We start from the raw sequence: 288,358 nt of genomic DNA on the forward strand, positions 1-288,358 counted from the left end.
TGACAAAATGTCAAACCGCACAGCCTCGAGTAGTTCCCGTTTACTCCGCTCGTCTTAAAGCTCGTAGTTGAGCGCTTGTGTCGCGTGTTAGGAATTAGTGAATACCATTTCAATATTTCATCGCTGCGTCAAGGTTGATGTCTAGGCTGTTTGTTTATAAAATGGCACTACAGTTGACGGTCGGTTAGTCGGCTATAACCCATAGTTGTATATGTCGACGACAGATAACCTATTCGCAGCTATTCTTTGCATAGCCGCTATATATCTGGGAATCGGTATAGCTACCCATCGCTATTCACCACTAGCGATGGGTAACTAGCCAAAATTTTAATAACTCGTATCCGGCTATTTATGATGTAAAAGCTGGCTAAATGGCCAGCTATTTGGCTATCAGCTATTATAGGAAAGACTCATTATGATCGACCCAATAGCGAGATGCTTAGCGTTAGTTATTTAGTTGAACAACTGCCCAGCCACACCACATCGGATTCGATTCTCAACGCAGCAATATAATGTTAGATAATTCGAGTGTTTTTTCTTTTTATTTTTTTTTATTTTGGTTATAGTGGTGCAATGTATGTAATGAGTTAAAAGGCTTTAAGCTATTTCAACTATAATCGAATAGGCTATCTCAAACTTTAAATTCACAGATCGTAGATGTCGCTAACTCTTATTGATAATATAATTTTTTTCTTAATAAATATATAGTAATATAATAGTTATTTGCAAGAAAAATGAAATAAATAAAAAAAAATTCGCATATTGGATTATCTAATTTATTTGTTACTGCGGTGAGGTTAGAACTCAACGTAATACAGCCGGGCGGCTATTAAAGCAATAAATTGTCGACTGGCATACGCTATCGTTACTTCCAGCTACGACAGCTACCGCGGCTATCGGTAGCCGGCTATAATCATTAGCTGTCTATGTCGACGACAGATAAACTAGCTGCGGCTATTATTTGTATATCCGCTATATAGCTGGTTATGGGTATAGTTACACATCGCTATCCATCCCTTGTCACTGTCACTTGTCAGCGCCATATTAGTTTTGATTTGGAAGACTGTGAGTGGTGTGAAGTGTGCTTTAAATACGTATATTATTCAAACTTTTACTCTTTTATGCTAGTGTATAGTTAATTTTTAGGAATTTTATATAGTTTATAGAATAAGTATTATATTTTCAATAATGGATGTGCTGCTAACATTGCTTTACGTGTTATTTTCAATATGTGTGTTATATCCACCCACGGAGTTCGTATCAGCTGGCTTCGTCATCGCTCAGCTATTTGAAAACTATTTGGGTTCGGAAAAAAAGAACTTTATTGAATATCATACGAAGAGGATAACGATGACCGCTCTAATACATTCCACGTTACCATTTGGGTATGTAATTTGTTTGTGGTGCGGGGGCGAGCGAGGGCCGTGGATGTTGTCGGCGGCTGTGGGAACAGCGATTTTACCAATAATGATGTGCTATAAGATACTGTGTTGGTGGGAATACAACAGTACCAAACATCCCGCTGTGAGGTCGCTGCTATATTATGCCTCACCTGGACAAGATTGGCGAGTGGTGGCTAACAGCCTTAATATTGAATTTAGAAGGTGAGAGATCATTTTTTCTTCTATAACCTGTATAAAGTATTTGTTTAAAGTATTATTTATTTCTTTAAAGTGTAATGTAATAAAAGTATGTTATTATAGAGTATAAATTTTTAGCCCTCAATAGGTGGTTAATAACCAGTAGGAGAATTTAAAATATCTAATCTCCTTATAATATATTTATTAAATAATATTTTAATTTTTCAGTGTTGATAAAGTGTCCGTACCATTAACAGCTACAAGTAAATTTGTAGCCACTGAAACCTGGCTCATAAAAGTGTCACAATACAAGTTGAATATTGTGAAGCAGGACGACTGCACACTCATGGTTACTGCTGTAAGTATTCATTGCCTGTTTACCAGTGAGAGATTTTATACAAAAGTCGTTTGCTTTGGTATCTCTGTCATATTCTTGTTTCTACTGTGAAGCAGTCATGTTTTCATGGCTGTGTTTTGGTATGGACGTTGGAATATGGCAGTAAATTTACAGGGCATTGAGTCCTCAGGAATGGCAACGCATGGGGAGTATCATGGGCGAATCAGTATACTCTGTTATGTCCATGATACTGCTCACGTCTATAGGCGACCTGTATAGGTTACCACTTTCCATCAGGTGGGCAGTCAGCTTGTTTGCCATTGTAATTGCATAAAAAAAAAACTGGTGTTCGTATTCACAGAAGAGTCCCTCTTAAAACATCATCAAACCCTAATTGACTTACCGACCTGCCTGCCAAGCGTAAAAACTACTGACCCACAGTACGGGGTAGGAATATGTTCAGCTGTGCTAGCATTAATGTATGTTTTACTCGATATTGTTATATATTGGATACCATTCCCATCCAAGTGATTAATGATTACAAAATGCTTATTAACTGGATTCTTTACTAAATGTCCAAAATTCATACTTTTCCCTGCCTTAAGTTCAGACAGATTTTAATGTGGAAATCATCTGATTCAAATTTAAATATCTATAAATGTGTAGAATGTAACTACGTTAAACACTAAGCTTTATTAGAACAATTTTGGCATTTAAATGTATAGAATACTTTTAAATTACATTATTAATCTACCAGACGGACAATCATAATGTCACATCATCGGGAGAAGACAAAATTCAATATGTGAATATAGAAGCAATTCCATCTGTTGACGAAGTGGAGCGCTTCGTGTTTCGTGTGTCGACAGCTGCTATGAGGGACCTGCTGCAGAGGCTGGCCCGCCCCATAAGGGTGCCCGAACACCTATCTCTCTTAACCACTCAGATCGAGAGATTTGTCGCAGTGTTCAAGCAACATATTGAACAGAATCCTATTTATTATGTGGACCAGGTAAGTGTTTTTGCTCTCTGTCACGTAATTTTTTAAATTTGAAATTTGTTTTATATCTATCATTATTATTTTTTACTTATGAAGTAACGGGTAAATAAATAATCGAAAGTAGATTCCTAAGTGATATTTAGCATGTTTAAATTAAAAAAAAAAAAAAAAAAAAATTTGAATATTCGTTTGTTTTAATGCAGGAAATAGAACAGTGCATCTGTTGTATGCAGAGTCAAGCGGACGTGAAGATCACGCGCCGATGTTTGGCACCTCCACCACATTTAGGGGGCGGCCTACAGCAGTGCAAAAATTGTAACTGCAGGTTAGTTACTTCTTGTTTATATAATATAACAAATAGTGTGCCCCCAGATGTTTGTCGCCTGGTTCCTCGTGGGCCGGGCGATCGGTGTGATAGTGTGGCACTTAGCATAGTTAACTACGATAGTTTTTATGGATACATCGAAAGAACCATGTCCCGGATAGTACGGGGTCTGGGCCATAGAATATATCGTTCCTATGAGCGCATTCGGTGGAGATACCTCGTTAGCAAAAAAGTTGTCTCAACTCAATGAAGTGAAGTTAGTGTGGACCGAATGAAATGTCTATACTCGGGCGTACAGGGTGCTGTGGTGCGCGGCGTGCATAGGGCGGTGGTGGGCGACGCGCGCGGCGGGCCCGCAGGAGCGGTGGCTGGCGGGCCGCTGCACGTGCCCCGTGTGCCGCGCGCCCTTCTGCCTGCTGGACGTGTGCCCCGCGCGCCCCGCGCGCCCCGCGCCCCGCTCCCAGGCTCCAGTCTAGTTGTCCAACTGCATACTTGCACTTAAAATGAACAACTCTAGTGCTGACCGAACTTTGAACAAAGTTTTTTACAAGGTCGGCTCTCAATGAAATAAATCTGTTTTCTTCTTTTAATTATTATTGAATTAAAGCAATGAATTCTAATTTTTTTTTTATTCTTTGACTACTCGCCATGATATTAATATTTTGTAATTGTAACGATTTGTAACTTGATACTTGTCAATAGGTATTGTTTTATACGAATTAATACCCGTTAGACGGTTGCTGTTCTTGCAGTAACTGAATTCAGTCGTCAGATACAAGTAGCCTACAAAATTTGTGTGGGATATTTATAAGAGATGGCCGTTTTCTTTATTTTAGAACATAATTTTTCGTATTTTTAAGTGAACAAAATTTTTACTATTATAGTTTTTAATTGTACCACCAACAAAAAATTACTCTATTTGCCGGTAATTAGTATAACTTTAGAAATATCTTACTTAATTTTATAAATGTGAAAATTTGTAAATATATATGTTACATGTTTGAATGTTTGAAACTGCTGAATAGATTGGAATCAATGGTAAATTGTGTATTTAAATGTTTGATGATAAATGTATTTGAATATAATATTACCCACCTAATGTAATTCTATTTTTACACAATCCATTTTTATATTGTAATTAAATATTATTAATCGATTTATATGTACATTATTGGTGCTTATAGAGGCTGTGATTTTTTTTAAACTTATACATTTTTTAATATTTATAATTAGGTTACCAATGATTTGTAAGTAATTTCGAATGTTTAAACTAGGTAAATGTTGCTTAAATTAGTGTCTAAATATATAAATAAATGTAAATAAATGTATTCATTTATTTTAATCTTTTGTTTAATTTTTTTTTTTTTTTTTTTTGTAACCATTAACCCTTATTTGAAAACATTAAAACCATAAACCTGCTACACTATTTTATTATTTCAGCCGCTAACTGTCCGCTGGTGGACATAAGCCTTCCCAGTAAGGGGAGTTTTGCAACTGCTGTTGCCACGCTCGGCAGGCGGATTGGCAACAGCAGTTAGCCCATTGTGACGAATTCCACTAGAATTAATCACGACGGTTTCCAGGGGGAACCGCGTGCAGGTAGGGTGGTACCTGGTAGGGCGTATTGCTGGCAATGGGTAAGTTAGACCCTATTACCAACAATCCCTTTAATTTCCCCAAATAAATGGGTTTCGTGTGTCAATTACAACTCGTCCTCTATTAACGTGTCTTCTATTCTTCACTATCATCATATTCGTTAACTGTCCACTACTGAGCATAAGCATCCTGTAAGGAGTGAGGCGTATTTATCATAACATATATAAATCACAAGTATTCGAAGATCACGGATGACTGTTGTTCTTGCGATATCATTATATCCGTTAAAAAATATTAAGTATTTATAATTCACCGTACTCAAGTTATTCGACCACTATCAACAATCAACATTTTCAGTATTCGATAACAGCCTAGTGACCGGCTTGCGACATAGATTAAAATAACAGAACAACCAACAACAACAAAAATATGAGACAACTATTCTTGTCTTTGTCTTTTGTATAATATTGTCATAAGCTAAAACGAGACACATCTAGTATTTATTTGAAATAAACCAAAATAAAAGTAAGTCGTTATATGGTGACGTTATTGTCCATGGTAACGCTCATGTCTATAGGCGACGATTACCACTTTCTATCAGATGGGTTGTCATCTCGTTTGCCATTCCAAGTTTGATAAAGGGAGAAATAAATAAATCAAAATAAAAAACAAGTGTGTTGAATTTGATTTAGTCTGTAGCTCTTGTTTCTTGTCTACATCTCTGTTGTTTATTTAATTTAGTATCCCTCTGTTGACACCATATCTTTCTGGCTAGCTGGTTTTCGTTTAGAAATAAATGCAAAGGTAGTACCAAAACTTGCTGAATTTCTTGAATTTCTAGAGAAGCGTGCCCTCGCTATGGAAAACACATCTGAAGAAAAGATGCCAGCTTCAAGTGGTTCAGCTAAATTCACCAAGCCTTCTCTATTTTACTTACAATCATTTTCTATTTTAGCTTCTTTCAACAAATGGATTGAAATGGATTACACATAAACGATCTGCCATCGTTTTTAATTACAAATTGATAATTTCAATGCAATTAAATATTGCAGAACTCGAAAAACAAATGAATTTATTAGTGGAATACTATGCAAACGGAGTAGGAAACAAAGCTTTTGATTTTGACATAAGAAATCGAAGCTGTAGGCTAGGTTGTCGGCGAAAACGAGGCTGATGATTTTTGTTAGAGAACACCAAATACAATGACAAAATGTCAAACCGCACAGCCTCGAGTAGTTCCCGTTTACTCCGCTCGTCTTAAAGCTCGTAGTTGAGCGCTTGTGTCGCGTGTTAGGAATTAGTGAATACCATTTCAATATTTCATCGCTGCGTCAAGGTTGATGTCTAGGCTGTTTGTTTATAAAATGGCACTACAGTTGACGGTCGGTTAGTCGGCTATAACCCATAGTTGTATATGTCGACGACAGATAACCTATTCGCAGCTATTCTTTGCATAGCCGCTATATATCTGGGAATCGGTATAGCTACCCATCGCTATTCACCACTAGCGATGGGTAACTAGCCAAAATTTTAATAACTCGTATCCGGCTATTTATGATGTAAAAGCTGGCTAAATGGCCAGCTATTTGGCTATCAGCTATTATAGGAAAGACTCATTATGATCGACCCAATAGCGAGATGCTTAGCGTTAGTTATTTAGTTGAACAACTGCCCAGCCACACCACATCGGATTCGATTCTCAACGCAGCAATATAATGTTAGATAATTCGAGTGTTTTTTCTTTTTTTTTTTTTTTATTTTGGTTATAGTGGTGCAATGTATGTAATGAGTTAAAAGGCTTTAAGCTATTTCAACTATAATCGAATAGGCTATCTCAAACTTTAAATTCACAGATCGTAGATGTCGCTAACTCTTATTGATAATATAATTTTTTTCTTAATAAATATATAGTAATATAATAGTTATTTGCAAGAAAAATGAAATAAATAAAAAAAAATTCGCATATTGGATTATCTAATTTATTTGTTACTGCGGTGAGGTTAGAACTCAACGTAATACAGCCGGGCGGCTATTAAAGCAATAAATTGTCGACTGGCATACGCTATCGTTACTTCCAGCTACGACAGCTACCGCGGCTATCGGTAGCCGGCTATAATCATTAGCTGTCTATGTCGACGACAGATAAACTAGCTGCGGCTATTATTTGTATATCCGCTATATAGCTGGTTATGGGTATAGTTACACATCGCTATCCATCCCTTGTCACTGTCACTTGTCAGCGCCATATTAGTTTTGATTTGGAAGACTGTGAGTGGTGTGAAGTGTGCTTTAAATACGTATATTATTCAAACTTTTACTCTTTTATGCTAGTGTATAGTTAATTTTTAGGAATTTTATATAGTTTATAGAATAAGTATTATATTTTCAATAATGGATGTGCTGCTAACATTGCTTTACGTGTTATTTTCAATATGTGTGTTATATCCACCCACGGAGTTCGTATCAGCTGGCTTCGTCATCGCTCAGCTATTTGAAAACTATTTGGGTTCGGAAAAAAAGAACTTTATTGAATATCATACGAAGAGGATAACGATGACCGCTCTAATACATTCCACGTTACCATTTGGGTATGTAATTTGTTTGTGGTGCGGGGGCGAGCGAGGGCCGTGGATGTTGTCGGCGGCTGTGGGAACAGCGATTTTACCAATAATGATGTGCTATAAGATACTGTGTTGGTGGGAATACAACAGTACCAAACATCCCGCTGTGAGGTCGCTGCTATATTATGCCTCACCTGGACAAGATTGGCGAGTGGTGGCTAACAGCCTTAATATTGAATTTAGAAGGTGAGAGATCATTTTTTCTTCTATAACCTGTATAAAGTATTTGTTTAAAGTATTATTTATTTCTTTAAAGTGTAATGTAATAAAAGTATGTTATTATAGAGTATAAATTTTTAGCCCTCAATAGGTGGTTAATAACCAGTAGGAGAATTTAAAATATCTAATCTCCTTATAATATATTTATTAAATAATATTTTAATTTTTCAGTGTTGATAAAGTGTCCGTACCATTAACAGCTACAAGTAAATTTGTAGCCACTGAAACCTGGCTCATAAAAGTGTCACAATACAAGTTGAATATTGTGAAGCAGGACGACTGCACACTCATGGTTACTGCTGTAAGTATTCATTGCCTGTTTACCAGTGAGAGATTTTATACAAAAGTCGTTTGCTTTGGTATCTCTGTCATATTCTTGTTTCTACTGTGAAGCAGTCATGTTTTCATGGCTGTGTTTTGGTATGGACGTTGGAATATGGCAGTAAATTTACAGGGCATTGAGTCCTCAGGAATGGCAACGCATGGGGAGTATCATGGGCGAATCAGTATACTCTGTTATGTCCATGATACTGCTCACGTCTATAGGCGACCTGTATAGGTTACCACTTTCCATCAGGTGGGCAGTCAGCTTGTTTGCCATTGTAATTGCATAAAAAAAAAACTGGTGTTCGTATTCACAGAAGAGTCCCTCTTAAAACATCATCAAACCCTAATTGACTTACCGACCTGCCTGCCAAGCGTAAAAACTACTGACCCACAGTACGGGGTAGGAATATGTTCAGCTGTGCTAGCATTAATGTATGTTTTACTCGATATTGTTATATATTGGATACCATTCCCATCCAAGTGATTAATGATTACAAAATGCTTATTAACTGGATTCTTTACTAAATGTCCAAAATTCATACTTTTCCCTGCCTTAAGTTCAGACAGATTTTAATGTGGAAATCATCTGATTCAAATTTAAATATCTATAAATGTGTAGAATGTAACTACGTTAAACACTAAGCTTTATTAGAACAATTTTGGCATTTAAATGTATAGAATACTTTTAAATTACATTATTAATCTACCAGACGGACAATCATAATGTCACATCATCGGGAGAAGACAAAATTCAATATGTGAATATAGAAGCAATTCCATCTGTTGACGAAGTGGAGCGCTTCGTGTTTCGTGTGTCGACAGCTGCTATGAGGGACCTGCTGCAGAGGCTGGCCCGCCCCATAAGGGTGCCCGAACACCTATCTCTCTTAACCACTCAGATCGAGAGATTTGTCGCAGTGTTCAAGCAACATATTGAACAGAATCCTATTTATTATGTGGACCAGGTAAGTGTTTTTGCTCTCTGTCACGTAATTTTTTAAATTTGAAATTTGTTTTATATCTATCATTATTATTTTTTACTTATGAAGTAACGGGTAAATAAATAATCGAAAGTAGATTCCTAAGTGATATTTAGCATGTTGAAATTACAAAAAAAAAAAAAAAAAATTTGAATATTCGTTTGTTTTAATGCAGGAAATAGAACAGTGCATCTGTTGTATGCAGAGTCAAGCGGACGTGAAGATCACGCGCCGATGTTTGGCACCTCCACCACATTTAGGGGGCGGCCTACAGCAGTGCAAAAATTGTAACTGCAGGTTAGTTACTTCTTGTTTATATAATATAACAAATAGTGTGCCCCCAGATGTTTGTCGCCTGGTTCCTCGTGGGCCGGGCGATCGGTGTGATAGTGTGGCACTTAGCATAGTTAACTACGATAGTTTTTATGGATACATCGAAAGAACCATGTCCCGGATAGTACGGGGTCTGGGCCATAGAATATATCGTTCCTATGAGCGCATTCGGTGGAGATACCTCGTTAGCAAAAAAGTTGTCTCAACTCAATGAAGTGAAGTTAGTGTGGACCGAATGAAATGTCTATACTCGGGCGTACAGGGTGCTGTGGTGCGCGGCGTGCATAGGGCGGTGGTGGGCGACGCGCGCGGCGGGCCCGCAGGAGCGGTGGCTGGCGGGCCGCTGCACGTGCCCCGTGTGCCGCGCGCCCTTCTGCCTGCTGGACGTGTGCCCCGCGCGCCCCGCGCGCCCCGCGCCCCGCTCCCAGGCTCCAGTCTAGTTGTCCAACTGCATACTTGCACTTAAAATGAACAACTCTAGTGCTGACCGAACTTTGAACAAAGTTTTTTACAAGGTCGGCTCTCAATGAAATAAATCTGTTTTCTTCTTTTAATTATTATTGAATTAAAGCAATGAATTCTAATTTTTTTTTTTTATTCTTTGACTACTCGCCATGATATTAATATTTTGTAATTGTAACGATTTGTAACTTGATACTTGTCAATAGGTATTGTTTTATACGAATTAATACCCGTTAGACGGTTGCTGTTCTTGCAGTAACTGAATTCAGTCGTCAGATACAAGTAGCCTACAAAATTTGTGTGGGATATTTATAAGAGATGGCCGTTTTCTTTATTTTAGAACATAATTTTTCGTATTTTTAAGTGAACAAAATTTTTACTATTATAGTTTTTAATTGTACCACCAACAAAAAATTACTCTATTTGCCGGTAATTAGTATAACTTTAGAAATATCTTACTTAATTTTATAAATGTGAAAATTTGTAAATATATATGTTACATGTTTGAATGTTTGAAACTGCTGAATAGATTGGAATCAATGGTAAATTGTGTATTTAAATGTTTGATGATAAATGTATTTGAATATAATATTACCCACCTAATGTAATTCTATTTTTACACAATCCATTTTTATATTGTAATTAAATATTATTAATCGATTTATATGTACATTATTGGTGCTTATAGAGGCTGTGATTTTTTTTAAACTTATACATTTTTTAATATTTATAATTAGGTTACCAATGATTTGTAAGTAATTTCGAATGTTTAAACTAGGTAAATGTTGCTTAAATTAGTGTCTAAATATATAAATAAATGTAAATAAATGTATTCATTTATTTTAATCTTTTGTTTAATTTTTTTTTTTTTTGTAACCATTAACCCTTATTTGAAAACATTAAAACCATAAACCTGCTACACTATTTTATTATTTCAGCCGCTAACTGTCCGCTGGTGGACATAAGCCTTCCCAGTAAGGGGAGTTTTGCAACTGCTGTTGCCACGCTCGGCAGGCGGATTGGCAACAGCAGTTAGCCCATTGTGACGAATTCCACTAGAATTAATCACGACGGTTTCCAGGAGGAACCGCGTGCAGGTAGGGTGGTACCTGGTAGGGCGTATTGCTGGCAATGGGTAAGTTAGACCCTATTACCAACAATCCCTTTAATTTCCCCAAATAAATGGGTTTCGTGTGTCAATTACAACTCGTCCTCTATTAACGTGTCTTCTATTCTTCACTATCATCATATTCGTTAACTGTCCACTACTGAGCATAAGCATCCTGTAAGGAGTGAGGCGTATTTATCATAACATATATAAATCACAAGTATTCGAAGATCACGGATGACTGTTGTTCTTGCGATATCATTATATCCGTTAAAAAATATTAAGTATTTATAATTCACCGTACTCAAGTTATTCGACCACTATCAACAATCAACATTTTCAGTATTCGATAACAGCCTAGTGACCGGCTTGCGACATAGATTAAAATAACAGAACAACCAACAACAACAAAAATATGAGACAACTATTCTTGTCTTTGTCTTTTGTATAATATTGTCATAAGCTAAAACGAGACACATCTAGTATTTATTTGAAATAAACCAAAATAAAAGTAAGTCGTTATATGGTGACGTTATTGTCCATGGTAACGCTCATGTCTATAGGCGACGATTACCACTTTCTATCAGATGGGTTGTCATCTCGTTTGCCATTCCAAGTTTGATAAAGGGAGAAATAAATAAATCAAAATAAAAAACAAGTGTGTTGAATTTGATTTAGTCTGTAGCTCTTGTTTCTTGTCTACATCTCTGTTGTTTATTTAATTTAGTATCCCTCTGTTGACACCATATCTTTCTGGCTAGCTGGTTTTCGTTTAGAAATAAATGCAAAGGTAGTACCAAAACTTGCTGAATTTCTTGAATTTCTAGAGAAGCGTGCCCTCGCTATGGAAAACACATCTGAAGAAAAGATGCCAGCTTCAAGTGGTTCAGCTAAATTCACCAAGCCTTCTCTATTTTACTTACAATCATTTTCTATTTTAGCTTCTTTCAACAAATGGATTGAAATGGATTACACATAAACGATCTGCCATCGTTTTTAATTACAAATTGATAATTTCAATGCAATTAAATATTGCAGAACTCGAAAAACAAATGAATTTATTAGTGGAATACTATGCAAACGGAGTAGGAAACAAAGCTTTTGATTTTGACATAAGAAATCGAAGCTGTAGGCTAGGTTGTCGGCGAAAACGAGGCTGATGATTTTTGTTAGAGAACACCAAATACAATGACAAAATGTCAAACCGCACAGCCTCGAGTAGTTCCCGTTTACTCCGCTCGTCTTAAAGCTCGTAGTTGAGCGCTTGTGTCGCGTGTTAGGAATTAGTGAATACCATTTCAATATTTCATCGCTGCGTCAAGGTTGATGTCTAGGCTGTTTGTTTATAAAATGGCACTACAGTTGACGGTCGGTTAGTCGGCTATAACCCATAGTTGTATATGTCGACGACAGATAACCTATTCGCAGCTATTCTTTGCATAGCCGCTATATATCTGGGAATCGGTATAGCTACCCATCGCTATTCACCACTAGCGATGGGTAACTAGCCAAAATTTTAATAACTCGTATCCGGCTATTTATGATGTAAAAGCTGGCTAAATGGCCAGCTATTTGGCTATCAGCTATTATAGGAAAGACTCATTATGATCGACCCAATAGCGAGATGCTTAGCGTTAGTTATTTAGTTGAACAACTGCCCAGCCACACCACATCGGATTCGATTCTCAACGCAGCAATATAATGTTAGATAATTCGAGTGTTTTTTCTTTTTATTTTTTTTTATTTTGGTTATAGTGGTGCAATGTATGTAATGAGTTAAAAGGCTTTAAGCTATTTCAACTATAATCGAATAGGCTATCTCAAACTTTAAATTCACAGATCGTAGATGTCGCTAACTCTTATTGATAATATAATTTTTTTCTTAATAAATATATAGTAATATAATAGTTATTTGCAAGAAAAATGAAATAAATAAAAAAAAATTCGCATATTGGATTATCTAATTTATTTGTTACTGCGGTGAGGTTAGAACTCAACGTAATACAGCCGGGCGGCTATTAAAGCAATAAATTGTCGACTGGCATACGCTATCGTTACTTCCAGCTACGACAGCTACCGCGGCTATCGGTAGCCGGCTATAATCATTAGCTGTCTATGTCGACGACAGATAAACTAGCTGCGGCTATTATTTGTATATCCGCTATATAGCTGGTTATGGGTATAGTTACACATCGCTATCCATCCCTTGTCACTGTCACTTGTCAGCGCCATATTAGTTTTGATTTGGAAGACTGTGAGTGGTGTGAAGTGTGCTTTAAATACGTATATTATTCAAACTTTTACTCTTTTATGCTAGTGTATAGTTAATTTTTAGGAATTTTATATAGTTTATAGAATAAGTATTATATTTTCAATAATGGATGTGCTGCTAACATTGCTTTACGTGTTATTTTCAATATGTGTGTTATATCCACCCACGGAGTTCGTATCAGCTGGCTTCGTCATCGCTCAGCTATTTGAAAACTATTTGGGTTCGGAAAAAAAGAACTTTATTGAATATCATACGAAGAGGATAACGATGACCGCTCTAATACATTCCACGTTACCATTTGGGTATGTAATTTGTTTGTGGTGCGGGGGCGAGCGAGGGCCGTGGATGTTGTCGGCGGCTGTGGGAACAGCGATTTTACCAATAATGATGTGCTATAAGATACTGTGTTGGTGGGAATACAACAGTACCAAACATCCCGCTGTGAGGTCGCTGCTATATTATGCCTCACCTGGACAAGATTGGCGAGTGGTGGCTAACAGCCTTAATATTGAATTTAGAAGGTGAGAGATCATTTTTTCTTCTATAACCTGTATAAAGTATTTGTTTAAAGTATTATTTATTTCTTTAAAGTGTAATGTAATAAAAGTATGTTATTATAGAGTATAAATTTTTAGCCCTCAATAGGTGGTTAATAACCAGTAGGAGAATTTAAAATATCTAATCTCCTTATAATATATTTATTAAATAATATTTTAATTTTTCAGTGTTGATAAAGTGTCCGTACCATTAACAGCTACAAGTAAATTTGTAGCCACTGAAACCTGGCTCATAAAAGTGTCACAATACAAGTTGAATATTGTGAAGCAGGACGACTGCACACTCATGGTTACTGCTGTAAGTATTCATTGCCTGTTTACCAGTGAGAGATTTTATACAAAAGTCGTTTGCTTTGGTATCTCTGTCATATTCTTGTTTCTACTGTGAAGCAGTCATGTTTTCATGGCTGTGTTTTGGTATGGACGTTGGAATATGGCAGTAAATTTACAGGGCATTGAGTCCTCAGGAATGGCAACGCATGGGGAGTATCATGGGCGAATCAGTATACTCTGTTATGTCCATGATACTGCTCACGTCTATAGGCGACCTGTATAGGTTACCACTTTCCATCAGGTGGGCAGTCAGCTTGTTTGCCATTGTAATTGCATAAAAAAAAAAACTGGTGTTCGTATTCACAGAAGAGTCCCTCTTAAAACATCATCAAACCCTAATTGACTTACCGACCTGCCTGCCAAGCGTAAAAACTACTGACCCACAGTACGGGGTAGGAATATGTTCAGCTGTGCTAGCATTAATGTATGTTTTACTCGATATTGTTATATATTGGATACCATTCCCATCCAAGTGATTAATGATTACAAAATGCTTATTAACTGGATTCTTTACTAAATGTCCAAAATTCATACTTTTCCCTGCCTTAAGTTCAGACAGATTTTAATGTGGAAATCATCTGATTCAAATTTAAATATCTATAAATGTGTAGAATGTAACTACGTTAAACACTAAGCTTTATTAGAACAATTTTGGCATTTAAATGTATAGAATACTTTTAAATTACATTATTAATCTACCAGACGGACAATCATAATGTCACATCATCGGGAGAAGACAAAATTCAATATGTGAATATAGAAGCAATTCCATCTGTTGACGAAGTGGAGCGCTTCGTGTTTCGTGTGTCGACAGCTGCTATGAGGGACCTGCTGCAGAGGCTGGCCCGCCCCATAAGGGTGCCCGAACACCTATCTCTCTTAACCACTCAGATCGAGAGATTTGTCGCAGTGTTCAAGCAACATATTGAACAGAATCCTATTTATTATGTGGACCAGGTAAGTGTTTTTGCTCTCTGTCACGTAATTTTTTAAATTTGAAATTTGTTTTATATCTATCATTATTATTTTTTACTTATGAAGTAACGGGTAAATAAATAATCGAAAGTAGATTCCTAAGTGATATTTAGCATGTTGAAATTACAAAAAAAAAAAAAAAAATTTGAATATTCGTTTGTTTTAATGCAGGAAATAGAACAGTGCATCTGTTGTATGCAGAGTCAAGCGGACGTGAAGATCACGCGCCGATGTTTGGCACCTCCACCACATTTAGGGGGCGGCCTACAGCAGTGCAAAAATTGTAACTGCAGGTTAGTTACTTCTTGTTTATATAATATAACAAATAGTGTGCCCCCAGATGTTTGTCGCCTGGTTCCTCGTGGGCCGGGCGATCGGTGTGATAGTGTGGCACTTAGCATAGTTAACTACGATAGTTTTTATGGATACATCGAAAGAACCATGTCCCGGATAGTACGGGGTCTGGGCCATAGAATATATCGTTCCTATGAGCGCATTCGGTGGAGATACCTCGTTAGCAAAAAAGTTGTCTCAACTCAATGAAGTGAAGTTAGTGTGGACCGAATGAAATGTCTATACTCGGGCGTACAGGGTGCTGTGGTGCGCGGCGTGCATAGGGCGGTGGTGGGCGACGCGCGCGGCGGGCCCGCAGGAGCGGTGGCTGGCGGGCCGCTGCACGTGCCCCGTGTGCCGCGCGCCCTTCTGCCTGCTGGACGTGTGCCCCGCGCGCCCCGCGCGCCCCGCGCCCCGCTCCCAGGCTCCAGTCTAGTTGTCCAACTGCATACTTGCACTTAAAATGAACAACTCTAGTGCTGACCGAACTTTGAACAAAGTTTTTTACAAGGTCGGCTCTCAATGAAATAAATCTGTTTTCTTCTTTTAATTATTATTGAATTAAAGCAATGAATTCTAATTTTTTTTTTTTATTCTTTGACTACTCGCCATGATATTAATATTTTGTAATTGTAACGATTTGTAACTTGATACTTGTCAATAGGTATTGTTTTATACGAATTAATACCCGTTAGACGGTTGCTGTTCTTGCAGTAACTGAATTCAGTCGTCAGATACAAGTAGCCTACAAAATTTGTGTGGGATATTTATAAGAGATGGCCGTTTTCTTTATTTTAGAACATAATTTTTCGTATTTTTAAGTGAACAAAATTTTTACTATTATAGTTTTTAATTGTACCACCAACAAAAAATTACTCTATTTGCCGGTAATTAGTATAACTTTAGAAATATCTTACTTAATTTTATAAATGTGAAAATTTGTAAATATATATGTTACATGTTTGAATGTTTGAAACTGCTGAATAGATTGGAATCAATGGTAAATTGTGTATTTAAATGTTTGATGATAAATGTATTTGAATATAATATTACCCACCTAATGTAATTCTATTTTTACACAATCCATTTTTATATTGTAATTAAATATTATTAATCGATTTATATGTACATTATTGGTGCTTATAGAGGCTGTGATTTTTTTTAAACTTATACATTTTTTAATATTTATAATTAGGTTACCAATGATTTGTAAGTAATTTCGAATGTTTAAACTAGGTAAATGTTGCTTAAATTAGTGTCTAAATATATAAATAAATGTAAATAAATGTATTCATTTATTTTAATCTTTTGTTTAATTTTTTTTTTTTTTGTAACCATTAACCCTTATTTGAAAACATTAAAACCATAAACCTGCTACACTATTTTATTATTTCAGCCGCTAACTGTCCGCTGGTGGACATAAGCCTTCCCAGTAAGGGGAGTTTTGCAACTGCTGTTGCCACGCTCGGCAGGCGGATTGGCAACAGCAGTTAGCCCATTGTGACGAATTCCACTAGAATTAATCACGACGGTTTCCAGGGGGAACCGCGTGCAGGTAGGGTGGTACCTGGTAGGGCGTATTGCTGGCAATGGGTAAGTTAGACCCTATTACCAACAATCCCTTTAATTTCCCCAAATAAATGGGTTTCGTGTGTCAATTACAACTCGTCCTCTATTAACGTGTCTTCTATTCTTCACTATCATCATATTCGTTAACTGTCCACTACTGAGCATAAGCATCCTGTAAGGAGTGAGGCGTATTTATCATAACATATATAAATCACAAGTATTCGAAGATCACGGATGACTGTTGTTCTTGCGATATCATTATATCCGTTAAAAAATATTAAGTATTTATAATTCACCGTACTCAAGTTATTCGACCACTATCAACAATCAACATTTTCAGTATTCGATAACAGCCTAGTGACCGGCTTGCGACATAGATTAAAATAACAGAACAACCAACAACAACAAAAATATGAGACAACTATTCTTGTCTTTGTCTTTTGTATAATATTGTCATAAGCTAAAACGAGACACATCTAGTATTTATTTGAAATAAACCAAAATAAAAGTAAGTCGTTATATGGTGACGTTATTGTCCATGGTAACGCTCATGTCTATAGGCGACGATTACCACTTTCTATCAGATGGGTTGTCATCTCGTTTGCCATTCCAAGTTTGATAAAGGGAGAAATAAATAAATCAAAATAAAAAACAAGTGTGTTGAATTTGATTTAGTCTGTAGCTCTTGTTTCTTGTCTACATCTCTGTTGTTTATTTAATTTAGTATCCCTCTGTTGACACCATATCTTTCTGGCTAGCTGGTTTTCGTTTAGAAATAAATGCAAAGGTAGTACCAAAACTTGCTGAATTTCTTGAATTTCTAGAGAAGCGTGCCCTCGCTATGGAAAACACATCTGAAGAAAAGATGCCAGCTTCAAGTGGTTCAGCTAAATTCACCAAGCCTTCTCTATTTTACTTACAATCATTTTCTATTTTAGCTTCTTTCAACAAATGGATTGAAATGGATTACACATAAACGATCTGCCATCGTTTTTAATTACAAATTGATAATTTCAATGCAATTAAATATTGCAGAACTCGAAAAACAAATGAATTTATTAGTGGAATACTATGCAAACGGAGTAGGAAACAAAGCTTTTGATTTTGACATAAGAAATCGAAGCTGTAGGCTAGGTTGTCGGCGAAAACGAGGCTGATGATTTTTGTTAGAGAACACCAAATACAATGACAAAATGTCAAACCGCACAGCCTCGAGTAGTTCCCGTTTACTCCGCTCGTCTTAAAGCTCGTAGTTGAGCGCTTGTGTCGCGTGTTAGGAATTAGTGAATACCATTTCAATATTTCATCGCTGCGTCAAGGTTGATGTCTAGGCTGTTTGTTTATAAAATGGCACTACAGTTGACGGTCGGTTAGTCGGCTATAACCCATAGTTGTATATGTCGACGACAGATAACCTATTCGCAGCTATTCTTTGCATAGCCGCTATATATCTGGGAATCGGTATAGCTACCCATCGCTATTCACCACTAGCGATGGGTAACTAGCCAAAATTTTAATAACTCGTATCCGGCTATTTATGATGTAAAAGCTGGCTAAATGGCCAGCTATTTGGCTATCAGCTATTATAGGAAAGACTCATTATGATCGACCCAATAGCGAGATGCTTAGCGTTAGTTATTTAGTTGAACAACTGCCCAGCCACACCACATCGGATTCGATTCTCAACGCAGCAATATAATGTTAGATAATTCGAGTGTTTTTTCTTTTTATTTTTTTTTATTTTGGTTATAGTGGTGCAATGTATGTAATGAGTTAAAAGGCTTTAAGCTATTTCAACTATAATCGAATAGGCTATCTCAAACTTTAAATTCACAGATCGTAGATGTCGCTAACTCTTATTGATAATATAATTTTTTTCTTAATAAATATATAGTAATATAATAGTTATTTGCAAGAAAAATGAAATAAATAAAAAAAAATTCGCATATTGGATTATCTAATTTATTTGTTACTGCGGTGAGGTTAGAACTCAACGTAATACAGCCGGGCGGCTATTAAAGCAATAAATTGTCGACTGGCATACGCTATCGTTACTTCCAGCTACGACAGCTACCGCGGCTATCGGTAGCCGGCTATAATCATTAGCTGTCTATGTCGACGACAGATAAACTAGCTGCGGCTATTATTTGTATATCCGCTATATAGCTGGTTATGGGTATAGTTACACATCGCTATCCATCCCTTGTCACTGTCACTTGTCAGCGCCATATTAGTTTTGATTTGGAAGACTGTGAGTGGTGTGAAGTGTGCTTTAAATACGTATATTATTCAAACTTTTACTCTTTTATGCTAGTGTATAGTTAATTTTTAGGAATTTTATATAGTTTATAGAATAAGTATTATATTTTCAATAATGGATGTGCTGCTAACATTGCTTTACGTGTTATTTTCAATATGTGTGTTATATCCACCCACGGAGTTCGTATCAGCTGGCTTCGTCATCGCTCAGCTATTTGAAAACTATTTGGGTTCGGAAAAAAAGAACTTTATTGAATATCATACGAAGAGGATAACGATGACCGCTCTAATACATTCCACGTTACCATTTGGGTATGTAATTTGTTTGTGGTGCGGGGGCGAGCGAGGGCCGTGGATGTTGTCGGCGGCTGTGGGAACAGCGATTTTACCAATAATGATGTGCTATAAGATACTGTGTTGGTGGGAATACAACAGTACCAAACATCCCGCTGTGAGGTCGCTGCTATATTATGCCTCACCTGGACAAGATTGGCGAGTGGTGGCTAACAGCCTTAATATTGAATTTAGAAGGTGAGAGATCATTTTTTCTTCTATAACCTGTATAAAGTATTTGTTTAAAGTATTATTTATTTCTTTAAAGTGTAATGTAATAAAAGTATGTTATTATAGAGTATAAATTTTTAGCCCTCAATAGGTGGTTAATAACCAGTAGGAGAATTTAAAATATCTAATCTCCTTATAATATATTTATTAAATAATATTTTAATTTTTCAGTGTTGATAAAGTGTCCGTACCATTAACAGCTACAAGTAAATTTGTAGCCACTGAAACCTGGCTCATAAAAGTGTCACAATACAAGTTGAATATTGTGAAGCAGGACGACTGCACACTCATGGTTACTGCTGTAAGTATTCATTGCCTGTTTACCAGTGAGAGATTTTATACAAAAGTCGTTTGCTTTGGTATCTCTGTCATATTCTTGTTTCTACTGTGAAGCAGTCATGTTTTCATGGCTGTGTTTTGGTATGGACGTTGGAATATGGCAGTAAATTTACAGGGCATTGAGTCCTCAGGAATGGCAACGCATGGGGAGTATCATGGGCGAATCAGTATACTCTGTTATGTCCATGATACTGCTCACGTCTATAGGCGACCTGTATAGGTTACCACTTTCCATCAGGTGGGCAGTCAGCTTGTTTGCCATTGTAATTGCATAAAAAAAAAACTGGTGTTCGTATTCACAGAAGAGTCCCTCTTAAAACATCATCAAACCCTAATTGACTTACCGACCTGCCTGCCAAGCGTAAAAACTACTGACCCACAGTACGGGGTAGGAATATGTTCAGCTGTGCTAGCATTAATGTATGTTTTACTCGATATTGTTATATATTGGATACCATTCCCATCCAAGTGATTAATGATTACAAAATGCTTATTAACTGGATTCTTTACTAAATGTCCAAAATTCATACTTTTCCCTGCCTTAAGTTCAGACAGATTTTAATGTGGAAATCATCTGATTCAAATTTAAATATCTATAAATGTGTAGAATGTAACTACGTTAAACACTAAGCTTTATTAGAACAATTTTGGCATTTAAATGTATAGAATACTTTTAAATTACATTATTAATCTACCAGACGGACAATCATAATGTCACATCATCGGGAGAAGACAAAATTCAATATGTGAATATAGAAGCAATTCCATCTGTTGACGAAGTGGAGCGCTTCGTGTTTCGTGTGTCGACAGCTGCTATGAGGGACCTGCTGCAGAGGCTGGCCCGCCCCATAAGGGTGCCCGAACACCTATCTCTCTTAACCACTCAGATCGAGAGATTTGTCGCAGTGTTCAAGCAACATATTGAACAGAATCCTATTTATTATGTGGACCAGGTAAGTGTTTTTGCTCTCTGTCACGTAATTTTTTAAATTTGAAATTTGTTTTATATCTATCATTATTATTTTTTACTTATGAAGTAACGGGTAAATAAATAATCGAAAGTAGATTCCTAAGTGATATTTAGCATGTTGAAATTACAAAAAAAAAAAAAAAAAAAAAATTTGAATATTCGTTTGTTTTAATGCAGGAAATAGAACAGTGCATCTGTTGTATGCAGAGTCAAGCGGACGTGAAGATCACGCGCCGATGTTTGGCACCTCCACCACATTTAGGGGGCGGCCTACAGCAGTGCAAAAATTGTAACTGCAGGTTAGTTACTTCTTGTTTATATAATATAACAAATAGTGTGCCCCCAGATGTTTGTCGCCTGGTTCCTCGTGGGCCGGGCGATCGGTGTGATAGTGTGGCACTTAGCATAGTTAACTACGATAGTTTTTATGGATACATCGAAAGAACCATGTCCCGGATAGTACGGGGTCTGGGCCATAGAATATATCGTTCCTATGAGCGCATTCGGTGGAGATACCTCGTTAGCAAAAAAGTTGTCTCAACTCAATGAAGTGAAGTTAGTGTGGACCGAATGAAATGTCTATACTCGGGCGTACAGGGTGCTGTGGTGCGCGGCGTGCATAGGGCGGTGGTGGGCGACGCGCGCGGCGGGCCCGCAGGAGCGGTGGCTGGCGGGCCGCTGCACGTGCCCCGTGTGCCGCGCGCCCTTCTGCCTGCTGGACGTGTGCCCCGCGCGCCCCGCGCGCCCCGCGCCCCGCTCCCAGGCTCCAGTCTAGTTGTCCAACTGCATACTTGCACTTAAAATGAACAACTCTAGTGCTGACCGAACTTTGAACAAAGTTTTTTACAAGGTCGGCACTCAATGAAATTAATGTTGTTTTCTTTTTTCTTCTTTTAATTATTATTGAATTAAAGCAATGAATTCTAATTTTTTTTTTTTATTCTTTGACTACTCGCCATGATATTAATATTTTGTAATTGTAACGATTTGTAACTTGATACGAATGATATTGATTGAACTTGATATGTATTGTTTTATACGAATTAATACCCGTTAGACGGTTGCTGTTCTTGCAGTAACTGAATTCAGTCGTCAGATACAAGTAGCCTACAAAATTTGTGTGGGATATTTATAAGAGATGGCCGTTTTCTTTATTTTAGAACATAATTTTTCGTATTTTTAAGTGAACAAAATTTTTACTATTATAGTTTTTAATTGTACCACCAACAAAAAATTACTCTATTTGCCGGTAATTAGTATAACTTTAGAAATATCTTACTTAATTTTATAAATGTGAAAATTTGTAAATATATATGTTACATGTTTGAATGTTTGAAACTGCTGAATAGATTGGAATCAATGGTAAATTGTGTATTTAAATGTATGATTATAAATGTATTTGAATATAATATTACCTACCTTGTGTAATTCTATTTTTACACAATCCATTTTTATATTGTAATTAAATATTATTATATCGATTTATATGTACATTATTGGTGCTTATAGAGGCTGTGATTTTTTTAAACTTATAAACCTTTTACTATTCATAATTCGGTTACCAATGATTTGTAAGTTATTTCGAATGTTTAAACTAGGTAAATGTTGCCTAAATTAGTATCTAAATATATAAATGAATGTAAATAAATGTATTCATTTACTTTAATCTTTTGTTTCATTCTTTTTTTTTTTGTAACCATGAATCCTTATTTGAAAACATTAAAACCACAAACCTGCTATACTATATTATTATTTTATTATTTCAGCCGCTAACTGTCCGCTGGTGGACATAAGCATTTCCAATAAGGGGAGTTTTGCAACTGCTTGCTTGGCAAATATGGCGTGAATTTACCAGGTACAGAGGAATAACACCTGAGTCCTCAGGAACGGCAATGACATGGGCGAAACAGTATAAGTACTCTGTTATGTCCATGGTAATTCTCATCTCTATAGGCGACGATTACCACTTTCCATCAGGTGGGCTGTTATCTTGTTTGCCATTCCAAGTTTGATAAAGGGAGAAATAAATAAATCAAAGTAAAAAACAAGTGTGTTGAATTTGATTTAGTCTGTAGCTCTTGTTTCTTGTCTACATCTCTGTTGTTTATTTAATTTAGTATCCTTCTGTTGACACCATATCTTTCTGGCTAGCTGGTTTTCTTTTAGAAAGAAATGCAAAGGTAGTAGCAAAACTTACTGAATTTCTTGAATGTCTAGAGAAGCGTGCCCTCTCTATGGAAAACACATCTGAAGAAAAGATGCCAGCTTCAAGTGGTTCAGCTAAATTTACCAAGCCTTTTCTATTTTACTTACAATCATTTTCTATTTTAGCTTCTTTCAACAAATGGATTGAAATGGATTACACATAAACGCTCTGCCATCGTATTTAATTACAAATTGATAATTTCAATGCAATTAAATATTGCAGAACTCGAGAAACAAATGAATTTATTAGTGGATGTAAACGGAGTAGGAAACAAAGCTTTTGATTTCGACATAAGAAATCGAGGCTGTAGGCTAGGTTGTCGGCGAAGGCGAGGCTGATTTTTGTTAGTGAATACCAAATACAATGACAAAATGTCAAACCGCACAGCTTCGAGTAATTCCCGTTTACTCCGCTCGTCGTTGAGCGCTTGTGTCGCGTGTTAGGAATTAGTGCATACCATTCCAATATTTCATCGCTGCATTAAGGCAGATAGATAAGTCTAGGCTGTTTGTTTATAAAATGGCACTACAGTTGACGGTCCGTTAGTCGGCTATAACCTATAGCTGTATGTGTCGACGACAGATAACCTATTCACGGCTATTCTTAGCATAGCCGCTATATATCTGAGAATCGGTATAGCTACCCATCGCTATTCACCACTAGCGATGGGTAACGCCGAAATTTTAATAACTAGTATTCGGTTATTTATAATGTAAAAGCTGGCTAAATGGCCAGCTATTTGACTATCAGCTATTATAGGAAAGACTCATTATGATCGACCCAATAGCGAGATGCTCAGCGTTAGTTCTTTAGTTGAACAACTGCCCAGCCACACCACATCGGATTCGATTCTCAACGCAACAACATAATGTTAGATAATGCGAGTGTTTTTTTATTTTTTTTATTTTGGTTATAGTGGGGCAATCTATGTAATGAGTTAAAAGGCTATATCAACTATAATCGAATAGACTATCTTAAACTGTAAGTTCATAGATCATAGATGTCGCTAACTCTTATTGATAATATTATTTTTTTCTTAATAAATATACTCCTCATATAGTAATATAATAGTTATTTGAAACAAAAATTAAATAAATAAAAAAAAAAACGCATATTGGATTATCTAATTTATTTGTTACTGCGGTGAGGATCGAACCCAACGTAATACAGCCGGGCGGCTATTAAAGCAATAAATTGTCGACTGGCATACGCTATCGTTACTTCCAGCTACGACAGCTACCGCGGCTATCGGTAGCCGGCTATAATCAATAGCTGTTTATGTCGACGACAGATAAACTAGCCGCGGCTATTGTTTGCATATCCGCTATATAGCTGGTTATGGGTATAGTTACTTACAGTTTAAACTTATACATTTTATACTATTTATAATTAGGTTACCAATGATTTGTAAGTCATTTCCAATGTTTAAACTAGATAAATGTTGCCTAAATTAATGTCTAAATAGAAAAATGTACGTAAATAAATGTATCCATCTATTGTTTCATTCAGATATTTTTTGGAACCATGAATCCTTGTGTTTTTTTAAGCAGGTCAAAAAGTGATAGATATAGATTTGTTCTTAATATGTTTAACAAAATACAACTGAATTGTGAACACCTTCCTTTTCTGAAGTCGGTTGAAAAGTAGTACTTGCGTAGTCTTTATTATTTTATTCATTAGACATTAATGAATAAATAATTAACTTTTGTCGAAAACTAAATAGGTAGCTATCATATTTAATATTAATGACTGTGAAAACATTAAAAGCTATTAACACCGAAGTAAAGCATGTATTAAGTGGTGTCATTACGGGTAGGCGTGATTCATTCGACCATAATTTCCATGCAGCTACTGATTTTTATCTGAAATTGCATATGGCACGGTAAACAGTTGTATTAGGTTCTTTCCCCACTTACCTGCTTTACAATATACAAAAGAGCTATTTGCATAAATATAGGTGTGGTTATAAATTTTGTTATTAATTTATTTTATGCAACTTGAAATAGTAAGTAGTCGGAGGAAAGAAATTGTCAAAAAGTGGGTCTACCAGCCCCATGGCTAGTAATATCAGATCGGTCTCCATGCGGTTCCTTTTGGAAACCATCGTGTTTAATTCTTTGCGATTTTTTCATGATGATGACCTACCAGAGCTGCTTCCATCCTCACCTATCATCTATTATTAGTGCCCCGCCAGCGTATACCAGTAGCACAGAGGTGTCACCATTTCATTTTCACACATTATAAAAAATAACACAGATGGCTCGCTTGATGGAAATAGGTAACAGACGTCTATAGTCAATGGATCCATAGATATTACAGAAAATATTTTGATGTTCAAGGTACCTCCCATAGGTTGTCATACCTGAGGTTTAAAATATTATTCCCCCATATTCTCATTCTTACATCTAAAACAATTCAGTAAGCATAACTGCTTCACAGCAGAATGAATGGGATAAAAGCACCCGTGTAGACGACTTTTGTATGATTTCCAGCTAGTTGGGGAGTTTCTGTAGAAGTACATATCTACATACAAACATTGGGTGTTACTGTTCAAAGAGTGACATAAAGCAGTGGTAATATTGGGTACTAAAACTATTTAGACTTTCATCTCAGCATTACGCGAATCACTCTCTAATATTGCAGGCCCTCATCGGCTTCAGTGTTCATTTGCCATCAAGCTAACCGTATGGTTGCAACCTAGTTCATTGCGAAAAAAAAACCATTAGATTATTTTCATAATATGTATATAAAATCTATTATACCTGATAGCATAAATAAAAATTGTAACTTAAAAAATGTCATGAAAAACTAGCAACAAAATATTATGTGGATAAGTGAGCGTACATCCTTTTAAAGTGGCTTTTCAATGTCTATCGAATATTACAGTGAACAGTACAGTTCCAGTGATTGTTATAGGATTGTGTTGCGATTTTTTGTTATTATTTCATATTTATATCATAAATATGCAAAGTATTCGTTTAAGTTTTTGAAATAATAAGGTGCATATCACATTATAGTGTTATTTTCATAATGTTATTAATTCAATGATGATAATAATATCAAGCCTTTAACTGTCCGCTGCTGAACATAAGTCTCCCCTTGAAGGGTTTTGCCAGCATTTGCCACGTTTGACAGGCGGATTGACAATCGTAGTTAGGCGGGTGGGGGGGGGGGGGACTGTTAGTAATGCCAACTATCAGTCCCATTGCTAGCAATATACCCTATCAGGTCGACCTCCCCGCGTCACAACAGTCTATTTAATAATCTAACTAATGGACGATTTGTTCAGTATTTTGTTTCATGAGATGATAATGAAATGGTAACTCTGCCTGCACTATCGGTAGACACTGATGGGGCACCAATGAGAATGCAAGTAAGTCAGGTAGCCTATCGTGATTTAACAAGAATTAACTACGGTGGTGTCCAGGGGGATCCGTGTAGAGGTCGATCTGATAGGATTTATTGTTAGTAAAGAAGCTGGTAAATTCCCATTACTAAAAATCTCGTTCCCCAAATTGTTCATTAAGTACATAAAGATATAGGTAGTACCTAGATAAACCTATTAGAGAAAAGAGCATAACATAGCCGTAGCGAGGGAGGGAAAGGGCCTACCTTAAAAGGCCCAACGCCCTATTTGAAAATGAATGGCCTCAAGAAAATAAGATTTGTTTTTCTAAGTCACTTAATTATGGTTTCTGCCCTATCAAAAAGTTCCTTTGCCCTACCTTAATCTTGTGTCTAACTACGGCTCTGGAGCTAGAGGAAGACTTTGTACAAAAGTCGATTGCTTGGGTACCTCTGTCCCGTTCGTGTTTCAACCGTGAAGCAGTTGTGTTTGCATGGCTGTGTTTCGGTTTGAAGAGTAGGATATGGCATGAATTTACTGGGTACAGAGGAATAACACCTGAGTCCTCAGGAATGGCAACGCATGGGGATATCATGGGCGAGACAATATAGTCTGTTATGTCCACGGTACTGCTCATGTCTATAGGCGATGATTACCACTTTCCATCAGGTGGATCGTCAGCTTGTTTGCCATTCTAAGTTGTATAAAAAAATAAAAAAAAAGTTTTATTTGGTGTGCTGTGAGATAATTACACTATTTTATACTCTAATATGTTGATACAGAGAATCACCATGAGACGGTCTGCAGTGTGTCGTGTTATCAAACGCTTTTTAAAAACAACAACCCTTCATGGTTTCAAATATCTATATTCTCGTTATTATCAAGATCGGTAAGTACTAACATTTTTCTTTTTTTACACTTTATTGCACCAAGAAAAAAAAAATTATAGTAAATATTATTAAGAAGCGATACAGAAGGCGGCCTTATCGCTAAGCAATCTCTTCCATACAACCTTTGGGTGGAGGACATTGAGAAAAAGACAAAGGGTTGGTAGCGCACTTTTATATAGGTACTAATATATATATTTCTGTGCCTCTAGTGAGAAAGGGTATAACTCAAGTTATAGCCTTTTTCTTTTTTAGGCTACTTTAAATAAGCAAATTTTTCTCTTTCGAATGGTATAAGAATCGTAACGATATCTTTAAAAACAATAGAGATAGTAAACATGTAAAAGGCTACAATTAACAAAATATTTGTGGTAAAAAAGTCATAATTAGAAATAAAACTACAATATTTTACAAAAATTATTTTTGTAAAATGAATCAGTTCGATTTGAACCCTTTTACACCATTTAATAGCGATTATTTTTTATAGCGTAAAATACACAACATTGTTTTTCTTCAATACTTCAATGAAATAGTTTTAATTCAACTTAAAACTATTTTCACATCATAATTTTAATATTTTTGTTAAGTGTGATTAGGTATAATAGAATTATTTTTTAAACTATAGGTTTTACACAAAAACCGACAATTTCATAAGAAAGAGGAGAAAAAATTACTATAAATGCAATCATTGACTTTTTCAATTAGCAAATAATAAAAGCAGCAGAATTTTTTTCTTTATTTAAAATAGTTTTTTGGCTCTCCTGAAAAGTGACCATTTTGAATTGAACCTTTCTCACTAGAGGCACAGATTTGGGGGAAAAGGGATTGTTAGTAATGGAGATTGAGAATCCCATTGCTAGCAATATACCCAACCAGGTCGACTTCCTCGCAGTTCCCCCGGAATACTATCATGGTTAATTCCCGATGAATTCATCATGATGGGCTAACTGGCCTGTTTTCATTCTCATCGATCACCCTTCACTGGTGCTCCGCCAGCGTATCGCGTTAGCGCATGCGGGGTTAACATACCATTTTCACCCATCAAAAAAAAAAATATATAAAAACAAAAGTACACATTAAGAAAGTGGTAATTTATAGACATGTAAATCACCGTAAATATTAAAGAACATACAGTAAAAATAATTTAAAAATTGTGTCCCATAAAAAAACCCACTTCAAATGTGATAAAATCAGTTATTTTGATTTAAAAAGTAAATTACTGACCCGATTTTGATAAAATGTCTATAGGACCAACCTGTAAGCATATCCTTTCAGATAAAAAAAGATTTTTCCAAATCGGTTTTAAACTGACAAAGTTATGAGGTGACAAACATAGAAAAAAATACAGCCGAATAAAAAACTTTTTTTGTAGTCGATTGTAAACCGACTTCAAAAAGAACGACCTGTTTTACACAGTCTTAATATTTATTATTTTTATAATGTTTCTATGGCATTTCAAAAGCCGAAGCCGAAAAAATTTACCTTCTATACAATTGAAAAAAATTTTTTTTTATACAACTTACAATGGCAAACAGTGATGTGAGCTGACGGCTCACCTGATTAAAAATGGTAACCGTCGCCTATAGACATGAGCAGTACCATGGACTTAACAGAGTATATACTGTTTCGTACATGATACCCCGCAGGTATTGCCATTCCTAAGACCTGTAAATTTACAGCCATATTCCACCCTTCAAACCGAAACACAGTCATGCAAACACAACTGCTTCATGGTAGAAACACGAATGGGACAGAGGTGCCTATGCAAACATCACAGAATGTACTGATTATGTATTTTTATTTATTTTCTTATTGTATGTTTTTATTTTAATTATTGACATATTGTATTACAGCATAGGCTGGATATTGATATGCTGCGCGAGCGCATTGTGCGCGGGCGTGCTCTGCGCTACGTTTTGGCTGCGTTTCCTGCGCCACTCGTCCGTGATGGTACTTGAGGACCAGCAGTTAAGCGCCGCGGTCAACCATACCTACATCTCGTCGACGGGCATGCCACAAACGATGGCCATATGTCCTGCACCAGAGGCGGTCGCCGACGCTTTTTTGCGTCAATTGTACTTGTACGATTTTATCGCATACTTACCGCTTTTTTCCTGCGACTTCGATTCGCAATGGACCAGGATTAATTAATTCCCTGAAAATTTCCATCTCGAACACTACATAGGTATATACAAAATTTTATCACTATCGGTTTAACTGTTATAGAGTTAAGAGGTAACAGAAAAATTTACTTTCACTTTAAATTTTTTTTCTTTTTTTTCTTTTATTTTATATGGAACTGTCCTGAGCCACCTGCATCCACTGACTCCCTGCAATGTTTTTGAGATCGTCACTCCATCTAGTGGGCTGGGGGGGGGGGTCACAGTCACGCTTCAACTAAGAACATCTTTTGTGCTCTTTTTCCGACCGTTGAGAAATGTAACAAAATGGCTCGGAAAATTTTTTCTCCGAAATGAGTTTTAGTGTTACGGCTGGGACCGGCGACGGGGGTCGTCGTACCTTTAGTCGTACACCCATCAGTCGTCGGTTCTTCGAGCTATGTGATCAGGGCTGTGGATTGATTGATCAAAACTCACCTTTCTGTTTATTAGCTCAAATTTATATCATAAAAACTAACTTATATTTCGGTTGTACATAATCAGAAAAAATGTGGAAAACGCAACGCATCTCGCTGCTACACTCTCGAACGCGTTAAGAAAGAAACCAGCAAATCTGGAACAATTACAAATGCTTGACCAAATACTGGAGGAGAATGAGGTACAGCTGGCAGACGGTCTTCTAGAGAACTCTCCAGATTGCGGCGACATCCTCGCCGCTTGTAGGTGGCAGTACACCAGTATACCCTGCCAACGACTATTTGTTAAACAATTCACTGTGTGGGGTGTCTGCTGCGTCATAGATCAATATAGGTAATTTTTTTTTAACTCTACCGGTATACGCTGACAGGATATCACTGAAGAATGATAGGTGAGGATGAAGGCGTGTCAGTTGGCTTATTCATCATCATCATATGAGCCCTTGACCGTCCACTACTGAACAAAGACCTCCCTCTTGGTGGGTTTTGCCAGTAGTTGCCACGTTTGGCAGGCGGATTGGCAACCGCAGTCAGGCTTTAGAGATGTTTTAAGAGGGACCCTGCTGCCCATCCCTCGCCGTCTCTTAGTCGTCTCTTAAGAGTCCACTAAAAGGAAGAGATGGTTCATTCTGTACCGGGACCATACGGTATTATTTACATTATATAATACTAATTAAATATATAAGTTAGGAGTTAAGGGCCGCCTGAAAATCAGCGCTATATAGGTACATCTCGCTGGAGCTGTATATATATATAGCAACAGCTGAGGCGGCTCCTATTGCCAGCAACATTAATTGTTCTTTTTTCTTTTTGTTGTTTTAATTTTTTATTTTCTTAATACTGGTAATAAAGGTCATCTATCTATCTATCTATCTGTAAATTATTGAAATGAAAACAATGCTACGTCTACCAAAGTTGATATATTTATAAGCATTCTTTGACCAAGACCGAGGCTTGAGTTTTTTTTCTAGTTGTCTTCCATTTCAGATTACAAAATGAAACCACAAATCGATTGCTAGATACCTTGGACACCAGTAGAGCATTGGACATAGTATTGGACTATCCTACCATACTGTCACCACTTCACGGTTACTATGTAAGTGCCTTACCAATATAATACCACTTATTTGAAAACGTTATCCCATTAAGAATCTTAGAGGAAAATATGAACATATCGAATTAAAATATACATAGTATAAACATAGTAATTGAAGGTTTTTTTTAATGGATTACAATGGAATGGTAACCCTGTCCGCCCTACACACCGTATATATACACCGGCGGGGCACCAGTGAGGGAAAGAAATGAAAGGAAAAGAAAGGTGAGAATGAAAAGGCAGGTTAGTTAGCCCATCGTGATAAGTACACCTGGAATTTAGTACGATGGTTTCCAGGGACCACGTGGAGGTCGACCTAGTTAGGTATATTGCTAGCAAAGGGGCCTTAATCTCTAATACTAACAATCTCTATTACTAAAAATCTTTTGGCACCCATGAAGGAATAGTAATATGTATTTTGTTTTTGTATTTTTGTTTTTTTTATCTATCTATCTATCTATCTATCTCTCTATCTTATGGCTTGGGGAAATTATCCTGTGTTTAATAACACATGGTCATTATTTTACTGTAAAAAGTTATATTTGGGACGAATATCTACCCAAAATTACTAACAAAGCTGACCTATTTATTTTTTTTTTATTTAGTTTACACAGATCTTAAGATAATTATCTCATTTTTTTATACCACTGAGGTGGCAAACGAGCATACGGCCCACCCGATGGTAAGCGGATACCGTAGCCCATGAACGCCTACAATACTAGAGGTATCACGCGCGCGTTGCCGACACTGAAGAAATCTCTTTACCCCCCTTTTGAAGAACCCCATGCTGTAGTCTCTTGGGAAAATCTCGGCAGGGAGCTCATTCCATAACCTGTGTTCGTGGGAGATATATCTCATATTCGTTTAACACGTTCACGCCGGGGCCGACTTTAATGTTTTTTGCTGCGTGGCGGCGCTCTAATTGATGCTAATAGCACAATCGAATACGTACCACCGGTGGTACGCGCCGCCAGAAAAGACAGTCTAGTGCGGGCCACCGGTGGTACGCGCCGCCACATAAGACAAATTAGTGCGTACCACCGGTGGTACGTATCGTCCAATGAGACAGTCTAGCGCGGGCCACCGATGGCCTGCGCCGGCGTGAACGTGTTAAGTAGCATAAACAATTTTTTTTCGTCATTTCATCGCATCATGTATGACTGTGGTACTGATAATTGTAGATGTTCACAAAGTACACTGGTGAGGAGGAAGTGGAGCCGATTTCCCTGCAGCGGGGTCACGTGTACCAAGTACAGCTGCTGTTCACTCTATTGCTCGATGGGGTCGACGACGAGGATAATATTATAGCTGAAAATTGTGTGTCCGATAGGGATTATTCGAGGAGCGGATGTAAGGTGAATTAATATATTTATTAAGCAGTATCTATCTGTATGTTCCGCATCACCAGTTTATGTAAAATCAGTATCGATTTAGGGCTCCGTACGGGCGGCGCCCGGGGGCGTCAAGGTTTTTTTTTTTTTTTTATAAAACTTAGAATGGCAAACAAGCTGACGGCCCGTCAAGGCCTATCAGTACCATGGAAGGCGTCAATGCGTTGTGCGATAGGGATGCAAACACAACGAGTTATGAGACTTTTGTACAAAGTCTTTTTTTTTGATGGGTGAAAATAGTTTTTTTTTTTTTTGATGCGTGAAATTGGAATAGTAACCCCGCCTGCGCTAACGGGATACGCTGGCGGAGCACCAGTGAGGAGTGATAGATGAGAATGAAAACAGGCCAGTTAGCCCATCGTGATGAATTCATCAGGAATTAACCATGATAGTTTCCAGGTCAGGAAACCACGAGGAGGTCGACCTGGTTGGGTATATTGCTGGCAATGGGATTTTTAGTCTCCATTACTAACAATCCCTTTCTCCTCAGTAATGAGATGTTAGAATTTTTAATGTCAGTTAATCATCAAAATGGGCAATTACCATGTTTTGTAGGAGACCAGTATGTAGATATCATAGAACCCGGTGTAAGAGAACCGAAATGGCTAATAATCTTTTTATTAGGCACTAAAACTGTTTTATTCATCGTCAAAGGGGGTGGGGAGTCAGTCATTTGCTCAGGAGTGCTAGATACACTAAGGCCGGGCCTGTGTAAAACCCTCATTAAAACTCTAAACAACCCCTTAATACGAATGCAATGCAGGTATGTTCACGTAAAAGATCATTACCATTATATCAACTGTTACCTGTCCACTGCTGGACATAGGCCTCTCCCATAGACTGCCATAAGGAACGGCCCTGAGCCACGTGATCTATCTATTAAATTCCCCTCCTCAAACTCCCTACCATGTATTTCTTCCATATACTTACTTCAATATCTATACAACTTAATATTATAAAGAGGAAAGATTTGTTTGTTTATAATTGATCAACTTAAAAACTCCTCAAATGATTTTACAAATACTTTCACTTATAGACAACTATATAAGGTGTTACCAAATTATCTGCATTTCCTGCTACAGGGCATAGTATATACATGAATAGTACAGAATTCAATATAATAGTAAACAATATGTGTTAGTCATTGGTTTCCCATTGTCATCCAGTTAAAATGCTTCGAGAAGTATTGCGGGTGCTCGGACCCGCGCTTGGAGTGTGCGAATAAGAATGACTCCGACTGTCTCCCACCCTGTCCGCTCAGCAAGATCAGCTGCTTTAAATCATCACAATCTAATGGTAATGTAAAGTCTTAGATTATATAGACAGAGTGTCTCCATAGAAATGCTTCGAGTGAAACGGGTCAATTTTTCATATAATTTTGCATGATAAATAGTTATGAGTGATTCCTTTATTACTTCTATATTTTTTCTGTCTTATAAATTCTTCATCTTTTTAATGCGTAAACACTCATTTTATTTATTAAATAATACGTTAAGATGCATTTTATGCATAAATTAATAGATTACAGATAAATAAAAAACGAGTCGGCTAATTTGACAATTAGCTGACAAAAAGTTGTCCCCTTTTTGAGGCTCGAAGCTCTATCTATATAAATTAAATGTAAAGTATATGATTTTATAATTGTAGTTAACTACGATAGAATTATAGTTCACTGGGAGAGAATGCTATATATCAAGGGTGGTCGACCTGACTAGACCCAAGATCTACTGTTTACTGACGAAGTCCTGTGCGATCTGCCAATTACATACTACTTGAAATCACAAATGAAACAATATAGTTCACACAATTATGTAGTATTCTAGTATTTTTTATTTTATTAAGAGGGAAAACATAAAACTGAAATTATTCTTAGTAATTATTTATTTATATTAGTGTGAGCATTGCGTCCGAGCATCTTCCTCTAGATTAGTAAAATATTATATTGTTTAACTTGCCACGATCGACTGGACTTATAGTCGCGATCAACCGGTTGGCCCATCCTGCTATTATACCATGAAATCCGCTTTTTCTCTTAAACATTTTATAAATGTGGTCAGTAATGAAACGATGGATGATTTTTCACAAGTGCTATTTCTATCTAATTTCAGTGAACATTTTTAAATTTGGATCTTCAGAATACTTTAGAAAGTTTTCCTCAAAGAGTTTTGAAAAATAATTCCTTATAAATTTTGGAGATATCAACTTTTCTGAGAGTTCGAAATTGAAAGCACATTTAAAAGTTCTACCGAAGTTGGACAGGGATCGCATTTGCTGAATATCATCCAATTAAATAGGACCGAGTGGCTGAATAGATCTGACATATCGACAAATAATATTAATAATAATAAAAAAATAGAAAATGCTCCATTCTACAGTTTTTTTTGTGTTTGCTATGTTTTTTATATAAAGCAATTTTTGGCAATTTTACAATCGATAAAATTTACTAATATTGAATTATTTTCTATTTACTGTAATAATTTATGTGTGTGTTAAATAGTACGACTAATAAGGGTTACTATTTAACACACACATTACAAGTAAACGTGAGTTTTTTTTAACAAAATCTAAGTATTAAATTATGTATCTAAAATATTAATTTTGATTAAAATGCTGTAATTCATGTAATAGGACTCAGGTGTTGAATTCCTGGAATTGTTATGACCAGTAAATTTACGCAATATCCCACCCTGTCAAACCAAAACATAGCCATGCAAACACAACTGCTTCACGATAGAAACACGAATGGGACAGAGGTACCCAAGCAATCGACTTTTGTACAAACTCTCCCTCTGGTATAATATGTTGTAGTATTCATTATCACCCATTGTCATCTTTAACTTACAAATCTGTATTAACGTCTCTGATTTTTTATCATTATTTCGCGAGCATATAATATAAGCAAATTTACAGTAAAAAAACAAAAATACTGAGACTTTTTTTAACAAACACAAGTATTAAATTATTTATCTACACACACACACACACACACACACACACATCACTCGACACAAAATAAAAGAAGCAGCAATTTATTTTAACTTTACTTCGTACACATACATATATAACAATCCAACGTTGTTTATTGCAGAGAACGTGACTTGCATGTGCCCTTTCTCGTGCGAGGAGTACGTCCCCGACCGATCCTTGGAAGCTAGCCACATTAAAAATGTAAAGGACACCATTGATCCAATATAGTAAGAGACGCATTTTGTATCTGTCTGTATATATGTATATATAGATAAAAATTGTAACTCACTGGCTTTAGTATCAAAATAGAATATACACACAAATGGTGTCATTGTATAGGCATATATACATATACATATATATATATATGAATGTATATATATGTATATATATATATATATATATATATATATATATACACGAATGCAAATTAACGAATAATCTATATATTCTAATTAAACTAATTCAATATAATATTTAGGTGGTTGAATTGTTGGTATGTTTTTTTTAACAGGACTGGACGACTTGCTGTACAAACACAAGTTAACCCTTTTTATTTTTACACACACACACACACACACATCACTCGACACAAAATAAAAGAAGCAGCAATTTATTTTAACTTTACTTCGTACACATACGTATATAACAATCCAACGTTGTTTATTGCAGAGAACGTGACTTGCAATCCCTTTCTCGTGCACACTTACGTTATTCGACCGATCGTTGGATGATAGCCACATTAAAAATGTAAAGGACACCATTGATCCAATATAGTAAGAAACGCATTTTGTATGTGTATATATGTATGTATATATAGATAAAAATTGTGACACACTGGCTTTATTATCAAAGGATATACATACAAATGGTGTCATTGTATAGGTATATATATATACATTCAATATATACATTCAAATGAGATACATTTGCATAGTTGCCATTCCTGAGGACTCAGGTGTTATTCCTCTATACCCTGTAAATTCACGCCATATCCCACCCTTCAAACCCAAACATAGCCATGCAAACACAACTTAGATAAATGTAAGTGGAGCAAACTGTAACGTATTAGTGAAAACCGCATTCAAATCGGCTAAGCCGTTTCTGAGATTAGCGTGCATAAACGTACAAACAGACAATAATTCTAAGAATCATTGTTTCGGATTCTATTACCTTCATAAAGCCCCTATAACAGTTTTTCTTATATATCTTCCATGTACAGACAGCTACTAGTTACTATTTTATTATATATATATTGATTAATAACTTGACAATGCGTATGTATAAAATTGAATCGTTACATATCACAATATCAGCTCATTAATCTAAATTCGAATACACAAATAAAACATTAAGCACTGTAATTAAATTCGTCTATCTATCTATAAAGGCGAGTGCACACGTTGTCATGACGCCTCTCGCGTTGCCAGGCAACGGCGGGCTAATCGATACCCGCCCCAATCTGGCTTCATTCATGGGCATGTCAAATCAACAAGTTCCCAAAGCTACGTCGATTTCATTATACATGGAAATTAGATTATTTTTGCCCTCCCGCGAGTCGACCCTCTTTCCTTTCTCACTTGACCGCTGCCTTTTGCTGTATTTTAATGAAATATCCGAGTTGTGATTAAGTTTACCAGAGGGAGACTTTGTACAAAAGTCGTTTGCTTGGGTACCTCTGGCCCATTCGTGTTTCAACCAAGAAGCAGTTGTGTTTGCATGGCTGTGTTTCGGTTTGAAGGGGTACAGAGGAATAACACCTGAGTCCTCAGGAATAGCAACGCATGAGGGGTATCATGGTCGAATCAGTATACTCTGTTATGTCCATGGTACTGCTCATGTCTATAGGCGACAGTTACCACTTTCCATCAGGTGGGCCGTCAGCTTGTTTGCCTTTCTAAGTCGTATAAAAAAAAGCTAAACTTTAGACTTTAGATGTAGTTAAATATACACGTTATGTACTTACATGTAGTTAATATATAACTACATTTTAAAACCTAAAAAGGGGTGATAGATAGATAGACAAATAGATAGATACGCTTTATTGTTTCCTCTAAAAGGTTACAGCAGTAATACTTATTATAAATAGATACAAACAATTACAAGAAATAATCACAGTGAGAAAACAACGGGCGACCTTATCGCTAAAAGCGATCTCTTCCAGACAACCATTGGATGGAGAGGAGTAATTATAAACTGTTTGAATGGAGGCACGATGAAAGTTCTGTTATTTTAAATACTGTCATTGTAACTCGTAATAATTAATTTATAATTAATTTTATAATTAATAATTATTATTATGTTGAGAGTTTTAACAGAAACTATTTGGGGTATTCATCCATTTCATTTGCGTAGATTGTATATTTAAATAAGAAATACGATGGATTATGGTTTTTTTTTATGGGTGAAAATGGTATGGTAACCCCGCCTGCGCTAACGGGATACGCTGGCGGAGCACCAGTGAAGGGTGATAGATGAAAATGAAAACAGGCCAGTTAGCCCATCGTGATGAATTCATCAGGAATTAGTCATGATAGTTTCCAAGGGGAACCGCTAGGAGGTCGACCTGGTTGGGTATATTGTTAGCAATGGGTTTCTCAGTCTCCGTTAACCCCTTCCTCCCGACGGATTATGGTTGTTACTTGTATGACAGTAGTGCTAAAAGATTTTTTTTTATACTACTTAGAATGGCATACAAACTGACGGCCCACCTGATGGAAAGTGGTAACCATCGCCTATAGACATGAGCAGTATCATGGACATAACAGAGTATAGTGTCTCGCCCATGATACCCCCTATGCGTTGCCATTCCTGAGGACTCAGGTGTTATTCCTCTGTACCCAGTAAATTCACGCCATATCTCACCCTTCAAACTGAAACACAGCCATGCAAACACAACTGCTTCACGGTTGAAACACGAATGGAAATGTTGCGAAATTGAACAAAATTCAAAATCATAGATTAAGGTATATTAGTGGGTTTATTAAATCTACGCTTATTCATACTATGGAAATCGAAATTTGTGTTCCTCCACTTAAAATAAGGAGCCGCCATCTTGCTTTTAAAATTGTCTCAAAGCTCTTTCTGTATCAAACAACATGTCTACGAAATTTCAAGGCGAATTGAATTTACTCTGCCGAATAAGAAATTGGACATTTAAAAGGAACCTTTATTAATATAAATTTTCAACATTTTCATAAATTTTCAAATATAAATTTTTAAACGTAGTCAAACCAATTCATGTTCATTGTCATCCTCCTAAAATGTTTTCACTAGATATTTGGGTGACAGGTATTCAGATTAATAATATAATTAGAACAGAGCTAGAATACATCATAAATGCTAAGTTTTACTATGATACTAATTTGCAAAAACATGAAGTCGTCAAAGAAATTAATGTGAAATACAATGATTGGCATAAAATATTCACTGATGGAGCAAAGTCTACGGGTGGGTTAGGTGCAGCGTTTTGTGATTTGAATAAAAACATTTTAGTCGCTTTAAAATCAATTGTGATATCGTCACCTTTATGGTAAACTTACGAAACTGAAAAAGATACATTTTACAGGGGAACGTTTTGAAACATTAGAATGCAAATAACTTTTGATAGAAGACTACTAACGTTTTAGAAGATCATGCTAACATTTAAGTTTTAAAAACGTGTTTTTATTGAATGCGCTTAATTAAATATTATTATATTACAGGTATACGAAATAAATGCATATTCGTTACTTTGTACCTTCATACATGAGAGTTCCTAGGTATTGAGTTATAAAACAGCAAATCTACGAAAGTGACAGTTTCGTAAGTTGCCAAAGAAAATAATTTATTTTAATATCTGGCAAACTAAGGAAAGTGCCACTTTCGTAAATATCATATTAGGTATCATAAATCACGTGTTTTGGAGATAACTTTAGTTTAAATAACAACGTTATAGCAATCATTAATGTAAAATAATTAAATTAGGATTGAAAAATTGATAAAATAATTATTGAAATTTTCAAATTAAAGTAAGTTTACTTTGGGTATATCACAAAAATATGGAGATTTGAGCTACTCGATTTCTTTAACCATTAGAGATAGAAATTTGAAAATAAGCCACAGTAAGTAGTATGACGCAAAATGTACTTTTTTAAAGAAATGTCAAATTTGAAAAAAACTGCAGATTCGTAAATTTGCCATAGAGGTAACGATATGTCCATTTTTTTTTTTTTTTTTTTTTTTTCAATATTATTTGGTTCGCGATTGGGAGATGAGTATTAAGCTTTAGAGTTTTAGTTGACTTAAGCTGCGATTTGATACAGCATAAGTCTCTAGTCTAGCTATTTAATTTTGCACGCGTACTTACTGAGCCCTTTATTATTTTTTATATAGCAGCGAGAAGGTGATATGTATGAATGTGACTTGTTATTAATGGTATTTTTATTTAATGGTTATGATGACATTATGGAGTGCGCGGCTGTCTACGCAACGTGTGGGTGATTAGTGAAGGTAAGTGTTCAATTTTTTTTTTTTTTCCCTTTAATTATTATATACATACACACACATATATATAGACACACATACATATATATACATATACATACATATATACACATACACATATATACACATATACATACACATACACACACATACATATATATATATATATATATATATATATATATATATATATATATATTATATTTAATTATGATGATCACTATATGTAATGTAATTAAACGAGAACATATTACACCATTTACAACAAAAATGATCGTTTGAGACTAAGACAATTTTCTTTGCCAATTGGTCGAATGAGTTCAGAGTTTCCGGTTTCTGTAGAATAGCAGTTAAATATAAGGGGAGTCTACACCATATAATTGGCATGTTTGTTCATATAGCAGCCTAGCCCTGCAGAATAGGGGGCAGCTTTTGAGTAAGTGAAGAAAACGTTTGCTCACTGGTGCCGTCACACGGGCAATTGGCATTGTCCGTGATGTGAAAACGCCTGAGGTTTTTTATTATATCCATGTCAGTGAGTATCTGAGTGAGATGGAACGAGTATTGCTATTACTGAAAAAAGGTTTTGTATATTATTCAAGTTTTGGGAGGAGTTTTCTAGTGTAAGCGCCAATATATATAGCAGATGTGTACCGTTTCTCCCATGCGATGCGACTTTCCCGCTTATAGTGGGACTTGGCGTACGTCATGGAGGATATATTGTCATAGTAATTTGTGAAGAATGGCAATAAATTTTATTATTGCAGGAGGAGACTAGCCTCACCAGCCGCCACATCTGCAGCCTCATTGCCCGCGATACCCACATGGCTTCTAACCCAGACGATATTAATGGGGTTGTCGGTTTGGTGCAGAGCGCGATGGATGTTGGTGACGATCGGGTGCGTATTACTTCGGTTTTGTATGGCTTTGACTGCTGACAGCGAATCGGTGTATATAACCGTGTGTGGATATCGATGAGCAATTGTCCATTCACAAGCTCGGGCTATTGCATATAATTCAGCTTGAAATACGCTGCAACTTGAGTGTAACTTGTACTTTTTTCTGAACACCACAGGGCAGGAGACCTCAGGATTACAGCATATGAAAGCCGCTCCGACCTTTCCATTCTCCTAATTTTACTGCCATCAGTATATATAGTCACTGTCTTGGATCTCACGTAGGAGTCGGCCTCTTCCTGGTTGGTAGCCAAATGAAGAGGGATGGTGACTCTGGACGCTGGGTGAAGTAGTTTGTGAACAGGAGTTGGTTTCTCAAGCTGCACATCATCATATGGAGGAAGTCAGTTGTGCCAAGCAATCGCGTGCGTTCCACTTTGGTCACCTCCAGTACTTTGAGATCCAGCGGGGTGAACTGTGCCAGTGCAAGTGCAGCTACCGTGGATACAGTTCGAAACCCTCGTATTGCCAACGATATGTCCATTATGTCAACGAAATTAGTTGCAATTTTAGAAGCATTGATATTATTATTGAAGAAATCCTTATTTGCGTTCATAAGTATAGGTACGTTTTAATTTAAGTTTCAATATATAAATACAGCCTTGAAGTTCACCACATGAGATTTATTGTTATTCAATATACTCTTGAGCTTATATAGACAGGTTAAAAATCTTAATATCGCGTTGTAGCACACAGATACTAAAATAACAACTCCATCTAGTGGTCAACGTGAGGAGTATTTCTGTTGTTGCCATGGTTACAGCATTTAACTCAATACGGATTATACAATTATATTATACCAGAGGGAGACTTTGTACAAAAGTCGATTGTTTGGGTACCTCTGTCCCATTCGTGTTTCTACCGTGAAGCAGTTGTATTTGTATGGCTGTGTTTCGGTTTAAAGGGTGGGATATGGCGTGAATTTACTGGGTACAGAGGAATAACACCTGAGTCCTCAGGAATGGCAACGCATGAGCGAAACAGTATACTCTGTTATGTCCATGCTACTGCTCATGTTTATAGGCGACGGTTACCACTTTCCATCAGGTGGGCCGTCAGTTTGTTTGCCATTCTAAGTTGTATAAAAAAAATCATCTGTAATAAATATTCAGAAATGTGTAATTTTACAAATTTTACGAGTGGATTACAGCATTTAATTTGTTGTATGTCTGGAATGAAAGGAATTCGTATTGCTTATAAAATTATAGAATTCATTCATAAATTAAAACAAAATTGTTCTAATACTGCGATGTATTCCAGCATAGAATACAAATAATTTAGTTGAATTTGCAATATAAATTCAACTAAATTTTATCACAATTCCTTCACTGTTTCTAGCATTAAGTTATGGAATTCATTGCCTTTTGTCATTAGAAGTACAAAATCCATCGATGCTTTCAAACGACAAGTGAAAGATTATCTTTTCTCTATCTGATTGTTTCTTCTTTTCAAAAATTGGAATTTTTTATTTATTATATATATATATATATATTTTGCAAAAGATACTTTTTTAATTACACAGCACTATCATACCTACTAGTATAATAATTAGTCCATTACCTTAAGGTTGTCTTGAAAAGATTGCTCTCAGCAATAAGACCGCCTCACTGTACTTATACAATCGTATCGTTGCGTTTGTAAATTGTCTTGCTTATTTCCTATATTGTATAATGCAAATAAAGTATACTCATTCATTCATTCATAAAAACTTTACAATTAAAATAATTACATACCTATGTCTTTAGTCGTTATTGGAAATTAAGCTACAAACGGAAGAAGTGGGGTGGGAAAATTAGTATAAAAATAAAAAAAATATTGTCACATCTCTTTGAAATTTAATATTTGAATATTGAAAGAAGGAAATTGTTGTTTTATTTATTTTATTGTATTTTTTGTATATGCATTCTTTTATCTCTTTTTACTGTATATGTCTATTGTTGTTTGTGTGCTGCAAGTAATGCAAATAAATTAACTATCTATCTATCTATTTATCTATCTATCTATCTATTTGTAGTTATTGAACTACATGGATTATGTAATATGTACCTAGATTAAAGTTTTTGAAATTTTCACTCCTCAGATGAAAAGGGGTGATAATTTTTTTTTTATTTTCATTTAATGTATTAGAGCGGTTGTGTAGACATATATGTTTTTTTTTATACGACTTAGAATGGCAAACAAGCCGACGGCCCACCTGATGGAAAGTGGTAACCGTCGCCTATAGACATGAACCATACCATACCAACCGTACCATGGACATAACAGAGTATACTGTTTCGCCCATGATGCCGAGTGTCTAATGTCCGAGTGTCCGAGTGCCTAAGTATCTAGTGTCCCAGTGTCTAGTGTCTGAGTGTCTAGTGTCTGAGTGTCTAGTGTCCGAGTGTCTAGTGTCCGAGTGTCTAGTGTCCGAGTGTCTAGTGTCCGAGTGTCTAGTGTCTGAGTGTCCAGTGTCCGAGTGTCCAGTGTCCGAGTGTCTAGTGTCTGAGTGTCTAGTGTTTGAGTGTCCAGTGTCTGAGTGTCTAGTGTCTGAGTGTCTTGTATCCGAGTGTCTGAGTGTCTTGTATCCGAGTGTCTGAGTGTCTTGTATCCGAGTGTCTAGTGTCTGAGTGTCTGAGTGTCTGTGTCTGAGTGTCTAGTGTCCGAGTGTCAGTGTCTGAGTGTCCTAGTGTCCAGTGTGTGTCCGAGTGTCCGAGTGTCTAGTGTCTGAGTGTCCAGTGTAGTCGAGTGTCAGTGTCCGAGTGTCAGTGTCTGAGTGTCTAGTGTCTAGTGTCCAGTGTCTAGTGTCTGAGTGTTCCAGTGTCCAGTGTCTGAGTGTCCAGTGTTTGAGTGTCTGAGTGTCTAGTGTCTGAGTGTCTAGTGTCCGAGTGTCCAGTGTCCGAGTGTCCAGTGTCTAGTGTCTAGTGTCTAGTGTCTGAGTGCCTAGTGTCTAGTGTCTGAGCGTCTAGATGTCTAGTGTCCGAGTGTCTAGTGTCGGACACTCGGACACTAGACACTCAGACACTAGACACTCAGAAACTGGACACTCGGACACTAGACACTCGGCCACTCGGACACTTGACACTTGGAAACTAGACACTCGGACACTAGACACTCAGACAGTGGACACTCGGACACTGGACACTCGGACACTGGATACTCAGACACTGGACACTCGGACACTGGACACTCGGACACTGGACACTCGGACACTGGACACTCGGACACTGGACACTCGGACACTGGACACTCGGACACTGGACACTCGGACACTAGACACTCGGACACTAGACACTCGGACACTGGACACTCAGACAGTGGACACTCACACACTAGACACTCGGACACTGGACACTCAGAGTGGACACTGGACACTGGACACTCGGACACTGGACACTCGGACACTGGACACTGGACACTAGACACTCAGACACTGGACACTCAGACACTAGACACTCGGACACTAGACACTCAGACAGACACTCAGACACTGGACACTCAGACACTGGACACTCGGACACTAGACACTCGGACACTAGACACTCAGACACTAGACACTCAGAAACTCGGACACTCGGACACTAGACACTCAGACACTCAGACACTAGACACTCTGACACTAGACACTAGACACTAGACACTTGGACACTAGACACTCGGACACTGGACACTCAGACATACAGACACTAGACACTCGGACACTGGACACTAGACAGTGGACACTCTGGACACTCGGACACTAGACACTCAGACACTAGACACTCGGACACTAGACACTCAAACACTCAGACACTAGGACACTAGACACTCGGACACTGGACACTCGGACACTAGACCTCAGACACTCAGACACTGGACACTCGGACACTAGACACTCGGACACTAGACACTCGGACACTCGACACTCGGACACTAGACACTCGGACACTGGACACTCAGACAGTGGACATTCAGACACTGGGTACTCGGACACTAGACATTCCGACAAAATATACTAGACACTCAGTGTCAAATATTTGAGGATGATGATCCATTTCCAATTCCGCCAAAGTGGATTTTTCTTCGTTTTCTTCCGACCATTTCACACTCGGTGGATGTGGTGGACGGACTTGATGGTGATTGAGGGCTATACCCTACTTGTAACTCATCCAGTTGAGGCGAAGGACTGCGACTGAGTTCCACTTCCGACGGCGGCGTTAGAAAGCAACTGTAATGACACACGCAATTTTCCTCGTCACAGAGACAGTCAAAAACTGGAATGTACAATGCACACATTTTTATTTTGCTTGTGATATCGCTTACAACTAAATAGTTACAAGCAAGCTTGCTTTATATACCTATACAGGTACGAGTGGGCGGTGCGAAGCAGGTGGCAAATAAATTAAACTATAATATTCCTTAGGGATAATCGTTAGAAATTCCCACGATTCGGGTAAAAAAAATGATGAGGCTTGAATGAGTCTTTTATAGAATCGGCTGGCCGAACATGTGAAAACAAGAATGTGATCGGTATTTATTTTTTATGTGAATACAAATAAAGCGAAGCAGGTGGCGTTAGTCGTTACGTTCAAAGAAATATTTTTTGCAGTCGTTTTTTTTCTGAAATATCTTTTGTGATATTGTAAACGATGTCTCGAGTACTTTGTAAATATTTATCACTTTCTGACTGCATGTAATATTTAATACGGACATTACAGCGTATTTTCAGTGGTCATTGCTTGGTATATCTTTTAGTTTTTTCATGTCGTATATTTCGATTTAGATTAGATGGCTCGCTTGGTTTTCTACACTTGTGGATATATAAGACGTTCCACTCTGATTCGATTGACCAACCGACGATCTGAGAACTGCCTTCGTTTTTTTTTTGGCTTTTCAAAGAAATGCTCAATACTGTTGTTAGCCCGCTTCAATGTAGAATTTTTTTTGCTTTTCAGCAAAGTATTATCTTGCCGCTCGTCATCACTTATGGGATAATAATAATTTTTCAATGTATAATCCACTGTGTCTTCGTTTATAGAAAGCTGAAACAAATGCGAATAAATGACACACAATACAGCACGTTATTAAATGATATAATTATTGCAGAGTGAGAACAAATCAGACCTCATTATAAGACAATGCTTGATTATTTAGCAACTAAAATTAAATTGATCTAAGTTACAAAACATCGCAACTTTAGGCTTTTGACGATGACTAGATTTATAAAAAATCAATTTATGTCTATATTCAACACCTCACCTCCAATATTCTTCAGAGTTAACGTAACACACGAGAACCACACATTCAATACAGCAATTCTTATTCTTGTGATACATTTAAAATTATGAAACGGCTTTTATAGAGTCGGCTGGACGAACAATTAGAAACGCGAATGTGGTCGGTTTTTATTTTTATGTGAAAATTAACATTCCTTATTGACATAAGTATCCCTTTTTTTTCGGAGTGATATTAGTCGTTAGAAATTCCAACGATTCGGGTAGAAAAAAATCTCTGTAATTTCGCGTTTTTATTTATAAATATTGGATGGCATTTTTTTTCGGTTTTTAGAGATAAAGTGGTTGTAAGCATATTTAATGTAAAACACCGTCTAAAAATATCTGCAAGATGCAAACGAGTCTTATGAACTACCCACACAAAGTGACAGTAAGCCGCAACATGATGCACATATAAAAGTTGAAGATTAACTTAACCAACTAGAAACAAGTCTTGTCGAATGAGTTTTATTTGGGAAGCCGCCGCCGAGTGAGCCAGAATCCGCGCAAACCTACTACTCTCAGGTGTTATTTCTCTGTTCTGCTATGCTAAAAGAATTTTCATTTACTTACATACTTCTAGATGCAAATAATAAAATGCAAAATATATAAGATATCAGTATCATTCCCTAGAGAGAGGCAAGAAATACGTTTTCTGTATGCAAACTCCATTACCATAGTGAAATGAAGTGTGAAGTGAAGATGGAACTTAAATTTATACGGAGTTTTAGAAAAATAAATACGCCATAATATAGGTATTTTTTTGAAACCATCAATGTAAATTCAGCACAGACATTTCCATCACTTATACTACTTATGCGCGAGCGAATCCGTGAGCAACAGTTAGTTTTTCTATAAAAATAATATTATTATTAAAAATTCATAATGTTTTATATGCAATTATGTTAAGGAATTACAAAGTAATGATTATTTTAAAGTAACGTTGACTGGACAAAATTTATATAGGATTTTCTGTTAGCACATTAAATAGCGTAAAATTACCCCCTTGTGAAATTATTATACCTTAATGTAATAACTACCGGTTTAACTTATGTGTAATTAGGTCGTTACAGTCGCTCATGATTTAGGATCAGGAATTGATCCCGAAACTAGTCGAGTTATCTCGATCTAATTACACGTAAATTAAACCGGTTGTTATTATATGAAAATATAATGTGTGTTTACGCAATTTACTATATTTTGGTCAAATTTTCACCTAGTATGTTGAAAAAAATATCAAAACCTGCACAATTGATTCACTACAATTTCGTTTAGTAGTTTTTGGGTTATACGCGGAGAACTCATTTTTAAGTCTTTAAAATTATTATATTTCGAGCTCAACATTCCATTACAAAGTCACCTTAACGTAATAAACAATTTACAAAATTGCTCACTTACATATATATTCATTTTACAGTCGCGACTTGAATGAAACCACTTCAATAGTGGTTCACTTTCGCGTCAAACTGGAAAATTGCAAGATAATAACACAAATACCAACTGAGACGTGGCTCACGTTGCTGTGTAAGTATCCTGTAAAGAATATCGTCGTTATGCAGCGAAAATTCATCAATAACAAAGGAAAATAAACAGATTCTGAGAATAATCGCGTTTGAATATTTTTTTACGTAAAAATCGATATAGCTTCTAAACGTTAAATGCTATCAAAAACATTTATAGGAAGAAAACATAGCTTACAGTTTAATAAAACTACGTGTAATGAATGAAATTCAACAGCAGTTTATTTGTTTAAACTAAAATAAAATTTGTTTTCGCGGAGAAAGGTCCGGTAGAACTGGTACTTGACATTCTGTAATTTCAAAATATGAAAAAAAAAAACGCTTATATTTTTTAAAATAGAGTAGATTATTGTATTTTAAACCAAATGGGGCAAAAAATAGGTTTCGCCAAAAATGTTAGTTAGTGATTTTTCGCTGCACATCGACGATATACCGACTATCAGCATTAAATTACATAATACAACAGCGATACGAAAGGACTTAACTTCTCATGTACATGGCATGTATTGGATATGGCTCTTCACTCTCTATATTTTTTTTGTGATCGTTATTTTTGTTTTATTTTTTTTTTTATATAAAATTTTGTTATTCAATATAAAACTGTAAAAATACGATAGTTTGATAAAGCTATTTTTGTAATAAAACAGTTTCATCTTCTGTTGCCAGTAGGTTCGTTTCCCGTTTAGTTGAACATACCTACTAGTTTGGACCTAATATTATGTCCTTTGCCTAAAACTTATTAAGCTATCTATGTACCTACTTATCTATCTATTATAGCGGCCAACTGCGATAACTCCTAGTAGAAATTTACATTTGTATGGACAGGGTTCTTCAAAAAAGGAGGAAAGAGGTTTTTTCAAAGCACGTGTAATGCCTCTGGTACTGTAGGTGTTCAAAGGTTATGGTTACTGCTTACCATCTCATGGGTTGTATACTTAATTGCCATCCCAGTAGTAAAATAAAATATAATATAATTTATTATTTCCAGCGGCACTGGGAGGAGTATTTAATATGTTCCTAGGAGTGGGTCTGTTTAGTGCACTAGAGTTTCTGTGCCTTATATTTATCAAGTTACCGCTTGCAATGAGATCATACAGAAAAATAGGTAAATAGTGTCCTGTACAATTAAATACATATGATTTAAAGCGAATTTGTTTTATTGCATTAGCCACTACCCCTACCTAATGTCTTTACTACTACTATTGGTCTAACTATTCTGACTTCGGATAATGATTTAATAAAAACTCTCATGTCTTATTTTGTTAACAAATTTGGCAAAAGAATTTATACAGAATAAAGGCTCAATGCATGTTAAATAATTTTTAAAACAAATTATTTCTAATATATATAAAAAAAAACCCTTATCGCAATATTCGTTTATGTTAATTTTTGAGGTCGCTTAACCGAATTTAATGAAATTTTTAAATTTCCGCTAGTTAAAGATGGAATAATTTAAATTTCTATGAGAAATAATACGAACGGTAAAAAAGTGTCGTCAGATTGCGTCAGATAAACAAAAAGCAAGTATCCGCAACCGTGATACATTAAAAATGCGCCATCAAAAAGTGTCAGAAATATGTCAATGTGACATTTATTTGAAGATTGTCATTCTTGTCAATGTCAAATATGTTAGTCTGCGATTAAAGTCCGTCTTCCAAACGAATTTTACACGTGTGGATGTGACCATGATTTATTTTTTCACTATTCTTTAAATTATGTTTAATTAAAGTGACTATTCACCAAACAATACTATTCAAAGTAAAAAACAATAACGATGTCTTCGTGGAAGAAGGCTGCAAAGGCCAACCAAAAAACTCATAAAGAGAGACATCAGCCAGAGTCCAGAAAGCATTTGGGAATTTTAGAAAAGAAAAAAGATTACAAGCGGCGTGCAGATGATTACCATGAGAAGGGTGAAACTCTTAAATTACTACGGAAACGGACTCTGGATAAAAATCCCGATGAATTTTATTTTCATATGATAAATTCTAGAGTCAAAGATGGTGTAAGTTCCTAACCACTAGTTCAAATTTTCCTGTAATTTTGCATCCTCAGTACAAATATTATAACTGACATAGATGTACAGTACAATAATTTCCGTCAATGTTTTGTTCGAATCTATAATTTACAGCAAATTATCAATCAATCATAATATTTTTTTTAATGTATTGGTAAGAAATTTGTTACTTACTATGATTAATATTAATCAAAAGATTAAAGATTAATCAAATAAATTTTCCTTCAGGTCCATCATGAAATACTGAAAGAAGATGAGGATAGTCCGGAGCAATTAAAACTGATGCAAACTCAGGATGTTAGGTACATCAATATGAAGCGTACAATTGAAAGCAGGAGGATTGACCGATTGCAGGTAATTTGGTACAAAATTTAAATGGCATGTGTGTGGAGTAAATTGACTGGGTCATTTGCTACTTTACTCAAATACAATAATCAACCAAGGTACATCAACCAATTAACCAATAATATTTAACTAACCTCATCCTCAACACGACCAACCATTGTAGTTAAAACATATATTATTGGAAATAAAATATCTTTGGAGTGTTGCTATACATTTTAACCCTTTAAGTGCCGATGAGCACCGCAACGCTCATGCGCATTGCAACTTAAAGTGCCACAAGCATCATAGCGCTCGGGAAATCAGTAGCTGTTTAGCTTGCTGTAAAAAAATATTAAAATTGCATAATTTTTGGAGGAGATACAGTTTTTTTAGAGAAAATACATCAACACGACAAAGATTTCTTTGGCATTTTTTAAATAGATATGAGTAAAAGTCATTGGCACTAAAATTAAATTTATGGCATTTTTATATTAAAATAAGCTTTTTGTTCCTCTTTCACTTCATTATCAATATGTACATAAATGATAAAATATATTTAATTGTTTTATAACATCTATCTTATTTTGCATAGTTTCACACACTTTTATTTTCTACATAATATCACTGTGCATTGAATTGCTTTAACAAAATTTTTCAGTCAGCATCTCTGATATATCCTAATGCTTACCTTTATTTCATAATAGATTAAATTATTCATTTTTATTCACCACTTTCTTACTTATGTATATTTGTTTTAGAGTGAATTGCATATGACAGATGTGGCAGACTCCACGCCAAACACGCACATATTTTTTGTAGATGAAGGCGAGGAGAAAGATTTTGATGTAGCTAAAAGACTGGATACACACCCACTACTGCTGGGTAGGAAGTCAAACCGACCAAGGCTTTCCGATTTAGATAAGATCCAATTACCGCAAGTGGATAAAGAAGTAAGTATTGGTATAAAAGTTACATAAAGATCTTTGACACTTTTTTTTTAATTTAGTCTCACCAGTGTGTAAACACATCTGAACTAGATGGCAAACTGAGATAAAAGTTGTGGGTTAAACTAAAACGAATATTCCTAATAAACCTAGTTATTGTGGTTTGTTTTGGTTAAATTATTATTTATTATACTTATAATAAAAAAAAAAAATGTTTTCCCAATCATGGAGGTATAGTGGCAGCTTAGATAGCTTATATAGAGCATCGAGTTTAAAAAACAGGTCAAATTTTTGTCAGTTAATTGTCAAATTAGCTGACCTGTTTTTTTTAACAGTGTTTTTATGCATAAAATGTATCTTGACATATTTATATTTAATTATTTTATAAATAAAATTAATTTTTTGCACATTTAAAAGGTGTAGAAATTATAAGATAAAATTAATATACAAGTTATAAAGAAATAACCCATAAGTATTTGTCATGCAAAATTATATGAAAAAGTTGATCCATTTTTGTCAAAGCATTTTTATGGAGTCACTATATAATCTAAGAATGGTAGTTATGTATGAATGAACAATTGTCACACTTTATTATTAGTTGTCAGATATCAGAATACTTGTTTTATGTCAAATATATCATAACTTTGTTAATTTGTGGAACAAGGAATATTATTTTAATTTATTGTTTTATTTCTTATGACTTTGAATAAGTGGTATTAAGTTTACAGCCATTTTTTTTTATGTAATAAAGATATACATTTCTAAACTTACAATCTAATACATTTTATTGCTTTCAGACAACTCAAGCCATGGTACAAGTCAGAAAAAACAAATATAAGGAGCTAGCAAAGAGAATTGAAAGGGAGAAGGAGTTGATGGTGATCCAACAGAAGATGGAACTGAAACGCCATCTGCAGGATGCAAAGGGTGTCAAACCGAAACGAATAAAAAAGGGAAGCAAACATTCTGCACCTGTATACAAATTCCAATATGTTAGGAAAAAATAAAACAATTTGTTTTAATATTTCATTTGTTTTTTTTTTTATTGTTTTCATAATAAATAGCTTTTTGTCATTATTAAGAAAATGAGATGCATTGAGATTCATTGTTATATTATTTCTATAGAATGAAATCACACATATACAACCATAAACATGTCTTTTTTTTTTAATAATACCACAATGTTCGTGACAGGTCGTGTGTTCATTTTCTAAAACTAAACACCAATTCATATTATTTATTAAAAAAACAGTCTTAAGGAATCTTGTTCTATGATAACATAAATATGTCTATTACTTATTTGTATGCTTAAAAAATACTACAATGTCTTTAAAAGAATATTTTAAAGTTTATATATTGTGAGAGCTGTTGATTCTATTTTAAATTTGTATTTCTTAAATTCAATTACTTATGCATAATACAATTATCAGCTAATTTTACAAATGTTTCTTTGAATAATAATGTGTACAGTTTGCTCGTAATTAATCCTTACAAGTATAATACATCTCATGATTTTACAATGCACAATTTACATGCTACATTGTCGACATAACAAGTGCATCACTAGATATAAAATACAAAATACACTTTTGTACACTTAACTAAGGCGGTAACTTCGTGGTAACCAGTTGAATGTCTTTGGTTCACTTACAACTAAATCACAAATGAGTATCACCACAGTATGCACTTGTGTTCCGGATTCATGGGGGAGCCCTTGGGACACTTCCAGGCCTCGGCGAACTCCTTAGAGTTGCTCAGGGTCCCGATCACGCGGATTTTATTGGGGCTGTGCACACCTTCCACCATTTTGGACTTGAGAGCGCCCACTGTCGAGTTGCCGCACCATATCTGTCGAGTTTGGTTACTTATTTATTTGTGTAAGTATAAATTTGTTATTAATTTTTATTTATAAGTAGCCAGAACAGTTTGTCGTAGTAATTTACATTAAAAGAGAATGGCTGAAACGATGAAGAAATAATATTATTATAATTAGACCGGTCTATCGAGACGAATTCGGTAGGAATTAAGTATGATTGTTTCCAGAGGTAACCACGTGTAGTTCAACCTGATAGGGACACATTGCTTGTAATAATAGTGGGGTTGACACCATTATTGTCAATTCTCTTTTTCCCTCTCTTTTTAAAGTTATTATCATTATCATATCGGCTTTTAACTGTCCACTGCTGAACATAAGGCTCCCCTAGGGAAGTTTTACCAGTAGAGGCCACGTGTGGCAGGCGGATTGACAACCGCAGTTAAGATTTGGAGATGTTTTAAGAGGGAAGCCGCTGCCCATTCCTCGTCTTCCCTTAGTTGCCTTATACGTGTAGTTGTTTGAAGGAAATAGGTTCAACAACTAACTTTGTCTATTTACATTTTTTTTATACAGCTTAGAATGGCAAACAAGCTGACGGCCCACCCGATGGAAAGTGATAACCGTCGTCTATAGACATGAGCAGTACCATGGACATAACAGAGTATACTGTTTTGCCCATGATACCCCCCATGCGTTGCCATTCCTGAGGACTCAGGTGTTATTCCTCTATACCCAGTAAATTATATACAGAAGGTAAATATTATATACAAAGGAATATGTAGAAAATAATATATAAAAACGGAAATTAGGAGTGTAAGAGGCGAGCGATCGAGATGGAGAGAATGACGATCGAGATGGAGAGAATGACAGCAGAAATGAATGTAGAAGGTAAAACGTCGCTGTCATGTCTGTACGAGCAGTCCGAAGGAAAGAAAGAGGCGAAATATCTACGTACAATTTAATTAACCTACTTGATGGAAATGAAAGTAATGATGTTGATAAGTGGCTATGAGATGAATATTTACAATATTTATATACAGATGCCACATACGACACCTATAGGAAAGGAAGGGGTGGTTTATTCTATGCGACAAGGGTATCGAAGTTATATGATGCAAATAGTGGAGGGTGGCGGTACCTGTGCGAAGCCGAGGAAGAAGAGCTGGTCGGGCGAGAGGTGCGGCAGGCCGGGCAGCGCGGCGGCGCGGCCGGCGCGGCGCCGCTGCAGCGAGTAGGCGCGCAGCGCGGCGCGGAGCCCGCCGTTGTCGGCGATGTTCTCGCCCTGCGTGTTGAACCCGTGCACCTGCGCACCCATCACATCGTGTTACAGTGCCAAAGAGAACATATGGGGTTCATTGACCACAACAGAATATCAGTGTTTTGCTCTTTTGAAGGCAAAACAATAAACTGAAATTGTTGTTTTATATATTTTGCTTTTTGTTTTTTTTTTGTCGCTTTTTTTTGTTTTTTACTCTTTGTATTGTTATTTGTGTGCCGTAAGTAATGCAAATAAATTATCTATCTATCTATGTATTGTTTATGATCTGAATAATATTATCACTTTTGGCAAAATAAAAAAAAATATAACTGGCTACATGAAAAAAGTTATAGAAAAAGTATAGACATAGAACACACTGGCTAGATATAATTTATTTTAAAAATAATTTACAATTAAAAGACTTTTCCATTTTCAAATTTCTCTCTAATTTTTTTTTGTAGTAAATTCATATATGGTGTCTCAAATGAGAAAACGAATCCGTATTAAAAAAATCATTTAGGCAATTATTTTATACAATTTCAAATATCGTCTTAAACACGACGAAATATTTGATTGACTTCCAGAATGATATTACAGGTATAGATAAAAAAATGAGGATTCGCTGGCTTGGTCAAACCTTATCTTAGATACGTATATTATGCCGTCTTGTCATATGATAAGACCAGCGGTGTGCACGTACCGTGTAATTAGGCAGCTGCGGCATGTGGTACTTGCTGTACTGGTCGATGATGCACTGCACCTTGCTGTGATAATGCTCCAGCGTCGCCGCCGACCACCACTGCTTCAGATTGCCCTCCTCGTCGTAACGTCGCCCTGGTATAATAAGTCATCGTAAAAATCTGTAACTCCATCACTAGTCAATGGCCTCTCTTCAAAATCTTACCAACATAAGATTATAGGAATGGGGAGCAAAATGCAAGTGTTTTTTTTTTTAGTTTTTTGTTTTTGAAATAAAGCAGCTATGCTTACATGACTGAGTTTCAGTTTGAAGGCGATATGGCAGTGAGATTACAGGGTAACACACTCTCGCGCTCTCAAGTCCAAAATGGTGGAAGGTGTGCACAGCCCCAACAAAATCCGCGTGATCGGGACCTTGAGCAACTCTAAGGAGTTCGCCGAGGCCTGGAAGTGTCCCCAATGGCTCCCCCATGAATCCCGAACACAAGTGCATACTGTGGTGATACTCATTTGTGATTTAGTTGTAAGTGAACCAAAAACATTCAACTGGTTACCACGAATTTCTCGGGAATGGCAACGCATGGGGGGTATTACGGCAGTCATAGTATACTCTGTGATGTTCATGTCTATAGACGACGGTTACTACCTTCCATCAGGTGGGCCGTCAGCTTGTTTGCCATTGTAAGTTGCATGGAAAATCTTAGAATATAATTACGAAAATGCATCGAAATTTTCAACGTTAATTTTCAGTTAACGATAAAATTAATATTTTGAAATTGTACCTTGATCGTCGAAGCCGTGCGTCACTTCATGGCCCATTATGGCGCCGATAGATCCGTAGTTTATCGCTCTGAAACATTTCCGTTTATTAGGAATACACACAGTTAAACGTAGGTGGCGGAAAGCACAGCAAACAAATGCATTCTCAAAGAGGTATGACGTCAGGTAGGCGGGTCGGTTGTAAAACTATAAGCCAAATCCTTTAGTATTATGGATAAAATCATATTACGACGACCCCAAATAATAATTGGGATAAAGGTAGTAAGAACATGACACACTTAGTCACACTTTAGAATTAGAACGGAGCTTCCTCCAGCGTACACTCAGGTTGTGGAATAATCTTCCTGCCGAGGCTTTCCTTAAAGGCTCTAGCATGGGGTTCTTCAAAAATGGTGTATTAAGATTTCTTAAGGGTCGGCAACGCGCGCGTGACGTCCCTGGTGTTACAGGCGTCCACGGGCTACGGTAATAGCGTTTGCTTAATTGCGACCATGGTAGTACAAAAAATGTATAATTCAAATTTTCTTCACACGTCATATTCCAAGGGGACAAGGGATTATTAGTAATGGAGATTAGCAATCCCATTGCTAGCAATATGGGGTATATTGTTAGGTCATATATTATATCATCAGGTCGACTTCTCCGCGGTCCCCCCTGGAAACCATCGCGCTGAATTCTAGGAGTATTCATCACGATGGGCTAACGGACCTGCCTTTTCATTCTCATCTATCATCCCTCACTGGTGCTCCGCCAGTGTATACCGTTAGCGCAGGCGGGGTTACCGTTCCATTATCATCTATAAAAAAGTCATCGAGCGCATTTAACTAGAAACGGTTTTAGGGTGTCAACGTGTAAGTTTGCACGTAGTTTATAGAGTTCCCGATATCGCTTAGTTTATAAGCGGTAATTGAATACCATAAGGCAGACCTTATTGCCATTTTGCCGTAATATATATAAAAATATGCTTACTCAATTCCATTGCCATAGAAAGGCGGCTGCAGAATACCGGCCGGGAACGCTGTGAAACAATTGTGAACTTTAGCATTTTAAACATATAGTATTTTTTTATTAATTTCCACATCAGGCTACCAAGACAAATGGCCAATAATTCTGTCGATAGATACGTTTTCGTTACCACGCGTATATTAAAGAACAAGATGCCGGATGTTGCAGGTTGTAGTTGTCTCGTTCTATCATAACAAAACGTATCTATTAATTTAAGAGGTGACTGATTTATCATCCCAAGCAATTGTAGTGTTGGGCGATTCCACGCGATATTGAGAGGCGATCTTGAGAGCGTCGTAGGGAGTCGCCGATTTCAAGTGACACAGGTTCGTACTTTGTGGCGTAATATGGGGGAGACATATGCTTAATATTGGACGATGGATCGGTTATAATGACGATGAGAACATTGGTATTTTATCATGTCAAGAATAGATCAGTTTAGACATTATTCAGCACTCGCGTCCTTCCACATTTGTCTTTCAGTTTCGTCATACTTTACAGGAGCTTAAATCAACGTGGATGCCTTTTCTCATTTTACATATTTTGACATATTATTTAAGTAAGATAGAAGGATGGAGGGGAAGGGTAACACCGAGACATAGTTACATCAGGCAGATCAAGGAAGGAGTTGGTGTCGTGTACGTATCAAGAGGTGAAGAGACTCGCTGAAAACCGTAGTGAGTGGCAAGAGCTCCACCGACAAGTGTGCAGCTCTTAAATAGGGAATGAAAATTGGAATGACATATTATTTCAACTTCTGAAAACTCTTGCACCATTTGCTTATTAATTATTTATATAATTTCGCCGTGTGTGCCCCGGCATAGAATAGGCCACCCCTTCCTTTCCCGTGGGTGTCGTAAGAGGCGATTAAGGGAGGACAAGGGATGGGCAACAGCGTCCCTCTTAAAACATCTCTAGAAGCCTAACTGTGGTTACCAACCCGCCTGTCAAGCGTGGCAACTACTGGCAAAACTCCCCTTATGGGGAAGGCTTATGTCCAGCAGTGGACTACGGCTGAAATAATAAAAAAAAATTTAATGACAATTAAGTAGGCGAGTACTTACTGACTGAATTGAGGGTAGCTGAATAAAACGCGTTGACTGTCGTTGCAGTTGCCACCCATCTGCAAAATTAAAGGATTATTAGATAGAGTAAGACGGAAAACTAAATAAGGGAACTCTTTTAGAGTTAACCTCGCCTTTGTACATTTGATTACCTCTGTCATATTTTAATGTATAACTGGTATGTACAATAAAGTATTAAATAATAAATAAATATAGATATGTAATTATAAAAGATCGTGTGATTTCTACAAGTGGAAAGAAAAACGTTGTTGTAGCGCTTAAGGTTCAAAATCGTAAAGCAATTGTTTTCATGGCTGTGTTTCGGTTTGAGGGTGGGATATGGCGTGAATTTACTGGGTACAGAGTAATAACACCTGAGTCCTCAGAAATGGCAACGTATGGGGGGTATCATGGGTGAAACAGTATACTCTGTTATGTCCATGGTACTGGTCATGTCTATAGGCGACGGTTACCACTTTCCATCAGGTGAGCCGTCAGCTTGTTTACCATTCTAAGTTGTATATAAAAATGTTTTTGTTTGAACTGTTTAAGAAAATCAAATGATATGTCTTCTTAGCACAATGTGTGCCGATAGTGCGGGCAGGGTTACCATTTTATTATCATTTATTAAAAAAAATACTCCAGGGGAAAGATGGTCATGATATATGTATATATATAGCAGATATATATTATGGACATATACTTTATATCTATTTGATATTGTTTACCTGTTCCTATCAGGCTTTTCTCTGAGCGATTCCAACGATTTCTTTATCGCCGCCCATGTCAGCTTCAAGTATGTTTCGAATAAGTTGTCTTCCACTACTTCAGCCTGAAAATAATTAATAGATAGCTATACATAGTTGTTTAAGACAAATTTGTCAAGTACCGAAAATTAGGCAAGGTGACAATGATCCGAATCGTTAATTTTTTTTTTAATAAAATTTTGTCATAGATACGGGAAAGTTTTGAAAAAATAACAAAATAATAGCAACGTACGTGCTTATAATGCTTATCAAGCTGTTCATGCGTGAGCAGCCAGGCGGGGAAGCCGACGAAATTCCGTATGGCCTTCAGCTTGTTCAGGGTCTTGAGCCGGGTGGTAGTGTCCATCCAGTCCAGCTGCTGCACCGTCGCCGCGAATGCCTCGCGCACATCTTCTATCATCTCGATCGCCTGTGATACCAGGATGATGATGAGCATGATGCGCGAGAGGGATATATATGGCATAATTTCTTCACCAGTCAAAACTGGTTGGACTGTTCTTCTTACTACGAGCAATTGTTTGGAATATATTTCTTTTAATAAAAAAGACTTTGTTACTTTTTTTTTACTATCACCGTGTTTTCTTATAGTTGAATGTAGTTTAAACTGAGATTTGTCAATTAAAAAATAGTTGGAAATTTTAACTAGATATATTTTTTTTTTATAACACGTATGACGCTCCTGAATAATGTGAGCAAAGACTTTTACGCCTTTTTTAACTTAAAAACAACTCTATATTTGAAGATTCCTATATTTAGATTAAAATGTAAATATCTTATGCTCCTACCTTTTGCCTAGAGTCTTGATCAAAGTGTCGCTTCACGTACAAATAGCTAAGTGCGACTCCAAAGTTGGCGTTGACGTTGGCAGTGCAGCTCTTCCAGCGCGGCGTCCGCTGCTGCAGCCCGAACACTGCGCGCGAGAACTCAAACCCGAGGTCGCGGAAAGAGCTCAGCGTCATCGGAGCCACCGTTGAGAACACGCTCCACCACAGGAAACGTTCTGGAGTTAATAGACGTCATTGTTAATCCTCGTTCGCGCTATTTATTTGAGTTAAAACACTTGTAATAACTTTTACACACTTAAAATTACAAGCCAACGTAAGCTAACACATCACATATCACAACACATATATAACTTGGTATAATGTTCTGTTTAGTACTATACTAAACATGTTTGAGATCCGGCTCGAAGGACTAAAACGACATGGTTTGTTTCCGTAGACCAGAAAAATAAATTATTTGATTTAATTGATATAAATTTTAAGACTACTTTAACAGTAGCTTCATAACTGCTATATTTTTACAATTTTACAACTTTAACTTCACTTCCACTACGTAAATGGAAGTAACAACAAATTAAAACATTTATTAATTAACGACATTAACTAGATGTCTTAATTAATAAATGTTTAATTAATAAAGGCTAAGAAAACGATAATTTTCGCCTATAAATTGTTTATTTATTTATATATATTTTTGGTGAGATTTACAGGTTGCCAATGCACTCACCAAAAACTAAAAAAATCAAACATTATAATGATACAATATTTAAAAAAAATAGTAAAAAAATCTAATTATGCTATATAAAATAAATATAAAAAATGCATTTTTGCGTAATTTGTTACCGCTCTGCGAGACTCTGTGGCAGTACAGTGAAAAAAGTCCAGATTGGAACTCGCTACTACCTCTTTGAACAGACGTAGCACCCTCGTGAGTGGAGCCTCAGCATGAAATAATATGAATAACATCGATCTAGATGTTTATTTAAAAACGTACCAATTATGACAGGCTTGGTATCCGACAGCAAGGTGGCTAGTTTCTGCAGGTAAGGCAGATCCATCACGATGATGCGGTCTTGCTGCGGGTGCAGGGTGACGCTCGTGTTCGCGAACACCAGCTTCAGGTAGCGATCCCAATCGTGCTGGAATGAGAAAAGTGGCACAGGTGATGATAACAAGCGCCACACACTTATGGACCGGTCCTCAAGCTAGTATACCTTATGTTATGGGGATCCAAGTGACAAACAACTAGCACTACAACCCAGTACTGTCCGAGTCATTTCAGAAAAGTTCATTTTCTAAATGGCTCTGCCTGGGAATGGAATCTGGAACCTTATAGATACATAACAATAACAAGCGTTCGATTAAAGATAAAGATTTTATTTGCGAACATGTGTACATAGTAAGTGCAAAGACATACTTGTTGTTCATTGTAGGATTTGTATAGTTCTAACATGTTTTGCTAACATTATCGTGCAAAATGTTCTTTCAAGGACAGTGACAATTTCATGTGCTTTACAAAATAAATCCATGCTTTGATTTTTCAAAGAGTTCTTGTTTTAGGGTGTCCAATACCGTAGTTTCACCGAAAGTTAACCATTTCCTATAAACTGTATTAGGTTATGTACAAAAACAAGTCTACGATAGAGTAGTGAAGGAAATTGATCGGACGGTCCTTACTTCTTTCCAGGTCGCGGGCCCACCGCTGGAGCCCTGCACGAACTGTTGGACGCTGACCTCGTGGAACAGGTGGGTGCCGCTACGCCGGACCTCCACCGGTGTCATTATCTGCAATTATAAATTTCGTAACTCTATTATAACTTGAAAGTTAATAGCGGAGGTCTAAAAGCCTACTAAAAGGGAACTACGTGTTCCACGTAGTTCCCGTTGGAAATTATCGTGGTTCATATTTGTAAAATTTGTCACGATTAGCTAACTGTCCTGTTTTCATCCATCATCTTTCATAAATGCCCCGTCAGCGTATACCGATAGCGCAGGTGGGGTTACCATTCCATTTTTACCCATGTAAATTTTTATTTGTATGACCTGTAACTTACCCTAAAAAATATTCTTTCTATGAACTGGCTTTTATAACGATCTCTTCCGGAATTCAGCACGATGATTTCCAGGGGGAACCACGTGGAGGTCGAACTGGCTAACATAACTAACAATCCCTTCCCCCCGATGGTAGAATTATTAAGCATATTACCAACCTTAGCGAGGCTTTTACTGAACTCGACGATGTCATCAGCGAATTGGCCGGCGTCGGTGTCCGGGTCGGCGATAGTGATCATTTCCTTGATGTACTTGTGGTACTGCGCCAGCTCGTGCGCGAACTGCTCCGGTTGAAGCAGGTACCGGTCGCTGAACCCTGGCGATACTTGCTCGATCTGGTAAGAAAGGTCATGATACATTTGTATTATAAGCATTTTAGAATAGTCATGTTTTTTTATTAATATTTTTTTATACAACTTAGAATGGCAAACAAGCTGACGGCCCACCTAATGGAAAGTGGTAATCATTGCCTATAGACATGAGCAGTACCATGGATATAACAAAGTATACTGTTTTGCCCATGATACCCCCCCGGAAAGGTCCTCAGGAATGCGTTGCTATTCCTAAGGACTTAGGTGTTATTGTTTGTACTTTGTACCCTGTAAATTCACGCCATATCCCACCCTTCAAACCGAAACACAACCATGCAAACACAACTGCTTTACGGCTGAAACACGAATGGGACAGAGGTACCCAAGCAAACGACTTTTGTACAAAGTCTCTCTCTGGTGATCTAACTGGAACCGGATTATGGCCGGGATATTGTTACCGGCCAGGTTAAAAAGTAGCCTTCATCCTTCTGTACCCTATGTAGTACGTATATATTAAATTTCATAGCACTTAGTTTAGCCGTTAAGACGCTATGGGGTTACAAACGAACCAACAAATTAATTTTTACATTTATAATATTAGTAAGGGTCTTACAGCCTTTCAACTAGTTTGTCAGTTATTTTTGTAGTATCCGAAGTTAGTTTGTACTCACCACAACCCTATTCCTGCTGGTGTTTCTGACGTCCTCTGCGACCTGCACACTTAACAGTACATTGAGGCCCATCAACCTCCTGCCGGTGCCCGTTGTCTCCTCCCACGTGAAGTTCTCGCTGGCCTGCTGTGGGGGGCGCGGCGGCAGGCCCAGTTTACCGAGCAGACGTTCTATTGGTTTGATTCCGTCCACTTCCAATTTGTCTACGGATAACATTTGATAAGCATTAATCAAAAACAAACTTTAATTTAACTTGATTTTTTTATGATCGATGTAAGAATTGTCTTGTAATAATAACAATTAACGTAAATTTATTTAGCTTGTTTTTAGGCAGTTAAAATAATGAAGTACAGAATACGGAGGTTAAAATACTAATGTTAGGAATTCAGAGATTATAATACTAAAGTTAAGAATTCAGAGATTATAATACTAAAGTTAAGAATTCAGAGATTATAATACTAAAGTTAAGAATTCAGAGGTTAAAATACAAAAGTTAAGAATTCAGAGGTTAAAATACTAAAGTTAAGAATTCAGAGTTTAAAATACTAAAGTTAAGAATTCAGAGGTTAAAATACTAAAGTTAAGAATTCAGAGGTTAAAATACTGAAGTTTAGAATTAGAACGTAAAAATATATAAGTTTAGAATTAATTTTGTACATGCAGCTAATTTAATAAACATCATACGCCAATGGCATAATATTAACAAATTAATAGAGTGTTATTACTTGCGATAAATGTTTTTTTTTTTATTTAGTACCTATAGTATAGCGCAAGTGACTTGCTTGGTACTATTTAGTGTTTGGAGACGCGCCTGTCAAAATTTTGAATGCAAAAATATGTATAAATACACTTATTTCATAAAATTTTATTTAAGAATATTTTATATAAAACTGATATTTCACTTACCGACATTAACACACGTTCTGTACAACGACTTCGCTTTCAATACACTCTTGGGTAGATCCTCCTCATCATCAGCTTCGAGCAGTTCCCTCAGGTCCGTCACCAGTTGCTCCCTGAGCCTGGCCAGCTGGTCCCAAGAGGTAGCCCAGTCCGGTACGGGGTTCTTCTTGATCCAGCCTCCGCATGCATACTCGTAGAAGTCCTTGCATGGATCCATGTCTTTGTTCAGAGCTTGAAGGATTCGTGATGCTGTGAATAGGAGTAAAATATTTATGAATATTCGTACGTAATTATACGTACGCTCATTATTAAGAGTTTTGGATGGTCCTAAAACTAGTCAATCATTCTCGTATAAAATACATGTATCGATTTAGTTTTTCTTACAGTTAAAGTTCGATATCGCTGGCGGGGTTACTATTTAATTTTCAGCCATTGAAGAACATGGTTACCATAATTTCATAAAATTCCCGTTTTACGTATATATAGACATCGGTAAAAATGAACGTATGTTTTAAAAAAAAAATATTTAAACTTATTAAATTGTTATTAAAAATAGACAGTTGTATGGTTGAAAATGCAATGGTAAGCCCACCTGCGCTGTCGGTATACACAGGCGGGGCACCAGTGAGAGATGATAGGTGAATATGAAAAAGCTGGCCAATTAGCCCATCGTGACGAATTTCACGATAAATTAGTCACGATGGTTTCCAGTGGGAACCGCGTGGAGGTCGACCTGATAGGGTATATTAATAGCAATGGGGGCTAATCTTCCTATTACTAACGATCACTTCCCCCCAAAATTGAGTTAGTTGCGATGCTCTCAGACACCGGAAGCTACAGTATGAATCCTCTTAACAGGAATTAAACATTACGGGTAGGTATATTAAATATTTGTAGATAGAATAAACAATGTCTAACAATGTAACGATATCATAGGAAATATCAGGATGCGTCACATAACATAAGCATTTTATTTATGAATCCACGCGACCATAATTATTATTTAATTAAAAACGTTCCAGTAAATATAATTAAGATCAACTGCGCACCGTCCAGCGTACATGTGCGCAATTTGTTTAATTTATTGTTTATAAACACATAATATACATAGGTTATGTGACATGTGTGTAACATACATAGGAATTATTTCAATAAAAGAAGGCGCAATATTTGTTTTAATGTTTTAGTTTAAAGGGTGGGATGTGACAGTGAATTTACTGGGTATAGAGGAATAACACCTGAGTTCTCAGGAATGGCAACGCGTGGAGGGTATCATGGGCGAAACAGTATACTCTGTTATGTCCATGGTACTGCTCATGTCTATAGGCGACGGTTACCACTTTCCATCAGGTGGGCCGCCAGCTTGTTTGCCATTCTAAGTTGCATAAAAAAAAGGTAGATGTATTTCTTCGCCATTACAACAAGCACATCATTTATTAATTTATAAGTAATTAAAAATTTAAGGTTTTATGTGGCTTTACGGTGAAAAGGTAACCTGTAACGCTGATAATCCAAATTCCCGCAAGGGGGAGGCCAATGTACAGCAGAGGACAGTTAACGACTGAAATACTAATGTTGAAAGTAACAAGCAATCACTTTCACATTTATAATACAAATGTATCTTGATTTGTTTGCATGAATTCGAATATGAATTTTACCAAATTTGATTCAATTCCTTCCAGTAGTTTTCGCGTGAAAGTGTCACAAACGTTCATCCATTCAAACACACTCACAAACATTTGTAGTTATATTTACATATTTTTTTAAATATTTTTTTTATACAACTTAGAATGGCAAACAAGCTGACGGCCCACCTGATGGAAAGTGGTAACCGTCGCCTATAGACATGAGCAGCACCATGAACATAACAGAGTATACTGTTTCACCCATGATACCCCCCATGCGTTGCCATTTCTGAGGACTCAGATGTTATTCCTCTGTACCCAGTACATTCACGCCATATCCCACCCTTCAATCCGAAACGCAGCCATGCAAACATAACTGTTTCACGGTTGAAACACGAATGGGACAGAGGTACCCAAACAATCGACTTTTTGTACAAAGTCTCCCATCTGGTAATTTTTATTTAATACAAAAATGGTAATTGGATTATGATTATTAAGGATTATTCCATAGAATATAAGTTTATTGCAGATAATCGTCATCGCCAAACAATACCAGTTTTTTTTGCCCCCAAAACTATTTATTATTCATTAATTTTACTACGTAGATACAGATATGTCGTATCGAGAGATTATTAACCCGTCACGGTGAGTCATGTATATTTGATAAATCGAATGATTTGATTTACATAACTCGCTTTTAACTCGTCATACATATATATAAAATCGTAACTGGTCGCTGTCTGTATATGAAAGATATATAAGTAAAACTATTTTATAGAGGGCTTTATGAAGGCAATAGGAAAACGAAATAATGATTTTTAGAACTTCTGTCTGTTTGTCTGTACATGTTAATCTCACAAACGGCTTAACCGATTTGAATGCGGTTTTCACTGTTGCGTTGCGGTTGGCTCCACTTAATACTGTTTGTTTTATTTCAATCGCTTCATAAATAAAAAAGTTATATCAATCTAAAGGATCACATATATAATAGAATGCTATAAAAAAACCGAGCAGTTTTTGACCGACTAAATTTTTTTTTATTATATGCATTGATTTTCGAAAATTCTGTCTACTCGAGAAAAGCTGGCTTAGATAGCTAGTACTGTAATATTACTACGTAGGTATAGTGATGTATTAGTCGAATAGTGTAATCGTGTGTAATTGCGTAAAATCGAGTGATTTAATTTAAATAAATAAATTAATATTAATTAAGTGACATGTACGATACAGTGGTCACTACAAAAAGTACTGATTAAACCTGCAACACATTTGTCACTAGGTCGTCACTCTAATTTCTTGGGCGCTGCACAATACATTACTGCAGGTGAAAACATTACGATAGCGTGTTTTAATTTGTCGATAACGCCATCTAGTGACGAAAATGTTAACTTCACATCTCAACTGCTCTTTTGGCCCGAACTAGCTAAAAATTATATTTTATTAATTTAAGTATTTATTCTTTTTTTTTTTGTATAAATGGCGTATATGTACAGATGTAATAATTATAGTGCGATTTTTTAAATACTCGTACAGTGCGCACGAGTCTAGGAGCACAAGTACTTGAATGGGAGGGGAATTGTTAGTAACGGGGATTACTAGCCCCATTGCTAGCAATATACTATATCAGGTCGACCTCCTCGTGGTTGCCCCTAGAAATCATCGTGATTGATTTATTATCAAATTCATTTCATTCAACACCTATCATCCCTCACTGGTGTCCCGCCAGTGTATACCGATAGCGCGGGCGGAGTTTATTAAAAAAGTACTTGAATAGGTAGATCAGATGCATCACCGTAAAGAGGGTGTGACAAGTAAATATCACTGTACGAAGCGCCATCTAGTGTCGAATTAAGCAAAGCTTGTAGTAATGGACATTAAGTAGAAAACACTATTAGACCCGTTAATTACTCAAACGATTAATAAAGTAGGTTAGTTCGACCACCACACGGTTCCCCCTGGAAACTACAGCGATTAATTCTTATAAATTCGTCATGATGGGCTAACAGGACTGCTTCATCTTCGCCTATCATATCTTTACTAGTGTTCCGCCAGCTTAATACCGAAAGCGCAAGCGGGGTCGCCATTCTGTTGTCATGGCATAAAAAAAGTAGGTTTGTTGGTAACATATTATATATATTTAAAAGGGATCTTTTCTGTTACTTGTAAAGTAATGAATCCGTGTGGTCCCGTCATAGAAGGGACCACCCCTTCCTTTCCCGTGGATATCGTAGAAGGCAACTAACTTAGCTTAATGGCCGAGGGATAGGCATCAACGTCTCTCTTTAAACAGCACCAAAGCCTAATTGAGGTTGCCAGGCCGCCTGCCAAACGTGGCAACTACTGGCCTATTTTCGGCAGTGGACAGTCAACGTATTGAAGACGTATGATTGTTTTTTGTAAATATATAATTTATTCATTAAATGACATCATATTTATGGGGACATTTTTTTTTTATAATATTACATGTGTTGATATTCACAATGTCAACATTCACAAAAATAAATATATTTTTTAAACGCGTCATAGCAAAACCGCATTCCGGGAATTTACTATAGAAAATTTCCATGCCTATTTTGTTTTGCAATGTCTAATCTTATGGGTCAATTAATATTTTATTATAGTGATTTTTATTTGCGTTGTTGATTTAGAATGAATACCTAAGTTAATAACCATTTCAAGTCGAATAAAACCATATTTATCTGCTTGCTGCATGGTGAACTGTTTTTTTTTTTTTATTTTTTTATTTAATTCTTTATTGTACACACTTGTTTTAAGAATAAGACAGAGGTAATCAAAAGTACAAAGGCGAGCTTAACTCTGATAGAGTTTTCTTCCAGCAACACCCAAAGTGGAAAGGAGCATCAATGTCAGCGGATACAGCAGTGTACAATATTGTGACGATTTTTAAACAGACAAAATTAAATTAATTACATTATATTTAATCGTACAAATACACATATACATATACATAAATACATACCTACATCTATGCATATACTTACACACACATACATGTATACATACAATATACTTACATATATAGATAAATAAATATAAGTTCATAGAGATAGAAGACGCTCTTTAAGTCTACTCTTAAAAATATTTAGGGATTGACTCTCACGGATAGATATGGGAAGAGAATTCCACAATCTAGCAGCATGGACGGTAAAAGATCCACTATAGCGCGTAGATGAGTGTGAAGGGAGTTTGAGGATAAGAGATTTCGTCGAACGGGAGGACACGTCATGGGGAACTGTTGTTGTTGTTTTAACCGATAACTGTTCACTGCTAAAAATAGTCCCCCCTAGAGGGGGGTTCTGCCACCAGTCGCCACGCTTGGCAGGCAAAATGTGGCATAATCACAACCATAACATGCCATAACATTTCAGTTTTCAAAAATGGCAACGCTTGTGGAGAGCCATGGGCATTATAGTGTACTTAGTTATGTCTATGGGCGACAGTTTTTTTTTATGGGTGAAAATGGTATGGTAACCCCGCTTGCGCTAACGGGATACGCTGGCGGAGCACCAGTGAAAGGTGATAGATGAGAATAAAAACAGGCTAGTTAGCCCATCATGAAGAATTCATCAGGAATTAACCATGATAGTTTCCAGGGGGAACCGCGAGGAGGTCGACCTGGTTGGGTATATTGCTAGCAATAGGATTCTCAGTCTCCATTACTAACAATCCCTTTCCCCCTTATGGGCGACAGTTACCACTTTTCACCGCGCGACCCTTAATTTGTTTATCATTTCTAGTTTAACACAATTGCCGCCAACAAGTTTTTTTTTTTCATAAAAATTCCATGTTTTTAAGTTATATTTAATAAATTGTGTAGAGATATGATTATTTAATTTATTTTGATCCATTTTTATGAGGATTTTTATGTGTCAGTCACACGTGACTGACAAAGCGCCAACGGGAAAAAATTACGCGTCGCGTAATCCCATTGAAGTATTCCAGTGTCAGTCAGTGTCAGTATAGTGACTGACAAGCCGGTCAATGTGTTGTGAATGTGAGAAAGACTCTGTTTTCCGCCCTTTGCCTCTCATTTGGGCAGTTGTGCGTATGAGTCGTGGCTAGTGCAGCCAACCTAGCTCCGCCCAGGAGCGCAGAAGTTTCCTGAGTTCTTCACAGGCCTCACGGAGCGACCTCACCGTTCCTAAGAATTTCTAAACGTTGATGGGCCACAGCCTCACATTCCAGGATTACGTGAGCAGCCGTTTCTTCGGTGTCGAAACAGCCTCGACATAGAGGGCTGTCTGTTGCTCCTATTGTGTATAAATGTTTGTTTAATGGACAATGACCCGTTATTGTCCCTATCATTATTTTGAGGTTGTTTTCTATCTAGATGTAATAAACGTTTTGATAGTGTCAATGTGTTAATAAAAAGAAATAAACCAAGCATTACCATTGTAAACGGACATTATTTTTTTCTAATTAGAGTATCAGGTCAGATTTTGCGGTTCATGCACATGACATGTCACATAGTTTTTCATTACCATCATCGTCATCTCAGCAATTATCTGTCCACTGGTGAACATTAATAAATTGTGATGATATACATTATGCATTCTTATGGTAATTACATGGTGTTTATGTCATTAATAAATGTTAATTGGTGTTACGCATCCATTTGTCGCTCTATTTACATAATGAATTACATTGCTCGTACCCATACATGTGGCATCATCAATCGGCCTGCATTAATTTATTTAGTTAAACATTGTTGCTCAATAGAACTTGGCAAAAATGGTAGGTTTAATATAAATAGCATTCTCAACCAGTTAGGGGGGAAGGGATTGTTAGTAATGCGGGCTAGCAGTGCCATTGCTAGCAATATACCCTTTATTTTTTTGTAATGGATGATAATGGAATGGTAACCCCGCCTGCGCTAACGATATACACTGGCGGGGCACCAGTGAAAGATGATAGATGAGGATGAAAAGACAGGTTAGTTAGCCCATCGTGACGAATTTAGCATGATGGTTTCCGGGGGGGACTACGTGGAGGTCGCCCTGGTTGGGTATATTGCTAGCAATGGGGCCCATAATCTCCATTTTTAACAATCCCCCCCCCCTCCCCCCTATATACCCTGACAGGTAAACCTCCACGCAGTTCCATCTGGAAACTATAGTCCTGAATTCCAGGTGTATTCATCACGATGGGCTAACTGACCTGTCTTTTCATTCTCACCTATCACCCCTCACTGGTGCCCCGCCAGCGTATACCGTTAACGCAGGCGGGGTTACCATTCCATTATCATCCATTACAAAAAAAAATACAGTCTTTGGTGCTGTATAAAAATACCCATTCCTGTACCACTAAATTCCCTTAGTCGCATCTTACGACACCCACGGGAAAGAAAGGGACGGCCCATTCTATGCCGAGAGCACACGGCAATATCTGTTATATTATACAAAAAAATATAATACTATACTAATTAAATATCAATATCTACTTAAATCAATTATGTAATAAATGTTTAAATAATTACTCAAACAAACCAACATTTTGTCCGTGTAAAAACCAAGTCGATTGTTGTTGGATTTAGCCAACTTTTTTTTTTTATAGATTAATTAATTGTACATACCTCTTAATTAGTCGTAAAGAGTTCGTGTGTATTTGTTATTGTTGGTATATGCAAATAGAGTGGCCGTAGGGTTGCCAACCATACTATATTTCACCTTGCCCTGTTATACACTGTTTAAATAATATATCATAGTATGCAAAGATATCATATTTCAGTAAGTATTTACAGAAAGAATATATTCAATTATAAATTCGAAGAGGTGAGAAGAGAGAAACAGAATTATTAATAATATATTAATTTGAATATTAATTTGATTTTTGTAAATAAAAAGAAACTGTTAAAGGATGCAAGTAAGTAGTAAACAAAAAAAAAATAAGTTTCCTAAAAATAATTAATTGGTCAATATTGTACATTTTTTATAATATTAGAATTAAATAGTTATTATTATACCTTATGTAAGAATTAATTAATTAAATATATATATATAATTATATCTAATGCTTTTTAATCGTACTATTTTTAAGTGTTCTGTTACCTGTTAAATTATTGATTGATAAAATATAGTTTTTATATTTTTTTTTTATGCTATTTAGAATGGCAAACAAGTTGCTGATAACATACATACAGACATAGCAGAGTATACCGTATCGCCTATGATACCCTTCATGCGTTGCCATTTCTGAGAACTAAGGTGTTACGCCCTTGTTATCCTGTGGGATATGGCAGTAATTGTAAATTCACCCACCTTTCAAACCGAAAAACAGCCACACAAACTTAACTGCTTCATGGCAGAAACAAAAAATATATAAAGAAAATAAGTAAGAAATACAAAATCGCCTTTTTTTTTATAAAATAATATATGTTTTAATAATATATGTTAACCAGAGAGAGACTGTACAAAGGCGATTGCTTGGGTACCTCTGTCCCATTCGTGTTTCAACCGTGAAGCAGTTGTGTTTGCATGGCTGTGTTTCGGTTTGAAGGGTGGGATATAGCATGAATTTACAGGGTACAGAGGAATAACACCTGAGTCCTCAGGAATGGCAACGCATGGGGGGTATCATGGGCGAAACAGTATACTCTGTTATGTCCATGGTACTGCTCATGTCTATAGGCGACGGTTACCACTTTCCATTAGGTGGGCCGTCAGCTTGTTTGCCATTCTAAGTTGTATAAAAAAAATTTACTATATTTTTAAGTGTACTATATTTTTTTTTATTTTAGTTTACTTCGAAAAAAAAAAACTATAATTAGTTGAAATAATATTGACAACCCTAAGTGGCCGTGAACCCAGTCGACACCAAGACCGGTTACTGTGAGATCACTTTTGATAATTTCAGAACTTATTCTTTTGTACATACTAATGAAGATTTTGTATGCAGATTGGTAATTCGAATGAGTCATTAAAGATGTGGGCGTAACGTGGAATCTAAGTGAAGCGTCTAACTTTTATTTAGGTAGTTAAGTATTATTTAGTACCAATTTCTCTAATCTAGGATTTTCCTCACCTGTTCCGACACACTCCTCGCTGACGCAGGGTCTGGGTGTCTTGTACTCGGTGAGTACCAGAACGGTGGTGTATACGGCGAGCGCGATGAGGGACAGACCCAGGGCGCCGATCAGAACCGACGAACAACGCACCGTACGCTCCCTGTGATACAAATTAACGAATTAATAATATCATTGCTTTTTTTGCTCCATAACAATTAAGATTCATCATCATCATTTCAGTCATTATCCGTCCACTGCTGGACATAAACCTCCCTCATAGACTTCCATAAAGAACGGTCACCTGAGCCACCTGCATCCACTGACTCCCTGCAATGCATTTCAGGTCGCCACTCCATCTAGTGGGGGGTCGTCCTACTACACCACTCTAGAACCTTTCTTCAGGGAGGGAGGGGTTGTTAGTAATGCGGATTATCAGACCCATTGCTAGCAATATACATTATCAGGTCGACCTCCACGCGGTCCCTCCTGGAAACCATCGTGCTGAATTCCAGGTGTATTCATCACGGTGGGCTAACTGACCTGTCCTTTCATCCTCACCTATCATCCCTCACTGGTTGATTGAATTACAGGTGTATTCATCACGATGGGCTAACTGACCTGCCTTTTCATTCTCACCTATCACCCCTCACTGGTGCCCCGCCAGCGTATACCGATGGCACAGGCGGGGTTGCCATTCCATTATCATGCATTGAAAAAAAAAAGAACCTTTCTTCACCATCCGTTGTCGGTTCTACAAGCTATGTGACCACAATGGATACGTGCAGGGATTGATTATGTTATCGATACTTTCTGTTATGCTTTATCTTGTTATCTGGGTATTTTATTATTTTAATTTATATTAGCATATGAATTCAGGTAATGCTGTGGTTGCCTATAAACGTAAGAACAGTTAGATCTAATCTACCAGTGTATTGTATTAAAATGTTAAGCTGTCTCTTATGTTGGTAATGCTATAAATAAATAAATAAACTCCTTGATTTATTGAAATCTTTTGCACTTTCCCTTGTCTTATTCTGTTATCTTGCAGATTTTTCTCATTACTCTTATGGTGTTTTGCGGTTTTAGATGCTTTTGAGAGAATCTTTTAGTTTTTAGATACTTTGGATATAAAAAGATTGCAAACTATAGTCATACTGCGTCAACACGTGAAGAAGAAAAGAGCTTTTATCCTATATTAATTTATTATATAAGTAATACTTGACGTTATAAATGATTGAAAAGATATACTTGTATAAAATAAGTAAGTAGGAAGGTACAACTTAAGTACAGACAGGAAGAAAACATTACATCACGAAGTAAAGTTTAGAGACAATTTTATAACTGAATGATGCCCATAAAACTATGGGTTGCCGCGCCAATCAGCTGTAAAAAGCTTTCGCTCTATATTATTTGCATTCGCTTTGTAATATGTAGAACTGTTTTTATATTGAACTACTTTTAACCCACAACAAATCCCGGATATGTTGACTGACGTATATCTATAAGACTTATTTTTTATCCGGAAAATAGGTTATAACCTATGTTTTTCACAAATCCATATAATACTTACATTTATATTAAATTTCATGATATTTGCTGAAGCTATTTAGTCGTATAAAGTTAAAAAAAAACTTTCACTTATAATGTCATTAAGTATTAAGTTGATATTACTTATTTGTCCACTTATGATAGTGGTTATTAATTAACAATTACATAGAAACTCGCTTATAAAAATATTAGCTTTAACCCGCGACTTCGCCCGCCTGACCGGGATATGTTTACTGAGCAGGATAAAAGCCTATATTCTTTTCCATCCCATATAGAATGTGTATAACAAATTACATTAATGACTGGTTGAATTGTTAGGGCGCTATAAGGTAATAAACAAACACACTTTCTTTCACATTTATTTATTTATTTATTTGAAAATTACTCACCACACTTACAGTCTCCCAAAACGTGTAGTGAGCTATGTGCCAGGTTTATTTTACAAACTTACAAATTTTGTACAACATTTTAAAAATATATCTATTTTGTCATTAAATATATCAATATCTGGCTGCTGAGCAATCGGAGAATTGAGCAGAGAAATAGCCTGATAAGTGGGAGCAAACTGAGCAGTACATGTGCGTACCGACGGTGCCGATAGTAGTCGACAAGCACGGAATCGCATGCAGCGTTGGGGTGCGTACAAAGAACGACGGCTGAGAGTTGCAGGATCGTCCATTCCGCCGTTGAGCGGATTTAATATTTAAAGTATTCATTTATTATTTTTGCCATATCAATATTAAAGCAATGTTTATTTAAATATACTTGTTTACAAACTCTTTTAAGTCGTCACAATTTTATAATTTTACAACTGGGTGCGGAATGTTGTTATCTGTTGAGAAGAATGCGCCATATGTAAATAATATAATAAATAATACGTAATAAAGTATAAATGTACCTATTGAAATTGTACTGATCTATCAATCGCTGTGTGTGTCTCGGGATAGACTACGCCACCCCTTCCTTTCCCGTGGGTGTCGTAAGAGACGACTAAGGGAGGGCGAGGGATGGGCAGCAGCGTCCCTCTTAAAACATCTCTAAAAGCCTAACTGCGGTTGCCAACTCGTTTGCCAAGCGTGGCAACTACTAGCAAAACTTCCCTTATGAGGAAGGCTTATGTTTAGCACTGGACAGCTAATGGCTGAAATAATAATAATAATTTATAAAAACAAGTAATTACAATGAATAAAATTAAAATATAAAGATTAAGTGAATTGTTTTGGTTTACGTTAGCGGCGCATGCGCAGCGCAGATCACTGCTTCCGCGACGGCTGCAGGCGCGGATCTTTGAACTAATAACAATAGTTTCGTATCCGCGCAACAATTTCACTTTCATTCGGCACAGTGCTAGTACGTAGGAAGATAATCAGGAATTGTTTATAGTTTATAGGTTTGTTTGTTCAACATTTAATGAAAATAATATATGGACTTTGAAACAGAAATCTTATGCCTCTTTATAAGAAAATATTGTTTCCTCATTGTTATTATTTCTTGTAATTCTTTGTATCTATAATGAATTTACTATTGTAATCTTTTACATATATAAACGAATAAATATATATGAATAACAAATATACTTACACATATATGATATATACTATATTATAAAGAATAATATATAGCACTTATCTAAAAATGTATCTATTCTACCATTGTTTTTATCTATAATAAATTTACTAAATTGGCGTATGGTCCGTATGGCATAGATTAAAAAAAGAACTTTTTAAATCGGTTTACAACTGACAGAGTTATGAGGTAAATAACAAAATTAAAAAAAGAAAAAAAATAACCGAATTTAGAACTTCCTACTTTTTGAAGTCGGTTGAAAATAAAAAAAAAAAAGAATTGAACCTGACTTACTAATTTAATAATTGAATATGCGGTATTAAATACGGAAGACTTAAAATTTACTGCACTTTCTAGGTACAAGTTTTTTTTATACAACTTAGAATGGCAAACAAGCTGACGACCCACCTGATGGAAAGTGGTAACCGTCGCCTATAGACATGAGCAGTACCATGGACATAACAGAGTATAGTGTTTCGTCCATGATACCCCTCATGCGTTGCTATTCCTGAGGACTTAGGTGTTATTACTCTGTACCCTTTAAATTCACGCCATAACCCTTCAAACCGAAACACAGCCATGCAAACACAAGTGCTTCACGGTTGAAACACGAATGGGACAGAGGTACCAAAGCAATCGACTTTTGTACGAAGTCTCCCTCTGGTAAATATGAAGTGAAACTAAATGAACCCAATGAAACTAAATATTTATTGGGCAAAATATTTAGTTTCATTGGCAGAATACTCTTGACATGTTTTAGAGTGTACTCCCAGTATCTATAGTGATAGCCCAAACAAAGTTACCATTCTATTTTCATCACTTAAAGAAACACATAAATTCTGTCATGAGTAAAAAATACGATCCAAAACTTACACAAATGTAAGGAGAAGCTTAAAAAATAAAAATCCTTTTTGTAACTGACAACTTTATTACACTTATAAATAATGATTCAAAATGTAGCGGGGAATAACAAAACAGCTTTGGATAGCAAACATTATGATTCTTTACGAATAATACTGCGACTTGAATTCACCAAACTATACCTACCTACATGATTTCTTTGAAATATTTTACGTCGTTGTTTTCCGAAATTGAAGCTATAAATGTTATTCCAAACCCCAATCGCATATGTCAAGGTCATAAATTTATCGGTGACAATAAAAATGTCTGTCACAATTGTGACAAATCGGTGTTTCCATAACTAACGTCTACGAAATATCTAGTACAGGTGTACTTACAACTCCATTACGATGAGATGTTGTAGCAGATTTGGTGACAGAACTGTCTAAAGGTTAGGTCGATTAAACTTAAATAAATTTACTGAGACTTTGTACAAAAGTCGTAGTGCTTGAGCACCTCTGTCCCATTCGTGGTTTTACCGTGAAGCAATCGTGACTGTGTTTCGGTGGGATATGGCAGTGAATTTACAGGGTACAGAGGAATAAAACCTGAGTCCACAAGAATGGCAACACATGGGGGGGGGGGGGGGATATCATGGGCGAAACAGTATACTCTGTTATGTCTATGGTACTGCTTATGTCTACAGGCGATGGTTACCACTTTCCATCAGGTGGGCCGTCAGTTTGTTTGACTTTTTAAGTTGCATAAAAAAAAACTCTTTTACAATAATTATGAAATTATTGACGTTTAACTAGAAATAAAATGTATACTAAAAACAGGGCTTTAAAAACACTTTATTAATTCTCATACAAAATAATCATACCTTTTTATGCGATTTAGAATAGCAAGCAAGCTAACGACCCACCTGATAAAGTGGCAACTGAGGACTAAAGTGTAAGGCGGTAGTGTCCTTCAAATTGAAAGTTTTGTATTATTAAATACAAGTATATTTACTTAATTCGCCATGTCGGTTCCGGCCTAGAATAGGCCACCCCTTCCTTTCCCGTTAGTGTCGTAAGACGCGACTATGGAAGGGCGAAGGATGGGCAGCAGCGTTCTATTTAAAACATCTCTAAAACCTAACTGCGGTTGCCAATCCGCCTGTCAAGCATGGCAACTACTGGCAAAACCCCCAAAGGGGGAGGCTTATGTTCAGCAGTGGACAGTTAAATATTTAACTATAAAATATTTACATAATATATATGTTTTAGAAGGTGGCACGGGATAATTTGAACAATAAGGACTGATGAAGAACCTGATAGAATGATGTCCAAAATTTGTTTTACTCTATCAATGATTTAAATATATTTTTGTGTATAGTTCAAAACGTTTTTAACTCAGACACGACACGATCTATTGTCGTACAACTATAACTGTCGTTAGTAGCACAACACATATATTCCGAGTGCGGAATTCGGGCAAAAATTTACTTTACAATTACAAAACAAAGGGTGGGTCACTGGCACATCGTTCGATTTTGACTATTACCATTCTCGGCATGAGTCAGAAAGCGAAATACTATCAGATCAACATTTCGTCTTTGTCGCATCGGTACGAGCGGTTTGTCAGCTGTTCACAATGCGAACATTTGCATAACCGCTCCGCACAATGCACGAGACGAATGGCCACCGTTTTGTTGCATTCATGACGCTTTCTATTAAACTAGAGCTATAATATATACATGTTGTAACGGTCTATCTAAAAACAGTACTGAAAATTTACTAAACGTGTTCACTTTTAATTGAATATACATAAATATTATAATTTTTTGCTATTGCCAAGTTAAAATAGTAATTTTTTGTTCTTGTTAGTATGGCAACACTTTATCCTCTCTCTCGTTTTCGAATCTATCGTGGTATAATGTCCAAAAGTTTCTTCTTTTCTTAAATTAGAAATTATATTAATTTATTTTAACAAAATTCACATCTGCAAACAAACCCTCGGCAGAAGCATCGTCGGCCGCGGTTCAGGGCCCCAGGGAGAGAAACCGACGTATCATGTGAGCAATGTCTAAGAGCACCGCTTTCTGCACCTTTCCCGGGAGTGAGCTACCTCGGAATTATAACCGTCTGAGATATTATTCCAGACTGGTTGAGATAAGATCGCTCACTGACATAACGATTGGAAAGATTTCGTTCGATGTAACGCCCACATTTCGGTCACCTCGTCATCCAAGCGAGATATTTCCTCTTCTTCTCAGTTTCGGCTTACACGAGGTTCTCGTTATATATTATTATTATTAAAATAATATGTTATCTAGCATAAAATGTCATTACAAACCCCTTCGTATTTAAAATGTAACGCCGTTTAATTGGACTGTAACATTCTCTAATTAAGAAATACATTTTTTATTGTACCCATTTAATCAAGATGTTGCAACAGGCAACAAAGTCTCTTACTATGTAACCCAATACATACGTTATATAAAAAAATGAATATACCTAAAAAAATTATCTTACGCATTATTATTACGCATCGTTTGTAACTTTAAACGTAATAAATATGACATTTAAATTTCCTATTCTCTTATTTTCCACTTCATTTTTAGATCTTACATCAGGCTTGGAAATTATTTGATCATTTCCGACATTTATTGTCATATTTAATTATATGTTTACATTTCTTAACGTACCATAAACGTCACGATTACGTGTTTCCATAATGGCCAGGTAATATATATAATATAAATTTATATATATATATTCCTAATATTTTCCTTATAGTTGAGTTTTCCTTTTATAAAAGGAAAATATTAATGTTACTGCGAAGTTACAGCTCCATTTTTAGGTATGAGTAATAGGTATTCGGTCAAAATGTTTAGGAGAGTTCAAAATTCGTATAACCTCTTTATTGCGCGATAAATTAATTAATACCATGAGTCAGCTGGTACTATTTGGTTACAATCTGGTATAGAATAGATATTATGTTATATATATATAGTATAATTAGAGATTTTCTTGGTATAAAGCAGTAATACATTATCATAAATTACTTAAACGATAATTTTATTTTTTTAAAAACAATAAAACATACAGCGCTAAAGTTTAAAAGTTATTAAGTATAAGTTATATTTATTAAGATTAAAGTTGATGTTCTCCGCGTGGTCCCGGCATAGAATAGGCCACCCCATCCTTTCCCGTGGGTGTCGTAAGAGGCGACTAAGGGAGCTTAATAGTAGAAGAATGGGCCAGCAGCGTCCCTCTTAAAATATTTCTAAGAGCCTAACTACGATTGCCGTCTTCTAAGCGTGGCAACTACTGGCAAAACTCTCCCGAGGGGGAGGACTTATATTCAGCAGTTGAAATAATGAAAGTAGATATATTTTTTGTAGAAGAATTTTTTTTTATACCACTGTGGTGGCAAACAAGCATACGGCCTACCTGATGGTAAGTGGTTACGGTAGCCTATGAACACCTGCAATACCAGAGGTATTACGCGTGCGTTGCCAACCCTGAAGAAAACCTCTTTACCCACCTTTTGAAGAACCCCATGCTGTACTCTCTTGGGAAAATTTTTATCTCTTGACAGAAGAATCATCAAAATCGGTATCGATGTAATGTAACATATATATATATATATATATATATATATATATATATATATATATATATATATATATATATATATATATATATATATATATATATATATATCTCGTTAAATAGAGAACACCCTTCCATTTGAAATTATTTAACCTTTTGTGTCGGATATGCGTTCACCTCATTTAACACTGGTTTTGTAATACAATTTATGTTTTTTTTATGGGTGAAAATGGTATGGTAATAACGGTATACGCTTGCGGAATGACCAGTGAAGGGTGATAGATGAGAATGAAAACAGGCCAGTTAGCCCATCATGATGAATTCATCAGGAATTAACCATGATAGTTTCCAGGGGGAACCGCGAGGAGGTCGACCTGGTTGGGTATATTGCTAGCAATGGGAAGCCTCCATTACTAACAATTTTCCCCCCTATACAATTTATGTTACGTACGTGTATATAATTATGTGATCTATTTCATAATGCATAATGTTCATATTGATTTGTAAAAGTGAAATTGTGTTTCTGTTTAGCTAGCTCTCACTAGATACTGAACTCAGATTAAAGTCTACACACAATATTTACTATAGGCACTAAACGTTATTGCAATTTAAATCTTATGCTTAGTGATTTAGAATTTCATTTTCTAATCAAATGTGAAGGAGCAACGTCCAACATAAATGGATAGGTAGACGGAATGGTGATGATAAATTTAAAACGGCAAATATTTTCCAAAATTTATGATGACAGACATTGTGTGTGAAGGAATTTATTACCAATGAATTAGTCGTGGTGAAAATAATATATCCTTTATTGCACTAAAATATAGAGTAATAATAACAATTACAAACAATGTAAGCAAAATTTAACTTATCTCTAAAAGAGACTTCTTCCAGTCAACCTAACACAGTGGCATGGGAGGAAAGGGATTGTTAGCAATGGAGGTTGACAGCCCCATTGCTAGCAATATGCCTTATTAGGTCGACCTCCACGTGATTCGCCCTGGAAACCATTGTGAACAATTCTTGTTGAATTCGTCACGATGGGCTAACTGACCTACTTCATCCTGATCTATCATCCTTCACTGGTGCCCCGCCGATGTATAGCGATATTGCGGGTGGGTTACCATTCCATTATTATCCATTAAAAAAAAACACACACACACACAGTGGCATAGAAAGTAGTAAATGGGCAGCAGTAGTGCAAAACAGAAATGTAAACAACAATAACAACTATTTACAAATCATTATATCTATATTTGATATATACAATACTAATATATACATTTTTTTTTTTATACAACTTAGAACGGCAAACAAGCTGACTGCCCACCTGATGGAAAGTGGTAACCGTTGCCTATAGATATGAGCAGTACCATGGACAAAACAGAGTATACTGTTACGCCCATGATACCCCCCATGCGTTGCCGTTCCTGAGGACTCAGATGTTATTCTTCTGTACCCTGTAAATTCATGTCATATCCCACCTTTCAAACCGAAATACAGCCATGCAAACACAACTGCTTTACGGTTGAAACACGAATGGTACCCAACATGGTACCCAAGCAAACGACTTTTGTACAAAGTCTCCCTCTCTAAAATTACATGGTCGTTAAAAGCTTACTAATTGAAAATGGAGAATGGAAAAAAACAAACACTGGAGTTATCCTATATTCGTCTCTAATGGGTAAATCCATAATTTCTTATTATGTAATAAATCTTATATAGGTTTAAAGATTGGTCATGTTCACAATTCTATTACTTTTTGCTTAATTTCTCGTTTCTCGTGTGGTTAAGCAACGTTGAATGCGACATAGATCTATATGAAACATGTCTTTATGTAATAATAAAATATGCGTAATATAATCTAATTAAGAAACTGTGCATTTTCAATAGTTAATTTTAAACTTACGCGTTGTTTACACAATAAAATTGACGATCGGGACTTACGCGACGCGGTTACAGGTAAATAGTGCTTCACATTTGTACCTAATTTTTATAGCCTACATATTGTGTCGCGTTAAGACCTGATTGTGGGTTAAAATATGTTTATTTTCAAGTTTTCTACATAGTAAGTCTTAAATTATAAGTATAATTATATAGCTAAATATATATTTAAACAACTTCTCTAGAGAAGTTCCTACATTCTCATAATTAAAGATTGTGTCCCACAAAAAAAGATTTTAGTTATGACAAAACCCGTTATTTTTATTAAAAATTTAAATACTGGATCGATTTTGATAAAATTGCCATCTGATATCTTTTCAGATAAAAAATATTTTTCCAAATCGGTTTAGAACTGACGAAATTATAAGGTACAACAAACATAAAAAAAATATATCCGAATTGAAAGCCGCTCTCTTTTTGAAATCGGTTGAATATTCAGAGACAATACTAACTATTAATTAAAAACACAAGAGTAAAGCCGCGAAAAATAATAGCTAGTTAAATAATGTATTAAAGAAAATAAATGAAGATAAAAAAAAAGTATAGAATTAGTGCAAAAAAGTAGGTAGAAAACGTTGGTGCTTATTTTGTGATTCGAAATTGTATCCCTTGTCAACGACCGAAAAAAAATGATATGGGTTGGCATCGAATATACATTTAATACGTATCGCTATGTAAAAAGTTAAAAAATGTGTTTTTAGGGTACTGTTGGTTTATTTATTTATATGTGTCACTAAAAGGAGAAGGGTTCTCCATTTGCGTATATCTTACGCAATATCTATCTGAAGAACTCTTTAATATGATGCCTACAGCCACCTTTCACCATCGTACCACTCGTCATTGGCAGAGAATCCATCCTGATACCTTAGAAACTGAATAGTCACGCACAGTACGATTTCTGAAGAGCTTTCTCTTACGAATACTCAGGTTGTGGCATGATCTCTCTGCCACGTATTTCCCTAGAGACTACAGCGTGGAGTTCTTCAAAAAGAGCGTATTAAGATTTCTTTAGGATCGGCAACGCACGTGTGATATCCCTGGTGTTTTTTTTTTGAAGGTTGAAAATGGTAAGGTAACCCCGCCTGTGCTAACGGGATACGCTGGCGGAGCACCATTGAAGGGTGATAGATGAGAATGAAAACAAGCCAGTTAGCCCATCATGATGAATTCATCAGGAATTAACCATGATAATTTCCAGGGGGAACCGCGTGGAGGTCGACCTGGTTGGGTTTATTGCTAGCAATGGCATTCTCAGTCTCCATTACTAACAATCCCTTTCCCCCCATATCCCTGGTGTTGGGTACAGGTGTCCATAGGCTACGGTAACCGTTTATCCTCAAATTAACTACAGAACTAAAAAACTGCAAATGTCTTCGCAGTATCACAGTTTTACGATTCGACATTCTAATTCGAATTTAGAATGCGAAATTGGAAAATTTCGAATTTAAGTATTTAAATTGGTGTGTGTGTTTACAAATGAAGTAAGTTCTTTTGCAGAACAAAATATATTTGTGTAATGTAGATATTTTTGGATCTGTCTATCTATGTACATTGAATACGGGACATTCAGTGACAACACCAGCTCACGCTTTACGTTATTTCTTTAAAAAGCAATCCAAACAAACAACCTCCCGGTCAAAGCCCTGCACTTAAATTTTTATTCAACTTGACCACATATTAACCAACATGGTATTTGTGACACTTTAAGTTACTCAAGTATTTTATTTTTTTATGCTAATATCCCATGTGGTGATTCAGTAATATATATATATATATATATATATATATATATATATATATATATATATATATATATATATATATATATCAAATATATATATATATATATATATATATATACAGTTTATATATATATATATATATATATATATATATATATATATATATATTCTATCACTAATTGTGTCATCCCCAACATTTAGATAAGACACTAATGTAACATTATAGAATACATCAGTACTGAGCTTGAACTGAGCTTATCAGTTTCAGCTCATAAACTCTGTTTTAAATTAAATGATTGAGACTCTCTCTTGATCGGAGTCTCTTTGCGTGATAGAATCCGAAACGAGGATATCCGAAAAACCAAAATAATCGACATAGCCCAAAGGATAAGCAAGCTGAAGTGGCAATAGACCGGTTATATAGCTCGAAGAACCGACAATCGATGGGGAAGAAAGGTTCTGGAGTGGCGACCGCGTACGGGTAAACGCAGTGTAGGACGACCCCCCACTAGATGGAGTGACGATCTGAAATGCATTGCAAGGAGGCAGTGGATACAGGTGGCTCAGGACCGTTATTTATGGCAGTCTATGGGGGAGGCTTATGTCCAGCAGTGGACGGTTAATGGCTAAAGTGATAAGATTGATTGATCAACAAGCTTTTATATAAGATGATTCGTAATGTTGAACACACTTTTACGATTCCTTTTTAATAATATAAAGTCGGGTTTTGTAGAAAAAAATAAACAAAAAATAAAACCAAATAATTTTAATTTACTCATGACTATAATCAGTAATGGGGTAGTCAGAGATATTTATCGATCACATTTTGGAATACATTATAATATATTATATCTTAAATTAAATGCCAAATAAAAAGCTATAAAGGTGCGTTTACACTTGCACAGTCCCGATATTAAGTGCGAGGAAGAGCGGTCGCGGGCGAACATCGCGGAGTATCAGGTTCATTGCCAGCGGAACTCGGCCGGTCAGCGCCTTCCAATTAACACAGCTCACGTCCACGGCTTTCCACTACCGCGCGCAGGCGCAAGTTATGAGCGTTCGCGTATATATTCGTATCAATGGTGGAATGACAATGAAATTATATAGTGTAGGTAGTTTTTTATTTTTTATTAATACATTACGTAAATAAAATTACTGTTTCGTTGTATTATAGCTTAGCATAGATATCCGTTTTTTGATCCTGTAATCTATACATTAATTTTGATTGGATTGATATATATATATATATATATATATATATATATATATATATATATATATATATATATATATATATATATATATATATATATATATATATATATATATATATATATATATATATATATATATTTGTAATTTCTATAACATATATATATTTAGTCCTTGAGTTGACTTACCTCTTTGACTTTTGTTACAGGTTACAGGTTATTTTGTCCTTTGATACATACCTTGTATGTATCAAAGGACAAAGAGATATTTATTATTTAAATACATGTTAAAAAAAAAAATATTGACACGCTCTTTACAATATTTTATCAAAAAAATCTTGTAGCCGTAAATATAGGTATATTTTTGTGCACAATAAAATTTTAACGTTAAAATATACATACCTACTGTAGTTTAAAAACATTAACAACGTAAGATAAATAATTAACCATTAAATTACAAATTTCATTGATGAAATCTACGGTTTGTAATGAATGAAATAATCTTAACATCCAAAAACTGTTTCTTCCTACCCTTATCCCAATTATTATTTGGGGACAGCGTAATATGTTTTTCTCTTCCATTCTCTTCTATTTGCAGTCCCATTCTAACCTTATCATCTTTCACACAGTACATTCATTTCTATAGGTTTTCCTCTACCTTTATAGCTTTATAACCTACATATATAATTTTAACATTCAAAATAGAGAGAGAGGGATTGATATGGTATCATGGGCGAAACAGTATACTCTGTTATGTCCATGGTACTGCTCATGTCTATAGGCGACGGTTACCACTTTCCATCAGGTGGGCCGTCAGCTTGTTTGCCATTCTAAGTTGTATAAAAAAAAACCCATAAAAAAAAAAAACCAAATTATGAATATAAAAAAGTCTTTTTTCTAAACGTAACTATCCCGCTGATAGTTCGTGAATTGTTCCGTTCCAACAGCGTACTAATTCGCGTTCATGCGCAAATGGAGCACTACACAGTGTACGGTGGTCAGTGTAATCGCAGCCTTATAGAGATATCACTTTCCCTGTTAATTGCACCTCGACCCAACGTGAATTTTCGTTCTATACGACAGCACAATGGTACTGTTGTAATTACACAGGATGCGACTGTGATCACAATACGCACTGCCAACTGTGGTTTTCTGAATAACACATTACGTATTGCTGCTGCTTCATTATGAATATCTCTCTATTAGTCGTATTTCCTTATATATTTTTTTCTGTTGCCAAGTAGTTCGAGCAGTTCTCCATTGTATTTCTATATAGTATAAAACAAAGTTGTTTCCGCTGTGTACGTTTCGATCTTTTAAACTACGCAATGGATTTTAATGTGTTTTTAATCCATAGACAGATATTAGAGGAAGTTTTATATGTGTAATATAATATAATATATAGGATATAACCAGCAGCACGCGTACAAAGCCGTGGGTAATAAATAGTATGTTTTATAATTTGTCAATCAATGTAGTAACTGTTTAGTTATCTGTGACTATTTACTCACAATGATTTTCAATATTTTTCACTGCATAATTTTTATTTCTGTCTCGCCAAAGACTGACTGAGAGAGAATGCCATATTGCATTAAGTCCACCTTTTGTACAAAACATTTTTTGTAATAATATGTTAACATTAAATAAAGATTTTTTATGCAGCTTAGAATGGTAAACAAGCTGACGGCCCATCTGGTGGAAAGTGGTAACCGTCACCTATAGACATGAGCAGTATCATGGATATAACAGAGTATACTGTTTCGCCCATGATAACTCCCATGCGTTGCCACTCTTGAGGACTCGGGTATTATTCCTCTGTACCCGGTAAATTCACTGTCATAACCCACCCTTCAAACGAAACACAGCCATGCAAACAATTGCTTTATGGTTGAAACACGAATGGGATGGAGGTGCCCAAGCAAACGACATTTGGTACAAAGTCACCGTCAGGTATAAATCTATAATTGTATCTATGTGTATATGTATATATTTATATTTTTAACCATCTATACTCTGTTACTAACTATATAGCTACTAATTATTTATTATTTACCGTATTAATTTTGCACCATATATGTTATGCTTTATATACAAACCCTACAGACAGATTCACCTTTCGGCTTCTCAAGGTTGACTGGAAGAAATCACTTTAGGGGATAAGTCAGCCTGTGTACAGTTTTGTTATAATCTAATTAATATCTATAAGTGAATGTTTAAAAGCATATAATTTTTTTTTAACTTTATTTATTTAGGGACTTTTGTCCTTTTAGGCACGTCAGACCCATTGTACCTTAATCACTTTTAGGACATCATTGCATATATTTTAACAATTAAAAGTTCACAATTTTACAAATTTTTAACAATCAAAAACACCACCAAATCAAATAAAATGAATGAAAGGAATGTCGTGGAATAAAAAAAAAACTTAATAATCTATGGTCCGATGCAGGCCTCAAGGCAGGTAGATCTACAAGCATATAAATAAATATTAGTAAAGTTACTAGTATAGTATTATATTATCTGTGGTAAAGTATTACTCTTTCTTTGGCGTTGGGTAAAACCTATAAATCTAACAATAACAATACACGGAAAGGATAAATCACTATCAATAATCAACAAAGGACATCTACGAATAAAGAAAACGTGGACGCTTGGACGGGTGTAGCGATTAAATTATGAATTGCTAATGATGAAGCGGGAAGTGCTGGCTTTCTTTGTGATGTGCCGTGCTGACCTCTGTCGGCGTGTCGAAGAAAGAGCCATTAATATGTTTACGCGGTATACAGTAATTATTTTTATCAATACACGCGTAGACAAAGGTGTAAAGATTATTAATTTAAAAGTGTTCCTCTGTTCTTGATATTAATTTATTTTTATCTTCAGGCATCATTGTGCGTGAGAACATAAAAATAAATTAAAATAAACCGCTCAATTGACGATACATAAAATTAATAATAATAAACAGGATGTAAAGATGAAATTATTCGAGAATGTGAAATTTCGGTTAAACTTTTTTATTTAAGACTTGGCAGCATTGTCTTTGGCCTTAGCCTGCCCCTCTGAGGAACGAATGTAACAAAAAAAATTTGAAGACCAAAAAGCTAATAAGAATAGGCTAAAAATTTTTAATTCCTTTACTTTGAAATTTTCTTACTAGAAAATAATTTTTTTTTTATTTTATTTTATTTATTAGGCGCACATAACAGTAGTTTACAAATAAAAACTTAAATTATAATATGCAAGTACATTAATTAAAAGTATTGATCAGGTAAACTTGCCACAACATGTGCACACAGCATGATCCAATAATGAATGCGACTGCAACAAAGCAATTCGGTTGCAACTATTAGTGAAAAAAAAAAATTAAACATAAAAAGAAACATAAACATAAAGAAAGTTAAATAAAAAGCCAAAACAAAATTATTTAAGAGATTTCTAAATATTACATTATTTTATATAATTGTCTGCGAAATTGATAATAACTGAGTATTTATTAATAATAATAAATTACATTGAATGAATAAATGAATTTTTATTTACTAAAAATTAGTGCCTGCCAGTAGCAGATCTTAAATTAAATACCTTTTTCACCAATATTTATCATTACATAGATGTGTAAATGTTTTTTATAATTACTAAAATCATAATATTAATAAAATTTATTACTTTAAATTACAATTATTAATAAAATGACAATGTTATATTTTCATTTATATAGTCATTTATTTGATTCTGTCAACTACAATTAAAAAAAAGTTAAAACTTATTTAGTTATGAATCATCATTAATATCTATCTATCCTATTTTTTGTGGCTTAATCATTCGAACGTAACGCTCTATACTAACTAAATAGCCTGGTACTGTTGTACTAGTATAGGATGTACAAAATTTTCGTGCTTAAACTCTTGTTTCTTTGAGGGTAAAAAACAATTCTGAGAGTAGAAAACCGTCATGGATACGATTTCACCTTGGCCACATTCAATTTGGCAATATTTAATCGTAATTTACACGTAATATAATTAAGTACATACTTTTGTGGTAAAAGGTAATTTTCTACAATGCAATTTAATAAAATAAAAACAAAAAACATACAACTTTGTACTACTTAACTGTTATATTTTGAATGGAGAGCGTGTAAACTGCAGCTGATTGCAACCGTGCAAAAACAGCGTGCGAAATGGTTGACACAGTCGGCAATAGGCAACCGTGAATATAATTAACACAGAGTAGTAGCATTCTATTAGCAACATTATTAATGAAAAAGTGCAAAATTTATGAATAATTAACTAGATTAATATTAATTTCACAACATACACCGGCGACACACGCACTCACACACACACACACACACACACACACACACACACACACACACACACACACACACACACACACACACACACACACACACACACACACACACACACACACACAATACACATACGTACCAGTAAGTGACGAGATTTTTAGTAAATTTAGAATTATATGATATGTACCAAGCCGTATGGTCCTGGCATAAAATGAGCTACCTCTTACTTTCCCGTAGGTATTGTAAGAGGCAATTAAAGGAATTTAAAAACGAAGGACGTGCAGTAGCGTCCATTTTAAAATCTCACTAAAGCCAAACTGCGGTTGTCAACCCACCACCCAAGGAGTAAGTCCTTGGCAAAACCCCCCCTTATGGAGGAGGCTTATTTTCAGCAGTGGCCAGTTAATGGCTGATACGACGATGACGATGAGGGAAATACGTAATAATGCTAGCCTTTCAACTAGGTTGTATATGACCATTGTAAACTTTTCGCAATGATAGCCTTTCCGAATACACAATACAATAATTTCACGATGAGCCAGTAGATTCATTTGTGCTAGTTTTCAGCACATATTTTTATTGTTGTAAATAAATTTAGACCAATCAATGCGTATGAATAAAATTATATTATATTTTTCCATGTTATTTCACTTTCAATTTTACTGAACAAACATATATGCGGTTTTCACATTTGTATTTTTTTTTATGCAACTCAGAATAGCAAACAAGCTGACGGCCCACCTGATGGAAAGTGGTAACCGTCGCCTATAAACATGAGCGGTACCATGGACATATCAGAGTATACTATTTCGCCAATGATACCCCCCATGCAATACCATTCCTGAGGACTTAGGTATTATTCTTCTGTACCCTGTAAATTCACTGTCATATTGCACCCTTCAAGCCGAAACACAGCAATACAAACACAACTGCTTTACGGTTAAAACACGAATAGGACAAAGGTACCTAAGCAAACGACTTTTGTACAAAGTCTCCCTCTGGTATTCCTGAAGAGCTAACTTAAATTTTAGAATTTAGTTTGTTTTATATTTTTACTTTAGATTCTCAACTTCTGAAATCCAGTAAGTGATTTTAAAGTTATTTTCTCTTACGAATACTTCGGTTATGGAATGAGCTCCCTGTCGCGGTTTTTCCAATAGACAGGATGGGATTTTTCAAAAAAGGGGTAAGAGGTTTCTTCAAGGTCGGCAACGCGCGCGTAATGCCCCTGGTATTGTAGCTGTTCATAGGCTACGGTAACCATTTACTAGGTAGGTAGGCAAACACATTTTTTTTTTTTTTTTTTTTTTTTTTTTTTTTTTTTTTTTTATAGAACTTAGAATGGCAAACAAAACACCGTCGCCTATAGACATGAGCAGTACCCACCTGTTTCGCCCATGTGGCCATTCCTGAGGACTCAGGTGTTATTGTTTGCCACCTTCAAACCGAAACACAGCCATGCAAACACAACTGCTTCACGGTTGAAAAAAAAGAGAGCTCAGTGGTATAAAAAAGTAATATTAGTAAGATTTATTTATTGACCACTACTTACAAAAAAGAGATGTTTTTTTACAACACAGGGGGCAAACGAGCATGCGGCTCACCTGACGGTAAGTAGCTATCGCCGCCCATGATCACCCACAACACCAACGCCATTGCAGGTGTTGACGGTCTTTTAAAAAGGGATATGCTCTTTTCTTGAAGGTTGTGTCAAGGGTGTTACAAGCAAGACGTCGCGGAGTGCGCCGCGACCTCTCGCCGAGGCTGCTTTTTGTCCCCGTCCGCGGTGGGCGAGCCATCGTACAAGCGTGACGCATTCACGGGCCATTGTCACCGCGTCCATTTATACTTTTTCCAATACGAGTTATTGTATTGTCTTCCTATACTTAAAGCATGCATTATGTGACACTCACCGCAGTAATTAGCCACTTTTGGATTTTGGAAATATGTTACAATAAGTATGACTAATGCTAGCCATATTATTTATTCCTGTTATTTTAATCGCTCTATTCTTTTGAATTTTTTTTTTGGCAATGTGGTGAAATACTGTGTTGGGAACGTTTTTGCAGTTGGTTTCCGTAAAAAAAAACTTATATATTTTTACCAACTGTTTATATGCATGTAAATGAATAAATAAATATTCATGGTATGCTATTCCTTTTTTATGATGAAATTGTTTTATGTCCTTTCTAAAAGATGCTTACGTTATAAAATGAACTTATGTTCCGAATTTCAGTTATTTAGGTTTAATAGTTTTGGCTGTGTTGAAAGCGAACGAAGGATTTAATATATTCTCTACAACTATATTATTTATTTTATTAATATTATGAATGTAATAATACTAGTAAAATATATAAATGAGTCTGTTTGTTTGCTTGCTATCTTCTTGTCCCTTTCGGTTCAACTAATCGTCATTGAATTATATATATATATATATATATATATATATATATATATATATACCACATGAGATATTAGCATAAAAAAATAAAATACTTGAACAACTTAAAGTGTCACAAAATACCATGTTGGTTACGAAAGGCGGACTTAATGCTAGTAGCAAATTCTACCAGTCAACCTTTGTGATGTACTTCATTATTGGGATAGGTAAAAAAAATAACAGTTAATATTATATAGATATAAAAAATAAAGAATATATGCATAAATAATATAAAATTATGATTATAATATACATACACATATATAAAGGGATAATTATTCTAATAACGCGAGCGAAGTCGCTAGTAAAATCTAATAATAAATAAAAAATAAAAAAAAAAAATTCTTCATGCTCCATAAAAGGTTGGAGACTACTGCTCCACCGATACCTATTAAGAATATGAAATAGTCTAAAGTATTCTAAAGTAGTAAACAAATAAAAAACCTTTCTATTTGACGCGTGATGTACGGCGATCGTGCGCATGCGCATAGTAAAGATATCAACGCGCTCGAGCGCCGTGTGACGATTGTCGATCACTGCCATAGCATTCTGTGGTTATCTTTCACCTTTATTCAAACACAACAATTTAGTCATACTATTAAATTATATTTGAGGCGTAAAACATTTAGAGTGATGTAAATGTTCAAAGTAAATTATTTGTTTTTTTTTTGTGCAACTTAGAATGGTAAACAAGCTGGTTCACCTGATGGAAATTGGTAACTGTCGCCTGTAGACATGAGCAGTACCATGGACATAACAGAGTATACTGTTTCGCCCATGATACCCCCCCCCCCCATGCGTTGCCATTCCTGAATACTAAGTTGTTATGTACCTGTACCTGTATTTATGTCCTTTTTTTATGCCCAAAACATATAAAAAAGAACATTAATAATCTGTGACAGAATTGTAAACAAGGTGTAGCATATTTTTTTTTTATTTTAGATTAATCATAATCATTGTTATAACGTTTGTAATGTTTTAATAATTATGTACATTATTTTATTATAAAAAAAACGAATTATATTCATTATTATTAATAACGTGGTTCTTTTTTTAATAAAAAAAAAATCATGATCATCATATCGTCGTAAACTGTCCACTGCTGATTATAAAGCTTTCCCCATAAGGGGAGTTTAGCCAGTCGCCACACTTGGCAAGCGAGTTGGCAACCGCAGTTAGGATTTTAGAGATGTTTTAAGTGGGACGCGGCTGCCTATCCCTCGATTATTACGTTTCCTTAGTCACCAATTACGACACCCAAGGGAAAGGCATGGGTAGCCCATTCCACGCCGAGACTACGCAGCCAAAAAATTTATACTTAAGATCTATTTAGCAATAGTATTCTAAAAAAAGTACATAATTTTTTTTTAACACAAACATAGCTGTCTGTCATATTTTTTATTTAAAATTTTTTATTGAGTTTTATTCACAAATTAGTTTCAATAAAAACCTCGAATGTTATTAAAAATCTTTTGTTATCAAGTTTTTTTATTATTCCCTAATTAGTTTTAATAAACTGTAAAATATAGCTTTTTTATCGCATTAAAGCAACTAGTGTGGCCAGTATCAAAACATATACGTACTTAACTTTTGCCTCTATTCTTCTTATATGCCCGTCACATCGAAATATAGTTACATTTCCGGCAAACGATGTACCGAGTTCGGTGACACGGGATCCAGAGTTCAAGAACACATTAATGGTACTTTATAATATTTCGTATTTCGCTCACAAACTGTTCCGTGTCGTTCCATTTTTAAAACGACGATTTAAAAAAGAAAAGGTTCTAAATTCGAATAATTTATTTCATTGTTTTTTTTTTCTAAGCAATTTAGAATGGCGAGAAAATTTATTGTTTACCTGATGGAAAGTAGTGACTGTTATCCATAGACACGATAACGTCATAGATCATATTGCACTGTGACACCCGTAATACTCTAAAGATGTAACCATCCCTAAGGACTGAATTATTATGCCTCTTATAATTAGGCATGGACAATAGCAGTACCTCCCAAAGGGAGGCCTATGTTCAACAGTTAACAGCTGTATCATCATAATCAACATCAGTACCGGTCCAATATATATATATTTGATATTGATGATAAAAAAGAAGATTATTACCCATTTAGATATCGCCCGTATCCGTCGGATATTTATATTCATTGCTATCAGAGTTTCCATTTCGATATTGCATATTATGTAATTAAATTAGTTAAAATATATATAAAACATCTATATTTTAACTAAAAAAGGTAAATAAATATGTATATATGTAGTTAAAATATGTATATATCGCTAACTAATAAAAAATATATATAGATATTGTCGTATATTTTCCACCAGAGGGAGACTTTGTACAAAAGTCGATTGCTTGGGTACCTCTATCCCATTCGTGTTTCTACTATGAAGCAGTTGTGTTTGCATGGCCGTGTTTCGGTATGAAGGGTGGGATATGGAGTGAATTTACAGAGTACCGAGGAATAACACCTGAGTCCTCAGGAACGGCAACGCATGGGGGTATCATGGGCGAAACAGTATACTCTGTTATGTCCATGGTACTGCTCATGTCTATAGGCGATGGTTACCATTTTCCATCAGGTGGGCCGTCAGCTTGTTTGCCATTCTAAGTTGTATAAAAAAAAATTATGAGCCGATTTTATTGATTCTTTTTAATATAATAGACATTGCCGTTGTGTTCCAAAATTGAACTGAGAACTTCTTCTTTTTTGAAGTCAGTTAATTAAAAATTAGATTGAAAAATTAAAATTGCTCTACGCACTTAATATACACACGTAATAGTTCTTTCAATGCACGTAATAAAAATACGACAATTGCTCGGGTTGTTTATTTAATCAACTCTAATAACTCTGTAGACCTTTATTAATGACTTAATTTTTTTATTCAAAACAAATTGTTCATTTTCTGCAGACAACTAAGAACAAAGCACAAATTGCATAAGTACCTTAGATTATTTAGATAGAGCATCGAGCCTCAAAAACGGGTCAACTTTTTGTCAGCTAATTGTCAAATTAGTTGACCCGATTTTTTTTATTAATATTCTATATACTTACGCACACAATGTATCTTGATGTATTTATATTTAATTATTTAATAAATAAAATGATTAAAAAGGTGTAGAATTTATAAGACAAAATAAATACAGAAGTTATAAAGGAATTTTTATCACGCAAAATTGTATGAAAAAGTTGACTTTTCTCGAAGCATTTGTATGGAGACAATCTATCTATATAATTTAAGATAAGTACCTATTGTCATCAGTCAGTCAGAGGTGCTAAATACTCCTTTACGACAATATTATGCCAACATTACGCTAGTTACTGTATTATAATTTGAAATTTGAATACTACATAATAGGAGGCGAGTCTACCGTTGTATCTTGAATGAAATATAGCAATAAGATATTGCATCCAAGGGACGATTAAGACACACAACGACGACAACAATTTAAGACTAATTATTATATTTAGATTGTATAGATAGAGCATCGTGTGTCAAAAACGGGTCAACATCAAAGATTTCGATTCCTTATTCTTAAGTTAACACAAAGATGAAGGGGTCAACATATAGTCAGTTGTCAAACTGACGTATGACTGTCTAAATTTGACACATATTTTTTTTTAAATCAAAACAAGACGCGCTTATTTCAGTCACAATTAACCAGATATAAACTGAAGACAATGGCTGTATAGGCTTAGTCCTTTTGCCTTCACTATGTATGAGGGAAAATGGAATCAACAAAAAAAAATTCAGTCATTGTTGCAAGTATTTACTCGTAGATTAAAAGTTTCTCAGATTAGTTCGATTTTTTAATTTGAATTGGGAACTATTTTTTTTAATATAATACAGATATACATATGTACGTATTGCTAACTACTTAATATACATGTATTAATTATAATGGTGGATATTTCTAATTATTTAAAAACAAAAATATATTTTATACCTGTATTTAGATATAAATCAAAGTATACAGTAAAAATGGACATCGTTACGAACCATTATGCACTCTTTATATTGTTCTTTCAAATATATTTGCATCTCTCATATATTGTTTAATAAATAAGTAAGTAAATAATAAGTAAGTATGGAAACCTTTTCACGCACATATGTATAAAAAAGTTTGTATTGTTAAAACTAAGCACACGTTACATTTTAATGTAATGCCTAAGCATCACAAATTGATCCCGAAACTAGTCGAACTTCCGCGATCTAATACACGTAAGTTAAACCGGTAATTATTAAAAAAGTTTGCCTGTTTTTAGTAAATTATTTGTATGGAAACACTCAATCTTTATAATCTAAGGATAATTCATTCAAAATTCTGTTTCTCGTGCAAGTATCTACATATTTGTGCCAAATGTGTGTGCACACTTATCACTGTGTAATATTTATGACGCAATAACAATATACAATATGGCTGTTGAACACGCGATATTGTGCGTATTCACCTCTTAGTACTACGGGGGGGGATTTGTTAGTAATGAGTTTGGTACTTATTTCTAGTAATATACCCCATCAGGTCAACTTCCACGCGGGCATCCGCTATTATTTTATTATATATCGCTATAGGCGACGGTTACCACTTTCCATCAGGTGGGCCGTCAGCTTGTTTGCCATTCTAAGTCGTATAAAAAAAAACCCGTCTGTCAAGCGTGGTAATTACTGATAAAACTCCCCTTACGGAGAAGGTTTATATTCAGCAGTGGACAGTTAACGGCTGAAATGATGATGACGCCAAAATCATGGTAAAAAATACTCACTACGTTACTATGGTGAAGAACTAAAGTAACTTATTTAAGTATATTTATTGATTATATAATGGATGCAGGTAACTCGAGACCGTTCCTTATAACAGTCTATGGGAGAGGCCTATGCCCAGCAGTGGACGGATAATGGCTGAAATAATGATGATGATTGTATAAAAGTGAATTATTACTCATTTACCCACTGACTAGTCACGAAAATATAATAAGTACAGCTCTCGTTTTTGGTCCATAGAGAAAAGCTAAACCACCATAGAGGAAAACAACAAACTTTCTTTTGCGGTTCGATTATTAGGTTTTTAGTGACCACTAAAAACAAGACAAATTTACGAAATTATGTGGCATTTGCTAATTGATGAAGCATGCTATTGTTTGCAAAACCTATGTACAAAATAATGAAATTATAACTTGACGATGGGGAGGTCATATATATGGCCTGGGATAGAGCTGGCTGAAGGAGAATGCACGAATTAGTTGCATCGACTAGAAGTGACTCTTAAATGAAAAGAAGAAGGTATCTGTACATGTCCTTGTATACCAATATATGCAAGGACCTCGATATTTTCCAACAATCCTTGCAGTGTTACATTAAGGCTGTCAATTTGTTACTTTAAATTTCTAGACGTTATTCTAAAATTAAAAAAAAGTAAATTAAAATAAAATAACTACTGAACTCAATTGGATGCGTTTTCGCTATTATATTTCTGGAAATTTCTAAAAAGGAAAAATTAGATATTACGTTAATACTACTACATCAAATTGGATGCGGTTTTCGCAATTATTTTTCCTTATGATCGAACTTAACATGTGGTATATGTCTCATCTTGATACGCAATTTAGAAACGATCTATTTCATTATTCAAAGTCCACGGGTACAAAAGTCGCGAGTAAATATAAACTTCCTCGTGGAAACTCATAAATATAAACTAGTTCACCTCAATCTATTTACGTGTGATTCTAAAATAAATAAGAATTAATTATACGCAAACACAGGTCGTTGAACGCTCATAAATACATAATTATGTGATAAGAAGTCAAGGACTGTGAGTGTATTTTTGGTTAATTAATTTAACATAAATCTCCGGAATAAATCACATACTGGTTAATGGAGTTAGTCACCTCAGCGTGTACACGTATATTGGTTACAGTGTTTATAAATAAACAAAGAGCGCAAAACAAGAAATACAATAAAATAAGAATGATATCATCGATTTAATTAGATTTCAATCAAAAATCAATTAATAAATAACGTATAAATAACGTATAAAATTGTTCGCGAATAATATAAAATTGTCTAGAATTAAAGAAAACTTTTAAAACACTGCTCAAATACTTTTATTTATATAATCATCGCCATATCAGCCTTAAACTGTCTAGTGGTGAATATGAGCCTCCGTCTTGGGGGGTTTTCCAGTAGTTGCCACGCTTAGCAGACGGATTAGCAACTGCAGTTAAGCTTTTAGAGATGTTTAAGAGGGACGCTGCTGCCCATCCCTCGCCCTTCCTCAGTCGCTTACGAAACTCACGGAAATGGAAAGTGCCTCATTCTATGCCGGGGCATACACGGCGATATATTAAATACGTTTTATTAAATATGTTTAATCTAATATAAATATTATTAAAATACATAAATTGTGGTGTAATTGAAAAAGTTCCTAAGCGGATGTCGTTTGTTCTTTCATATTTTTCGCGTCAAGTCGGAGACACTCGTCGAGTTTTCAATCCGGCTAACAAAACTTTTCAATTTTAATTATATTTCTTCCTAGATCTTTATAATTAAGCAATGCTATGTTATTAAAATCAAGCTTCTTTGGTTTATCTAGGACGAGGAATAGTCAATAAATAATATTTATTTATTTAAGGCAAACCTAAATTTATATCTAAAAGACCATTAAAAAATCTAAGTATAGAACTTTTATAAGTATTTATAACAGAGTATTGTGAACTGATTATAATAAAGAAAACGCCGGTTCGTGTTGAAAAGTTATACTGACAGTTTATATAAAAAAATGAATAATTAAAAGAATACAATATTAGAAATTACAAATTACAAAGGAGTTTGTAACACAGAGCTTAAAACAAACATTATTTATGTCAATAATAAAGTTAGTATTCTAAAAAAAGCGACTTCAACTCTTGCAAAATAAGTTTAAAATTTACCTACTGAACCCATTTTGGTAGAATTTCTTTGTGACCAATCTGTAAGTATATCCTTTCAGATAAAGAAAAAAAAATCCAAATCAGTTTACAACTTATGGAGTTACGAGTTAACAAAGAAAAAAAAATTAATAGCTGAATTAAGAACTTTTTCCAAGAGACTACAGCACGGGGTTCTTCTAAAAAAGGATCAAGAAGTTTCTTTAGGGTTACCGACGCCCGCGTTTGTAGGCTACGGTAACCGCTTACTATCAGGTGGACTGTATGCTTGTTTGCTACTTCAGTGGTATAAAAAATCTCCTTTTTTAAGTCGGTTGAAAATATCATTCCCATTCGTGTGTCAACCGTGAAGCAGTTGTGTTTGCATGGCTGTGTTTCGATTTGAAGGGTGGGATATGGCATGAATTTACAAGGTACAGAGGAATAACACTTGAGTCCTCAGGAATGGCAACGCATGGGTGGTATCATGGGCGAAACAGTATACTCTGTTATATCCATGGTACTGCTCATGTCTATAGGCGACGATTGCCACTTTCCATCAGGTGGGCCGTCACCTTGTTTGCCATTCTAAGTTGTATAAAAAAAAATAGTCTTGTATGCAAATTATGTGGAAGCGAAATTTAACGCAACGCATTGCGGTGCCACCGTAGAAAATTGCCGTTGCGAATCGTTCATTTCTGTAACTCGGCCTTCACAATGATCAAATTAAAGGGATTTGCAAAAAAAATATATTATAATAAGTCTTTTGTTAAAAATCTGTTGACATTCAGTAATTAGATGTTGTAAAATGGTCGTCAACTGCATTACACAAATCCTTTACTGTGCAGGCAGTTCGTCTGTGGATCTCACTACCTGCCACTATTGGGCTCAAATTCCCACTAGCTTCAAAACCTCTGTTAATCTTACTACCTCTGTCTTTAGTACCATTTTCCTGTGTTCTCTTTTCATTTTCCTTCGTCATTCTCTCCTGTTGTATCTATGCTATTAAATATGTTTATGTATATATTTATTTTTATATTTATACATAAGTAAAAGGGCCAAATTAAAAGTACCCGTAACCTGCGAGCGTGTATGAAAAAATTTATGAATGTGGAAGAAGCGAAAGAGGTTTGTGTGAATCGAAGTATTTGGCGTTCTATTGTTTCTGCCTACCCTAATGGGAGACAGTGACAGATATGTATGTATGTATGTATGTATCTATATAATATTATGCCACCTACCCTTTGTCTTTTTCTTATTGTCCTCTACCGAAAGGTTGTTTGGAAGAGATTGCTTAGTAGGACGGCCGCCTTTTGTATCACCTCTCATTAATATATACTGTAATTTTTTTACTTGGTGCAGTAAATTATGAAATAAAAATACCAAATTTAATATTGACATAGGTATTTATTATATATGTATAATGTAGGTAATATGCTGAACACAGGCCTCCCCTATAGACTGCCTTAAGGAACGGTTTTGATCTATGTGTATGTATGTTATTTTTAAATAACAGTTTTAATTCAATATTGTTTTTATTTCTCTATTTATTTGCTCGTCACGTTGCATCGTCCATTATATTTTCTGTTATTTCTGTTTACAATCGACTTGGTAAATAACATATAGTGTTAAGTCCGCGATTTACAATAAGTGTATTAAAGTTTTATAAATAAATAGTTTCTTTTTTAGAATCTTCCATCGGATGGGAAGCACTAACTTTCGTATTTATGATGTCGATTGTAAACAGTTGATTAAATAATAATAAAAAAAAATAATTGACTAATCCATAATTTTATTTTGATTGCGCGACTTGAAATGATAAACAAGCAGACGGCCCACCTGATGGGAAGTGATATCAGCCGCCTATGGGCAACCAGTACAAACAGCACCACAAGTTTTACATAAATACACTGTGACGTCTATGGTACACTTTGGCGTAAGTTTAATGTTTGTGCTATAAGTGTCATGATTACATATATCATATCTTACTTTTCAAACTTAAAGATAGGCATGCAAAAAAAGAAACACGAATGGGGCATAGGTATTCAGACAAATTTTTCAATTATCCATTTATAACTTTTCAGCTGCTACAGTGAATTTAATTTATTAATAATTTTTAATTACTTTGTTTTCATAAGAACAAAAAATAACCTATAGTTAGAATTTAGCTTTAAATGCACGAGACATTTACTATAATAATTGTTCACTCCTATTTTTGTTGCTTTGTGTACAGCGCCTTGTATCTATATTGTTGCTACTTGTGAAAACCTATTAGTGGCTTATTTTGTGATCCTTACTGTATCTTTTTGCTCTAGTGTAGCCCTGGTTTTCCTATGAATAAATAAATAAATAAATAAAGAATATTAATTATTCGATTAAAGGTATGTATAAGGTTAGGCAGCTCGCCAAAGTTTCTCGAGTCTATTATCTCCAATTCAGTCAAGATCTATGATGTATTTTTACCACAAGGTTTTGTACATGTCTTCTATACTTCTTTTATCAGCATTTCTTTTGTCTTATCATCCTCACATTATCATAAGATGTGACTAAGGAAATAAAACTGTGGTCCTGGCATCGAATGAGCTACCCCTTTCTTTCCCGTGAGCGTCGTAAGATGTGACTAAGGGACCTTAATAGCCGAAATATGTGCAGCGTTACAGAGGGATTCTTTAAACATCACAAAAACCTAACTACGGTTGCCCACCTGGTTGCCAATCGTGGCAACTATTGGCAATACCTGCTAATAGGGGAGGCCTATGTTCAGCAAGGGACAGATAACGGCTGGTATGATGATAATGATAATGAAGGAATTAAAGCAAAATAATTAAATTGCTTTTTTTATGCAACTTGAAACTTGCAAACAAGCTGACGGCCCACCTAATGGAAAGTGGTAACCATCGCTTATAGACATGAGCAGCACCATGGACATAACAGAGTATACTGTTTCGCCCATGATACCCCCCATGCGTTGCCATTCCTGAGGACTCAGGTGTTATTCCTCTGTACCTAGTAAATTCACTGCCATATCCCACTCTTCAAATCGAAACACAGCCATGCAAACACAACTGCTTCACGGTAGAAACACGAATGGTACAGAGAATATATATGCAATAAAGAATATATATAAAATTCACAGGCAATTTATAAATCTCTAAAACAATGGTTAATAATTATAAATAGTGAGTGCATATATTAATGTGATTACGAACAAAGTTTTTATTAACAAGTATTCAGTAAAACCCCGTATACCTATTAGTCACAGGTATTCTAAGTAGGCAAGTGAACACAATTGTCAAAATCATGTTCTTTCTTACTAAATAATTTGCATACCGCCATGTCATCCCGAGGATAATGTGCGTGCGGTCTGAACGAGCCAAGCTGACAAATTAAACAATAAACATAGATGGTTTTTAAGTGACATTCTTTATTTGTTTGAATTTTTTTATACAACTTTGAATGGCAAACAAGCTGACGGCCCACCTGATGGAAAGTGGTAACCATCGCCTATAGACATGAGCAGTACCATGGACATAACAGAGTATACTGTTACGCCCATAATACCTCCCATGCGTTGCCATTCCTGAGGACTCAGGTATTATTCCTCTGTACCCTGTAAATTCACGCCATATCCCACCCTTCAAACCGAAACACAGCCATGCAAACACAACTGCTTCACGGTAGAAACACGAATGGGACAGAGGTACCCAAGCAATCGACTTTTGTACAGTCCCTCTGGTAGGATCCAAACGGTTCATAACTAACAATATCAGTTACTAAGGTAAGAAACATAAAAAATGGGATCAAATTGAGTATTCTTCTTTTTCAAGTCGGTTGAAAAGACGAAGACATCGGTTTAGTAGTAATCTTCATATAATAATTACATAATCTACAGAATTTAATTTAAAAAAAAACCTGTTACTGGCCATATTACTATGTTATAAATTTTTTTTAAATAAATAAATAAATATCGGTGTTAATGGTTGCCACATACAGTCACGTGGATAAAGTGACGATCGGGCGTGTACCAGCAATTATATGCAAAATTTATTGCATTGTGAGCGCGAGATGCATCATTATAGGATATATTAATCTTCGTAACGTCTTGTCGCAGTCGTGTTCAATTATTTTGATTATTGGCTCATCGTCATTTCAGAAATTCAATGTCCGCCTCTGTATATACACTTCCTACAAGAAGAGAATGTCAGAAATACTTTCTCTCGCCAACCCTCAGGCTTTGGAACGAGCTCCCTGCCGAGCTTATGCTTCACTAAAATCTCTATTTGAATTTACAACAATATGAAATTAACGCACGCAGATGGAAAGCCATGGGTTTATAGCAAGTAAGTACCGAGTCAAACGACCTTACAGGCTCGACTATCTATTCAAAACAGCTTCCGACAACATGGCCTACATTTCACGACTGTGTCTAGGATATTTAAATTGTTTGCGGAGCGGAAACGTTCCTCATACTGGGATGATATTTTAGATAATAAGCAGTAATATCACCGCCGTCACGACTTCTAAGCAAGGCCTGTGTTAAGTATAAAAATACCTAAGTTATTGATTTTTTTTTTATACAACTTAGAATGGCAAACAAGCTGACGGCCCATCTGATGTAAAGTGGTAACCGTCGCCTATAAACATGAGCAGTACCATAGACATAACAGAGTATACTGTTTCGCCCATGATACCCCCCATGCGTTGCCATTCCTGAGGACTTAGGTGTATAAATTTACTCCTCTGTACCCAATAAATTCACGCCTTTATCACCCTTCGACTTCACCAATCGACTTTTGTACAAAGTCTCCCTCTGGTATATCAATGTTATTAAAATATGACCATCATATTCAAATAATAATTGCTTGTATTGGCATCATTGCTGCTTATGATTAATGGTTCCGAATTGATCCCGCAACTAGTCGAGCTTTCTCGATCTTATTACATTTAAGTTAAACCGGTAGGTATTACATTGAAAAATAATTGAGCGATTGAAAAAAATTCGAAGCGAACAAGATTTGATATATTTGAGGTACGATTTTCATATTTTAATTATTTTTATATGAATTTGCAACTATGTAGTAAATTGCCAAATGTCTCACACATACTACTAATAACATGAACGCGAAAGTTTATGAATACGTGTTTATTACTTTTTCACGCAAAAACTATTGAATGGATTTGAATAAAATTTTATACACGATCTGGTTATATATATATATATATATATATATATATATATATATATATATATATATATATATATATATATATATATATATATATATATATATATATATATATATATATATATATATATATATATATATATATATATATATATATATATATATATATTATATATATATATATAGGGCTACACTAGAGCAAAAAGATACAGTTTAGGATCACAAAATAAGCCACTAATAGGTTTTCACAAGTAGCAACAATATAGATACAAGGCGCTGTACACAAAGCAATAAAAATGGGAGTTAACAAAAAAAAAATATGAACAAACAAGAGGAACGAAAAAAAAATGACGAATAAAATACAAAGTAATATATTATGTATATGGTATTCACCAATAATTATTAGTGCAATTTTTGCGCATGCGCATCACTAACCGTAAGCATAATGATATAAAACCACCATTTTATAGGCGACGGTTACCACTTTCCATCAGGTGGGCCGTCAGCTTGTTTGCCATTCTAAGTTGCAAAAAAAAATTATTACAGATAAGATTAGATTAAGATTGTAATAATAGTATAGGTCTAATATAAAGAACAGCCTAAATGGTCGCGTACAACGCGGTTTCAGAGATGTTTTCTCACACTAACACTCAGGTTATGGAATGAACTTCCTGCCAAGGTTTTCCCAAGAGACTACAGCTTTGTATTCTTCAAAAGGGGTATAAAGAGATTTCTTCAGGGTCAGCAATGCCCGCATAATACCTCTGATAGGGGGGGAAAGGGATTGTTAGCAATCGAGTTCGACATCGCTAGCAATATGCCCTATCGGGTCGACCTCCACGTGGTTCCCCCTGGAAACCATCGTGAACAATTCTTGTTGAATTCGTCACGATGGGCTAACTGACCTGCTTCATTCTCACCTATCATCCTTCACTGGTGCCCCGCCGGTGTATACCGATAGCGCGGGTGGGGTTACCATTCCATTATCACCCATTAAAAAAAAATACGTTACTAGGCAACATTAACCGTTTACCATCAGGTGGGCCATATACTTGTTTGCCACCTTAGAAGTAAAAAAAAAATCAGGAAAGCTAAAAGATGAAAAATGTGGAAAGAGCGTCGCGTGTATTACAACTTGGGTTCCGTAACCGATTGTGCATGTAAGTATATTAATTTTATAAACGTATCTAATCCATCAATTTCCTGCAGTCACGTAACTATGTACAACTTAGTTACAAGTACATATAACGTGTCGATGTAAAATATTATCGTAGTAATATCATGATACTAATGTGATTTCTGTTTTTTATTTAATTTAAAAAAATATTTGGAATTTTATTTAATATTCATTTAATTTTAAATTATCTAGCTTTAACTATATAGTATTAAATGGATTATATTAACAAGTAAGTCAACTGCTGTTTCAGCAAAGCTTAACGAAAGTTCAAGCAAGGTAATAATGAACACGACCATGATGATTCAATCATACTGGACATCAAGAAGTTGATGATTGCTGATGTATTAATAAAATATCGATTGATTGATAGAATGAATCGATTGATTATTACTGATTTTATATAGACACTCTAAATGAATCCAATGTTAATTTAAACTAAATTTGGCTTCTTATGGAACAGCCTGTAATCTTTTATTGTATAAAATGCTGTTAGTGAATTACTTACGATATTATTATTTCTAATCAACTTTAAAAAAGAAGAATCTTTCAATTCATCTGTATGTTTTTTTTTTTTACTATGTTATGCGATATTTCTTCCAATTCGGATCAAATTTTGACGAATTTTTTGGAAACGACAATGTTTACTCCATCTATCAGTGTGATCATCGTATTCGGCTCACCTTTTTGGTTTTTTTTTTTTATTTTATTAAAAAGTATTGTTATTACTGCATAATCTATGGTTGCTGCACAGCTTATCCAGAGCCAGGGGATTACAGATATCTTAAACCGCGGGATATCGTTAGGGTAACACATAAGATCTATGAAATGATGGTATAAGGCAGGGGGAAACACAGAAGATCTCGATGGGTCGACGTGCAACGGCTTAGCTGACCCCATATGCGAATATAAGATAAGATGGTTGCTGCAAGGATCGTGAAGTGTGGAGCAAATTGCGACAACCTTTCAACCAGCAGCTACCTTCAAGTCATTCGTCATATTTTACTGGATTATATGTACCGTCACCTCTTCCTTTCATACTTATATAAAAAACATATTGTAAACATATATTTCAATGCTTGCGTATTAAAATTATACTTGAATCAAGAACAAATACGTTATTACTGAAAACCTAGTAAAGTAAACTTGGAATTGCCCAATCTGCAAGGGCAAACCAACACACACATGCCCCAATAATTGTTATTTTTTTTTTGTACCACAAATTTATACTTTTCCATTTAACTTTTTGTGGATTTTCTTTTTAAAATACCGAACCCTAGAATACTTTAATGTTCGATTTGTTCCAACAACTAAACGTGCAGACCCCTAAACGTCAACTGCATCGGAAACTTGTCAATCGTTTGTGTCGCAGTTTTTGTCCGGCCATTGTTTAGTTTCGAATACATATTTCTAATTGCCTACATTTCCCATGCTTCAATTACAACCTACCTGGAATTATGGCGCAAATTACCCAGAAATATGTGCGTTTATTTATTCACTTTTGAACTCTGTATGTCCTACTCAATATGGTACTAATTAAATTCTTAATTGAAAAAAAAAATATATTTAATAATAATAGTCTTTATTTTACTACCCACAAGGAATATTGTATAGTTTTTGCGACTAAGGGAGGGCAAGGGATGGGCAGCAGCGTCTCTCTTAAAACATTTACAAGGCCTAACTTCGGTTACCGATCCGCCTGCCGAACGTGGCAACTACTGGAAAAGCCCCGAAGGGGGAGGCTTATGTTGACCAGTGAACTGTTAAAGGCTGATCGATATAAATAAAATTTTAAATTTACCGAGTATTTAGAGACATTTAGTTATATTCGGATACGGGGTTAGCTAAGCCGTTGCACGTCGACCCATCGGGATCTTTTGTGCTTCCCCCTGCCAGACATTTAATTAAATTAGTCAGCGATTTTAATCGTCAACTTTACTTTAATTAGTGTTCGGTTAATCCGTTAAATGAATGTTCGCACACCAGCTGCGGCGGCGATGCAATCTCGATTGCACAACGCCGCGGGTCGGAACGATGCACCGCGACTCTAACGATGTGGTCCACCACACCGCGCCGCTTCCTACATTTCAGCGCCGGTGTCACTTATCCGAGACATAATAAAATAACTCATTGTAAGAATTATAGATGAATTATATCTTTTTCAACCGACTTCAAGAAAGGAGGTTCTTAATTCGATTGCATTTTTTATGTTTGTTTATTATTAATAAATAGTATTATTTTAAAGGAGTATTCAGCGTTCTTCAATTGATATTGTGCGCCACTAAACAACATAGATTGGTAAATTATATAAATATTTTTGACCCTCTCATACTAACACGGCGCAACAAGCTGTTAATTTTGTATTTAAATTCAAATATTTCATTTCACTTTTTCTGTCACTTTTGCTGTGTACTTCATTGCATAAAGGCAATTACCTTTGTGACCCGAGTATAAACAACTACAACAAGATTAATAAATAACTCCAACACTTACAACTTCTCTTCAAGTTTACTGTCCGGCAGTTTCCCGGAATGATGGCTCTCGGCGTCCACATCTTTCACCTGCAACGAAAAATGAAACATTAACTTAAGAATATATTACACAAATAATTCATCATTGTATTATTTTTGATAAAATTTCTCTATGGAACCATACTGAAAATATTAATTTATTTATTCATTAGTACAATTTATTATTATTATTTATAAATATATATATATATATATATATATATATATATATATATATATATATATATATATATATATATATATATTTGTGCCAAGACTCTAAGCTCTTATTCTAAGCTAAAATTACTTTGTTTGTTATCTTATAGCGCTTGAACGCCCTATTTTGGTTAAGGCGTTGATGAAATGAAATTTGAAAATATCACTATAAAAAATTACACGTACTATATGAGAAGTCGCTAGTAATAGCTAGTCTTCTATAAAGATTAGTAGATTTTTTAATCTACACGTACTTTAATACGCACGTGAAAGTTATTTCGGGGAACGTAAAAGCAAGATATTTAAAATAAAACCTAGTTACTAGGTAATAGGTAATATAATTATATCCTCATCTAATAACACTTGAGTTCTCAGGAATGGCTGTATTAAATGAATTATTATTAAAAAATAGGAGGAGATCTAATATCCAACAGTGGAAGATTCATACCTGGTATGATGAATAAGTGTTATTTTTTTTTAAACCGCCGTCGAGTCTCTGCACTCTGTGAAGCAGTTGTGTTTGCATGGCTGTGTTTCGGTTTGAAGGGTGGGATATGGCAGTGAATTTACTGGGTACAGAGGAATAACATCTGAGTCCTCAGAAATGGCAACGCATATATATCATGGGTGAAACATATATACTCTGTTATGTCCATGGTACTGCTCATGTCTATATATATATATATATATATATATATATATATATATATATATATATATATATTCTAAGTTGTATAAAAAAAAATTAAGGTTGACTGGTAGAAAATGCCTATAGTATTAAGTCCGTTTTTTTATCACATTTTATTGGTCAATAAAGTTTAAACAAATAAGTATAGCGAAAAAAAGATAAAAAACATTGTTTTTTTTTTTTTGTATACCGACTAAATACATCTCGATAGTAATCTAGTTACGCCGAATGACATTTGTAAATCCTAATTATGATATCAGCATGTCGGCCATTGTGGTGAAACAATGGGCCCGTCAATGAGATGAGATAATCCACGTAGCGGACAATATGCGCGCGCGCATCTGTTACGGCATTTCGCCGTGACGCCGGGCGATTAGCCTAATTTCGTGTACAAATGATTTGCATTACATTATTTAATGTACTTTATTTATTTTTGAGTGTCACTGTTACAATTTATGTGATTTTTTATTTATAAATTTGTTTTGAACTAACTTTTGTCTGCAACTTTGTATGCGTGGATTTCAAAAGTAGATAACCACTTATGTATTTTTTTATACAACTTAGAATGGCAAATAAGCTGACGGCCTACCTGATGGAAAGTGGTAACCGTCGCCTATAGACATGAGCAGTACCATGGACATAACAGAGTATACTGTTTCGCCCATGATACCCCCCATGCGTTGCCATTCCTGAGGACTCAGGTGTTATTCCTCTGTACCCAGTAAATTCACGCCATATCCACCCTTCAAACCGAAACACAGCCATGTAAACACAACTGCTTCACGGTTGAAACACGAATGGGACAGAGGTACCCAAGCAATCGACTTTTATTGAGTTTGTTGAGTTAAAATGAAAATACATTCAGATTGTAATTCTTATTAGTAAACTATATATTTGAAATTTCCTCTATTAATTCTTGTTGATTTCATCACGATGGGCTAACTTAGCTGCTTCATCATCGCCTGTCAGCCTTTACTGCTGCCCCGCAAGTTATACCGATAATGCAGACGGAGTTACCATTCCATTATCATCCATTTAAAAACCTATATATGGATATGAATAAATACAATATAAATTTATTTGTAAATCACCGTGTCTTGGTAATATCTTAAGGACTCCCGCGATACAGATTCGCCTAGTGCGGGCTCCAATGTACTCGCTGTTGTAAATTTATTGTATTTAATAAATAAATAAAATACAATGGTACTTTTTATATTTAGGTATAGTATCGTCTGCTGTCTGCCAAATAAAGAATTTAATGTATTGTTTAATTGATTATATTGAGAAGTATAATTTATGTTACATTGTAAGTTATTGAGTTAATTACATATTGAGTTTAGTAAATAAGTAATAGGTTTTTTAACAGTAGAAGTTCTAGCGGCAACTCACAAGTGCATATAAGATTGCATCAGTGATCAGACCGCGAGACAACTTGGTAAAACTAATAAAATGTTGCAAAACGTTCGTATCGTAAGCCTTTCCAATGTTAATAGCCAAGTGAGTGTAGGTACGGATGATAAATTAAATTAGACAATTATAACATTAGTAATTGGCCCCGGATTCGTATGGGTTTTGAATATAAATTACTATCCATATTACTTGCTAATAATGTAACTTTCTATGAAAGAAAAAAAATTAAAATTGTCTTTTTAGAATTTTTTTTTCAGTTTAAGTATTAGAAATAAAGAATCTTATAAATAATTTCTCTTTACAATAGTTTATAAACATTTACCTGGTGATTAATGTGTTTTTAAGTGACTCTCAAAAGGCAAAGATTCTCAAGTTGTATAAATTTTATTGTGACTATGTTACACGATTATGTCAGCAAGCATGAACTGATTTTAGCGATTCATTTTGTCATTTATTTATAATATACACGCTTTTCGTATTAATTATTTTAGCTATTTACGAAAACACTTAACAATGATCAAAAAATAGTAATAAAAATATTTTATTAATATTATATTTATTTATGAATTAAATCGTCGTGTGGTCCCAGCATAGAATGGGCCACCCCTTCCTTTCCCGCGGGTGTCGTAAGAGCCGACTAAGTGAGGGCAAGGGATGGGCAGCAGCGTCCCTTTTAAAACACTGCCAAATCCTAACTGCGGTTGCTAACCCGCCTACTAGGGGGGAGAAGGGATTGTTAGTAATGGGGATTAGCAACCTCATTGCTAGCAATAAACCCTATTAGGTCGACCTCCACGCGGTTCCCCTTGGAAACCATCATGATTGATTCGTTGTTGAATTTGTCAGAATGGGCTAACTGACCTGCTTCATTCTCACCTGTCATCCCTCACTGGTGCCCCGCCGGTGTATACCGATAGCGCAGGCGGGATTGCCATTATATTATCATCAATTAAAAAAAAAAAACCCGCCTACTAATCGTGGCAACTACTGGCAAGACCCTCCTTATGTGGGATACTTATGTTCAGCAGTGGACAGTTAATACCTGATATGACGATATGATTCTTATAAATTAAAAGTTAATAATAAAAATATGAACCGAAAAATAAAAATAATTAAAAGTGTTTATTTAATCCAGCAAACCACAACAAGTGAAACAGTTTTTTTTTATCTATTTATAATTTATTCAACAATTATTATTGATAGTGCTTCTCGTGGTGATTTTCTGTTCGGGGTAAGGGTCCTAGTGACTTGTAATACAGGTTTAACACCTAGTACAGGCACCAGTTCCCACAAATTACATTGTTAAAATGTTTTGCAAGTTATAGATATTAAGTTCTAAATTGTTTATGGTAAGAAATAATAATAAATAAATAATAAAAATACATTTCTAATTTGAGGGCCTATCATGAAGTATTTTCCGAAAATTCGGGGACGAACGAAACAGAAATTTGATGTTAAATTTACATAATACATGCCGTTTAAAATTATTAAATGTTAAAATATCGTTCCATTGGACTATTAGAATAGGATTTATGATGAACGAAACGTTAAGTTCCATTTACTGGCGCGATTTTGATACGAACAAAAACACGAAATTGGGCCCGAAATTTCGGAATTTCATTTCATGGTCGACCACCTGTTTATGTTTAAATGTTTTTTTTTAAGGAACAGTATTTCATGTTATTAATGTACGAAGATAAATTTAACTTGTTGAAAATAAAATAATGTCATTGTTCAATTGTCTTTTGGTAATTAGATAAGAAATATTAATCTACATCCAGTTTAAACAATGCCCAACTGGATGTTGTTAGTTTTTGTACGCGAAAATAAAGAACAAAAAGCAAATACAATAATAAAGTCAGACAAGGCTGACAGAATACCAGACAACGCTACCAGGCTGTACTACATTAAATATTATGGGGTTCCTTTCGGGGACATGAAAATATTTCATTATTTTACAAACATAATTGCAATTATTCCTCTCCATCCTAAGGTTGTATGGAAGAGATCGTTTTTTAGCTACAAGGTCGCCTGTTGTTGCCTCTTTATCCTCCATTTATGTATTTTTTGTTTTTGTGTACACATTGTTAATCTTCGTAACCTGTATCAGACTTTGAAGGGAACAATTATATAGTTTTCATTAAATTTCTTAATTCTCTCATTCATTCTACATAGGTAGACATAATATTTTTAGAGCAAATAACGAAAATAAAAAAGTATTTGTTTTAGTTTTTTTTTATACAACTTAGAATTGCAAACATGCTGACGGCCCACCTGATGGAAAGTGGTAACCGTCGCCTACAGACATGAGCAGTACCATGGACATAACAGAGTATACTGTTTCGCCCATGATACCCCCAATGGGTTGCCATTCCTGAGGACTCGGGTGTTATTCCTCTGTACCCAGTAATATCTGTCTCAAATCTTAATAATTCTTTCGTAGACAACTCTTTACTTTCTTTGTTTCTTACCTTTAAAAATGTTAAAGTTTACATTATATAAGAATGTATATAAGATTTAGAAGACATTAGAAATAAGTTCACTATATATGTAGTTATAATAGTAGTAGGTAATATATAATAATAGGTTTAATTAATTTTACAAATAACTAAAACAAGAAAAAAAAATAAAAGAAAAGAAAAACAAGATTTCATTGTTAAGTTAAACGTTTTGACCTCCGTAATGTAATTAAAGATTTTATTTCACGAAAGAGTAACTCCTTTTAGTACTTTATGTAATTGTATCTTTCTATGAGGGAAATAATAATAAGACCAATAATGGGTAGATATAGGGGGAAAAGGGATTGTTAGTAATGGAGACTGAGAATCCCATTGCTAGCAATATACCCAACCAGGTTGACCTCATCGCGGTTCTCCCTGGAAACTATCATGGTTAATTCCTGATGAATTCATCATGATGAGCTAACTGGCCTGTTTGCATTCTCATCTATCACTCTTCACTGGTGCTCCGCCAGCGTATCCCGTTAGCGCAGGCGGGGTTACCATACCATTTACACCCATAAAAAAAAACTGGGTAGATATTCCCAAATCATTCCCTAACAAAATCAGTAGTGGAGAAATTATGTAATGATATACACATATCGCTGGCATAGAATAGGCCACCATTTGAAACGTCGTGAGTGTCGTAAAGGCGACTAAGGGAGAGCGAGGGATGGGCAGTAGCGTCCCTCTTAAAACATCTCTAGAAGCCTAACTGCGGTTGCCAATCTAAGTAAGTACTGGAAAAAGCCCCCAATGGACAGTTAAAGGCTGATATTATTATATATACATATATCTATGTATACTTATATACAAAAAACTTTTAACATTTTATTGTACCACTATTACATGAATTGTTGAATGAATTTCTACAAGTATAATATAGTAAAATGCAGTTGAACTGTGTGTCTTCTTATCATTTTAATATCTATTAAATATTGTTACGAACATAATTAAGTTTATAAACAACCTTTAAAGTGGACGGTACGGTCGGCTGTGAAACTTTTTACCATAGAGCTGTGTCCAGCAGACCATGTATTTTATAGTTGGATGTTATATGCTAAGTATTTACAAAGCATACTAGTTATTTCTGATAAAAAAATCTGTATATGGAATATAAATATATTTTAATTTTTTTGATCAATGAATTTTAATCCTTGTGGCGGAGTAACATATATAAAAGTGTACCTTATTCTAGCAAATAAATGAATTCAATTCTAAATAAGATATATTTTCTATTTTATTTTATCTATTTAAATACTTTATTGTACACATTAGTTATAAAAATATGACAGAGGTAATCAAATGTACAATGGCAAGCTTAACTCTAAAAGAGTTCTCTTCCAGCAACACCCAAAGTGGTAAGGAGCATCAGTGTCAGCGGGTAGAGCGGTGTACAATTTTTAAATAGACAAAATTATATAATATATTTTATATATTAAATTCAAAATTTATTAAAAAGATTGGTAATGTATTTTAATATTAATGAATTTTTCGTGTTTATACCGTGAAGCAATTGTGTTTGCATTGCTGTGTTTCGGTTTGAAGGGTAGGATACGGCGTGAATAAACAGGACACAGAGGAATTATACCTGAGTCCTCAGGAATGGCAACACAGGGGGGGTATCATGAGCGAAACTGTATACTCTGTTATGTCCATGGTACTGCTCATGTTTATAGGCGACGATTACCACTTTCCATCAGGTGGGCCGTCAGCTTGTTTGCAGTTTAAATTATAGTAGATACTTTTCCGTATTCAGAAAGAGAATGAATAATAAGATTATTTTATTTCATAAAACAAATAGCAACAAAAATCGTAACAAAATTGATACAGTACTGATACTAGTGTAAATACAGATTAATGGAAGATGGAATATACTTCATCGACCCCATGTAATTCATGAAAATTAAACCTCTTAGGTTTAAAATTTGTGTACATTTTAATATAACTGAGACAATATTATTTTAATAATTCTTTTTGCAACCAATATATATTTATTTATTCATTTAAAGGAACACCAACATCATATTGTATTATAACACATATAACAAACATTAAATATAATACAATATTAATGCACACGCCTATTAAAGGTATTCACAGCATTTACTTTAACATAATTATACAGTATGAAATAAAGTAAATAAAAACAACAATATATTAATTAAATTATGATTTTTTGTTGTGAAACATAATCGTTTTGGAAAAATCATTGCCGTTTTAACAAAAGTTTTTAACGGTACATTTAAAATAGTGGTATAAGATATTGTCAGAATGTTAACAAAACATGCAAACCATTTTAACTTTATCACGTAATATCCGCTATGGATATAATAAGATATAAAAAAGTGTAGGCAAATACTATCCAGTGAATACATGGAGTTAGATTTAAAATGACTATTTACAAAAATATGTTTCCCTTTTTAAAAGGCCGGCAGCACACCTGCAATGCCTCTGGTGTTACGGATGATCATGGGCAGCGGTAATCACTTACCATCAGGGTAGCCGTATGCTCGTTTGCCCAATGTATTATAAAGAGAAGAAGAAACCAAGAAGGATTTTATAAACGTAAAATAAAATTTCCCACGACAAAATCAATACGAGCACATACAGACGTATCGATTGCAAAAGAATTATCAAAACCGGCTCCAAGTTTAGCAAAACTATCGTCTAATTAAAAAAAAAACATATGGAAGAATTGATAATCTTGTCCCTTTGAAAATCTCTTAAAATCACACCCATTCCAATGTTGTAAAGTATTATTGAGCTACATTAAATTACCTCTCTGTTATGTCACTGCGCCAGTTTAGTGTGTAGTGTTCCACTTACCTCGTCTATAGACAACAGTAACTCTTTCTAATGCAGTTTTTTTTTTTTTTACTTTTTTATCATTCGCCAACACAGCTGATTTGAAAGGTATATCGGAAGCCGCTGCATCTTTGAACGATTGTGAATCAAGTTTGTTGTTTGTTACATTCATTATTATAAAAATATTTAGCGAGTAGATATGTTCTATTTAGAATTCTATTATGTTATCAATAATGTATTTATTTATTTACGTATAAAATAAAACAGACAACAATAAAAAAATACAAAGTTAATTATAGACATGGCATGAGATAAGACTGATATGCTAAAACGTGTTAACACGACATGGAAGAGATGCGGTTAAAGTTAACAATGACAACTATTAAAAATTACTGAAACAATTGATCGTGAAATAGTTTAGATTACATTACAAAATACATACATACATACATATCTGTCACGCCTATCTCCCATTAGGGTAGGCAGAAACAATGGAACGCCAAATGCTTCGATTCAAACAAACCTCTTTCGCTTCTTCCACATTCATCAATCTTTTCATACACGCTCGCCGCTTACGGGTACTTTTAATCTGGCCCTTCTTCAGCACGTCGCCTATTTGGTCGACATATGTCCGTCTAGGGCGGCCCCTACCGACATCTCCATTCATTCTTGCTCGATAAATCTCTTTCGTAATTCTTCTTTCATCCATCCTCTCCAAATGACCAAACCAACGCAACATTCCTTTTTCGATTTTTGTCACTACATCGTCTTTCAGTCCACACTTCTCTCTAATCACACTGTTTCTTACTCTATCTTTTAAAGTAATATCACACGTACTTCTCAAAGCTCTCATCTGTTACAAAAACAGTTACATTATTACTGATAAAGTTAGCACGAGATCAATATGTGGATAAATCCTGTAAATTTACAAAGTAATCATAAAATAAATGACTTTAAAAAGGAGGCGGTAAAAATATCTTCCCTTTTGAAGTTTCCTTTATACTATATATTGGATAAGATCATAGCTAGACAAAAATTTACGAATCTAACTTAAATTTGCACTTATTAGTTTGAAACCATCTCGTGTATCTTATTTAACTTTATAATAACCTAAAGAGACCAATTTTCGTTTCTATTCTGACCTATGGCTTTAAAATATGTATCTATTTATATATTTATTTATTTAATAAGGATAACTATAGAAGATAGCAAACTAAGGCATTAATAGATTCAAAATGGGGGAAAGGGATTGTTAGTAATGGAGACTGAGAATCCTATTGCTAGCAATATACCCAACCAGGTCGACCTCCTCGCGGTTCTCCCTGGAAACTATCATGGTTAATTCCTGATGAATTCATCATGATGGATTTTCATTCTCATCTATCACCCTTCACTGGTGCTCCGCCAGCGTATCCCATTGGCGCAGGCGGGGTTACCATACCATTTTCACCCATAAAAAAAATAGATTCATACTAAAAATGAAATTACAAATAACATAGAATTTAACAATCTTTCCTTTAATAATAGCCTTATTAATATAGTAAATGTGAAACTCAGTTTGTTTATTATGTTACTTCACATACTTCGCAACATAACCACAAAAGATCTCATACTAATTCAAAACCTCCTCTTTTGGAAGTAATTTAAATAATTATTCAATTTGTCACAGGTAGATTGCAATTCTTTAGTGATACGGTCATATCGCCTTATTTCGTACGAGCCCGTGCAATATCCATTGTGTCTGTCCAACTGTCAAGTGATAGATTTAAAATTTCGCTTAATCGTGAGAGAACGAACCTATTTCACGTTTGTGTATAACTTTCCCTTTATTGTGGTTGGGCTGGCATATTGCTTTCGATGCCTCAGTGACTTGGTCTACCTACCTACCTATGCAATTATTATAAACTAGCTAACTCGCCCTGTTTCGTACCAGTACAAATTATAAATAACGCCCTCGAGAATAAATATACCAATTAGTGGATGTATCTGTACATAATAGGGATGCTAGTCATTGTTAAGTCGACTGTTACAAACACATCTAACTGCATCTTCATCGTTTAATCTGCCACTGTAATTAAATGGTAATCCATTACATTTACACTCATTAGAAAAACCTCACAAGGGATAACTAGACGCTCTCAAGTTCTCGGTCTAATCATGACCTCCATATTTACGCCATCCAGGCATCGGCTGACGCAATTCCCGCCATTTTTCCGATTTTCTCAGTAAATGGCCGATGTCTCCGTTGACAAATCGGACGGCGGTCGATTGGTTTACACAGAGAAAACCACAATTATGCCACAGTTTACAAAGAAACAGATTTCAAAAAAGAAATCTCAAGTTCAAGATAATGATTGACGTAATCGTATTATTACTATGAAATATTGTAGTAGAAACACAGTATCTGACTGGCAAGAAAGTTTTTTAATTTTAAACGACTTCTAAAAGTAGAAGGTTCCCAATTCATCTACATTTTTGTGTGTATTCGTATATTCCACAATATCTTCATCAATTGTAAACAAATTAAAAAAAAAATCTCATTAATCGATTATGTCAGCAGATTTTATCTCAAGTCGTTACTATATTAAGTCTATGTCAAAAACGAGAGACGAAGTCTATACCATAGACACACGATTCCGCGTTCTCAATTCAAATATTTTAAATCTAACCTTTTTACGAAACACATGTATTAATATACATGTGAGACATAAATGAAAGACTCCCACAGCACTTCCGAAATGCCGTTTCTTGTTTTATTGACTTCGAAATAAACAATTAACGTGTACCGGCCATTATCTTCTCGCTCGTATCCAATTTATTATACCCATTCCGAGAACTAAAGACCAAGAGACTTGAGTGACATAGGTCTAAAGACATTAGTCATTGTTGCCGGAAGAATTGTGTAACAGGTTCACAATTTGTGAGGCGAGCGTCTTCTTTGGAGGGAAAGCGAACGTGTGCTTCAAACAAATGGCGACAGATACGGCGGTAGGATTATCTAACTTAGAAGTAACTCGTGTGCATTGAAGTTATACATTGAACTAGAAGGAACTATAGTGCATGACCTGTGGAAATTTATTATTTGACTTGTAGGGAACTAATAATGATAACAATTATTCTATGGTAAAAAAAGTGTAGTCCTGGTATGGAATGGGCCATCTCTTTCTTTCCTGTAAGTGTCATAAGAGGCGACTAAGAGAACTTGATAGTTGAAGTATAGGGAGGAGCGTCCCTCTTAAAACATCACCAAAAGCCTAGCTGTAGTTGCCAATCTACTTGCCAATACTGGCTACTACTGGCAAACAATCCCCTTCTCCCCCTAATAGGGGGGAGGGGATAATTGTTACAATGGATAGGGAATGGATACAGCGGTTTGTTTAACAACTTGTTAGCAAGGGAGGGCTTATCTCTAAAATAGATCTCTTCCAGCTAACCCAGTGTAATTTTTTTTTAATGGGTGATAATGGAATGGTATCCCCACCCGCGCTATCGGTATACACCGGTGGGGCACCAGTGAAGAATGATAGATGAGGATGAAGCAGGTCAGTTAGCCCATCGTGACGAATTCAACAAGAATTGTTCACGATCGTTTCCAGGGGGAACCACGTGGAGGGGAACCTAATAAGGCATATTGCTAGCAATGGCGCTGTCAAACTCCATTGCTAACAATCCCTTTCCCCCCAACCCAGTGTAGTTAGAGAGAAAATTAATTAGCGGGTAATCTAGTGCAGGAAAGGTACAGCTAAAAATGATGATGAAGAAAAGTTGTGTACAAAGCAATTTAGACAATAATTATCTGAAATCTCCTTGATGTTTGTGATCACACCACACAAAATACCTAAAGAACTGGTTTTATGATAATTTTCAAATTATACCTGAACATAATATGTGTAATAGATGCGTTTGGGCGAAATGGATTGTTAGTGATGGGGTCTAACAGCTCCATTGCTAGCAATGTACCCTATCAGGTCGACCTCCACGCGGTTCCCCCTGGAAACCATCGTGGTAAATTCTTTATGATAGGATAGCTCACTGACCTGCTTTCATCCTCACTTATCACCCCCCACTGGAGCCTCGTTAGCGTATACCGATAGTGCAGGCGGGGTTACTATTTCATTCATTAAAAAAAAAATAGATGCATTTGCATACCTACTTATTAATCTGGCATTGAAAGCAGGTAAGTACTAAGAAAATGTTTACTGTTAATTAACCTAGTCAATGCTCTGTGCATTCTGCTTCTTTAGAACAGATGTAATTATTATGATAAACGATGTATACACGTCATTATGGTTATAAAAGAGACATAAGATGTGCCTAGTATGTAGCATAACAAGTATTGTAAGGAAGAAACTGCAACACGTGAGATATCGAGGATACTGTAGGCACGATAGAATGCATGATTCAGAGAGAACGATCGTAGCGACCATTAGGTATGGGTAATGTATGATATATATATATATATATATATATATATATATATATATATATATATATATATATATATATATATATATATATATATATATATATATATATATATATATATATATTGGTAACGGTAGGGTTCCACAAAAAGGGTATATTAGGTTTGCGGGCGTCAATAGACTACAGTGACTGTATGCTTGGTTGCCACCTTTATGGTATAAAAAAAACTCATTATTAGGAATCATTGGCGTTAGGACTAGCTTTATCTCGCAGCTTCACCCGCGTGAGTCGGTACATAAAGTATCTTAAAAACTAAGTTAGGATATAATCTACATATTTAAATTTAAATTTCATTCAAATATATTTAGTAGTTTTTGTGTGAAAGAGTAATAAATATCTATCCATCTCTACGTATCGTATTTATTGTATAATATTAATAAGTATAATAAATACAACAATAACAATATGACAATAGGGCACTAGGACAAGGGAGCTTATGGTAGAGGGATGGGTAGCAGCGTCCCTCTTAAAATATCATCAAAAAAGTTGTGGTAACCACGGCCTACCTGGCCCTATTTAAAACAAACCTATGGCGCAAAACTTACATTTCTTGCCGCTTCCCTTCTGTTTATTTCCAGTGTAAATCTGTCTTAATTCATACAATTTTATTGTAACAGCCATACGCATTAATATTCAAGAGATGAGCAAACACTTTATTAGACAATCTTATTTATATACGTAAGTGGAAATAAGTTTGTGCACTTATATGGTCACACTTTGTTCGTTGCTTTACGTTTATTTAAATGCAAAGTAATAAGTACTTCTTTACTTTGTTTTATTAGTGTTTGGATACAAATGTTTTTTTTTTATATATATTTTAATGTAAATACTTCAGTCGATGGCTAAAATGTATTGAGTTATACAGATATAAATATTTATCGATTGAATACAGAAAGGAGAAATAACTCTGTGATTTTGTTTATAAATTTGCCTTGACAAATCTTTTGTAAGCTACACGAGACGATAATACTTCTACCGTACTATTTTTATTAAATAATTTCTTTGAATTTGATTCAAGACAGAGAAGGTTTTATATATAATCAATTAGTCTATTATTGTATGCTTTAGGAGTTTTTTTTTTTTATGGATTAAAATAAAAAATAACTCCCTTTGTAATATTTGATTCGCACTGATGGAATACCAACAAGGCATAATTGGCGAGAAAAGTCTAGTCGCTTAGCTTTTCATTATTACAATGATTTTTTTGGGTACCTCATAGACTTCGACTTGATAAGGTATATTGCTAACAATGGAGTCGCTAGTCTTCATTGCTAACATTTCGTTCTCTCTGGAGGATAGTGGGAAAACTTCTATCGGATCTCGTAAAGAGGAACTGGAATTCATGGATGCACTATCTATTTCTCTGTCTATCCAATGGTTGACTGGTAGAGAACACCGTTCGGTGTTAAGTCCGCCTTCATACAATTACACAGTGTGTTATAGTACATTACTGCAGCGGCCAGCAACTGAGGTTAGATGGACGAACGTACAAACGTGGGCCGAGGCGTAGCCGAGGCACCCATACGTGAGTCATTTGCAAGCCAGTTCGAAATTTAAATGAAACCTTTTATTAGTTACCTCCTTGGTAGTTATGTTTCGAAGTAAAAGGTCATTCCATTTTTTAATTACAGGACAGGTATGAGTTTACATAGTAATTTATCTGGCCGCAAAACACGACAGATATGGATTTTCATACAACTTTTGCCGGCCGCTGCCCGCATGTATCTGACCAGTACGCTATTTTTGATTTATCTCTAAGAAGATTGTCAAAATAATGCTTACATTTCCAAGCATGTTTGAGAAAAATTTTTTAATAAATAAATAAATACAGGAAGACTGTGATAGCAACTTTCAAATGGTTCATCGTCGCCGAACGCGAAAGTGAATCTGTGACCTTGCTACTACAGCGAAGAGGTAGAACATCATGGGGTTTTACCCGGCAAATCGTCTCGAGACTAATAGGTATTGTTACGTCAATATCAAAATAGTATTATGCACGCTTTGCGTGCGTACAACGAGCGTCTGCTTGATAACAGCTGATAATAATTATGATTGTGGTTGTAGCGACTACACGAGGAAATATAAGCACGTAATTATGACCAAAGTTAGCTAAGTGTGAAGCCTGCAGCGCAGTTTGAGTTTGTTTTAAGGCTATATTCTCATACTTATTATTTATCCTTGTCTATTCTTTTTTGTTGACATAATCCTTCCCCAAAAGAGTTTTTCCAGTATCTGTCACGCTTATCAGGCGGGTTGGCAACCGCAGTTACGCTTTTAGAGATGTTTTAAGAGGGACCTTGTTGACCATTCCTTGATCTCCCTTAGTCGCCTCTTACGACGCCCACGGAAAAAAGGGGTGGCCAATTCTATGCCGGGGCATACATCATTTTGTAAAAAAAATAAGTAGGTCATTAGCTTGCTTATTATTTTGAAAAATATATAATAATTATAAAAAAAAATATAACGAATATTTAACTATATATGTAATAATGGTCTTACCACAAAAATAATTTAATACATTAAGTACCTAAACAGAGTTTAAAATAACTGTAAGTAACTAAATACTGTTTAGTTGATGTAATGATGTTTATTTTTAATTTTCTGAATAGATTTTAATTTATTTATAATTACCTTTATTGCTTTAAATTCCTTTTATTTTAATTATAACTTACTTTGTTTAGATATAAATAAATGTTAGAGATGCATTTATAGGAAACTGTGTATCGTAAGTTTAACTTTTTTTTGTGATAAAAAAATAAAAGTAATTTATGTTATGTTATAAAATAAATAAATAATACGGTAAATGTAAAAATCCTTCAAAAATTTCTGTGATATATATACTTTATTTATAAGTTATAATATTATATGCATACCATATTAATCCAATCTTGATCAGTATCACTGTTTGTTTTTGAAACCAAGTATTTAAACTATTATATAAAACTGTAATAATAGATTGCTTTAATGTGTTTACAGCAACGATGATTTAGAACTAAACAAGCGTTAGAGATGATGATAGCTAACTGCTTGGTCACCGTGACCCGCGGGTAGAGCGATAACGAGGCAAGGCTGAAACGATTATGTCGAATGTCAATTTCTATCAAATTCATTATACGGGATAGGCACGGTTATTTGGTTAGAGAACGTGTACTACGGGTACAGTTCAATTTATAAACAGTTCAAACTTCGATAATTATAATCTTATTTTACTTTTTCTTTTTTTTTTTTTATTATTCAACTTAGATTGGCAAACAAGTTTAAATAAAAAAATAAAAAAAGCAATTATTTTTAGAAAATTTCTGCCTGTATTTTTGTTATGACATGACGTACAAAATACTGTACCAAATTGGATGAGGTGCGTGGTTGTTCACCTAGTGGTGTAAATTAAAATCTAATATATGTTTTGTCTTGCTACGCCATTTAAATGTGGTATATTTGGTTTTCTTACTTGTAAAATCCACGAATATGAAGTAGCAGTTAAAAACTTTGTGATATTCCATAGGCAAATAGTTTAATATAAAATTAAATAAAATATACTGTAATCTAAATGGGAGACGAAATATATAAAATATTGGTTGTTTTCCCCAACTTCCAGAGAGAGACTTTGTACAAAAGTCGATTGCTTGGGTACCTCTGTCCCATTCGTGTTTCAACCGTGAAGTAGTTGTGTTTGCATGGTTGTGTTTCGGTTTGAAGGGTGGGATATGGCGTGAATTTACTGGGTACAGAGGAATAACACCTGAGTCCTCAGGAATGGCAACGCATTGGGGGTATCATGGGCGAAACAGTATACTCTGTTATGTCCATGGTACTGCTCATGTCTATAGGCGACGGTTAACACTTTCCATCAGGTGGACCGTCAGCTTGTTTGCCATTCTAAGTTGTATAAAAATATGATAGCACTTGCTCAATGTACAAGCCAATTTTAATACTATTCCACGTTCTGAGCCACAATGCGATTTATTAGTGTCAATACACCTATTCCTCTGTGGATGCGCAAGCGCATCTCTGTTATGCAAGGACGTGAGCTTTTACCAGCCGCGCCTAATCGGCAATGATCGCGTATTTTACATACGTACAGTCAGCATTAAAAAAATAAATGGATTTTAATTGGTATCGGAACTACAAGTACTTTGCAAGTTTTTCTTATTAACTCATTGGCATAATCTTAACTAAAGACCTGAAATAAATAAAAAAAATTGTCTTTTTAAATTTAGAATCTGGTTAAATTAAATTAAAAAATGAAATGCCAGTCTATAACAGCGTTATCTATATGATTATAAAGGAATTTGATATTGTAAAGGTTTTTTTTTTTAATATATAGAGCCCTTATAAAATGATAGATAGATAGATAATAATAGCTTCATAGATATTTCTGAGAACTAAGGTTAAAATATTATTTCTCAGTACCTTACAATTTGATTGTCCATCTAACTGAGAAACAGTCATTGAGTTACTTGACAGCAGAACTATTTAAGAAACTAAACAGAGGTACTCATGTAAATTAATATACATATAAACATAGTAATTGAGTCGAATGCTCATTTGCCTTACGTATTATTAACAAAAAAAAAAAATATATATATATATATATATAGTATGTATATTCGTAAGCACGCAGAGATTAATCAGTATAACATTATTTAATTCAAAAAGTTTATTGTACCCTTAAAATTCATTGTTACAATATTTAAACGAATCGATCATCTTATCTCGTACATATATCTGTAGGTCAGTTCTTGTACGCAAACAATACGATAAATCGGCCGCTGATGCCTAACACGAATGGAATAAAAAGTAACTGTACCAGAATGTCCATTGTTAAAACGAGGTGTCACCACTGTATCGTGTCAACGACCCACGGATACATGTCAATTTTTAAAGGGTGATGTATCTTGTTCACTTGTATAAGTGAACAATGGTTAATGTCCGTTAAAGATCAGAGTAACGGACACGGATGTAAGTAATGGATATGAATTAAAACGGGACCAAGATACGTGCGATAAAGGATGCATTACAGTTAGGCGTGTCGAGTTTGTCGCCTCATTTGGACTTCTCTTACTTGGTTTCGTGTTCTTTTAATAGGAGGCAAAAAAAGTTAAGGAAATATGTTTAAGTAATATAATTAAAATTGTGTCCTATAAAAAAATTTACTTCAATTGTTATTTAACCAGTTATTTTAATTTAAAAACTAAACTACTGAATTGTTTTTGATAAAACTTCTACAGGACTAAACTGTAAGTATATCCTTTCAGATGAAAAAAGAATTTTACAAATCGGTTCAGAACTGACGGAGTTATGAGATAACAAACAAAAAAATGCAACCAAATTGATAACCACCTCCCTTTTGAAGTCGGTTGATATAATTATATTTGTAGGACATGTTTAAATATCACATGTTTGGCAACGCATGGGGGGTATCATGGGCGAAACAGTATTCTTTGTCATTCTAAGTTGCATAAAAAAAAGTATTGCTGAAGTAACAAATTGCAGTCACATTTACAGACAAAATCAAATATCAAGAATAAATAAATCAGATTTGCTTAAAATCTCATAAGAATGTTCCGTTATACGCAGCTGGTTCGGTTTCATTCGTTACATGACTTTACAGTTGTAAGTACTTACTCATTCCTTTGGACGGAACAGATAAATCCTGTCAAGGATATTGTTTGCACTTCCTTGGACATTAATTGAAGATTCGCGATGTGTATTCAAATTTATATATAACTGGATAACGGGAATTTAATAAATTTACTACGTTTGTTGTTTCCGTCAATTGTTAATCAAGTTTTTTAACATCGTCATCACATATCAGCTTTTAACTGTCCACTGATGAACATAAGCCTCTGCCTATAGAGGTTCTGCTAGTAGTTGCCATGCTTGGCAAGCGAATTGGCAACCACAATTAGGCTTTGGATATGTTTAAAGAGGAACGCTACTATCTTTGAATCATTAAATACCGTTAGTCGCCTCTTACGACACCCACGGGAAAGGAAGGGGTGGCGTTTTATAAAGAAGCTTTGCTCTAAATTTTTAAAATTATACCTATATAAAAAAAGATTTTTAAAAGAAATTTAAAAAAAGGAAAATTTCCTTTATAGGAAAATAGCTTTGTTTTGTCAAAATTTTAAGGTAAAATGTAGACTGTGGGTTAATAATCTAAGACATTGTCTATCTATCCCGTGTGGTCCCGGCATAGAATAGACTACCCCTTCCTTTCCCGTAGATGTTGTTTCCGGAGGCCTATGTTCCATACTGGACAGTTATCGACTGAAATGATAGTATTATATCAACAAAAACACAATAATACAAACACTCTGGATTAGACAAACATCCGAATATTTTTAAAAAGATTGCATTTTTTACAAAGGTCAGCGTTCTTAGTAATTTATTACATTTTGGTATTTTTGGACTTTATCGAGAATATAAAATCTCACAATCAGTGACAAATAACTGTGATTAGACTGATAAGCAAAGGAATTCCTTCATAACGTCCACTTTATATTCAACGTGGCGTGTGTAATGTATCTCTTTGTTATATTTTTATTTTTGTAAACATTCTTATTTTATTTCATAGCGGTAATTTTTTTTCCAAACGTTTTAAACTTAGAAAAGTTTGTAATATGATTACTGAAATATGTAAAAAAGAAACTTACATATTTTAGTAATAACATTAAAGTTTAAAATAAGTAAAAAATTTGCATTACAATTATAATTTAAAATTTATCCATTTTAAAATTAATCTTTTTTTTTATACAACTTAGAATGGCAAACAAGGTGACGGCCCACTTGATGGTAAGTGGTAACCGTCGCCTATAGACATGAGCAGTACCATGCACATAACAGAGTATACTGTTTCGCCCATGATACCCCCCATGCGTTGCCATTCCTGAGGACTGAGGTGTTATTCCTCTGTACCCAGTAAATTCACGCCATATCCCACCCTTCAAACCGAAACACAGCTATGCAAACACAGCTGCTTCACTATCAGCGAAATTGACAAAAATCGAATTGATAAATCGATAAAAATAGAATTCATTTGACCACCTCCCACTATTGTAAGTCGATTAACGATATATTTACCGATATTGTAACGAACAATTATCGTAACTTATTTATAAATACAGTCCCATTCAACAATGGTCGCGTTGTACAGTTACATTCACAAACATTTTGGTATATTGTATTTCCATGTGCATGAGATCGATTTTTGTTCGCCTTACACTCATTGTTTGATCGTCGATTATATTTGTTGAAGAGTAAAAATAGACCACCTGTGTACACTTTTGCTATAACCTAATATCTATACTATAGGGGGGAAAGCGATTGTTAGTAATGGAGACTGAGAATCCCATTGCTAGCAATATTGGGTATATTGCTCCAGGTCGACCTCCTCGTGGTTCTCCCTAGAAATTATCATGGTTAATTCCTGATGAATTCATCATGATGGGCTAACTGGCCTGTTTTCATTCTCATCTATCTCCCTTCACTGGTGCTCCGCCAGCGTATCCCGTTGGCGCGGGTGTTACGTTAACATTTTATTTTCACCCATCAAAAAAAAAATCTATACTATAAGGAATGTACAAAAGCATATAGATAGATAGATAGATACTCTTTATTGTTTCCTCCAAAAGATTACAATAGTAAACTAAATAGTAAAATAAATAAAATATTTTTATTCAACTAAACTTAATTTAATTATTTACAAGCGAATTTAAATAGTAATTTCTTTATAATTCTACCGCCCATTTGGAATACAGTTTTAGTTGAGAACGGGCGAGAATCAAATCAAATCATATAATTTATTTTGCAAAAACATAGGTTGATAAATAACTTTTTTTTTTAAATGAAATGAATTTATTTTGCTAGAATGCAGGTAATTTTAAATAATAGAGGTTTATATTTCCCATGTACATTCTACCTCTATGTCGGCGTGCAAATTTTATCAATATATATATATATATATATATATATATATATATATATATATATATATATATATATATATTCTACATTATATTTCCTTTCCTTAGTCATACAATATATTATTATTATTTATTACAGTAAACGGAAAATAAAAGCCTGTACAATAGTTGTCGAAATTAATAAAATATTTTAACAAACTGTGATATTAATTAGTGTATCATCAATGGTACTACAGAAGCATCAATGGTATCTCTAGTGTAGGTTGTGAAGTGCATTTGTTTTTTTAGCGAAATATTCATTAATGGTATAAAACCCACTTACTTAAGTGTTAATTGAAAATATTTATGAACAACTATGTTTTAACTCTTACGGTTTGATTTTTTTTTATTTTATTTTTACATTATTTTCATTACAGGATAAAATATTACACTAAACAACTGCTTTTTTCAACCGAAATTGTTTTCACAATTATAAATTTGATTCAATACAGACTTTTTTTTTTTTTATACAACTTAAAATGGCAAACAAGCTGACGGCCCACCTGATGGGAAGTGGTAACCGTCGCCTAGAGACATGAGCAGTACCGTGGACATAACAGAGTATACTGTTTCACCCATGATACCCCCCATGCGTTGCCATTCCTGAGGACTCAGGTGTTATTCCTCCGTACCCAGTAAATTCACGCCATATCCCACCCTTCAAACCGAAACACAGCCATGCAAACACAACTGCTTCACGGTTTAAACACGAATGGGACAGAGGTCCAAGCAATCGACTTTTGTACAAAGTCTCCCTCTGGTGTTCATGAGTTATTTCAATTATTAGACAAATCAAGTTCATTATTTTAAATATTATATTGAATTGTATGTCAAACAAAATGTATTCTATTATATGTAAGATTTAAATCGTAATATAAAAATAACGATTTAAATCTCCCATGCACGACCATTTAAAGCAATCCACGTCCATCTTGTAAGTGTGGTTATCTCAATTATAAGGTAGGTACATATAGTAAGTATTTAACGTAACTGCCACTTCAGCATGCAAGGCTTCAGTCAAGTAGGTATAGTTTGAAATTAGAATTATATAATTTCTAGGTTTTAGTTGAGAATTAATATTATAATCAATTTAATATTGAAAAATCCTATGTCGCAATATTCGTCATGTTGATTTCCGATATCACTCCATCAATTTTAATGCATTTTTTTGTGTATTGTTGCCAACAGCTTAACTGATGAGATATTTTTTATCCAATAGGTGGCAGTAGGAGACGAAACAGTCTTTGCCAGGTCAGCAACTATTTTTCATAAATATAGATAGGTATAAAGCTCGTGGAACTTATCACGATGGGCTAACTGACTTGCTTTCATTCTCACCTATCATCCCCAGTGTCCTGCCAGTGTATACCAAGAACGTAGGCAGGCTTACCATTTCATTGTCATCAATATATATATATATATATATATATATATATATATATATATATATATATATATATATATATATATATATATATATATATATAACATAGTCTGTTGTTTTTAGTCTATTTACAATAAAATTGTAAATAGACTAAAACTAACAGGCTTAAAAGCTAGTCTGTATATAAAACATCTAGGCATTTACAAACAGATATACTTCTGAAAATAATTGTTTGTATTAAACAAGTATCTGTAAAACAGTAAAATGAAATTGTCCAAAATTCTTTTTTTTCTTCTTCTCTAATTTCTTTTTTTTTTTATTCTAATGAATAAAATTAATTATAACAAAAAAAAAATTATTCATTAGTGTTGTAATGAATTAATTAAATTACGCATAATTATTGGTACATATGACGACGAATTCGTGACGTTTTAATGAGCAGGTATCTGATTATTTGTGTGAATCCACACCGTCAGGACTTTGTACAATGAATAAATTAATTAACTAGTTTTTTTTTTATATAAAATAATGTCACATATGTAAATATTAACTACGTATTTACATAGAAAATATTATGATATTTTTTATGTGCGCGTTTCTTTTTAGAAGAGATGACGTTACGGTATATTTTGTTGGATATTTAGAACCGACTTAAAAAAAGAAGGTTTTCAATTCAATAGTTCTTTTTTTATGTTTGTTTTGTCAGAACTCCGTCATTTATAAACCGATTTGAAAAAATATTTTTTTACCTAAAAGGGTATACTTTCAGATTGGTTCCACAGAAATTTTATTAAAATCGGTCTAGTAGTTTAGTTTTAATTCAGTATAATTGATTTGGCCACGATGGAAGTATTTTTTTTGTGGGACTAAATATTAAATTATTAAATTTATATTATTAAAGTTTACTCCGCAGCAGGCAGTTTAGTACCTCACTAAAAAACGAGCGCTTCAAACATATCACAACTAATATAGAAGTAATACGGGAATGAAGATTATAATTTGCAAAAAGAATTATTCAAATCGGTACATAATTAATGACGTATCGCGTAACGTGTAGATACGTTACGCGATACGTCATTAAAAATGTGGACGAAATAAAAACGTTTGCCTTTTGAAAATGGCCAGTTCCATTTAATTGTATAAACGTTAAATAAAGTGGCAACACTAAACGAGACTATATCCTATTTAATTAATTAACAACATTTACACAGTGTGTAGGTACATCCAAAATCTTCACAAAGGCAAATGGCGTCAATGCAACGTGCTACACACGGATACCGCCGTGGGAACAGCTTTATCTCATCCTTATGCTATGTGAAAATGTATAAAAATAGTCTTATTGGACGTTCATGGGCCGTTAAAAATAAACCGGCCAAGTGCGATTTGTGTTCTTTGCCTCTAAATAGGTATAATTAAAAAAATAATTGAGATCTCGCACCAGTGACACGACTAATAACATTTTTTTTAGCTACGTTCAAAATTGTAGTAGCGTGCTCTTAAAATAAACGTATTTACCTAATAAGATACATAATAAAGTAAAGAGGCTAATCGAATTTTTACAATTATTTGAAAAAAAAAACAATTGCGTTGACATTACAAGATACCAAAAAAAACTTTTTCTACTTGCAATGATATTTTTTTATGGATAAATATAGAATAGTGCTCTCATCTATGCTAAGGAAAGCAAGGTAAGAGATGTATATAAAACTACAGACTTTAGCTGTCAATCTTCTCTGCTTATCCCGAATGGAACCTGGATAAGGTACCTCTGTCCCATTCGTATTTCAACCGGGAAACAGTTGTGTTTGCATGGCTGTATTTCGGTTTGAAGGGTGGGATATGGCGTGAATTTACTGGGTACGGAGGAATAACACTTGAGTCCTCAGGAATGGCAACGCATGGGGGGTATCATGGGCGAAACAGTATACTCTGTTATGTCCATGGTACTGCTCATGTCTATAGGCGACGGTTACCACTTTCCATCAGGTGGGCCGTCAGCTTGTTTGCCATTCTAAGTTGTATAAAAAAAAATTATACCTATTGTTTAGATGAGAAAGTGTCGTAGATGTTTATTTCAAGCCGGATTTATAAATGGACTGGTTACAACAAATAGCCTATATTTTTTACTATCAGTAAATATATAGCACCTTATTTATAAAATGTCAAACGTGTCATAAACCTATTTTAGCTATTGAACTGTATTATCTCTTTCTTTTATGCTAAATTTCCAATTTGAATGAAAGTGAATTGAACAAAACAGTGTAGGTTTGAGTTTTTATAAATACGGAGTATAAATCTTTGGTATAGAATAAATTGTAATTTATTTATTTATTGTTTATTGACCATATTACAAAAAAAAAATGTTTGGTACAAAAGGCGGAATTAATACTATATAGCATTCTCTCCCAAACAACATTTGACAAAACAGAAATGTAATTATGCGGTGAAAAAATAGAAAATTGTTACAGATAAACAATTACACGTACGTATCGATATTGACTCACAAATCACAACACATACAATGGAGAACTACTGTACATTATGATTATGTAAATATACATCTAGTTATCTAGCTAAATAAATTTAGTTAAAGAAAACAAATCCGAGGGTTACGACTAATATGAAGCTCTACGAGTCTACGCTGTTATCGCTACGTAGACAGAGAAGTCTAATGACGCTTGGCATAGTGACCTATCGTTGACCGACTTAATATGGTAGCTTTAATTGATTTTTTATTGAGTTAGCGCATTATTCAATTTTCGATTAAATTTATTATCTATTGGTTGATCGCCAATAGTGTAATTTATGGCGATAAATGAAATATGGAAACTATAACAGCTTTCTTAGATTCCGTATTGTAATACGACAATTTTTATTACGGACTATACCGATAATAAAAAAAAATGTATTTCAAATTAATAACTCATTTTTTATGAATAACTTATGAAGTAAATAATTAACTAGTGATCAACGGCAATTAATGATTTTTTCCAGATTTTACATTTGCAATAAAACTAGATAAATATTGAATATTATTATAGATTTAAAATCGGTAGCGTTATCTAGTAATTAAAATTATATGCGGATAAAAGATTTTCATTTGTACCTACCTATTTGGGACGTATTTTATAATAATAAATAAATATAGCATAAGTCCATTTACAATATAAATCCTAAGAAATCCTAAGATCATTGAATTAAATTTCATGAGCACAGTATAGTAATTTTTAATCAAGAAACTCAATTCAATAAAGTAACTTTTGTCTATGTTTTGACGGTAGTGAGAAAAATATTTGACTACGTATGTACCTTAGTACATATTAATATCAATCTGAATATTACATCGAATTAGAAATTTGTAACTAACTTACCTTATATTTCATTTTTGTATCTTTCTCTTTCTTCCCAAAACACAAAACACTTATAAAGAAAATAACTGTCCAAAATAGTTATAAAATAAAAAAGTTATGATAAAAAATTAAAAAATATAAACTGTCAATAACAATTCGCGAATTTCGCGCGCAAACTGTACGTAACCGCGCACGCGTCAACTGCGGCTGTGCGACAATGGCTGCGGGTGCCGCCAGCGCGCCGGTTTTGCTTATACACCAGTCGATGCAGCGAGCCAGCGAACAACGACCCAATCTAACAACCAGTTAACGATGCAATGACGAAGGTGAAGGTAAGCCAAAGGTTGTATGTAGTGCGACAGAGGCATGCCGAAACCGCCGCCGCAATGTTTTAATGCGTCGTTTCACCCAAATATTGCAAATTTTTTGCTCAGATACGGATTAATTAATTTCGGCAATAATGACTAAAAAGTATTTACTTTTAAGTATTTTAATTCGTAGAGAATATTCCATACAATATTTAAGTGCCTACTATTTACATTCAGGTTATGTAAATCTACCTACGTATCAAATTAAATCAATATCAACAAAACTGGAATTTTATCTAAGAACAAATCTCATAATCATACAAATACAATATTTGTACGATTGTAGTCAGCTGTCCTGGTATTTTGTGCGTAGGTTACAGGCATAACAACCACCGTCATCGGGCTAGTCGGATGTTTGCTTTCCTAGATCATTGTTTTAGCATTTGTTTTCTCTATACAATATCGTTGAATGTCTTCAAAAGCAGAACAAAGAGCATCTTCTGTCCTCATAAACCTATTACATTTGTAAATATGTATACGTACGTATTTTGTATATGTAGGCGTAATATTCCATATATATTTATTATTCTACACAAATATTTATGTATTTTGAATGTAAATATATAAATAGTATATATTTAGGTAAACAAAATTTCTTAGTAGAAACCATAAATATACTATTTTTTTTTTTATTGCACGCACTTTGCTCACCAGTAATAATAAATGATCCTTTTCATTCAGGGTTTGCTGAAAGAGTTACAGAGTTAAGCTTGCCTATTCTCCATCCTTATTTAAAATAAATTATAACAATATAGCCTTTGTCTACAATAAAGTTGAATAAAATATAAATAAATAATGGCCACAATATAATGGAAACATGCTTTACGTAACTTTTTTTTTTTTATTGAAATAAAAACTAGGGATTTAATATTTACCGAGTTAGCAACTATTTTTGTATATGTTTTAATGGGGAATCCCTCGGTGTTCATTATTTTTTATTTTGTTTTTGTATTCGTTTTCAATATTCGTTAGTGTTATGAGTTTTAAGTAAACGTATCGTAACGTTTAGGGAGGAGATTATGGTTCGTTAAAAGTTGGAAATGAATATAAAAAATCTTCAAAAATTGCATTACGTAATACTTGAACGTTCTCATAACTCGAATCCAGATGTATTGCTAGATGTGTTGTTTGCTAGATATGTAAAAAAATATTTATTCTGACATCAACTGGCATGGCAAGGTAGATACTAAACTTTTTTTTTTGGCTGAAAATGGAATAGTAACATCGCCCGCGCTATCGATATACTCCGACGAGGCACCAGTGAAGGATGATAGGTTAGAATGAATGCAAGTCAGTTGGCCCACCATGATGAATTCGACAAGAATTAATCATGATGCTTTCCAGGGGGAACCGCGTGGAGGTCGACCTGAGAGGGTATATGGCTAGCAATGGGGCTATTACACCACATCACTAACAATCCTTTTCCCCCCCCGGTAGATACTAATCTACATGAACAGCTTAACCCTTCTTTGCATAATGGTGGAAATTTCCATTATAACACTGAACGGCCAAAAATTATATAAAAGAACAATTTCACTTTAAGTTGATCGTGTCTGAATACCTTTTTAATGCCTATTGCAGAAAAAAAAAACCATAGCTGTTAAATATATTTTTTAACCATTTTTCCTTTAATTTTAAGGCCGACAGCACACCTGCAACGCCGCTGGTGTTGTGGGTGATCATGGGCAGCGGTAGTCACATACCATCAGGTGAGCCGCATGCTCGTTTGCCCCCTGCGTTGTAAAAAAAAATTAAATATATCAGCTTCATTTATTTCACCAATAAAAAAAAATCATGCAAAGAAGGTTTAATAATGTTCATGCAAAGATGAGCCACTTCATTCCGTTGTCGTGATATTACCAACCGAACACCTGGGAATAAAACTATAATACAGCGATAAGCCATACATACTCGTTGAAGTTGATCGTCGCGTAATCGTCTCACAAGTCATACATACTACGCCTACGCAGTGAATCGTGTACGAAAGCATTAAAGGCATATCGAATACCACGTTTCTATTCGCAATGATATTGGGCATTTGAGCAACTTATCATTCATTGGGCTCGAAACTTGAGTAAATATTAGATATTCGGCTATGCAGTTAAACTCATTAACTATATATATATATATATATATATATATATATATATATATATATATATATATATATATATATATATATATATATATATATATATATATTAGTAAATGTGATTTGATTATATTATTAAATGTGACTTTATTTAAAAAGAGAATGTATATTTGGCTGAATGTAAATAGTTTTTATGATTTAAAAGCTAGAGCTAGTTTTGTTGACTCGACAAGTAATTGAAAAGTCTTCTTTTAAAAATATGCTTATTGGGTGCTTTTTTTTTATACGACTTAAAATGGCAAACAAGCTGACGGCTCACCTGATGGAAAGTGGTAACCGTCGCCTATAGACATGAGCAGTACCATGGAAATAACAAAGTATACTGTTTCGCCCATGATACCCCCCCATGCGTTGCCATTCCTAAGGACTCAGGTATTATTCCTCTGTGAAACACAGCCATGCAAACACAACTGCTTCACGGTAGAAACACGAATGAGACAGAGGTACCCAAGCAATCGACTTTTGTACAAAGCCTCCCTCTGGTAGGCTCTGCGTAGGTCTACAGGGATTTTATTGAAACAAGTTAGAATTACATCGTTCACTTATAAAGTGCTTCGTGAAGTATGTATGCATTATGTCTATGATTCTATCTGTCTATAATAGAAAACAACGTAACATCAACGTTTGTAATTTATACCTACCTCTACGTCTTTACAATAAGTTACCATGAAATTGTATTACTTAATCATTGCTGTCAATATCTAAACTGTAACATGGTTTTTATTTATTTGGTATATATATATTTTTTTACAACACAGGGGGCAAACGAGCATGCGGCTCACCTGATGGTAAGTGACTACCGCCGCCCATGATCACCCACAACACCAGGGGCATTGCAGGTGTGCTGCCGGCCTTTTAAAAAGGAATATGCTCTTTTCTTGAAGATTATGGACACTTCGTCATAATCGTAGAATACTGACGGATCTATATATGTAATATTTATCAGATCCGTCAGTATTCTACGACTATGACGACTTTATTTTTATTTATATTACATCTGACTTTATGGACGATGAATGATGAGTATCATTATACATAGTTTGTTTCATGCATACACTTACATTACTTGCATACACCCACTCTAACTTGCCTACCTTGCTTTAGAATTCGAATTTTCGTTTATATAAATAAAATACATTATTGGCTATATTTATAAGAGACTTAATGTAAGTTGTGTTTTTAAGAGCTGTGAATTTTTCTATTTAATAAATAAATAAATGTTCAATTTAAGAAGTGACATCTTATTAACTTTTCAAACTTGACTAACTTTAATTAGGTTAATCACTCATCGGTTACGGTCGTGCAGCGCCTAGACAAACCATGGCGATTCATTAGCGTTAAATAAACTATTGTAAAGTAACAATTGTAAAATTTTAATGTACAAAATAACAAACTAACATAATTACAGACAGAATTGAAAACCCATTCCTCGTTTTAGATATATCTGTATTTCTATCTAATCTAATGTTCTACGTATCTGGAAAAGTGATTAACAAATCTGCCGGTAGTTTACCTTTTGAATAATTGTAAAATAATATATGTGTGTATTAACAAAGGTTCTTTCTGGACACTGTAAACTAAATAAGCATATGGCCCAACTTTTTTTTTATACAACCTAGAATGGCAAACAAGCTGACGGCCCACCTGATGGAAAGTGGTAACCGTCGCCTATAGACATAAGTAGTACCATGGACATAACAGAGTATATTATTTCGCCCATGATACTCCCCATGCGTTGGCATTCCTGAGAACTCAGATGTTATTCCCTTGTACCCTGAAAATTCACGCTATATCCCACCTTTTAAACCGAAATACAGCCATGCAAACACAACTGCTTCACGGTAGAAACACGGTACCCAAGCAATCGAGAAACAACTAGGCTTATGCCCAAAAAGTGTTTGCAAATTTTGTCACGATGAGATAGAAATGCTGCAGCACTGAATGTGTGGCTGTAGCCCACTCATACATAAACGATGTATCTTCTTTAGGACGCACACCTGAGGAGATAAAAACCATCGCTAGAAAAAGCATTTTAAAATTCCTGTAATTTATAGTTATTAGCAGCGAAATTTAAAAAAGAGTGAGTAAAAAAGTGTTAAGAGCCTGGAAAAGGAACGAGTAACCTCGCCTCTTTAAAAAAAATAACAATAAATATGTTATTTTCGAATGGTATTACGTCAATTACTAAGCTCGCTAATAGAACACTTTTAATATTTAAATATAGAATATTGTATAACATTCATTTAAAAATAGAATCTAGAGATTTTTTTTTTTATTTATCTGTGGTATGAGATTCGTAGTGTTTTATAAGTCTTGTATGAAAACAAATTTAAAGATGCGTTGACAGGAATGACAAACATTTTGGAAATATTGCGGAGTTTCTTCGACGACCTTCGCGTAAAGTAGCTGACATGTATATGCGAAAAGGTTTATATAAGTATCAAGCTACACGTGTAATTATATATACACGTGTAATTAAATATTTACGAACGACATTATTTAAACATGATCTATCGAATGGATTTTTAGGGATTTTTTAATGGCTGATAATGGAATGGTGACCCATAGCGCTTGCGCTATCGGTATACGCTTGCAGGGCACCAGTAAAGGACCATAGGTGAGGATAAAGCCCGCTCGGTTGGTCCATCGTGATGAATTCATATAAAAAATTAACAAAGATGGTTTCCAGGAATAACCGCGTGGAGATCTGGATTTGTAAAATTGGTCATTTATAATTCGAGCCTAATTTACTTACCTATTCTTTTAAATATTATATCGTGATAGTCGTAGAATACTGACGGATCTATATATGTAATATTTGTCAGATCCGTCAGTATTCTACGACTGTGACGATATGTAACTTCGTTTACATTGTAGCAAGAGTTCCCGTGACGTATAGACATAACAAAAACCAAGCAAACATATAAAGAATCAAACTGTTCCTCTTTATAATATTAACACCGTGATAGTTTTAATAAATAATAACGAAGTCAAATCAATTCCTTTATCCTAACAAATTCATCTGGAATTAATTATGACTTTATTTCCCGGCAGATAGCATGAACGTATTTTTTTTAATCAGTGAAAATGGAATGGTACCCCGCCCGCGCTAACAATTTACACCGGCGGGATATTAGTGAGGGATGATAACGATGATGAAATGACATATCAGTTAGCCCATTATGATGAATAGGTCTAAAATTCAGCACAATGGTTTCCAGGGAAAAGCACGTGGACATCGACTTGGTTTTTTTTTAATGGGTGATAATGGAATAGTGGCGCCGCCTACGCTAACGGGATACGCTGGCGGGGCACCAGTGAAAGGTCATAGATGAGAATGAAAACAGGCCAGTTAGCCCATCATGATGAATTCATCAGGAATTAACCATGATAGTTTTCCGAGGGTACCACGAGGAGGTCGACCTGGTTGGGTATATTTCTAGCAAGGGGATTCTCAGTTTCCATTACTAACAATCCCTTTCCCCCCAGTGTGGACGTCTTGGCTCTCTATTGATAATACTAGTTAGTAGGATACCGATTGTTTGCTAAATTATGTTGTAGAAATCGTGTAATAGTAAACGGCTGATTGTTTTTTAATGTGATAAAAATGGTACGGTAACGCCACCTATTCGTATAAATACACTGGCGAAGTAGGTATCAGTGACTTACGATAGGATAAGCCCAAATCACTTGGCCCATTGTGACTAACACACCAGGAGCATTAATTACAATTATTATTACAATATTTATTATTAAGATCGTATATTTAATAATTATCACTTCTAAATTATTTTGTCTTAAATTCACTTTTCTTCTACTAATAGCGCCATTTATGACCTTGTGATGGCTATTGGCAAAAATTAGAACTATTTTTAAATTGTTAACTTAGTTCCTAAATTGTTCTGCAGAGGCAGCATCAACAATAGTAAATAATTATATTCTAGTTAAGAAACATGTTAAAAAATAAAATTGTTTAAAAATATTGGCTTGAGATACATCTATAGATTTTCTTTTGAATAAGATATTAAAAAATATTCTTAAATTGTGAATTATAATTAAAATAAATATTTCGTGTAATTTAACAAAAATATATCCCTAATATTAACTAAGAGCATTGTAATTTTTGTTTGTTTGTAGGCTTAGTATAACATAGTATTATTTTTCACAATATATAATGTGTACATTTTCTTTACAAAAAGTCATAGAAAGGAACCGAAAGTACTTTCTTAAATCCATTTAAAAAAATAGTACCTACTTATTAATAATCTGTGGATAAAAAGGAAATTCTTGATAATTTATCTGTGAAAGTGTTGCCAGTTTGATATATGTTTTACATTTTTGTAATATTTATATCTTCGGATTAACATTTAAGTAAAATATGTTGTTACTTCTTGATAGAACTTGATGTCAGCTATATTCATTAAGTTATATATTAATTTATTATTTTATGTTTTTTAATTAAGATTATACTGCTATTAATTTGTAATGTGAAAACGATTAGTCACTGCGTCAGAAGTATTTATTATTATTACTATTCCATCTATTATTTCTAATAATATAAAGAATGGGTTTTTTCAGTTATGGTTCTTTAACGTTGTCTCTTTCTAGGCCCTATAATTATTTATTCACCATTAATATTCTAAAGCTTATATTAAAGCATTTTAATTAAATTAAAAAGATAAGACTAGGAAGTTATTAACAATAACGTAACTTTTTAGAAAACAAAAATTAAATTTTACTTGATTATTTTGGGCAACACTGATCTTTAAAAAAATATTGCTTTTCTTGCTTGTTTTTGTGTTTTTTCATTTTGCAAATATAAATCTAGTTTATTGTTTTATTTATTCTGGATAGTGAGAACACAGAGACAAATACAATTATTTAATAATAGAATGTCCCGTGATCCCAGAAAAGAGTATTACAGAGACCGGGATCGTGATTGGGGACGTTCAGATTACCGGAGTCGGCTTCCGAGGAAGCGGTCTAGATCAAGAACTAGAAGTCCAAACAACCGAGACCGCATTCCCGATAAGCGACACAGCCGTTCCCCAAGGAAGAACGAAAAGGAAATCACGGATATTCTGATTGAAATATCTAAACTTCCAGAACCAAGTGAACTGTGGGACGGCAATCAGTTTCAAGAAGGCAATTTCGCTGGTCCCCCTCAACCGTCGTATCCGTCTATCCCACAAGAGGTATTTTATTTTTAATTTTAAGTAAATATTTATAATTTTATCATCCCTCACTGTCGCCTCGCCAGCCATATGCCAATATCACGAAAGCGTATTTTCCATTTCTTAAAAAACTACCATGTGTTGTGTTTGCAAAGATGTTAATTTTTTTTTTTTAAATCTCAACATGCGTTTGAAGTTTGTGGCTACAGTGTTCTATTTCTTTTTTTTTTTTTGTTTTTTAGATACTGGGTGGTTGGCAAAAATATAAAATAATTTACAAAACAAAATATAAATACACAGAACTGTACAAGTACATTGTAAACTAAATCTTAATTTTTCATTTTTCTAATGGAACTGTTAAATCTTAAAATCATTAAACTAAATAACTCATGTAGATAGTAAATTCATTTATTTTAACATTTATTATATAAGTATGTCCCTTTTCTAAGAAATTTTGCTTGACAAAGACAGTATTATGGGTTCTAGATACAATTTTATTCTCTGCAGTAGTGACAAGGCATTTTGGGCATAGTTCTTAAAAATATAAATAGATAATTTTTATTGTTTCCTCTATAAGATTACACTAGTAAACTTATTATAAATACAAACATTTTTTTTTTATTCAACTTAGAATGGCAAACAAGCTGACGGCCCACCTGATGAAAAGTGGTAACCATCATCTATAGACATGAGCAGTACCATGGACATAACAGAGTATATTGTTTCACCCATGATACCCCCCATCCGTTGCCATTCCTGAGGATTCAAATGTTATTCCACTGTACCCTTTAAATTCATGCTATATCCCACCCTTCAAATCGAAACACAGCCATGCAAACACAACTGCTTCACGGTAGAAACAAATGGGACAGAGGTACCCAAGCAATCGACTTTTGTACAAAGTCTCCCTCTGGTACAAATACAATATAACACTAAGAAACCAATGGGTGCCTTTATATAATACAAATATTTTCAATGCAGGTAACTCAGTATCTACTCTCCAGTTTATTGTGGTATCATTATTAGTTTCTCTCCTAGCCAGTATCTCACAGTCCACTCCTTAATGCCTTTCTAAAAATGTCTTTATATATACTCTGAGGGCCTACCATGAAGTATTTTTCGAAATTTCGGGGACGAACGTAACAGAAATTTGATGTTAAAATTACATAATACATGCTGTTTTAAATTATTAAAAAGGTTAAAATATCGTTCCCTTGGACTATTAGAATAGGATTTATGATGAATGAAATGTTAAGCTCCATTTACTGGGTCGATTTTGCTACGAACAAAAACACGAAACTAAGCCCGATATTTCGGAATTTCATTTCATGGTAGACCACCTGATTATTTTGTTATTTATTTTAAATAAGTACCAAGTTTGAGAGAAGCCTTTGTCAGTAGTGGTCAGATAACGGCTTATATGATGATGATGGTAAGGCTCCTGATGTCAATCATATTTGAGGTATCAACACTTGCCGGCCATAGATACACAGTATTGTTATTGAACAATTACTTTTTAAATGTCAAACAAAACTCACTTCAAAAAGGTGACAGCTAATAAGGATCTAGAGAAGGGGAAAAGGGATTGTTAGTAATGGAAACTGAGAATCCCATTGCTAGTAATATGCCCAACCAGGTCAACCTCCTCGTGGTTCTCCCTGGAAACTATCATGGTTAATTCCTGATGAATTCATCATGATGGGCTAACTGGCCTGTTTTCATTCTCATCTATCACTCTTCACTGGTGCTCTGCCAGCGTATCCCGTTAGCGCAGGCGGGGTTACCATACCATTTTCATCCATAAAAAAAAATAAGGATCTAGAGTGCATTGCCCGTGAAATGTTACATTGACTACATTTGTCAGATATGCAGAATTATCCAGTGTTAGTTTGTGTGTAGTGAATTTGCATTATCCCCAATGATATAAAGCATCCTGATAGAACATGTTTGTCTTATAATCTGTATATCTATAATATATAATATATAGTTAAATTCATATATGTATATAAATAGACTTAGTATAAATTGTATATTTACTTTTGGATAAATGGATGGGTGATTGAGCATCATTATGCTTGTAGTACTATGGAGAAGTAAAAGTCTAGATTTATAAATGTATTTAAAATTGTCTTGGCAAACTGGTTTTTTTTTTGTAAATTAATAACCTGTTAATTGTAAATTAATAATTACCTGGCATAATTAGTATCAATCTTGCTATGGACTGGAATAACCGTGCATAAAATAAACACATAGTTAAAGTAAACAGGTTTTTTTTTTTAATGGGTGATAATGTAATGGTAACCCCGCCTGCGCTATCGGGATACGCTGGCGGAGCACCAGTGAAGAATGATAGGTGAGGATGAAGCAGGTCAGTTGGCCCATCGTGACGAATTCAACAAGAATTGTTCACGATGGTTTCCAGGGGGAACCACGTGGAGGTCAACCTAATAGGGCATATTGCAAAGTAAACAGGTTAACAGATCATAAATATGTTATTGTTTATGTTACCTTTTTAGTAATTATATTTTTGAACTAACTTTTAACCCTGACTATGTCTGTGTGACTGTGATATCTTTAGTGACCGGAATAAAAGTATCCTACATCCTTTTCTGTTTTATATAGTATCTTCCTTTTTTTTTCCTCTACCCAAAGGTTGTTTGAAAGAAATTGTTTTAGCAATAAGACCAAAAGGTGGTATTTCATATGTGTAATGAAATAATAATAAATAGACTAATATTATTCAATTTTCAAAGGGTGTTCCAAACCCTCCATACGGGTCGAACTATCAACCACCGTATTCGGGGATCTACGACGACTTCCCACCAGTAGCGTCGGTGCCACAGTCAGCTCATCTACCGGACATGGCAGCGTGGAATCAGATGTCTTTGCCACCTCCCCCACAGACGCCAATGCAACCGCCCATCGTTCAGTTCAATGTTGAGGATCAGATTAAAAAAGAAGGTATTTTTTAGTTATAAGCCAATTATGATATTATTTTTATGGTTACACCTATCTAATTATTTTTATGTCAAATCTAAAAGTGATTTTTAGTAATTATTAAATTTAAATCATTATTTATTAAAAATAAGTTTATTTACAAGTACTTTTAAATCCTCATTTTTTATGACTCTACTGCAGAGTTCCGGAGTTGTTATCTGTTGAGAAGAGCCCAAAAGAAATTTAACTGTGACCCTTTAAAATCTCTGTTAACATTATGTGTATTTATTTAAATATATTATGTCTAAAATTACATGGTCGTTAAAAACCCGTGCATGATCGAGTAACACAATGCATATATGTCATTCGAGTAATCGTTTAGTGTTTGGTAACAGTTTTAAGTTTTCTAAAATATCATTTAACGCCCATTCCCATAAAAGACCTGTTAACTTTTTTTAAACAATACTTCAGAACAGTATGTTTTCAATTTGTATTTAGTATTAACCCTTGTTTGCATAATTTTTTTATTGGTGAAATAAATGAATGTGATATAATTCATGTTCAAAATTAAAGGAAAAATGGTAAAAAAATAAATTTGACAGCTATGTTTTTTTCTGCAATGGACATTAAAAAGGTATCCAGACACGATCATCTTAAAGTGAACTTGTTCTTTTATATAATTTTTGGGCATTCAGTGTTATGATGGAAATTTCCACCAGTATGCAAAGAAGGGTTAAGATTATTGAGATCGCTGTTAAAATATATTCATATAGGTTTATTTACCAATAGACTATATTCAAACAGGAATTGACAGGATTAAATATTTAATAGACATATAAATTCACCTCTGTCCCATTCGTATTTCAACACGAATTGAATTGAAAACACGTATTGAAACACGAATGGGACAGAGGTACCCAAGCAATCGACTTTTGTACAAAGTCTCCCTCTGGTAGACTAATGAGCTTATGGGCAGCAGCGTCTCTTTTAAAATATATATAAAAGCCTAACTGCGGTTGCCAACCCGCTTGCCAAGCGTGGCAACTACTGGCAAAACTCGTCTTATGTGGAAGGCTTATGTTCAGCAGTGGACAGGCCTTAAGGCTGAAATAATAATAATAAAATTTACAATCACAATTCATTCCTGTAATGCGTAATTGTAGGACTGTATTTTTCCATTGTGTAATATGTATTGCCCAGAAGTCACTGTCTGAAGATGGATTTTGCCCGTTTTTGTACAAAGTGTATGTGCTAAGAGTATTTTTTTTTTATTGCTTGACTGTATTTATCGACAATTTTATGTTATTCATACATTTTTGTTTTAATTTAGCTGCTGTTCTTTGCTTTTAAGTCTAAACCCACTTTAATATGGCAATACTGATCAAATTTCACAAATAAACGGACTTCTGTTACTGTTTCTATAAGATATAAAATTTGTGGTATTGAGCGTTGCCAAAAGTCATGTTAAATTGCTATGACAATCTGGAATGACAAATTGATTGACTAAGGACACGAACGAAATCATATTTTGGATGATTTCGAATATGCTTTTTAGTATTTAAAAAACGTGATAAGATAGGGAGGGATTTTAGCATTACTTCTTATTTGTGTTTAAAAAAAAATTGAAGACACCTTCAAGCATGTTTGTTATGAAATTGTTCTGAGAGATCGTAAGTCTACTATGGCAAATTTTAAAGGGTTTGATACATTTACATATTATTCTATATTTAGTAGTATGTTTGCTCGGATCGAGCTCAGCTTAACATTTTCAAACCCCTTCTTGTCCTGTGTTTTATAATATTTCAGACAATCTATTATTTAAATAGATGCATAAAGTATGTATAGCTAATGAATTATATATTTATTTATACATAATTATTGTACATTTTTTGCACCAAAATCCACAACTAATTTCTTTTCCAGGTTTGTATTATGTACATTCAACAATTACATATATATATATATATATATATATATATATATATATATATATATATATATATATATATATATATATATAATAAAAAGAGTATTGTCAAGTATTTCAATATTTAACAGCGTCGATTCGTCGCCATATTTGGGAACAAGGTCTTCAGCTCATCCTGACTGGAGACTGTATAACTCCTGCATCCTTATACACCTTAAGCCTTTAATGCTCCATTACATACAAATATATTTGCTGTACATACGAGTGTAATATCACACTAGTTTCTTATATTTTCTATTGCATGTATACTTTGGCTATGTGACATTACACTCCGTTTCTGATATATATTATTATTTGACTGTCCACGTTGTCCCCACAGCCGCAATAGAGTCGGAAATGCGCCATCAAAAAGCCGCCCTGTCTAAGCAACGCGAAGACTACATAAAGAAGACGTCGATACTGAAAAAGGAACTAGAAACATTGAAGGAGCAACGCAACGAATTGCACGGTGACTCTAAACGTTCTCCCAGCCCGGACACCAAGAGGTTCCTTAAGGAGAACACGAAGTTGCAGGTTTGATTAATGAAATGCATATGTCATGATATTTATTGAATCACATAGTGTTGTACACATGATATGGTTGCTTACATTATTTAAAGCTTTGCGTACAATAGGGTGTTGTACCGTACTGTTTGTTGCATACCGTTACTTTGAGGGCCGTTGTCTGTGTAGTTGGAGATCCAGAATAAGCTGAAGACTATCAACAATGTGGTGGACATGCTGAACGGTATTATCGGCGAGGAAGCCCGCGACATACCGGAAACCGATGACACTGAACGCCCATCCAAACGAAAGTCCAGGTGTGTTCTAAACATTTCTCTTTGTGAAATTCCATTGTTTTGTTAAACTAAAACGCGTATAGATACTTAGTATAATAATTGCTGAATTAATTTCCGCAGGCATCATTTAGTTTAACAAGATAAAATTGTATTTAATACTATATTATATTATATAGGTAAGTATGTACATATGAAATGAGTATATTACTTTACATTCAGTCCCAATAAGCAGGAATGCGCAAGTGGCTTTAGCGCGAAGAGAAGAGCTTTGCTTTTCACAATATGACAGTGGTATCGAGACCAAAGGAGTGATGAAGATCATCAGCTTGTGTGCTACGAACAATCCACCTGCTACACCCAAATGCCATGATATTGTAAGCTTTCAAATCTTGCTTCACGTATGAAATGAATTCCATGTACCATTTGTTAATAATTCATGTTGGATTTAGTTTAATGAAAATATGTAAGTCGAAGTCAATTCATTGTACGCTAGCAGTACATAAAATCACTGTTTTTTTTTTATTTTATTGTTGAGAGTGTGCTAAGGAAAGACATCCTTTCAACCAGTTTATGTACACATATTTTACAATTATTTTTTTACAGTTGTCCTACTTTTTTATCATGATTTGACTTTGATACCTAAAATTGATATTGTAAAATATCTTTCCAGTCTTCGAATTATTAAACTAGTTAAAGTTCTTTGTCTTTTATTACCTGTTTTATATACAATATACAGCTTTTTGCGTTCTCGTCTTTAACACGTTACTTACATTTGGGTGAGTGATAGAAGTTTTGCGAATAAGGGAAATGTGTTTCCAAACGTTTTGTTAAAAAAATTGTTAATTAAAAAAAAGGTTGGTAGTACAACTTCTGCAAATTTAAAAAAAGAACATTGAATATTTATTAGCATTATATGCGTTTTTTTTTTTTTTTTTATTTCTATCGCTATGTATATTTTTATCGTGTATATAAATGCAGTTTTTTTTTTATAACGTTTACCAGAAAAGCTTATCTGCTTGGTTTTTCCTGCATGGACTAGTTAAGTCTCTATTGTATTATTTTATTTAATAGTTGCAAAAAAAAAAAAATTTAAAGCAGAAAATTTGTTTTTTGTATTTCCCAGTTGTTATTGAACAACGAGGATTTTTTAAGAGATTTAGGGTTTCGAGTGTGATTCGAAGATAACTTTGATGGTCAAGCTTTTGCACTGCATGTTTTGCATTTGGAAAAATTATATAGCTTGCGTGAACCAGTTAAATAATGAATATTATAAAACAAATTCTATAATTTTTCTTTTTCAACAAGTTGCGTGACGTGTTTTTTTTTTTTTAGTATTAATCATAGCACTTTATTGCTAAAGTGGGCGTAGAATAAATGGTATATACAGCCAAAAAAAAAATAGTTTATGTTCACAATTCTTAGAGTTATGTTGAAAAAGAATAGGCCGCGATATATTTTTAATCAATTTTATATGTACATTATAGTGGTCGGTTGGTTCTATTATTTTAACTCGCCATTTAATTTTTTTTTTTTTTTGTTTTTCGTAAATAAACCAACTTCAATTTTGACAAAAATAGTATAGAGCAGTACTAAAAGTTTCGTTGTAAAAATAAAATATCATAATCTGTTCAAATTGAATATATAAACAATTATCTATGTTAAAATTGAAAACCTCATTTTTGAAGTCGGTTAAAAGTGACCATTTGTTTTCATTTTTTATTTGCTAGACTAAAACAAAATTTTCTTTAATAGAGATTAAAAATGCATGCTAAGATCGTTTACTGACTGTGTCAAATATAGAAAGAGTTCTATATTTGACACAGTAAACGATCTTAGCATGCATTTTTATCAAATTTAGTTATTTAAAAAAAAATCATACAAATTCAAATTGTACATACACACTTTCTGTAATAAATTGTATGACAATGAAATCTGTTTCGTAGTTAAGAAGATGTAAGAAAGGAAACGGACAGACACGGGTAGCGGTTTTGTTTTATATTTAAAAATAAATATGAAAACATAATTCGAGTATTTATTTATTGTGTGTACTTACTCTAATGTCGGTAAAGAAACATGTCGAGATTGCATACCTACTAATTATACGAAAACAAGACTACATAGTGGTTAGTCGATTAAAATTAGATAGATAGATAATTTATTTGCATTACTTACTTACAGCACACAAATTACAACATACATATACAAAAAAAAAAAAGCGAGATAACATAAATGATAAAAAAAATACACAAAGGTAAATAACGAAAATTGTTTCGTTTGTGAATGTGCCATAGCAATACAAAATTATTTGGTTTAATTCCACTATTATTATTATTTACGTAGCATCTTAATAATTTGCCTGAAGATGCCTCGTGTAGAGGTGAAACACGTGTCGCAAAATGTGCGTGGACTGGATAACGGTCAGAGATTGATGACTAATATGGATGGTCGTAAAAGTTTTTCTGATAATTATAGTAGTCATTCAAATATTGATCGACTCCTAGCAGGAGGCTTAATATTTACTGTAATTATTATTTTATACTTGGTGCAATAAGGGGGGAAAGGGATTGTTAGTAATGGAGACTGAGAATCCTATTGCTAGCAATATACCAAACCAGGTAGACCTCCTCGTGGTTCCCTCTGAAAACTATCATGGTTAATTCCTGATAAATTCATCATGATGGGCTAACTGGCCTGTTTTCATTCTCATCTCTCACCCTTCACTGGTGCTCTGCCAGCGTATCCCGTTAGCGCAAGCATAAAAAAAAATGCTTTTTGCAATAAAGGTAAAATAAATAAATAAGTCAGTGACTTTACTAATGATAGAGGAATTAAAAGAGTTCTAATCGACTAACCAGCGACATATTTTTTTTTAATGAATGCTAATCGAATGGTAACCCCGCCTGCGCTAGTCCATCGTGAAGAATATACTTGGTATTCGGTACGATGGTTTTCAGGAGGGACCATGGGGAGGTCGACCTGTTAGAATATATTGTTAGTTGGGACTGATAATCCGCATTAACAATCACTTAAGCGATATAAACTTATGCAAATTAACACCTCAATTTTACAACAGATTCTAATTATTTGAAATACTTTTTTTTTACTTATTATAATAATGTATCGGCCAGGTCCCCTTCCAACCCGAAGTTCAACTACGTGTACTATGACCCGGAGATGCACTGGTGCCGTGTGTGCAACGAGTTCCCGCCCACCGCTAAGGATTACCTGAACCATCTGCATTCACCGTCGCATCATAAGTGAGTACTAGAAATTAGTGTTCAATCTCGTGGTTGCAATTTATTACATATATATATATATATGTATATATATATATATATATATTCATATTTTTTTACCAGAGGGAGACTTTGTACAAAAGTCGTTTGCTTTATTTACAGTAACTTTACTTCAAGAAACACGAATGGAACAGAGATACCCCTCTGTCCCATTCGTGTTTCTACCGTGAAGCAGTTGTGTTTGCATGGCTGTGTTTCGGTTTGAAGGGTGGGATATGGCGTGAATTTACTGGGTACAGAGGAATAACACAGTTAATGGCTGAAATAATAATATTAAAATGTCATATTAAAAAAATAATATATATATATATATATATATAATGAGTAGGGATATATATTTATATTATTACATGTATCACATCTCCATATTTAGAACTAATAGAATTTTTCGTCGTGCCTCCCACCACATGTTTATAACCTCTCTATATGCCTTCTTGTAATTGTTCATATCTATAATAGGTTTACTATTGTAATCTTTTGGAGGAAACAATAAAGAGTATCTATCTATAATTGTGTGTTTGTGCAGGATGGCGGCAGCACACATGGAGGCGCCGTGGCACACCGTGACTGGCGTCAACGAGGGCTTCCCCAGCTACCCGGCCGCGCCCACCAAGCGTACGCCCATCAGAGGTACGTGCGGGAGACTGGTTTTTTTTTGATGGGTGAAAATGGTATGGCAACCCCGCCTGCGCTAACGGGATACGCTGGCGGAGCACCAGTGAAGGGTGATAGATGAGAATGAAAACAGACCAGTTAGCCCATCATGATGAATTCATCAGGAATTAACCACGATAGCATTATCATCCATTAAAAAAAAACCCGCGGCTCCCGAGGGAAACCAATAATAGTTATTTTGGTTGAATTCGTCACGATGGGTCAAATGTAATAATAACTAATTAACTAGTTTATTCCCACCCATTAAAAAAAATATTGAAAGGGATAGAAGTAATAAGTGTACATCAAGTTTCATGAAAATTGGTCGAAGTGTCAAAGCTCCAAGAGGAAATAAATGAATGAACTCACTTTCACATTACGAAATAAGAAATTTAAAAAAAATACGAATAGATTTAAATACGAATTTCGATATTACGAAATTTACAGTAATTTTTAAGCAAATTCCAGAAAGAGGAGAGAGATTATTTATACATTCTTTATTGATCGTAGTATAAAAAAAATATCAAGTACAAAAGGCCGACTTCACGCTATATAGCATTCAATTATTATATTTTTTTTTGTTTGTGTGTACATTACCTTATATCTTCTCCAAATCTGAATGAATTTTTCTAATTTTGTTTTTCGATTGGTAACGTTCTTAACTACGTTGACCCCATATTGAATTCGTCAAAATTGTGTATTTTAACACATGGATCAATAAGTCCCGAGACTAACCTAAAGATGGCGCTCGTAGTGAACCAGTAACCAGGTCTTTCTACAATACTAACCTTTGCTTGAAACGTGTAGAAATTTTAAGTCGATCGGACCAGAAACAGCTGAGTTATCGAGGTTGGAGTAAAGTTAAAAATACTACAATTTATCCATTGCACCAACAGGTTTACAATTCTTCGTTCCATCCACGGCGTGGTACTGCAAACTGTGCGATCAATTCATCGGGGACCTCCACTGCGCCTCCGCTCACCTCAAGTCTATAGTGCATTCCAAAAATTATATCGTAAGTACCCTAAATCTATAATAATTCAAAAAGAATAATTTTTTTTTTTTTATACAACTTAGAATGGCAAACAAGCTGACGGTCCACCTGATGGAAAGTGGTAACCGTCGCCTATAGACATGAGCAGTACCATGGACATAACAGAGTATACTGTTTCGCCCATGATACCCCCATGCGTTGCCATTCCTGAGGACTCAGGTGTTATTCCTCTGTACCCTGTAAATACTTACAAATATTTTGTGAATATAGTTCTACATATAATTCTTTTTTTTTTTTAAATATTGTGTGAATATAATGTAGGGTTTCTTTTTTGTTGTATATTATATTATTAATAAACTTTTTATTATTGATAACAATTTAATACATCTATTCGTCTTTTTCTAGAATTTTGTAGAGCAAAATCCACATTGGGAAACCGACTGGATGTCGGACCGGCAGAAGGCCTTCGAAAAATCCAGAGCCTCGAAAGTAAAGGCCGAAGACAAGCCCCAGTACACCGCTCACACGATCACATTCAGCAAAGACGGCTTCCACACGAAACGCAAAGATAGTCCCACGCCTCCATCGGAGGAGAAAAAGAAGAAGAAGGACAAGAAGAAAAAGAGTAAGAAGAAGAAGAGCAGCAGCAGTAGCTCGTCGAGTAACAGCAGCAGTTCAGACAGCGAGCCCGTCAGAAAGAAGAAGAAATGTGAGTTGTGAATTAATTAATGTATAGATTATTTTTTATAGAAAAAAAAAGTATATATTTTGAAAACGTAAAAATAAAATTAATAATAGTAATTTGCACAAAAACACGATATATATATATATATATATATATATATATATATATATATATATATATATATATATATATATATATATATATATATATATATATATATATATATATATATATATATATATATATATATATATATATATATATATATATATATAAATGTTAAAATTTTTAATTAAAATTAGCAAAAATGCTAAAAAATAAAAATACAGTAATGTTTTCAAATTCTAATGTAAAAGTATCACCTTATGTTATACCTGACCTTATGTTACCTTATCACCTCACCTTTAGAACGTTGTTTTTAGTCTATCAAGTCTTCAAATTGAATAATGACTTTTGTCCAAAAGCCATTTGTACAATTTTTGTTTGGTCTTAAATTGTTCCAGTGTTATTATTTACTATTATAATTATGTCTTTGGTCTTATATGTTATATGTAGATAGATGCTTTATTAATATAGGACTCATAGTTTTATTAATAATACTTTTTAATTCTTACTGCACACTTTTTATTCTAGATACATCATAGATTAATTAACACAGAGCAGAGTAAAACATTACGTTCGGAAACACATTACAACATTATATACAAGTAGAGAATACAATCCCGGAATTCCGAATGACAAAGGCAACGTTTTATTATATATATTATATATATATATATATATATATATATATATATATATATATATATATATATATATATATTTGTTTTAATTGCGAAATATAAAAACAATTAAATTTATATATAGTTGTATGTATTTTTCAATGCTATATATATATATATATATATATATATATATATATATATATATATATATATATATATATATATATAACGGCCCATTGCTTTTGTCTCTGTGTGAGATTACCAACAACTGTCCATGTATTGGATGGACAGTCTTGACAACTAAATATTATAATTGGTACAGTAATCACTATAATCTAACCTGAATTAAGGGTTAAGATTTACTAGTTTATAACTGTTATTCAGTTTACACACAGTAAAATATTAAAATAACCTTTATTTGATACGAAAATTTTTTACAATTAGTGTTTCTACACATCATTTCTAATATTGTTATATGTGACTTATTAAATGCATAAATAAATTATGAATTATTTAAGTTTTATCTTATTTATTTGTTAATTGCCCACTGCTGAGCATAGACTTCACAGATGGAATACAATAAAGACCCTACGTCTAGTACCTATTTACATAACAATTTTATTACTATACCATTAATAACAAACAAACAAACCAGAGTTTATATATATATATATATATATATATATATATATATATATATATATATATATATATATATATATATATATATATATATATATATATATATATATATATATATATATATATATATATATATATATATATATATATATATATATATATATAGAGAGAGAGAGAGAGAGAGTGTATCCATAGAAATGATTCGAGGAAAAACTGGTCAACTTTTTACATACAATTTTGCGTGATAAATAGTTATGAGCGATTCCTTTATAACTTCTATATTTATTTTGTCTTACAATTTCTGCATCTTTTTAATGCGTAAACACTCGTTTTATTTATTAAATAATACGTTAAGATACATTTTGTGCGTAAGTATATAGAATTAAAAAAAAAAAGAGTCAATTAATTTGACAATTAGCTGACAAAAAGTTGACCCGTTCTTGAGGCTTGATACTCGTGTCTATATAATCTAAGAACCCAAGTTATAATTAAAAATTTTGAACTTGTTCAGCAAAAAAGGAGAAAATATCGGAACCGGACGACAAGAGACTGACCGAGTGGATGTCCTCCATACAGATGGAGATGTTGAATGATAGCGATAGAGAACTCCTGCAGACGCTCAAGAGCAAGTACGTGCAATTTATATAATTCTCGTCTTATCAGCTGTTCGAATCGAAGAACCGACAACCAATGGGGAATAAAGGTTGTTGAGTGGCGACTGCGTACAGGTAAACGCAGTGTAGGACGACCCCTCGGTCGTCCTACCCTTACCTTACTCGTTACTAGGTGGGGTGACGACTTTAAATACATTGCAGGGAGTCAGTGGATGCAGGTGGCTCAGGACCGTTCTTTATGGCAGTCTATAGGAGAGGTTTTTTATTTTATACAACTTAGAAAGGCAAACAAGCTGACGGCTCACCTTATGGAAAGTGGTAACCGTTGCCTATAGACATGAGCAGTACCATGGAAATAACAGAGTATGCTGCTTCGCCCATGATACCCTCCATGCGTTGCCATTCTTGAACTCATGTTATTCCTCTGTACCCTGTAAACATCCATGGTTTGAAACACACCATGCAAACACCACGGTTCATGTGATGGGCGGATAGTGGCTGAAATGATGAGATATCATGGGGGTTGATCATGGCCTCCTTCGAAATAGTATACTCTGTTATATCCATGAAATTCAACAGTTCTTTTTTTTCTTCAAATTAATATGTAGATACGAGATAATTTTATATTTACTATAGGTCGTAAAATGCGTTTACCACTTTCCATCAGGTGGACCGTGAACAGTAAAAAGCTGATATGATGATGTTAGGTACTGTGACTATAAGTTCTATTTATAAATAAAAATAGAAAAAAAAATGAAGTCCACCAACATTAAGTTTATTTAAGTTAATGGACATGTCAGGTATACTGCATGAATTCTTGCCTTTCCTTCGTGTTAATACGTAAATTCACGCCATATAACCCTTCAAAGAAACACAGTCATGCAAAAGCAGTTCGACGGTTGAAACACGAATGTGACAGAGTTTTGACAATGGGGAGTATTGACAATGGAAAATAAACAAGCAAAATTTCCCAATCAAAACAGCTCGTGTTCGGATAATCATCGCTGAACTACATTATCAACGACTATCACGTCGCTACTAGTTTAGGAACTAGGAATAAAACAAACATTAATATTGTATGTTCTTTATTATTATTTTTTTTATTATTAGCTTTTGACGTATATACAGTCCTAACGCCGTCTCAAAACTTTATCTAGTTTCCCTAGACGCGGAAAGAGAAGAAAAATTTCTGGTTTAAGTTCAGCTAACATACGAGTACATTGAATACTGCTTCTGAGGGAGACCGTACAAAAGTCGATTGCTTGACTACCTCTGTCCCATTCGTGTTTCTACCGTGAAGCAGTTGTGTTTGCTTAGCTGTGTTTCAGTTTGAAGGATGGGATATGGCGTGTATTTACAGGGTACAGAGGAATAACACTAAGAATAACTGAGTCTCAGGAATGGACAGTCATAATAGTATACTCTGATATGATGGTATGATGATGACTTTGATGCCATTCTAAGTTGCATAAAAAAAAAATAAGACCAACATTAAATTTATTAAAGTTAAAGTGGCGCATGAATTCTTCTCTTTCCTTCGTGTTAATACAGCACTCTAATAGAATATGATGCACATCGATGGTATTACAAGTTTGACAATGGGCTGACAAGGACTTTCCCAAAAAAACAGCTTGTGTTCTAACATCCGAACAATTATTACAGAATGAAATCCGACAAGCGTGACGACAAACGCCGTTCGCCGAGTCGGCAAGAGAAGGAGCGATACATCGCTGAAATACAAAGGAAGACTAGGTAAGTACTACATTTTTAACTTGTTTTTTTTTTATACACTTTGTATCCTGGGCGAAACAGAATGCTCTGTTATGTCCATGGCACTGCTCATGTCTATAGGCGACGATTACCACTTTCCATCAGGTGGGCCGTCAGCTTGTTCGCCATTCTAAGTTGCATAAAAAAAAATATTCGATTAAAAACAGGGAATCTGAAAGACGCGAAACCCGCGTCCGCGACGAGTTGCGGCGACGGGACGACCGCCGCGACGACAGGAGAGAGGAGAGGAGAGATGATAGGAGAGACGAAAGGAGAGATGACAGGAGAGACGAGAGGAGATCGGAGTCGCACAGCCGCAACACACCGCCGCGGGACACCAAGAAGCCAGAGGTTAAGAAGATGCCCTTCATTGGTTTGTACTTCAAAATTAATTTAAAAAAAAAATCACCTCATAATTGCCGATGTTCATAGAGTATATAGTCTCACCAGTCTCATTTTTTTTATCGCACTAATGACCAGCTGAACAATGCAGAGCATGACATCGATTTTGCTAATAATAGCATATTTTTTTTATATATATAAATGTAATTTAATTAAAAGATACCCTATTTTAGTAGCATAAAACATATTTTTTTTTATTAAATTTTATACTATTGTAATATAGCGTGACTGCACGAAAATATGTATCTAATTGAAGGCATTGGTGTCTAAGGTACAGGCTAGGCCTAGTTTATACACTATAGTGCTGGGCGTAATGCTACATTTTATACTTATATATTTCGCTTTAAAATTACTGTAAGCCCATGACTGTATATTTTCAAGTGCAATAAATCTTTATTATTATTATTACTTCAAAATCTAAATTCACAATCAATTGTAAATAAATAATAAGCCATTAAAGGCTGTACTTAATTTTACATAACTAAAGAGAATACATGAAAATGTGACTAAAACAAATGTAAATTTATGTTGAAATTAAATGTCGATAAACGGTCTTTAATTTGATACAACCTTAGATTTTTTTTTTACTGGGTGAAAATGGTATGGTAACCCCGCCTGCGCTAACGGGATACGCTGGCGGAGCACCAGTGAAGGATGATAGATGAGAATGAAAACAGGCCAGTTAGTCCATCATGATGAATTCATCAGGAATTAACCATGATAGTTTCCAGGGGGAACCGCGAGGAGGTCGACCTGGTTGGGTATATTGCTAGCAATAGGATTCTCAGTCTCCATCACTAACAATCCCTTTCCCCCCAAACAACCTTAGATTATATAGATAGAGCATCGAGCCTCAGAAACGGGTCAACTTTTTGTCAGCTAATTGTCAAATTAACTGACTTTTTTTATCAACGCTCTATATACTTATGCATACCAATATATCTTGACGTGTTATTTAATAAATAAAATGAGTGTTTACGCATTAAAAATATGCAGAAATTATATGACAAAATAAATATACAATAGAAGTTTAAAGGAATCGCTCGTAACTATTTATCACGCAAAATTGTATGAAAAAGTTGACCCGTTTTTCTCGTAGCATTTGTATGCAGACACTCTATCTATATATATAATCTAAGGATGCAACTTATCTTCCGACAGAGGCATCCTCTAAAGGTTTCCAATCTGTCTTGCCCCAATCTTGTCTACATCGATATATATAAATATTTGATAATGAAACGGTGCCCCGTGTAGGTGCAAACTGAAAATCAGCGCTGAACTAACATCAGTCCAGCAAAATCTGAGTTTGTACCTATTGCCAGGCATTTGTACCTATTATACGGATACTGCACAATATATTTATTAATTAATATATGTACATTATAATTTCTGTATGTCTGTAAAGAATGGCAATAAATTTATTATTTATTTATTTGTCTTGTCTTGTGCTTTGCGAGTCCATATTGGACCGGCTGTTTTCCTAATATCATCTTCCCGTCTCTTGTCTACCTCTTTCTTTTACTGTCATAGGGTACCATTCTATTTCTTTTTAATTTTTTTTTTCTCGTATCATACGTCCAGCTCATTTCCACTTTAGTTATTTGTAATTTGCATAAGCATTCTTAAAATTTGTTTTACTTTTGCTACTGGTGCTGTTTTTAATTTAACCGACAGATGAAAAATAAATCCAAATTCACTAAGACACAAATTAAGGCTAGCAAAATCTCAGCAATGTACCAGACATTTTTTTTTTTTAATGTGGTCAATAAAGGGTAAATAAAATAAATAAATAAAATGGTAAATTAGTTTAAAAAATCAAATTGCAAATACTATTTTCGAATGTTATTTCAGGTAAAATGCCAGTATATAAGCACTTAGGCAAGAACACAAAGTTGGAGGACCACAAAAAAGGGGAACAGAAGAAGAAAGAAGAAGAGGGAGTTGATAAGAAGCGTCGTGAGGAGATGGACGCTGAAATACAGAAGAAGGTCAGTAGTAAATTCAATAATTAAATTAGTCTTTATTTATTTTTTAATTCAGTATTTTGTTTTTGTAAATTTTGCAAATGTATAAAAATTAATAGTGAGCTGGTAAATGTTAGTGGGTCGTTGAAAGTACAGTGATAAAATCTAAAGTTTATTTTTATTGTAAAAAGAACACCCATGATTATTGGTCCTGGTTTCAATACAAGTTGAGCATTCTCGACAAAATTATATGCAAGTTAATTGAGATTGTGTTCCATAAAAAAAAAAATTAACGCAAAAAGGAAATTACTAGACCGTCTTTGATTTGTTGCGTATGCTTATGGGTGGTGGTGGTCACTTAGTATTGAGTGAGTCGCATGCTCGTTTGTGTGCATAATTTTTTTTACACCACTAAGAATGGCAAACAAGCTGACGGCCCACCTGATGGAAAGTGGTAACCGTCGCCTATAGACATGAGCAGTACCATGAACATAACAGAGTATACTGTTTCGCCAATGATACCCCCCATGCGTTGCCATTCCTGAGACTGGATGAGATATACTCAGGTGTTATTCCTCTGTACTCTGTAAATTCACACCATATCCCACCCTTCAAACCAAAACACAACTGCTTTACAGTTGAAACACGAATGGAACAGAGGTACCCAAGCAAACGACTTTGTACAAAGTCTCCCTCTGGTGAAAGAATGTGTTATAAAAATGATTCAATGGCGAGATTCAAGTGAGTTTTGATAGGTGAGGAAGATTGTATAGTGGCGAGGTGGTAGTTAGTATAATGTGTGGTTCTGGCAGGTGGCGGAGTTCAAGGAGAAGATAGCGAAGGCGCAGCTGGAGCGCGAGCAGCAGCGCGCCGAGCTGCCGCCGCCCGCCCTCGCGCTGCCCGCGCAGCTCGGCGCGCTGCTGCCGTCCTACGCGGCACCGGCACCGGCACCAGCAGCGGCGGCACCAGCACCGGCAGCACCGGCAGCACCGGCACCAACACACGCCGCCGCGCCCGCGTTAGTACACCACCGTCATGATACCACGAAGGAGGGGCTCATCCACGATCCACTATCGTCATAAAAGCCACCACCCTTCTGTCAGGCGGGGAAGAGATTGTCAGTAATGCAGACTACCAGTCCCATTGCTAGCAGTATACTCTGTCAGGTCTGTCATTCGTGTTTCAACATTCGTGTGAAGCAGTTGTGTTTGCATGGCTGTGTTTCGGTTTGAAGGGTGGGGTATGGCGTGAATTTACCAGGTGCAGAGGAATAACACCTGATTCCTCAGAAATGGCAACGCATGGGAGGTATCATGGGCAAAACAGTGTTATATCCATGGTACTGCTCATGTCTAGGCGACGGTTACCACTTTCCATCAGGTGGACCGTCAGCTTGTTTGCCATTCTAAATTGTATATAAAAAAAGCGTTCCTTATATTGTCCACATTATTGTATTATAAATTGTAACTTAATTATTAATAATCGTATTGGAAAAAAGACTTAAACTATAATTTGCATGCTTAATATTTGCTGAATATGGAAACTGTTTATGTATTATATAAAAGCTTTGTCATTACCTATTGCAAAGCAAATAAAGTATTCTATTCTATGGCAGTCTATGGGGGAGACCTATGTTCAACGGTGGGCAAATAAATACATACATACATACATACATACATAACTGTCTCCCATTAGGGTAGGCAGAAACAATGGAATCAAACAAACCTCTTTCGCTTCTTCCACATTCATCAATCTTGTCATACACGCTCGTCGGTTACGGGTACTTTTAATTTGGCCCTTCTTCAGCACGTCGCCTATTTGGTCGATATACGGCAAATAAATGCTAATGATAATATACACAAATATATGTGAGGGGGGGAAGGGATTGTTAGCAATGGAGTTTGACAGCCCCATTGCTAGCAATATGCCCTATTAGGTGGTCCACGTGGTTCCCCCTGGAAACCATCGTGAACAATTCTTGTTGAATTCGTTACGATGGGCTAACTGACCTGCTTCATCCTCACCTGTCATCCTTCACTGGTGCCCCGCCGGTGTATACCGATAGCGCGGGTGGGGTTACCATTCCATTAAAATCCATTAAAAAAAAATTGTGAGTTAGAGGTATTCGGACAGCTTTTATACAAAGTATTTTATTACAAGTGCTTAGTGTAACCCTGCGTTGACCTGTAATACAGGTATCTCAGTCTCTCAATTATATTTATAATTTGTTTAATATAAGCATTGTATTTCACTGTAATGAATTGTGAAGAGAAATAAATCTGTTTATTATTATTATTATTAGAGTCTCCCTACAGTAAAACGATAGTGAACTAAAACAATACATTAAATACGGCAAATCTTGCCAAATTTCTGTGTGCTGACGACACTTTGTACCTATACACAGTAGTCATTCGATAAAAAAATGATATATTTTATACTGCAATCTTAGTGAATTATAAGAGAAGACGTTTATAAAAAAAAATTAATAATTTTCTTTGACTTTCAGATCTAATTTGCAACCGAGCCTTCCCAAAGACTTCCAAGACGCCCTCGACATCATATTCCCGACGGAAGTGAAGCCCGACTTGAACCAGCCGGATCTATTCGCGATGTCCGGGCTCGGATTCCCCCTGGGAATGCCTCCTTTCCCGGGCCTGGGCATTTTGGGTCAAGCGCCCATGCCTCCAATGTTCGGATTCGATCTCAACGCCCCCATCTTCCCTCCAAGGCCTCAGTTGTACGATACCCATGTACCACTAGTACCTGCTCAGCAAAAACAGAGACCTAATAAAAATTACAAGAATACAAAACAGGGAAATAAAGCGGCAAATAATAAACAACAAACTAACAGTGCGCCAAAGACAGAGACAATGATGAAGAGAGAGAATGAGGAGAATGGTGATATTGCGAAGAAGAAAGAAGAAATGGACGATTTAGCAATGTTAGGTATAGACGCGTCTGACGTAGGAGCTGGAATGTAAAATTAGTGCTGAGTTTTGGACATTAAGTTGTTAGTTGTAAAGAAGGAAGACTGGTTCGTGCATGGACAAGAAATTGTGAGGCTAGAAGGGCCAAGTTTTATGAACTACACATTTGAACTTCAGAGTGGATAGGTTGAAATGATGAAATTATGGATTAAACGTATTCTGGTTGATATATAAAGCATATCTAATTCTTTCATGTTTTATATTTTATTGTTTTGGAAATAGGATTTTTGACTATTGTTTTAAGTTGACGGTGTACCAAGGGGATTTTTTTTTAATGGGTGATAATGGAATGGTAACCCCATCCGCGCTAACGGTATACACCGGCGGGTCACCAGTGACAGAGGATAGGTGAGGGTGAAGTAGGTCAGTTAGTCCATCGTGACGAATTCAACAAGAATTGTTCACGATGGTTTCCAGGGGGAACCACGCGGAGGTCGACCTAATATGGCAAATTGCTAACAATGGGGCTGTCAAAATCCATTGCTAACAATCCCTTTCCCCCCAGTACCAAGGGGTTACGTGATTGTCCCATCGTGAGGTATTCACCAAGATTTAATCATGTGGTTTCTAGTGGCAATGCATAGAGGGAGATCTAACAAGATAAATTACATGCTTGTAATCGTAATTGAATCCCAATTCGTTTATAATGCAAAATGCATGAAATAATCAAAACTTTTACATAGTTTTGTCTGAATAAGTGTCTGGATTCGAAGTTTTCGGGCCAAAAGAGTTGACAAATTGAGTTTTACTCTCCTACCACTATATAACAGGAGAGTAAAATTTGATTTGTGTTCAAAAAATCGGTAAAATAGTGTGATATCATGCTGTGTGTGTGTATTGAAAGTGACCTTTTTCTATAAAACATTTTACAATGTAAGCAATATGTGTAGAATTGTGATAATCGTTAGAATCATATAAAAAAAACTATAATATATTACACCTCTGGTCGACTAATCATAATTATGTACTTTTTATTTTGAAATTTAATCGATATTTTTATGTAATTTTCTTTAATAGTAAATAATTGGAAAACATATTCTTATATATATCGAAAAAGTTGTGTTTGCATGACTGTGTTTCGGTTTGAAGGGATATGGCAGTGAATTTACAGGGTACAGAGGAATAACACCTGAGTCCTCAGGAATGGCAATGCATGGGGGGTATCATAGGCGAAACAGTATACTCTGTTATGTCCATGGTACCGCTTATGTCTATAGGCGACGGTTACCACTTTCCATCAAGTGTACCGTCAGTTTGTTTGCCATTCTAAATTGTATAAAACAATAAAGACAAAAACAATTAGTCATGAAAAATGTACGGCTGAAGTGATACTTTTTATATACTAAAACTAAACTAGATCTTAGCCATGGTCCTAACATAGAATAGATCACCCTTCCTTTCCTACGGGTGTCGTAAGAGGCGACTAAGTGAGGGCGAGGGATGGGCAGCAGCGTGCCTCTTAAAACATTTCTAAAGGCCTAACTGCAGTTGCCTACCCGTCTGCTAAAGATGGCAACTACTAGCAACCCCCCTCCCCCTCCTTTTGGGGGAGGCTTAGTTCAGCAGTGGACAGTTTAAGGTGATACAGCAAACTAGATCTGCATTTTTATTCCATTGACAATCGGTATGTGAATTAATCACTAAGAGCCAAAGCTAAAATAAGTTATTATTTCCTGTTTATACCTACATTTACATTACATGTACATTTTTTTTATTGGATGAAAATGGAATGATAACCCCGCCTACGCTAACGGGATACGCTGGCGGGGCACCAGTGAAGGGTGATAGATGAGAATGAAAACAGGCCAGTTAGCCCATCATGATGAATTCATTAGGAATTAATCATGATAGTTTCCAGGGGGAAACGCGAGGAGGTCGACCTGATTGGGTATATTGCTAGCAATGGGGTTCTCAGTCTCCATTACTAACAATCCCTTTCCCCCCTTACATGTACATGTGTTTATACCTACATGTATATTTCTTTATATTTCCTTCAATGGTTTCTATCACTGAGACATTTCATAGCAATGTATTTTTATATCAATACGATTAAATAAGTGCCCAATTTTATTTTGTTTAATTCAATATAAATAACTAGTATATTCTTTTTTGTTTTAATAAATATTATTAATACGTACTACTTGCGTTTTTTTTTTATTTTAAAGATCATCAGAGGGAAACTACAAAAGTCGTTTGCTTGGTGACCTCTGTCCCATTCGTGTTTCTACAGCGAAGCAGTTGTATTTGCATGGCTGTGTTTTGGTTTGAAGGGTGGGATATGGCGTGAATTTACAAGGTATAGAGAAATAACATCTGAGTCCTCAGGAATGGCAACGCATGGGGGGTATCATGGGCGAAACAGTACACTCTCTTATGTCCATGGTACTGCTCATGTCTACAGGCGACGGTTACCACTTTCCATCAGGTGGGCCGTCAGCTTGTTTGCCATTCTAAGTTGTAAAAAAAAAATATAGAAATTTCGTGAAGAAAAAAAAAAACGAAAATTAACCTTACATATGGGAGTAATTACCGTGTGGTCCCGGCATAGAATGGACCATTCCTTCCTTTCTCGTGGTTATCATAAGAGGCGACTTAATAGTCAAAAGATGGGCAGCAATGTCCCTTTTAAAACATCACCAAAAGCTTAACTACGGTTGCCAACCCGCTTGCCAAGTGTGACAATTACTGGCAAGACCCCCATTATGGGGGAGGCTTATGTTCAGCAGTGGACAGTTAACGGTTGAAATGATGAATCAAGTTAATAACTGGAATAAACCGGATAACTTTGTCACTTGGAAATTATAACTGGTTTTAACCAGTTATTTTCCTTATCGAACAGTTTTAATGTTCATACCTACTGCTCCTTCAGCGTAGATAAGTCCCCGTGTTTATGTGTGACCCGCAGACCCCGTTATAGGCAGCTGTTACTGCAAAATCGCAGATAACATCTCACAAGTTTGATTACTGTTGGGATCTTTTTTTATAATGGATAATAGAGACATGGTAGGGAGAGAGGGGTTGTTAGTAATGCGGATTATCAGTCCCATTGCTACCAATATACCCTATTAGGTCGACCTCCACGTGGTCCCTCCTGGAAACCATCGTGCTGAATTCCAGGTGTATTCATCATGGTGGGCTAACTGACCTGTTCTTTCATTTCACCTATTCACTGGTGCCCGGTATACACTGACGGGCACAGTGAATTTGATGATAATTAATTAGTTAGCCCATCGTGGAATTTGACGATAATTAATCATGATGGTTTTCAGGGGGAACTGCGTAAAGGTCGATCTGACAGGGTATATGGGACAGAGGTACCCAAGCAAACGACCTTTGTACAGTCTCCCTCTGGTATACAATATACACATTTGGGTATAGACTATCTCATCTCAGATTATAATCGCGAATATATTATTTTGTTAACTTTTAGTACTAAGACTCGCAATTTTTCTCTTCTGACGTAGTCGTTTAATAACAAATCTCTTTATTATATAAATTTTTCTCAGATAGTCATAAAATTTCATGAAATATTATATATATGTGGCTATCCATTATCTTTATCTATCATTAGATTGTGTAGTTTTTTTTTATATGTAAAATAATTTCAAATTTTATCCCTTACAAACAAACAAATAATCAAATTTTTCCTCTTTCCAACTGACAGAGAAACAAATTGTATTCCTAGCGCCTGATAAAAATAAAAAGCAACCACGATACGCTAGGCAGATGTAATTTTTACATGCTATTTTTCCTGTAATTCCCCGGAGACGAATCAATATCAATGCACCTATTTACACTGATTTGATATTTCTCGTTAAAAACAGGAAAATATATCAATATTAGTTGAGATTAATGTAATCAAGATTGTTATTTATTTACGAAATGTTGAAACCGAACGAAACCATTACTGGGCACGGATATGGAACTCAATTGATGCGATTTAGCCGAGCACTGCGTGAAAAGCGGCTACAATACGAGCCACGTTTTCAAACCCGTTAAAACGTACTTAGAAACGCTCAAATGGGAAGTCCTACACCACCCGCCATATTCCCCAGATAAATAAATAGATACTCTTTGTTGTTTCCTCCAAAAGATTACAGTAGTAAACTTATTATAGATACAAACAATTACAAGAAATAATCACAATGAGAAAACAATGAGCGACCTTATCGTTAAAAGCGATCTCTTCCAGGCAACCTTTGGATGGAGAGGAGTAATTATAAACAATTTCATCGGAGGTACGATGAAATCCTATTATTTCTAAAAATATAGAGTATTTATAAAATATATAATAAGCAGTTCCGCTCATATGAAGATATCTCAAAATGGTTTGATCCGTGGGTAGCCTCAAAAGAAGCTTCTACCGTGACGGTATTCGAGCTCTGCTAGAAAGATGGGAAAAAGTTGTCGCTAGGCATGGCTAATATTTTGAATGGGAGAAAGGGATTGTTAGTAATGGAGACTGAGAATCCTATTGCTAGCAATGCACCCAAACAAGTCGACCTCCTCGCAGTTCCCCCTGGAAACTATCATGGTTAATTCTGATGAATTCATCATGGTGGGCTAACTGGCCTGTTTTCATTCTCATCTTTCACCCTTCACTGGTGCTCCGCCAGCGTATCCCGTCAGCGCACCATTCGGATTTTCACCCATCAAAAAAAAATATTTTGAATGATTCATTTGCATTTGTAATCATTTTTTTAATAATAAAGTGGAATTTTAATAAAAAAAAAAACTAACTGAAAATTTTGTTGCGCACATAATAAAATTTAGAAATTACCCATTTACTGATGATGACGACGGTAACGATGACGAATGGCGTAACTCAGTCATCAGAAAAATATAAAACAGTCATATTGTTATGTGAAAATGTGTCAATAACACACATTGTAAAAATACGTATATAACGACAAATATTACCCTAACAGTTCTAATATTACACGTAAATACGTATTGGTTGAAAATGTAGCAGTAATTCTATAATATGTAAAATATTGGATGTTGGTACACATATCAGAGATTCAGTGTGCGCGCGCAGTCTCCGAGCCGGCCGGTGTCGCTTCGTTTAAAACGCTCACTATTGCATCATACACCATACGTACTAAGTTTTACTTATAAGAAGCCTATTTCGCGATACGTCCGATTCTGATACGGTGCATACCTTCATATAAAGAGGAAACATTGTGTTTTAAATATTTTATAAACAATAATCTAGGAAGTAGAACGTGGTCAGTGATAAGTCGTATTAGCGAAAAGAAATTTGTAAGTATTTAGAAATTTAATTAATAGTTTATGTTTACCACTATTTTTAATTAAATAAATTATTTATTATAATATTTTATTTCAATGCCAAAATTATAAAAACAGCCAATGATAATTTTTTAAAAATATTTATTTGCAAAATGTGTGTTTTTTAATTATTATTCCGAAATATAGTTACGCGAGTTAATATTCTACGTAGCCTTTGACCCCATTTTGTAAAGCTTTTTAAATTTTTCAACTATGTACTTGTGAGTTAAGTTTTAGCTGAGTGTTTCTTTTATGTAAATTGAGTTTTTTTTTTATAGTTTTCTTAGTTGCTACTTATTATTATATACATTTGTATTAATGCTTCTATGCGTTCTCATAACAAATACTTTACAAAAAATTTAAAACTATTTAAGGCGAAGAAGTTTGAAACTGAATCTCGATTTTGCAGTAATGACAAATAGTCGTAACATTTTTTACTCGATTTGAAATTATTATAAAAATATGCTGATGATAGTCTTTTGTTATATCAATCCTTCTTTACATGATTTTTTTATTGGTGAAATAAATCAACATGATATAATTCATGTTCATAATTAAAAAAAAAATTGTTATAAAAATAAATTTGACAGCTATGTTTATATTCTGCAATGGATATTAAAAAGGTATCCAGACACGATCAACTTAAAGTTAAATTGTTCTTTTATACAATTTTTGGGCATTCAATGTTATGATGGAAATTTCCACCATTATGCAAATAAGGGTTAAATATTTTCTCGCAATATAATTAAATATTTTTCCACACTATTTTACTATTATTGTATTGCCATAATTCAACAATAATAATGCAAAATTTATACGATAGGGGACGAATCATTTTGAAAAAAGAAATGTTGAATTGCGAGCACAACGTATGCGGTAGCCGTAGAATACACGCGTATCCGTCTGCATTCCGCAGAATAGAGTTGTCATAGAAACAAAGCTTTCGTGCAAACTTAACATTCATAGGAAAAGAAATTAAATATTTACGCGGTTATACTTATACATAATTATACTTATACATAATTTACATTGAATATGCACACCGCGGTGGTTATTTATTTATTTATATGCAACTTAGAATGATAAACAAGCTGACGGCCTACCTTCGTGTTTCTACCGTGAAACAGTTGTGTTTGCATGGCTAAATTTCGGTTTGAAAGGTGGGATATGGCGTGAATTTACTGGGTACAGAGGAATTTCACCTGAATCCTCAGGAATGGCAACGCATGGGGGTTATCATGGGCGAAACAGTATACTCTGTTATGTCCATGTTACTGCTCATGTCTATAGGAGACGGTTACCACTTTCCATCAGGTGGGCCGTCAGCTTGTTTGCCATTCTAAATTGCATAAAAAAAATTCTTTATGTACTATACAAAATGTAAGTAAAATGAGAAGCGATAAAGTTTACTCTTTAAACATTCTTATATACATAAGGATAAAAACAGAGCAATTTTAAACCTTTCTGTATCTAAGTCAATCGACGATTATTATTTTAACCATTAATTTATTATTGTAATTCATCCAAACGACAGTGGTAAATTCGCCTACGATAAATGTGCGCGACGTACGTATTACGTTTACCTCAACGGCACAGGTGACGGTAACAGTGTAAAGGAAAATAAATACCTCAAACTTATTTATTAACAGTCATTATTATATATTTTGAAATATAAATATGTAGTTTTACATATATGTTTTTTTGCTGGGTGAAAATGGTATGGTAACCCCGCCTACGCTAACGGGATATGCTGGCGGAGCACCAGTGAAGGGTGATAGATGAGAATGAAAACAGGCCAGTTAGCCCATCATGATGAATTCATCAGGAATTAACCATGATAGTTTCCAGGGGGAACCACGAGGAAGTTCACCTGGTTGGGTATATTGCTAGCAATAAGATTCTCAGTCTCCATTACTAACAATCCCTTTCCCCCCAACCAAGTTTTATATATTGTTAATAAGGTATTGACCATACATTTAATTTAAAATAGCGATTTTAACATAGGGCAATATTGGTAGGATTAAATTCTGACACTTATGCCCTCTTTAAAAAATAAGAATTATTTATTATCATGTAATAATAATTGAAAAAAAAAAAACCATTAAATTGACAAAGACATTAGTTTAAAAACTGCGAAAGTAATGAGTACCTTCTCCCTTTCGAAGTTGTTAAAAATGTTTCTAATTTTATTTTTATACCACTGAGGTGGCAAACAAGCATACAGCCCATCTGATGGTAAGTGGTTACCGCAACCTATAAACACCTGCAATACCAGAGATATTACGCGCGCGTTGCCGACCCTGAAGAAACCTCTTTACCCCCCATTTGAAAAACCCCATGCTGTAGTCTCTTGGGAAAACATCGGCAGGGAGCTCATTCTATAACCTGAGTGTTTGTTAATTTACGCTACAGGTAGACAAAAATCCGCAAAATATAAATACGAGAATGAACACGTTGCGTGCTTGAATTTCATCATCACATTCGTGATATCATTTGCCTATTAATTATAAGATCATTTTGATGACCAGCATTATTCTTTATCTTTCTACTAGTTATTATTGATATCGCTCGACTAGTAAACATTTTATAGTAATTGACTAGGTATATATATTTTTTTATTGTCATGCTAACCAGTATAAAAATCATCGACTTAGCATTTTTTTTTTATACAACTTAGAATGGCAAACAAGCTGACGGCCCACCTGATGGAAAGTGGTAACCGTCGCCTATAGACATGAGCAGTACCATGGACATAACAGAGTATTCTGTTTCGCCCATGATACCCCCCATACGTTGCCATTCCTAAGGACTCAGATGTTATTCCTCTGTACCTTGTAAATTCACGCCATATCCCACCCTTCAAACCGAAACACAGCCATGCAAACACAAATGCTTCACGGTAGAAACACGAATGAGACAGAGGTGCCCAAGCAAACGACTTTTGTACAAAGTCTCCCCAAAACCTATGTCTACTAAAAAAGAATCATCAGAATTGTTTTTTGCAATGTTGCCTATTTGGGTACCTTTTTTTTATAATTAGACATCTTTATTTCAATCCGTTTAATAAGGAAGGAAATACTTAATTAAGTTGTAATTTTTTTGTTTCTTAATTCATAACTTCGTCAGTTTTAAACCGATTTGAAAAATTCTTTTTTATTTGAAAGATTATTATATTACCTATAGATTGGCTCCATAGAAATTTTATTAGTAGTTTAATTTTTACATCAAAATGACTAGTGTTGCCATAGTTGAAGTTATTTTTTTTTTGTAGGATCAATCAAAATCAATAATTAAGTAAATTTTGTTTTTGAGAAAATTTTATACTTTAAATTAATATATTTAACACAAGACTGTTATTATGGAAAGCGAAAATGTATGACTGATTGTAACTACGAGTAAATGCGTTAATTTTTTTTTATGTCGCGTATACAAAATGGTACCTATTCCATATTTGGTTACTTCCGTCTTATATTAGATATTGGATAAGTACTTGTAATTTATCTGAGGTATTACTTCTTTTTCAGTGAGCAACAATGTCGGCAGATAAGGTTTTCCACTCGAGGTCCGAAGGTATACCTTCCGAAGGTGTGAAGGATCAGTACGCAGACGGTAAGGCAGCGAGGGCGTGGAACAAATTCATCGGAGACAGCCACCAGCGCACGCAGAATTATAAAGATTTCCTGATAGGACGTTTGCGGAGACACGGCTGCGAGAGAGTTTTGGACACTGCTTGCGGTACCGGGTAAGTGAATCCACTATTTTCTATTTAATTATATAATATTAAAAACGTAAAAAGGCTGTTAAAATGAGGGGGGCGGGGGACTGGTAAAGTGAGAAAAGATCATGTCATTCTCTAACCGACCCCTTACACGCCCTGAAATTCATAAATGCAATATACCTTGTCATCAGTCCGACCTCCGCGCGTCGCTCCTAAAAATCGTCATATTTATGAATTCTTGATTCTTCATTCTTCTTGATGAATCCATCACAATGGACCGACTAGCCTGACTTCGTCATTCATTAGTGCTTCAACAGAGTATATCGATAGCGCAGGCGGGATTAATATTCTATTTCCATTCTATTAAAAAAAATAGTTCATTACTGCAGCGGCACGAATAACGAACAATAATAGTTTTTCACGCGCCATAATGTTCCTTTGTTTTTTTTTTTTCAATAAACAGCTTTCTCTTTGCAAGCCAGTTCGAAATTTAAATAAAACCTTTTATTAGTTACCTCCTTGGCAGCCATATTTCCAAGTAAAAGGTCATTCCATTTTTAAATTACAGGACAGATATGAGTTTACATAGTAATTTATCTGACCGAAAAAAACAATAGATATGGATTTTCATACAACTTTTACCAGCCGCTGCCCGCATGTATCTGACCAGTACGGCAACTTTGATTTATCTCGAAGAAGATTGTCAAAATAATGCCCACATTTCCAAGCATGTTTGAGAAAAAAATATGTTATCTATTACCTGGTATTATTTTCACAGCTTTATTTTATTTTTCACATTTATTGGCAACAATTATGACAGTGAGCGATACACCTACATTGATAAGCGTGACCTTACGTTACATGTTATTCATAATATTGTATTAGAAAACATATAAGATTTATCAACAGTAGCGATATTTAATATTTACATTAAGAAAATTTGATAAATAACCTTTCATCATATCAGCCGCTAACTGTAAGCAGCTGAACATAGGCCTCCCCCTTTTGGGGGGAGTATGCCAGTGGTCGCAACGCCTGGCAGGTGGATTGGCAACCGCAGTTAGGCTTTGGAGATGTTTTAAGAGGGACACTGCTCATCTCTCGCCCTCCCTTAGTCGTCTTTTACGACTCTTACGGGAAAGGAAGGGGTGGCCTATTTTTTTTTTTTTTTGATGAGTGAAAATGGAATTGTAACCCCGCTTGCGCTAACGGGATACGCTGGCGGAGCACCAGTGAAGGGTGATAGATGAGAATGAAAACAGGCCAGTTAGCCCATCATGATGAATTCGTCAGGAATTAACCATGATAGTTTCCAGGGAGAACCGTGAGGAGGTCGACCTGGTTGGGTATATTTCTAGCAAGGGGATTCTTAGTCTCCATTACTAACAATCCCTTTCCCCCCAGAGGTGGCCTATTCTATGGCCTATTTTGTAATGTCTTAAATAGCCTATTAAACTCCTAGCTAATTTCATCACTCCATGTTATCTCAGAGTCAGAACAACGAATTTTTAATTAGGTAATTACAAACGAAGTGTAGGTAGGTGGCTGCCTATCTTCACGCTGTGTTAATTGTAATGTCAAATTATTCACGACCGTACGACCTCATTTGGTTTTAATAACTCAAAGATAAGAGATAAACAAATGAACGTGACACGGTCGCACCTGGTCTTCGAACTAGGATACCCAGCGTTATGCGATACCTTACAATGGGGGCCCAATTAGAGTGGAATTATCAAATTGATCCAACCAAGAATCGAACCCAACACCTAATTTATGCAAAGCTCAATTATTTATTTCAACTTTGTTGACCAATAACATGTAGTACTAAGGACGGACGTAATGCTATAGGCATTCTCTATTAGTCAACTATTAGGATATACAGAGAGGAGACTTTGTACAAAAGTCGATTGCTTGGGTACCTCTGTCCCATTCGTGTTTCTACCGTGAAGCAGTTGTGTTTGCATGGCTGTGTTTCGGTTTGAAGGGTGGGATATGGCAGTGAATTCACAGGGTACAGAGGAATAACACCTAAGCCCTCACCGATGGTAACGCACGAGGAGTATCATGGGCGAAACAGTATACTCTGTTATGTCCATGGTACTGCTCATGTCTACAGGCGACGGTTACCACTATCCATCAGGTGGCCCGTCAGCTTGTTTGCCATTCTAAGTTGTATAAAAAAATTAATTATATTGTATTATTATTAGTATTAGTTAGTATTACATATCTAAACATAAAATACTCTATACTTTCATCATCATCATCATCATCATTTCAGTCATCAACTGCCCACTGTTGAACATAGGCATTCCACATAAGGGGGAGTTACGACTCCGGCAAACGGGTTGGGTTGAAATCGCAGTTTTTTTTATGGATGATAATGGTATGGTAACCCCGCCTGCACTATCGGTATACGCTGGCGGGGCACCAGTGATAAATGACAGGTGAGGATGAAAGCAGGTCAGTTATCCCATCGTGACGAATTTCACAAGAATTAACCACAATGGTTTCCAGTGGGAACCACGTGGAGGTCGACCTGATAGGGTATATTGTTAGTAATGGGGCTGTTAGATCCCATTATTAAACAATCCCTTCCCCCCTGACAACCGCAGTTAGGCTTTGGGGATATTTAAAGAGGAATGTTGCTGCCCATCCCCCTATCATTAAGTTTCCTTATTCTCTTACGACACTTATGAGAAAGAAAGGGGTAGCCAATTCTATACCGAGACCACATGGTCAATATGTATTTTAAACAATCTTAAATAAATCAATGGCCGTATTAAAATATAGTATTTTTAAGACAAAATATTTATTGTATTGTAAAATCTTTATTGTACATAATTCATATTGAATACATTAAATGATTTAATATACAATGGCGGACTTATCCCATAAAGGGATATCTTACAGTCAACCTTTGAGAAGCTGAAAGAAAACTATAGAATGTATAAGGGTAATAACCGTACAATTAAAGATAAACTAAATAATACCCAGTAAAAAATTGAATATATAATACAATAAAAACAGCTATATATACCTACATAAATAAATAAAAAAACTTACACACATAAATATATATATATATATATATATATATATATATATATATATATATATATATATATATATATATATATATATATATATATATAACAAATACATAGAAATTTTCCATTATTCTGATTTTATCCTTCCAGAATAGATTCTATGATGTTGGTCGAAGAGGGATTCAAAATGGTGTCCATAGACGCCTCCGACAAGATGTTAAAGCACGCACTCAAAGCCAGGTGGGAGAAGAGGAAAAACCATAAATATGACGAGTGGAGTAGGTACCTAACAATTAATTATAATACATATAAAAGTAGACCTGTTTAATTTATTAAGGAAAAATAGAGGGCAAAAGAAGAAGGGGAAGACCGAGAAATAACGTCATGGGACGGATAAAGGAAATACTGGGTATCATGTCGTATAGGGAGGTTAAAGATATGGGATAGAGCTGGCTGAAAGAGAGTACTTTTTTTTTTATACAACTTAGAATGGCAAACAAGCTGACGGTCCACCTGATGGAAAGTGGTAACCGTCGCCTATAGACGTGAGCAGTACCATGGACATAACAGAGTATTATACTGTTTCGCCCATAATATCCCCCATGCGTTGCCATTCCTGAGGACTCAGGTGTTATTCCTCTGTACCCAGTAAATTCACGCCATATCCCACCCTTCAAACCGAAACACAGCCATGCAAACACAGCTGCTTCACGGTTGAAACACGAATGGGACAGAGGTACTCAAGCAATCGACTTTTGTACAAAGTCTCCCTCTGGTTGACATGAACATGAATTAGTTGCCTCGACAAGAAGAAACTATTCAATTAAAAAAAAATGAAATGAGTTTTTAAATACTAAGTATTTGCTCGCCTGCATATAATACAATATGGAAAACTTATTAAATTAAATATCTGTTGTCGACTGCAACACTCATATTTAAGTAAATAAATTATTATTATTAATTTTATTAATTATTCTTTACAATACGTTTTTTAGTAAGGCAAGTACAGAAGTCCGACAATTATTGGCAATTTTAGTTAAACAAAAAAAAAAAAACATTCTGATTTCAAATAAAATTTAAAATTCTTTATGATAATTAATTAATTAATTAATGATTAAAAATTATATATATAGTTTTTGTCATTTTCAGTAATAGAAGAAGCAAACTGGGAGACGTTGCCTCGGGACATACAGTCGTTTCTGCCAGATTCGCAATTTGACGCGGTAATCTGCTTGGGGAACTCATTCGCCCATCTACTAGACGAATACGGCGACCAGAGGATGCAGAAGATGTGCCTCAGGAACTTCGCCGAGTGCTTGAAACCTGGTGGTCTTCTGTTCATTGACCATAGGAACTACGACGCGATGATAGAGCACGGAGCTACGCCTGGACACTCCATTTATTATAATGTAAGTAGTTATTATTAAAGTACATATATAATCTTACTGCTTACTTTGTACAAATACAGTGTGTGGAATTACCCTTAAATAAATTCAAAACATCTGTTAAATCATATTTACTGAGCAAAGCCTATTACTCACTAAACGATTACTTGAATGACGAGTGTGCATGGCAATAGTTGCTCATGCACTGAATTTTCATTTAATGTTAGACATAGACACCTATATAAATATACATTGTAAATAAACTGGCTTTAAAAAAAAAAGTAATTCAATTGAGTTTCTTGCCAGTTCTTCTCAATTGGATCTATATACCGAACTGGACGGTAGGGAAAATATAAAATTATAATGTAAAAATTTGACGTTCATAAGCGGCTAAAATGTCCTACATGTATAAATGATTTTTGAATTTTGATTTTTTTTGAAAAAAAGTCGTTTGCTTGGGCACCTCTGTCCCATTAGTGTTTCTACCGTGAAGCAGTTGTATTTTCATGGCTGTGTTTCAGTTTGAAAGGTGAGATATGACAGTGAATTTACAGGGTACAGAGGAATGACACCTGAGTCCTCAGGAATGACAACGCATGGGGGGTATCATGGGCGAAACAGTATACTCTGTTATGTCCATTGTCCATCAAATAAATCCATAAAACGGAGATCTTTCTTACTGTTACTATGCAAAAACATCTTTTATCAGCGTTTCATTATCCCTGTTTACGTTACTATCCGGTTTATCGCTCCAAATTGTCAGTTATTACTTGTAATAATATTATTATAAAACTAGGTAAGATAATTGTATATATATATATATATATATATATATATATATATATATATATATATATATATATATATATATATATATATATATATATGTCAATATATTTATTACAAACCCTAATAGGAGACTATACTGTTTCCTCCTATTATTGTACGCACACTGCCCGCTGGTAATTAATGCTCCTTTCAACTCAGGGTTTGCTGGAAGAGAACTCTTACAGAGTTAAACTCGCCTTTTGTACATCTTTATTTAATATATATATATATATATATATATATATATATAAATATATAAATAACATAGTACGTGAACGAAATAACATTTAATAAATACCTGAAACTAATTAGTCCATATTTAAATCATATAGCACGGATAGAGGCAGATTTTAAATTAGTTTTTTTTTATAATAATTTTATATATATATATATATATATATATATATATATATATATATATATATATATAGTAATTTACCTGAAGGAGATTGTACAAAAGTGTTTTGCTTGGTCACCTCTATCCCATTCGTGTTTCAGTTTGAAGGGTGGGATATGACTCTGTTATGTCCATAGTACTGTTCATGTCTATAGGCGACGATTACCACTTTCCATTAGGTGGGCCGTCAGCTTGTTTGCCATTCTAAGTTGCATAAAAAAATCTTTTCTGTACATAATATTTAAATTTCATTATCTGAGGGAGACTGTACAAATCGCATGCAAGCTGCAAGGGTACTTACCTCTATTCACTCGTGCTCCTGTCACCAAATGGTATCGCACGAGCGTAGCAATAATAGCACTATGAGCGTCACAGAATATCCTGTGACGTCTTAACGTGACGGTTACCACTCTCCATCGCATTGGCCGTTAGTTTGTTTTTATAAGTTTCGTAAAAAAGCGAATATAACTCTATACTTACCAGGGGGAAAGGGATTGTTAGTAATGGAGACTGAGAATCCCATTGCTAGCAATATACCCAACCAGGTCGACCTCCTCGCGGTTCCCCCTGGAAACTATCATGATTAATTCCTGATGAATTCATCATGAAATATCTGGCCTGTTTTCATTCTCATCTATCACCCTTCACTGGTGCTCCGCCAGCGTATCCCGTTAGCGTAGGCGAGGTTACCATTTCATTTCATCGGGGTAATCATTTCATTTTCACCCATCAAAAAAAAAAAAAAACTCTATACTTATCAATATTGCATGATACTCTTATAAGTAGGCGCCCCTCATATATACAGAGATTTATATAAATGAAATACTTAAATTCCGTTTTCTTTCAGTGTAAATATCCGGTGGACATCAAAACATCAGTACTGGTGGTGCGCGGGAAACCAGAGTTAGTTGCACTAGACTACTGTATAGATGGCGCTAATGACGACGACAATGAAAGGAGGTAATTAAATTATTACGATTCGGTATCTGTCTAGTTAGGTACAGCCCCGGCCTTAGCTAGGCAAATTTTTGACGATGCAACGAACCCGGTGACTCATCAGGTTGCTTAGTTCTTCATTGCTATTCAATCGACTAACGTGGAATATGAAGGGGAAAAGGGATTGTTAGTAATGGGGTCTAATTGACCCGTTGCTAGCAATACACCCTATCAGGTCGACCTTCACGCGGTTCCCCTTGGAAACTGTCGTGGTTAATTCTAGTGGAATTCGTCGCGATGGGCTAAGGGACCTGTGTTTTCATCCTCACCTGTCATCCCTCACTGGTGCCCCGCCAGCGTATCCCGATAGCGCAGGCGGGGTTACCATTCCATTATTACCCATTAAAAAAATTTGGAATATGATAAGTGGTTTCTGTGGCGCCCTCTTTGGTAATCCTACAACTCTTGGACCTCGACCCTCAATTTAGGTACTGGTTAAGGACATATTAATTTCCTCCTTTATTTTTCTTTCTTTGTCTTAATGCGGTCGCAGTGTAAAAATTGCAGCTAGCAACAAAATCTATTTTAAAAAATGTGAGTTTTAATTTAACAAGTAGCGCCATCTAGTGTCTGATGGTAGAAGTGTTGTTGTGGTGATGTCCGTACTCCAAACGAGACAGTCGCTTGGTGCACTTTATAGTGATTTTATTAAATATATATAAATACATATTTTTTTTAATCCTAGTGTTGTTACTTTACCTATTACAGTCCACGCTCTCAAAACTTGAAAGGGCTTTATTTAGAATTATTTTCTTCGAATAACCCACACACATCTTTGCCCGTGAAGTGGAGTGATCTGTACGCATATATCTCTTCAGCTATTTTACGCTGGCTGTTTAGACTAATACAGGATTTTTTTTTTTACATTGGCTATAATAACAGTTAGAAATCGGATATATTTAAATATATAATTTTCCAAAAGAAAAAAATAAGCCGTCTTGAAAGAACTCATGTACATCTGTCGAGAGATATAGAAATCTTAAAAAAAAATATTTACTTGGGTATTACTTACATATATATAAAAAAAAAAAGACACGCGTACAGTGTATGATCACCATTTTCAATTTCCTTTTATAATTTAATTCCGTGCGATTAACTACAGTACTGCTTTATAATTTCTTCCAGCGACTTCCGTCTTTGCTACTACCCGCACAAACTGGATACATTCACCAGAATGTTGGACGAAGCGTTCGACTATCGCGCCAAGCATCAGATCTTCGCCGATTTCAAACCTATAGACCAGGTTTCAGTACCAGGATTTTATATACACGTGATGGAAAAAGATAGTATGTAGTCTATATAACTAAATTATACTTTTACTAATTTAGAATTATATTAAAGTTGACAATTATAATAGGTATTTATTTACTTCTACTGTCTTTTTTTTATTTTAAATTATTAATAAAAAAAAAGTTGAAACTGTTCATTTGTGTTATTTTTTATGCATAGCACATCAAATCCAGCACGATAGTACAAAAAAATAATTGAAAAGTAACTTTTAAATAAATCTACTTAAACTAGCAATGTTTGCGATATATTTTTTTTTATACTACTTAGAATGGCAAGCTGACGGCCCACCTGATGGAAAGTGGTTACCGTCGCCTATAGACATCAGCAGTAACATGGACATAACAGAGTATACTGTTTCGCCCATGATACCCCCCATGCGTTGCCATTCCTGAGGACTCAGGTGTTATTCTTCTGTACCCTGTAAATTCACGCCATATCCCACCCTTCAAACCGAAACACAGCCTTGCAAACAACTGCTTCACGGTTGAAACACGAATGGGACAAAGGTACTCCAGCAACCGACTTTTGTACAAATATTAGAAACATTCTCTAAATGAAATAATAGAATAAATAGATAATAATTGGCTCGTCTCTTGTATAATAGGTGTGTCCGTAACTATGGAAACAACAGAATTACTCCTCAGATTGACCACTAGATGGAGTTATTTTAGTATGTGTGTGTTACAATGCGATATTAAGATTTTTTTGTTGGATAAAAATGGTATGGTAACGCCGCCTGCGCTAACGGGATACGCTGGCGGAGCACCAGTGAAGGGTGATCGATGAGAATGAAAACAGGCCAGTTAGCCTATCATTATGAATTCATCATGAAGAATTAATCATGATAGTTTCCAGGGGGAACCGCGTGGAGGTCGACCTGGTTAGTTATATGCTAATAATGGGATTTTTAGTCTCCATTACTAATAGTCCCTTTCCCCCTTCCGATATTAAGACTTCTAACCTGTGTATATAAGCTCAGGAATATACTGAAAATAATAATAATAAATCTCATCTGTTACAGTGCAAGGGTGTATTTATTTATTGAAACCTAAATTAAAACGTACCTATGCTCATGGATGTAAATAAGGATTCGATCACCTCTCTCTTGCATTGATACTACTCAATGTTTTGAGTCAGTATTGGTAATTAGACATGTTTGCCTCCAACTTGCTGGAGTTTCTTTGGATGACCACAAAATATGTGGTTCAGAGAATTAAGATATAGACGTTATTTCAATTGTTGTTATGATTTTAGTAATTAATATTAGTCCATTAAATTATACACACATGTTACTGTATTAATGCTTTCTTGGGCGAGTATATTGGAAGACTGTAAAGGTCACTCAGTTGATGAAATAAATAAATAAGAATTTAATCAATTATAAATTTTTGATTTGTAGTATGAATAAAAAAATATTGGAAGTCAGCAGACTGTCATATTATTGATTCAAATATATTTTTACATTTTCTTTAAGTACTATTGAAACATACTATTATAAGACAGCTGCCAATTATTGAGATGAACTGTAATATAAAGAAAAAAAAAAAAATTTCTTGAAATGAAAAATAATTTATTTTATTAGAGAAATAAAACAATGTATAAGAGAATATTTAACTTAGAGTGTGGGGCCTTATATTAAATGTTATTGCTAAACTACAACTACACGGAGCCTATGATCCTACGATGATGTTGTTGATCGGGATATGTATCAGTTTTACAAAGAAGCCAATGAATCCCATGATGCAGAAACCGATTGCTGTGGCGATGGCGATTTTTTGAAACTCTGAAATAAAAGAAGTTCAAATTTTATTAATTGTAATAAGTATGTAATTCAATTGGTAAACATTTATAGAATATTTATAGTAGTTAATTGTAGTAAAACAATAAAAACTGTGACAATACTTTTTATATATAAGCAAACTTTATTGATAAAAAAGAATCATGAAAATAAGTTTATACTTTGATTAAATCTCATTGATAAAATATTTCAATTTGTTAAAAATGAAAGTCAATCTAGATCTAATGATATACTAATCAAGTTAATAAAAAATAAATAGTGATTTAATTACAGAATCAAGGATTAAATAATAATTAAATTAATTATTAGATTCCTAGACATGTTTCCAATACTATAAAAACTTATGTTTGGAAGTAATCTTTTAGCCTTGCATATACCTAACAACTACTTATCAGATAAAATTGTGTTATACAAAAAACTGAATTTAACTGTGATAAAACCAATTATTTCAACTTAAAAATTACTGAATCGATTTTAATAAAATTTCTATGAGACCAATCTGTGAGGATGTACTATCAGATGTCCTGACTTACAGCCTAAATGGTAGCGTACAATGCGGTTCCAGAGATGTTTTCTCCCATGAACACTCAGGTTATGAAATGAGCTCCCTGCCGAGGTTTTCCCAAGAGACTACAGTATGGGGTTCTTCAAAAGGGGGGTAAAGAGGCTTCTTCAGGGTCGGGAACGCGCGCGTAATGCCTCTGGTATTGCAGGTGTTCATAGGCTACGGTAACCGCTTACCATCAGGTGGGCCGTATGCTTGTTTGCCACCTCAGTAGTATGAAAAAAAAAAGGTGGGAAAGAATGAATTCAAAATCTGTTTACATCCAAATCTGTTTAGACAACCGAATTCCTTCTTTATTCTTCATTTGCTCAGAATAGGAAATGATTATTAATTAAGGACAGGTACTCTATTAGGTGTCTTCATTTGCTTGCAATTGACAATTTTGTGATGTTAAGCACAAGAGTAATGTTAAAAGAATGATAAAAGCATACCTTTTCTGTCTGGCTTAGTGCATCTCCTGACCAGTCTTATGGAGTCTTTAGCGAACTGCTTGCCTGGTTCGATAAATTTAGCAATTTGATCCATTTTCTGAAATTAACACAATATTCCACTGTGATTTATATTATTTGTTAGTTTATATAAATTTACTGGTATTAAATGTACTTACATAGGTATTGGTTTATTATAAATGAAAGAAATTATTCAAAAAGAGGCACACGAATAACAGTAAGAGTTAATGTATTGCACAAATGAAATGACAAAACAAGAAACGTCAGCCACGTTTCGGAAGTTCACGGCACGTCATCACAGTTACTATTTTATGTTCGGATACACACACAACATAGACTACTAATTTTCTTCGTACACGATCAATTGATCAATCATTTAAATATAAGAAAAAGAAAATAAAGTAGTTATTCTCTATTCTATATATCTGAGGATATATTACAATTTTAGATTTCATCGTTTGTGAATGAAAGGTAATAGAGAAACGACACAACATTCGGTTTTTGTATCATTTGAAATTGGTTATCGAGCATAAGACCGAAAGGGATTAACAAGTTTGTTCTTCATTTAAAGACTGTTTCTGAAAGCGTTTTGTAAAAAAAGTGCAGTCAGTAGTCTACTGTCAACGTCAACTTGTCATATATCAAAATGATTATGTCAATGTCAAGTACTGTAGTAAGTAGGTGGATCCAAACTGGATAAACAAAAATAAAATAAATGGAAATTAGTTATTTTTTATAAAAAAAAATATTTTATATTTTTCAAGCCGTGGATTAGTTGTATACTTTTTTATATTTTCGGGACAATATCTCGTTTAACTTAAAACCCTGTCATCACAGGAGTGATATAATTTGTAATAGATCCAGAAACATGATTGCTATTGAAAAGAAATTCGAAATAGAGATGAAATTAAAAAAGGTAACATTTTTTTCTTATAGACAGAGAAAGTTGTGCTTATATTATGTCTATTGTTTGAAGCAATTGTTTTATGTAATTTTAACCCTTCTACCACTAAGTTTTAAATGGTGTTAATTAATTAAATTTTCATAATCATATTAATGAATACTTCAATCGTATAATAGAGGGGGAAGGGATTGTTGGTAATGGGGATTAGCAACCCCATTGCTAGCAATAAACCCTATCAGGTCAACCTCCTCGCGGTTCCCCCTGGAAACCATCGTGGTTTATTGTTGAATCTGTCACGATGGGCTAACTAACCTGCTTCACCCTCATCTATCATCCCTCACTGGTGCCCCGCTAGCGTATACCAACAGCGCAGGTAGGGCTACCATTCCATTATCATCCATTAAAAAAAATTGTATAATAGACATATTTAAGTATTGAAGTAAATTTTCAATTTGATAGAGACTAAACACTAGAATTATATATTTTTATTAGATTTTTGTTTTTATAAATGACTCTTGCGGAGCAATTAATTTTGGTATTTTACTCCAAATAGCTTTGTGTAGACTATATTCTTGATCTCACTCACTATCATCATCATCATATCGACCTTTAACTGTCCACTGCTAAACATAAGCCTCCTTGGGAGGGTTTTGCTACTAGTTGCCAAGCTTGGCAAGTGGATTGGCAATAGCAGTTAGGCTTAGGAAATATTTTAAGAGTGAATACTGCTGCCCAATCCTCACCTTCCCTTAGTCACCTCTTACAACACCCATGGGAAAGAAAGGGGTGGCCTATTCTATGCCAAGACTTAATTATATGACATATATTAATTGTCATGTATGTGTATATACTTATTGTAGATAAATTTTAGCATAAATTTTTAGCACTTACTTATTAGTCATATTCTGCAGGAGATGAGTAATATCCAGGAGCTAAAAGCAGCTGCCAGCCGTAGTTCGTCACTGGCAAATGATGTGTGTAACGTGTTGGGTGCCTGCGAGCAAAGGCTGCAACAGCTGGAGACCGCTGTGCTACCTCTGTACGGGGATACAGCAAGGTTGCAGCATATACATCAAAGTAGGTTTTAATTTTGTACAATAAGTAATTCAGTTAAGAAAAGTATCGTTGAAATTAGTTGCTAAAGATGCAACATACATATACATACCTCCTATTTTCATGTTTATTTATTTAAAGATATCCAACAAAGTATATATTTTTTATGTCTACTTAAAGTATGAGTTGCTGTCTTTAGTTAACTAAAATATTTGACACAGATCCATTTGAAATTATAATGATATGTCATGTTTTTTCCTTTAACCCTTAAAAGCCTGATTTTTTAAATCAAATTAAACAAAATATAAATGTAGGGTACACTGTGTACTGTGTTTACTAATGGGGAAAAATAGTAAAAAAAATCTTAACAATATTTTTATATATTTATTTTGAAAAAAAATTTTGGTATTATTTTTGATACTTTAGGCACTACGGTAATCAAAATATTTAAATTTATTTAACAATGAAACAATGCAAACTCCGGTATCAAATTTGAAACTTAAGGTATTTAAGGGTTAAATATCATTTTGTATGCATAGATATGGAACGAACAGCAAAGGCCTTGGACCATGTAATCAGCTACTATATGGTGTCAAGGGAGTTAGCTGACCTCATACAAGGTGGACCCCACACAACTAGTATTGAAGCATTGAACATTTATTTGGAAGTATGTACTCATTTTGTAGCCATTATATTTATTACAATTTATTTTATTGTTTTGGATTAGGTATTCAAAAGTGATTTTTATTTATTGTAGAGACTTAATTAATAGAATAACAGTAAATTAATGTAATGTCAAAATTGAAATGAAATTAATTACATTTATGAACTATTTTTTATTTTTTTTATACAACTTAGAATGGCAAACAAGCTGACGACCTGATGGAAAGTGTTAACCGTCGCCTATAGACCATAGACATAACAGAGTATACTGTTTCGCCCATGATACCCCCATGCGTTGCCATTCCTGAGGACTCAGGTGTTATTCCTCTGTACCCAGTAAATTCACACCATATCCCACCTTTCAAACCGAAACACAGCCATGCAAACACAACTGCTTCACGGTTGAAACACGAATGGGACATAGGTACCCAAGCAATCGACTTTTGTACAAACTCTCCCTAATTTTAAATTAAATTTTAAAATAGACTGCTGTGCAAAAAATAATTTAGTTTATGTTGTATAATTATACAATTAATGTTTAATTTATTATACAATTTAAATGAATTCAAGTATTTATTAATTGTTTTAGGCTTTGGATAAATTGGCAGAGGCACAAAATTACTTCAACAAAAACAATCCTCAGAGTGTGGAGCTTGAAAATATTGTAAGTAACTGTTGCATCTGGGGGGGAAAGGGATTGTTAGTAATGGAGATTGAGAATCCCATCGCTAGCAATATACCCAACCAGGTAGACCTCCTCGCAGTCCTCCCTGGAAACTATCATGATGAATTCATCAGGAATTCATGGGCTAACTGGCCTGTTTTCATTCTCATCTATCACCCTTCACTGGTGCTCCGCCAGCGTATCCCGTTAGCGCAGGCGGGGTTACCATTCCATTTTCTACCAATAAAAAAAAAATTGTTGCATCTGAGGATTACTGCTTTTTGTAATTGGCTGTTGTCTGCAGCAAAAAAAAAAAATGTTTATTTCCATGTTGATTCTTTATTTATTTATACCACAGTGGTGGCAATCAAGCATACATGAGGAGCCTGTCTGATGGTAAATTTGTCATAATTGAATCCATTATTGTCGAAATATCGTCATAGTCGTAGAATACTGACGGATCTTTATATGTAATATTTGTTAGATCCGTCAGTATTCTACGACTGTGACGATATTTCTTTGTTACTGATATCAACTTTGTTGCTATTTTATAGTCATTTCAACAATATGAAGTTTCAATTTCAGAATCAATTATATAACATTGGAGTTACCAAGTTAGAGAATGCTTTCGAGGAGCTCCTCAGTCGTCACACGAGACCTCTGGCGCCGACAACGCTGATGGACATGATAGCTCTGGAGGAAGGTACGTGTTTATCTGCGTTTATAAAATATATACAGAAATATCGTCACAGTCGTAGAATACTGACGGATCTGACAAATATTACATATATAGATCCGTCAGTATTCTACGACTGTGACGATATGTGGTATTTTCGATTAAAAGAATAAGATTATGCTTTTTTGTATCATTTTAATTTGGTTGTCGACAATATTGTATGTAAAAAATGGCGGAAATAAAAATCTTATACTATTCTACATGTCGTGTCTTTTCTGATTAATTAGATTTGTCCGATTAAAAAAAAATATAATTTTTAATTAGATTTTTTTTGTTTAGGAAAAAATTATGGATTTCAAAATTTTATATGGATATTTTTGGATTTTGTAAAAAACAGCAGTATCTAAATTTTATATTATTTTGATACTATGTTATTTGTAATAAATTAGGATGTTCAATTTAAGAACAATGCATTTTTTCATTTTGTGTAAAATGGCGGAAGGCAAAATGGTTTTTACGGTGCCGAATTATTTGTAATAGCGAGTTAAAAATTGTTACTTTTGTGTAAACATGACTACTGTTTGAGAATGTCGAGTTCAAAACGTATCTTAGGGTTATTTTAAAATTGCGGATCAAATTTGCTTCTTTTTTTAAGTATTTGTTTAGACAGCTATCCCCATTATGAGATTTGATATTTAAACAAAAAGATAAGGTAACAGGAGCTTTACTTTTAGAAAGTTTGTATATTAATAAAGTCCATATTATCATATGATACTATGCAATGAATGTAAAAATGGAATTGACTTTCTACTATGCAAACCGATGTCATTTCTGTTAAAAATATTAGTAATTTTTAGTGAAGAAACGATTTTTTGTAAACTAAAGAAAATAATTTTAAGTGACGGTCGATAGGTGGAGACTGTGTACATGTCTATTTTGATCGTACTTTACGTTTAACGCATGGTGGTGGTGCAGACTCGAGCGCGGACAGCGTGAGCGTGGGCGCGAGCGGCAGCGGCGTGGGCGCGGAGGCGGCGCGCGAGTGGCTGGCGGCGGCCGCGAGCTGGCTCGGCGCCGCCGGCCGGCCGCCCGCCGCCGCGCTGCTGCGCCTGCGCGCGCCCGCCGCCCGCGCCTCGCTGCAGGCCTTCAAGGACTACCTGCGCTCGCGCTCCATGGCCGCCTCGCCGCTCATGGTAATCTTTCAATATTTATCCTCTATACGAACGCTTGCAAAGGCGCAATCTTATTCACACTATACAGTGATAGTGCCGGGCACTTGTACCAAAATGGCGGATATCAAAATATTTTGGTATCGCGATATGACGTTTATTGAATTATTATTTTTCTTTCCTAACTTGTTTATTTATTGTTTATGTAACCTTCGAATTTACAAATATATAAATATTATCCGGTATTATTAACAGAGAGCTAAGAACATGCTTCATCGCTCAGACAGCGCCACAAAGAAAACGAGCAAAATTCAGAAAGTGTAAGTAAATCGTCTCTTACAACATTATAGAAAATACAATAAACATATCTAAAAAAGACAAATCGTTATATCCAGTCTGGAGAAGCGCGCCAACAAGATAATGATGAAGGCATCCCAGACGCTGGAGCAGTCCACTGGACTGGCGATTGGCTCGAGGCGCTCTATGAACGATTCTTGTAAGTATTTTGTGTCCACAACCTTCCATTGGAGTATTTCATATTTCCAGTTATTATTTCAAATTTTATTATATAAAAAATCACTTATTTTTAATTTAAATTCAATTCAAAATAGTTCAAAGAATTTTAATAACATTTTGTAAGTATGTATTGTTAGTTTGAGTTTAAGAGATGTACTAGATTTTATTCCGATAAGAAAAAATAGACTAAGTGGGTCACATTGCAACATTTGCAAAATCAGTTGGTAAATGAGTTGTTCCCAAATATGACCCGATCGAAAATTGAAATTGTCGCTTGCTGTTATGAACGTGTGTACATGTATATGATATTATTATTGTGCAGACACGGAGGAGAGTAACGAGACGCTGGACGAGTACGAGGCGGAGGTGGCGGGCACGGTGGCGGCGGCGCTGGTGCGGCTGGCTCGCCACGAACAGCGCCAGCTGCTGGGGCTCGTGCCGCTGCAGCGCCTGCCCGCGCTGCTCTCGCAGGTCCTCAAGGACTGCTTCCAGATTCTCGCCAACGATGTCGACGTATGTATTTGTAAGGGTTATCTCACGGCTTCAACACATAGGTTAATTTCCTAAAAATGCAGTTAAATGATGCTACTAATAAAATGTGATTTGTTTATCAGTTATCGATTTACAGAATGATTTTTTTAAGTAAAATATACAGCCTGTCATGTAAGAGCGTAGTCGGCTTAATTTGTAAAAAAGTTTATATAAAATAAAATAAAAAATATATAGAGTCATTGTTCTGATCCAAGCGAAGATGCAATAATATTAGTAACACATTTAGTCACTATTGGCGTCGATAATTGCTTAGCATCTCCTAGGCATATTTTGGAAATGAAATGAAATGAAATTTCATTGGACCAAGTTTATAGCGTATTCGTGTGGTAAATATTATAGGTAAAGAGAGTTTTTTTTTTTAATGAGTGAAGATGAAATTGTAGCCCTGCCTGTGCTATCGGTATACGCTGGCGGGGCACCAGTGAGGGATAATTGGTGAGGATGAAAAAGCAGGTCAGTTAGCCCATCGTGACGAATTCCACGATAAATTTGTCATGATGGTTATCGGGGGGAACCGCGTGGAGTTCAACCTGATAAAGTATATTGATAGCAATGGGGACTGCCCTCCTTCTTTCCCCTTGTGAGCATATGTTCGGCAAGCGAGTAGAGCGTGGCGTTGTGGTGTGGGTGTGCAGCGTGCGCTGGGCCGCGTGCGGCGCGGCGCGGCTCGCGGCGGCGGCGGCGGCGGCGGCGGCGCGGGCTGGGCGCTGCTGGCGCGGCTGCGGCGCCTGCAGCCCGACCTCGAGCGCGCGCTCGCGCCCGCCTCGCCCGCGCCCTACGCCGCGCTGCTCGCCTCCTGCCAGGCGCAGGTGCAGTACACTGCCTCCGTACAAACGCTTCCACAAAAACGGCCCAACTTTTTCATACAATTTTGCATGATAAATAGTCACGAGTGAATCTTTTGTAACGTCTATATTTATTTTATCTTATAAATTTTAAATCTTTTCAGTGCGTAAATGCTCATTTTATTTATCAAATGATACGTCAAGATACATTGAATGCGTAAGTATATAGAACACTGATAAAAAGAACGAGTCAGTTAATTTGACAATTAGCTGTTAAAAAGTTGGTCCGTTTTTGAGTCTTGTTCCTCTATCTGTTCAAAATGAGTCTTTTTATATATACATTAATATTTTTTTCTCAAACATGCTTGGAAATGTGAGCATTATTTTGACAACCTTCTTCGAGATAAATCGAACTTGCGGTACTGGTCGAGCAGCGGCCGGCAATAGTTGTATGAAAATCCATATCTGTCGTGTTTAGCGGCCAGATAAATTACTATGTAAAATCATATTTGTCATGTAATTTAAAAATGGAACGATCTTCTACTCCGCAACATGGCGATCAAAGAGGTAACTTATCAAAGGTTTAATTTAAATTTCGAACTGCCTTGCACATAGAAAGCTGTTTAGTGAAAAAAAAAAATTTTGGCGCGTAAAAATTTATTGTTATTAGTTGTTCGTCAACTTCGTCATTGGTTTTAAATACTTTTGTATTTAACAAAATGAGTTCAAGTGAAGACAATGAGTGTAATGAAATTATTTTAACGCCACCTGAAATTCAAGAGGCAGCAAGAGCCGTAGTAGAAAACTTGTTGCTGCCAAAATCTAAAGAAAAATATTTGAAAATCTATGAAAATTTTGTTCAATGGAAGAATGAAAGAAAATCGAAATCCTTATCCGAAAATGTTTTTTTGGCTTATTTCGGCGAACTCGCCAAGAAAGTGAAGCCTACAACGCTTTGGGTCATCTATTCAATGCTAAAATGCACAATTTTAATGATACATAACGTGAATTTGAATAATTTCCGCGCATTATTTGAGAAAAGTACTATACAAGCCTTGGCCGCAACTAGGCATTGATGGACTCACGTATGTGTGCCTCGGGTTCCCCTCGGTCCACATTCAGACGTTCGTCCATCAATGCCTCTCTTGCCGGCCGCTGCAGTAATGTACTATTTGTTTTTTATAAAAAATAAAATAAAAAAAATGAATTTGTAATAAAATATATATTACATCAAATCAATAATGTCAACAGACGACATTTCTACTTGCAATTAATATAATTAATAAATAATAATATAAAACAATAAGAACCAGCATATTTTACAACCACTATGTATGTAATATAAGAGGGTAGTAGTGTAGTGAGGCATACGTGCGCCCGCAGTGCCTGCGGTCGCTGGAGGAGTGGGTGGAGGGCGTGCGGGCGTGCGGCGCGGCGGGCGCGGTGGACGGCACCGTGCACCAGCTCGCCGCCGCCGCGCTCGCGCACCTGCACGCGCTCGCGGCGCACAAGCACACCATAGGTACAACACACACCACTGCTCTCTACTACTACTGTGTCCAAGCAATACAGTTTGACAGCCCTAGCAATATGCCCTATAAGCTCAACCACCACGTAGTTCCCCCTGGAAACCATCGTAAAGAATTCTTGTAAGATTCGTTACGATGGGCTAACTGACCTGTTCTTTCTCATCTATCATCCTTCACTGATGCCCCGCTGGTTTATACCGATAGCACGGGTGGGGTCACTATTCCATTATCACCCATAAAAAACACACCAATGTGCCATGAACGTTACTGTGTATTCTGTGATATCCATGGTATTATTAATTTCTATAAGCGACCGTTACTACTTTCCATTAGGTGGACTTTCAATTTCTTTGCCTGTTTCATAAAAAAACTGAATAGTGTAAGTCGTATATTAAATTATTTTCCATTAGTTTAAATATTGAATCAATTTGTATTTTATAAAAAAAGACAATATTGTATGTTACTATCACCACATTGTGAGCAACTTTGCCATTGGTTCGCAGGCCCGGCGCTGGCGACGGACCCGGCATACAACCGCGGGGGGGCGCTGCAGGCGCGGGATCCACACGCCGCAATGCTCGCGCTCTACATGCGTGAGTACTGCCATCCTAACTACCTAACTATCTAACTACCATTCTAATTTTCATCACTAGAAAAATGTAATGAGTAACTCGAGCGAGATATGTTTTTTGTAATAATTATAATTTGATGCCTGTATAACAGCACAATCCTTTTTAATGCTTTATTTAATTGCTTGATGAAAATGGCGATTGAATTTCTAATTTTCTTAATAATTCTTTTTATTTATTTATTTTTTACTTCCCGAATATGAATAAATTTTATCTCAAATAATTTGCATTGGCTAGTTGAAAAATTTGGGATCATTTTTATTTTCTCAAAAAATGGCGGATTTCAAAACGATTCTTTTTCTCAATAGCGCTCATTATTATAGACAGAGGAGAAAGTTTAGATTGTTTCGGTTTAATTTTGGCGAGTTAACCTGTAACGAATTTTGAATATTTTTAGACTTGTAAAATAATGGCGGTAGTCAAAATGGATTCCGCCATTTTTATTTTTTTCGGTTATGGACAGTTATTACTAGTATAGTGTTATATTATGCCTGTGTATTTTCACATGACAATACTTATGTATGATGTTAGCAATAAAAATAATGTTTTTTGATATCGATGTTGGATTCAAGAGTTATCCTACTGTTTGTTTGTTTGTTTGTTGATTATTATTATACTTTAATTGCTTTCTATTTGTATACAATTATTATTTTCTTTTGTTTGTTTTGTTTTTGATTTCTTTTGTTCTTGTCTTGTGCGCTACTGTGTGGGCCGCATGCTTTTTCGGTTATTTCTTTCTTTCTTCTTCTTGCTTTTTTATCTTAAATGAAATCACATATTGTAATATGAATGAATAGTTTGTGAAACTTATGTTTTTTTTTAGGTAAAGTCCTGGCTCAGCTAAATCTAGCGCTGCGCAACAAGAGCGAGCAGTATCCAGATGCTTTGAAAGCCATATTCCTGTTGAACAACACACTGTATTTATTGCAGGTATTTATTTTTATTTTTTTATTATTATTATTGTCACAAAATATTTTTTAAATTAATTTAGTTATTTTAACTTTCTGATCTTTTCTGTGGTTATATGAGGTGTGTAGAGGGAGGTTAGAGATGACATCTGCACACTGCAGCTGTAAATATCGTAAAATTATATTGCTAAGTACCCATGACATTTTGTGAACAGACCCTTACCAACAAATAGTATTTATTATTTTTATATAAATAAGTAAATAATAAATAACCACGAACACTCAGGTTATGGAATGAGCTTCCTGCCAAGGTTTTCCCAAAAGACTACAGCTTGGGGTTCTTCAAAAGGGGGTAAAGAGGTTTCTTCAGGGTCGGCAACGCGCGCGTAATACCTCTGGTATTGCAGGCGTTCATAGGCTACGGTAACCGCTTACCATCAGGTGGGCCGTATGCTTGTTTGCCACCTTAGTGGTAAAAAAAAAGAATGATTTCAGGGTCTCCAACGTGACGGCCTGTTGGACGTGCTCATGCTGGCGGAGCCCGAGTGCGAGGCCAACTACCGCGACATGATACAGGAGTACAAGAACGCTTACTTGCAGAGGTGGTGTTTTTGATATAGTTACATGTATATAGGTCATATTCTATAGCTTCAAACTGAACATTTTTCTACATTATTTAACTGCGTAGAAACATTACATCTTTTATTGAAAGTATCGTGGGAAGTGCTCTGAAGAATTGTTTGATTTGATACCAGCTGCTAAATTTTACCATCGTACAACCCGCCATAAACTAAAGTCCTGTTAGGATTCCCCATAAAACAAAAATAAAAGGGTTGCCAAATTCGGAGATTTTAATTCACTAGTATTTTATTTAATCAAAAAAAAAAATATATGTCACGCTATGTGTTCGCCGATTTTACCTTCCGCCGTTGTAAATTTACTTGATTGCCCCCCTTAGACCCTCATTACTGACAATCTCTTTCCCCCATTTGTAATATTATCAAGGATAATAGTGTAATTAATTATATATTTTCCAGTTGGAATAAACTGCTTCAGCACACAGTATTGGACGAGCCGCTGCCGGCGAAACTGAGGGACAAGGATCGTCAGATGCTGAAGGACAAGTTCGCGGTACGTACCCCATTATAATTACTAACTATAATACCTTTATAATTTGCGAGCAAAGATATTTATTTGTTCGTTGAATACGCGTGGTAGGCATTCAACCGCGAGTGGGAGGAGGCGTGCCGCTCGCAGCGCGGCTACAGCGTGCCGGACGCGGAACTACGCGAGGCGTTGAAGCGCGACAACAAGCAGGCGCTGCTGCCGCCCTACACCGCCTTCTGGGACGCCTGCGCACCGCTGCCCTTCTCCAAGAACCCCGACAAGTACCTCAAGTACAGCCCCGTGCAGGTACATGTTTATTTATCTATTCTTTATTGACCACAATACAAAAAATGTCCGATACCATCACCAGAGGGAGACTTTGTACAAAAGTCGATTGCTTGGGCACCTCTGTCCCATTCGTGTTTCAACCGTGAAGCAGTTGTGTTTGAATGGCTGTGTTTCGGTTTGAAGGGTGGGATATGGCGTGAATTTACTGGGTACAGAGGAATAACGCCTGAGTCCTCAGGAATGGCAACGCATGGGGGGTATCATGGGCGAAACAGTATACTCTGTTATGTCCATGGTACTGCTCATGTCTATAGGCGACGGTTTCTACTTTCCATCAGGTGGGCCGTCAGCTTGTTTGCCATACCATTAACATTTTCTTGCAAATCAATATTCATTAATTCTCTTACGACAGCCACGGGAAAGGAAACGGTGGCCCATTCTATGCTGGAACCATACGGAATGATTTATGCATTTGTCTTACATTCCAGATCGCCACGCAGCTGGACGGGTACTTCGACGAAGCTGCCTAGTAGTTGATATATTATTATACATCATTATAGATCAGCAGTCGTCATCGTCAAGTCATTTATCAACTGGTCAATACACGATAAATGGAATCCCAAATCCTATTTTGCAACTCTAAAGATCAGTTGAGTTCGCCAATGGACAAGTTGGGTTGGTAGTTGATGGGCAAATAAAGTGCAGACTCTGTTTTATTAAAAAGTGCAGAATAACTCTTGTAAAAATATTTAAAATTACTTATAATAATTGTTTATTGTAATTTTTTTATTGTACATACTTTACATTGGACATTTAGAAGATTTAACAGACAGTGGCGCACTTATCCCATAGAGGGGATCTCTTAGAGTCAAACTTCAACAAGCTGAAAGAAAACTATAGAATGTTTGAGTGATTGCTATGGGAAGTGGAAACGAGTTGAAACTGCATCTTGTACTCTTTGGAGCCACTGGTTTTTTTTTAATGATAGTGGAATGGTAATCCCGCCTGCGCTTACGCAAAAGGCAAGTCAGTTAGCCCATCGTGATGAGTACACTTGGAATTTAGCACGATGGTTTCCAGTGGGGACCACGGGGAGGTCGACCTGTTATGGTATATTTTTAGCAATGCGACTGATAATTCGCATTACTACCAATCCCTTCCCCCCTTGGAGCCAGTGGTCTTACCAGTTTTATTTGGTAGGTAGTTACTGAAAAAACTAGTTTTTACGCGCGACTTTGTTCGTGTAACCGGTACAGAAAAAAAATCATATCCCTCTTGTTTATAAGTGGTTTATCGCGCGGTTTCACATTGTTACACTTTTCCATTACATCTTATATCGGTAATTTATATATATTAGCATATAGGGGATATTATGGGCGAAACAGTATACTCTGGTACATAGTACTGTTCATGTCTATAAGCGAAGGTTACCACTTTCCATCAGGTGGGTCGTCAGCTTATTTGCCATTTTAAGTTGCATAAAAATAATCTCCTATCCTACCCCCAACGATGAACTAATCCACCATTTGTTCCCCAACCTATACATCCTACTCATATCCTATGTAACTCGATAACTGCGAGCATATCTCATTAGAGCATCCATTTTCGTCATCGGGAAACTCCAATAATTAAAAAAAAAAGCCTGCATATAACTATTACTAAAATATTATAAAAGCATGAGGGGTACCATGGGCGTTCTCTGTTATGTCTATGGTACTGCTCATGTCTATAGGCGACGGTTACCACTTTCCATCAGGTGGGCCGTCAGCTTGTTTGACATTCCAAATTGCATATAAAATAAAAATCGGTAAAAAAACTTTTAAGTTAAACGGTTTTATTTTATGTGCACTGAAAACTACAAAATAAATAAATAGTTACTTACCTATCAACCTACGTAGGTGATCTCGGTCATTAATATCTCTGATGGTAGTGGTTGTCATAACATGAACCATGTCAGCGGCCGAAAGGCAGTTCATGAGAGAACACTAACACCAGGGTTTGCTTGGTAGGTAAACTAAGCAGCCCGCACTATAACAAGTAGGTATTTTGACCTTCTAGTTCAGAAATATTTTAGTACTAGGCAGAATAGCTTTTAGGCATATTAGACTAAAATAAAAACGTGGGGCCCATTAACTATTTCTGTATTACTTTCTACTATACTAAGTGTGGATTGCATCGACTTATTATAATCGTCATCATCATCATCCTAGCGGTTTATCCCGGTCGCATCCGAAACCTCATAGCTCCGGAGTCCAGGGTCCGCTGAATCGACTTACTATAATCGTAACTGGAGGTTTTGACCATCAATAACCAGCCGTTATGGCTTCACCAGCGAACGCCGAGCTCATGATCTACCAAAGTATAAGATATACTCTGCTATAGGTATGATTTCAGAGGGGCCCCACGTTTTTATTTTAGTCTAATATGCCTAAAAGCTATTCTGCCTAGTACTAAAATATTTCTGAACTAGAAGGTCAAAATACCTACTTGTTATAGTGCGGGCTGCTTAGTTTACCTACCAAGCAAACCCTGGTGTTAGTGTTCTCTCATGAACTGCCTTTCGGCCGCTGACATGGTTCATGTTATGACAACCACTACCATCAGAGATATTAATGACCGAGATCACCTACGTAGGTTGATAGGTAAGTAACTATTTATTTATTTTGTAGTTTTCAGTGCACATAAAATAAAACCGTTTAACTTAAAAGTTTTTTTACCGATTTTTATTTTCTTGTTTTTAGTATTTAGTGAAATTGTTTACTGAATATTCCTCATTTTATTTAATTCATTCAGTGCATCATTATTACATGGTTTCTTACCTGATAATTTAGTACAATCTAATTCCTCAATACATAGCCCTTCCAGAGACTTGACTCGACTTAGAGCCACGTATGCTTGTCCTTCCTCAAACCATTTTGAGCCCAAATATACTACTGCATGGTCGACGGTGCTGCCCTGCATTTTATGGACGGTGAATGCTCATGACAAAACTAAGGGCAACATCCTTTTTTCAGCCGTATCATAATTGAATTTTGCTGGAAAGTGTATGGCTTTAGGGTAAATAACGTGCATGCCGTCTGTGCCAAAGTCAATTAAAACTGATGATATATCTGTTTCGTACATTTGGGTTCGACGGAACTGAGGCCAAAAAGGTGTCTGACTGTCAAGTGTCTGAGTGTCTTGTATCCGAGTGTCCAGTGTCTGAGTGTCTAGTGTCTAGTGTTTAGTATCTGAGTGTCGAGTGTCGAGTGTCTAGTGTCTGAGTGTCGAGTGTCTGAGTGTCTAGTGTCTAGTGTTTAGTGTCTGAGTGTCGAGTGTCGAGTGTCGAGTGTCGAGTGTCGAGTGTCGAGTGTCTAGTGTCTTAGTGTCTAGTGTCTGAGTGTCTAATGTCTGAGTGTCTGAGTGTCTAGTGTCGAGTGTATAGTGTCTGAGTGTCTGAGTGTCAAGTGTCGAGTGTCGAGTGTCGAGTGTCGAGTGTCAAGTGTCGAGTGTCAAGTGTCGAGTGTCGAGTGTCGAGTGTCGAGTATCGAGTGTCGAGTGTCTAGTGTCAGAGTGTCTGGGTGTCTGAGTGTCAAGTGTCTGAGAGTCTAGTGTCTGAGAGTCTAGTGTCTGAGTGTCTTGTATCCGAGGGTCTAGTGTCTGAGTGTCTAGTGTCTGGGTGTCTGAGTGTCTAGTGTCTAAGTGTCGAGTGTCGAGTGTCGAGTGTCAAGTGTCGAGTGATGAGTGTCGAGTGTCTTGTGTCTGAGTGTCTAACGTCTGGGTGTCTGAGTGTCAAGTGTCTGAGAGTCTAGTGTCTGAGTGTCTTGTATCCGAGTGTCTAGTGTCTGAGTGTCTAGTGTCTGGGTGTCTGAGTGTCTAGTGTCTAAGTGTCGAGTGTCGAGTGTCTGAGTGTCTAGTGTCTAGTGTTTAGTGTCTGAGTGTCGAGTGTCGAGTGTCGAGTGTCTAGTGTCTTAGTGTCTAGTGTCTGAGTGTCTAGTGTCTGAGTGTCTAGTGTCTAGTGTAGTGTCGAGTGTCGAGTGTCGAGTGTCGAGTATCGAGTGTCGAGTGTCTAGTGTCAGAGTGTCTAGTGTCTGGGTGTCTGAGTGTCAAGTGTCTGAGAGTCTAGTGTCTGAGTGTCTTGTATCCGAGGGTCTAGTGTCTGAGTGTCTAGTGTCTGGGTGTCTGAGTGTCTAGTGTCTAAGTGTCGAGTGTCGAGTGTCGAGTGTCAAGTGTCGAGTGTCTAGTGTCTGAGTGTCTAACGTCTGGGTGTCTGAGTGTCAAGTGTTCGGAAAGTCTAGTGTCTGAGTGTCTTGTATCCGAGTGTCCAGTGTCTGAGTGTCTAGTGTCTGGATGTCTGAGTGTCTAGTGTCTAGTGTCTAGTGTTTAGTGTCTGAGTGTCGAGTGTCGAGTGTCGAGTGTCAAGTGTTGAGTGTCGAGTTTCGAGTGTCAAGTGTCTGAGAGTCTAGTGTCTGAGTGTCGAGTGTCTGAGTGTCTTGTGTCTAAGTGTCGAGTGTCGAGTGTCGAGTGTCGAGTGTCGAGTGTCAAGTGTCGAGTGTCAAGTGTCGAGTGTCGAGTTTCGAGTGTCTAGTGTCTGAGTGTCTAGTGTCTGGGTGTCTGAGTGTCAAGTGTCTTTTTTTTTTTTTTTTTTTTTACAACACAGGGGGCAAACGAGCATGCGGCTCACCTGATGGTAAGTGACTACCGCCGCCCATGATCACCCACAACACCAGCGGCATTGCAGGTATGCTGCCGGCCTTTTAAAAAGGAATATACTCTTTTCTTGAAGGTTATGTTGTCGTATCGGTTCGGAAATACTGCTGCTGGAAGTTGATTCCAAAGAATGGTTGTGCGTGGAAGAAAGTGCCTTGAAAAACGCACGGTGGAAGACCGCCACTCGTCCAGATGATTGGGATGAAACTTTAGTTTGTGGCGGGTTGTACGGTGGTGAAAATCAGCAGCAGGTATCAATCCGAACAATTCCTCAGAACACTCCCCATGATAAATTCGGTAGAAGATGCACAGAGACGCAACATCTCTGCGCAGTTTCAATGGGTCAAGTCGGACAGTAAGGCGTTGACTATCGATAATTCGAGCCGCCCGACTTTGAATGCGGTCTAACGGAAGGAGTTGGTACTGTGGCGCTCCTGCCCACAGGTGAGAACAGTATTCCATATGCGGCCTGACTTGGGCTTTATATAATTTCAGGCGGTGTTCTGGCATGAAATATCGTCTCACCCTATTGAGCACTCCTAACTTTTTGGAAGCTATCTTAGCCTTCTCCTCCAGATGACCGCAAAACTGGACGTCGCAAGATATATCAACGCCCAGAATTCCTAGACTTGACTTTTTATCAAGGGAAGTGCCCTGAAAGTGAGGAGATACGACAAACGGCGTCGTTTTTGTCTGGTGTTTAGTGTCTGAGTGTCGAGTGTCGAGTGTCAGAGTATCTAGTGTCTGGGTGTCTGAGAGTCTAGTGTCTGAGTGTCTTGTATCCGAGTGTCCAATGTCTGAGTGTCTAGTGTCTGGATGTCTGAGTGTCTAGTGTCTAGTGTTTAGTATCTGAGTGTCGAGTGTCTGAGTGTCTTGTATCCGAGTGTCTAGTGTCTGTGTGTCTAGGGTCTGAGTGTCTGAGTGTCTAGTGTCTGAGGGTCTAGCGTCTGAGTGTCTAGTGTCGAGTGTCGAGTGTCAAGTGTCGAGTGTCGAGTTTCGAGTGTCGAGTTTCGAGTGTCTAGTGTCTGAGTGTCTAGTGTCTGGGTGTCTGAGTGTCAAGTGTCTGGGAGTCTAGTGTCTGAGTGTCTTATATCCGAGTGTCGGAGTGTCTAGTGTCTAGTGTTTAGTATTTGAGTGTCGAGTGTCTAGTGTCTGAGTGTCGAGTGTCTGAGTGTCTAGTGTCTAGTGTTTAGTGTCTGAGTATCGAGTGTCAAGTGTCGAGTGTCGGGTGTCAAGTGTCGAGTGTCGGGTGTCGAGTGTCGAGTGTCGTGTGTCGGGTGTCGAGTGTCGAGTGACGTCGAGTGTCTGAGTGTCTGGTGTTTAGTGTCTGAGTGTCGAGTGTCGAGTGTCAGAGTGTCGGGTGTCGAGTGTCGAGTGTCGAGTGTCGAGTGTCGAGTATCGAGTGTCGAGTGTCGAGTGACGTCGAGTGTCGAGTGTCTGAGTGTCTAGTGTCTGGTGTTTAGTGTCTGAGTGTCGAGTGTCGAGTGTCAGAGTGTCTAGTGTCTGGGTGTCTGAGAGTCTAGTGTCTGAGTGTCTTGTATCCGAGTGTCCAGTGTCTGAGTGTCTAGTGTCTGGATGTCTGAGTGTCTAGTGTTTAGTATCTGAGTGTCGAGTGTCGAGTGTCTTGTATCCGAGTGTCTAGTGTCTGTGTGTCTAGGGTCTGAGTGTCTGAGTGTCTAGTGTCTGAGGGTCTAGCGTCTGAGTGTCTAGTGTCGAGTGTCGAGTGTCAAGTGTCGAGTGTCGAGTTTCGAGTGTCTAGTGTCTGAGTGTCTAGTGTCTGGGTGTCTGAGTGTCAAGTGTCTGAGAGTCTAGTGTCTGAGTGTCTTATATCAGAGTGTCGGAGTGTCTAGTGTCTAGTGTTTAGTATTTGAGTGTCGAGTGTCGAGTGTCGAGTGTCGAGTGTCTGAGTGTCGAGTGTCTGAGTGTCTAGTGTCTAGTGTCTAGTGTTTAGTGTCTGAGTGTCGAGTGTCAAGTGTCAAGTGTCGAGTGTCGGGTGTCGAGTGTCGAGTGTCGAGTGTCGGGTGTCGAGTGTCGAGTGACGTCGAGTGTCGAGTGTCTGAGTGTCTGGTGTTTAGTGTCTGAGTGTCGAGTGTCGAGTGTCAGAGTGTCTAGTGTCTGGGTGTCTGAGTGTCAAGTGTCTGAGAGTCTAGTGTCTGAGTGTCTTGTATCCGAGTGTCCAGTGTCTGAGTGTCTAGTGTCTGGATGTCTGAGTGTCTAGTGTCTAGTGTTTAGTATCTGAGTGTCGAGTGTCGAGTGTCTAGTGTCTGAGTGTCGAGTGTCTGAGTGTCTAGTGTCTAGTGTTTAGTGTCTGAGTGTCGAGTGTCGAGTGTCTTAGTGTCTTGTGTTTGGTGTTTAGTGTCTGAGTGTCGAGTGTCGAGTGTCGAGTGTCTAGTGTCTGAGTGTCTAGTGTCCGAGTGTCTTGTATCCGAGTGTCTAGTGTCTGTGTGTCTAGGGTCTGAGTGTCTGAGTGTCTAGTGTCTGAGGGTCTAGCGTCTGAGTGTCTAGTGTCCGAGTGTCTAGTGTCTGGGTGTCTCAGTGTAGTCCTATTATTTGATACCCATATTGTGGTGGTTGTGGAAAAATATGTACCTAGTCCGCCATATTGGAACGGCGTCCATCTTGAATTTTAAATTTTGACATAATCATCGTGTTTTACTAGTGTAGCCCTTTCATTTGATACCCATATTGCGGGGGTTAAGGAAAAATATGTAATCCGCCATTTTGTATCGGCGGCCATCTTAGATTTATAATGTTATTGATTTTATTATATTGTATTGTCATCTAAATTAAATGTGTGTACCAAATTTTAGATCAATCTGACAACGGGAAGGTGCTTAAATTCCAATTTCTAATTTTGACCCAAATAAATAAATACCGTACAGGTCGAGCTAAATAAAACCGTTTAAATATATTTAGCTCATAAATCAGAGGGGCAAGGTTAGATGGAGTTCTGTATATAAATATACATAAATAATAAATTTAATGTACTTACATAGTTTAGCAACTGTTTTAATCATGCTATGTATACACCTGTCTGGGTCTCAATCTATTTCATACTATTTTCTGTTTTTATTATTTACTAGCTGTTCCCCGCGACTTCGTCCGTGTTTCCGTCGTTTTTCGTAAAATAAGTAGCCTATATCCTTCCTCACGGTTCAGTGGTTTTGATGTAACAGACACATTTCCCTTCACTGCTCTGCTCCTATTGATCGTAGCGTGATGAAAAGTATACTATAACCTGCCCAGGAGTATGAAGAATAATTGTACCAAGTTTTATTAAAATCCATTGAGTAGATTTTGTTTCTATGACGAACATACAGACAGACAGACAAAAAATTTACTGATTGCATTTTTTGCATCAGTATCGATCACTAATCACCGCCTGATAGTTATTTTGGAAATATATTTCATGTACAGAATTGACCTCTCTACAGATTTATTATAAGTATAGATATAGATTATTTCAGCCGTTAACTGTCCACTGTTGTACACAAGCCCTCCCTATAAGGGGAGTTTTGCCAGTAGTTGCCACGCTTGGCAGGCGGGTTGGCAACTGCAGTTAGGTTTTTAGAGATTTTTTTCTCCAATTCTCGTCCTCCCTTAGTAGCCTTTTACGACACCCACGGGAAAGGAAGGGGTGGCCCATTCTATGCCGGGACCACACACGGCGTGTTCTTTCTGTCTTTAAATATAGTCGATTATCACTTATACATACCAATAAAGAAGCTCTAGCATAAAATAACTTAAAATATCTTTCCTTGCACCTCTCATAAATATTATAATAGCTAATTTAAGAGTCAAATGTATAAATGAAACATTTACATAAATAAATATAGTAATTTATTATAAACAGAATTGTGTTTAAGCTTTCTTTTCCTCGACCGCTTCTTCTTTGGCCACTGAAACAGAATTTAAAGAATTTAATATTACATTAATACTAACGTCGTTTCAATCGACCTATTTAGAAAGATTAAAAATAAAAGTATTGAAAAAAAAAAGACATAACATTTGAATTGCGACGTCTTGATGTAAAATACAAAAAAAAAATCTTGATTCTTTAATATCTAATTGCTTCGGTATGATACATAACTGTAATATTTGGCGCGTAAAAAAAAAAAACTAAAATGTATATTACGCATTGAATATTGATAAGAAATATTTTTTTTTTATTATTTATTTAACTCTTTATTGTACTAGAAATATAAAAAAAAAAAAAGAAAATACAATGACAATTGAAAAATTCAAGTGAAATACAGTAACGTAAATTATAGATTAAAATATATACATAAAGGTACAGAAGGCGACCTTATCGCTAGGGCAATCTCTTACAGATAATTTTACAATTTGCTGAAAGAGAACTCTTACAGAGTTAAACTCGCCTCCTGTACATTTTTTAAATAAATTATAAAAATGCAATTTTTGTGTACAATAAAGTATAAATAAATAAATAAATACACGCGCAATATAGTTACTGTTACATGGTTTAACCTTAGACGATTGATATTCGAAGGGATGTGTTCGAAAATGGAAAGTTGTTGAGCGGTTGTCCACCTAATTGTGTCACATTTAGGTTTAAAATTAGTCAATTTGTTTGCCCATTTTCCTACATTATCGTTCGTTATTAAGATGTTTTTTTTTTAATAGCTAAGTATTTAAGGAAGTATATTTTTTTTATAACACGCAAATGACAATAATTTATAATGTGTTATAAAATACTACAGAAAGGTAGTCTGCTTTAATTAAAATTGATTTACCCTATTATATATATGTCGGATTATTTTTTAAGCAAATAAGTAGGCACTTGATTAAGAATTATTAATGATCAAAATTGGTTATGCCTGTTCAAAATGAACCTTTACAAAAAAATCGATAATTGTAGTTTTTTATAAAAAGAAAATTGAAGTGACAAAATAACAAAAAAAAAAAATTACGTCAACAGACGGTATTTTCATTTAAAATAATACAATTAATAAATAACATAATAAAGAAAAGATCTAGCATATTTATAAACAATGCCTACACAAGAATCAAAGAGATATCATACAACTTACGTATTATTCTATAAAAACAATAATGTGAAGCTCTGATTATTTCGTCAATTTATAATAATTATATTAAATAATTATTAATTAATTAATTACACAGGTCTACAACGGAAAAGTATTCGAAATAATTTTAACAAATTTCTACTCAACTACCCATGCTGAATACAAATTGACAAGTGAAAGTGATTTATTAGTTTGAGTTTTTGCAATACTTGACATTTTCCGAATTTAATGATTCTACCCTCACTGAACTTGATAATGCTGATTATATTTACTTAGTCGGCATCGAATGTTAAAAATATTATGTTTAGTTAAAGTGATCTGTATTACTAAGTGATAAAAGTATTAAAAATAAAAAAAAATACGTATAATTTATAGCAAAATGTCTCGAAAATGTGTAAACAATTCCGACAATTTTTGTTACATTTGTGGTGAAGTGATATTTAATAAGCAAAAGTGTTCAATATCACCTGCAATAAAAAAAGCTTATTATTACTATTTTAACGAAAGCATAAAACATCAGGATAAAAGCTGGGTTCCACATTTTTGTTGCAATCCGTGTGCTACAGGCTTATTGGCTGAATGGCAAAAAACCATAGTTAATTGGCGAGAATATAATGCAATGATTGTTATTTCTGCCTGACAACCCATGTATTTGGAAAAGGCAAGGGTGTTTCTAAAAAAAGGAAAAAACCATAGTGTATCCGAATGTACCATCGGCTACTCGTCCTCTGCCGCACAGCAATCTTCACCCGATTCCGAAACGTCCTCATATTGAGGAAGAAAAACTTACTTCACCATCAATTTCTTCAATGTCAGAATCCGAAGTATAGTACGTCATCACAGCCACACAGGATAACACAAGCCGAATTAAATGATCTTGTAAGGGACTTAGATTTGCCCAAGAACAAAGCAGAACTTTTAATCGAGACTGCAACAATGGAACCTATTAGAAAGTGGTGTGAATATTACATCTTTCCGTACTAGACAAAAAAAATAACGCAATATTTTGAAATGGCTGAAAGTTTAGTTTTTTGTATAGATGTTAGTGGTTTGATGAAAGCTCTTAAAATTACGTATAAACAGAATGAATGGCGACTTTTCATAGATAGCTCGAAGTTAAGCTTGAAAGCTGTTTTGTTACATAACCGAAATATTTTACCTTCGATTCCTATTGGTTACGCGGTCCATATGAAAGAGTCTTATGAAAACATGAAAACCCTTCTGTTGCGGATTAAGTATGATAAACACCAATGGCAAATCTGCGGGGATTTGAAAGTCGTAGCTCTGCTGCTCGGTTACACGAAATTTTGTTGCTTCATTTGCGAATGGGATAGTCGTGATAGAAAAGAGCATTATAAAAAAAGTTGTGGCCCCATCGTCAGAACTTCAACCTGGACAAAAAAATGTTAAAAATGACCCTTTAGTTAACCCACAAAATGTTTTACTTCCGCCATTGCATATTAAACTAGGACTGATGAAAAATTTCGTAAAAGCAATGAACAAAAATGGAGCTGCTTTTCAATATCTTCGCCAGAAATTTCCAAGATTAAGTGACGCTAAGGTCAAGGAAGGAATATTGTAGGTCCTCAAATAAGAAATTTATTTAAAGATGATAACTTCGACTCGGTTCTAGAAGGTAAAGAAAAAAGCCTGGGATGATTTTCGCCTTGTTGCAAAAAACTTCTTAGGAAATAAAAGGAGTGACAATATGCTGAACTTATAGAAAATATGTTATCATCATTCCAAAAACTGGGTTGCAACATGTCCTTGAAAATCCACTTTTTACATTCGCATTTGGATTTCTTTCCGGATAATTGTGGGGCTTTAAGCGATGAACATGGGGAGCGCTTTCATCAGGATATTGCCAACATGGAAAAGCGATATCAAGGCCATTGGAACGTTTCAATGTTGGCGGATTATTGCTGGACTGTTTGTCGAGATATTCCAGAAGCAGAATATAAGAGGGCAGCGAAGAGACCACGTCGAAATTCCACTTATGATTAAAAAAAACTGTATAATTTCTGTAAATTTTTTCAAAAATCGTCTTATTTTTTTTTTCTAAATAAGGGAAACTAATTTTAATGTTTATTAATTATTTTTGTGTTTAGTACGTGGAAATCAATAAAAAAATCTACTTTCCATGAACAATACTTTTTTAAAGTCAAAATTTGTAGACCAGTGTTATCTAATAATTATTTAATTAATAATATATTAACTGATATTTAATTAATAATTAATTAACTGTAATTAATTATCTAATAATTATCTAATATTTAATTAATATAATATTCACAAGTACATATCGTCAAATTAAATAGAAAATTAGACCAATCAATAGAACGATCTGGAGGTAATTTATAATTATATTAATCATAGATAATAATGATTTTTAACGCAGAGGTAATTATTTATAGAGTTCCAAAATAAAAAAAAAAACCCACAGACAAACAAACATTTAAAAATAATCATAAAATAAAACATACTCTGACTGGCTGCAGCAGGGGAATTTTATTCATGTTTATATAATTGATAATGGTTAATTCACAAAAGTGTATTATAGCCTATTGATTGGACTAATTATATAAATACAATCAACAAGGAAATGTACTCGTCATTTTATGTACAGACAGACATTCTAAACGGAATAGGCAATCATTTATTATTATAAAAACCATAATTATTTTTTACCATTTTTTTTTAATCTAGACGATACATTTTTTTTTTGTAATACCAAACCGGTAATTTTCAGTTGATTGTATTGTTTAATAATATATTTGAGAAAATTATGAATCGGTATTCAGTTGTTTTTGAGGTACATTCATGATTTATAGAGAGATCCATTCAGTTACATTTGATATGTTCAAATCATCATCATTATCATCATTATTAGGATCATCATCATCATTTCAGCCAATTACTGTACACTGCTGAACATCTGTACAGTGCTGAACATTACTGTACAGTGCTGAACAATACTGTACAGTGGTGAACATAGGTCATATCAATAGTCATTAAAACTCAATTTAAATTTAAAGAAATTTTAGGAAAATTTTACACTGGAGTGGATCTTTTGATGTTTCAATATTACTTAGTCTCATATAATATTAGGATCTCTCTAACTCTACTTATATATTTTATGAAATCATGAATGTAACAATGACATTCAGACATACATAAATACTATTTTCATGCCGATAGTCGATTATTAACGCTTTAAAATATTGTTAAGAGTATCTTGTACACACACTTGTATTAAGGTAGTAATAGATGTTCAGTAATATATTGTAAAACTCCGGAGAGAGCCTGGAGATCTGTAGTACAGGTTTCGACCTAGTTCAGACTCCAGACTCTCACAAGGATAACAATTTTAATTTAAAGTACTTAATAGTCACACACAGTCACAGTCTAAACAGTTTCCTTGTGAGTAGTGAATAAAGATTATTATTATTATCTTAAATAATTATTTGTGGTAGGTATATATGTGATTTGATTAATCTACCACACGTGTTGTATTGTACAACCTATATTGTATTGATTGGACAGTATAAATATTGAAACATTTTTGTGGCCATGATGTAAATTTAAGTCTAGCCACATATATATATATATATATTGAAATTATTTTTTATATGTTTTTTGTTTTCAGAAGCGAAAATGTATTGCTACCACAAATCCCTATGATTTCTACAGATGTGCCAATTGAATTCAAACGCATTCAGTTCCCAATTAGATTAGTATTCGTAATGACGATCAATAAGTCACAAGACCAAACGTTGTCTGTGGCTTAGATTTGGGTATACCATGCTTTTCCAAGGACAACTACATGTGGCGTGTTCTCGCGTGGGGATACCATCCAGATTGTTTGTATTGGCTAAAACGTACTGACCAAAAATACTGTTGTCTCAGCACAATGGACACTCCATTATAGATTAATCTTTGTTTATTTTTTAATTGCCATAATTATTAGTAGCAATATATATATAAAACTATTATCGATGTATCAATTTATTATAGCTATATGATGTATTATAGCTATCAAGAAATGTAATTTAATATTTATTTGTTATTTTGAATAATTTATTAACTTAAATAAGTATACTTTAATTGCCTGCAATGCTTCATTCCTCTTTCAATTATAATTACATCCTAACACACTTATAGTGTTAGCTATTTTTGATTGAACTAAAAAAAACTATTTTCTAGAATATCATTTTTCATTGTGACCCTCTACAATAAAGTGGTGCTTTGTGTGTATATATATATATATATATATATATATATATATATATATATATATATATATATATATATATATATCATCATCATCATCATCATCATATTAGCCGTTAACTGTCCACTGATGACAACAGTAGTTGATAATTGCACTTAGACTTTAGTGATGTTTTAAGAGACGCTGCTGCCAATCCCTAGCCTTCCCTTAGTCGCCTTCCATTATATTTTCTTATATATATATATATATATATATATATATATATATATATATATATATATATATATATATGTGTGTGTGTGTGTGTGTGTGTTTTCAAAGTGTGGGGTCGCGACCCCGCAGGAGTTCGCCAAGCCTACACAAGAGGAAAGTGAGGAAGGTTGAGAAACCGTTAATAAACGTTCCAAAATGACGTATTAAGAAAATATAATGGAAGTGTGTTTTAGATACTTCATTACATATTTATTTTATTGTATTTAATAGTTACCTAACTATGAAAATAAATAACAATGTACGGATTTGATATTTTGTAATATAATAAAACGTATAAACTTTGAACACCACAGAGGGTAGGGGGTCGCAAAATATTTTAACATACTAAGGGGGTCAAGCAATGAAAAAGTTTGTATATTTTTTTTTCTTATACAACTTAGAATGGCAAACAAGCTGACGGCCCACCTGATGGAAAGTGGTAACCGTCGCCTATAGACATGAGCAGTACCATGGACATAACAGAGTATACTGTTTCGCCCATAATACCTCCCATGCGTTGCCATTCCTGAGGACTCAGGTGTTATTCCTCTGTACCCTGTAAATTCACTGCCATATCCCACCCTTCAAACCGAAACACAGCCATGCAAACACAACTGCTTCACGGTAGAAACACGAATAGGACAGAGGTACTCAAGCAATCGACTTTTGTACAAAGTCTCCCTTTGGTGAATTTCTTTACATTGTTACTCCATATGGGGTCGGGCTAATTTATTAAAGAAACTTGCCTAAATTGGTTTAGCTATTCTGGGCTATGCCTTCAGGCGTTGCGTGGTTTCATAAAATATCTAGGATATCCTAGCTTGAGGACCAAACGGTTGACGTGATTGTCTAACACTTGTCATTATTATTGTCCATTTCTCAGACAGAGTGTGCCCCTTAAGCGACCGATGAGAGTAAAAATGGTTTGAAAGTAAATTATATTATTTATTTATTTATTTATGTATTTAACTCTCAATTGTACCAGAAACAAAAATATACAATGACAAGTGAATAATTCAATTGAAATACAGTAACATAAATACAGATTGAAATATACACATAAAGGTACAAAAGGCGGTCTTATCGCTAGGGCAATCTCTTACAGACAACCTTTGTTTAAAGGAGAACAGATAGAAGTGGGCAGGTGGCGCAAGAGTGAATTAATATTTTTTTCGTGCATCATACAAAACCTATATTGCACGAAAATGTCAAATACATATAATTTTTATAATTTAATACATAATACGTAAACATACACTGCTTCATTTGCAAATTAATTCCTTTAGATCATATTGGAGAATTGCTGGGCAACGACATGAATATTCCATACAAGTTTTAAGCGGACGTCTGGCGCGTTCACACTGAAAAATTTGTACAAGAAAACTGTTCGCGTCGCAGCATTCGTCCAATATGAAGGCGCCTTTATAACCGACTATCGACACGAGTAAACATGTAAAGGTGTTACCAATGTATCTCGACACACAAATCCCCACTTCCAATGGACTGTGCGAGAGTTAAGTAATGCAGAGTGACGGCGATACCTTTCGACCGGCGCACCTCTGCTCCTGTCCGTCCAACTAGTAACAAACAAACACACAGTCTTCTCACGAAATATGATTCGTGATTACATCAATATGACAACACCGACATGCGGGATTCAATTTGAAAGTTTAATTGTATCGTTTTGTCTAAGAACAAACAAACATACAACAAATTTTGTATCACTAGATTACAACAGAATAATTATCTTATTTATATTGTAATAGATATCAATTTTGGCATGCATGAAGCAAATGACACAACGCCATTTGTTTCGTTTACAAAAAAAATATTGCCTATAGATCGAAGTTTTTTTTTTAATTAAGGCCGGATTCGAATTTATGCCCGTTCATAAACAGAAGGTTTTTTTATACAACTTAGAATGGCAAACAAGCTGAGAGCCCACCTGATGGAAAGTGGTAACCGTCGCCTATAGACATGAGCAGTACCATGGACGTAACAGAGTATACTGTTTCGCCCGTGATACCCCCCATGCGTAGCCATTCCTGAGGACTCACGTGTTATTCCTCCGTACCCAGTAAATTCACGCCATATCCCACCCTTCAAACCGGAACACAGCCATGCAAACATAACTGCTTCTCGGTTGAAACACGAATGCGACAGAGGTGCCCAAGCAATCGACTTTTGTACAAAGTCTCCCTCTGGTTTATAAAGTTGGGCGAATTAATATGCCAATATGATTATCGCTTTCAAATTTTACTTTTTTTTATTTATAATATACACCTCCAACTGCTACGCTTTAGAAAAAAAAATGTAAAGTAAATTTATTACGAATTAAAATAAACAACTAAGTTTGTCATAAAACAAAATCCTAAGTTTAAAAATCCTAGGATTTTGTCAACTTTTTTTTTGGGTTTTATAGTCGAGCTCCATTCATAATACCATCATTATCATTCCAGTATAAATAGAGAAAATTAAATTTGGAATAATCGATGTGTTTAAAAAAATATATTATGCCAATTTATAATTGTTTCTTGCCAGTTACAATTATTGTTGCTTTATTACATAATAAAACAACAATAATTGTGACAAAATGACAGGAGATAATAAACAGGATAGACTTGTAGATTGCAAAACAAACATATCGCGTATCCTTAGATTATATAGATAGAGTGTCTCCATACAAATGCTACGAGAAAAGCGGGTCAACTTTTTCATACAATTTTGCATTATAAATAGTTACGAGTGACTCCTTTATAACTACTATATTTATTTATTTTACAATTTTTACATCTTTTTATTTATTATTTATTTATTCATTAGTACAAATATGTGTACAGCGCGGGCTTAATGCTAAAAGCATTCTCTCCCAGTAAACCGTAGGGAAGTGTCAGAATACTCGAATGCGGTACTAGTAATTATAGATATACATACATACAAAAATTACATATATAAACGAATAAATATATATGAATACCAAATATACTTACACATATATGACATATACTATATTTTACACGAATTTGAGAATAATATAAAGCATTTACTGGTCAGATAAAGATAAAAAGTGAGCGTGAACGCTTTTTAAAAAAATTGTAAAAATTAATTTTAGTCATAAAATAATTAAATATACATAGATACGTCAAGATACATTATGTAAGTATATAGAACACTGATAAAAAAAAAAACAAACCAGTCAGTTAATTTGACCATTAGCTGACAAAAAGTTGACCCGTTTTTGAGACTCTAGGGCGTATCTATATAATCTAAGTGGTACATTATACATACGAAATAATACCAACAAACTGAGAACCTCGTTTCTCGCTTTGCGTATACAATTTAAAAACATAAAAGTATGGAATGTTCCACACTGACCTTGATCGCTTGCGGCGGTGTGCGTTGTCGCGCGGCCGGCCTCCTCGCGTCGCGCGCCAGCTGGTCGGCGTGCGGCGTGAACGCGCACGGCAGCAAGCGGCGGAACCTATGCATGGGATTTTACTTATAATGATCATCTTTCTACCCTTATCTGTTATGTCCATGGTACTGCTCATGTCTATAGGCGACGGTTACCATTTTTTATCAGATGGGCCGTCAGCTCGTTTGCCATTCTAAGTTGTATAAAAAAATGCCAACTATTATTTGTGGTTAGCGTAATATGGTTTTATCCATATTACAAAAAGTTTTGGCTTATAGTTCTACGACCGGCCTGACGTCAACCCTCTTTGGGAATGCATTTGCTGGTGGTTTCCGTCACCTACGGTATTGTGGAAAGGATTGAGGAAAAAAAGGAAAGGAACGTTGGAAATGTGTAATGGAAATTGGTAAATGAGTGGTATAAGGGACTTGTGTGAGAAATGAAGGGGGGAGGGGGAGACAGCAGTCACGGAAAGTACTGGGACACTGCAGCGACTCGGGAGACCGAGGTCACATACCCGTGTGCCATACACAATAAATAAATTCATTTTCACATTTATAATACTAATAGGAACTTTTTTTATGCAACTTAGAATGGCAAACAAGCAGACGGTCCACCTGATGGAAAGTGGTAACCATCGCCTATAGACAGGACCAGTACCGTGGACATAACAGAGTATACTGTTTTGCCCATGATACTCCCGTTTCACTGCTATATTCCACCCTTCAAACCGAAACAGCCATGCAAATACAACTACTTCACGGTACAAACACGAATGGGATAGAGGTGCCCAAACGACTATTGTACAAAATCTCCCTCTTGTAACTTCTGGTAACTTGAAATTATGATTGAATGAATGAATAAGTATACTTTATGTCTGGCATACGAACTCTTATACAATTTTCGTTACTTATTGAACAAAATTAGTAATTACTTGTGGTATGGTAGTAGCAGTGGTGCGAGCGGTGGCGCGGCGCGGACGGCAGCCGATTCGTCGGCATCGCTGGGCAGCGCGCCGCCGAACTGCAGCTGCAGCGACTGCGCTCGTTGCGATTCGCTCGACCGGCTCGCGTATAGCAATGCATTTGCACCGTGGCCGGGCTGCAACCGATCGGTCTTATGTTATATTGACATATATGAGAATAATTAAACACATATAGGCGGTACAACCCGATATTTCACACATCCCCAATTAGTAATGACAAAATTCATAATAATAATGACTATATCCGTAAAAGACTATGGTCGTGTGGTCCCGGATTAGAGAAAGCCACCTCTTCCTTTCTCGTGGGTGTTGTAAGAGGCGCCTAAGAAAGGGCGAGGGATAGGCAGTAGCGTTTCTCTTAGAACATCTCTGAGGCCTGCCTGTCAAGTGTGGTCATTACTGGCAAACCCCCCAAGGGGAAGGCTTATGTCTAGCAATGAACAATTAAAAACTGATATGATGATAACGATGATGAAATGACTATTCATCAACTCCTGATAATTACAAAGTAATTAAATAAACAATGCTAATAGTTATAAAAACATATAATAAAAGAACCTATTTCTACTATACAATTATAAATTCAAATAAGTAAACATAACGAATAATAACACCATCAATTCATATACAACATAACAATTTGGTGCCGTGACCAAGACACAAATTAGTTTTATGTGTCCATGTAATATCTATCATGTTACCATTTATAACATGTTTACAACATCCATCCATATCCATTTTAATTAACATTTTATAATGTTGATTACTTACTTATTTATTAATTAATACATATATGTGTACATGGCGAATTTAGCACTAAAAGCATTCTCTTTCAGTCAACCATAGGACACTTCCCTATTGTTGTCCACATTTGACTGATATTATTACGATTATGTAACAAAAGAAAAAAAACGCTAACTGCATTTATAAACAAATTCGTTATTATAAATTTTGAACTGTTACAAAAACTAAAACCTTACCTCATGCTCAAGAATGTAATGTCCTGGCATCAGACCCTGGAGCTGATTTAGAGTTGTGTATATCCTATTGGCTGCCTCGGATAGCATATCGTTGTCCTTTGTCAACTCATCGAGAGTTACATTATCTATGGTTACGATCTCGCCTGTGGACGCGTCTATTCTCACTGTAAATATGTTATATATTATCATAACTTTCTTTTTCTATTGTCCGTTTTTTTTTTTTTTTTTTATACAACTTAAAATGGCAAACAAGCTGACGGCCCACCTGATGGAAAGTGGTAACCGTCGCCTATAGACATGAGCAGTACCATGGACATAACATGTTGTATTCGAGTAAGAATACAAATGTATCATCTCCTTTATATCCTTAGGATGTCTTAATGGCGAGGGGAAGAATGAAGCTAAATACACCATATATATAAATAATACCAGAGGAAGACTTTGTACAAAAGTCGTTTGCTTGGGCACCTCTATCTCATTTGTGTTTCTACCGTGAAGCAGTTGTGTTTGCAAAGCTGTGTTTTAATTTGAAGGGTGGGATACGGCAGTGAATTCACAGGGTACAGAGGAATAACACAGTATCATGGGCGAAACAGTATACTCTGTTATGTCCATGGTACTGTTCAGGTTTATAGGCGACGGTTACCACTTTTCATCAGGTGGGTCGTCAGCTTGTTTGGCATGCTAAGTTGCATAAAAAAATATGTATTTGGATTTTTAAACATTCATATCACAAGATCAGGCGTGCCTTTTGACTGATTCGAACAGCAATTATAAGTATGTTGTTAGCTAAAATTATGAATACTGTACCATTAAGCAAAGAAGCATTCCTTCGTAGCAGTAGTGACAAAGCTAAACTTCTGACCAGATCCTGCGACTGTCGACTGCCGCCCAATTCTATTTGATATTCCGGTATTGGTTCTAGAAGTAATTCGCCACTTTCACCCTAAAATAAAGAAAGTCATAGTATAAAAGTCCTTTGTCCGATCTTTGTACTATCTACTCGTATTACAGTTGCCAAACAGCTATGATTGTATACCATCGTACGGCTCGCCATCAACAGGGAGTTCATCCTCATATCCTACAGCCTAAATGATTGCGTACAGAGCGGTTTTAGAGATGTTTCCTCCCACGAACACTCAGGTTATGGAGTTCCCTACCGAGATTTCCCCAAGAGACTACAGCATGGGGTTCTTCAAAAGGAGGGATAAAGAGGTTCCTTCCGGGTCGGCAACGCACGCGTAATATCTCTGGTATTGCAGGTGTTCATAGGCTACGGTAACCACTTACCATCAGGTGGGCCGTATGCTTGATTGCTACCTCAGTGGTATAAAAAAATTGTGTCTATGACAAAGAAATTACAGAGTACAGAGGCATAACAATTTAGTTATTAAACAACGTATTAGGGGTCTTATGGGCGTTACGATGTATTACATGAAGACCGTGATGGCAGTGTGGTCCCGACATAGAATAGGCCACCCTTTCCTTTCCCGTGGGTGTCGTAAAAGCCGACTAAGAAAGGGGGAGGGATGAGTAGCAGCGCCCCTCTTAAATCATCTCTAAAGCCTGACTGCGGTTGCCTATCCGCCTGTCAGACGTGGCAAATACTGGCAAAACCTCCCAAGGGGAAGCTTATGTTCAGCAGTGGACAGTTAAAGGCTGATTTTGTTATGCAACTTAGAATGACAAACAAGCTGACGGCCCACCTGATAGAAAGTGGTAAGCGTCGTCTATAGACATGAGCAGTACCATATGTACTACCATGGACATAAATGTAATTGTAATAGACCGTTGTTGGAAAATGTGTTGATATTTATCAAAATGAAACGGACACTGGCAATACACTCTTTTTTATTCAATTCACAAAACACAACAACTAACAACTCGTGCACACACGTGTCACATGGCAATCGTTCGGCACATGCGCGCCGGCATTAATTCAATCAAAGTACTAACAGATGGCGATAGTGGTTACAATTATAACATTTTACGAGGTGCGAGGTGCGTCGCTTACAGTAATAATGACGATGACTTGAAGTCCATGGTAAGTTATTAGCTTATATGTCATTTTAAGTAGCATCATTATATGCTGCATTTGTTTGAGGTACTCTCTTCTCCATTGGTCGTCTATCAGTTCTTTAAGCTATATGGGCGGTTCAGTGCCATTTTGATTTTTCGCAGCAAAACTCCGAACACAATGCTCTCTATTCATATGCAGAGCTATGGCTCTGCATATGAATAGCAGTATAGGATTTATTGGATAAATGATGTCAGATATTTATATAATAGTATGAATACTAAGAACTTACCCTGACTTTATGTGTGCAATGTATTATAATGTCTAGTGCATCTCTAGTCGTCTCATTTTTGATCTGCCATTTCCTAAACGATCTTGGTAAGGGTCTAGCAAAATCTGTGTCTGAAAACAGTGAATATACATACATATCTTGAGAAGGAATAAATTAAAGTCATCACACCCTTCTTCGTATCATATCGTAAGAGGCGTAAAAAGGAAAAGATTGTGTGTGAGAGAGAAGAGAGAGACAGAGAGAGGGAGAGAGAAGAGAGAGAGAAGAGAGAGAGAGAAGAGAGAGAGAGAGAGAGAAGAGAGAGAGAAGAGAGAGAAGAGAGTGAGGGAGAGAGAAGAGAGAGGGAGCGAGAAGAGAGAGAGAAGAGAGAGAGGGAGAGAGAGAGAAGGGGAGAGAGAGAGAGAGAGAGGGAGAGAGAGAGAGAGAGGGAGAGAGAGAGAGAGAGAGAGAGAGAGAGGGAGAGAGAGAGAGGGAGAGAGAGAGAGAGAGAGGAGAGCGAGAGAGAGAGAGAGGAGCGAGAGAATATAGAGAGAGAGAGCGAGAGAGAGGAGACGGAGAGGGAGAGAGAGAGACAGAGAAATGAGATATAGGGAGAGGGAAACAGTGGTAAAGGAAAATTTAATATACAACACTATACTGAGCCGTGTTGGCAGAGTGGTGGGCCAAAAGAAGGCCAATGTACTCTTCTTTTCTTATGAGAGACACGCTCAGCAGTTGAATTTTAAAGGGTTATTATGTATGTATCCGACGTTGATTGAACACGGTCCCCGATTACGAATATAGCAATTAGATTACAACAGCAAAAAATATATAATAAATACTGTCAGCATTTATTGCTATTTTTTGTTTGAGATATCTTAATTTTTAAATAAGTTTTGTATTAGTTAATAGAAACGAGCAATAAACTCCGGTGCTGCCTCTGTAGAGCGATTGAGGTACTAATTTTGATATTATGTATTAGTACAACCTATTGCAACTTGATCGTTATTGGTGTTTTTTTGACAAAAATTGTATTTAGCAAATAAGTAATAAAGTATCTCACCTTTACATGTGCAATTGTAGAAACCAACACTGTCAATATTGTCAGTACTGTCATTGTTCTGTTTTTCGTCCATTTGTTTATTTATTTTATCTTTTTTAACACTCCTTTCTTGCTCATCTGCCATTTCTATATCTGATGTTGAACGGTCGGATTGAGATTCGTTTTCTGAAAAAAAATTCATAAAAAATGTAGGGTTGCCACACTGGGTAATTAGTACAAAAATGGTAATATTCATGGTTGTAATTATTAAATAAAAAGTTATATGTCTGTACAAATGTCGTTTGCTTGGGTACCTCTGTCCCATTCGTGTTTGAACCGTAAAGCAGTTGTGTTTGCATGGCTGTGTTTCAGTTGGAAGGGTAGGATATGGCGTGAATTTATAGGGTACAGAGGAATAACACCCAAGTCCTCAGAAATGGCAATGCATGGGGTATCATGGGCGAAATAGTATACTGTGTTATGTCCATGGTACTGCTCATGTCTACAGGCGACGGTTACCACTTTCCATCAGGTGGGCCGTCAGCTTGTTTGCCATTCAAAGTTGTATAAAAAAAAAATTAAGGTACAATACAATGACCATAACACCTTAGTCTCTAGGAATGCAAGAGGGAGAACTACAAACTTGCACATATCGTCACAGTCGTAGAATACTGACGGATCTTTATATGTAATATTTGTCAGATCCATCAGTATTCTACGACTGTGACGATATATAATATGACTAGTATTATACAGTAGTATATAATATTTAGTAATATTATTTACTTCCTTTCCCTCCCAAAGAGGGTTGACGTCAGGCAGGGGGCCGGTCGTAAAACTAAAAACCAAATCATTTTATAATATGGATAAAATCATATTACGCCGACCCCAAATGATTGGGATAAGGGTAGGAAGATGATGATTTACTTCCTTTCCCATGGATGTCGGTTATAGTAGACTAAGGGTAGTTAATGATTGGGAGACAAGCAGCAGCCTCTTAAAACATCTCCAAAGCCTAACTCCAATTGCCAATCAGCTTGCCAAGCATAGAAATTACTAGCTAAACTCCCCTTTTAGGGAGGCCTATGTTCAGCACTGGGCAGTAGATGAGTAGATAGGCTAATATCGTCATAGTCGTAGAATACCGACGGATCTATATATGTAATATTTGTCAGATCCGTCAGTATTCTACGACTATGACGATATGATGATGATATAGTAGGGGTTAACCCTTTATTTGGCAAAAGAAATATATTTTGAATTGAAAACAAATACTGAAATAGTAATGTATAGAGTCTAAATAGGCCCAGAAAAATAGTAAAAAAACATTTTTTGTTTTCATAAAGTGTGACTAGTTTATGAAAATAAATATTAATAATTATATTGAAATAATAATATTTCTTTAACACTTTTTTTTTTTTTAAAGTTTGTATGGCACAGCATACAATACCAAATTAAGGATTAAACAAAGAGAGAACATACTTGGTTCATCTATATACAAGTTATTGTCTTCGTCGTCGCTGCTCATGTCCACGTCCAGTAAGGTGGTAGCACTGTTGGATTCCTTGCTGCTGTCATTACAACTGGAACCGCCCGTTTGATCCGACCGACTGCTGTTTTTCACTCTGCAAATATTAAATTCCTTGTATTCTATGCAAGAACGATGCTGTCTTTTGTAAAAAATAATTATCAAATTTAGAATTAGCGTAGATACCATGTGATATGTGGACTGTAAGACAAATGAAAACCTCTTAAAAATAATAATTTATTTGCTAGGAACATAGTTATAAAAATATTTTTATGTTATAGTTACATAATAAGATGTTACGATTTGTTTTTTTAATGTTCAAAAAATAAATATGGACACAATTTTTACTTATGACAGAAATTAAAAAAAAAAAAATTATACTATACCTAACAAACTTGCTTTTAAAAAAAAAACTTTTTGCTTTTCCCCTGGGTGTCGAAAGGGTAAAATAAGTAAAAGAGAGAACAACTATTTTTGAAGTCGGTTGAAAACAAGACTATACTTACGGCAACAGTGCATTTTCCAATAAATATCTTAAGGCCTTGTAGGTACGCGTCTGCGCCGGCTCGCGCGCCATGCTGAACTCGTTGTCCAATATTATGACGTTGCAAGCTTCGCCATCTACATTAAAAATGGGGGAAAGGGATTGTTAGTAATGGGATCTAATTGATCCATTGCTAGCAATACACCCTATCAGGTCGACCTGGTGAATTATGGCGTGAATTTACAGGGTACAGAGAAATAACATCTGAGTCCTCAGGAATGGCAACGCATGGGGGTATCATGGGCGAAACAGTATACTCTGTTATATACATGGTACTGCTCATGTCTATAGGCGATAGTTACCATTTTCCATCAGGTGGGCCATCAGCTTGTTTGCCATCTAAGTTGTATAAAAAAAAAAAAAAAAAACCTCCACGCGGTTCTTCCTGGAAACCGTCGTGGTTAATTCCAGTGGAATTTGTCACGATGGGCTAACTGACCTGCAGTTTTATCTTCACCTGTCATTCCTCACTGGTATCCTGCCAGCCTATCCCGTTAGCGCAGGCGGGGTACCAGTGTCATCATTCCATTAAAACCCATAAAAAATACATTAAAAATATGTTGTAATAATGATAAATAAAAGTCACTGTCAAGTCAAGACGAGTCAAATCAATAATTTATTTGCATAAACATATGTATTTAGTTACATAAATAACAACTGAGTCCTCAGGAATGGCAACGCATGGGGGGTATCATGGGCGAAACAGTTATGTCTGTTATGTCCATGGTACTGCTCATGTCTATAGGCGACGGTTACGACTTTCCATCAGGTGGGTCATTAGCTTGTTTGCCATTCTATATTGCATAGAAAAAAAGCAAATTGTCAGCGATATAGATGTGAATTTTTTTTTTATTATTTCACTTTATATGTAGCGAAGCATGTACCGGGCCGCTATTATTATATATAAAAAAAACCCAAACTAGTACAAATAAACTCATGAATATAAATATTTATATTGTACGGGGATTGAACCCGCGGCCATTGGATGGTAAAGCAACTAGTCTACCAAGGGCAGGGGGATCATAAATTGTTATCAGGTCGACCTCCTCGCGGTCCCCCCTGGAAACTATCGTGTTCTATTTAAAGTGAATCCATCCCGACAGGCTAACTGGCCTGCCTTTTCATTGTCACCTATTATCCCTCACTGGTGCCCCGAATATGACAGTGTATACTGACAGCGTGGACGGGGTTACCATTGCATTATCATTAATTTAAAAAAATACCAAGGTCATCTCGTATACATTGTTTAACTGACCTTGTCCGATGGTAGGGCAGACGGAGAGCGGCAGCCGCCAGCGCGCCGGGGACAGCAGGGCCCGCAGCGCCGCGTCGCCGGCCAGCACGGCGGCGCCCCCGCAGCGGCGGCCCAGTGTGCCAGGGAAGTGTGCACCTCGCGCAGCGGCAGCATGCTTGGCGAGTCCTCGTCTAGTCAACACAGGATATACGTGTCAACATTTATATCTTTACAGTACACATTTTGTTAGTAATGCTACTATTACATGTTTCAACTAGCAATAATCGCACCTCGGATTAACCTCATTGGTTACGATATATATATATATATATTTTTTTTTAAGGGTGATAATAGAATGGTAACCCCACCCTCGCTATCGGTATACACCGGCGGGGCACCAGTGAGAGATAATAGGTGATAATGAAGCAGGTCAGTTAGCCCATCGTGATGAATTCAACAAGAATTATTCACGATGGTTTCCAGGGGGAACCACGTGGAGGTCGACCTAATAAGGCATATTGCTAGCATTGGGGCTGTCAAACTCCATTGTCTGGATCAATTAATTCATCGTCAAGCTATATTATTATAACTAGCGGCCCGTCCCAACGTCGCACGGGTGGCCATTTTTCAACATTTCCCTTCACTGCTCTGCTCCTATTGATCGTAGCGTGATGAAAAGTATACTATAACCTGCCCAGGAGTATGAAGAATAATTGTATCAAGTTTCATTAAAATCCGTCGAGTAGTTTTTGTTTCTATAACGAACATACAGGCAGATAGACAAAAATTTTACTGATTGCATTGTTGGCATCAGTATCGATCACTAATCACCGCCTGATAGTTATTTTGGGAATATATTTCATGTACAGAATTGACCTCTCTACAGATTTATTATAAGTATAGATATAGATTAATAGTTATAATTCTATTATAATATTAAGATCTATACAGAATAAAATGTCTGGCTAGTTTTAAAACAAAACTTAAGGATTTTTATTTGACCAAGTTGCCACCTTCTTGTTTTAACGCTTTTAAAGCTGTAACTGTCACCTATAGACATGAGCAGTATCATGGACATATCAGAGTATACTGTTTCGCCCATGATACCCCCCATGCGTTGCTATTCCTAAGGACTCAGGTGTTATTCCTCTGTACTCAGTAAACTCACGCCATATCCCACCCTTCAAACCGAAACACAGCCATGCAAACACAACTGCTTCACGGTTAAAACACGAATGGGACAGAGGTACCCAAGCAATCGACTTTTGTACAAAGTCTCCCTCTGGTTATAGGTCTGATCATCATACTTATTTTATTATTTAGAATTAATAGAATTTTTCATCGTGCCTCCCACCAAATTGTTTATAATTACTCCTCTCCATCCAAAGGTTGCCTGGAAGAGATCGCTCTTAGCGATAAGGTCGTCCATTGTTTCCTCATTGTGATTATTTCTTTTAATTATTTATATTTATAATAAGTTTACTATTGTAATCTTTTGGAGGAAACAATGTATCTATCTATACAGACAATAAAAATGCGTTCATACTTGGCAGTATAAATCTGCATGGATGCTTGTTACAAGGCTCCGGCACTGGACACGGCTTCAATACAACAGTTTTCTTGTGTAACAATTTTGAATACTCGAGTAGTGGCAGCTCTGTAATGTTCACCTGCAAGAAACCAAAACATGTTTTATTCTTACTTTGACAAATTGAGGGGCGACTCTAAATTGTGACAACGTAAAAAAAAGAATGAGCATCATTCTGGTAAAATTAAAAATGTGTAATGATTCTATTATATATATAATTTTATTATTATTCTTATATTTGTTACTAAATCTCACATAAAAGACTAAATTAATTTGAATGAAATTTGGCACACCAATTGATCCAGGATCTATCTGTTATTATTTATCAGTTTTACCCATGTGAACTAAATCATATCAGCCGTTAACTTTCCACTGTTGAATGTAGGTCTCACTCCTAAGGAGTTGGGGGATTGGGTTGTCAAGAGTTTTCACATTTGGCAGGCAGGTTGACAACTGCAGCTAGGCTTTTGGAGTTGTTCAAGAGGGACACTGCTGCCCAACCTTCAACCATTAAGTTCCCTTAGTCTCATCTCCAAGGACCTTTATGGGAAAGAAGGGGTAACCATTTTAAGCTAAGACCACACTGTAATCTATATAATAAAAATGGATCGCTGAATGTGTTGCTAAGTACAAGTCTTGAGAACAGCTGTACCGATTTCACTAATTCTTTTTTTAGAATATTCCTTGAAGTACGAGGATGGTTTTTACGACAAAAATTTAATAAATAGTTTGAAAAGTCTAAAAACAACACTTTCCTATACTCCCACACAAACGATTCGTAATAATACATAAAAGTCAATTTTAATACCATACCATAAGGTTCAAGTGTTAGTGGAGAGGTTCCGGGAAGGTAAAACAATTGAGTGATGTTAGTATCGAATAAATCTAGCTGACCCGGCGTCCCGAATAGCAGAATAAGTATTAAAAAAAAAAACAAAAAAAATTGAAGATTCGACCGTTAGGCGGTGCGAAATTCGTGGGATCAGCTAGTAGCTAATAATAATGTTCATCAGTAATCGAAATCTATTTTTTATAAGATACAGTAAACTTACACTTTTTAAATCTTTATCAAAAATCATATTGCATTTATGGTTCTTTGCTTCGAGAGGGATTTGAGCGACCATCTCATATTCCTTCGGAAAGGACTGTAGTTCGTGAGCTTTCAATTTGTATTCGGCTTCGTACACCATTTCTATGGGCGGTTTGGGGCGTAATGCTCGCGAGCAGTGGTTGTTGGTCCATTGCGTTTTGGTCCATTCCAAATATTCTTTCTGTTCTTTTGCATATGCCTCTTGTAATTCCTGTGAATAAATAATTTTGACCTACATGACACACTGGGGATGAATGAGTGAATTTTAAACATAACATTTGGGATAATTTGATTGAATTTTAAATGTTTTACAGATATAAAAGACTGTAATATGTGTTATGTAGGACTAGTATTATCAGCAACCTAAATATTTTATTAATAATAGATAGATAGATAGATAGATACTCTTTATTGTTTCCTCCAAAAGATTACAATAGTAAACTTATTATAAATATAAATAATTACAAGAAATAATCACAATGAGAAAACAATGGGCGACCTTATCGCTAAGAGCGATCTTTTCCAGGCAACCTTTGGATGGAGAGCTGTAATACTTTATTGTATTATACTGTTTACTATATATCTATCTTTTTATTGTATGGATAATTTGGTAGTATTGTTTTATTGTTACCCTATTCCCTTTGGCCGCAACAGAATATCAGTGCTTCGCTCTTTTGAGGGCGAAGCAATAAACTGAGTTGTGGCCATTTTGTATTGCTATGGCACACTCACAAACGAAAATTGTATTTAGCTTTATGTATTTTTTTTTTAATAATTTATGTTATCTCGCTATTTTTGTATATGTATGTTGTAATTTGTGTGCTGTAAGTAAATAATGCAAATAATCTATCTATTTATCTATTGTAGTTTGTATTCACTCGAATTTATAAAATTCAAGTTTTCGAAAAAAGTAACAGCTGAGTTTCACTAAGAAGAATGAGCAAGAACCCTTTCTTCTTAGTAAAAATTGCATTCCAAATAAGTGGTAGATTTATAAAATGACTATTGTAAATAAATTTAAGTTTACTTGAATAACAATTTCTTTTTTTCTTAATATTTTATTTTAGAATGGTGGTTGGTTGGTAACAACCACTAAATGCACTTTAGTTGTTGAACTATTGTGTTTTTTTTATGACCTATTTTCATAGACGAAAGTAATAATACATTCTAGTAGTCACAATAGTTTTATATGAGGTTTTAATTATTACGAATAAAGCAGTAATTTTTTAAATTTATAACAAATTGAATTATTTAAGATTTTGTTCTTCAAGCAGCTTCAATTAGACAAAGAACTATTGCCCCTATTAAGATTGTTCCATCTTTTACCTACAAGCAAGAATATGTAATATATTTGACTTAAACAATTTTATTTGTTTATGGACCATTAAATTCTTATCCCCTTATTCATAAAACGTCAAACCTCTCATTAATCTATTTTAGCTTTTAAACTGTTTTGTCTCTTTCTTTTGTACTAAATTCCCAATTTGAAAGAAAGTGACAAAAGTGTAATAGATTTGCGTAAAAGAAAATAAATAAACTCACTTGGCAAACCTTGTAATCTTGTTTGGTAGGTCTCGGTATGAACTGTTCGTCCAATACGTGAGGGTATTGTGAACATAACACTTTGAGGCACTGGTAGTGCTGATGGGCTGTGAGTGCAGACAATTTTGGGTATGGTGGTATGGGTCGTATTCCTGGAACGTACAAGCGCGACTGGCGCTCCTCCTGACAAAGAAACATCAAGAATTAATAGTATATACTTTTCTGTCTTTTTTTTTTATACAACTTAGAATGGCAAACAAGCTGACAACCCACCTGATGGAAAGTGGTAACCGTCGCCTATAGACATGAGCAGTACCATGGACATAACAGAGTATACTGTTTCGCCATTGATACCCCTCATGCACTGCCATTCCTGAGGACTCAGGTGTTATTCCTCTGTACCCCAGTAAATGTAGTTTGTACATAGAATGGCAAATTCTATGTTAAAATAGATTTGAATTGAATTTGATATACAGATAGATTATATTCAAACTTAGCACATAGTTCACACAGGCAAAGCCCAATACAACTATATTTATTTATTTACAAGAAACATAGTAAGTATATAAAAGCTAACAATAGGTATAAGTCCTCATATTTCACCATAATTAGGTTTTCTATTATCATATATTATAATTAATTGTCTATAAAATGAAACAAAACTTACAAAATTTTTCTTTTAAATATTTGATCCCAGTCAAACCGAATACTCGACTGGCCTTCATCCTCGGAGTCGCTGGAAATCAGTGGGTCACGGAATTTGTTACGCAGTATTCTTTCCGTCACACAGTTGTCCACATCATCCTCTGTTATGAATTGAAAGTCCCGTTGTGATGAACACCTACATAATCAAGACAGTAAATGAAAAGATCCTTATATTTTTTTATGCACATTAGAATGGCAAACGAGCTGACAGGCCACCTGATGGAAAGTAGTAACCGTCGCCTATAGACATGACCTATGACATAACAGAGTATACTGTTTCGCCCATGATACCCCCATATGTTACCATTCCTAAGGACGCGGGTGTTATTCCTCTGTACCCTGTAAATTCACTGTCATATCCCACCCTTCAAGCCGAAACACAGCCATGTAAACACAACTGCTTCACAGTAAAAACACGAATGAGAGGGAGGTACCCAAACAAACGAATTTTGTACAAAGTCTCCCTCTGGTCACCTATTAATTAACATCCATTGTAACATTATGGGTTGCAAATAAACAGATATAAAATATATATTTTAATGGATGATGATGGAATTGCTGCCCCACAAATATTATTGGTTGAGGGGAAAAAGATTGTTAATATTGGGGTCTAACACCCTATCAGGCTGACCTCCATGCCGTTCACTCTGGAAATCCTATCATGGTTAATTCTCATGAAATATGTTACAATGAGCTAACTGATCTGCTTTTATTATCAACTATCATGCCTCACTGTGTCCTGCCCGCATATATTTATAGCACAGGTGGTGTTACATTTGCATTCACACCCATTAAAAAAAAAAAATTTACACTGGCGATATGTTGGTGAGAGATGATAGGTGAGAATGAAGTGCTATTTATTAGACCACTGAAATGAATCCAGTTTAAATTAACCTTCTAGTGATAGTAAAGAGGTTGTCCAGCTATCAATAGGAAAATCAGACCCTAATTTACTAATTAGATTATTAATAATCTCTTTGGCCTCCCTATTTTAGGTATTATACATTTTTTTACAACACAGTGGGCAAAAGAGCATGAGGCTCACTTAATGGTAAGTGACAACTGCCGCCCATGGGGGGGAAAGGGATTGTTAGTAATGGAGACTGAGAATCCTATTGCTAGCAATATACCCTGTCAGGTCGACCTCCACGTGGTTCCCTCTGGAAACCATCGTGACTAATTCTAGTTAAAGTTTAATTCGTCAGTATGGGCTAACTAACCTATTTTCATCTTCATCTGTCATCCCTCACTGGTGCCTCACCAGTGTATACCAATAGCGCAGACGGGGTTACCATACCATTATCACCCATTAAAAAAAAACCGCCGTCCATGATCATCATGTATAGATAGAATACAAGAATACAGTGTGTGTACACATTTTTTTCATTCTTAGGATACAGTAATGGATTGTTAACTATAGAACTAAATAATTTAAGGGGTTGTTACAAGTTTAATTATTATTGGAATAAATAAATAAACAACAAATAATATTTCCAATGACATCCATAAAACGAAAAATAAAATCATCCTACCTTCTAAATAGCAATTATGTTTTTTCAAATATTAAATACTGACATTTAAAAATGTATAGATATACACATTAATATGAATTTAGAAATACTTAGGTATATTTTTATCTAGATAAATTAATTATTATAACAAAGGAATCTTTCAGAAAACAAAATAAAAAAAAAAAATATTGTACTTACCAGTCGAATTGCCGAATATGTTCCATGAGAGATTAAGGCATTAACTGCGTTTGTACTATTGTAAATAAACAAAAAAATATATTAATTTTTTATTTAGTTCTTATTACTTTGTGGAATTTTTGTTTTATTTTTTCCTCTTTGTTGAATAACAATTTAATAAAATGTAAAACACATAATACTAGGCAATCATTTTTTTTTTTTTTTAGTACGTTTGTTCCGTTTGGAACAGGCTAAGGTCGGAGACCATGCTGCCTAGTCTTCAAAAAGATAATTTGTCTGGAATTAGGCAATCAAACTTCATGTCAAATAGATATTGACAACACGTGACATTTCAAGACAGTTTGACATTAGTTGACAACCTGATATGTTAGTTATGGTCGTCGTAAACGATCAATAGCATGACACCATTTACCTATTTTTTATGAAGTGATAATGGAATGGTAACTCCGCTTGATAGCATCAAAATACACTAAGGAGTGAGGAATGATAAATGTAAATAAAATTAGGTCATTTAACCTATCATGACGAATTCATCAATATTAGTTAATTATGATAGTTTCCAGGTAAAACTGCGTGAAGGTCAACCTGATAGGGTATAGCAGCAGAGCTGCTAGAGGAGGAAAGAAATTATTGGTGATGGGTATATTTCTAGTGATGGGACTCTTAAACCCCATTATTAACAAACCGTTATCCCCTTATATAACTGTTGTAAGATAAATAAGATGGAGGAGATTTATTTTTATTTTATGAATGGCAACTTTATTTGACTAAATATCTGATTAATAAATAACTCATAAAATGCTAAATATTCGATAGCGAGTTTTAAAATTAGTGTACAGTAAAAAATATGGAGATATATGTTCCATTTATATCACATATTTTGACATTCGCAATGAGAATCAAAACCTATAGAATAGTTCCCGTTGACCTAGAATCATTAAATTTGGCAACAAGTAGTGTCATATAGCGCAAGTAAAGGACAAAATACATAAACTGTAAATTTGAATTAATTTAAAAAAAAATTAATGTGATGATTTTGTACGGAACCGTAGTTGCGCGAATCTGACTCGCACTTGACCGCATTTTTTTTATACATTAGCAAGGGGTTAATTTGTCCAATATGCTACCAATAACAGATAGAAAACAGGATGGGAAATAATGAATTAGGAATTTAGTACCGTAGAAAGGGGCTATTTGCAAGTCGTGGGGTTAAATGGAATTTCTTAAATAAAAGATTTGATTATCTACGTATATTTTTTAATTTAGCAATGAGTAGAATATTTGTTGTCACCTGGTAACACAACGACTATTGTAAATTTTTTTAAAATTTTTGAGGTTATAGTTAAGCATTACACGACGCAGCAAGTGTTTAAAAAAAAAAAAGAATTTTCGCTCTTTTTCGTAAGTATTTAACTTTCGTCTGACGCATGAAACGTAGAAAGGTATGTACCATGCAAGTTAAACTATGTATACGTGTATTTTCCGTAGATTTCAGGGGTGTATGTTGCTATTTTATATCTCTGTCGAGCTAGCTACTGTTTCTACTTTTTGTGATTGGGGCTTTTTGAGATTAATTTTGGGGTTATTTGGAATATTATTTCAAATAGCCCCATCTAACGATTCTTTATGCATTAGTACGGGTTTGAGTGATGGTTTCAAATAGCCCCAAAAGTGCAAAAAAAGATATTTAAGGGTAAGTCAGTTCCCAGTCATCAAATTAAATTCGGCAAAATACCTAATCTAAAAAATGGGACTAATATTCCCAGGCGAATTTATATAATGTCTTTAGGTGTGAGCAGGCTAGCATATAAGTCAGTGCCGACATTGAATAATTTAAAGTTGCGCCGTTATTTTCACGACTTTATATAAAAAATAAATAATAAAAAAATATTAAAAAATAAAATATAATAATAAAATGAAAAAATAAAATCAAATTACCTATTAAAAATATATTAAAAAAATTTATAAAATAGTATATAAAATATTTTTTAATATAATTTATTATTTAAAATAATTTATATTATATAAAATAATTTTATTCTTTCCACACAGGGAAAATCAAGAAAAAATCATGGTGTGAACATATCAAAGGAAATATACCAACTCACGTTGCGGTAAAACACATCCACCATATCTAAGTTATTCTAAAGAAAGTCTAGAAAACGCAATAAAAGCCATTTAAAATGGTTTAATGAAATTAAAAGAGGCTTCCAAAAATTACAATATTCCAATGAGCACTTTGAGTAGGAAATCTAGAAACAAAAATTGCACGCAAGAAAAAGCTGGGCACCCAACTCTATTTTCAATAGAGGAAGAGAAGACTTTTGTAGAATATATACAATTACTGAGCCCTTGGGGATTTCCTTTGGATACAACTGACTTACGAGTTTTGGTACTCTACTGTGATGATAAAAACAGTAAATATTTTATTTATTTATTTATTTAACTCTTTATTGCACCATAAATAAAAATATACAATGACAAGTTACATTGGATATACAAATATTACATTGGATTTATCGAAAATATTAAATTTGATGGACAAAAATATAATTACAGTGTTAATTTTTACAAAACTATTAAAAAGCCACAGCTTGCGTTTTGGATTAGCAAGAAAATTTATCGCGATGAAGTTGATGACATATGGATTGTGAAAAAAATTATTATGAATAATAATCCTATGAAGAAAAACGAGTTTCTTCTCGCTGAAGAAAGCGATATGGTGTATTTTTGAGATACTTTAAGCCACTTTATTTTTCCAGAATTTGTTTTTATGTTAAGCAAAATTTATAATCTTTTGTTACATTTTATAGCATTTATGTAGCTTTAACTAGGTATGTACCTAGTAGTTACTATTATGTTTCTTTTCATAATGAAGATTATAAAATAATTTGATTAAAAATATATTAAGTATTTTTATTTATACCTATACCTATTACAGAATTAATTATATCTATTAGCTATCACGTAAAAATTGAAAACAGCCTCCCCTTAAGAATTCCAAATATTGCTTTACTTATAATAGGCACATCTTATTACATTTACTTCTAATTCCAAATAACCCCATTTTATTTAAAATAATAATTTTGTTTTCATGACTAACTTCATATAATTCACTATTTTCTTAACCGATAAGAATCAAATTGCGATAAACTTCAAGGCAGTCTATTCTAGAATAGTTCCAAATGTCTCTCTAACGGTTTTATTAAGCACAGTTTTATAAAATGTCAAAAATTGTTTAGCTTCTACATAGGATACCAAATAGCCCCAAAGTAGCAATATTTGGAATAGCATACTTAAAAACATATATCTTCAAAACTACGCATGATAGACTTATTGTAGTGGTAGTCATTAAAAAGGTATTATAGGAACTGGTCAAAAAACCCCCTGTCGAGTAAATTAATGCATTGCTCTTTTATTAAATACATGATTTTGCAAAAAAATAAACCAAATAGCCCCGTTCTACGGTATTTTTTTTTTATTGGTGAATACGCCATGGTTACCCCGCCTGCGCTATCGGTATACACTAGCGGGGTACTAGTGAGCGGTGATAGGTGAGGATGAAAAGGCAGGTCAGTTAGCCCATCGTGACGAATTCAATGTTAAATTGGTCACGATAGTTTCCAGGGGGAACCGCGTGGAGGTCGACCTGATAGGGTATATTGATAGCAATGGGGATTAAACTCCTCATTATTAACAATCCCTTCCCCTAGGAATTTTGGGTAGGTTTGGGTAGATTTGAATTAAATTTTTATATTACTATTACTAATAAATAAGACAAGTATTTTGTAAATAGAATGGACAGGATAAGCTAATAGGTACTTTACCAGAGGGAGATTTTGTACAAAAGTAGATTGCTTGGGTACCTCTGTCCCATTTGTGTTTCAATCGTGAAGCAGTTGTGTTTGCATGGCTGTGTTTCGGTTTGAAGGGTGGGATATGGCGTGAATTTACAGGGTACAGAGGAATAACACCTGAGTCCTCAGGAATGGCAACGCATGGGGGGTATCATGGGCGAAACAGTATACTCTATTATATCCATGGTACTGCTCATGTCTATAGGTGACGGTTACCACTTTCCATCAGGTGGGCCGTCAGCTTGTTTGCCATTCTAAGTTGTATAAAAAAAAAGATACTTAAAAAGAACGACTAGCTATTTTGTAATTCGAGCAAATGTGTGAAATAAGGTGTCGTAATATAAATATACTTATTTATGGCGGGAAATCTTTGTTTTATGTAAATCGCCTGTCTCACGGATTGAGACGCAAAGATTACGCGAGAGGCGCGACTGATACCTACCTCCACCTGTCCCTTGGTTGGGTTTGACAGGTTTTTTATTGGATCCCTGCTTTCCTATTCAATAAGTTTCGGGTTTGCATTACGCAGTTAACTGGGCCGTGAAATGTTTCGCCCAAGTCTAATGCCATGTGTGATCATGCCTCCACTCAATTATAAGTATATTTAGGGCTTCTAGTTTTTTTGTTGTGACGTGAAATTCTATATTAGCCGGGGGAAAGGGATTGTTAGTAATGGAGACTGAGAATGCCATTGCTAGCAATATACCCAACCAGGTCGACCTCCTCGAGGTTCTATCTGGAAACTATCATGATTAATTCTTGATGAATTCATCATGATGGCCTAACTGACCTGTTTTTATTCTCATCTATCACCCTTCACTGGTGCTCCGCCAGCGTATCCCGTTAGCGCAGGCGGGGTCACCATACCATTTTCACTCATAAAAAAATTCTATATTAGCAATAGTTTAAAATTTTTATTAGTGACTTTGTTTTTGTGTTACCACTTGATGTCTTAATGGCTTAACCAATTGTCATAAAATTTGGTGTAAATACAGTATTTTTTTTAATGGATGATAATGAAATGATAGCTTCGTCTGCGTGAACGGTACACGCTGGCGAGTCACCAGTGAGTAATGGTAGATGAGAATGAAAAAGGCAGGCCAGTTAGCCCATCGTGATGAATACATTTGGAATTCACGATTGGATCGTGCTGAATTAAATAATTAATTCATTAGTTAATTCATTATGGGCTAGCTGACCTGCCCTTTCATTCGCAGATGTCATCCCCGACTGGTGCCCTGGCAGCGTATACTGTTAGCGTAGGCGGGGTTATCATTGCATTATCATCTATTAAAAAAAAAAATAACATTCTGTTCTCCTTTAATTAAAGATTGTCTATAGGAGATAAGATAGATCGCTAGAGATAAGGCCGTCTTTTGTACCTTTATGTATATTTTTTGGTTTGTACTTTAGGCCATTGTCTTTCACTTTCATAATAACTCTTTACACTAAGATAAACTTTCCACTTCAAGGAAAATTTTATCACAAGAATAAATTATCAGATATTTAATAAGTACTGTTACTATATTTTATTTACGCAGTAAAGTATACGTTAAAAATAAACATGGTTTTAATAATTATTGTAGTCTTCCAGAGAGACACTTTGTACAAAAGTCGATTGCTTGGGTACCTCTGTCCCATTAGTGTTTCAACCGTGAAGCAGTTGTGTTTGCATGGCTGTGTTTCGGTTTGAAGGGTGGGATATGGCGTGAATTTACTGGGTACGGAGGAATAACACCTGAGTCCTCAGGAATGGCAACGCATGGGGGGTATCATGGGCGAAACAGTATACTCTGTTATGTCCATGGTACTGCTCATGTCTATAGGCGACGGTTACTACTTTCCATCAGGTGGGCCGTCAGCTTGTTTGCCATTCTAAGTTGTTTAAAAAAAATACAAAATATGAAGTGCAGTGAAAGTACATTGTTTATAATGAAATAAAGCAATAAGCGCTTAAGTTTATTAAACTCCTTGAGCTCTGAATAATGTTATCTTGAGTGCTGTTTATATTATCAAATAAACTTATATCTGTGACATTAAATTTGCTCTTCTTTGATGAATTTTATTCGACTTTCTATTCTGATGAATCATAATTTATGCATGTAATATGTACAGCTCACTGTCGACAGGGAGTTCACCCTCATACCCTACAGCCTAAATGGTCGCGTACAGCGCGATTTCAGAGATGATTTCTCTCACGAACACTCTGGTCATGGAATGAGCTCCTTGCCGAGGTTTCCACATGACACTACAAAATGGGGTTTTTCAAGGGGGGTAAAGAGGTTTCTTCAGGGTCGGCAACGCGCGTAATGCGTGGGACACTCACACAGTTTTGCGACACTAAAAAAATGTTCTATAGATATATTTTTATTACATCTTTTCAAAGTACTTTCCACCAGCCTCTATACAAAGTTTCATGCGTCTGAATCAGTTTTCGAAACACTTTTTTCAGGTCGCCGCAGACACCTCGTTTACAGCCTGCTCGAACGCTGAGAGCGCATCATCTGGTGACGAAAATTGTATCCCTTTGAGCTGATTTTTTGCGGTGTGGGCAATATTATCGTGGTGGAGTAGTAGCCCGCGGAGCCCTGTGTTTAGTCGCTTGTTGCTCACAACAGAGAAAACTTCTGCCAAGCATTTGGTAGTATACCATTCAGCGTTAATGCTTCTTTGGTTTCGTAAAGGAATTGACACCAAGTAGCCAGTCAAATTGTAAAAGCTCGCGATCAAAATCTTCTCCCAGCTTCTAGGTCGCTTTACTTTGGTAGGCGTTGGCTTTATCCATTATAAACAAACAATCAAATCTTTCCCATTTATAATTTAAAGTATAAATGAACTTATGTTCGGTGAAACTGCAATATTAGGTACTATGTTACCGCACTCAGAAATTCATTGTAGAAAATTCAAACGAAGAGAGGTTCCTATTCGTTCCAGCTCAACAATACAAGGAGAGGGATGAGATGACCAAACAGAATCTTTTGCTGGAACAATGAGAAGTGGTAATAAAACGAGGAGCGGCCGCCCATTGTGGCCCGCCTGTCTGCGACGTATTCCGATAATTAATTAATAATTAAGGACACCCCATTATTCCCTTTAATTCGAGTCTTTTCTTTAACACGTCCTCTATTGTTCGCTGATGTGTTAGATCAAAATGGGGCTCCGGTTGATGTGATTAACAATCTATTGTTTTTTTTTATTATAGTTCCAATTGATTGATTGTACATTATTGTACGAGGATTGGTGTCTTTTTTTATACAACTTAGAATGGCAAACAAGCTGACGGCCCACCTGATGGAAAGTGGTAACCGTTGCCTATAGACATGAGCAGTACCGTGGACATAACAGAGTATACTGTTTCGCCCGTGATATCCCCCACCCCATGCGTTGCCATTCCTGAGGATATATATATATATATATATATATATATATATATATATATATATATATATATATCTATAGCAACTTTTAAAATATTTGTAGTCTTGTATTATTTAATTCTTTAAAATTGTTTAATTCCTTTCATATTGTATAATTATGTTAAAGTAAATGCTGTGAATACCTTTAAGAGGCATGCGCATTATTTTTTGTTATATATGTTATAATGCAATATGCTGTTGGTGTTCCTTTAAAGAAATAAATAAAAAAAATGTGAAAGTGAGTTTGTTTGTTTGTTACTTCTTGATGTCCTAACATCTTAATCGATTAATATGAAATTTGGTATACAGGTAAGTACTATATGGCGTTCCATATACTATATAGGACGAAGACTACTTTTTACCATGTTAAATGAACATATCCCATAGAAGTAATTAAATAAATATATGCCGAGATGTGTTGTATTTAGAACTGTCGTAAATAGGTAAAATTTATAAAAAAAAATTTGGAAAGAACTCTGTGCAAGCCAATATCTTGTATTCAATCTCTCTAGTTTTGTCTGTCATTTGCGTTTGCTATGTTAAAATATGTTTATTAATAAAATATAAGATTTATTAAAAGTTATGCTCTATTCCTTAATCTAACCATTTCAAAAAGAACATTTATTTCCACGTGTTTCTTGTAACGTATTGTTTTTAAAGCGTGAAACGAATCTAGACGCAAAATGGAGTTTTCTCTATCTACGTACGTATTGAAATTAGTGCACGCTCTACTAGTGAACAGTAACACAATGTCTATTGAGTGATTCCCGGTGGCTGGCGGCGCGGCTCTAGTTTTCTTCATGCGCCTTTTGTTTGTTCCTACAAAGCAGAAAACACAGAAACCCAATCAGGATCTGTCGGAATGTCCAGTTAGTGGACAGCTCGCTGCGTAAGGCGTGTATTACATTAACCATCTGGGGTGAAAAGCAAACAAATACGCTCAAATTGGCGCAAATACACTTTTATTCGAGAAACAGTACCTATTTCAATCAAGTGCCAAAAAAGGCAAATGTAATTTCTAACAATAATTTTAGTTCTTAAATTGCTGTTATAGGTAATTTTATTTAGTATATCTCTCTCTGTAGTCTAGTTTTTTTAGTTTGAAATGGTTTTTACGGCTCTGAGTACTAGTAAATTCACTAACAGTGTTACCATATTAAAATTACACGACCTTTGGCTATAAATTTAAAACTCAAAGACTTTTAAAACTTAGTTTACAACATTTAATTTATTTTTATTTGAAAAAAAAGCAATAGCTGTTTCTTACCCGTTCTTCTCAGCTGAAATTACTGTCCAAACTGGGTGGTAGATAAAAAAATAACTATTCAAAAATGCTTATTATGAAATGTATTGGAATAAAAATTAGTTATTTATTACTGTAATCGTGTTGATAATAGATTTAGTTAATATATCAGCTATTAATTGCCCACTGCTGAACATAGGCTTCTCCTATAAAGAGGAGTTTTACTCGTAGTGCTTGGCAGGCGGGTTGGCAACAACAGTTAGGATTGGGTGATGTTTTAAGAGAGACGATGCTACACTTACGGAAAAGAAAAGGATGGCACATTCTTTGTTGAGATCACACGGCGAAATTTTACAAATATAAATAACTAATTATGTAAACTAAGGTGGCAACATTTTGATATATTTTTTAATGGAATATGGCAATATTTAGCATATTTATTTTTTTAGATTTGTTAATATAAAGGGAGGGATTATTCAATTTATTCTGCACTCAAATACACCTAATCGGTGCACGGTAAATTGGATAATGTAAACGCGACTTACGGCGGATTTTCTTTTAGCTTGATTCCATTATTTTCTAGTACGAAATTAAATTGCATGTATTTATTTTATACCTGTTTGAATCGAAGAGTAACTGTTAATGTTTTTTTCTTTGAAATAAGTATTCCATATTTTTCTTTACTGACATCTTTAAAAAGCAGATAATTATAAATTCGCCTTTAATTTTTTTTTTGTATGACGTCATGGTACTTATTTATTTATTTAACGCTTTATTGCGTCGGAAACATAAAATAAACATAGACATATAAACATTTCAAGTGAAATGCAGTAGTATAAAGTACAGATTAAAAGATATACATAAATACATTGTAATCTAAGATTACGTGATATTTTAAGCAATTCTGAACCGATTTTGATAATATAGAATCGACGCATGTATAAAGTTAATCACTTAAATATTTTTTGTGACTAGCAAGCTGGGATTAGATTTGGCAATGACTAATAAAGAAAAAATAATATAAATCCTATTCCAATTCGATAGTATCTATTTGAAAAATTCTATGCGGGCGGAAATAAACTTAAAAAAAATAAAAGAAAACATAGATAATATTAGTTTTTTTTTAATGAAACAATCTGTTGGTAATACCTAATAGTAACAATGCTAACCAACTTTTTTCTTCTTATTACCGAAGAAAGTTCTCAGTTGCTACAGAAACGTACCTGCGTAGTAGATTTAATGCCGTTCACATGTTCAGTGGGTGTTTGCTTTGCGTTTATTAAAATCGTGGTGCGAATAGTGAATCGATTACTTTCTGTTATTACATGTTTACATTTAGCGTTTGGCGTTCCATTGTTTCTGCCTACCCTAATGGGAGACAGGCGTGACAGATATGTATGTATGTTTACATTTGTTTCAATTTTAAACCTTTTTTTTTAATGGCTGACACTAGTATGGTAACACCGCCTGTATTATCTGTATACACTGGCAGGGCACCAGTGAGAGATAATTAGTGGGTATGAAAAGGCAGATCTTTTTTTTAATGGATGATAATGGAATTGTTACCCCGCCTGCGCTATCTGTATACGCTGGCGTAGCACCAGTGAAGGGTGATAGGTGACGATGAAGCAGGTCAGTTAGCTCGTCGTGACAAATTCAATAATGAATCAGTCACGATGGTTTCCAGGGGGAACCGCGAGGAGGTCGACCTGATAGGGTATATTGCTAGTAATAGGGTTTCTAATCCCCATAACTTTCTAATCCCCATAACTAACAACTCCTTTTCCCCCCTGAGAAGGCAGGTCAGTTAGCCCATCCTGACGAATTCAACAATAAATCAGTAATGATAGTTTTCAGGGGGAACCGCGTGAGGGTCGACCTGATAGGGTATATTGATACCAATGAGGACTGACCTCCCATTACTAGCAATCCCTCCCCCCATTTATTACACATATTTATTAAGAATTAATTGTTATTTGTAATGTTTTTTATATAATTACAAATAAAAAAAAAAAAACTGGTCTTCAGTCGGCTCGTTGTGGCGATCAGGTATATTGGGAATTATCTACGGTTGTTTCTAGGGAGGAATGGGGAGTAACCTCCCTATTACTAATAATCCCTACCCCCAGAACACACATTACCTGCGTCTGTTCGCGGCGTGGTGTAAGCTGCTGTGGTCGCCCCGGGGAGCTATTATCTTGACATCCGTCAGTTTGGCTGGGAAACATTTGTTGGCTGTCTCGTCTGTACCATTTTTTTATGTCAGCTCTTTAATGTTAAAGTACAATTTATTTACGTCAAGGGATAAGGCTTTCCGACTACGTTTATTAAATTGTTTCTTGATGCAAAGAGAAAGAATATCAAGTTTACGATCCGCCTAAATTATGAGCGCTTTCTAAAACAAGGGAATCATTCACGTTTTAGTGATTCTAAGCACTTTTTAGTAAATGGTAATGGAACATGAGTAATAAATCCGCCTGTGCTATCGGTATACGCTGGTGAGGCACCAGGCAAGAATGATAGGTGAGAATGGAAGCAGGTCAGTTGGCCCGTAACGAATTCATTCAACGATGATTTCCATTAACTGTTTTTAAGTTGATAAACGTGTCTATTATTATAACATATGCATATACATACAAAAATATATATGCAAATTTATTTATACTTTCACGCATACACATCAGAATACATGCACACACACGCACTTACACACACACACATACACGCGCGCGCAATCACACACACACACACACACAACACACACATGCACACACACACGCAAACACTCTTTTTTTTTCCAATATTAACTTTATTGTTCTTTTTTATCTCCTTTTATTAATTATTGTTTTTTGTTTTTATTTTTGGATTGTGTAATTTCAGTGGAATGTATTTTATCTAATTATTATTTAAATACATGTCGGTTTGGGGCCTGGTGATCAGTACTACAGGTCTTAACCTATTACAGACACCAACTCCTCACAGCAGAGTTCCATATTATTTTAATTTTTTTTATCCTAAATACCTATGTGTAAATTTAAGTTGTTTGTGAGGAGACATAAATAAATATATTGTTATTATTATTGGGAACTGCGTGGAGGTCGACCTGGTAGCTTAAGTTGCTAGCAATGGGGTTGTTAGTTCTTAATATAAACAATTATTTCTCTTCCCGATTATAGGTACTGGAAGTGTTTCAAGTCATAATTTTCAGCAATATGACCGTGAAAATATGAGTACCTAAAGGTGACATGGAGGTACTTTAGAAGTGTTTGAGTAATTTTATTTCATGCAACTTAGAATGTCAAACAAGCTGACGGCCCACCTGGTGGAAAGTGGTAACCGTCGCCTGTAGACATGAGCAGTTCCATGGACATAACAGAGTATACTGTTTCGCCCATGATACCGCTCCATGCGTTGCCATTCCTTAGGACTTAAGTGTTATTGCTTTGTACCCTGTAAATTCACTGCCATATCCCACCCTTCAAACCGAAACACGGTCATGCAAACACAACTGCTTCACGGTAGAAACACGAATGAAACAAAGGTGCCCAAGCAAACGACTTTTGTACAAAGTCTCCCTCAGGTGAAAGCTACTAGAAATAAAAAACTTTCATTCTCTAAATGAAATATTTATTTGTGCTATAATTATATTTATTTAAGATTTTTAGATGAATTTTATAATATCCTTTTTGGACGTTTTTCATGAAATTAGAATTTTGTCCTTTTATCCGTATATTTGTTTTTCCGTCATCGAGTTGTTTGCCTTGTCCTTTAACTTAAGAAAAAAAAAAAAAAAATAAATAAAAAACAATTTTCTATTTAATTTAAGAAGCTTCTGTGCATAATTTTATACTTTTTTGATTCCATAGGTTTTATTAAATAGATTGTATTATATTATTCATAGATTTTTAGGGAAATGGGTAAAAATATAAGTGATTGTCGGCTTTACATATTTTTAAAGAGGATTGCTAAACACGTACAGTCGTTCGTCTTGTATCGTGTTACTTGTTAGCAGCCGACGCGACGTCCCTGGAGTAAAATGCACAGCAGTCTCATATCTCGAGTTCTAGAAACGATCAATTTAGTTATGAACAATTTCAGATCTAAGGGGACAGATTTAAAAAATATATATTCTCACATTCTTATGTCAAGAATTTATAAGGTTTGTTAATAATAATAATATCGTGTAGTAAAAAGGTGATGATGATATATTGAGGTTTCAAAATATAATAAAAATGGGCGGCTGTAGTCACTTACCATCAGGTGAGCCGCATGCACGTTTGTCCCCTGTGTTGTAGAAAAAAAACACTTTCCGAATAAGACGGTATTCGGGACCCCCAAGATTTTTCGATGCCAATTTCAGTTTCTCCTTCAGATGATCCTTCAACCAATTGTCACTTGAAATATCAATTCCAAATGTCCAGAAACTTCCAAGTTGAAATTTTAATGGCACATCAAATGGTATTTTCTTTCTAGTAAACACATGGACGCACTAAGGTTCAAAACATACTGGAAAAATAATGGCTGGCAGAGCAAGAGTTAGTAGTTTTAAAAGTATTTTAAAATCATGGGGGTATCATGGGCAAAACAGTATACTCTGTTATGTCCATGGTACTGCTCATGCCTATAGGCGACGGTTACCACTGCCAGCTTGTTCGCCATTCGAAGTTGTATAAAAAAAAATGAATTAATGAAATAAATAGTCTTGCTTGAACGAGTTCCGCTTTGATCTGATGCAAGAGAACTCGCGGAATTTTTCAGTCATTCATTTTGATATTATGCATTCTATTAATACAGATAAAGTTTAAAATACTTTGCTGCTGCTATCAGCTGCCATTTCATTGTGTTTTGAGCCTAAGAATATAATACAAAGTAGAAAATATTACGTAGCCACGAACCGGCAGTTCAGATTTGATAGAATGGAGCGGGCGCGGCGCAGCGCAGTGGTAAGTGTAATATCGGCTGGATGCCCGTCACGTTTCATACGGAACGATCGTGGGCGTCGATATTGAATCGGCTTTCCGCATGTCGGCATCGTGGGCACCGCACCACCGCGCCACCAAACCAGCGCACCGCAGTTATTACATCACGGAGTCAGGCTTTGGTTTTGCTGACTGAAAGACGGAAGTTTTCAATTTACCTATTGAGAATACAAGATGAAAAAGAAATATTTGATTTTAAGGGCGATCGTAAGTGTGAAGATGAACGTTTTACAAAATAGTCTTTAGAAGAAAAAGGACGTAAAATTTAGAGCCTAATATGGCGTGATCAGCTGTTAAGGTAGTAGTGGGAGGCTATTTTTTTTTTGTTCCAGATACTGTTATGGTCAACCGACGAATTTAGGATGAAGGGATTGTTGTTAATTTGAACTACCAGTCCCATTGCTAGCAATATACTTTGTCGGGTCGACGATGTTCTTCTCCACGTGAAAAACACGTGAAAAACATCGTGCTGAATTCCAAATGCATTCATCACAATGGGCTAACTAACTTGTTTTTTAATTCACATCTATCATCCCATCACTGGAGCTTCGCCAGCGTATAACGTTAGCATAGGTCCCCACCTTACCATTCCATTATCATGCATTAAAAAACCGACGAATTAAGCTGGACAGCATTCGGATAACTACGCAACATCTAATCTAAAATACCCTAAAGTTTTTCAAGACGAAGGTCTTTAACTAGTGCATGTGAGTGATGACCTCCGGAACCGAAACATGGTCCTACACGCTTCATATATATATATATATATATATATATATATATATATATATATATATATATATATATATATATATATATATATATATATATATTCATCATCATCATCATCATCATCATATTAGCCGTTAACTGTCCACTGATGACAACAGTAGTTGACAATTGCACTTAGACTTTAGTGATGTTTTAAGAGGGACGCTGCTGCCTATTCCTAGCCCTCCTTTAGTCGCCTCTTACGACACCCACGGGAAAGGAAGGGGTGGCCTATTCTATACCGGGACGATACGACAATACATATAAAGTCTTATGCTTTTATCTGCGACTTTGATCGTGTGATTGGTATTTGAATATATTCATTGATTCAAAAAAAAAAATAGCCTATGTCTTTTTCAATATCATAGTAAGGGGGGAAAGGGATTGTTAGTAATGGAGACTGAGAATCTTATTGCTAGCAATATACCCAACCAGGTCGACCTCCTCGCGGTTCTCCCTGGAAACTATCATGGTTAATTCCCGATGAATTCATCATGATGGGCTAACTGGCCTGTTTTCATTCTCATCTATCACCCTTCACTGGTGCTCCGCCAGCGTATTCCGTTAGCGCAGGCGCGGTTACCATACCATTTTCACACATCAAAAAAAAATATCATAGTAAATTTTATAATGATTAGTTGAGCCGTTAAGGCGCTAAAATGTAACCAACAAACTCACTTTCACATTTATAATCTTAATAAGGATGTACCTTAGATTATATACATAGAACCTCAAGTTTCAAAAACGGGTCAACTTTTTGTCAGTTAATTGTTAAATTAGGTGATTCGTTTTTTATCAGTAATCTATATATATATTCACGCATAAAATGTATTATGACGTATTATTTAATAAATAAAATAAGTGTTTACGCATTAAAAAGGTGCAGAATTTATAAGACAACATAAATATAGAAGTTATAAAGGAATCATTCATAACTATTTATCACGTAAAATTGTATGAAAAAGTTGATCTTTTTTCTCGAAGCATTTCTATGGAGACACTTTATGTATATAATCTAAGGTATGTACATATTATATTGGGATTAATCGTTAAGCTACAGTGGCAATCTATCTAATTTGTACTGAATTGATATAACCAACATGATTAATGTAATATACAATGTAATTGAGAACTAGTCACGCTATATGAGCTACGAATTCAAAGCTATTCGTGCGTCCATTAAATTCCAATATTATGAGGCACTAATGAGGTTGTATTAAATTAATATCATTGTTCATTAATTATTGCTACTTTGTAACATTAGCTATCTACCTATATAGATAGATAGCTAATGATATAATATACCAGAGGGAGACTTTGTACAAAAGTCGATTGCTTGGGTACCTCTGTTCCATTCGTGTTTCAACCGTGAAGCAGTTGTGTTTGCATGGCTGTGTTTCGGTTTGAAGGGTGGGATATGGCGTGAATTTACTGGGTACAGAGGAATAACACCTGAGTCCTCAGGAATGGCAACGCATGGGGGTATCATGAGCGAAACAGTATACTCTGTTGTGTCCATGGTACTGCTCATGTCTATAGGCGACGGCTACCACTTTCCATCAGGTGGGCCGTCAGCTTGTTTGCCATTCTAAGTTGCATAAAAAAAAAAAAGATAGATAGATACTCTTTATTGTTTCCTCCAAAAGATTACAGTAGTAAACTTATTATAAATATAAATAATTACAAGAAATAATCATAATGAGAAAACAATGGGCGACCTTATCGCTAAGAGCGATCTCTTCCAGGCAACCAGGCAAAAAATTATAAACAATTTGGTGGGAGACACGATGAAAAATTTTGTTAGTTCTAAATATGGAGATGTGATACATATAATAATGTAAATATTATCCCTACTCATTATTATTATATTTATATATATACATACACACACACATATACTAATATAATACTTTATCATCATTCATAATTTCAGCCATTATCCTGCTGTCCACTGCTGGACATAAGCCTCCCCCATAGACTGCCATATACATATATATATATATATATATATATATATATATATATATATATATATATATATATATATATATATATATAATACTTGTTTTGAAGAAATTAAATAACAGCTAGTCAGCTAGTAAATAATAATTTACCTTCTGTCAATTTCAAATGTTGACTAGTAGAGAATGCTGTAGCGTTTCTTTTGTACCATTTTACGAGTAGGAGTTGGTTATAAATATTTTTAGTGCAACTGGTTTGGGAAATTTCACTTAAGTTTTTTTTTTTGTGTATATGTACGGGTATATACTTTTTTTTTTTTTGATGTGTGAATATGGTATGTTAATCCCGCTTGCGGTAACGGGATACGCTGGCGGAGAACCAGTGAAGGGTGATAGATGAGAATGAAAACAGGCCAGTTAGCCCATCATGATGAATTCATCAGGAATTAACCATGATAGTTTCCAGGGAGAACCGCGAGGAGGTCGACCTGGTTGGGTATATTGCTAGCAAAAGGATTCTCAGTCTCCATTACTAACAATCCCTTTCCTCCCAACGAGTATATACTGTACTGTAAGTTATGGAACATCTTCGCTAATTTTGACTCGATTTCGATAATAATTTAACATAATAGGACTAGGAAACATGGTTAGGATAAGGTTTACTTGAATGTTGCTATTTTTGGAACGGAATGGAAGAAAGTGGGATGATAACTACGCCTACGCGATCGATTTCAAGGTGAGGATGTAAAGGCAGATCAGTTAGTCTAATGTAACGAATACAACGATAAATTAGTCACGATAGTTTCCAGGGGAACCACGTGAAGGCCGACCTGACAGGGTATATTGCTGGCATTGGGACTGATAACCCGCATTACTAACGATCCCTTACCTTGATGGAGTAAGTTGATAACGTATTATTATTAATTTTTATAACATAATAAAAAAGCGACTAAGGAAAATTACCACTATTTCGTCTAGCGAACGTGGTAACCTATATATATATATATATATATATATATATATATATATATATATATATATATATATATATATATATATATATATATATATATATATATATATATATATATATATATACCACGTTCGCTAGATTATACCTAAACCATTCAAAAATACTTTTTTAATGCGTCACACTTGGGTTTAAGCATTGGCATAACATAACATTAGTTTTCAGCTTCGACTGTAATCGTTACATTTAGCAAAATTACTGTGTGTCAATTTTGAGCGAAATCGTTACTTGAAAGCCTAAATTGGTAGATATCGGGCTATTATAAACTTTATTACTTTCCCATACGGTTCACAAAATCACCGGCCATTCAGATTAGAATCTGAATCTAATACCGTAATAAAATCCCAAAGAAAATCATTATACGAATAAAATAAAGCGGGAATGAAGTGGCGGGCGTAATTAGCTAAACGACTGGAACCCGTAACGTGCGATCTCGAAAAAACCCTCTGCAAGCTCCCTCCACTCAAGTCAGTGTTGCCACTTGCGATTTTTTTATTTTATCCCAATTTTCAATTATTTTACGTCCAAATTGATACGATTTCTTTAATTTTTATCTATACATAAATTATTGTCCGTTTTCATTACATTTTACTGAATAACCATTAACCGAACGGTAAAAAAACAATTTCATAAACCTTAAAAAAAATTACACAAAATTCTCCACACCAATATTATTATTTTTTCCAACATTTCTTTAACAATTTAATTTCTCCAAGAGAACAATATTTATCGAAAATGGGGGAGAGAATACTCAATCTGGCAATATTGCCTTCCCATTCGCCAGATAGTCCGCTTTCGGTGACAATTTGTGAGAATTGCCAGCGAAATGAGATCGCCAGTAAAACATTGGGGCCGCCATTTGAAATTATTCATGTAAATTCGGCGCCAATGACAGGAGCTGCACTTTGCTCAGAATCACGATTGCCACCGCAAATTAAACGAAGTGCATTTGCAAAATTACTGAATAAAAATGTGGCATAATTTGTCAAAGGTTTTTGGTAGTAATTACTTCTTTTACTTCGAAATTGTTTTTTTTTTTTTTATTGTCTTTTTTAATATATTTGTCGAAATATTATATATACAATATATATGTTAATTGACATTACACTAAAAATGTAAAATAATAGTTTAAGAATAGACATTGACTTTTTATTGCGCTAAATAAAAGATAAAAATACAAAGAAATTTATATAAGGAATTATATAAACTTACTCGAAAGAGCCTCCTGAAGTATAATACAAAAAAAGGAAAATATAAATAAATTTAATTTTAAATATAATTAAGAATTTGTTATATAATGTGGTATATAATTAATTAATACTCCATTTTCATACAATAACATGCACTAATAAACTTCCAGTGGTTGTCGTAAGAAGCGACTATGCGCTAAATGTTTGAGGGACGGGCAGCAGCCCTCTTAAAACATCACCGAAGCCTATTTGCGGTTGCCAACCCGCCTGCCAAGTGTGGCAACTACTGACAAACCCCTCCCCCCTTATATGGGGGAAGCTTATGTTCAGTAGAGGACATTTAATGACATAACAAAACACAATGTACAGATAAACCAACGATCTAGTCTTAGATAATTACCTATGCCCCTTATATCTTTAATATTTTTTATTTTATGAAAATAAATTTAAACTTCTAAGAAGACGCTTCGAGAATATTGAAATAGTTAAACAAAATAATCCATTTGTTGAAAATACAGTAAAGGGGCCTAACAAATTTCGATTAATAAATTTACATTTTTCTGGTTTTATTGGAGAATTCCTGGTATCGATAATTTTTACACAGTGTATTATTGGTTTCATTGTATAATTCCCGGTACTTATTATATAGAATATACCTATATTTTGTATTTTATTATGTAACTTAGAATGGCAAACAAGCTGACGGCCCACCTGATGGAAAGTGATAACCGTCGCCTATAGACATGAGCAGTACCATGGACATAACAGAGTATACTGTTTCGCCCATGATACCCCTCATGCGTTGCCATTCCTGAGGACTCAGGTGTTATTCCTCTGTACCCAGTAAATTCACGCCATATCTCACCCTTCAACCCGAAACACAGCCATGCAAACACAACTGCTTCACAATTGAAACACGAATGGGAGAGAGGTACCTAACCAATCGTCTTTCGTACAAGGTCTCCTTCTGGTAAAGTCAGCTAATTGTCAAATTAAAAATAAAAAGTTGACTCGTTTTTTAGGCTCTATGCTCTAATAATATAATCCAAGATCTGTGTTACATATGTACAAAATAGTTGCAGAGGTCGTTGAATTATTTCAATTCTCATTCGAAGGACTTAAAAATAACGAGTAAAAACGATGGTCACTAATTAAAGGAGAGCGGTTTACTGGCAAGCGAGCCACCTGAGCGCCCGCCGCGGACTTTACTAAATTAAAAACTGTGTGCTCTCCGCCGTACGGCTGTAGAGCGCACCCTTATTTCTTTATTCTAAAAAGCCAGTGTGTGGCTTAAGGTGGGAATGAATAGCTGGAACATTTATATAAAGCTGTCCGCACACGTTACGATTTGATATACAATTGGTAGTGTCTTAGTAATTGGCTTGTTAATAGGCAGGTTATAGGTCTCTGCGTAGAGATGTTGCATCTCTGTGCATCTTCTACCGAATTTATCATGGGGGGTGCTCTGAAGAATTGTTCGGATTGATACCTGCTGTTGATTTTCACCATCGTACAACGTTTTGATGTAACAGACACATTTCCCTTCACTTCTCTACTCCTATTGATCGTAGCGTGATGAAAAGTATACTAAAACCTGCCCTCCTGGGCAGGTTTTAGAAGAATATAGTTTATGAAGAATAATTGTACCAAGTTTCGTTAAAATCCATCGAGTAGTTTTTGTTTCTATAACGAACATACAGGCAGATAGACAAAAATTTTACTGATTGCATTGTTGGCATCAGTATCGATCACTAATCACCGCCTGATAGTTATTTTGGAAATATATTTCATGTACAGAATTGACCTCTCTACAGATTTATTATAAGTATAGATTATATGTACATAATACAGAGTTGTTACAATGTTCTTATTTAGAGCTAAATTTTATTGATAGGTAGCTTATATACAAGCATTATTTCAATTTACATTGAATAAATGAACAACAATTTAAAAAGACACATTTTTATTCGAGTAAACTTAAGCATTTTTAATAGTAATTTTTTTCTTTCCTGCCCGTCAATTCGGAACGCAATTTCAGCCAAGAACGTTTAAAATGTTATATTAATCATATAAAAATGGATTGATGTCAGTCTAGTTATATATAATCACGACGGAGAAAAGAAAAAGAGGCATAAGCAGGAGAAGACCGAGAAATAACTACATGGGACAAATAAAGGTGTCATGTCGTATACGGAGATCACAGATAAGGCCTGAAATAGAGCTGGCTGGAAGAGAATACATGAATTAGGTGCCTCGACAAGAGGGAACTTTTAAATAAAAAAAAAAAAAGATATCACGAGACCGAATGACGGATAGAACATAAAAAAAATCAATTATAATAAAATCAAAGTCTCTGTAACTAGCTGGCACTGTTTGTGTTCTAACAAAAATCGAACTCAATTTTGTAAGGTTTTATTCAGTGTTTACCACCTACCAGCATAGTACACAGTTAGTTTTTAAAACTAACATTCGGGTTTTCAATTAAAATATCGTTTGTTCCAACTATCAATTCCATGTTCTATGTGTGCCCGTATTGCGCGATTTTGAAGTTGCACAGGTTTTTATAGATAAGGTATATATATTATTAGAGGGTTACAGATTCTCTTGTAGTCAAGTATTTCTCTTGTTTCACAAGAGATTACAAGAGTGTTTCACCTCTAAACGAGGCACCTTCAAGCAAATTATTAGATCACTGGTTGGAGCCTAATATGAACTTTTCGAACGGTTAACACAAAACGTGCGTGGACAAAATGGCAGTCGGAGATTGATAGATAATATAGGAAGGTTATGGAATTTTTGGTAGCAATAGTTGTGATTAATCTTTGAGTGTCGACAGTTACACACGCACTAGTGGTTACAAAATAATTTTATTTAAATAACCAGTGATACAGTATACTTTGTTATGTCCATGGTACTTACAGTGAATTTACATGGTACAGAGGAATAACACCTGAGTCCTCAGGAATGGCAACACGTGAGAGGTATCATGGGCGAAACAGTATACTTTGTTATGTCTATGGTACTGCTCATGTCTATAGGCAACGGTTACCACTTTCCATCAGGTGGGCCGTGAGCTTGTTTGGCATTCTAAGTTGCATAAAAAACCCCAAAATAATTATCAATATTTTCCAACGCATAATTTTAATTGTATTTCTGTTTTACCAAAGGTTAATTGGGAGAGAATGCTATATGTATAGCATTGAATGCAACTTTTGTACTAAACATTTTTGTTGTAATCTTGATTACATTAAATGAAGAATAAATAAATAAGTATGTGTCGTTTAAAACTTTAATATTATATATTAAAATTAAACATTTACTAATATTTAAAAGCAGGATTATAAACATATATTTATTTAATTTTCAACGAGTCTAATTAGTCTTTAAAAGCAAAAGAAAGGAATCTAGCAGCACAACCTTGGGTTAGGCTGACTATTTAGGTGGAATATAGTTGACCTAAATACGAGATTGCAGTTTTTTATTTATTGCATTATGTAGAATCGATAACTAAGCAATTTAACCGAAGAGAGAACCACAGGTAAATGTTCACATGTATACTACATATTTGCAGTTGCATACATTTTTTTTTAAACTGCATGTTTAATGCAACTGAAACTATGTTTTCACGCTGCATGTCGATACGTGTCGAGGTTCGACACTAAGTGTGTGTGTGGAATGGTACACATTCCTTCCCGTGTGTTCACAACTCTTTGAAGTCGCAGAAACGAAATTAGGATTTACCTGTCTCTGTATTCGTACATAACGCAAAATAATGTGCCCTTTGTAGGCACCTACTGAATAAATAAGTATAATATCTTTCTTTCGACTATTTTTGGTAGAGTAAATTTAGAAAACAACTCTTCTAAATTACTCCATGACGGGTAGGTTTTGTCAGCGTTCACGTTCATTGTAAGACTTTAGACATTTTTATTTGTGAATTAGATTATAATATATTATATTATTATTGGTGCAATAAAGTGATAAATAAATGAAATTATAATGACATTGTCGAACTAGAGTAATGGAATAAAAATAACGGAATCTTATTAAATACTGAAATTGAATCACGTATTGAATTTCCTAAATCATAGAGTCTAGATTCAGTGGTTTCGGCTGTGTATTAATATATTTATTTATTTATAAGTTTATAATATATATACATGTCTATAGGCGACGGTTACCACTTTCCATCAGATGGGCCGTCAGCTTGTTTGCAATTCAAAGTTGCATAAAAAATTTTTAAAGATTTACCAATGTATGTCATATCAGTCAGTGTCAGTCAAACACAAATACCAATGTCAGTCAGTCAATCAGCGTCATTTGTATAGTATAGATTACATTGATACATTTTTGTTTCATGTAAGAATAATGAATATAAAAATTTAAATTAGGAACGAGTACAGTGTACTTATATAAACCAGAGTAGCCCGTTATTTATCGCCGCTACATCGTTGACAAAATCACTGGACAAGTGGATTACAAAGGATTGTTCGCTAGTACCAGCGCGGTGTTAGTTTGTATTACATCACTATATTTGTTGTCGTGTGATTATAAGATAGTGATGCACAAAAATATGTTATATAAAAAAAATAGACTTAAAAATAAGTAAACTACTAAATTGATTTTAATAAAATTTCTAAAGGATCAATTCGTAAGTAAGAGTGCCTGTATTATTTCAGATAAAGAATTTTCCAAATCGGTTTAAAACTGACGGAGTTATGAACTAACAAACACAGAAAAATACAAACTATTTGAGAACATTTTTGTTTTGAAGTCGGTCGAAAATGATAATTATTAATAGAATCAGGAAAAAAAATACAAAAAGAGAGGATATGCTTTAGTAAAAGTAAAAAATTAAAGGCATAATTTCTTTGTAAAAAATGTTAAAATTCACTTATAGAATAACTAGCGACCCGCCCCGGCTTCGCACGAGTGCACATTACACCACATCACATTAGAAACCTCTAAAATTATCAGTGTTTCTCTACAATATTATGCATTCTCAACTATCTTATCAAAATCCGTTGCGCAATTTAAGCATACATAGGGACAGACAACGGGAAGCGACTTTGTTTTATATTATGTAGTGACTTTTCATTGATTTTTATATCTAATTAATGTAAAACAAAATTGCTGTTTGCGTCTGTTTATTTCTTCATCATCATCAGTATGAACACATCAGCCTTTAACTGTTCACTGCTGCACATAGGCGTCCCCGTAGACTGCCATAAGAAACGGCCCCGAGCCACCAGCATCCACTGACTCACTGTAATGCATTTAGTGATGGGCTATCCTACATTATGTTTGCCTGTACGATGTCGCCACTCAAGGACCTTTGTTCCCCATCGTTGTCAGTTTTTCAAGCTATGAAGCTTATTGCCACTTCAGCTGATTTATCCTTTGGCGTTATATCGACCACTTTCTAGTTCTTCTGCCAATGTCCTCATTTCGGATTCTATAAACTTGGAGCATAGCGCTCATAGAGAGCTAGCTGAATAACTTGAAACTTTTGCATACGGGCAATCGTGTAGAACTATATTTAGATTCGTTCACTTGTCTGTTTCTTCACTTACTACTAAATCTCTCAACGGATTTTATTACGGGTCGCATCATTTAGACATTTGTTACGGAAGATTTTTTTTTATACAACTTAGAATGGCAAACAAGCTGACGGCCCACCTGATGGAAAGTGGCAACGGTCGCTTATAGACGTGAGCAGTACCATGGACATAACAGACATAACTGTTTCGCCCATGATACCCCCCATGCGTTGCCATTCCTGAGGACTCAGGTGTTATTCCTCTGTACCATGTAAATTCACGCCATATCTCACCCTTCAAACCGAAACACAGCCATGCAAACACAACTGCTTCACTGTAGAAACACGAATGAGACAGAGGTACCCAAGCAATCGACTTTTGTACAAAGTCTCCCTCTGGTGAACTATATTTAGGTTCATTCATTTGTCTGTTTCTTTACTTACTACTAAATCTCTTAACGGATTTTATTACGGGTTGCATCATTTAGACATTTGTTACGAAAAATTTGTATATTATTAGCTTCTTAGCAAAACTTTAGCAGATTGTTAAGTGTAATTTCTCTATAATATCACGTTGTTAGTTAACATAATATTTATTTCCAGAATAATAAATCTATTTAGCTTTAGCGTGATACGCCTGCCAAGACGCCTGGTGCGAGGAAACACTGCACACGGCACACCTACAGCTACGTACTCTGGCCTCACTCTAATTCAACGGGGAAGCCTTTTGAGCTGATGCCAGCCAAATCGGATTTAAGCCTTTGAACGTAACGAATTTTAAATATAGGGTAGTTAGAGATTTTGTGCTGGGATTAAAGACTCGGCTGATTGGCATCAAATGTTTCCTCCGAGCGGGTAAAGTGAATAAATTGATTGGTAATAACGCATTTCTTCGAATCTGTTGGTAGAGTCTGATGCTTGATAACTGATAACGATGTTGCGTTATGTACAGGTAAAAAAAATTCATCGAACTGCGATCATTGAAGTGAGAAATACATTTGAAAAGTTTCTTTTAAAGTGAATTGAAAAGAAAATCGTAACTGGTCGATCAATTGATCTGCCAATGAATTGACCAATATATTTATTTATTTAATACTTTATAGTACATATATATTTATTTATATTTTATTGTATACACTTATTGTATATAAAAATATGACAGAGGTAATGAAATGTACAAAGGCGAACATAACTCTAATAGAGTTCTCTTCCAGCAACACTTAAAGTGGAAAGGAGCGTCAATGTCAGCGGGTGGAGCGGTGTACAATATTGTGACAATTTTCAAACAAAAGAACTAGACAGACTTATGTTTATATATAACTAATTACATCATATTTAATACACACACACACACATATATACATACACACACCTCTGATAATCAATAACACCTGAGTGCTCAGGAATGGCAACGCATGGGGGGTATCATGGGCGAAACAGTATACTCTGTTATGTCCATGGTACTGCTCATGTCTATAGGCGACGGTTACCACTTTCCATCAGGTGGGCCGTCAGCTTGTTTACCATTCTAAGTTGTATAAAAAAAGATCTCCCCTGGAAACCATCGTGTTGAATTCCTGGTGTATTCATCATGATAGGCTAACTGACCAGCCTTTACATTTTACCTATTATCATTCACTGGTGCCTTGCCATCGTTGCCGTTAGTGCAAGCGGGGTTATCACTCCATTGGTAAACATGTATTCTAATATTATTTGACCTTGGCAAGCATATGTTAGTTTAACAAAGGCCAATTCACTGTAGCCAGACTCTAATATATCTATTGTAAGTAGTCGATTGTTGACTATTGTCGGGCAATTTGTAGAACATCCGGGTTGCAATACCAGGTCAAGGTTAATCAAATTGAATCTACAGCCATATTTTTATAGTGTGTTTAAAAATATTTTTTTTCATGCAACTTAGAATGGAAAACAAGCTGACGGCCCACTTGATAGAAAGTGGTAACCGGCGCCTATAGACATGAGCAGTACCATGCGTTGCCATTCCTGAGGACTAAAGTGTTATTCCTCTGTACCCTGTAAATTCACTGGTATATCTCGCCCTTTAAACCGAAATATAGCCATGCAAACACAACTGCTTGACGATTAAAAAACGAATGGGACAGAGGTGCCCAAGCAAACGACTTTTGTACAAAGTCTTTTTTTGGCGGTTGGTTACGTCGATAGAAAAAATAAAGGCGTGATTTATTAAAATTTATTTCTTTTATCCGAGGGTAACATCAAAAGTTTGCTTGGGTACATCTGTCCCAATCATGTTTTCGTTGCTAAACAGGTTGTACGCCTGCATATGTTTACGGTTGAAGGGTAAGATATGGCAGCGATATCACAGGGTACGGATGCATAATATATTAGTCCTTCAAATGGTAACTCGTGACCACCATGGGCCACCGTATATTTTGTTACGTCCATGGTGTTCATTTCTACAGGGGATGGTTATAACTTTTCATGAGGGGCATCTGTTTATTTAAAATTCCATATTTTAAAATTTTTATTAAAAATAACAAAAAATATAGTCAATACGCTTTTTGTATAATAGGATATTAGTATACTGTGTATGTGGTTAGGTGTCCTAGTATGAAAAAAAAAATATTGATTTAGCTTTTTTCTTGCACTGAAGAATTGTACTTTGTTCTTATAAATCGATCGAATATCGATTTGGGATTTATTCTACAAAATCAATATAATCCTAATAACATAATGAATCCTATTAATATAATAAATGTGAAAGGTTGTAACAATGGATGTTTATTATTTTTTCACGCAAAAATTACTGAAGAGATTCGAATAATATTTTAGTACACGGGTAGGGCATATCCTAGCTTAACATCTAGGATACTATATTTATTTATTTATAAATTACTCACTACACTTACAGTATCCCAAAATGTGTAGTGAGCCTCCCTCATAAGTTTATTTTACAAACTTAAAAATAATGAACAACATTTTAAAAATATATCTATTTTGTCATTAAATATACCGATAATAGTGCATCATCAAATTACACTATATATACTGATTCACGTGGGTAAAACTGCAGGATATACTTAGTAAGGGAATATAAACCACGATACAGGTTCGCTTAGTGTGGGGCCCATTGTATTTTGTATTTGTAACTTTGTGTTTTTTTGTCAAATAATAAATAAATAAATAAATAAAATTAAATAAATAAGAAAGCTTTTCTCATGAAACTCACTATTTCTAACCATAGATTACGGATAGTGTCGACGGATATTTAAAAATGAAAAGAATGACATATTGTATGGTATTTTGAGTCCCACCGTCGAGTCCGGGGTTAATAAAACAGAAATGTTGTCAAAATATGAAATTGAATATAACATAAAGCGAATGAAATATCACGTTGAAAATACAAATACGCGTAGGACAATATCGGGTGAAGCTGATATCTCGAATAATCGAATTTGAGGCAAAACTTCAAGGGTAGATGGGAGCGACCGGGCGACCCACACAAAATATGTAAATACAGATGCGTTCCACTTGGGTCTGCATGTTGATTATGTATATGATTAACTAGTTATATCTCGTGGCTGTGCCTACGTGAATCTGTATGTCAAGTATCCTATGTGCTAAGTTAGGATTTGGCCTACTAGTATACTAAATTTCATTCAAATCCGTTTAGTAGTTTTTGTGTGAACGAGTAACAGACATCCACCCATGCATTGTTACAAACTTTTTAATTTATTATAATAATAGGAATTTTTATGCAACTTAGAATGGCAAACAAGCTAACGGCCCACCTGATGGAAAGTGGCAACAGTCGCTTATGACATGAGCAGTACCATGGACATAATAGAGTATACTGTTTTGCCCATGATACCTCCCATGCGTTGCTATTCCTTAGAACTCAGGTGTTATTCTTAGTATTCTATAAATTCACTACCATATCTCACCGTTCAAATTGAAACACAGCTATGCAAACACAACTGCTTCACGGTAGAAACTCGAATGGGACAGAGGTGCCCAAGCAAACGACTTTTGTACAAAGTCTCCCTCTGGTATATGATATTTCATTATTACCATCACTATTACAAATTATTCATCGGCTTTTATTGAACGTAGGTTTCCTTTATATTTCACTACAAAATAATTTTTCGAGCATCCATCAATGCCCTGCAACACTTTTGAGGTTGCTCCACACTACAGTACGGTGCATTGAGGCTACTCCGCACTATAGTACAGTGCAGTATACGGACATTTGAGAATTATCTTTCCACATCGGTTAAATTCGAGATATTATTACAGGGACAACTCGAATGCATATCTTTCTGATTACACGTATTGGCCATTTTATTTCTACAAATATTCACGTTCTGGATTCTGTTACATAGTAAAGATTCGAGTGCAGGCGATGGCCTATCAGGTTGTTTGCCATTCTAAATATCATGAAATAAAAATAAAATAAAAAATATCCCTCTGATATTCTCTGAACAACCTTTCTGTAATACATGGGTGGACATATCATGGAAAATGAAGTTTAAAAAGGAAAAAGTAATTAAATATTTGAAAATTTTAAATGATTTTCATGTTTCATCCTTTAGCCGTCGTGTACCGAAAATAAATAGCTAAAAATATTTTGTTTTAAAAGTTGTTTTATTATAAAAAAATTAATCGGAACATACCCAAAAACGGAACCCGATAACAGAGGCAATCTTCTTTTCCTTGAAATCAAAGGTCTACGGGACTCGACAGGCATAAAAAACTTAATACAGCTGCGCACTAAGATACGCACCACAAATAATATTTCCACTGAAACTTGGAATGGATAAGGAAACACGTCACAAATGAATTTCTTAGTTCTCAACTTAATCGTAACTTATATAAATAAAACGTGAATTAATATCAATGTTATTTAAATTTAATAATTGGTTTTATTTTATTTTATTACATAGTAAATTAAACTCAAAAAATAACCCTGTCTAATTATTAGTCGACTGTATTCTCATAACTACATTTGTGTCCAGTAACAATGACCTTTGCTATTTTATTTTCAGGTTTTATTACTTAAATATATAGAAGAGAGCCGTGTGGTCTCGGTATAGAATAGACCACCCCTTCCTTTCTCGTGGGAGTCGTAAGAGTCGACTAAGGAAGAGCGAGGGATGGGCAGTAGCGTCTCTCTTAAAATATCTCTTCTTAAAATTTATCTCTAATTGCGGTTGACAATTCGCCTGCCAAGCATGGCAACTACTAGCAAAACCCTACTAAGGGGAGGCCTTTTTTTATAACATAGGGGGCAAAAGAGTATGCAGCTTACCTAATGGTATGTGATCACCGCCGCCCATGATCAAACATAACACCAACGTCATTGCAGGTGTGCTGCCGGCCTTTTAAAAAGGAATACGCTCTTTTCTTGTAGGTTATGATGTCGTATCAGTTCGGAAATACTGCTGCTGGAAGTTGATTCCAAAAAGTGGCTAATGTGCAGCAGTGGACAGTTAAAGGCTGATATGATGATGATGATGATTATGATGATATAGAAGAGATTTTCTATTAACAAGGTATATTTTATTAATCAATATATATGATAAAGGGCGAACGCAGTGTAGGACGATCCCCCACTAGATGGAGTGACGACCTGAAATGCATTGCAGGGAGTCAGTGGATGCAGGTGGCTCAGGTGACCGTTCTTTATGGCAGTCTATGAGGGAGGCTTATGTCCAGCAGTGGACGGACAATCGCTGAAAAGATGATAATGATATTGATAAAGTAGTTCAGCACGATAATAAATAATCATTTTTATAGAATAAATTCTGAGCATTTTATTTTTGTATTCATTTTTTCAAACCCTTACTCCTAAGTGTCCAATAACTCGCATGTTCCAAGAAGCTTACATGAAATTTGAAATATTTTTTTAGACAAGAATAACATTTATTTCCAGAAATAATACGAGTAAGTAGATTTTTTTCGTATCTCATATTAGGATAATTAGGATTGTGTTTCAAAAACAAAACCTACTTTAATGGTGACAAAACCAGTTATTTTGATTTAGAAACTATATTACTGAACCGATTTTGATAAAATTTCTATGGAACTAATTTGTAGGTATATCTTTTTAGATTAAGAATTTTCCAAATTGGTTGATACTCAATACAAATTTACATATATAAACATTAATGCCACTTTTCGTTGTAATTTTATAACTCAAGAACGGGCTCACTTATCCAAACCAAATGTATAGGCTTTAATCGGACTATTTAGTAGATGGTTTATGTGAAGTTTGCACAAAATCGGTCGAGTGGTTCTTCATTTCTCACTATTTTTTTGTAACAAATGAATAAATGAGGGAATTATTTTGTTAATGCGGATTTTTGTGTCAAATTCAAACTTTTTTTAAGATGGGGATTGTGCTGTCAAATTGAAACTTTTTTCAGTGTTGACAGTACAAGCATGTTGTTATGTCATTCATGCGGTCATTTTATTTTGGACGTGCTGCAATTAAAGCAAATTGTCAGCGATAATTATTGCTTTGTGTTTATATTTTTAAACTTTAATATACTTTTTAATTTTTTTTTTATTATTTTACTGTATACAAGTAAATTGAAACAGAAATTAACATCCTTTTATGAAAATGTTCTACCAGTGCAGCATAACTGTTTTTTTTTAAAAAAAGATCGCGTAAAGGAATCACATACTAATTTGATTGTTGGATACGATATCAGTATTTCTTATAAGAAAAAGATTCAGTTTTACTGTTACAACACTACGATAAAAGGATGGTAATCACTTAGGTTTCACTATGAATAAAGTGTTATATATAAATGCCCAGACACTTAGCTGAGTAGTGACTATTTCGGTCGCGTAATTCCTAATTAGGTATAAGTTTATTTTTATATTTTCTTTTTATTTAACTTTATAATTGTTTATGTTTCTGTTCTAATTGTTATTGGTATGCGCCAAATGAATATTGTTCTTTCTTTCTGAAGTTTATGCACTTTACACACTACACTACCAAGGTGTCGTGTTAACACTTCAATCCTAACACTATTTATTAACCCCAAAGACCTCATTTGTCCATCCAGCTTACGTGTAAGGATGTTTTTCGTCCAATATTTATTGGAGGTCCTAACTCAGTCCTATTCATTAATGGTACCCGCGCGGCGAGTAGGGTCTCTCTATTTTTCTTCGCACCTCTAGCCATCCGTTTATTTACGATGCCTGCGGGTGATATTCTATTTCGTACATTAATGTTACAGTGTATACAAGGCAGTGCGTCGATTACATAAGACAGTGAATGCAAAGCAGTAACATTTCAGGTTTTTTAAAAAGTTTGTAAAAAGGAATTAATGAAAATATTGCCTAACGTATACTTACATATAATGTAACAGATTTTTCTATATAAGAGGATTTTAATTTAATATATGTGATGGCTAGACGACTTTATAGTTTATTTAGAGTTCTCCTTCAGTTTTTTTTTAATTGCATGATAATGGAATTGCAACCCCGCCAGCGTTAACGGTATACACTAGCGGGGCATCAGTGAAGAATGATAGGTGAGAATGAAAAGGCAGATCAGTTAGCCTATCTTGATGAATACATCTGGGATTCAGCACGATGGTTTCCAGGGAGGACCACGTGGCGGTTGACCTGGCAGGGTATATTGCTAGCAATGAGACTGGTAGTCCACATTACTAACAATCCCTTCTCCCCGTTCTCCTTCATTTACTTTGTTCAATTGTATTTTTTTTCCCTTAGCCGCTTTTTATGGCATCCTGGGAATGAAAAATAGGAACATAGTGTTGTTTTCATTTGAATTTGAAATAAGAGATGCAATTATGATTTGAATTGTTCTACTGCTTTTACGTAGCCTGTAACGAGACATTATCTTTGTCTGTTTATTTAGATAATGCTAATAACACCATCCACCACCATTTATTTATGTGACCGTGTATTTTTTATACTATGGCGATGGTAACAACAATCTGATGGCAAGCGCTTACTGTATGTAATGTATGAATAATTGTATAGAACAGTCTTTCCCAAAGTAGGTGATAACGCCCCTTTGTGGGCGCTGCAGGCCTAAAGAGGAGCGGTAAGAGACCCAGAAAAGAAATATGGGGGCGTTGTGTAGAGGCTTGGGGGGTGATTTGTAATTTGAAGTAATAGTGGTTTTTAAGTAGGTGAAAAAATGGGGCCGCTAAAAAATACTTTATTCTCAAAGTGGACAGTAGACAAAATAAGTTTGAGAAACCCTGGTACAGAAGGAAAATCAACGTACTCACGTGCTGATATACTGTTACTGTGTATGTAGACATGACAACGAACTGATTACACTAGTGTGCGTGTAGCGTAAATGTATATGTCTGTTTTAAATACATAAAGAGGGGAGAAAGGGATTGTTAGTAATGGAGACTGAGAATCCCATTGCTAGCAATATACCCAACCAGGTCGACCTTCTCGCGGTTCTCCCTGGAAACTATCATGGTTAATTCCTGATGAATTCATCATGATGGGCTAACTGGCCTGTTTTCATTCTCATCTATCACCCTTCACTGGTGCTCCGCCAGCGTATCCCATTAGCGCAGGCGGGGTTAACATACCATTTTCACCCATCAAAAAAAAAAATACATAAAGAATTGAAAATAGAAAAATAACAAAAATTACGTATTTTTTATAATTTTAATAGTCAACACGTGGACGTTGAAAACTTTATTAGGCTTAAACAAGATTTTTTTCTAGTAATTCTTGTATGAAACATTTCTGATAGTTTTACAATATATCGTTTAAAGAGCTAAATTTATAAAGTGTATTTATGTGAAAAATGTTTAATTTATGTATCTATGTTCTATCTAGGTATAGCACATTTAACTCTAACAAATATATTTCGTAAACACAAAAATAATTAGAATTTATTTCCTTTATAACCTCCACTAAATCATATTAGAGCTTATATTGTAGTTAATAATAAAGTCTCGTATCTTCATAAGTATTCTCCTATTGGACCATGCCTTGTCCTAGAATACATATTTTTTTCAATTAACTGGGGATTTACTTTTTACTATAGAAATATTAAATAAAACCTAGACTTGGAATAAGTGTTATACACAAATCCTTTACGTCACCATCAGGTGGGCCGTATGCTTGTTTGCCATTAACGACGATTGAAATCTAGAAACATTTAATCAGATATCTATATTTTATTTATACAACTTAGAATGGTAAGCAAGCTGACGGCCCACCTGATGGAAAGTGGTAACCGTCGCGTATAGACATGAGCAGTACCATGGACATAACAGAGTATACTGTTTCGCCCATGATACCCCCCATGCGTTGCCATTCCTGAGGACTCAGGTGTTATTCCTCTGTACCCAGTAATTTCATAAGTATATATATGGCGAAATATATGACCTATTGTTAATATCTATATATGTACATTCATTAAAAAAAAGTGTCAGTGATATTGTGTGCATGCAGCCTAAGGCTGTGACTTCACTAATGTAATTGGAGCGTGCCAACTCGTTGTTTCTGTGCTTGGCCACATTGTTCTATTGGCAAAAACTGTGATCCCATTAATCTGCCAAGGAACGTTTCATTAGTTAACTCCAAAGTGAATTTTAATGCATCTTCTCTGTTCGCAGTCGATCTGGCCGCTTTTGTGTAGTGTTGCCACTTTATACGCGATGTTGTAGCTACGTATTTCATTATTTGGAATTGTGGAACTTTTATTTATTTATTTAAAAGAACACCAACAGCATATTGCATTATAACATATAGGTATAACAAACATTAAATATAATACAATATTAATGCACATGCCTCTTAAAGGTATTCACAGCATTCACTTTAACATAATTATACTTTTATTTTTAGCGCCAATATATATAGTTCTTTTTGTTTTCTATCTAGAAAATTGTATTACTGGTAAAGAATGTCTCCAGGCGTTATATAATTTTTAGATTTTATATTAAGCTGTTTGTTTCTCGTGATTTCGGGCAAATACGTATTCCGTAAATATAAGTCTACTGCTCAATCACTGTTCATCATCATCATCATCACATCAGCCGTTAACTGCCCACTGCTGGACATAGGCGTCTCACATAAAAGAGTGTTTTGCTAGTAGTTTTCCCGTTTAGCACGGGGTATGGGGGTTGCAACCGTATTTAGTCGGGGGAAAGGGATTGTTAGCAATGGAGTTTGACAGCCCCATTGCTAGCAATATGCCCTATTAGGTCGATCTCCACGTGGTTCTCCCTGGAAACCATCGTGAACAATTCTTGTTGAATTCGTCACGATGGGCTAACTGACCTGCTTCATCTTCACCTATCATCCATCACTGGTACCCCGCCAGTGTATACCGATAGCGCGGGTGGGGTTATCATGCCATTATCACTCATAAAAAAACTGTATTTAGCCGGGGGGAAGGGATTTTTAGTAATGGGAAGGTTAGTGTCCATTGCTATCAATATACTCTATCAGGTCGACCTCCACGCGATTCCCCCTGGAAACTATCGTGACAAATTTATCGATGAATTCGTCACGATGGACTAACTAACCTGCCTTTTTATCCTCACCTATCACCTGTCACTGGTACCCCGCCAGTGTATATCGTAGCGCAGGCGGGGTTACCATTCTAATTTCATCCATTAAAAAAATTTATTTAGCCTGTAGTGATGGAGGATAAGAGGGAGGTTGCACACCCATTCCTCAATCATTAAGTTTCTTTAGTCACTTTTTACGAAAACCACGGCAGAGGAAAGGGTGGACCATTCTATGGCGTCCCGCTATGACATGACAATATGTATTTTTTTTATACGACTTAGAATGGCAAACAAGCTGACGGCCCACCTGATGGAAAGTGGTAACCGTCGCCTATAAACATGAGCAGTATCATGGTCATAACAGACGTAACTGATTCGCCCATGATACCCCCCCATGCGTTGCTATTCCTGAGGACTCAGGTGTTATTCCTCTGTACCCTGTAAATTCACGCCATATCCCACCCTTTAAACCGAAACACAGCCATGCAAACACAACTGCTTCATGTATACGAGTATATTTATGTAGTATTTCTTATCTTCGTGCCATGTCCTTTACAGGGTAGACAGAGAGTAGAGTTACTAAAAACTCAATTTGCAAGAAATGCTCACGCTTCCAACTATGATTACAGATACTCCTAAAGCTAACATGGAAAATCTTAGTGGATTCCAAAAGTTTAGGACATATCATATAATTGCGAATGCCTGGCTGCACTAGTTGCGAGCGAAGTTTGAGCGCTTCCTTTTTCGCTTTTTTCGCTCGGCCCGCTTCCTCGCAATCAGTGTTCGTAAACTATGTACCAGTTGAACAGTTTGTCCGTACTTAACGTAAATGTATGCGTGATTTTCACTTGTAACAATTTTTATTTTACGTGTGGGAGAATAACTAAAATTATAAAAGAATCATTTAAATGTTTATATTTATTTTATTTATTTATGCATGTGTTATAGTAGATACCTATTAAGTATTACGACACACCATCAACGGCGATCGGATCGGACCACCTAGCATGACGCAAGAAGGTGCGCTACCGAGAAAGACACCTGCATCGAGTCAGCATTTCAATTCCCGCATCAAAAATACCCATTTCCTTCATGTTTGATTTGATATAACTTCACTTACGGATCACACATCGATCTGAAGACACTTATTATTGTAATATTTAATTTTAGAATTAAATTCAGTTATATTTATAAAATTGTTTTTTTTTTGGGTCTTCCGCCAGCGACTTCAATAACTCATGTTCTCTTTATGTATTTAAAAAACGAACAGAGTTTCGTGCCTCCCACCAAATTGTTTATAATTACTCTTCTCCTTCCAAAGGTTGCTTGGAAGAGATAGCTTTTAGCGATAAGGTCGGCCATTGTTTTCTCAGTGTAATATTTTCTTGTAATTGTTTGTATATGAAATATATTTATGTATGAAAGAAACAATAAAAGATATCTATCCGTCTATATATATATATATATATATATATATATATATATATATATATATATATATTATACAACATATGTACCATGGGTGTCACAGAATATACTGTGACACTCATGCTAGATACCTCTCACTCGTTGCTTGAACTTGAACTTTTGACTTTTCTCCCAAACAGTGTACTATTATTAAATTTTTTTACTAACTGGTTAATATCTAATATATTTTAAATTTTTGAAAGAAATAAGTAAATTAAAATTATCTGTATTTAAATAGACTTGTTTATAAGCATTTTTAAATGGTCATTTTTTTTATCTATTGCAGGGTTCGAAAAGTTGTTATCTGTAGAGAAGAGCCTGCAAGAAATTTAACAGTTACTCTTTTAAAACATTATGTGTATTTATTTAAATGTACAAAGTATTGGAAATATTTGACTTTATATATCAAAGCGTAATAATATTACAAAGATATTCTTTAATTTTCCAACTAAAAGATAACAGTAGAATGTCGTTGATTAGCGCTAACAAAAATATATTATCACTATCACAAAAGATTTTCCTGGCCGTGTGGTCCTGGCATAGAATAGGCCACCAATTCCTTTTTCGTGGGTGTCGAAAGAGGCAACTAAGGGAGGAGGGATGGGCAGCAGTATCCCTTTTAAAACATCTGCAAAGTCTAACTGCGGTTGCAAATTTGCCTGCCAAGCATAGCAATTACTGGCAAAACACCCCAAGGAGGAGGCTTACATGATGAGGAGGATTTTAGGACAGCTAAAGGCTGAGACCAGAGGGAGACTTTGTACAAAAGTCGATTGCTTGGGTAGCTCTGTCCCATTCGGTGGGATATGGTGTGAATTTACAGGGTACAGAGGAATAACACCCGAGTCCGGGGTTATCAACACCCGGGGGGTATCATGGGCGAAACAGTATACTCTGTTATGTCCATGGTACTGCTTATCTCTATAAGCGACGGTTACTGCTTTCCATCAGGTGGGCCGTCAGCTTGTTTGCCATTCTAAGTTGTAAAAAAAAAAGATATGATGACGATTAAATTTTCCTAAAGCCAACAGTTTAAAATGTGTAAAGTTGAAACAAATATAAGTGGGTTCACGAGTTGGCTCACTTTACTTCCGCGGGTCGATCTCGCGAGTGATGCATGTATTCCCATCTCGGCGCATGTAGCCCGCAAATTATAAAGTTACAACATACATGACAGGCTTTTGTACTTACATCTACTTCGGTATTTCCCGCGTCGCGGGGAGTGCGTAGGGTTGCCACTGCAACAAGCGTATGGTAGTGACGTATGATAAGTATCTACAGTGGATGAAGACGAGATTTTTTTTTATACAACTTAGAATGGCAAACAAGCTGACGGCCCACCTGATGGAAAGTGGTAACCGTCGCCTATAGACATGAGCAGTACCATAGACATAACAGAGTATACTGTTTCGCCCATGATACCCCTCATACGTTGCCATTCCTGAGGACTCAGGTGTTATTCCTCTGTACCCAGTAAATTCACGCCATATCCCACCCTTCAAACCAAAACACAGCTATGCAAACACAACTGCTTCACGGTTGAAACACGAATGGGACAGAGGTACCCAAGCAATCGACTTTTGTACAAAGTCTCCCTCTGCTAAAATTGAGATTAGTAGATATAGGTAAATAATTTAATTGCATCACATACAGCACACAAATAATATTAGATATTGGTACTTAAAAAAGAAATAAAACAATATATCTCTCTTTTAATTTAAGAGTTCCCTCTTGTCGGTGCAACTAATTCATGCATCTTCTTCCAGCCAGCTCTATCCCAGGCTATATCCTTGACCTTCCTATACGACATAACACCCAGTGTTTCTTTTATCTGTCCCATGTAGTTATTCCTCGGTCTTCCTCTTCCTCTTTTGCCCTTTATTTTTCCTTCTACCATGCTCTTAAAAAAATGGTCATGTGTATAAAACAAAACATATAAAAGAAAAAATATATATAAAGGAGAAGAGAGTGAGGAACCTCCCACACCGCTGCACAGTGGGAACTTTGACTCCTTTTCATCTCATAAATCTATAACTTCCGTATTAATAAAGATATGTATATGATTTTTTTTCCTGATATTCTTAAATATATATGCTTTTAAATTATGTATGCGTTGTGAGTAAAAATTTATTTCTAATAGTTATAAATAATATAGGAATATAAGAAATATAAAATTTATAAGCTTACGTTTATGTCCTAAGAAATTTATACAGGAATAAGTAAAAGTATCTGCGTAAAAAACAAAAACCCTTATAAAGATAACTTAGAAGTCACTCAAGAGCTTCTTTACTTCATCAAAAAGTTCTAAATATTTTTTATTGGAAGGTTTTCTTAAACTTGTTATGTATGGGTCAGAGGTATATAAAAGTGCGTGTAGAACATCTTCGTTAGTGGCTACCCTCGAACATTGTCTTGCATGATGAAGCCTGAACTCTTTATAATCTTTGTTCCGTGACTCTTGAGCATTTTCTGAAAGTTGCCCAAGAGGCAAGACAGAAAAGTAACGTATCACACTTTCACAATGAATCAACACCTTGTGATTTTGGCGGATAGCAAGATTCTGTAACTTCACGAATCAACTTGTATGATGGAAACAATAAGCAATTCTTTGCTATCAAACAACTCATCATATTTTCTTACTGTGCCTTGTTCAGATCCAATTCTACAAAAATGCTAAGATCTTCATCTTTTGAATATGCTGTTATATGTGTCGGTTCATTAAGAAAATTACTGCGTATTTCACTCTTTTTTCTGACGGCCATGCTCGTAAAATATCAACGATGATGGTGGTTCATCTACTTCACCACGTGACCTTAAACCCTGTACATATGAGTTCAGTATGAAATCAAGTTCATAGGTATCAAGCAGTCCCTTGTTTTTCCGTTTGTTTGTACTTTCTGAACTGTCATCGTATCTTTTAGAAGGTCTTCCTCTTTTCTCTGTCGAAGTAGAAGGTTCAGGTTCGCATGTAGTTTTTTCTAGATTTACAGTGAAAATGACATTAAACCAATTGCTATTTTGATTTAAAAACTGTTCTTTCTTTCGACCACATTTCGTATAGCGTTGACGAAACTGAGTTATGAAGGACTTCTAAATACTTGCGATAATTTTTGCTATATTCGCATCTGAAGATTCGGTAATATTATTTCGTACATAGTTTGAGATATAATCAATATAATTTGTATCACTTTCAACAATAAGAGACTTAAGTCGCGTCCGGTACACGAGACTTCACTCATTGCGGAGAGATAAATAATTAACAATTGTTTAGAAATGACAAATGCTTATAAAGAACTGTAATATTTCATATATAAATGCACTATTTTATACTTAATAATGATCATAGACGTGTGCAAAAATACTTGATTTAGAAAATTCATCATTATTCGGTTATGCGGTAAAGAATAGGTCTGTATGGAAATGGGAACTAAGTACTATGTGAAATACTTGTTAAAAGTAACGCAAAAGATAAAATATAAAGTAATAATTGAGACAAAAGTATTTTTTTGAGTGTCCAGACAGAGAATCTAAAATAAAGAAAAAAATCTTAATATACGTATTTAGAAAAAAACATTCTCACCATGATATTATACTAGATTTAAATATATTACGCAGTAAAACTGCAAAAAAAAAATCTTTTGCCCTCAAATTACATTATATTTCCTAATAAATTAAATCAAAATCAGAACTTCGGCAAGCTTCGGCAACTGTCAAATCTCCAACTGAAAGTTTGAGAAAAGAAAATAATACATATAACGATATATGGATCTTTGGTTAAGTAATATTGTACTAAACTAAATATATTTTTATTTTATAGTAAAGTACACATTCTAAGCATTTTAAAATGGTATCACACTATATGACTTCTATTGTTTTGATACTATAAAATTATACCAAACGAAATTTAAGTTTCATAATTATTTTTGTATTTTTTTCATTCCTTGATTTTAGATGCTCTGTTCTATGAAGTATGAATAGTAACAGATTTGAATCATACTTATAATGATAGAGTAACTCTTTAGCTACAATTTGAGGTATTATACATGCATATCCACAGAGTTTTAGAAAAAGTATTTATGAGATGGCTTTCTTAGGAGAGTTCCCACTGTGCGCTGCCTACATGAAGAGAGAAGATGATGCCACGCCGATGTACACATACTACCCGGAAATGTCGGCTTAAAACCAAGAGACCCGGAGGCAGCCTCCGAAGTTGAAGCTAGGGCCATGGGCTAGGCCCCGAGGCTCCTATCTCGCCCGCCCTCACCATCTGGCGGGTCCAGAGATGACCGGATTGATTGAATTTTTCATGAGTACGCCATGATAACAGTAGTAGCATCTTATCAAGGAAATTCTTTCTTGCTTTGGTAATAAACATATTTAAATCAATATGACCAAAAAAAAAAATTATCCTCATGTTACAGTAGGGTCCAACTGTTAAGTTAGTATGAGATTTTTTAGTTTTTTTTTATTTTTCACCACATATTTCTTTGGGAAAAAAGATTCGATTTTACCATGAATATTCAAGACATAGTGTTATAATTTGAAATAATTTATAATAATATATATTAAAAATGAAATATAATGTATATATTTATTTTTTAATATATTTTTAATTTGCAAAAGAAATTTTTTTAATTATACAACACTATCATACCTACTTGTACAACAATTAGTACTTTACCTTAAGGTTGTCTTGAAAAGATTGCTCTCAGCAATAAGACCGCCTTACTGTACTTATACAACTGTATCGTTGTGTTTGTAAATTGCCTTGCTTATTTCCTATATTGTATAATGCAAATAAAGTATACTCATTAAAGCTATGATATTGTTCATATAAAAATGGTTACCATATAATATAGGTATAAAATCTACATAAATAAAAGCCGTGAGCTATTTTCAATACCTATAAAAATGCTTTTTACCCATAGCCGTAGAGGTGCTACTCGGTGTAAGTATATTAAATAACACAAGTGAAATTTTTTGATTCGGTGCTTTTTTTTTTTTAATTTTATTTTATTAATATAATAAAATTGTGCCTGAACGATATCTGTACATGGAAGATATTTAAAAAAAAATATGTGAGTGTTTTTAACATGGAACAATAGACGTCAAAATAATCATTTTTAGAAATTTTATCTGTCTGTTTCTTTGTATGTTTGTTATGATGTAAATAGTGATGCCATACATCAGTATTTACATCAAATTGAATGCGGCATTCACTCTTATATTTTTGAGGGTTCAACTTCAAAATTGATGATATTTTATCTTGATACGCCATTTGAAATTATTTCATTTTATAATTTGAAATCCCGGCGTACGAAGATGTAAAAAGTAAAAAGCGCGTGTAAAAAGTTTTTTTTTACAACGAAAGGTATTATAGAGTGGTATATATACATATAAAAAAATAATGAAATATTTGTAAAATCTGCCAACTTGCCAACCCTGATTAAATAGTAACTTAATAGACAGTTTGCAAGTTCCTTGTGCCGCGTAAAAACCTGATTCGGAAAGTTAACCGCGAGTTACCCTCTATTCTGAAATGTTGCGAACTTCTGAGCACATTGTCACCATGAGAGGGTAGTTGAAAGGAGTCTTATAAGATTGATTTATATTGCTGCAGACATCTGGTGTAAAACTATTTCTCGCTTTTATATTTAAACTATAAAAAGAAATTGATTATTTTATTTAGTGTATGTTTTTTTTTTATTATGTTGAGCGATTGAATGTAGATGGCCATAAGGGCAGAGGAAGACCTAAAAAGACATGGATGGACTGTGTGAAAGACGATATGGCCAGAATGGGAGTGAACGCGGAAATGACAGGGAATAGAGAGGAATGGAATCATATTACGTCGACCCCAAATAATAATTGGAATAAGAGTAGGAAGACGATTATGATGTTTTTTTTTTTTTGATGGGTGAAAATGGTATGGTAACCCCGCCTGCGCTAACGGGATACGCTGGCGGAGCACCAGTGAAGGGTGATAGATGAGAATGAAAACAGGCCAGTTAGCACATCATGATGAATTAATCAGGAAATAACCATGATATGAAACCGCGAGGAGGTCGACCTGGTTGGGTATATTGCTAGCAATGGGATTCTCAGTCTCCATTACTAACAATCCCTTTCCCCCGATAATTATGATGTTGAGAGATTAAGTATTAATTGATTTATTTTTGTTTAATACAGAGGATTTTGTTTCGTTTTGTTTGTTAGATGGATGTCATTATTACCAAGGACGCAATAATTATTTTTTCGTAATAATATTTAATAATTTTATGGTAGAATAAAAATCTGGTTTTTTTAAGAAATTATCGGAACATTCCTTAAGTAATTTGAATGACTCTACCATTAAAAATCCTTGTAATTTCACTCCTTTCCTTCGCATAATTTCAGGGATACATCTTTTTTTTTACGTCAGGAAAAATGCATCATGCAGACCCACACATCTTAGGGACCGTGTAGGCACTGCCGGACTCCTACCGGCTAAATAACCTGACGATATATCTCCTATCTCATAATAGCGACGGTGCCGCGGGTTCCCGCTTTGAAGTCTACCGGGACACCGCCAGAGACCCATCGAAGGGTGACTCCCTGTAGGCGCGCAGGGTATATGCTGCGCGCCCACTCTCAATCTCCATTCCTCCCGTGATGGGCTTTGGATCTCCCTAACCATCTGCCGCCCTGGAGACCACAGTGAGCCGATGCCCTCCTAGGTGACCATCGGCTCCCTTCTGCGGTTGGTCTGTGCCGATGCACCAGCCTTCTGCGGGCAACACATTACCCCTATATATAAACGTAAATTTGAAAACATGCATTTAAATTTCGTTCATAATACCTACATAATAATAATCTCTTTTCTGAATCACAAAGTGACAAAACGTAATTCAGCAAAGAGGAATGATTCAAAGGATCATAGTGAATCGGAGATTAGCCGGTAGCTGTCTGTGTGAACTCGCCTTCCCTTCCGCTTGTCAACGACGGCTAGAATTCCACTAAAATATCTAGTTTTCTAGCTCTCGCTGGGGTTACTTTATTTTCAGGGAACGGAAGGGCTCAAAATTAGTTTTCCATCTCTGATCAAAACATATAATACTGCTTTCACAGCATCACTTTTCGATGGTTGTAAGTTTTATTGCCTCACGATATAAAAATTCATATGTATTTACGTATGTAATATTTTTTATTAATATATGGTACATAAGTAAAAAAAATTAAGTATGGGCTCAAGATGGTTGTGACTGTTAAACAATGAAACAGTACATGACTTGAAAATATATATATATATATATATATATATTACAACACAGGGGGCAAACGAGCATGCGGCTCATCTGATGGTAAGTGACTACTGCCGCCCATGTATATTCGAATTAACTAAATAAACAAGCTGCCAAAAAAAATCAAAAAGAATATAAAAAAATATAAAAATACAAATATGTAGATAAAAAAGGCCGGCTGATGAAGATGCTAGTAACGACGGAAGTAAATATTTTCCATTTCAAAATCGGTTAAGACTCTGGAAATAAGTATACAATAACATACACGTAGAAAAAATTGGTAAATTTATCTGAACATTAATATGACGGTGGTAGACTCGTTATGGTTATTTTTGACTCTCATATGCCATGCGAAATGTGGATATATCAAGTGCTATATTCACCACTATGCCAACAGTCCATAAATGGTTCTGTCTACCGCATTAAGGATTATAGTCGTGAGCGTATTTATTTTACTTTTTTTTGTTATTTGCTAGCCAGTGTTACGTGTATATTACAGATCGCTGGCTCGGTTTGCTACAATGAGCTCGTTGTGTCGGCGTCTATCTCATTTTTTTTTTAATTGTTACTCTTTCTAGCACGCAGTAAATAATTGTAGTGATATGTATTTAAATTGTATATAGTATTTAAGTTAGTTTATTTTTTATTTTTGTTTTATATTGTAATAAGGAAGGACGCTGATTATGCCTGTAGATGATTTTTTTTTATACAACTTGGAATGGCAAACAAGCTGACGGCCCACCTGATGGAAAGTGGTAACCGTCGCCTATAGACATGAGCAGTACCATGGACATAACAGAGTATACTGTTTCGCCCATGATACCCCCCCCCCCCCATAATAATTTGAAAACAAAATATTAGACAGTAGTTGGAGAGAACGGAATTCTTGTTTCACTCACCTTGGTAACTTGTTTCGGCTCCGCGTTCTCTAGATATTGTTATCTACTCCAGCTTTCATGAAATTAAAATTGATTATTGAACAGTGCATGATTGACAGCTGATATGCTAATGATGTTTCATCATTACCATTATTTTGTGCCAGTAGCTTTGAAAATAATGCGGACGTCGTTCGCTAACTTTTATTACAACTGGCAACTAAGAAACTGAGTTTTCTACCTTTGAACAAGTTTTTCTTTCATTTCAATAAGTTTAGCGTTTTCTCTATTCTTTTTTTTTTTTCCAGTCACAATTTTATTCCTGCCTTCGTAGTGACTTGAAAAGTAAGTATTTTTAATGATACTTTGTAGTAAATAGTTATTAGGGCTGAGAGGCGATAACGTTTCAGATGAAGACTTCCTATAATCATGAATTCATCAGGAATTATGATCATCTATTAAGTAACACGATGGCCTTTTTTATTTTTCATTTAAGAGTTTTCTCTTGTCGGTGCAACTAATTCATGCATCTTCTTCCAGCCAGCTCTATCCCAGGCCATATTCTTGACCTCCCTATACGACATGACACCTAGTGTTTCTTTTATCTGTCCCATGTAGTTATTTCTCGGTCTTCCTCTTCCTCTTTTGCCCACGATGGCCTTTAATAAATGATAATTCGCCGCGTGGTCTAGGCATAGAATAGGCTATCCCTTCCTTTCCCGTAGGTGTCGTTAGAATCGACTAGGGAAGAGCGAGGTATAGGTAACAGAATTCCTCTTAAAATATTAGCGAAGCATAACTGCAGTTGCCAATCCGCCTGCCAAGCGTGGAAACTGCTGGCAATAACCACCCATGAGGGAGGCTTATGTTCCACAGTGGACAGTTAAAGACTGATACGATAATGATGAATAGAATGATAGCTCCGCATGCGCTGACGGTATACGTTGACAGGGCACCAGTAAGAGATGACTGGTGAGGATAAAAAAGCAGGTTAGGCAACCCATTCCACTGGGGCCGGGGTGATACCTGTGGGAAGGTATTGTTCCAATGGTCCTGGGGGATGTGCTAATATACCGGCGCGTCCCCCGAGTGGTGGTAGTAAGTACACCAGCCACCCCATATTGAGAGAAGAGACCTGCCCTTACCATCTGGGGACGGGTCGCTGCCGTCGGAGATGTGGTGAGTGCGAAAGCGAACCCATGTCTCCGACATATGGCACCTCGAGGGTATATCGTCTGGTTTTTGGTGGGTACACTCCCGCCTTACGGGGGGATTCCCACAGTACCCATTCACCTCCCACAAGGTGAATGGGTCTGCATAAAGCATTTTCCAGACGTTAAAATTATACATACAATTTAAATAAATAAAAAATAAGGTAAGGCATTGTGATGAATACATTTGGAATTATGTACGATAGTTTTCAGGTAGGAGCACGTAGAGGTCGACCTGACAGGGTATATCGTTAGCAATGGGACTGGTAGCTACGTTACTACCAATCCCTTCTTTCCCAACTGCGATGGTTCTCAGGGGAACCGCAATAGAGGTCGATTTGTTATAAAAAACCTCTCCTTTCTCTAGTAGACAAATATTTTCCTATTATGGGGAAAAAGTTAACCAAACCGTAGTTAAAATAAACCGTCTTTCAAAAACAAAACGTTCACGCTCTATTTTTTACTTTATCCGAGCAGTAAGTGCATTATATTATTCTCAATTTCGTGTATAATATAGTATATGTCATATGTGTGTAAGTATATTTGTTATTCATATATATTTATTCGTTTATATATGTAATTTTAATATGTATGTACATCAATAATTACTAGTACCGCATTCGAGTATTCTGACACTTCCCTATGGTTGACTGGGAGAGAATGCTTTTAGCATTAAGCCCGCCATGTACACATATTTGTACTAATGAATAAATAAATAAAAAATAAAGAGTTGCGTCTAATTTTTTTTATAAAAATAAAAGAATATTAATTTATTTTCAATATGCAAACTAAACTTACGTCAACCGAAACTTATAGGATATTTTACATATTATGGTAAATATATAGAGGTCTCGTGAGAGGAACTAGGATATTCAATTTAGCAGTTGCAATCCGCACCGACTAACCTAACATTTGTCTTGTAAACTGCGCAGCTTGCAACTTTTCTCATAATAGACCGGTCTATTTGATTCTAATTGTTGAAATGTTATTGTTGGTAGATATATTTGCTGCAAGTGTTATGGGAACCTTTGGATCGGGTACGAAATTTATTAATTTAATTAATTAATTTTATTTTTTGTTTAAGTTAGTTTGATAGTTTTTTATTTTATTTATTTATTTATTTAATACTTTATTGTACACATTAGTTATAAAAATAAAATAGAGGTAAACAAAAGTACAAAGGCGAGCTTAACTTTGATAGAGTTTTCTTCCAGCAACACTCAAAGTGGAAAGGAGCATCAATGTCAGCGGATACAGCAGTGTACAAATAGTTTAGTTTGATAATACACTTTCGCCGTGTCGGTCCCGGAATAGAATAGGCCACCCCTTCCTTTCCCGTGGGTGTCGTAAGGCGACTAAGGAAGGGCGAGGGATGGGCAGCACGTTCCTCTTCAAACATCTCCAAGTAAGCCTTGCGGTTGCCAATCTGCTTGATAAGCGTGGCGACTACTGGTGAAAGCCCCCAAGGGGGAGGCTTATGTCCAGCAGTGGACAGTTAAAGGCTGTTATGATGATGATAATGAAATATAATTTATAACGGAATGGTATATATAATGTTATCGTCGTTAAAAAAAAAACAGTCAAGAAATTGATTAATTTCTCCCCACTACAACATCCGCCACGCCGTAAGCGGGAAGCAAGTATTAGACAACGAGATAAAAGGCGGTTCAGTCGCTCGACAGAAACGGAAGGGAACACATCGGTCCTTGTGTAGTTTTACTAAGTATAGAATATTCAATTTAATTTATAATTAGAAAGTACCGTTATGATTTATTAAATTTAAAATTCATTAGTTATGTTACTGATTAGATGTCATTTATAGAATTAAAACTTAGTAATTAGGTTATTCAAAAATATTAACGTTATAATTGCCTAATTAGTAGTAATACCAGAGGGAGACTTTGTACAAAAGTCGATTGCTTAGGTACCTCTGTCCCATTCGTGTTTCAACCGTGAAGCAGTTGTGTTTGCATGGCTGTGTTTCGGTTTGAAGGGTGGGATATGGTGTGAATTTACTGGGTACAGAGGAATAACACCTGAGTCCTCAGGAATGGCAACGCATGGGGGTATCATGGGCGAAACAGTATACTCTGTTATGTCCATGGTACTGCTCATGTCTATAGGCGACGGTTACCACTTTCCATCAGTAGGGCCGTCAGCTTGTTTGCCATTCTAAGTTGTAATAAAAAAAAATTTGAATTGCAACGGTTTAAATTTATTATTGTCCTAATTTATATACATAATTATTGATTATAGTGTTGTTAAAATTGTCAAGAGGGTATTCAGAATATTATGGCTTACCATACTATGTGATATGTTAAAATAAATGTATTAATCCTAAAATTGTTTTTAATAATATGTTTAATCGATTTGAATCTATACATCTGAGCAATCTAATGATTATTTATTAATACGATTTCAAATATTTTACTTATTTATTATTTAAATACTCGTAGATTTAACGTTTCACAAAGTAATATGGACGGCCATAGACGGATGAACGGCTATAAAATAATAATAATAGCGAGCAATAAGTGCTTTATATTATTCCCAAATTCGTGTTTAATATAGTATATATTATATATGTGTAAGTATATTTGTTATTCATATATATTTATTCGTTTATATATGCAATTTTAGTATGTATGTATATCAATAATTAGTAGTACCGCATTCGAGTATTCTGACACATCCCTACGGTTGACTGGGAGAGAATGCTTTTAGCATTAAGTCCGCCATGTACACATATTTGTACTAATGAATAAATAAATAAATAAATAAATAAAAAAGCAGAGGAAGAGCTAAAAGGACATAGATGGATTTTTTTTTATCCACTCTTAGCAATAAATATAGCCTATGTTACTAAGAGTAAATGTAGCTTTCTAATGGTGGAGGAATTCTTAACTTCGCCAAAGTAGTTTTTGAGTTTATTCATTACAAACATACATACACACAGAAATACAAATCCTTCCTCTTTACAATATTATACCTATAGTGTAGATGAAAATATAGAAGGATATAGCTATTTGTATAGTATGCTCTTAAATTGTCCCTGTGTATTTATTGTGTCTTATGTATGTTATATTTTATGTATATATTATTGTATATATTTAGATTTTTTTTATACAACTTAGAATGGCAAACAAGCTAACGGTCCACCTGATGGAAAGTGGTAACCGTCGCCTATAAACATGAGCAGTACCATGGACATAACAGAGTATACTGTTTCGCACATGATACCCCCCATGCGTTGCCATTCCTGAGGACTCAGGTGTTATTCCTCTGTACCCAGTAAATTATTATTAATTATAGACAAACATAAATTTGTTTATTTTAGATTAATAATAACTTGATTATATACATAAAATCGTCTATTATATTTAGATAGGAATATATTAAGGCTTGTGGAAACAAATTATTGAAATACAAATGTTTTTCCCCCTTTGCTTTTTACCTGTTCACAATTCTATGTAGATATTTCCTTTCGAGACTTTGGTTACATTTATAAGTTGTCTATTTTTAACAGACAATGTGATAAAAAAAGGCCCGAGTTAAAAGAACTCGTTAGCAAGCGATCGTATAAATAGATTGATGAATGCGAAGGATGCGAAATAGGTCTATTTGAACCGGAGTATTTGTTGTTCCATTGTTTCTGTCTGCCACAATGGGAGATAGGTTTTGTATATATATGTATTTATAAATACATTTAACGGCACAGTTATAGTAGTAACATTGATGTATAAAAAATTCTAGATAAAAAAGTCTTTCAGAATCTAAAAAACAGCACTGAAAATAGAGCGTGTTTATTATTAATATATATATATATATATATATATATATATATATATATATATATATATATATATATATATATATATATATATATATATATAACGATATGCAGTGTTTTATTTTTGGCAAGAATTCGATCCCATTCGTGCCATATCCCGAGGCAAGGAAAGGCTTACTTTTATAGATGCACGTGCTCTTATTTTGTAAAAAAAAAGAAGCATTGACATACTCTTAAACAGTCTTGAATTAGTAACTTAATGCATAAAATTGTAATTGCATTAGATGATTAATTAATTATTATTAATGTTTTAGGTCTTTGCTCAGTAGTGGTTTATTTTTAATGGATGATAATGAAACGGTAACCCTGCCTGCGGTACACTGGCGGGGTACCAGTGAGGGATGATAGGTGAAAATGAAAACGCAGATCAGTTAGCCCATCGTGAAGAATACATCTGGGATTCGTCACGATTGTTTCCAGGGGGAACCACGTGGAAGAGGAGGGGCTAGGTAGCCTACATTACTAACAATCCCTTCCCCCCTGTTCAGCAGTGGTTAGTTAACAGCTGATTTTTGACGTATTTAAATAATTTTGTCTCATACCACCATCGGCATGCATGCCCACGAACACTCAGGTTATGGAATGAGCTCCCTGCCGAGGTTTTCCCAAGAGACTACAGCATGGGGTTCTTCAAAAGGGGGCTAAAGAGGTTTCTTCAGGGTCGGCAACGCGCGCGTATAATACCTCTGGTATTGCAGGCGTTCATAGGCTACGGTAACCGCTTACCATAAGGTGGGCCGTTTGCTTGTTTGCCACCTCAGTGGTATAAAAAAAAATGCCCATTACTTTGCTGTAATCATTTATTTTAATTTTCAAATTTGTAATGGAAATGTGTATCTTTGTTTTTTTATACATCAATGATCACTTTACTAAAATATTCCAATATGTCGTACAATAAAGACAAACAATAGAAAATATGCATACACATGCCGCTCACAATAGCAAATTACATTTCCCCACTTATTACGACGTGGCAGCATCCAAATTGAGATTACATCTGTGCGGATTGAACCGTCTCGTCGATTCTACTAATGAGCCCCTAATTGGAAAGCTCATTGCTCTAATTGCTATGCCAATTATCCACACTTCATTTGAATGCACGACCGTGTGTGACATGTCGTGTACTAATGACGCTGCCTTATGTCATTTTGGGTGTTTTTTTTTTTGATAAAACAAAAGGGGTAGTTAAGTACACGATTCATTTGATGGTAAGCGATCACCGTAGCCTAGTAATAACGGTTACAAAACTAGCCGAAACAAATGGTAAACGAATATCGATGTTTGTATTTTTATATAACTTTTTTTTATTTTATTTTAATGTTGTTATTACTTGCAGTCTAAATATATGTAAGTGTTGTGGATTATTGAAATAAATTTTCATTAAAAAAGAAAACTTTTGCCCGTGACTTCGTCTGTATTTTGGAAGTTTAAAAGCAAGAATATTTTTTTAATTAAATAAACTTAGTTTTTGAATATAGAGATGCGTCGCTCTTTAAACATCTCCGAAGCCTAACTGCGGTTACTGACACACCTGCCAAGCATGGCAACTACCGGTAAAATCTTTCTTATGGCCTATATTTAGCAGTGGACGTTAGTGTAAGGCCTAAAGTGACTCTATTCTTATTCAGTTTCATCAATTTCAGCCGTGAAACCAAACACAAAACCTAACAATAAAATTTTGTAATTATTATTTTAATAAATTTACTGTCCACTGCTGGACATAAGCTTTCCCCATAAGGGGGAGTTTTGCCAATAGTTGCCACGCTTGGCAGGCGGTTTGGCAACCGTAGTTAGGCTTTTAGAGATGTTTTAAACGGGACGCTGCCCATCCCTCACCCTCCCTTAGTCGCTTCTTACGACACCCATGGGAAAGATAGGGGCGGCCCATTCTATGCCGGTGCACATACGTCGACTACAAAATTAGTTTGACATTATTACTATTGTGAAGGTAAGAGTATTCAGAAACTATAATATATCAGAAACCGACTTCAAAAAGGAGGCACTTAATTCTCGATCTCATTACTTCATTCATTATTTCATTAATTACTTCATTATTTCATTCATTACTTCATAACTCCGTCAGTAGTAAATCAATTTGGAAAATTATTTTATTTGAAAGGATGTATTTATCGATTAGTTCTATAGAAATTTTACTTATTTAAACAAAAATACGCTGTGAATCATGGAAAATATCTAGATGTAATATTATATATACATATAAAATTCCTTTTCAATTGAGGAAAGTCGCTTTTTTAAATAACTTTGAGTCTGAGACTTCCGGATTGTGCCTTAAGATGTTTATTGCCTGGCTCCCACCTCATAACTCAGAGTATTCAGTCTAGATTATGAGGTCCTCAAGCTGATATTAGCTTGAGAACCAGATGCTTGGTGTGGTGGTGAGAGAATTTCTGTGATGAGATGAGAAGTTCACCAAAATTTGTTTACCGATCAATAACCTTCAAGAAAAGTGCGTATACCCTTTTAAAAGGTTGATAGCATACCTGTGATGCTTCTGATGTTATGGGTGCTTGTGGACGGTGACAGTCACTTACAATCAGGTGAGCCGTATACACGTTTGCCTCCTGTGTGATAAAAAAAAGTTTTTATTATTTCTTCCCCGCGCACCCACTCTTTGGAATCAACTTCCAGCAGCAGTTTTTCCGAACCGATACGAGAATAACCTCATAACCTTCAAGAAAAGAGCATATTCCTTTTTAAAAGGCCGACAGTACAGCTGCAATGCCGCTGGTGTTGTGGGTGATCATGGGCGGCGGTAGTCACTTACCGTCAAGTGAGTTGTAAGCTCGTTTGCCTACTGTGTTATAAAAACACTTTTTCATAACGTATTGTGTCAGACTATACAAACATTGTTCTCAGCGGTGTCACAGTGTAAACGGCGGTACAAGGTTGTGTGTGTACACGCGTGTGCTAAGCCTGTGGAGCCAATCAGGCCGAATGTTTTCTGCGGCAGTATCGGGCCCCCAGCGGGCCCTTATTTCCTGTACAGTTATCGCGGATCTTACTATTGGTGTTAGTATCAAAAATATTTCACGCAAAAATATACCATAAAAATTCGTGTGAGATTTTTTTTTGAATACTTTATTTGCATTATAAAATATAGGGGTAAAACAGCACAATTAGTAAATATAACGATACAATTGTATAAGTACAGTAAGGCGGTCTTATACGTAGGCATTCCCTTGGGGGATTTTACTAGCAGTTGCCATGTTTGGCAAGCGAGTTGACAAGCGCAGTTAGGGTTTGGTGGTGTTTAAGAGGAACGCTGCTGCTTATTTCTCGACCATTTAATTCATTTAGTCACCTCTTACAACGACTATGTGAAAGGAAGTGATGGCCCATTTTATATTGGGACCATAATATAGTGACTATGGGGGAAAAGAGATTGTTAGCAATGGAGATTGACAGCTCTATTGTTAGCAATATACCCTATTAGGTCGACCTCCACGTGGTTCCCCCTGGAAACCATCGTGAACAATTCTTGTTGAATTCGTCACGATGGGCTAACTGACCTGCTTCATTCTCACCTATCATCCTTCACTGGATAGCGCAGGTGGGGTTACCATTCTATTATCATCCATTAAATATATATATATATATATAGACTATATACAAAGCATCATATAGGTCAAGTTAGGACGTAATATACCCTATATATGTGTATGAAATTTCATTCAAATCCATTCAAGCGTCAAGAGTAATCGAATAACAAATATACAGATTAATAATATAATATTATAAATATAATTATTCCTTATAAATATATTCCGATTTGAGTACATATGTGAAGTTATTGTGTTCACTGATATATTAACAAGCAATGTCTTAAAAAATAATTTACCCTTCATTTTGCATATCAACAAAGTGCGTAGTACAATATATGTGTAGGTGGAAAGGTCGAAATATAATTAAATTCTATATAATAAATAACATTTCAGAGGTGATTTAATTTGGTAAGACGACTGAGCTGGGTGTCGGCTCATCACCAATCGCAGTTATAATCATCGTAAGCTTTTAACTGTCCAGTGTTGAACAAAAACCTCCTCTTTGGGGAGGTTTTGCCAATATTTACCACGCTTGGCAGGTGTATTGGTAACTGCAGTTAGGCTTTGGAGATGTTTTAAGAGGGACGATGCTGCCCATCCCTGGCCCTCCCTTAGTCGGCTCTTACGAAACCCACGGGATGGGAAGGGATGGCCTATTCTATGCCGGTACTACATTGCCACGGAGTTATAATGATGAATTAAAAAAATCTATTTTAAATATACTAGAAAAAGTGAAACGATAAAAAAAGATTGATTTTATTTTGTTAAATGTTCCGTAAGCATTTTCGATGATTCGTAGTTTCCATCAGGAGGGCCGTTAGCTTGTTTGCCATTCTAAATTGCATAAAAAAATACACATAATATTTTAACTATGACAAAAACTAGATTGACTTATTTCTAGTATTCCAATTAAAGGTGGTCCGAATGGAACCGAAACAGTTCGTGTATTCTTGACAAAAATATACGTAAGCCGCACACTGCCCGCTGATAATTAATGCTCCTTTCCACTTAGGGTTTGCTGGAAGAGAACTCTTGCAGAGTTAAGCTCGCCAGTTGCATAACTTTATTCAAAATAAATGATAAAAATGTAAATTTTGTGTACAATAAAGTGTAAACAAATAAATAAATGTATTTGGATTTTTCTTACATTTAATTAATTAAGATTCTATCTATCTATCCTATTTAAGAGCTGCACTCTTGTCAGTGGAGCTCTTGCCACTCACTACGATTTTCAGCGAGTCTCTTCACCTCTTGATACGACACGACACCAACTCCTTCCTTGATCTGCCTGATGTAACTATGTCTCGGTCTTACCCTTCCCCTCCTTCTTTTATTTAGATTGTGTTTCTTAAAAAAAAACAACTTCAATTATATCAAAACTATTAAACTGAATTAAAAGAAAAAATATAAAACCAAACTGTAAGTATATATGCACTTACAGATAAAAAGATATTTTTCTAAATCAGTTTATAGCTAACGGAGTTATGAGGTAACAAACGGAGTTAAGTGTTATCGAATTGAGACTCTCCTTTTTCTCGGTGTCGGTTGAAAAGAGAGACGTTCGTAGTAAGGGCTCGTCCCACAAAACGTCTCCCGGCGTGTAAGCGCCGCCGTTCACGAAATTGTGCTCTTTAACAACAGACTCGTATCATCTTTGGTGCCCGAATAAAATGGTTTTTGTATCGGGAATTGAATCGGCCCGGACTAACCTATACCGGGGTTATGCGTGGACATAACATTATCTCAGACATTGGCTGTATAGAATTTGCATCGTGCTATCTATAAGTTTATTATTTAGATCCCTTTTAAGTCCATATTGTTTCTTTTATTTCTTTCAGAGTCCGAGAAGATTCTTATTACATTGATTTTATGCTATTCCATATTTTTACTTGTTTTTTTTTTATAGTTTTATATCTAATATATTAATATATTTTACCAGAGGCAGACTTTGTACAAAAGTCGTTTGCTTGGGTACCTCTGTCCTATTCGTGTTTCTACCGTGAAGCAGTTGTGTTTGCATGACTGTATGTCGGTTTGAAGGGTGGGATATGGCGGTGAATTTACAGGGTATAGAGCCATGATACCTTAGTCCTTAGGAATGATAACACATGGGGAGTGTTATGGGCGAAACAGTAGGTATACTCTGTTATGTCTATATATATATATATATATATATATATATATATATATATATATATATATATATATATATATATATATATATATATATATATATATAATTTGTATAAAAAAGTTCATGTTTAGAATTCAAATACTAAATATAAGCTAGGTTATTCTGTTCTAAAGAATAATTTAGAAAAAATATACTTTTAAGAAGTATTTTGCGAGAATAGGTATTAATATAATATTTATAAGATTCCAAATAATGCATTGGATGTATTTTACACCAAATCTAAAAGTTTTATTAAGAAATATCTGATGAACGAGGCCTATCTAACGGTATCTAACTAAACGATTTCTTACAAAGAATCGTGCCTGACTTTAAATGGTCAAGTCTTGAATATTTATAATATTTACATATTTATAATTAACTTCCAGCAGCGGTATTTCCGAACCGATACGACAACATAACCTTCAAGAAAAGAGCATATTCCTTTTTAAAAAATGGCAACACTAGAAGCATTGCAGGTGTGCTACCTGCAATGCTTCTAGTGTTGCGGGTGATCATGGGCGGCGGTAGTCACTTACCATCAGGTGAGCTGCACGCTCGTTTGCCCCCTGTGTTGTAAGAAAAAAAAAACTTGCAATATTATAAGTACAGTCTGACATTCTATTATTTAATTGAATAATAAAATGCAAAAGTTTACAAGGATGGATAGATATTTTTTTCGCTGAACTAGGTGCTATCTCGCCGAAGTATATCACTGGTTATTTGAACAGAATTATTTTGTTTCTGCTACCATTAGTGTGTGTGAGAAAAAACAGACATGTATGGACGTATTGTCGGTTTTTTTCAAATTCATTTCAATATTTATTGAATCAAAATAATTAGTTATGCTACAATTTAAGTTAGTTTTTTAAACACAACCATAATTATTTTATTTATCATCGTACGGCTCGCCATCGACAGGGAGTTCACCCTCATACCTTACAGCCTAAATGGTCGCGTACAACGCGGTTTCAGAGATGTTTTCTCCCACGAACACTCAGGTTATGGAATGAGCTCCCTGCCGAGGTTTTCCCAAGTGACTACAGCATGAGGTACTTCAAAAGGGGGGTAAAGAGGTTGCTTCAGGGTCGGCAACGCGCGCGTAATGCCTCTGGTATTGCAGGCGTTCATAGGCTACGGTAACCGCTTGCCATTAGGTGGACCGTATGCTTGTTTGCCACCTCAGTGGTGTAAAAAAAATATCAATTTTTTTTTATTTCTCGTATATTTGTTGAGCCGCCGAGACGCTAAAAGGTGACAAGTTCACTTTCACGTTTATAAGACTCGTATATATTTTGCAAAGTGTAACAACAGTTTTGTTTTGCAAAATATTTCTTGTGACTACGAAACGAAACACTGTTTACATGTATGATAATTTACGATGTAAATTTTACACGAACAAAACTACGTGATCAGTCCATATTGGAGTATGAAACAGACTGAATATGAAATATAGATTCTGTTAAAGTGTTCTGGGGTCGTTGATGTAAAGAAATAACGAAATACAGACAATCTTTTTTTCGCATAGCATCAGGGAAGATATGGTACTTATTCCAGACCAATGATTGTACCCCGGAAATGGGGAGCAGGAAGGGACTAATAACAGTACGACCTTGTATCACTTTTACAATTGTTTTCAATTTTCCTTTGCCTTTATACTACGCTCGGTTCGTCATGTAGGGTTTTTTTTATATGGCTATTATTATATATGTGTGGGTATTAAGGCAGAGTTATGGCAATACGAAAGCTGAGTAGGCACTTTACCTTTTTTGACGTACAGACAAATACTGGGTTGGTTGTGTTGGGTTTTTTTAATGGGTGATAATGGAATGGTAACCCCACCCGCGCTATTGGTATACACCGGCGGGGCACCAGTGAAGGATGATAGGTGAGAATGAAGCAGGTCAGTTAGCTCATCGTGACGAATTCAACAAGAATTGTTCACGATGGTTTCCAGGGGGAACCACGTGGAGGTCGACCTGATAGGACATATTGCTAGCAATGTCGAACTCCATTGCTAACAATCCCTTTCCCCCCAAAGGTTGTGTTGGGTATACTAAGCCATTCAGTAATAGTATTTGTGAAATTGACAGTTTTCTTTAAAAAAACTTTTTCTAAAGCACGACAGGTAATAGAAAAACTTTTTAAATACATTTGTTTTTATAATTGAAATTTTGAAGTATATTTATTTATTCTTAATTGTACACAAATAATTAACCAAACTGCTGAACAAAAGCCTTCCCATTGTAAGGGGGGGGGGGGTTGCTAGTAGTTGCCACGCTTGACAGGTGGGTTGGCAACCGCAGTTAGGCTTTAGAGATGTTTTAAGTAGGACGTTGCTGTTCATCCTATATTATTATTTAAGATAGTTATTAATTTACTATTTAGTAATGTTCAAAAAGTTAAAGGCAAGGGTTACAAGAATTCGTGCTCTTCTAATTGATTACCGGCTTATATACTCCAGTAATGAGGAAAATAAATAGAAAATTTAATTCAGTATTAATCAAAGAATTCTTACTAACTTGTCAAAATAATTATGAGCCCAAAGATATTTTAAAATTGGCCAAGTATCATAAGGTTAGTGGAACATGACATAATTACATTACAAAACACACTATCTGTAGACTGAGAATCCTATTGCTAGCAATATACCCAACCAGGTCGACTTCCACGCGGTTCTCGCTGGAAACTATCATGGTTAATTCCTGATGAATTCATCATGATGGGCTAACTGGCCTGTTTTCATTCTCATCTATCACCCTTCACTGGTGCTCCGCCAGCGTTAGCGCAGGCGGGGTACCATATAATTTTCACCTATGAAAAAAAAAAAAAACCACACTATCTGTACATATGATTGGCAATAGGTACAAACTCAGCTTTCGCTAGACTTGTGTGTTTTTAGTGCTAATTTTTGATTAAAACTTAAGATTTTTTTATGCAACTTGAAATGGCAAACAAGCTGACGGCGTACCTGATGGAAAGTGGTAACCGTCGCCTATAGACATGAGCAGTACCATGGACATAACAGAGTATACTGTTTCGCCCATGATACCCGCCATGCGTTGCCATTCCTGAGGACTCAGGTGTTATTCCTCTGTACCCTGTATATTCACTGCCACATCCCACCCTTCAAAACGAAACATAGCCATGCAGACACAACAGATTTTTATACAAAGTCTCTTTTGGTAATAATGCTATCCAATGTAATCTTATTAGACTTAGAATGAATATAAAGGTTAAAAATTTAACCTTTACTATTACGGATCAAATGAAATACAGTTCACCTTTGGGGCGCAGTACAGACTGGGAATACAGGGGTGTTAAATATACAAAAGGAACGACATAAAGTGATATTCACACCACTTTTATACTGAACCTCGTAAAATTTTTATAGTCCAGGTACAAACGTTCAAGGGCCCGTATGTCTATAAAATGGCGTAAGTAAATATTAAATTATAGCTTCGTATTACATTTCTGAATGCGGAACGAATGCTGCATCGAATTTATTCTTTTATTTTACTAGTACTACCATAATAATATTAAGATCTTGGCGTGAACATAGACTGTTATCATGTTTATTTTTTTTTTACTATGTATTTGAATTAAGATTATAATAGAATTAATGGAAAGGCAAAGTGTATGTAATGCTATTAAGTGAATTTTACAGCAGAGAATATAGAAACAAAATGAAATGCAAAGGGAATGAATCATAATAGGCAGTATACTAAATATTTGATACGCTAAAATATAGTTACTGTCATATTATTGTATCTTTGCCATGTTTTCTATTAAAAAAAAATGTGTTTGACAAAAAACCGTCTTTAATTGTGACGAAATCAGTTGTTCTGGTCTAAAAATTAAATTACTGAACAGATTTTGATAAAAATTCTATGGGACAAATCTGTAAATATATCCTTTTAAAGAAACCATTTTTTCTAATCGGCTTCGAACTAAAGGAACTGAACTTATTTAGATGTCGGTTGAAAATAACCAAAAGTTGTGGGGTGTAAACAAAAAAAGTCTCTGATTGGACATATTGTGACTTAACTAAAAGTCTACTAAAAACTAGTCGAGCTCATAACCTTCAAGAAAAGAGCATACTCCTTTTTAAAAGGCTTGCAGCATACCTGCAATGCTGTTGATGTTGTGGGTGATCATAGGCGGCGGTAGTCACTTACTAAAATATTAGGTAAGCCGCATGCTCGTTTGCCCCCTGTGTTGTAAAAAAAGCTTTTTCGATTAAATTATAAGTAAATTAAAACATTAGTTATTACATTAAAATATATATATTCTTTATTGCACTTAAACAATACATGCGACGATTAGTTTAACAATTTGTTAGCAAGGGAGGACTTATCTCTGAAAGAGATCTCTTCCAACCAACACAGTGTAGTTAGAGAGAAAATAATTTAATTTTAATATAATGTGTATTTACGAAATTTTTAACAATAAAACTAACAATAAATTAATTTGTACTTTAAAAAATGTAAAGCCACTAAAAATACTACGACGGAATGTATACCATAATTATTATTATTTGAGACCATTTTAACAGACCACATTTCAAGCAAATAAATAAATTATTAAGAGAAATCTACTAATTTGCACTCTAAAATTAATGTTATTAAAGTACTTGATCAATTAATTATTTAATTTTTCATTTATGTTGTAATAATCAAGTACTTCGTTATTGCGGTCCGAGGAACACTGAAGTTTGCACTCGCGACCCTCGCTGCCCGCAATCCAGATAAAAAATAAAGCCAACCGTATTTTTATTTTGCATCTCTGTTAAGAGTTATTTTATTAATTATCATAGTTATTCCGTGTTTTGTAAAATTTTGATTTTTTTTTTATATTGTCGAGGCTGTATTTATATCTGTATATATATATATACCAGAGGGAGACTTTGTACAAAAGTCGTTTGTTTGGCCACCTCTGTCCCATTCGAGTTTCTACCGTGAAGCAGTTGTGTTTGCATGGCTGTGTTTCGGTTTCAAGGGTGGGATATGGCAGTGAATTTACAGGGTACAGGGGAATAACACCTGAGTCCTTAGGAATGACGCACGGGAGATGGGTGGGACAACGCATGGGAGGTATCATGGGTGACACGGTATACTCTGTTATGTCCATGGTACTGCTCACGTCTATAGGCGACGGTTACCACTTTCCATTAGATGGGCCGTCAGCTTGTTAGCCATTCTAAGTTGCATAAAAAAATATATTTATGCATTATTCGAGGAGCAAGTACTATCTATTATTCTCATCTTAGTGTACAATATAGTATATTTTATTTGTTATATATATATATATATATATATATATATATATATATATATATATATATATATATATATATATATAAAAGAGAAGAGATAAAATCTGTCTTGTAGTTTTTGCGTGTAAGATTAACAAAATTCATTAGTATAATGAAGATATAAAAAAGAGAAGAGATATTTGAAGGATTTACTATATATATATGTTAATTTTATATATGTAAATTTATATATATATATGTAAATTTTAGTATAATGAAGATATAAAAGAGAAGAGATAAAATCTGTCTTGTAGTTTTTGCGTGAAAGATTAACAAACATTCATAATAGTATCTCATATAGTAATCAATTATTAATACTTAAATATTAACCAAAATATTTAATAAAAATAGACGCCTTATCTAAAGCAGACTCATTTTCATAATGGGCCATTTGAAGGATTTACTAATAAAATGGATCAAAGAGTTTTATTAAGATCAACGTCCGATCGTTCCCATAGATTAATCGGTTTTATGGCCTACTGAATGAACTAATCATTTGGAATTGGACCACGGATGTACACATCAGAAAATTACCCCCCCCCCCCCCCCAATTCGTTTCCAATTACTTTCTTTGATTTAGTTTTATTAACTTTTTGTGTTAAGGCAGTATCTGTAATATGTCTTTGCTATAATGTAGAAAAAAAAAATATTGTCTGAAAAAATATGGCGTAAAAAATATACGGAAAATTATATCGGAAATTCGGCATTTTTAATTTTATATCAACCTCGGATTAAACATTGGTCCTTACGGGTCGGATCGGATTAGTGAAGAATTTTCAGGTTTTCAGATAGTTATTGGTAATATTAGCTATCACTCGACGTCATAATTGGTAGCGGTTATTGTCTATCATCTACATTTGCAAGGCGTCAAGGTTCGACGTAGTAACAGTAAATAAACCAGGTGGTAATTCCTGGAGGATTGACGTACGAGCGGTATCCAGTTCAAGGTTGACGACACGGAGACACGGAGCATCAGTGGTCATCAGGATCGTTCACGGAATATCAATAAAATTACGGCAAATTAATAATATGCTTTCGGAGTGAGTTGTGTGTGCGCTCAGTTTGTGAGTACATTATAAATATTTTATATTTTAAAGTGGATATATAATGTTAAATAATAGTGAATTCATAGAAGAATAATATCAAAGTAGTGAATTCATAGAAGATTTTACATATTGAGGAAAGAAGATAAACATTTCTTGTTAAAATTATCGATTAATTTTACGAACTTTCAAATTTAGTGGTATAATAATTCCATGAACATTTGAATTTTATTGTATTATAATTAAAGTTTGATTTTTCTTTGACCGAGAGTTGTCGTTGCGTTCGAAATTTAAAATTGTACGTATCATAATTTTATGTAGGTTGCATAATAATGTAATTATTATTAGACAATGAGAAGTTTTTGTTTGTAGTTATCAAATTTCATTTTTTTACGTTTTGTTTTTATTGTTCTGCTACTAGAATAGAACTAACTTTCTTTAACATTAACGAATATGGATTCTATTATTAAATGTCAATACGATTTACATTCAAGGATAAATAAAAATAAATCAAATTTTAAAAAGAGTCCTAAGGATAGACTCACTAAGGAATATATCGAAATACGACTCGAGATAGTAGAGTCATTATGGGTTGAATTCTTTTCTGGTCACAGGGACCTTATGCGTTGTAGTGACTTAGGTAAATTAAATAATTCAGGTTATGTAACTGAAGAGGTTTATGATAAGACGGAAGAGCTATATTTAGAATATAAAAGTGAATTAAAACAAATTTCAAATACATTTGATAAGAAAGTAGAAACAAATGTAGCGGAGAGTAGTACAAAGTCATCTCAGGTTCGGTTGCCCAGTATAAATATTCCAATTTTTAGTGGAAATTACTTAGAATGGTCCACATTTAGAGATTTGTTTCTATCATTAGTACATTTTAATGAGAATTTAGACAATGTACAAAAACTTCATTATTTGAAGGGATATTTGGCCGGGGAAGCCGAGCAATTATTGCGACATATACCAATTGCAGATGTTAATTATAATAGATGTTGGTCACTTTTAGAGGAACGGTACAATAATAAAAAATATTTATCACATAGTATTCTTAAAAGGTTACTTAGTCAAAGAAATTGTACTGTCGAATCTGCAGCTGGTATTAGAGATATAATTGACACAACTACTGAATGTTTAGAAGCGATGTTAAGTTTAGGCATTGATGTTACAAATTGGGACATCATTGTTATTCATATTATTTCATTAAAATTAGATCCAGAAACTAAAAGGCAATGGGAATTTAATATTGCTAACAGTATTCATTCAGACAGTTTACCAACATTTGATCAGTTTAAGGAATTTCTCACTAATAGATTTAGGGCATTGGAGTTTCTGGAATCTAAGGTTAATAAATCAATAAAATGTCATACGGCTAATGTTGATATAATTGATGAACGGAAGAACATATCATTTAGTTGTCAATATTGTTGCGGTTCTCACACAATGGGTTTCTGTAAAAAGTTTTCGGTTATTGGTATTGATGCTCGACGCGATTTCGTTCAGAAAAACAATATATGCTTTATTTGTTTATATTCCAATCATATTGCTAAACATTGTAATAACATTATTAGATGTCGTATTTGCAAGGGACGTCATCATTCTTTATTGCATCCACGGAAAAATACGGTACCTACGTCTCAATTTGGCGATAACGGTGATGAGTCGGAGTCGAATCAACAGATTTATAATAATAAGTCGCCTAAAATAGAGACATTAACAGGATCTAAATCGGAATTGCAAACGGAATGTCATTCTACACCAATTTTGTCTTGCTTTTCGACAGGAGGATCAGATAAAACTACATTATTAACGACAGCCCTGGTAAAGGCTGAGTCGGAAAATGGGAGACATCGGATCATAAGAGCATTAATAGATCAAGGCTCGGAGGCCTGTTTTATAACTGAAGCTGCGGTTCAGCTTCTTAGTTTAAAAAGTACTCCGACAAATAGCGTTATACATGGAGTCGGAGGAGAAAGGAATACTACATCAAAATCAGTGGTTCATTTAAAGATACAGTCCATAATCGATTCTAGTTTTGAGATAAATATTACAGCTTACGTTTTGAAATCTATAATTGCCATTCTTCCAATCACACATGCAACTGTTGAGAAGTGGGTTGACATAGACAACTCAGATTTAGCAGATCCACAATATTACATCCCTAACAAAGTGGATATTTTATTAGGTGCTAACGTTTACAGTAAGATTATAAAGGAAGGCTTGAGGAAAAGTGTGCAAGGTTCTTTAGTAGCTCAAGCAACTGTATTTGGTTGGATAATATCGGGTGTTACAAATTCATTTAATTCACAACCTTCACATTTGACAGCAATGCACGCTTGTATTAATACGTATAATAAATCGGAGTTCGAAGACGATTCACTTGAACAATTGTTTTCGGCAATAAATCCACCTTACGACTATGAAAGGCATATTAGAGGACTTAGAGCATATTATAATAAAAACACCGGTAACCAACCTGAAAAAATATATAACGGATCCGAACTAAAATTAAATAAAAAATATGAAAAATATAAAGAAGAGTATAATGAAGTTAAAGATAAAAAGATATATTCGAAACAAGTGAATTTAGAAAAAGGAAAATGGACTAAAAAAAGAAAAATAAAGGATATAGGGTAAACGTACCTTATCACGACAGTATAAGAGAACATAAAAATATTTCTGAGACAAATCTCAAATACGATACATGCTACAAAAGGAAAATAAAATGTATTAATAAACATATGTATAGTGATAGAAATTGTAGATGTACATGTACAAAAATAATATAAAAAATAACTTACTAAGGAAAATTATAAAACAGTAATATAGCGGAAATATTAATAAAGAGATATCGGAAACTGAAAAATAACATGGTTAATTTAAAGTAGATATAATATGGCGCAGAATTTTATATCTACTATAATGGTACAGAATTTCTAGAAGTAGTTTAAAAAAAAAATACAACAGAAATCTACTGTGTGTGATACCAAAATATCGGTAGAAGTCTAAATAAAAATATTTTTAAAAGATTTGTATTACATATTTTTAAGTTATATAAGAATTTGGATCTTATGTTAAATTCGGTTGAATATGTATGGAGTTGGTATTAGTTAGATATGTATTTGTGGTTTTTTATGTGAATTTGTAGTCAGTTCAATGGTATGGACACGTCAGCGTGACCATGGCGGGCGGTATGTTAAGGCAGTATCTGTAATATGTCTTTGCTATAATGTAGAAAAAAAAAATATTGTCTGAAAAAATATGGCGTAAAAAATATACGGAAAATTATATCGGAAATTCGG

At 35.1% G+C, this 288,358-nt stretch overlaps 12 protein-coding genes and 1 long non-coding RNA gene across 15 annotated transcripts; 10 read left to right on the top strand and 3 right to left on the bottom strand.

Moving 5' to 3' along the window:
- The first annotated feature begins 708 nt into the window (after positions 1-708).
- LOC128200790 (E3 ubiquitin-protein ligase TM129-like) lies at positions 709-4,580 on the top strand. The gene is made up of 5 exons (XM_052895336.1): positions 709-1,604; positions 1,809-1,938; positions 2,675-2,929; positions 3,121-3,242; positions 3,541-4,580. The coding sequence occupies exons 1-5, from the start codon at positions 1,189-1,191 to the stop codon at positions 3,716-3,718; spliced, it is 1,101 nt and encodes a 366-aa protein (XP_052751296.1). The 5' UTR covers positions 709-1,188; the 3' UTR covers positions 3,719-4,580.
- Positions 4,581-6,749: 2,169 nt separating this feature from the next.
- On the top strand, positions 6,750-10,830 carry LOC128200791 (E3 ubiquitin-protein ligase TM129-like). Its single transcript, XM_052895337.1, has 5 exons — positions 6,750-7,645; positions 7,850-7,979; positions 8,716-8,970; positions 9,161-9,282; positions 9,581-10,830. Exons 1-5 carry the CDS (start codon positions 7,230-7,232, stop codon positions 9,756-9,758), a joined length of 1,101 nt encoding a protein of 366 aa, XP_052751297.1. The 5' UTR covers positions 6,750-7,229; the 3' UTR covers positions 9,759-10,830.
- Positions 10,831-12,785: 1,955 nt separating this feature from the next.
- LOC128200786 (E3 ubiquitin-protein ligase TM129-like) lies at positions 12,786-18,812 on the top strand. Its single transcript, XM_052895330.1, has 5 exons — positions 12,786-13,681; positions 13,886-14,015; positions 14,753-15,007; positions 15,197-15,318; positions 15,617-18,812. The coding sequence occupies exons 1-5, from the start codon at positions 13,266-13,268 to the stop codon at positions 15,792-15,794; spliced, it is 1,101 nt and encodes a 366-aa protein (XP_052751290.1). The 5' UTR covers positions 12,786-13,265; the 3' UTR covers positions 15,795-18,812.
- Positions 18,813-18,821: 9 nt separating this feature from the next.
- Positions 18,822-22,018, top strand: LOC128200787 (E3 ubiquitin-protein ligase TM129-like). The gene is made up of 5 exons (XM_052895331.1): positions 18,822-19,717; positions 19,922-20,051; positions 20,788-21,042; positions 21,237-21,358; positions 21,657-22,018. Exons 1-5 carry the CDS (start codon positions 19,302-19,304, stop codon positions 21,832-21,834), a joined length of 1,101 nt encoding a protein of 366 aa, XP_052751291.1. The 5' UTR covers positions 18,822-19,301; the 3' UTR covers positions 21,835-22,018.
- Positions 22,019-26,156: 4,138 nt separating this feature from the next.
- Positions 26,157-48,885, top strand: LOC116412727 (sodium channel protein Nach-like). 2 transcript variants are annotated; one of them, XR_008252874.1, is made up of 10 exons: positions 26,157-26,264; positions 27,394-27,500; positions 29,352-29,579; positions 30,162-30,428; positions 31,082-31,190; positions 32,372-32,545; positions 33,748-33,877; positions 35,670-35,749; positions 47,638-47,744; positions 48,729-48,885. XR_008252874.1 is itself a non-coding variant. In XM_052895335.1 (10 exons), exons 2-10 carry the CDS (start codon positions 27,403-27,405, stop codon positions 48,851-48,853), a joined length of 1,344 nt encoding a protein of 447 aa, XP_052751295.1. In that variant the 5' UTR covers positions 26,157-26,264; positions 27,394-27,402; the 3' UTR covers positions 48,854-48,885. The 2 variants fall into 2 exon arrangements, 1 of the variants encoding a protein (XP_052751295.1); XM_052895335.1 differs by having other exon boundaries at positions 35,670-35,775.
- Positions 48,886-49,363: 478 nt separating this feature from the next.
- Positions 49,364-52,049, top strand: LOC113511424 (probable U3 small nucleolar RNA-associated protein 11). The gene is made up of 4 exons (XM_026895046.3): positions 49,364-49,745; positions 49,986-50,111; positions 50,840-51,031; positions 51,823-52,049. The coding sequence occupies exons 1-4, from the start codon at positions 49,515-49,517 to the stop codon at positions 52,030-52,032; spliced, it is 759 nt and encodes a 252-aa protein (XP_026750847.1). The 5' UTR covers positions 49,364-49,514; the 3' UTR covers positions 52,033-52,049.
- A 29-nt stretch (positions 52,050-52,078) lies between these two features.
- Positions 52,079-131,880, bottom strand: LOC113511425 (neprilysin-4-like). The gene is made up of 17 exons (XM_052895304.1): positions 131,597-131,880; positions 106,756-106,823; positions 71,800-71,942; positions 63,137-63,382; positions 62,231-62,433; positions 61,407-61,583; positions 60,874-60,981; positions 60,191-60,335; positions 59,200-59,414; positions 58,647-58,823; positions 58,376-58,479; positions 57,648-57,706; positions 56,548-56,596; positions 55,581-55,648; positions 54,800-54,933; positions 53,980-54,144; positions 52,079-52,873 (listed from the first exon to the last, which is right to left on the bottom strand). Exons 1-17 carry the CDS (start codon positions 131,606-131,608, stop codon positions 52,697-52,699), a joined length of 2,250 nt encoding a protein of 749 aa, XP_052751264.1. The 5' UTR covers positions 131,609-131,880; the 3' UTR covers positions 52,079-52,696.
- A 6,954-nt stretch (positions 131,881-138,834) lies between these two features.
- LOC113522766 (zinc finger matrin-type protein CG9776-like) lies at positions 138,835-161,842 on the top strand. 2 transcript variants are annotated; one of them, XM_031907545.2, is made up of 15 exons: positions 138,835-139,290; positions 142,023-142,230; positions 144,513-144,706; positions 144,866-144,993; positions 148,101-148,229; positions 148,795-148,898; positions 149,819-149,937; positions 150,322-150,625; positions 152,480-152,597; positions 154,245-154,334; positions 154,520-154,725; positions 156,606-156,742; positions 157,531-157,565; positions 157,635-157,736; positions 159,225-161,842. In XM_031907545.2, exons 1-15 carry the CDS (start codon positions 138,988-138,990, stop codon positions 159,697-159,699), a joined length of 2,652 nt encoding a protein of 883 aa, XP_031763405.1. In that variant the 5' UTR covers positions 138,835-138,987; the 3' UTR covers positions 159,700-161,842. The 2 variants fall into 2 exon arrangements, with proteins under 2 accessions (XP_031763405.1, XP_026764415.2); XM_026908614.3 differs by having other exon boundaries at positions 157,531-157,736.
- A 2,871-nt stretch (positions 161,843-164,713) lies between these two features.
- On the top strand, positions 164,714-176,789 carry LOC113514885 (glycine N-methyltransferase). Its single transcript, XM_052895321.1, has 6 exons — positions 164,714-164,967; positions 168,519-168,736; positions 171,910-172,037; positions 172,909-173,168; positions 175,217-175,329; positions 176,491-176,789. The coding sequence occupies exons 2-6, from the start codon at positions 168,528-168,530 to the stop codon at positions 176,657-176,659; spliced, it is 879 nt and encodes a 292-aa protein (XP_052751281.1). The 5' UTR covers positions 164,714-164,967; positions 168,519-168,527; the 3' UTR covers positions 176,660-176,789.
- A 1,415-nt stretch (positions 176,790-178,204) lies between these two features.
- Positions 178,205-179,783, bottom strand: LOC113514886 (protein transport protein Sec61 subunit gamma). Its single transcript, XM_026898978.3, has 3 exons — positions 179,626-179,783; positions 179,450-179,546; positions 178,205-178,438 (listed from the first exon to the last, which is right to left on the bottom strand). Exons 2-3 carry the CDS (start codon positions 179,541-179,543, stop codon positions 178,326-178,328), a joined length of 207 nt encoding a protein of 68 aa, XP_026754779.1. The 5' UTR covers positions 179,544-179,546; positions 179,626-179,783; the 3' UTR covers positions 178,205-178,325.
- A 343-nt stretch (positions 179,784-180,126) lies between these two features.
- LOC113514884 (exocyst complex component 7) lies at positions 180,127-192,705 on the top strand. The gene is made up of 17 exons (XM_026898976.3): positions 180,127-180,383; positions 181,283-181,448; positions 181,964-182,091; positions 182,677-182,751; positions 183,337-183,454; positions 184,403-184,620; positions 184,852-184,916; positions 184,992-185,092; positions 185,435-185,625; positions 186,300-186,473; positions 187,833-187,971; positions 188,482-188,571; positions 189,431-189,537; positions 190,011-190,117; positions 190,553-190,646; positions 190,734-190,928; positions 191,399-192,705. Exons 1-17 carry the CDS (start codon positions 180,336-180,338, stop codon positions 191,438-191,440), a joined length of 2,058 nt encoding a protein of 685 aa, XP_026754777.1. The 5' UTR covers positions 180,127-180,335; the 3' UTR covers positions 191,441-192,705.
- A 6,712-nt stretch (positions 192,706-199,417) lies between these two features.
- Positions 199,418-224,035, bottom strand: LOC113513529 (uncharacterized). The gene is given in 17 exon segments (XM_052895275.1): positions 199,418-199,498; positions 206,672-206,707; positions 208,506-208,611; positions 209,480-209,646; positions 210,511-210,674; positions 211,321-211,456; positions 212,820-212,929; positions 213,862-214,026; positions 215,323-215,465; positions 215,875-215,989; positions 217,168-217,302; positions 217,305-217,337; positions 218,693-218,816; positions 219,787-220,035; positions 221,367-221,549; positions 222,042-222,207; positions 223,781-224,035. Coding segments are annotated over 17 exon segments (2,139 nt in total). The 5' UTR covers positions 223,807-224,035.
- Positions 224,036-224,990: 955 nt separating this feature from the next.
- Positions 224,991-226,686, top strand: LOC128200793 (uncharacterized). The gene is made up of 2 exons (XR_008252875.1): positions 224,991-225,222; positions 225,833-226,686. It is a non-coding gene; the product is annotated as an uncharacterized LOC128200793 (long non-coding RNA).
- The last annotated feature ends 61,672 nt before the right edge of the window (positions 226,687-288,358 follow it).

This window comes from Galleria mellonella, unplaced genomic scaffold (genome assembly GCF_026898425.1).
Source record: "Galleria mellonella isolate WM207_F2 unplaced genomic scaffold, CSIRO_AGI_GalMel_v1 utg270, whole genome shotgun sequence".
NCBI lineage: Eukaryota > Metazoa > Arthropoda > Insecta > Lepidoptera > Pyralidae > Galleria > Galleria mellonella.

Bases quoted from the DNA above. Each gene is read 5' to 3' on its own strand.
- LOC128200790 (XM_052895336.1), top strand. From the start codon at position 1,189: ATGGATGTGCTGCTAACATTGCTTTACGTGTTATTTTCAATATGTGTG. The intron at 1,605-1,808 runs GTGAGAGATCAT...TTAATTTTTCAG, and splicing joins CTTAATATTGAATTTAGAAG to TGTTGATAAAGTGTCCGTAC. The intron at 1,939-2,674 runs GTAAGTATTCAT...TTAATCTACCAG, and splicing joins GCACACTCATGGTTACTGCT to ACGGACAATCATAATGTCAC.
- LOC128200791 (XM_052895337.1), top strand. From the start codon at position 7,230: ATGGATGTGCTGCTAACATTGCTTTACGTGTTATTTTCAATATGTGTG. The intron at 7,646-7,849 runs GTGAGAGATCAT...TTAATTTTTCAG, and splicing joins CTTAATATTGAATTTAGAAG to TGTTGATAAAGTGTCCGTAC. The intron at 9,283-9,580 runs GTTAGTTACTTC...TCGGGCGTACAG, and splicing joins TGCAAAAATTGTAACTGCAG to GGTGCTGTGGTGCGCGGCGT.
- LOC128200786 (XM_052895330.1), top strand. From the start codon at position 13,266: ATGGATGTGCTGCTAACATTGCTTTACGTGTTATTTTCAATATGTGTG. The intron at 14,016-14,752 runs GTAAGTATTCAT...TTAATCTACCAG, and splicing joins GCACACTCATGGTTACTGCT to ACGGACAATCATAATGTCAC. The intron at 15,008-15,196 runs GTAAGTGTTTTT...GTTTTAATGCAG, and splicing joins CTATTTATTATGTGGACCAG to GAAATAGAACAGTGCATCTG.
- LOC128200787 (XM_052895331.1), top strand. From the start codon at position 19,302: ATGGATGTGCTGCTAACATTGCTTTACGTGTTATTTTCAATATGTGTG. The intron at 19,718-19,921 runs GTGAGAGATCAT...TTAATTTTTCAG, and splicing joins CTTAATATTGAATTTAGAAG to TGTTGATAAAGTGTCCGTAC. The intron at 20,052-20,787 runs GTAAGTATTCAT...TTAATCTACCAG, and splicing joins GCACACTCATGGTTACTGCT to ACGGACAATCATAATGTCAC.
- LOC116412727 (XM_052895335.1), top strand. From the start codon at position 27,403: ATGAGACGGTCTGCAGTGTGTCGTGTTATCAAACGCTTTTTAAAAACA. The intron at 29,580-30,161 runs GTACGATTTTAT...GTACATAATCAG, and splicing joins TTTTTGCGTCAATTGTACTT to AAAAAATGTGGAAAACGCAA. The intron at 30,429-31,081 runs GTAATTTTTTTT...CTTCCATTTCAG, and splicing joins TGCGTCATAGATCAATATAG to ATTACAAAATGAAACCACAA.
- LOC113511424 (XM_026895046.3), top strand. From the start codon at position 49,515: ATGTCTTCGTGGAAGAAGGCTGCAAAGGCCAACCAAAAAACTCATAAA. The intron at 49,746-49,985 runs GTAAGTTCCTAA...ATTTTCCTTCAG, and splicing joins ATTCTAGAGTCAAAGATGGT to GTCCATCATGAAATACTGAA. The intron at 50,112-50,839 runs GTAATTTGGTAC...TATTTGTTTTAG, and splicing joins GGAGGATTGACCGATTGCAG to AGTGAATTGCATATGACAGA.
- LOC113511425 (XM_052895304.1), bottom strand. The intron at 60,982-61,406 runs GTTGGTAATATG...TTATAATTGCAG, and splicing joins TCAGTAAAAGCCTCGCTAAG to ATAATGACACCGGTGGAGGT. The intron at 54,145-54,799 runs GTACGTGCACAC...ATGGGTGCGCAG, and splicing joins CGCAGCTGCCTAATTACACG to GTGCACGGGTTCAACACGCA.
- LOC113522766 (XM_026908614.3), top strand. From the start codon at position 138,988: ATGTCCCGTGATCCCAGAAAAGAGTATTACAGAGACCGGGATCGTGAT. The intron at 149,938-150,321 runs GTAAGTACCCTA...GTCTTTTTCTAG, and splicing joins TGCATTCCAAAAATTATATC to AATTTTGTAGAGCAAAATCC. The intron at 156,743-157,530 runs GTCAGTAGTAAA...TGGTTCTGGCAG, and splicing joins ACGCTGAAATACAGAAGAAG to GTGGCGGAGTTCAAGGAGAA.
- LOC113514885 (XM_052895321.1), top strand. From the start codon at position 168,528: ATGTCGGCAGATAAGGTTTTCCACTCGAGGTCCGAAGGTATACCTTCC. The intron at 168,737-171,909 runs GTAAGTGAATCC...TTATCCTTCCAG, and splicing joins GACACTGCTTGCGGTACCGG to AATAGATTCTATGATGTTGG. The intron at 173,169-175,216 runs GTAAGTAGTTAT...GTTTTCTTTCAG, and splicing joins GACACTCCATTTATTATAAT to TGTAAATATCCGGTGGACAT.
- LOC113514886 (XM_026898978.3), bottom strand. From the start codon at position 179,543: ATGGATCAAATTGCTAAATTTATCGAACCAGGCAAGCAGTTCGCTAAA. The intron at 178,439-179,449 runs GTATGCTTTTAT...CTTTTATTTCAG, and splicing joins CACTAAGCCAGACAGAAAAG to AGTTTCAAAAAATCGCCATC.
- LOC113514884 (XM_026898976.3), top strand. From the start codon at position 180,336: ATGATTGCTATTGAAAAGAAATTCGAAATAGAGATGAAATTAAAAAAG. The intron at 181,449-181,963 runs GTAGGTTTTAAT...TTGTATGCATAG, and splicing joins GTTGCAGCATATACATCAAA to ATATGGAACGAACAGCAAAG. The intron at 185,093-185,434 runs GTAAGTATTTTG...ATTATTGTGCAG, and splicing joins GCGCTCTATGAACGATTCTT to ACACGGAGGAGAGTAACGAG.